General features: G+C 41.1%; 1 protein-coding gene across 1 annotated transcript; it reads right to left on the bottom strand.

Annotated features, from left to right (window-relative positions):
- Nucleotides 1-60,562: 60,562 nt before the first annotated feature.
- GPM6A (glycoprotein M6A) lies at nt 60,563-252,212 on the bottom strand. The gene is made up of 7 exons (XM_063458162.1): nt 251,555-252,212; nt 133,576-133,768; nt 119,613-119,769; nt 112,418-112,571; nt 81,341-81,417; nt 77,347-77,412; nt 60,563-61,509 (listed from the first exon to the last, which is right to left on the bottom strand). The coding sequence occupies exons 1-7, from the start codon at nt 251,589-251,591 to the stop codon at nt 61,357-61,359; spliced, it is 837 nt and encodes a 278-aa protein (XP_063314232.1). The 5' UTR covers nt 251,592-252,212; the 3' UTR covers nt 60,563-61,356.
- Nucleotides 252,213-288,358: the final 36,146 nt, after the last annotated feature.

Below are 288,358 nucleotides of genomic sequence, written 5' to 3'. Positions count from 1 at the left end.
TCACTGGTCCAGTTTCCTGGGTAATGATTTGGCAGCGAGGTGTACCCCATTTGTATGGTATGTTGCTTGCCGCCAGTGTCTGTGTTAGTGGACGCAGGGATCTCCGGCAGTCCATGGGGGCCTTAGATAGATCCGGGTAGAAGATGAGATTGTGCTCCTCGAATCGTAGTGGTGTCATGTGGCGGACTGCCGCCATGAAGGCTGTGCGATCTTGCCCCTGCTGGAACCGGAGGATTATATCTCTGTTTGGTCGTTGTGTTCCTGTAGCGGGTTCCGCTATACGGTGCCATCCGTCCAGTGTCATTGCCTTTGCTTGTTTAGCAGAGAAGAGCTTGGTGAGCAATCTGCGGAAGAGGTGTGGGAATTCAGCCACCTCCATGGTGTAAGGTAGGCCGCGGACCTTGATATTCTTCCATCTCCGCTTATCTTCAAGAGCTGCCATGAGTTCATCGGAGCTTGTGAGTGTTGGAGTTTGGCTAGGGACTGCTCCAGGGTGGCAATTCGGGTCTCGTGCACTGCTGAGGTGCGCTCTGCATTGTGGAGACAGGCTGAGAACCCGTTTACCTCCTCCCGGAACTGCCCGATGTCGGCTGCAATGTTGCGGCGGAGTTCAGCCAGCATGCCCTGCAGAGAGTCCTCTGTGACCGGAGGCTTAACCGGTTGTTTTTGCGGTGAGTGCTGTACTTTGGTAGGGAGCTGATCATCAAAGGGCACCTTGCCGTATAAAGATTCCTCACTGGTGGTGCGTGATGAGGCATCCGATAACGGCGCCATGACAGGCCTCTGTGTGGAGTGCGGCCTCCATAGTAAATCGCCGATATCGGCCGTGGATGGAAGTCGATCCGGCTTGCTTTTCTTATTCTTATGCCCCATGACAGGTGGGGAGTCTCTGGCTTTAGAGGTTTCTGTTTTTTATTGAGTATTTTTGCTTTTTTGGTGCCGTTTTGCTCGGAGCTGCAGTAGTGTGCGTCTTGCTAGTATGGCTGTTCGCTCCACTTTTCTTTATTTAAACATAAATGCATTTTCTTTTTAATATAGCAGCTGAAAATACAGCAGTGCTAGAGGTTTTTACCCCTACTATGATATTATGAAACCTTTAGTCATCAAACTAAAATGTTGACAATACTTTAAAATATCAGGCCAAATAAATCATTGCTTTTTATGTGGGATCTGAAAAATCAGTGTTAGCTAAGTACAAAGGGTACAAAGGGTTACATGGTTTAGAAATACATGTTTTTTTATTGTTAAAGTTGCCCTTAGTTCGAATTGATTTTTCAAACTATCAATTAATGTAGAACTTTTATAGAATCGGTTTCACAAGGTCACCTTTTATTGATTACATTTATTGATTACATTATTATTAACATTGATTGCATTTTCATTATAAGATTAATGATGCATTTGTTGTATTGTTGCAAAATTTGGTATGTGAACAATAAAATAACAAGCTATGAGAGTAAATTATTAAACCTTGTGTAAGAGATGAGTTGGACATAATCAGGCAGAATTGCAATAACGGAAAAATGTCAAACACAACTTGCCACAATGGTCCAAGTTCCTTTAGAAACTGAGATAGCAACTATTAAATAGCTGTACTGTTGGCATCTTCTGGAGGACTGGGATGACAAATTAACCATATCTGATACTAACAGAGTGAACATGGCTCAATAAACCAGCACAGCTGATTTGGTGGAATGCTGTGCATCTTTATTGCATCTTCTTAAATTTTTCCCTCTTTTATTGAAATTCTGGCCTGATTCTAGCTCTTTGGATGATTAATATACTGACAATTTACATATCTAGTGTATAATTAAGGTTGTAAGGAATCCTTCCAGCTGAAGTGGTAGAAGGTAACACAGTGAGGGAGTTTAAGCATGCGTGAGACAGGCATAAGGCTATCCTAGATATCACATAAGGCCAGGGACTAATGAAAGTATTTAGAAATTTGGGCAGGATGAGAATATAATTTTCCCTTTTTATAAATCACTGGTAAGACCACATAATGAACATGCTGTGCAATTTTGGGCACCTGTTCTAAAGAAGGATATTATGGCACTAGAAAAAGTGCAGCGGCGAGCTACAAAATTAATAAAAGGAATGGAACATATCATCTATGAAGAAAGGTTAACAAATGTAAACCCCTTTAGATTAGAAAAATGTTGCATGAGAGGGGATATGATAACATTATACAAATATATTTGGGGCCAATACAAACCATTGTGTGGAAATCTATTCAAAACTGGGATTTACATAGGACACGAGGCCATGGGTTTAGACTGGAAAAAATATTTTGTTTTTTTTTACTGTAAGAACAATAAGGATGTGGAATTATCTGCCTGAAGAAGTAGTTTTATCAGAGTCCATACAGATGTTCAAACAGCTACTAGATGCATACTTGCAAAAACAGATCTTTCAATGTAGGGTAATAACTGCTTGATCCCAGGATAAATCTGACTGCCATTCTGGGGTCAAGAAAGATTTTTTTCCTAGTTTGTTGCAAAATTGGAAGTGCTTCAAACTGTTTTTTTTTTTTTTTTGCCTTCTTTTGGATCAACTGCAAAAAACAAAGGTGAGGAAGGCTGAACTTGATAGACGCAAGTCTCTTTTCAGTTCTGTAACTATGTAACAATCAACTCACTCCATTCACACACAAGCCTAAAAGCAGCCTTCAAATACATGCACAATATGCTTTCCTGGCCGTCTTGTTCCCTGATATTCCATGTATGGAGACACCAGAGACAAGTCATAAGCAAACACAGAGCAAACATGTCATTAAATTTGCTTGTGTTGCGCAGAACAAATACAGGATTTTTTTTTAATGCAAGAGTCCTGCACATGGCCTCTAACTTTGAGAGGGGCGTTGTAACGGAGCTCCGTGTACTCCGACCGAGTACCCTCCGTTGATGGATGCTCCTAGCGCTCTCAGAGGACTCCAAGCACTGCAGACGACACCACAACCACCGCAGGCTCCACAACCGCCGTAGCTTAACTGGAGCTGCGCCGTCTTCCTTCCACCCTGGATCGGCTTCTGTCCTCCAGGACCGTGTGGGGAAGACCTCTCCTCCAGGAGAGCGTAACAGGAACAAGCTCTTAAAAGAGCTAAGTGATTGAAAGCTCAGGGGAATATGCAGAGCATAGCAATCCCCAGTGTGATATAGCAGTTCCCTCCAATAACGAGACAAGGCTACGTATTGAGGGTCAGAAGAGGTCTGAGGTGCTGGGGCACCCAGCCTGGTTTTTATTACATGAGTACACATACAGGCCACATCCAGGGGGAGGCATAAAATAACCAATAGTATCAGGGGTGCAACCCACACATCCCCTCCCCTTAGTGTGACACATAATCCCATTATACATACAGTAAAAATACAGTTTCCACACATACTCTGTAACTTTAAAACCATACATCACATTCACATAAAAATACATATCCTCAATTAATCCATTCAGGGGAACAACATATTAAAAAATGGCATGAATCAGACCAGGGGTTCAAAAGTTAGTAAAAGTATCTTTTGTTCCCCCTGGCTGGCAGAAAAAACATCCCCACAATGCATCCTGGTTTCCTCCCTTCTGCCCTGGAGATAATTGGAGAAGTAATCCAATTATCCAGGACTAGAGGCAGACTCCATTAACCACATGGTTGCAAAACGACATAAAACACTTTAAAATACATAAAGTCACATTTTACACATAACACACAGACATTTCACATATCCCCAGATAGCTCAGGTCTGAGTGCACATTATTAGGTGAATGGCACTCAGACCAACCGAATACAGTTTAATCGCCGTAGAGCCAAAGTCTTTAATCACACGAATAGGCTCCATGGCATAGCTATCTGGGTTACCACAGCTCACACAGGGCAAGTACCAAATGACCCCACTGTATTTAAAGGGCCAGGAGCAGTATACACAAATCCATTATGCCCAAATGTACGTTTTCCAGGGCAATACAGTCCAGGGCCATAGTCGCAGGGGAGGAGGCAGGCAAGCAGGCTTCTCCAGGACAAAGTGGCGAAGGGCACTTCGTCACACATCTCCCCTTTGGGGGAAAGACTAACCAGGCACCTGACCTTCTGTCGGTCAGTGCCTCCGTTAGTCGATCCACCAACCCACAATAAATAGGTGCCAGAGTAGCCCCCCCACAACAACAAAGTACAAGAGCAGCCCACCCACAACAAACAGTTACTGCACCTGGGTATTTTGCTGTGGTGATGAGGCAACACGCTGAGGGGACTTGAAGGGCAGAGGCCGGCGGCGCTCTGCCCTGATGCCAGCTCTTCTGCTGGGATAGCCTGCAGGACATCAGGCTCTGGACCAGGGACAAAGGTAGGGCAGAGGCTGACTGCACTCTGCCCAGCTGCCAGCTCTTCTGCTGGGGTAGCCTGCGGGACATCAGGCTCTGGACCAGGGACAAAGGTAGGGCAGAGGCCGACTGCACTCTGCCCAGCTGCCAGCTCTTCTGCTGGGGTGCTGTTAACGTAGTCTGGCTCAGTGGCCAGGGAAACATAGGAGTCAGTGAGGGTTAATGTCGCCTCTGTTAACCCTGGTGCCACTCTAGGAGTTAGCTGGGGAGGGGAATTTGTACTTACCCCCTACTCCTGTTGTCCCGGTGAGGGCAGTTGGGGATCTGGACAGGTTGTCCAGCATCCCTGTAGGTCAGGCACAGAGACCACGGTCCCATCTGCGCCGTCTGGGGGATTGGTGTCTCCCCTTGTTAGGGTAAGCTGCCGCTGGGGAGAGGGGGTGCTGTGCTCCTTTCCCAGAAACACAGGCTGCCGCTGGAGAGGGAGACCGCCTGTCTCCACTCCCGATACGTTGTCCTGCTGTTGTAGAGAGGGACCAACTGTCTCTGCTCTCTGTAGGACACACTGCTGCTGGGGGGAAGGATGACACCTTCGGCCCCCTGTAACTCACACTGCCACTGGGGGGGAAGGGCGACACCTTCGGCCCCCTGTAACTCACACTGCAGCTGGGGAGGAAGGACGACACCTTCAGCTCCCTGGGGTTCACACTGCCGCTGGGGGGAAAGGACGACACCTTCGGCCCCCTGGGACTCACACTGTCGCTGGAGATCTGGGTTGGTTGCCCAGCATCCCTGTAGGGCCGGTAGAGAGACCTCGGTCCCATCTCTACCTGCAATCTGGAGGTCATCGCCGGACCAGTCAGTGAGGTCTGGTTCTGCTTGTCGGGTAGGTTGGGGCTGCACGAAGCTGAGCAGGTGTTGGTAGTCCTGCTCCAGCTCCCACTCCCTTGTTACCAGGTGGGTCATGTCTTTTCTCACCTCGCGTTCGTCAGCCCAGACATACATGCCCATCCGGTAGTCGTAGATGTCCCAAAACCTAGACCCCTCTGTGCTGCCAAGATCAATGCTGTCCTCCAAGGCATCCCATAATACACCCGGGCCATCATAATCATCCCCCTCCGGTAAGTCGTGCTCGGCCGTCCAGGGGGTAAGTCGAATGGTATGCCACCAGAGGGCCTGGTATGCGTTGTCTATCCAAATCTCTCGCCGTACCAGGCTCTCTAGTCTGGTCACCCACTCATCCAGGGGCTGCTCTCCCAATAGATACATCCGCATCGCCACACGCTTCTGTAGCCGCTGCTCATCACTGGGGAGACTCTCACCTCGCCGCCACTGGGCGTCTCCCAGGGCATCATACCAGAGTTCCTTTCTGTCTGCATCCCTGTAATCTGCGGCCGCCTCCTCCTCCTCATCATGGAACGCTGTCCGAAAACTAGCTGATTCCATCCTACTGTAGCCAGGGGCGCTGTACGGATACTAGCGTTGCCCTCAATTTGTAATTCCAAATATTACCAGTGTCTCCGAGCTGCTTTTCCTCGCACTAGGACGCCATCCCACCGCTGCCACCAATGTAACGGAGCTCCGTGTACTCCGACCGAGTATCCTCCGTTGATGGATGCTCCTAGCGCTCTCAGAGGACTCCAAGCACTGCAGACGACACCACAACCACCGCAGGCTCCACAACCGCCGTAGCTTAACTGGAGCCGCGCCGTCTTCCTTCCACCCTGGATCGGCTTCTGTCCTCCAGGACCGTGTGGGGAAGACCTCTCTTCCAGGAGAGCGTAACAGGAACAAGCTCTTAAAAGAGCTCCCAGGGGGAGGCATAAAATAACCAATAGTATCACGGGTGCAACCCACACATCCCCTCCCCTTAGTGTGACACATAATCCCATTATACATACAGTAAAAATACAGTTTCCACACATACTCTGTAACTTTAAAACCATACATCACATTCACATAAAAATACATATCCTCAATCAATCCATTCAGGGGAACAACATATTAAAAAATGGCATGAATCAGACCAGGGGTTCAAAAGTTAGTAAAAGTATCTTTTGTTCCCCCTGGCTGGCAGAAAAAACATCCCCACAATGCATCCTGGTTTCCTCCCTTCTGCCCTGGAGATAATTGGAGAAGTAATCCAATTATCCAGGACTAGAGGCAGACTCCATTAACCACATGGTTGCAAAACGACATAAAACACTTTAAAATACATAAAGTCACATTTTACACATAATGTGATGTAATTCCAGTAAAATACAAGTTTAGCAGGCTAAGATTGCCACAAGGCATATGTATGTATATGTGTTTGTAGTATCAGTTAGTTAATTACACGTAGCTAAGATACTGTTATCACTGTACTGACCAGGTGCAGGAATGTAAGAACTGGAATTACGCGTCCCTCTCCTTTGTATCAGATGAGCCACGTGGTTAGACCGGATGGATGAGTTTAGACTCTATTTATTAAATAGGTTAAGGGTATGTGTGGGTGTAGTTAATTGTGGGAGGAGCTACAGTGCTATATAAGGAATGTACTCTATGTATTCAGTACTCAGACTTTGCTGTATTTTGGTGACGCTAGTCCCTCTGAGTCCCGATCGGTGATCCAATAAAGAATCTCTTCCTTCCTGAAGAAACCTGTGTCCATCTCTCTGTGCTTGGCTTCCGTCAGTTTCTCCGGTATCATTTGGTGCATTGGCCGGGAAGCTCATCGTTCAACGGTAGCTGAGAGGCAGAGGCGTGAGACGGTCTATCTTTGCCCACGTTCTCTACGGCTGCACCCCTGAACTTCTGCGTGGACCTCCCTTCGTCTCGGCGCCACTGGTCTGTTGTCCAGGAGATCATCGGCCTCTACGTGAGAAGTGCTGGGGTGTCCCCGTCGATGAGTGTGAACTCAGGTTCAGGAACGAGGAGGTAAGACAACTGCTGTTTTAGACGGCAGGACCCACTAGGGGTATACCGATTGTGCGGTAGGCCCAAAGGGGTTTTGAATCTGTGTATCTGCCCCCTCTGTCGGAGGGAAGGAGCGAAGGCGCACCGCTCGATCGAACGCTCTTTAGTCAGACCGTTTGATTTGGTTAGTCAGGCGGGGTCCTGGTGTAAATAGCCCTAGCCGGACACCGGTGTCTTGTCTAGACTAGCGTTCTAGGGTGTATATTACGTTCGCTAGGTCGGAGGGACCGGGAGACTAAGCGGCGCCTGTGTAAATTCGGTTCGCTAGTTCTCATCCTATCTGGGCTAAGTGGGAAGGCGTGTAAATTTGGAACCCACTAGACTTTTGATAGTGCGACTAAGAGGCGCCTGTGTAAATTCGGTTCTCTAGCTCGCTATATATGTGGTGATTGGGCAGTGTGGCTAACCAAAACGGGTGTATATAGTTTTAGGTAGTCCATTCAAGGTACTGGCCAATAGTTTAGTTGGGAATTGTAAATGTGTTAACGATTGTTTTAGTAAAGTGTATATCTTGTTAGATAGCGCGAGCTCAGCCGTCTAGCGAGAGTGTTAATAGTGTGTTGCTGTATTATAGTGCACGGTACCATAACCCTGTATATTTACTGACATTATATAATAAGTACTAATCATTGTCGTCCATTGCATGTTTAACACCATAACCACTAATAATTGTATTGTGACCTTAACTTGTGCTTTGACCTATGCTAACCGTACTGTAACCGCTATTTGTAAAAGACGATGTTACTGGGGTGTGTTATAGACGGGTAATTCGTATATAGAGAATTATAGCGTGGGTGACTGTATAGTTACGCCAAAGGGCATAATATTGATTATATAGTGACTGGTGTAACAGCTGTGTGTGTACGGGAATTCCCTGAGTGTTTATTGTTATTGTGTACGTTTCACTTGGTAACCGTACCACGTGGTGCTGTTGCCAGAGGAAACGGGTGTGACTGTTGAATAGTACGCGTGTATAGTATTCGTTGTCGACGACGTTCCATTGTTAAGTATGGGTGCGTCGCAGTCAACGATTCCGGATCCCTTAGGATGTATGGTTAAGAATTTTAAAAAGGGATTCAAAGTTTGTGATTTTGGGGTAAAGATGTCTCCTGTACGTTTGGTCACTTTGTGTACTAGGGAGTGGCCTACTTTGGTTGCGGCATGGCCGCCACGTGGCAGTTTGGATCCAACTCTGGTACAGCGCTTACACGTGGCTGTATCGGGTAGGCCTGAACTTTACGGCCAGTTTCCTTATATTGACTGTTGGAGACAGGCCGTAAATGACTCGCCAAAATGGCTCCAGACATGCCACGAGGAGCAGTGTCGCCTCATGGTAGCTAGGACTTGCTCGTCCACTAGGACTGGTGTTAGGCCCATTTTGGACACGCCCCCTGAGTCCGAGATCCCTTTGCCGCCCCCTTACTTTCCGTTAAGAAGAAGTGACGCAAACGCAGGAAGTCCTGCACCCCTCCCCTCATTACCCTCATCCACTTCCGCTTCCTCCTCCAGTACAGGATCCACCCCCCCTCGTACTAAATCTCCCCTTCCGGAACCAGAATCCACCCCCATTAGAAACGAATATCCTGATTTGGCGCCACTTCAGACTTCCGGTCAAGCTTCATCTAGCTCGGCTCGAAGTGTTTTATTTACGACCTTTTCCCAAAACCGACCTCCCACATCCCCATACCCTATCTCTCCCCGACCGGAACCCATGACTGACGCCTCTCTACGTAGCCCCATCCAAACCCGACAGTTGACTGGTGCCCAACAATTAAAGCACTATCAGATGCCTCTTCGTCTGAATCCCGGGTCAGCTTATATCGATGCCGCAGGTCAAATGGCACACGCTGACCCAGTCTTCGTATATGTCCCATTTACCACAACCGATCTTTTAAACTGGAAGACCCATAATTCCTCGTATACTGAGAAACCACAAGCTATGACTGATCTGTTCACCTCAATAGTACAGACGCATAATCCGACATGGGCTGATTGCCAGCAGTTACTAATGACTTTATTTAACAATGAGGAAAGGACAAGAATAAATCAAGCAGCCATTAAAGCATTAGAGGATAGAGCCCGTGCTTTGAACCAAGCCAATCCAGCAGCATGGGCCGCGACACACTATCCCAACACCGATCCCGATTGGAACGTAAATGGTGCTGATATGGTTCAACTCAGAGCCTATAGAGACGCTATAATTGCTGGCATGAAAGCCGGAGGAAAGAAAGCCATTAACATGTCGAAGACAGTTGAGGTGATCCAGAAAAGCGATGAAGCGCCCAGTGTCTTTTATGACCGATTATTGGAGGCATACCGCTTGTATACCCCCTTTAATCCGGAAGACGCAGACAATTCCCGAATGGTTAACTCCGCCTTTGTCAGCCAAGCATACGGAGATATTAAGCGCAAGCTACAAAAGTTAGAAGGGTTTGCAGGTATGTCCATCACCCAACTAATGGAGGTAGCAAATAAGGTCTATATGAACAGGGATACAGAAAGTAAGAAAGAGGAAGAGCGCAAGATGCGTAAAAAGGCTGATATGCTAGCGGTAGCGATCGCAGGCGTAGATAAACGGGGCCCAGATAGAGGCAATAATAGATGGAGTAGGGAGCCTTTGAGTAGGGATCAATGCGCGTATTGCAAGGAAGAAGGGCATTGGAGGAACGAATGTCCGCAAAGAGAGCAGTACGAGAGAGACCAACCCAGGGCAGGCTACGGAAACTTTAGAGGTAGAGCGAGAGGTAGAGGAGGCCCCGGAGGGAGTAATGGTTATAGAGGGAGTAATGGGAACAGAGGAAGTGTTAGGGAAGACAGGTATATTCCAGCAGCGCAAAGGTCCCGCGATAGAGAAGGTAGGGACTTTGTAGGATTGGCTGACACTGTCATGGAGGACTATTGATACCGACCGGGCTCCATCCCCCTTGGTCGAGCGGAGCCTATGGTCGATGTATCAATAGGGGGGAAAAGGGAAAAGTGCTGAACATTCAGTGGTGACTAATCTAGTTGCTCCTCCATCTGGAAGGACTATTACTGTGATAGGAGCAACTGGAAGAAGTGCTGAAAAACCGGTTCTTAAAAGTCGACTCTGTACATTGGGAGGCCACGTAGTAAAACACCAATTCCTTTATATGCCTGAATGTCCAGTCCAATTGCTGGGACGTGATATGCTATCAAAATTACAAGCGCAGATTACGTTCCTACCAAATGGAACAACATCCTTAAAGTTTAATGGACCTTCAGGTATTATGACTTTATCCGTACCAAAGGAAGAAGAGTGGCGACTTTATACAGTGTTGACTAGCCAAAACCCTAGGAGTGATGAGACATTGTTTAACATACCAGGAGTTTGGGCAGAGAACAACCCACCAGGACTGGCCCGCAATATTCCACCAATAAAAATTGAACTGAAACATGGGGTTTATCCAGTGAGCCTAAGACAATATCACATTCCGCAGAAGGCTAAGAAGAACATCCAATCCTATCTGGATAAGTTCATACGGTATGGTATCCTAAAATTCTGTACTTCCCCCTGGAACACCCCATTGCTGCCTGTTCAAAAGCCCGGTACAGATGAGTATCGACCTGTACAGGACTTAAGAGCAGTCAATGATGCGGTTGTTAGCATACATCCAGTTGTACCCAATCCATATAACCTGCTTGCTTTAATTCCGGGCGGGGCTACTTACTTCACAGTCTTAGATCTCAAAGATGCCTTCTTTTGCCTCCGAATTGCCGCAGAAAGCCAATGTATTTTCGCTTTCCAATGGGAGAACGCTGTAACGGGCTCAAAACGCCAAATGACTTGGACAAGACTGCCCCAAGGGTTTAAAAATTCACCTACCCTATTTGGTTCAGCTCTAAGTCAAGATCTACTGGATTTCGAGTCTATCCCAGGAGAATGTGTATTGTTACAATATGTAGATGACTTGTTGATAGCAGCAGTTACAAAAGAAAAATGTCAGCAAGCAACGCACGATCTACTACATATTCTCTGGAAGGCAGGATACAAGGTGTCCAGGAAGAAGGCTCAGTTGTGTTTGCCAACTGTCAAGTATCTGGGATTCCATATCTCTGAAGGCCAAAGGATTATGGGGCCAGAGAGAAAAGAAGCTGTCTGCCAAATACCAATACCCAAGAATAGAAGACAAGTGCGAGAATTCTTGGGGGCAGCAGGCTTCTGTAGGATATGGATTCCCAGCTATGCGATACTGGCAAAACCTCTGTACGCAGCCATCAAAGGTACAGAGCACGACCCCTTCTTATGGACCCAAGAACAGCAAACGGCATTTGAAGATGTGAAGAAGGCTTTGATGAGTGCCCCAGCATTAGGTCTACCTGATCACACACGACCATTCTACTTATATGTACACGAGCAAAGAAGAATGGCTGTGGGAGTATTGACACAGTACTTGGGATCATGGCAAAGACCTGTTGCCTACATGTCTAAGCAACTGGATGCAGTGGCCAGCGGACTTCCACCTTGTCTAAGAGCCGTAGCTGCAGCCGCCCTGCTAGTAGCTGAAGCCGATAAACTCACTCTGGGTCAAGAACTTTATGTACGAGTCCCACATGCAGTACAGACGTTGTTGGATTACAAAGGAAATCATTGGTTTAGTAACAGCCGTATGACCAAGTATCAAGCAATGTTGTGTGAAAACCCAAGAGTGCATTTAGAGACTGTAAACACCTTAAATCCAGCTACCCTTTTGCCGCAACCTACTGAAAGTCAACATGATTGTTTGGAAGTAATGGATGAAGTATTTTCAAGTAGACCAGATCTTCGTGATTTTCCCATCCAGAACCCCGATGTTCAATATTACACCGACGGCAGTAGTTATGTGAAAGAAGGGATCCGCTATGCAGGATATGCAGTGACAACAATAGACAAGGTGATAGAAGCTCGGCCACTGGCGAAAGGAACATCAGCACAAAAGGCAGAATTAATAGCACTAACACGAGCGTTACAATTGGCTGAAGGTTTAAGAGTAAATATCTATACGGACTCTAAGTATGCGTTTTTAACCACTCATGCCCACGGAGCTTTGTATAAAGAAAGAGGACTACTGAATTCAGAAGGCAAAGAAATCAAGTACGCAGCTGAAATCCTACAACTATTGGAAGCAGTGTGGGAGCCGAAAGAAGTCGGTATCATACATTGTCGAGCGCATCTGAGAGGAGATGGTGATGTAACCAAGGGAAATCGGATGGCAGATAGTGCAGCTAAGCGTGCTGCTGAATCAGGAAGACAGGAGTATGTGGGGCATATAGCTGCTCTTATACCAACTCCACTGTCCCAATGGACTCCAGTTTATACAGCTCAAGAAGAGGAGTGGTTAAAGACTGAACCGGGAAAGTATTTGGAGAACAAGTGGTATCAGCTAGAAGATGGAAGAATAGTCATACCAGCATCACTAGCGGTAGAAATTGTCCAAAATTATCACAACGGGACACATTCTGGGAGAGACAGTACTGAAGAATCTCTCAGGAAACATTTCTACATACCAAGATTGTCCAACTTGACTCAGGCCATTGTACGCAGATGTGTAACGTGTGCTAAGAATAATGCAAGACAAGGACCAGTAAAGCCACCAGGAGTCCAGTTTATGGGGGGACTCCCCATGTCCGATCTACAAATAGACTTTACAGTAATGCCTAAATCGGGTGGACATCGTTACCTGTTGGTAATTGTGTGCACCTATTCAGGCTGGGTAGAAGCATGTCCTACTCGTACAGAGAAAGCAGGAGAAGTTGTAAGATTCCTGCTACGAGAAATAATACCCCGATATGGACTACCCTGTTCTATAGGATCGGACAATGGTCCAGCTTTTGTTCATCAGTGCCTACAACAACTGACTCATATGCTTGGTATAAAGTGGAGGCTACATACTGCATATAGACCCCAGAGTTCTGGTAAGGTAGAGAGAATGAATAGAACTATAAAGAACCAGTTGGCTAAAATGTGTCAGGAAACCCAACTTAAGTGGAACGTTCTCTTACCCATAGCTTTATTGCGAATCCGCAGTACCCCTACCAGAAGGATGGGCCTCTCTCCTTTTGAAATCATGTATGGGCGACCACCTCCCGTACTTGGTAACTTAAGGGGGGACTTGAGTCAGTTGGGAGAAGGAATTACCCGGCAGCAGGTTGTAGAGTTGGGTAAGACTATGGAGGAGGTACAGAAATGGGTACAAGATAGATTACCTGTGAATATTTATCCCCCTGTTCATAGTTATCATCCAGGAGACCAAGTGTGGATTAAAGAGTGGAATAATGTACCGTTAGGGCCCAAGTGGAGAGGTCCTTATGTTGTTCTTTTGTCTACCCCTACAGCGATAAAAGTAGCCGAAGTAACTCCGTGGATACATCACTCCAGGGTTAAACCAGCAGCAGTCGATTCTTGGCAAATTACAGCAGATCCAGAGAATCCCTGCAAGATCCGGTTGAAACGCACTACTCAGTCGGAGTAACGAGGAATTATTGTGGATTACAAATTTTATTGTTACAGGTGTGAGTGAGAAGGCCATAATAAAGCCTGTCCGCTTACCAACACATAGTGTATAAGCCAGGAAAGTCTCGAAGGGACACCTGTGAAGACGAGCAGAACTCCATTCCCTGCAGCCCTCACATCCTGGAAGCTGAGGTTCCATCGCACGGACGAAGACTGAGGATGACGGCGAAAGATGTGCTTTTGATTGTGTTTATTTATATGTGTTTTTATATTCAGGAAGGTAGAGGTACCGACACTCCTAGCTGTGAGGTATGCATTAAGACTACGAGAACAGGTAACCATATTTCCCAAACCCTAATTTGGCATTCACAATACGAATGTAAAGGAGAGGTATCAAGATGTAGATACCTAAATATAGACTATAGTGTGTGCCATTTAGGAGTAGGAGAACCTAAGTGCTTCAGTCCAGAGTATCAACCTCGTACAATTTGGTTGACTCTCAGGAATGGAGATCCTCAGGGGACCCTAATTAATAAGACGGTGTTAGAATCCGTACATTCTTCGGGTGTTCTGCTATTTGATGCATGTAAGGCGATATCAAGTGGTAGAAAACCGTGGAATGTATGTGGGGATCTTAGATGGGAGAGGACGTATGGGTCTAATGATAAATATATTTGTCCCAGTAGTAAAAATAAATATGTGAGTCCTAGATGCCCAAATAAAGACTATAACTTTTGTCCATATTGGTCTTGTGTGGGGTGGGCGACTTGGGGACAGACAGTAGATAAAGACATGATAGTGACTAAGTTGCCGACTAGCCCTTATTGTAAGTCTATGGAATGCAACCCAGTCCATATACTTATTAATAACCCCGACAAGTTCCTAGATAAGTATGGAAATTTATTTGGGTTTCAGATATACGGGACGGGTTTAGATCCTGGGACATTATTGTTTATAGGAATAGAGACTGATACGGTATCCTCCCAGACTCATCAAGTATACCATTCCTTTTATGAAGAGATGAGTATAGATAATAAGATCCCCCATAACGCTAAAAACCTGTTCATTGACCTAGCTGAAAGTATTGCCGGTAGTCTTAATGTTACCAACTGCTATGTGTGTGGAGGTACTAACATGGGAGACCAATGGCCTTGGGAAGCAAAGGAGGTAATGTCCGGTTCTGAGGCAGTTGACCAACTAATATCTACACAAGCCGATTATCATTTGAGTGTTAGAGGTAAATCTGAGTGGAGATTAAAGACCTCCATCATAGGTTATGTTTGCATAGCAAGGAAAGGAATAATGTATAATACTTCTGTAGGAGAATTAACTTGTCTAGGGCAAAAAGCTTATGATGATGATACTAAAAATACAACTTGGTGGTCGGCTTCAAATGTCTCAGAACCATCTAACCCGTTTGCTAGATATGCCAGTTTAAAGGATGTGTGGTTTGATTTATCCATCACATCTACCTGGAGAGCCCCAGCAAATTTGTACTGGATCTGTGGTAAGAAAGCCTATTCGGAGTTGCCACAGGACTGGGAAGGGGCATGTGTGTTGGGTATGCTCAAACCATCCTTCTTCTTGTTACCGATTGAAACAGGTGAGACTTTAGGTGTTAAAGTGTATGATGTGAATCATAGGAAGAAAAGGGGACCCTTAGAGATAGGCACCTGGGAAGATAATGAATGGCCTCCCCAGCGTATCATAGATTATTATGGGCCAGCCACGTGGGCAGAAGATGGTACCTTTGGTTATAGAACCCCAATTTATATGCTCAACCGTATTATAAGATTACAGGCGGTGGTTGAGATTATTACTAATGAGACCTCACAAGCACTCAATCTTCTAGCGAAGCATAATACCAGGATGAGGACAGCAGTGTACCAAAATAGATTAGCCTTGGATTACCTTTTGGCAGTAGAGGGAGGTGTATGTGGGAAGTTTAACCTGAGCAATTGCTGTCTTCAAATAGATGACGAAGGGCAAGCAATAGCTGAGCTTACTAGCCATATGGTTAAACTAGTGCATGTGCCTACTCAGGTATGGAAAGGGTACAATCCAAGTAGTTGGTTTGGTAGCTGGTATGAGTGGTTTGGAGGGCTTAAGGCAGTGGTAGGTGGAGTCCTACTGATTTTACTGTTGTGTCTACTCCTACCGTGTCTTATACCCTTAGTAGTTAGGTCTGTGCAAAGCCTGATAGGAAGTATAGCAGAGAGGAAGGCTGCTGCACAGATAATGGCGATATATAAGTATAAGGCTCTAGATCAAGGAGAACCAATGCAGGAAGATGAGTGTTAAAAGATTCACATCATAAGATAAGTCTGGTCTGGTTCATGGTAACCTGAGGTATATGCAAACCAAGGTTAAGTGATGCCTCAAGTAATTGTGAAATATCAGAGGCATCAAAGGGGGGAATGTGATGTAATTCCAGTAAAATACAAGTTTAGCAGGCTAAGATTGCCACAAGGCATATGTATGTATATGTGTTTGTAGTATCAGTTAGTTAATTACACGTAGCTAAGATACTGTTATCACTGTACTGACCAGGTGCAGGAATGTAAGAACTGGAATTACGCGTCCCTCTCCTTTGTATCAGATGAGCCACGTGGTTAGACCGGATGGATGAGTTTAGACTCTATTTATTAAATAGGTTAAGGGTATGTGTGGGTGTAGTTAATTGTGGGAGGAGCTACAGTGCTATATAAGGAATGTACTCTATGTATTCAGTACTCAGACTTTGCTGTATTTTGGTGACGCTAGTCCCTCTGAGTCCCGATCGGTGATCCAATAAAGAATCTCTTCCTTCCTGAAGAAACCTGTGTCCATCTCTCTGTGCTTGGCTTCCGTCAGTTTCTCCGGTATCAATAACACACAGACATTTCACATATCCCCAGATAGCTCAGGTCTGAGTGCACATTATTAGGTGAATGGCACTCAGACCAACCGAATACAGTTTAATCGCCGTAGAGCCAAAGTCTTTAATCACACGAATAGGCTCCATGGCATAGCTATCTGGGTTACCACAGCTCACACAGGGCAAGTACCAAATGACCAAACTGTATTTAAAGGGCCAGGAGCAGTATACACAAATCCATTATGCCCAAATGTACGTTTTCCAGGGCAATACAGTCCAGGGCCATAGTCGCAGGGGAGGAGGCAGGCAAGCAGGCTTCTCCAGGACAAAGTGGCGAAGGGCACTTCATCACAGGCGTGCTTGTTGTTGGTGATGACAAAGCACCCCTTCTCTGACCTGCCCTTTTCTCACTGGGATGCCATGATTAAATGTTTTAAAGTTGTTTTTCCTAGTCCAGCCCTACAAGGGCCTACCAACAAGCAAGGGCCTGAAGCTAATGCCCTTTCCCAGCAGCAGCACACCACCAAACGTTATATATGGACAAAGAGGGACACTTTTATGTTTGTGAGTAAGGGTGTAGCCAGGGGTGAGATTGTTCTGAGTAATTTCAGGTGACTTACTAATAGCAATTTATGCTATTGAAATGTAATTTAAAAGAAGAGCAATGTACCTATTTACACAGTCTGGTTTGTAGGTGAAAGTTTAGGATCCAGTGATCATCATTCAGTGTGGTTTAATATAAGAACAGTGACTGAGTCACACCACACAAAAACAAAAGTTTTAGACTTTGAAAAAACAGACTTTTCTAAAATTAGAATATGTGTAAATGAGTCATTATCAGACTGGAGCAATTTAAATGGAGTCCAAGAGAAATGGGATTATTTAAAAGTTGTCCTGCTGAATGCAACAGAAAATTGCATTAGGCTTGTCAGTAAAAGCAAAAAATTCAAGAAACCACTGTGGTGCTCCGCAGATGTGGCCAAAATAGTAAAAAACAAAGTTAGCATTTAGTAAGACAGAATGGTCTATAAGATAAGGGAGAAAGAGGCTCAGCAAGTTATAAGAACTTCAAAATCACACACAGAAGAAAAAATAGCACAGTCAGTAAAAAAGGGACACATTTTTTTAGATACATAAATGAGAAAAGGAAAGTAAAACAAGGATTAGATTAAAACAAAAGAAGAAAGGTATGTAGAAGAGGATAAAGGTCAAGGTGACTGCCTCAATTAATATTTTTGTTCACTATTTACAGATTAAAATGAAGGAAATGGGCCTCAGTTAGGAAAAATGACAAATGAGTAATTTGTTACATGTGAGTTTATAGAGGAATAGGTTCTATTTCAACTGTCAAAAGTAAAGACAAATAAGTCAATGGCACCCAAAGTTATTAAAAGAGCTTAGTGGTGTACTAGCAAAATCATTAACAAAATCATTCACAAAAAAGGTAGTAGGAAGGAGTCGGGCAACTATAGGCCAGTAAGCCTTACTTCAGTAGTGGGGAAAGTAATGGAAACCATGTCAAAGGTTCGGATTGTTGAACATCTAAAATCACATGCATTTCAAGATCAGAGATAACATGGGTTTACTTCAGGGAGATCGTGCCAAACTAATCTTATTGATTTTTTTGATTGGGTAACTAAAATAATAGATCAGGGTGGTGCAGTAGACATTGCTTACCTAGATTTCAGTAAGGCTTTTGACACTGTTGCACATAGAAGGCTCATCAATAAACTGCAATATTTAGGTTTGGATTCCAATATTGTTGAATGGGTAAGGTAGTGGCTGAGTGACAGGCAACAGAGGGTTGTAGTCAATGGAGTATATTCAAAGCAAGGTCTTGTCACCAGTGGGGTACCTCAGGGACCTGTACTTGGACCCATTCTCTTTAATGTTTTTATTAGTGATATTGCAGAAGGTCTTGATGGTAAGGTATGTTTTTTTGCTGATGATACTAAGATATGTAACAGGGTTGATGTTCCAGGAGGGATAAGCCAAATGGCAAATGATTTAGGTAAACTAGAAAAATGGTCAGAGTTGTGGCAACTGACATTCAATGTGGATAAATGCAAGATAATGCATCTTGGACATAAAAACGCAAGGGCAGAGTACAGAATATTTGATAGAGTCCTAACCTCAACATCTGAGGAAAGGGATTTAGGGGGGATTATTTCTGATGACTTAAAGGTAGGAAGACAATGTAATAGAGCAGCAGGAAATGCTAGCAGAATGCTTGGTTGTATAGGGAGAGGAATTAGCAGTAGAAAGAGGGAAGTGCCCATGCCATTGTACAGAACATTGGTGAAACCTCACTTGGAGTATTGTACGCAGTACTGGAGACCGTATCTCCAGAAGGATATTGATACTTTAGAGAGAGTTCAGAGAAGGGTTACTAAACTGGTTCATGGATTGCAGGATAAAACTTACAAGGAAAGGTTAAAGGAACTTAACATGTATAACTTGGAGGAAAGACGAGACAGGGGGGACATGATAGAAACATTTAAATACATAAAGGGAATCAACACAGTAACGGAGGAGACTATATTTAAAAGAAGAAAAACTACCACAACAAGAGGACATAGTCTTAAATTAGAGAGGCAAAGGTTTAAAATAATATCCAGAAGTATTACTTTACTGAGAGGGTAGTGGATGCATGGAATAGGCTTCCAGCTGAAGTGGTAGAGGTTAACACAGTAAAGGAGTTTAAGCACACGTGGGATATGCATAAGGCTATTCTAACTATAAGATAAGGAAAGGGACTAATGAAAGTATTTAAAAAAAAAATGGACAGACTAGATGGGCCAAATGGTTCTTATCTGCCGTCACATTGTTTCTAAATATTGTAGTTCAAAGACACATTTCTGTGAGTTTCATTGTTGTGGAGCTCTGTTATACACTCAAACACACCAACAATACATTCAGATAGAAAAGAAGGACATATGGTTCCACAGGGGCATCCCCACCTAAATAGGGACAGTTGGAAGGTATGCAGTAGGTACCTGGATAGTCTTTCTGAACAGGCAAGGAACATTATTGAAGCTCCCACCATTTCTGGTGTATTCTGTTGTAGCCTCCAGTGCCAGGGTCCCAGAGACATCCACCCGTGCCCTTATTGTCACCCACCAGCATGTGGCATGTTTAGAGGTTTGAAGGATAGCCACTTGCCCCAAGACTATGGGCTCCTTTGGTATATCATTTGGCAGTCCATGCAAGACCAACAAAGTTATCCAGAGAACTATCATCTACTAGGTATCATAGCAGGTGCTGGATACAACCACCAAATAAACATAAAATTCAGACACTCCAAGATTAGAAAAAAATGAAACTATATAAAAATAAATAACTGTTCCATGCTCAAAAGTAAACCAACCACCATATGTTCTTCTGAACTTTGAAACGTGGGTTCTTAAAAAGTGAGGATCCTGCAGCCAAGCAGAGCAAATTAAGCCTTTAAAGGCATGAACAACCCTGCAGCTAGGCAGCACTCTTCAGGCAAAGCCACATATGCAAGTTAACCAAACTTATGTAAGTTATACCTTATTATTTAAACCAAATAAAATATGTATGCACGTATTTATACACATAATAAAAAAGTAAATTTTAATATGCAATACACAAACGTTCCACCAGATGTCAGTCAAAGGCTTGCAATTACATCTCATACAGAATTTATTTTCTGGAGATCTTTCAGCCATTTTGTCTTGGTATTTTCAAGACATTTCGTCATAAACACACACATATCTATTCACGTTTCCAAAAATAAATGCAGGCAAAAGATTTTTAAGTTACAGTTTTTGAGTCTCTTTGTGGAAAACCATGGTAACATATTAATAAAGATATGAAGAGAGCAAATAAATAAATAAATAAATATATATATATAAAATAATAACAAAGTATTTAACCAGGAAAGGTACATTCAGATTACTCTGGTTTCCAAGTACGTCCTGGGGATGTTACCTTAGCCCAACATCCAGGGGACGTACATATATATACAAAATACATTAGCAATCTATTCTAATTATATAGACATTATATGTTGCAGATCTTATTAAGTGTGATTTTATTTACAATAATGTATTTTGACATACATAACTAAAATTAGGTGCCTGTCTTCCAATAGTCTTGGTGAATTGTCTATATCACCTGTGTTAACTATGTATAGCTCATTGTTGTTACCTCCTAAATAAATAAATATAAAGCCAATACATGCAGTAAATAGATTAACAGATAGCCATACAACTGCTAAGATAGAGAGATAGAGAGAGAGAGTGATAGATAGATAGATAGAGAGAGAGAGAGATAGATCACATACAAAGTCCTATGAAAAAAAAATGTCTACTTCAAATAGAGATACTGTTTTGAAACTACACCTTGGCATCCTATGCAAGGCATCATGGGAGCAAGGAAGAGAGGGGGACCTATAAGCAGCTACGTAGTATGTAGGCATAGATAAGTCCTCTTACACAAAAATAAGTCATGTGATCAGACTCCCACTACTAATGGCTGGCAGCAATGACCATAGTACACATCAGCCTCAGTACAATCAATTGTTAGTGTTTGTTAAGAGGTTTGCATTGACGTGGCAGATGGGCTTACACCTATTGGCCATTGGAGTGTTACTAAAAACCTCCAGTCCAGTTATTTAAATATGCAAATGGCATCTGGGATAGTTCGCAAGTAACTCTGTTCTTTGGGGGGAGGGGGGGGGGGTTTATAAATAAGTCCTAGAGCTTTAAAATATTAGCGGCAGGGACCTTTTTATACTGAATGCTTGATTGTAAATGAAATTTGGAATGCTGTTGCCATGGCGAAGCTAACGTAACACAAGAGTGAAACATTACCTGCTAAAAAAATTTTTTTACATGATACTTATATGTAAATAAACTATATTAAATCTTAAACTAACTTTGGTTTCATGAGCAATCAAGATATACCTATGGAATTTGTATCCATTGTTCAATAGCACGGTTCAACAAATTACAGATATGGTTTAAAGTGTTTTTAGGCTTCATCATAAGCACTGCATCAGTAGTATTTTGCTCATAAGGGTATGCAAATAACCAGATAGGGTCTCCCCGCATGGACTCTGCCATCAGTGATCTACACTGGTCTATGCCTGATGCCCAACACCTATCAATATGTGATCAGTGAGACAGCATGCAGGAGCTACTGCATAAGGAGGAGATCTCCCTCTAATGCAGCAATAACACAGTGCAGAGTGCCCACAAAGTGCTCTGTACTGTATTAGCTAGAAAATGTCTATTCTCATGTTATTATTTATGTCAATAGAGGAATTAGGGTTAGTGTAGGGTAAGGATTAATGCTGGTTTAGGGTTCATGCTAGGCAGGGCCGGTGCAAGGATTTTTTGATACATAGGTGAAGATGTATTTTTACGCCCCCCCCCCCCCAAAAAAAAAAATCTTCACCTATGCGCCTCTTAACTGGCCATCGGGCAAATGCCCGGTGGGCCGCGGTGGCCATGGGCCGTGGCCGGCAGGGGAGATCGCAGGATCTCCCCTGCCGGTCTATGCAGGGCCGGCACTATCCGAGCGCCGGCCTCGCTGTTTTCAATGAAGGGCCGGTGGGGAGATCAAAGCTCTCCCTCACCGGCCCATTTAAATAGACATGCGGCTGGGGAGGGAGGGAGAGGACCCGGCGGAGCTCTATCTTGCAGCTCCGCCGGGTTCCTCTCGCGAGATCCGGTGCGTTGCCATGGCAATGACCGGATCTCGCGAGAGTGAACTCTAGCCCCCAGGCTAGAGTTCACTCACCACTGGACCACCAGGGATGGTGTCAGAGTGCCGGCCCCCTCCCACTCTCTCCAGAGATACAGCATTTCCTGGGGCAGTAGCGGCTTTTCTTGTAAGTACAATACTGTAGCTTTATTGTGATAATTTCAAAGCAGAGAATCACTTACTGAAAGAGAAAGTGGGCACATGTTCCCCGCATGCAAAGTCCCACAGTCTTGTTATATTTATCCAATCTGCGTTTCTATGCTAGTGAATGAGTAATGGGTGAGAGAAACAATAAATGTTCTCCTACTGTTAATTCTTCCCTTTAAACTTTCGCATCACTTGTGTTTTGCTTGACAGACTTTAAGGAGAGGACTACATATCACGACTATGATTTAATGATGGTATACTTATTTATAGGGTGTCCGCATTATATATATATATACATACACACAGCCCTCTCACACACACAGCCCTCTCACACAGCACTATCACATACAGCCCTCTCACACAGCACTATCACACACAGCACTCTCACACAGCACTATCACATACAGCCCTCTCACACACATCACATACAGCCCTCTCACACACATCACATAAAGCCCTCTCACACACATCACACACAGCACTATCACACACAGCACTCTCACACAGCACTATCACATACAGCACTCTCACACACACATCACACACAGCACTCACACACATCACACACAGCCCTCTCACACACAGCCCCCTCACACACAGCCCTCTCACAACCATCACACACAGCACTCGCACACACATCACCCTCACACCCATCACACACATCACCCTCACACCCATCACACACAGCACCCTTACACACAGCACAAACAGCACCATCACACACAGCACTCACACACAGCACCCTTACACAGCACAAACAGCACCATCACACACAGCACCCACACACACATCACACACAGCACCACTCAAACACAGCATCCATCACACCCACTGCACCCCTAACACATACACACTGCACCAAACACACACACAATACTTCCGAACATATTCATATTCTATTTATATATATATATATATATATATATATATATATATATATATATATATATATATACATATATATATATATATATATATATATAATATATATATATACACATATATATATACACACACTACAGCACCCCTCACACACATACTGCACTCCTAAACACATTACGTTCCAGACACACACTAGATCCCTTACCAAACTCTGGATCATATACACACACTAGATCCTTTTATACACTCTGATTCCTTATATACACACACTCACTAGATCTACACATTCTGGGTCCTTCAAACACACACTAGACTCCTGTATACACACACACTGCACCACCTACACACACACACTACATTTCTAAAATACACAAACACACTAGATTCATTGTAAACAAACACATACTACACCCCTAAACACACACTCTCTACAACCCCAACAAACACTACATCACCTATATACACACACACACACACACATACTGTACACACTATAGCCTGTATGCACACACTTAGAACATCCCCAATACACATATTCTCTACAGCCCCTAGCCACATACCGTGTTTCCCCGAAAATAAGACCTACCCCGAAAATAAGCCCTAGCCGAATTTTCGGGGTGGGCTGCAATATAAGCCCTACCCCGAAAATAAGACCTAGGCATTTTACCTTTGTGGCTCGGCGGGACTTCTTTCTTCTATGAGAAGGAGTGGGAGGAGCGTTGCGGGCCGCGGCATCGCGCAGCGTGATGACGACGTGCGCAGCGTGATGACGACGTGCGCAGCGCCGTCATTCTGCCTTCACAGTTCTTCAGTGTAAGGATCCATCGGAGGCACCCAGTGGTCGGACTCTTTGAACGGTGAGTGGTTACTGGCATTTTATGTCTGGGACTTAATTAATTAAAGGGGGGGTGAATTAATTAAAGGGGGGGTGAATTAATTAAAGGGAGGGTGAATTAATTAAAGGGGGGTGAATTAATTAAAGGGGGGTGAATTAATTAAAGGGGGGTGGATTAATTAAAGGGAGGGTGAATTAATTAAAGGGAGGGTGAATTAATTAAAGGGGGGAATTAATTAAAGGGGGGGTGAATTAATTAAAGGAGGGCTGAATTAATTAAGGGGGGTGAATTAATTAAAGGGGGGGTGGATTAATTAAAGGGGGGTGGATTAATTAAAGGGGTGGTGGATTAATTAAAGGGGTGGTGGATTAATTAGAGGGGTGGTGGATTAATTAAAGGGGGGTGGATTAATTAGAGGGGGTGTGGATTAATTAGAGGGGGTGGATTAATTAGAGGGGGTGTGGATTAATTAGAGGGGGTGGATTAATTAGAGGGGGGTGTGGATTAATTAGAGGGGGTGGATTAATTAGAGGGGGTGGATTTATTAAAGAGGGGGTGGATTAATTAAGGGGGGTGTATTAATTAAAGGGGTGGTGGATTAATTAAAGGGGTGGTGGATTAATTAGAGGGGTGGTGGATTAATTAAAGGGGGTGGATTAATTAGAGGGGGGTGTGGATTAATTAGAGGGGGTGGATTAATTAGAGGGGGTGTGGATTAATTAGAGGGGGTGGATTAATTAGAGGGGGTGGATTTATTAAAGAGGGGGGTGGATTAATTAAGGGGGTGGATTAATTAAAGGGGTGGTGGATTAATTAGAGGAGTGGTGGATTAATTAGAGGGGTGGTGGATTAATTAGAGGGGTGGTGGATTAATTAAAGGGGGGTGGATTAATTAGAGGGGGTGTGGATTAATTAGAGGGGGTGGGGATTAATTAGAGGGGGTGGATTAATTAGAGGGGGTGGATTTATTAAAGAGGGGGGGTGGATTAATTAAGGGGGGTGGATTAATTAAAGGGGTGGTGGATTAATTAGAGGGGTGGTGGATTAATTAAAGGGGGTGGATTAATTAGAGGGGGTGTGTATTAATTAGAGGGGGTGGATTAATTAGAGGGGGGTGTGGATTAATTAGAGGGGGTGGATTTATTAAAGAGGGGGTGGATTAATTAAGGGAGGGTGGATTAATTAAAGGGGTGGTGGATTAATTAAAGGGGTGGTGGATTAATTAGAGGGGTGGTGGATTAATTAAAGGGTATGGATTAATTAGAGGGGGTGTGGATTAATTAGAGGGGGTGGATTAATTAGAGGGGGTGTGGATTAATTAGAGGGGGTGGATTAATTAGAGGGGTGGATTTATTAAAGAGGTGGGGTGGATTAATTAAGGGGGGTAGATTAATTAAAGGGGTGGTGGATTAATTAGAGGGGTGGTGGATTAATTAGAGGGGTGGTGGATTAATTAGAGGGGTGGTGGATTAATTAGAGGGGTGGTGGATTAATTAAAGGGGGGTGGATTAATTAGAGGGTGTGTGGATTAATTAGAGGGGGTGGGGATTAATTAGAGGGGGTGGATTAATTAGAGGGGGTGGATTTATTAAAGAGGGGGGTGGATTAATTAGAGGGGGTGGATTAATTAGAGGGGGGTGGATTAATTAGAGGGGGTGGATTAATTAATGAGGGGGTGGATTAATTAGAGGGGGTGGATTAATTAGAGGGGGTGGATTAATTAGACAGTATGGTATTTTGATCCCCAGACAAGATGAGTGCAAAGAGAAAGAGCTATTCTGTCGAGTACAAGAAAGGAATCGTGGAGGACTCCCACGGCAAGAATCTGACCACTTTCTGCAAAGAGATGAAGTTAGATCTCCGAATGGTCCGAAAATGGCGAGCAGAGTATAGTAACCTCAGTCAAAAGGTGGACGAGGGAAATGCTAAGAAGCGCAAGTGTGGATCAGGTCGCCAGCCATTATATCTTGAGCTGGAAGATGTCATCTGTGAATGGATTGCTGACAAGAGAGCAAAGGCTTTGGTTGTGCGCAGGGCTGATATTCAAGCATTTGCCCTTGAAATGGCATCACAATTCGACATATCCACAGAAGATTTCAAAGCATCACACCACTGGCTGGATGGCTTCCTTAAGCGATATGAACTGTCTCTAAGAAGATCGACAACATTGTTCAAGCTGGAAGATAATGAAGTTGTTAAACGTGCATTTGCATTCAAGTTCTTCATTGATGGCATAGACTTTTCTAAATACCAACTCTCCAACATGATTGCGATGGATGAAACTGCAGTGTATATGGGCCAAGGATCTCAAACGACCATTGATCAGAGGGGAGCCTCCTCAATCTACGTTCCCTCCACTGGTTATGAAAGTGCACGTGTTACTTGTGTTTTGGCAATTCGTCTGGATGGAACAAAAGCCACACCTCTAATTATCGCAAAGGGCAAGAAAGATAAGATTGAACGCGTTTCAGGCATTTATGTTCTTGAAACAGAAAAAGCCTGGTGCACACAAGCAGTTATAAGAAAGTGGATCGATTTAATGCTGCCACTTGTTCTGAGAGGTGGCCAAAGAGGTCTGCTAGTCTGGGATTCAGCCAGCACTCACCGCGCAAAAGACATGAAGAACTTCCTTGCAGAGAGAAGAATAGATCAAGTAATGATTCCTGCAGGAATGACTGCTTATCTCCAAACTCTTGATATTGCAATAAACAAACCATTCAAGGACCATTTGCGCACGGAAATCAATGAATACACTGAAAATAGATTGGTCAGAAATCAGCGTGGAAACTTTGTGAAGCCTAAACTGCTAGAGGTCGTGACATGGGTGAAGAATTCCTGGGATAAAATCACTGACAGCTGTGTTGCCAAAGCACTACGAGCAGGCTACATGGACAAGAAGTACTCGTTTAAGGAGAGCTATATTGCTTTACATGAGAGATTAGGCCCAATGGTTCAAAAGGAAATGGAGATGCAAGAAATTCAGGCTGGCAATCAGGGTTTGGAGAGTTATGATGACATTCCAGAAGAGGATGACATGATTGTAATTGTTTATGGTAGGGAGAGCTACTGTACCATTTATTGCTGTAAAGGAGAGATTAGGACCAATGGTTCAAAGGAAAATGAAGATGACTGTACCGGTATTTGAAGAAAAGTTGTTTAAATGTTGTTTAAATGTTGTTCAATGTACATACCGGTACCGTAAATAAATAAGCCCTACCCTGAAAATTAGCCCTAGTGTGTTTTTTGTGACTAAAATTAATATAAGACCCGGTCTTATTTTCGGAGAAACACGGTATGCATTACATTACACCAAAAACACAACACGACTAAAACCGACCTTATTACACAATACCACACCACAATCAGCTCACTCTACACACACGCAATCCCACAAGCAGGCTCCAAACACATGCACAATACTCTTTCCTGGCCCTTTTGTCTCCTGATATCCATTTATAAAGACACCAGAGACAAGTTGCAAGGAACCACAGTGCAAGCATGTTATTAAATTTGCTTGCACTGTGCAGAACAGATACAGGGCTTTTTTTCTCTTGCTAGAGCTCTTTAGCAGAGCTCTGGGCATGGTCTGTCTTGGAAGAGCATTGAACCAACATGCTCACTTTGAGAGGGGGCGTGTTTGTTATTGGTGATGACGAAACACACCCTCTCTGCCCCGCCCCCTTCTTAGTGGGCCGCTGTGATAAAAAAATGCCCGGGCTGAATTTTTCTCCCAGTCCGGCCCTGCACCTAAGCATATTTGAAGTAATTGAAGCATACATTGTAGTGGAGTGGACTTAGGAGATTTAAGATTACTAGCACTTATGGTAAAAGTATTATTTAATAATATGAGAATCGTGGGGAATTTTTCCAATTCAGCTATTGTGAATTTAAATTCTAAATTCACTTTGATTTCTGACTATTGTCACTTTAGTGAATAAAACCAACGGTGTATAGTGGGATCAGTCATATACCAAATGCTTCCACACTGCTATGTTTTGGGACATATTGCCAATTTTGCTTCTTTATTATCTCATGCAGGTCTTTTTCATTATATAAATATGATTATTATCATTTCAGTGGCAAAATTGAAACTGAATGTGGCATATACTTCTGTGTTATAGAACTATATATTGAAACAGAAATAGAGCCATCTGCAGGACTCTATTTGGTAATACAGGAATTTATAAAAATCTATGTATATGAACTAATATTTACACTTAGCCACTCCTGCACTTCATATATATCCTAATCATACTGCTGTTACTACCCTACTAAAAATGACTCATGCATTATTTACTTTGTACTCCAATATTTCGGTAAGCAAGTAGAAAATATTGCTCAGTTGCCAAATTTGTACATTCTGGCTTCATTTTGGAAAACAGGTCAATTCACCACTCTCATAACATAGTCATAAATTATGTTAGTGTTTCTTACAAAGATTAAAGTCTCATTAATATGTATTTATAATTGTATTGAGTGTATTACATTCCAGCGTTAGCGTTCAGTTATATTTTATTTTATGTAAACAGGCATCTCTTTATGTCAAGCTTTTGACATCTTTCTTACTTCGCAGATGATCTTGATGACGATGATGATCAGGTCGTGATAGGCTGAAACTCTCTCTTCAGAGAGATACTCTTGTTACCTCCTTGATGATTTATAGGCTACTGCAGATCTATTGTCTAGTCTCAACTTAACCCATTTGTCGCAAAGCATAAACTGAAAGTGAATCAGGGTTAAGAAGGCTGCTCTTAATTATCGAATGTTCGAGGGTAACTAACAGACATGAAGAGGCCATAATGCCTGGACAAATATATTCCTGAAATGTGCTCTCGAGCCATCCTGGCTGGCATGTGAAGTGATGACCAGCCAGTCTATTTACTTTAGGGGAAAGCCCTTGGATAGGTGTTCCCATGAGAGGAGGCTCTATGAGGTCTTTCTTTTAGTGACTTGGAATGTGAAGAGGTTTCTGTCATTCATGTGAGCTTGAATTTTAGTTCTCTAGAAAGTAATTCTGAAGGGGCTGGAGATTCCATTAGGCAAATCTGACAAGGCCTATAGTAGATGATAGGGTCCCCAAAAGCATCATGAAGTCTCTCACTGAAGCAACGGATCTTAGGCAGAATGCAAGCCATGTATGCAAACCATCAGATTGAGCTTTCATTCATGTGCTGGAGTAACACTTGCTGACTGCTTGTTGAAGTTGGCTCACTGCTGATTGAGCACCCTGAATGGACATAACTGGCTTTTCTCATGGTTTATTATCCAGCTGAAATGAGAAAGAGTTTGAAGGACCCCCTAGGGATCAATGTTGGACTATCTCATTGTATTCCTATGCCACCACCAAGGTGTTTTCCAGATAATGGAAAATTGCAACTCCTGGCTTCCTCCACAAGGCTATCGCTGTGACCAGAACCTTTAAAAATCTTTTTAGAGCTGTGCTTATCCCAAAGATCAGAACACAGAATTGGAAGTTATGATTGACTACATAGAACAAGATGAACCTCTGGTGGATATTGACTACAGGGATATGACAATATGTATCCCTGAGGTCCACTGATATCATCCAATCATGAATCACTGGGATAATACATTTTAGAGACTGCATCCTGAGAAGGAGGTTGAGTTGATGTAAATCCGAAATGGGTCTCCATTTTCATCCTGATTTCCTGACTAGGGAATAAAAACCCTGACATCTCTCCTTTTTTGTCACATGAAGGATTACCTCTTGCTGCAGAAGGGTATAGATATTATGAATCAAAGTCCTTCTTTTTGGTCAAGACTCTTGTCCTTAAGAAACGCAGAAGAGGAATATTTTCAAATTTTAGGGTTCCGCCAAGGCTTTCTGGGCAAAAAAAGAAAGAAAATATTTTGCTCATGTATGGCCTATCGTAAAAGACTTGCAGACATCAGAAAGTGATCCATTATTAGCCAAGGGCTTAAAAAAATTAAAATTAAAATACCTGCCCTCAAAAAAAGAAAAACAAATAAATTAAATGTATTTGGCTCATACTCTTACCTGCATAGAGCTGAAAAGTAAGTCTGAGAGCAAAATAACAGAAAAAATGACTTTCCAATGCATCATCAGCATTTAAAAACTAAAAAACACTGAAGGTTTGGAGTTTGAATTCCTTGCCTCCACACCTTTCAATCTTCAATTGAACTGAACAGCATTCAACAGCCAACCACCATCTTAGCCATTGGCAAAGCTAGGGCTGTTATTCATGCATGCTGTTATTCTTGCATTCAAGGTTGTGTTATTCATGCATGCACAGGCTTCGTTCGCTCAGAATCGGCGCATGGAAGAACGGACTCCTGGTGATTTATCTCCCTCCAATTTGCCTTGCCTTCCTGGCATTTGGAGTGTAGATCTGAAAGGAAATCCCAGCACAGAGATACCTACAGGAATGTACTACAGGAGTACCTAGCCCTGCACACTCAAGAGCTTCCTATGTATAGACAGTTGTGCTGCATGTTACCTGGAGCTTCCTAGAGAGGGAGGAAGGTGCCATCTTGGAGCTATGTGTGTCCTGTGAGGTCCACGTCGCTGTTTGCACATAGTCGTTCATTGGATTGGTTTATGAGTTGGAGTGGTTGCCCCTGACAGGTTTGAGGGGGGACTGAGTGCTTATTGGGACCCATTAGGCCAGATATTGTTGCAGTAGATAACCTGGTAAGAGCGCAGAGCTCAGTAATCAAGCAAACATCTTGGTCGGGGCTCAAGCCACACCCCTCCACATATATAAATTTAACACAGAAGAGGTAAGAATTATAATCAACCATGATTACAGCTGCATTCTATATAAAAATAATTCTAAACAGATTTATCTACAATAAAACTTAATAGTGAACTAAAAATTACATGTGTGTTTGGTGTAAAGTTGAATTGTATTTGTTTTAATTGAGCAAAGAGGTGAATTTACTTGCAAGTGTCAACTTTTCTGGATAGTAAAGTAACATTTCAAGCCCTATAGCCACTGGTGCCAGTAGTGCTTTGGTGCCAATCTCCACTATAAGTTGTCAAACTGTTTTGGAACCATTATTTTTCCTGATGGCCACCTTCTTCCTCCAATACTTCTAACAGAGACCCCATAACTCTTAAAAATGAGTTTCTATTAACTCTCTTGTTGTTCAGGGCTGGCTCATTGGCTTAGAGCATCAACTGATCACTCTCAGCCAATGAACTAAGTCGTGGTCTCACTGGTGCAAGTAATAGATACAAGGAGCAGTGCCTAAAACAGCTACTGTGCATTATTTGCATTTGCAACATTTATAGTTCTTCGCAACAGTTTTGCATCCTAGAGGTATATATGTTACAGATGTCTTTTGAATATGTAGTTGAATTATAAGAGTGACTAATAATCTTTACATTATTGCATGCATAGTGGATTTCTTTTAATGTTTATTACCTTTTATTTTTTTTTCTTGACTTACCCCTACCAACACTTTCTCCAGCCCCACTCCATCCTTAATTATTTGTTCATTCACATTCACCACACAGAAGAGGATTCTGCTCTGCTTTGCTCCTCCTGTCCCACCAACTGTTCCCTCAATCCTATTACTTCACATCTAATTTGCACTCTGTTTCCTTCTCTTGATCTACCTCTCACTAAAATGTGTAATATCTCCTTCTCCTCTTGTGTATTTCCTGCACCCTTCAAGCGAGCAACCATAATCCTAATTCCAAAAAAGCCCAACTGTGACACTACCCTATCTCCCTATTACCATTTGCCACCAAGATTCCTGCTGCAAAATCCAGTGTGACTTTTCTAAGTCTCCCTGACCTTTCTGTTGCTTTGTTCACTGTTGTTCATCAACTTCTCCTTCTCATCCTCCACAAGCTCAGTCTATAAAACTCTACTTTTTCCTGGTTCTTCTCCAACCTCTCCCAGCACTCTTTCAATGTCTTCCTTTCTGACTCTTCCTCTCTTCCACAACCTTTGTTGGTGTTCCCTAAGGATCTGTCCTCAGTTCCCTAATGTTTTCAATCTCTACTGCCTCCGTTGGTAAACTAATCATTTCCTTTGGCTTCCAATATAATTTCTATGATGATGACACAAAAATCTATCTGTCTTCTCTTGACCTTTCTCTGTCCCCCTTGAATCATATCTTCAAGTGCCTCTCTGCTATTTATGACTTGATGCAGCTCACTTCCTTAAACTCAATCTCTTCAAATCAGAACTAATTTTTCCTCTCAAACACTTCTACTCTTGTATCTATCTCCCTGCAAACCAATAGCCCTACATTCAACTTTACCCTTCGGGCTTGCTGTCTTGTTGTTCTCTTCAATTGTTACCTCATCTTTCTGCCATCACATCCAGTCAATCACTAAACCCTGTTGCTTCCATCTCAAAAACATTCCATCTCTTTCTAACACTAGATGCAGGTGCTTGTCCATGCCACTATCCTGCTCCCCCCACCCACCTTGACTAATTCCATGCACTTCTCATTGGTCTTACGCACTTGTAGTTCACTGCGCTACAGTCTATTATGAACGTTGATGCAAGGCTCATCTTCCTGTACTTCCATGCCTTTCCCACCTTCACTCTCTCTCAGTCTTTACATTGGCTTCCTGTAAGTAATAGAGATGTGCATGGGCAAAAAATTTGGTTCGGTTCAGCACTTCCGAAATTCAGGACTTCAGCAGTTCAGCACTCAGGCAATTCGGCACTCCGGCAATTCGGCACTTCAGTTCGGCACTTCCGAAATTCGGGACTTTGGCAATTCAGGAATTTGGCAATTATGGACTTCTGCACTTTGGTACTTCGGGACTTTAGAACTTCCAAAATTCGGGACTTCGGCAATTCGGGAGTTTGGCAATTCTGGACTTCAGCACTTCGGTACTTCAGTACTTCGGCACTTCGGGAATTTGGGAATTCGGCAATTCCCTAACCCTACCCCTAACCCTAGCCCTACCCCTAACCCTACCCCTAATCCTACCCCTAACCCTACTCCTTACCCTAATTGTATCCCTACCCATAACTCTAACCCTACCCCCTAACCCTATCCTTCGGCACTTCGGAAATTCGGAAATTCAGCACTTCAGACATTCAGAAGCATCCAAATTTGTTGGCATTGAGGAATTTGTTGGCACTTTATAAATAATAATAATAATAATAATAATTTGATCCCTTTTGGTATATTTATTTGGTAAAGTACTGGCTGCATGATAGTATTAACACTTTTTGAAGAATAGGTGAATGCCTCACCTTTGATTTATTTATTTCCATGTTTATTGGATTTTCAGAGGAAACAATATAATCACTAAAGAAGAAACAAAAGATACAGAACCACACCTTTGATTTTTGAATTTTGTTGCTTCAATCTAGTAAACAGGTTATGTAGGAACAGTGAAACTCAATAAGTCAAGAACTTAGCTTGTGACAGGAAGCTAAAGGTGAAAATAATTCACCACTTACATTGCATTTCATGGGTCATGTATGGTTATTTTTTATATTACTGAGTGATTTCTCTTTTGTTCGAGTGTAACAGTAGGAACTTATTATCAAAACAGCATGAAATATTATTTGGCATGTGTGTTTTGCTCCCCGGGTAGCATTAAATAGAGGTCAAGGAGAGAAAGCTCACTGCATTTAGTGAGTTTTTCAAAATTCCAAAAGCAGTTTCTCACAACTGAGAAAAAGAATATGTGTTTTTATGTCCTCAAAATTCAGCTATGGATAGAAAATACACTCCATTAACCATAAAATTGATGATATATTTTAAGGTGTTTTATACAGTTACAAGCATGTAAAATCTTCTATTTTTTGTATTGTTTATTTTAGCAGTCATCGACTGTATTAACATTTTCTAAAGAGATGTAAAAAATTAAAGCAACAGAATTAACATAATTAAAGACAAATTAATTTGCAGGAATAATAAGAAAAAGATTGTTGTGGAAGTCGTAGAGAGGGTGTAGAGTGTGAGAGGAGCTATGCTGGTGTAAACCAATTATGGCTCACATTTTTCATTTGTCCTTTAACAAAGTGTGAGTGGAAATTGTGTAGGAGTGATAGAAATACCCATGAGGGATATAAAGGACTAATACACCCCATTACACATTAATATACAATAAACTCCTAGTTTTACATAATTTAACTCCATGCAAAATATAGGCTTAACTAGCAATATATGACTATAGCTTAAATATAGAGTTTTTATTTTTTTCCCCTCTTTTTACATTTTGACATTCTGATTTCAATCCACTACAAATCAGGGATTACTAAATAAATACCATATTGACATTCCATGCTACAGACACAATGTGGATCATGTAGCATAAACTTGTTGTTGTGAGTACCTTTTAAGCATAACTAGTAGGTTAAGATATGAACTTTTAAATTCTGAAGACTAATATGACTATACAGCACAGCTTCATTGGAATATTGTGTCATCTAAGCAGTATCCTACAACTGTAGTGTCACAGTGATAAAAGCTATAAAATCCATAACTAAAAGTCATCCTACTCAATGCCCTCAAGTATCTCTCTCCAATTATAATATTCAATATAACTGACATATTAAACACCTAAAGAGGTCTCCTTCAGCATACAGTCTTCCAAACCGAGTAAATTTAATTAAAGTTACCTTTTTTTACTTGGGGAAGCATGGCACTACTTCGTATCTGCAAGAAATGAAATAGCTGATTCTGATCAACACAGAAACTCTGAACATTACCTGGCCCAGAAGAGATCTTGGGTTAAACACACCATTATCTGGGGCTTCAGCCACAAACCCCCTCCCTCACCACAATACAGACAGCCGTGCCTGTAGTGAGTTAGTGAGTTGTCATGAGCACCATAATATAACTGGAGTGCTAGCTCTTACATGGCAACACAGTTCCTGCACAAGCTGAAAGGTAGATTAAAAGCTCTCCCTGACCAGTCCTCCACTCCCTCATTCATGTGATGAAACTTGTGGTCAGGGCAGGTGCAAAGATTTTTGGCTACACAGGCAAAGATGCATTTTGTTGCCTCTCATCCCCCCTGCCGACCCAGTCCGCCCAATAAATGCATCTTTACCTGTATGTCCCTTAACCACCCTCTCGAATTACTTACACTCGTATTTTCTATCCCCTATTTCTATCCATGCCACTATCCTGCTCCACCCACCCACTAGTTCTTCCCCACAGACCAAAAGGGATCTGCAGCATAGTAAAATTTGCCTTCTGTCCAAGGTAAGGCCATTTGGCATTTACTGTCAATTGTGAGGAGCCTGAAACAAACACAATTCTAAATTCTGACAAACAACTAAGTGTGAGTGCAGCGCTAACAAAATTGTATAAATGACTTACCCCTCAGGATTTCAAGATTGTTTTGTATACATAAAATAGAAACAAAATAATGCAAAATAGTATAATATTGTTACAATGTTCCTACATTTAAAAGTTCCAAATACAGTAGAAAGTAGATGCGCATCCAACTCAAATTTGTTAGAGCCTTTTGTTGGTATAGGCTCTAAACAAAGCAGCCTCTGTGCCTTTAAATAGGTGGCAACATCAACCTTCTTCTTAAGTAGTGATGTCGCGAACACAAAATTTTCGGTTCGCGAACGGCGAACAGGAACTTCCGCAAACGTTCACGAACCGGCGAACCGCCATTGACTTCAATGGGCAGGCGAATTTTAAAACCCACAGGGACTCTTTCTGGCCACAAAAGTGATGGAAAAGTTGTTTCAAGGGGACTAACACCTGGACTGTGGCATGCCGGAGGGGGATCCATGGCAAAACTCCCATGGAAAATTACATAGTTGATGCAGAGTCTGGTTTTAATCCATAAAGGGCACAAATCACGTAACTTTCCTAAATTGTTTGGAATAACGTGCTTTAAAACATCAGGTATGATGTTGTATCGATCAGGTAGTGTAAGGGTAATAATAGATTTGAATATGCTTTCATTACCAGGTTTAATTCCCAGGCCAAAAAAATTGAAAAAATTCTGAAAAGACATTGGCATATACTGAGGAAAGATGATATATTAGGAAAAGTGATCCCAGAAAAGCCAATGGTGATATATAAAAAATCAGTTAGCACCTAGTTTACTACGTACAAAAAAAAGTTGATACCCATTTGATTTAAAAGGCTTCTACAGTTGTGGGAAATGTTCCACCTGTAAATTTCAAAAAAGAACCACACATGATTTTACTGGCACCTACACCAATAAAAAATATGAGATAAAAAAGTTTATCCAATGTTCCACTACGTTTGCTATTTATCTTTTACAATGTGGTTGTGGTGCACAATACGTGGGACGAACAACACGTAAACTACATACTAGATTTGCGGAACATTTTTATAATATCCGCACCAACAAAACGGAACACAGTGTTCCTAAACACTGTAATACTTGTCCGTCTTTTTCATGGGAGAATTTTATGGCTATCGGGATAGACAGAGCCGACAAAAATTGGAGAGGAGGTAATAGATCTATACTATTGAACAAAAAAGAAGCACAATGGATTTATAACTTGGGCACCCTTAAACAGGGCCTAAATATGGATATAGATCTCACAGGAATAATTTGACTCTTCCTGATAGACAGATCTGTAGTCTTTTTTCCCTTTTTCCTTTTCCTCCTCTTTCTTGCCGTTTTTTTCTTATCTATAATATATTTTGTCTTATTATTTATGTGTTTTAATTTTTTTTAATTTTTTATTATATTATGTGCATTCTTGATTTTTAATTTCTGTTTTTTAAGTTTTCAGAAATATCTTTGGAGCAAGAATTTTATATTCATATTTATGTCCATTTTCACTAGAGTGTCAATATATATATTTTTATACATTGGTTTCATATCTATATCTGATTGTTTGTTTTCAAACAGCATTATGATATGTATTTACATATTATAGATGTAAAAAGGTGTCCCATGATTACTGGATATATACATATTTTTTCTGTTTTACAGTCATTTTTACGTTTTTATTTATCAGAAGTAGTCATATATCTTTTCACTATGGGACATCTTATTGTAACTATGTAGTGTTCTTTTCTATGTTCTGGGTTTTCGCTTGTGCGTTCCAGTATGGAACACATAGAAGGGTTTCATCGCTAAACCGGAACCGGAAGTGACGCCGGACGTATGTAGTGCGTTCCAAGCCGAAACGCAAACGACGGAGGAATTACACAGGTGAAGCACATTCCGGCTTTCTGGCGGTACATTTAAATGGCGACCCATGGAACAGAAAATCATAATCCCTGAGGAAGTCACTTAGACGAAACGCGTCGGATTACACCACTTGGGAGAATTACTTTGTATGCTGTCGATACCACCTTGGAGTGGATTACATGCTTTTTTATTTGGACCCTGTTGTAAGTGCATTGAAAAATAAATGTTGTCAAGTTTTATTTCCATCTGCACTATCATTTGGTCTCTTTTACTTTACAAGGACATATAGACAGCGCTACGGAATTTGTTGGCGCTATATAAATAATAAAATAATAATAATAATAATAATAATATAGAAGATTTTGTTTCATACATTCTGAAGATCGCTTCTGACTGAGGATGATGGGCTTGACATTCACTGTTATCTTGTGAGTTCCATATAGTCATCCTGCGTGTCTTTATATTTTTTGTTCTGTATTACACTATGTGCGATTTATTTATTTTTATATAGATATCGCCCACTTCGTTATTATAAGGTTGTATAAATTTTTATATCTGCACCTTAGAAGTGTTATCTCTTGTTCTGCATCCCTACTTATCTATTTTATTATAGTGTAAGGGTTACGCCCGCTTCACAGTGACAGACCAAACTCCCCGTTTAACGCACCGCAAACAACCGCAAAGAGTCCATTTGCACAACCGCAAACTCCCCATTTGCACATGTTTTAGTGCAAACTAGTCTAACTACTAATATAGTTGAAACATGCTACTTTTATTCATGCCAGACAACCATGCAGGCCAGACTAACAAACATGCCAGGGCCAATCATAGTTAACCACCTCAGATAGTAACATGGCTCCCTCTATATACAGAGTAAACATGGCTCCCTCTATATACAGAGTAACATGGCTCCCCTCTATATACAGTGTAAACATGGCTCCTCTCTATATACAGAGTAACATGGCTTCCCTCTATATACCGTGTAAACATGGCTCCCTTTATATACAGAATAACATGGCTCCCTCTATATACAGAGTAACATGGCTCCTTCTATATACAGAGTAACATGGCTTCCCTCTATATACCGTGTAAACATGGCTCCTTCTATATACAGAGTAACATGGCTCCCTCTATATACAGTGTAACATGGCTCCCCTCTATATACAGAGTAACATGGCTCCCATCTATATACAGTGTAAACATGGCTCCTCTCTATATACAGAGTAACATGGCTCCCTCTATATACAGTGTAAACATGACTCCTCTCTATATACAGAGTAACATGGCTTCCCTCTATATACCGTGTAAACATGGCTCCCTCTATATACAGAATAACATGGCTCCCTCTATATACAGAGTAACATGGCTCCTCTCTATATACAGAGTAACATGGCTTCCCTCTATATACCATGTAAACATGGCTCCCTCTATATACAGAATAACATGGCTCTCTCTATATACAGAGTAACATGGCTCCCCTCTGTATACAGTGTAAACATGGCTCCTCTCTATATACAGAGTAACATGGCTCCCTCTATATACAGTGTAAACATGGCTCCTCTCTATATACAGAGTAACATGGCTCCCCTGTATATACAGAGTAACATGGTTCCCTCTACATACAGTGTAAACATGGCTCCCTCTATATACAGAGTAACATGGCTCCTGAGCTGCGGGTGGGGGCCCTATAAAAGAATAATGGGGTGGGGACCTACTGTCCTCCCCCCGGCCCCCACCTCTGAGCTGTGGGTGGGGGCCCTAAACAACAATAAGGGGGGACCTACTGTCCCCCCCGGCCCCACCCCTGAGCGGCGGGTGGGGGCCCTAAATGAAAATCCCCGCTCCCCCATCAAAGGTGACTAGGGGTCCCCAAGCCCCTAGTCACACACGCAAATAAAAAAGCCCCTACCTAACCCCCTCACCCTAAAAAATAGTGAGGGGGGAATAAAATAACTACCCTGTAAAGTAAAATTCAACTTACTATTCAACGTCTTCTTTTTTCTAAAATCTTCATTTTTCAGCCCCCAAAAAGGCCAAATAAAAAGCCATCATACCCGTCGAACTTAAAAATAAAATAAAAAACCAGAGCGCAAAAAAAAAATTAATCCATCTTCACCCATGGAGGGCTCCGCGCAGACTAGGGTATTAACATATACCCTATTGTTACAATTGTTACTTGAAAAGCATGAGGAATGCCGTTGGGGTACCACATGCTCATTTGTTATACCTCCAAGCACTACAAAAATAAAGAATTTAAAAAAAAATAATAATAAATAAAAAATAAAAATGTATGCAGCTTCCAAATGAATCTAAAATGGATGCTGTCCAGGAGGTGGGAGGGTCTGCTAGGGAGGGTGTACTGCTGATTGGCTGGAATGTGTCTGCTGACTGTGAGGTACAGGGTCAAAGTTTACTCAATGATGACGAATAGGGGGCGGATCGAACCGCGCATGTGTTCGCCCGCCTTGGCGAACGCGAACACGCTATGTTCGCCAGGAACTATTCGCCAGCGAACCGTTCGGTACATCACTATTCTTAAGCCCACTGATTAGGAAATTTTCTTTATGTCAGATGTATTGAAATGTCAGACTAAATTCTACCATTATTCATCAATCTAATACATTGGAAACTCTATACCAAAAAAAGAAATCATTTGGATAGGGTTAGACAGAAACCTTTGGGATAATATAGACACGATATAGAAACAAATAGGAATGGACCAAAAGTGGTAAATATTCAAAATTCTCCTATAAGGAGAGGGAAACTATTTGCATATGGAGATCAAATAAGAAAGACCCCAGACAAAGGATATGGAGAACAAATAAAAAAGACCCCATATAGAGAAAACAAATGGAGAATTGATAGATCTTTGGTTCACCCTAATAGGTTTGAAAGCCTCCCAGTTTCCCCAAAGTACAAGTTTTTTCGAGAAAGCAAACAAAGAGAGAAACTAAAAATCAACCATTTTTCATCTCACAGGAATTCCCCTCACCAATATTGGACAAAAGGTGCTAAACAAAGGTCTCAAATTGGTACCCACTAAACCCATAGATAAATTTTATTTATTTGTGGATATAAAGGGACACTATAGTCACCTGAACAACTTTAGCTTAATGAAGCAGTTTTGGTGTATAGAACATGCCCCTGCAGCCTCACTGCTCAATCCTCTGCCATTTAGGAGTTAAATCCCTTTGTTTATGAACCCTAGTCACACCTCCCTGCATGTGACTTGCACAGCCTTCCATAAACACTTCTTGTAAAGAGAGCCCTATTTAGGCTAACTTTATTGCAAGTTCTGTTTAATTAAGATTTTCTTATCCCCTGTTATGTTAATAGCTTGCTAGACCCTGCAAGAGCCTCCTGTATGTGATTAAAGTTCAATTTAGAGATTGAGATACAATTATTTAAGGTAAATTACATCTGTTTGATTTTTTTTCATGCAGGCTCTGTCAATCATAGCCAGGGGAGGTGTGGCTAGGGCTGCATAAACAGAAACAACGTGATTTAACTCCTAAATGACAGTGAATTGAGCAGTGAAATTGCAGGGGAATGATCTATACACTAAAACTGCTTTATTTAGCTAAAGTAATTTAGGTGACTATAATGTTCCTTTAAATAGAATTAAATGTCAACTCTGTTTAAAAAAAAATAGTTTTTTGAAGAATGATAGGCATATTTTCAATGACCAATCCCCCCTGCCAGCTACATTTGAAAAATCTGTTATGCAGATTAAAAATCTGTTATGCAGATTAACGGATCGCCTGGCACCCCGACTGGGTACCTCCGTTGAAGGATGCTCCTAGCATTTCCTGAGGACTCCAAGCACTCTGGCAGACACCACAATCGCCGAACCGAAGAAGCATATAAATCCTCTCAAGCATATGAATGCTGTAGACAGTTGAATAGGAAATCATACGAATAGGTTTACACTCCTAGCATTCAAACTGGAACAGCATACAATAAATCCTCCCCCAAGAATGAGACGACACTTCACTTTGAGGGTTAAAACAGGAACTCCCTGTACTGGCACATACAGCCTCTTTTATTCACAATCCACAAAACATAGTACTGCCCACAGGGTTTTGCAGAACAACCAATAAACACATTACAACACATACAATGCAAGTACAGCAGCCAATCAGACACAATGGGACAATAGAAACACACCCAGCATATTCCTCCCCTCTGCTTAGGAGATCATTGAGTCAATTACTGTATCTACTCAATTATCTCCAAGCTGAAAGGTTACACTTTTTATACATTTTTATAACTTTGTGAGTTAACATCGTACATCGTACATAAAGCTTATATTATTTTAACCAGTATAACTTGGGGACAAACATATCCAAAATTCACTTGAATAGGTTCAGGGGTTTAATGGTTAGGTCGAAGTCCTTTGTTTTCCCTTGCAAGCATGACTTTTCCTGCCCAAACCAGTTCCCACTGGTTTGGCAGTGTCCCTGGGACAACACCCTGCTGGAGAACAATGGATCCGGGGGAGGGGAAGAGATAGTGTCCAAAAAGTTTCAGTATGTCCATACACTGTTTTTAAAAGGCCAGCACAGTACAATACAAGTCCATTCACTGTGCTTAAAGGGCCAGTAGCCGCACAATAAAATACAACATGCCGAAATATTGCATTCAAAAGTACAACTTTACCAGGGGCCATAGTCAGCAGGTAGGAGGCGGGCAGCCAGGCCTCTTCAATGCCCAGTGGCGAGGTGGGTTCCGCCACACAGGAGATTAACAAAGAAGGAAAGGAATCTCCGTAGAGAAGAGTGGATGGCTCTTAAAAAATTACAAAAAGATGAGGCGGAGCCTACTGCCAGCAGTGGACGGACGCACTTTCTCAGAGCTCTGGCATTGATAAAAATATCCATTGGATAAAAACATAAATTTTACGAAAAAAACAAACACCTTTCCAGTTAGCATGGGCAGGAAAACGAAGAAAAGGCCAGGCAAGACCCGGATGGGTATGAATATTGGCGATATGCTCCGGCAAGTGCACAAGGCAGCAAGGCCAAATATGGCCGACTACTTGGGTGAAGGTACAGAGTCCTCGGACGAGGACCTGCTATACGGGGAGCCTGATGACCTACCACTAAAGGCGCCCATACCACGTACCCCGCGGAGTCCAGACACCCAGCCAGTCATGATGGGGGCACTGAAGGACCTACTCACGGGCGTCCAGAGGACTATCCAGGCTGATGTCGCCTTCCTCTGCACGGACATTACAGGTCTAGTGGGACGTCTGAGCACTCTGGAGACCTCCTCGGATGGACAGTCACAGAGGATTGCGGCATTGGAGGACCTAGTTAAAGGCCTACAACAGCAACAGGCTACCACCAAGCAGAGGTTCGCCACCCTAGAGGATCAGAGACGGTGCAAGAACCTCAAGATAAGAGGCATTCACAAGGAAATCCCAGCGTCCGAACTCCCACACCTGGTAAGACGCCTGCTGGTGGAGCTGCTCACACCCAAACAAGCAAAGACCGTCAACCTGGACGGAGTATTTCACATCTCTAAGCTGAAGAAGGCCCCAGCGGCTGCCCCAAGAGACTTAGTAGTGCGCTTTCAAAACATGAAAGATAAATTGGCAGTGATGACAGCACTCCAGGGATCCCCCCTATACTCCTTTGAGAACATGGGGCTTTCATTCCGCCAGGAGTACCATATATTGCTCCGGCCACTTACCACCCTCCTCCGAGACCGCAATATATGGTACTCATGGCGGTCACCTCGGACTCTCTTGGTTGCCCACGGAGGTTCCACCTACCCGATACGCAAGATGCCCGAAGCGGATGCCCTACTAGGACACTCGGCCTCACGCGGGACTGTCTAGGCCCCCACGCACGGGGGAAGGCCCCAGTGGCAACCCACAGATGGGACCCCACCAAAGTCACCCCATTCGTACCCCAATGGGTGGAATCTAGTGCCTACGTGGCAATGACCTCCTGAGGCTAACCATAACCTGACTTACCCTGTGCGCATACCGAAACAGGACTATAGCTTGCCGGCCCTTACCAAAAGGTACAATGTTTATTTTACGTTAGTTTTGTTTTAAGTGACATCCGTCCTACGCTCACCACAGTCTACAAGCACTCCATTGGGTTGGCTTAGTAGCCAACAGCTACCGCCCCCGCCTCCAATCACAACATATAGCCACGCATTATGGCTCAATATGTCTCAGAAGTATGGAGGCGTAAAACCATTAGATTGCAGACCCACACAACTAAGGGCAGTCAGCGTCCACACTAGCCACATAAGGATCGTCATACCCCAAGCTTGCTCCCACTAGACTACACTTACCTCACTACTAATCGAAGTACACGTCACCAGCTAGCTAGCATGCCACAAATCAGTAAAGCCCGTGTCGGCTCTCCCGGTGACCATGGACACACATCTCACCACAAACCACAGGCTGGCTACTTTAGAAAGGCAGACATACCTTACCCCTTTACATTTATGGAACACTCAGCGCACAGATACCATCACTGCTGCGAACCGTGCTTTGCTTAAGTATGCCACTATGTTTAACACACAGTTAGCCCAGGTACATTATGACTCCCACTCTCCGATGAGCCTGAGAAGCCTAGACTTGCATATCCAAAAAGTTTAGCATGCCGGAGCTACAAGATCCACTGCCGTTTGCATAATCTTGCTACCTTTTTGCTTATATATAAAAACTGTGCTATCATGTCGACTGCCACATTGCTGTAACGTATGTTTTTTTATTGATCCTGCCTCTGCTGTTGTGGCAGTGCGGTAATGTCTGTTATACTGAGCACAACAAAAATAAAGATTTTTTTTATATTACAAAAAATAAAACATTTACAAAAAGATCAGCAGAGAACAATAAAACCAACAGACGAGAGAGGAGGTATAGTTGTAATGGATACGCAAAAATACATACAAGAAGGCATAAGACTAGTCAGTGATGTTTGTACATACAATACATTACCAGGGGACCCCACAAGAAACATAATGAAAACATTCACAGATTTTGTTCTATTTAGGGAAAGAAAAAGGAATCCTAAATGAAAAAAAGTACAACTACATAAATATTAAAATTCCAAAGATACCGGTTTTCTACCATCTAGTGAAGGTCCACAAAGGTCTGTCCAATCCACCAGGTAGACCGAAAATCTCTGGAATAGACTCCATATCCAGTAGACTATCAGAATGTATTGACAGGTGCCTGCAACCAGTAGTACAAACAACTCCGAGCTATCTAAAATACATCTTAAATATTCTACAAATTTTAGAAACAATTAGTTGGCCGTCAGATTACCTTCTAGTTACAGCGGACGTAAGCTCACTATACACTATAATCACACACAAAAGAGAATGTGAGGCAACAATTTTTTTTCTTCTGGAATCGAAAAAATATCCCAAACCACAAGAAGATTTTATTATGCAGGGAATCAATCTTATTTCAAACAACAATTATTTTTGGTTCCAAGATGACTATTACCTCCAGATATCTAGTACAGCAATGGCGACCAGATTTGCACCCAGTTACACCAACTTGTTTATGGCATATTCGGAACATTAGTTTATTCACCATAACAACAACTGGAGTGAAAACCTGGTCTCCTACCATTGATACATAGATGATATATTTTTCATCTGGAAGAGAGAAAAGGAAGAGTTGGTATCCTTTTTAGCTTTTATAAACTCCACCAATTGGGGAATTGTTTTTACCACTGATTCTTTCGTTAATTTTTTTGGATATCTGTATTTACATTGAAAAAGAAAAAAATCGAAGCAAAAACATATTTCAAGTCTGTCGACGTAAATAGCTACATATATCTGAATAGTTGCCACTTCTCCCCTGGCTGAGAAAGGTGCCGAAGTCCCAATTTCTCAGAATGAGAAGAAATTGCTCGGATATCGACACTTTTCACATCCAGGCCAATCAAATTAAATAACAATTTGTGGAAAAGGGCTACAACATTAACAAATTTGAAACGACTAAAGTGAGCAGTTTAGATCGTCAATATAAAGCAAAAGTAAAAAAATGACAATATAGATATCCCTTTTATTTGTCATGTTAATAGCAATAATAAACAATTTAAAAAAAATCCTAACAAAAATGTGGCCAATATTAAGAAATGACCCAGCACTTTATAAGATTCCTCCCCAGCAACCTAAAATTATCTATAGGGGAGCTCCCAACTTGAAAAACGGTTTTGTCAGGAATCATATTAGAATTAGAATATCCACCTAGTCCTTTTTTCCAACAAAAGGTTTTTTTCGGCTGTGGATTGTGTCTGGCGTGTCGTAATACAAATAGTGAAAAAAGACACATAAAGACGTTTGAAGGCCCACATGATAAAAAGAAAAATATAAAATAAAAGAGATGGTTACGTGCTTTTCAAAACATGTTGTATATCTTGTTACCTGTACGTGTCACCTGTGCTATGTTGGAAGGACAAAACGTTCTTTACACATCAGAATAAATGAACACACACGCAACAAAAAAAATGGCTATGACAAACACAGTGTCTCACATCACTTTAAATAGCGACCCACAATTTTTTAAATTTGTAGTCATACAAAAAGTTAAAGCAAATTGGAGAGGAGAGGACATAATAAAGAAATTAGGAATAAATTAAATGTGTTGGATTTTTACCTAAACACTTTAAGTTCTTTTGGTCTCAATGAAGACTTTGAGCTGTGTCATTTATATATATATATATATATATATATATATATATATTTTTTTTTTTTTATGGATGTATATATAAATATATATATATATTCACTCATTCTTCTTATGTACATTCGCCTTAAAGCGGCACTGTCATGCCGAATCCCGTTTTTTTTTTAACCCCCCTCCCGCCTCCACTACATCCAATCGACCCCCTAGTCACCCCCAAATGCCCCTAAGCCCCTGTCAGGGTACCTGAGGCCTCTACCTCTAAGGGAGGTAGAGACTTGGTGGTTTATCCATCCAGGCGAGCTGTTTCCTCCGTTCCTCGCGGTTCATCCACCCACTTAAACACCGGCCGCGAGGAATCCACATCCTTTTCTAGCAGGACGCTCAATACGTGACGTCATGACGCTATCACGAGCGACCTGTCACTCAAGTGTCCGATATCCAATCGGCACTTGTCAGAGGCGTGCTTACCATCCGGAGCCAGGGTATTTAAGCTTGCTTCTCTCTTCAGCTCATTGCCCTGTCGTGGTTCTAGCTTGTCTAGTCACTCAGTGCTCTGGTATTCTAGTTTGCTCTATTTGGTTTTGACTCGGCTTGTTGTACTACCCTGCTTCTCTGTTATCCCTTGACCCGGCTTGTCTCTCGCTTATCTGTCTTCTCGTTCCCTCGACCTCGGCTTGTCTCTGACTATTCTCTATTACTCTCGGTACGTTAGTCCGGCCATTCTAAGGCCCGGTATACGTACCTTTCCACTCTTTGTACCCTGCGTGTTGGATCCCTGTCCCGATCCTGACATTACGACAGGGCCAATGGATCCTGCAGGTACAAACAGTCAGCTTGGTTCTTCTGATCCCAGGTTTGACGCCATGGAGCATAGGATGGATCAGATGGCTCTAGCACTACAGGCACTTTTGTCTCGTGCTAGTAACCCACCTGAGGAGACACGTACTCCTTCTATTTCTCCTGCAGTCTCAGGTCTAGAGGTAGCCACTGTAGGTGCTTCTTCCCGTATTACCCCACCAGTACGTTATGGCGGGTCACCGGAGAAGTGCCGTGGTTTTCTGAACCAGATTAGCATCCATTTCGAATTACAACCCCGCTCTTATCCTACAGATAGAGCGAAGGTTGGATTTGTTATTACTTTACTCATTGAGAAAGCTCTGAGATGGGCCAATCCTTTATGGGAGAATGATAATCCACTAGTCTATAATTATAATGCCTTTGTAGCTGCGTTTAGAAGAACTTTTGACCCTCCTGGTAGAAAGGTCAATGCAGCTAGATTACTGTTACGCCTTAGACAGGACAATCGAACACTTGTGGACTATGCACTAGAGTTCAGGTCCTTGGCGGCAGAAGTTAAGTGGAACGAACAGGCTTATATAGATGTGTTTCTGAATGGGTTATCAGATGTAATTCTTGACGAAGTCGCTACTAGAGAACTCCCTGAGAATTTGGAGGATTTAATTTCTTTTATATCTCGTATTGATGAACGCATAAGAGAGAGGCAGAACACTCGAGATAGGACCCGTAGACCCTCCTTTAAACTAGCGCCTACCTTTCAAAATTCTGAGTTCGAGGACTTACGTATTTCTGAACCTATGCAGATAGGCAGTACTCATCTCACAGAGAGAGAGAGACAGTACAGAAGAAGGGAGGGTTTATGTATGTATTGTGGAGTCAGAGGACATTTACGCCTAAATTGTCCTAATCGTTCGGGAAACGCTCGCACCTAAGTTTCTCTAGAGGACAGGCCTTGGGTGTTTCTACTTTGTCCTCTATTCACAATTACAAAGAGTTCAGGCTTCTGTTACCCGTTTCTTTGAGGTGGGAGAAGGGAGTAGTAAAGACTATGGCACTAATCGATTCTGGAGCTGCTGAGAGCTTTATAGATCAGGGTTTTGTTGCCAAGCATGCTATCCCATCCCAGTTAAAAGAGACACCACTGGCTGTTGAGGCCATCGATGGTAGACCGTTACTTGAGCCTGTTATTTTCCATGAGACCATACCGATTAACTTAACTGTTGGCATCCTACATAAAGAGGATATATCCTTAATGCTCATTTCTTCTCCGTCTATTCCCATAGTCCTGGGGTACTCCTGGTTGAGGAGACACAACCCTATTATTAATTGGGAGTCAGGGGAGATAGTTTCGTGGGGAGAGAATTGTCAAGAAAAATGCTTGCGGAAGGTCTTACCTCTCGGATTAACTAATACATCGAATACCTCTGACAATCCTACAGAGACACAAATTCCGCCTCAGTATCTAGATTTAAAGGCAGTATTTGACAAAAAGAAAGCCGATACCTTACCCCCACACAGGTCCTTTGATTGCAAAATTAACCTACTCCCTGGTACCATGCCTCCCAGAGGTCATGTATACCCATTATCTACAAAAGAGAACTCAGTTCTAGAGGAGTATATTCACGAGAATTTAGACAAGGGATTCATCAGGAGGTCCTCCTCCCCTGCCGGGGCTGGATTTTTTTTTGTTAAAAAGAAAGATGGTTCTTTGAGACCTTGTATTGATTATCGAGGCTTGAATAAGATAACCATTAAAAATGCCTACCCGATTCCCTTGATCACCGAACTCTTCGATCGTTTGAAGGGCTCTACAATTTTCACCAAGTTAGACCTCAGAGGGGCATATAACTTGGTGAGAATCCAGCAGGGACATGAGTGGATGACGGCATTCAATACTCGATATGGTCACTATGAATATACTGTTATGCCTTTTGGGTTATGCAATGCGCCAGCTGTTTTCCAGGATCTGATAAATGAGGTTCTTAGGGAATTTCAGCAAGATTGCGTCATTGTATACCTAGATGATATACTCATTCATTCTAGTGAGATTGAGACTCATCACAAGCAAGTCAGGAGGGTTTTGCACAAGCTTCTCCAGCATGGCTTGTACTGCAAGTTGGAGAAATGTAGCTTTGATCAAACCCAGGTAACCTTTCTCGGCTATGTGATCTCTGGGGAGGGATTTAAGATGGATCCGGATAAGCTCCAATCCATTCTAGAGTGGCCTTTACCCAAAGGTCTTAAAGCCATACAGAGATTTATTGGTTTTTCTAATTATTACAGGCGCTTTATTAAGGGCTATTCTTCCATTATCGCACCTATCACTAATATGACCAAACAGGGGGCTGATACTAAGAATTGGACTACTGAAGCTCTCCTTGCGTTCAAAACTCTCAAGGAGCTTTTCGCTTCCGCTCCAATTTTAGTTCACCCCGACACTTCTCTGCCTTTTCTACTTGAGGTAGACGCATCAGAGACTGGTTTAGGTGCTGTCCTATCTCAAAGGTTGGGGGTTGATAAACCATTACATCCATGTGGATTTTTCTCTAAAAAATTGACCGGTACTGAAAGCAGATATGACATTGGTGACAGAGAATTACTAGCGGTTATCAAGGCTTTGAAAGAGTGGAGACATTTATTGGAAGGTACATTACATCCTGTTACCATTCTAACTGACCACAAAAATTTGTCTTATATCGGAGAGGCTAAGCGGTTGTCCTCCAGGCAGGCTCGTTGGTCGTTGTTTCTTACCCATTTCAATTACGTTCTGACTTACAGACCTGGGTCAAAGAATTCTAAAGCCGATGCGCTATCTCGCCAATATGAGCCCTCTGCTTCAGTTGAACCACTTATGTCCTCCATTGTACCCAAATGCAATATTATTGCTAATACCAGTCTCAAAATTCATTCTCCGCTACTTGACCAGATCTTGAAGTCACAACATCTAGCTCCCGGAAACACTCCTGAGGGAAGAAACTTTGTTCCTCCTGAACTTCAACTGGAGCTCTTACAGTGTTTTCACGAAAGTAAAATAGCTGGTCATCCTGGTATTCGCAAGACGTACTCTTTGATATCCAAGGATTTCTGGTGGCCTTCACTTCGAAAAGATATTGAGGAGTTCGTCGCAGCTTGTGAAACGTGTGCCAAGACTAAACTACCTCATACATCTCCATGTGGCCTGTTACACCCCTTGGACATTCCTGAGAAACCTTGGTCCTGTTTGTCCATAGACTTTATCGTTGATTTGCCTGCTTCCAAGAGACAGACTGTTATTCTCACGGTAGTGGATAGATTTACTAAGATGGCCCATTTCGTGCCATTACCTAAACTTCCGACTTCTCCTGAATTGGCGGAGATTTTTGCAAGAGAGGTTTTTCGCCTACATGGGATTCCTTCGGAGATTGTTTCTGATAGAGGCTCTCAATTTGTCTCACGTTTCTGGAGATCCTTTTGTTCTCAAATGGGCATCAAATTGAACTTCTCCTCGGCCTATCACCCTCAGTCTAACGGAGCTGCTGAACGTACCAATCAGAAGATCGAACAGTATCTGCGTTGCTTTGTTTCCGAACACCAGGACGATTGGGTCGGCCTGATTCCTTGGGCGGAGTTCGCACACAATAACCTTGTTTGCGATTCAACTCGCTCTAGCCCTTTCTTCATGAACTATGGCTTTCATCCTTCGATTTTTCCTTCGGTTTCCTCTTCTCAGGGGATACCGTCGGTTGATGATCATGTCGCCAACCTGAAGAAATTATGGGATCAGACTCGGCAAATTCTGTTACATAGTTCCTCGTTGTTCAAGAAACACGCTGACAAGCATAGAAGAGCGGCTCCTGTTTTTGTTCCTGGGGATAGGGTATGGTTAAGTACTAAGAATATTCGACTAAAAGTTCCATCTATGAAATTTGCTCCTCGCTACATAGGCCCTTACAGGGTTCTCACTCGTATCAATCCGGTTGCGTATCGCCTTGCTCTGCCACCTGCCTTACGCATTCCTAACTCTTTTCATGTCTCCTTGTTGAAACCCCTTATTTGCAACAAATTCTCCTCTAAGGTCTCCTCGCCTCGTCCTGTTCAGGTGGAGGGTCGGGAGGAGTACGAGGTAAGCTCCATCGTTGATTCCAGAATTTCAAGGGGAAAATTGCAATATCTGGTCAACTGGAGGGGATATGGTCCTGAGGAGAGGAGTTGGGTACCTCAGGAGGACGTTCATGCTTCTCGCCTTCGCAGAGCATTTCACCTCCGCTTCCCATCTCGCCCCGGTTCCTTCCGCCCGGTGGGCGTATCTGAGAGGGGGGGTACTGTCAGGGTACCTGAGGCCTCTACCTCTAAGGGAGGTAGAGACTTGGTGGTTTATCCATCCAGGCGAGCTGTTTCCTCCGTTCCTCGCGGTTCATCCACCCACTTAAACACCGGCCGCGAGGAATCCACATCCTTTTCTAGCAGGACGCTCAATACGTGACGTCATGACGCTATCACGAGCGACCTGTCACTCAAGTGTCCGATATCCAATCGGCACTTGTCAGAGGCGTGCTTACCATCCGGAGCCAGGGTATTTAAGCTTGCTTCTCTCTTCAGCTCATTGCCCTGTCGTGGTTCTAGCTTGTCTAGTCACTCAGTGCTCTGGTATTCTAGTTTGCTCTATTTGGTTTTGACTCGGCTTGTTGTACTACCCTGCTTCTCTGTTATCCCTTGACCCGGCTTGTCTCTCGCTTATCTGTCTTCTCGTTCCCTCGACCTCGGCTTGTCTCTGACTATTCTCTATTACTCTCGGTACGTTAGTCCGGCCATTCTAAGGCCCGGTATACGTACCTTTCCACTCTTTGTACCCTGCGTGTTGGATCCCTGTCCCGATCCTGACAGCCCCCCAGATTACCTATTTTTATTCTTTATCTTCTGCCCCGATCTTTATTCAGGGCGCCGCCATCTTTGTGTGGGTAGGTGAAGTCCCTGTGGGACACGTCATCTACCCACACTAGACAGACTGTGAGATTCCCGCACATGCCCAGTGAAACACCTGGACATGCGAACGGGAATTTCATCTATTCATTCATTCATCAGACAGACGAATGAATGAATAGAAAAAATCAGACGAACAAACTAACACTGAGTATCAGTGTTAGTTTGTTCGTTCAGTTTATTACAAGGAGGGAGCTACCGGCGTGCAGCTCCCTCCTTGTAATATGTAACTATAGAAGCGGCAGGGAGCAGTGCTCCCCACCACTTCATAAGCCCCCCAGGTGCCCCCCTCACTCTATGGGGGTCAATATGACCCCCATAATAGGACAAGGGAGATTAAAATCTCCCCAATACCCCTACTCGCTATACCGCGAGTAGGGGCATGTCCACTAAACAGTGAGCAGCCTGTGGCTGCTCACTGTAAAAAAAAAAAAAAATGGTAATAAGGGGGGGACCTACTATCCCCCCCCCCGGCCCCCACCCCTGCGCGGTGGGTGGGGGCCCTAATAAAACAATAAGGGGGGGGGGACCTTCTGTCCTCCCCCCCGGCCCCCACCCCTGAGCGGTGGGTGGGGGCCCTAATAAAAACAATAAGGGGGGGGACCTATTGTCCTCCCCCCCTGGCCCCCACCCCTGCGCGGTGGGTGGGGGCCCTAATAAAACAATAAGGGGGGGGACCTATTGTCCTCCCCCCCTGGCCCCCACCCCTGCGCGGTGGGTGGGGGCCCTAATAAAACAATAAGGGGGGGACCTATTGTCCTCCCCCCCTGGCCCCCACCCCTGCGCGGTGGGTGGGGGCCCTAATAAAACAATAAGGGGGGGGGGAACCTTCTGTCCTCCCCCCCTGGCCCCCACCCCTGCGCGGTGGGTGGGGGCCCTAATAAAACAATAAGGTGGGGGGGACCTATTGTCCTCCCCCCCCTGGCCCCCACCCCTGCGTGGTGGGTGGGGGCCCTATTAAAAACAATAAGGGGGGGGACCTACTGTCCTCCTCCCCTGGCCCCCACCCCTGCGCGGTGGGTGGGGGCCCTAATAAAACAATAAGGGGGGGGGGGCCTACTGTCCTCCCCCCCTGGCCCCCACCCTTGCGCGGTGGGTGGGGGCCCTAAATGACCCCCCCCATCAAGGTGACTAGGGGTCCCAAGCCCCTAGTCACCCCCCACCCAAAACATTCTATCCCCTACCTACCCCCCTCACCCTAAAAATAGTGAGGGGGGAATAAAATAACTAACCTGTAAAAAAAAAAAAATTAAACTTACCATTTGACGTCTTCTTTTTTCTAAATTCTTCTTACTTCAGCCCCCCAAAAGGCCAAATAAAAATCCATAAACCCGTCGCACTTTAAAAAAAAAAAAAAAAAAAAACCGAGCGCAAACAAAAATTAATCCATCTTCACCCATGGAGGGCTCCGCGCAGACTGAGCTCTGCAGGGCGGGGGAAGGCTTATAAAGCCTTGCCCCGCCCTGCAATTAGGCTTAGAACCCAATGATTGGTTGGTTTAAGCCAATCAGAGTGCTCTGTGTCATTTTACACAGCGTGGGAAAATTCAAAAGAACTTTCCCACGCTGTGTAAAATGACAGATCACTGTGATTGGATGGTTTTCAAGCCATCCAATCACAGTGCTCTGTGTCATTTTACAAGCGTGGGAAAATTCCAAAGAACTTTCCCACGCTTGTAAAATGACACAGAGCAGTGTGATTGGATGGATTTCAAGCCATCCAATCACAGTGCTCTGTGTCATTTTACACAGCGTGGGAAAATTGAACTTTCCCACGCTGTGTAAAATGACACAGAGCACTGTGATTGGATGGTTTGAAATCCATCCAATCACAGTGCTCTGTGTCATTTTACAAGCGTGGGAAAGTTCTTTGGAATTTTCCCACGCTTGTAAAATGACACAGAGCACTGTGATTGGATGGTTTGAAAACCATCCAATCACAGTGATCTGTCATTTTACACAGCGTGGGAAAGTTCTTTTGAATTTTCCGACGCTGTGTAAAATGACACAGAGCACTCTGATTGGCTTAAACCAACCAATCATTGTGTTCTAAGCCTAATTGCAGGGCGGGGCAAGGCTTTATAAGCCTTGACCCGCCCTGCGGAGCTCAGTACGCGGCGTGCCCTCCATGGGTGAAGATGGATTAATTTTTGTTTGCGCTCGTTTTTTTTTTTTTTTTTTTTTTAAAGTGCGACGGGTTTATGGATTTTTATTTGGCCTTTTGGGGGGCTGAAGTAAGAAGAATTTAGAAAAAAGAAGACGTCAAATGGTAAGTTTAATTTTTTTTTTTTTTTTACAGGTTAGTTATTTTATTCCCCCCTCACTATTTTTAGGGTGAGGGGGGTAGGTAGGGGATAGAATGTTTTGGGTGGGGGGTGACTAGGGGCTTGGGACCCCTAGTCACCTTGATGGGGGGGGGGGTTCATTTAGGGCCCCCACCCACCGCGCAGGGGTGGGGGCTAGGGGGGGAGGACAGTAGGTCCCCCCCCTTATTGTTTTATTAGGGCCCCCACCCACCGCTCAGGGGTGGGGGCCGGGGGGGAGGACAGTAGGCCCCCCCCCCCCTTATTGTTTTATTAGGGCCCCCACCCACCGCGCAGGGGTGGGGGCTAGGGGGGGAGGACAGTAGGTCCCCCCCTTATTGTTTTATTAGGGCCCCCACCCACCGCTCAGGGGTGGGGGCCGGGGGGGAGGACAGTAGGTCCCCCCCCCTTATTGTTTTTATTAGGGCCCCCACCCACCGCGCAGGGGTGGGGGCCAGGGGGGGGAGGACAATAGGCCCCCCCCCCTTATTGTTTTATTAGGGCCCCCACCCACCGCTCAGGGGTGGGGGCCGGGGGGGAGGACAGTAGGTCCCCCCCCTTATTGTTTTTATTAGGGCCCCCACCCACCGCGCAGGGGTGGGGGCCGGGGGGGAGGACAGTAGGTCCCCCCCCTTATTGTTTTATTAGGGCCCCCACCCACCGCGCAGGGGTGGGGGCTGGGGGGGAGGACAGTAGGTCCCCCCCCCCTTATTGTTTTATTAGGGCCCCCACCCACCGCGCAGGGGTGGGGGCGGGGGGGGGACAGTAGGTCCCCCCCCCCCAATCTTTAACCCCCGCGCAGGGGAGGGGGGGTGTTTATTGGTTTTTTTTTTTGTTTTTTGTTTTTTACAGTGAGCAGCCACAGGCTGCTCACTGCTTACTAGACATGCCCCTACTCGCGTTATAGCGAGTAGGGGCATATTATTTACTAATACTAAGTAATTTTTACTTAGTATTAGTAAAGTTGGCTGAAAGACCAATTCAGGTCTTTCAGCCTTTTAGTAGATAGCTCCCTGATACCGTGGGAATTAGGGAGTTATCTACTAAGCGGCTGCAAGATGCAGCCACAGCAATGAATAGGATCGGAGTTTCATTCATTAGAATGAAATTCCGATACAAACAAAGTACCGAATTGCATCCTAACACCAATGGAGAATTCTGTTAGGATGCAATTCGGCAGTTTTGCCGGCGTTCTGTCTAAGTGACAGGACGTTTGGCAATACTGACAGGAAGCATTGTGGGAACAGGGAGGAAAGCTAGGGATCATGGGAAAATTGCTCTGACCAGCGGAAATGAAGCACACTTTGCTCCTCCGCTGGTCAGAGCTGGTCAAGCGGAGGAATCCCATAAGACAAAGAGTCCCTACTTTGTCTTATGGTTTTAAAGAAAACTAAAGGAGACAGGAAGAAAAGAAGAACAGATCCTGAGAGAGGGGTAGAAGAGGAAGAGATTGAGGAAAGGTAAGTTCGGCATGACAGTGCCGCTTTAAGTATTTTTTACATTCGCCATAAGTAAGTCTTAAGGTGTAAAAACTTTGCTTTTATAATCGTTTCGTATAATAGTTTTTTGATCTCTTTTAACACTAAAACAAATTCATTGTGATTTTTCTTTTTTTTTTTTTAAAGATTCCATATAAGCATTTTTAAATATAATTATTACATGTTATGCATAAATTAAATGTCATCGGAAATGTATTTTTCAAGGCATAATTTATTTCAATTAAACTACTACATGAATGCACTATATTAATATATGCCTCTAACAAGATGTCTTACTAAAATTACGTTTTAAATTCCCATTTACCTATATATCATTACTGAGAATACGACTTTAACAAAAGTTGTAAAAATTGATCGAAACCGGAAGTGATGCACCGCAATGCATGAGGAGTGCATTGTGGGGTTTACAGTCACGATCGACAACACGGAAGTGCACTACAAGAACATTAAGTACACAGCACTTTCACCCTCTTTATTAAAGGAAGCAACAACATTCCCTAGACAGCCGTCTAGATTGGAGACACCGGAGAAGCCAGCAAACGATTATATATTGATTGCACCCAGATTGCTGTTTTCTGTTTCATAAATACATCTGACATGAAGAACATTTCCTAATCAGTGGGTTTAAGAAGAAGGTAGATGTTGCCACCTATTTAAAGGCACAGAGGCTGTTTTGTTTAGAGCCTACTGTGACAAACTGCCATTTGCCACTGGGCATTGGAGAGGACTTATTGCTAGCCTCCTGCCCTGCGACTTTGGCCCTGGAAAGTATTGCCCTTTGAGACTTATATTTGGGCACAATGGATGTTTGTATGCTGTTCCTGGCCCTTTAAACACTTGGGAGCAGTGTTCCAACTTTTAAACTGGCACTTCGAATGCAGTCGAAGTGCCGAAGCCGTCGAAGTGCCGAAGCCGTCGAAGTGGCCGCCATTACAGTCGAACACGCGGCGGTGGCCATATTAATCCAGTCGAACGCGGTGAGCTGTACCTTCCCCTACCCTTCGACACTGCGGCTGGAGGCTAAGTCCCGTTCGAAGATTCGAACACACGTTCAAACTGGACTTTGTCATTTCTGGGTGTAAAACAGACCTCTGGTAGACAATATAACACCACGGTAACCACCCCGGTTTCACTTCGACACTTCGGCAAAAGTCGAAGTGAGTTCGATGGATCGAACACCGCCTTCGGATGGGACTTTGTAACTATTCAGGGCAGAAATAGACCGACCGCACAGCCTGAATCTGTGGAACTGTTTTGGGCAGGGAAATGTGCTTGCGGTCGGTCATAAGGGACTTCCAGCTAACTCTTTAACCCCTGGATGGAATTAGCTGAATTTTGGATATGTTTGTAAGTAAAGTATGCTGATTATTAATATGTGTTTATGAAGATTGAATGCATAGTTTTGGAGTTATAGAAATGTCTAAAAATGTATGTTTAAATTGTATGTTATAATTGGGTTACCTCTCAGGCTAAGGGGAGGGAATCTGTGGGAGGTAACCATTGTATGATTGGGTAATGCTTAATTGGATGTGGGCGTCTCCCTTGCAAGAGAGCACTGCATAAAAGCAGAGTCCCTGTCATTAAACCAGAATTCTTCTTGACCCTCAATACGTAGCCTTGTCTCGTTATTGGAGGGAACTGCTATATCACACTGGGTATTGCTATGCTCTGCATACTCCCTTGAGCTTTAATCACTTAGTTCTTGTTCCTGACACCCTCTTTCCCACACGGTCCTGAATGCTGGAGGTTCATTCAGGGTGGAAGGAAGATGGCGCGGCTCCAGTTAAGCTACGGCGGTTGTGGAGTCTGCGGTGGTTGTGGTGTCGTCTGCAGTGCTGAGAGTCCTCAGGAAGCGCTAGGAGCATCCGTCAACGGAAGGCGTCCGTTACACCTACACCAACAAAAGGCTCTAACCAATGTGAGTTGGATGCACATTTACTTTCCACTGTATATGGAACTGTTAAATGTAGAACATTGTAACAATATTATACTATTTTGCTTCTACTTTATGTATACGAAACAAACCCTGAAATATTGAGGGGTAAGTCATATATACAATTTTGTTAGCGCTGCACTCACACTTAGTTGTTTGGTAGGTGGGATATATCACCTAGGCAAAAAGTTTTAGTTTTATTTTTGTTTCTCTGATTTTGTGGATTTTTGAGATATCCACGGAGTGTTATACAGCTGCTACAAACATATCTTATCTGTATTTTCTATCTATTAAGCGCCTTTTTTCACACACTAAGTTTATACCTGTTTGTGTTTACAATTCTAAATTCACACTCTCACTACTAGACACAACCACAAACATCATTCACAGCCACACACACATCAATCACAGCTACCCACACAGAGGGGCACAGTAATACACATCAGTCATAGCTACACGCTGTCACACACCAAAAAACACTGTACAACTAAATGACATAGACTATCACCTCACATACACATGCAGCCAGACATACACAGCAACAGCACACACATAGCTAGCCAAACACACATGAAGTCAGCCATAGAGACACAACATATACATAACACTCAGTTACAACACTTAGAGCCACTCTACATCTAAGCAATATACACAATTACCCCCCACACACAATATCACCCCACATATGCAGCTTTTTAAAGGAGCACTCTAAGAACACCAAACAGTACCACAACGGTAGCTATGGTGCCAGCATTACCCTGGTGCCCTCCTAGATTAAATATATAAATGTCCACTGACACCTTTAATGCTGTTAGAAGATCCTGCCATTGAGGTAGGCTTAACCTTGCTCAGCTGACAGTCATCCAATGAGCCGGACTTAGCTGAGCAGCGCTGACTAAAGCTTTTTGCAGGCACCCGGCAGAACCCAGGTAAATTGTGAGACAATTCTTAAATGATCTGGCTACTTACTCTGGAAGGAGCACTCCTGGCACCACAACCACTACATGGTGCTTGGATTGTTCCTTTAAAAATATTCAGCTTTTATAAATTTATGTAATAACAAAATGAAAGAATTCCCTGGTGCATACCCTAACAAAATTCCCTAACAAAATATGCAACACATGCCTATGGTCATAAATAATGGAATGATTATATATAATTTAAATGATTGGTCTAAGCTGCAGCAATTTTATCTGGAATACATCTGTACATAGTAGATAGTGGTTCTTTTTTGTTTTTGTTTTCTTGGTGTGTGTGTGTTAGTGTATCTCCTTTGCTGTCTGCTTTTACACTTTTTCTAAAATGTATAAATTAAAATGTGTAAATAAGCAATAAGTTTACAAATCACAACTCTTCAAATAACCACATTGTTAAATATTATTAGTATAGATTAAAAATATTTAAATTAAACTATGTGACCTAACAGCAAAATGTATGTTTATTTTTGTAAATTATATTTATGGAAAATGGTGACGCGTTTTGAGCTATATGAATTAAAGAATAAGTCAATGACCAGCAGTAGGTACACAAAGTACACCAGTGTGTTTATTACATTTTGCAAGCACTTTGTTCTACATTTCAAAAACGCCACCATGAAGCTGTTGGCACAATTATGTACAAAACAGATTAATTATAATGCCTGCTACAAAGCATTCTTTGTGAAAATACAAACTCTAATACCAGAGGAAAGCCAAAAAGCATTAACATTATTACACTGATCCATTGGACATTTGTTTAAAAATCACAAACTGAGACACAAAACTGAAACACTACAATATAGAATTTGAAAGAGCTTTAGAAGAATATTGTTTGAAAACATTTTTAATACTGCACATATCGGAGAACCGTTGATAGACTAAGAGGAAATAAAATGATATATCTAATGCTATCTAATGTTTAAGCATGCAACAGACAACTATAGTATTAGAATTGTTAAAGTAAAGAATCTGTTTACAAAAACACCTCATAATGAATGAGCAATATTACAAAAAATATGTTTTCTTGGGGAAAATTCATCTAAAATCATTGACTTCATTATAAAAGGAAGTTCATTGAACATGCTATATCTGTTAAAAATGGCAGCGATATGAACCTGGTTTACTGTATACTAAACTACCTCCACCAAACTCTCCAAAACGGATTACATTTTTATTCATCAAAAAAGTGTTCTCTAAACTCATCCAGCAGTGCACCCAACAAAGTGATCTTTACAGCAGGAAAAACACAGTCTTGGAAACGTAACCAATCTCTACATTGCAGATGTTGAACTCAGGTATACTATACTGCAACATTCTACAACACAGTATCTTTTACACTTTATTCTATATCATCATCAACGGCATCATCAACACATACAGAGAACCCTACCTCTTAACTTTAGCATTTACAAACTCAGATGCAAAAAGGTGCTGAAGAGACAGCTAAACCATTAGAAACTTGTTATGAAATGACGTTGCTTCAATGTACCTTTAAACTGGAGTAATAAGGATGCATATTAAAACCTTCCCCCGATTTCTATTTAATCATTTAATGAGGCCTAAGTCATTGGAACTAATGTAACTATGAACAGAACCACTACATTTGATAGAATATTGATGAATTAACCCCAAGAGCATTTTATACGAGCAATGCACTTACATGGAAAATGAATCACACTGATCATTAAAGTGTACAAAACAATCTAGGGTTCTTATCACTGACAAAAATGTCAGAAATTTGAAATTTAAAAGACACTTGATAGCATTCATATAAAGCATTCTGGAGGAGGTAAGACAGATGAAAACACCAAACATTTGGTCCAATTAACAAAGTTATGCTGAAACATTATAATATAGGTGATGAGTAGTGCTCTGTCTCAGGAGATTGACAGGTTATTCACATGTATGATGTAGAAAATAATGTATAATGCAATCTCTATATGTCAAAGGGCCGTTGTCTGGGGTGTGACTCGAATCTGATCAAACAAAAAATGTTCTAAATATTTTGAGTCAGATGTCCTTTCCTCTCTAGAAGAAACTTATAAATAAATGTTAAACAAACTGTGTTGTTTACTAGAATTACATTTACTCTACAATACTATATATATATATATATATATATATATATATATATATATTTATATATAAAGCTAACATCAAATCATAGTTGATCAACTACATACTAATTTTAACTATTTGTTGGGTGAACATCAATTACAGTTGATATAAGGGTAATAATAAACTCCATTTTAAATGGGGAGGATCCATGCGGTTGCATCACAGCATGCATGCTCACAACTTTATAAACAGTTGACTTGGTCACTGAAGTTGGCAGAATGTGAATATGGAAGTGTTAGTAGCATACAATGATACTAATACATTAACACCAATAAAAAAAAGCACCTTGTAACCTGCCAAACAAAAAGTGGACTTAGGATTACTCATAGGGACCCAAAAACAATACCGAGATACCCATGCATGAGCTTGCACTGTAATTAGTATATTGTACATGCTTATCTGTACAACTGTCCCTTTGAAGTTTACCTGTAGGTAAAAGTAGATTTTGAAACTCAAAACTAAAAAGTATAAAAAGCTTTCTCTTTCAAAAACATAGGAAACGATGAAAAATGTTTTATGCAAAACACATTTAAAGTGGTGTTAAAAAAAAAAAAAGGAAAAAAAATCTGTATTTAACAGTTATTTTTCTTCATCTAAGAAACCAGTCACGTTATGACAATTTAGGAAAGACTATAAGGGTGCTCCATGTTATGACATCATCACAAGGACCAATGTGAAGAAGCCAAGTGCTTGTCAACCAAGGTTATGTAGATAGGTGATATACATCGCACACTGTCTTGTAGGAAAAGCACTTAATTTTCATTTTACAATGGAAGGGAGGCTGTTATACAACAAAGAACTGAAATGTTACAATGATGTAGAAGGTTTGTTTTATGTGTAAGCATTGAGCCGCTCTTTTGAGCGGGTAGAATGGATGTCATGAAGCTCCTGTTCTTCCTTGGACTTTATGTCTTCATACTTCTGCATTCGGCATGCATCTTTCACATAGGCCCAGTTAGCTGACAAGACCATTAGATAGTGAACCTATGGACAAATAAAGAACATAAAACATGATATAATAAATAATATGTCATAAAAATAATAATAAAAACAAAGACAAAACATTAAGTTACTTATTATCCCAAATGAAGGAACTCTTTAGGTATTGTTTCTTGGGCTCAAATTCTCAAATAATAATGCCACTATATACCATTTGTGCCAGCAAGGGCAGTTTACCTGGCTAAACCATTTATCACACAAAACTGATGCCCTTCTCTGTCAGTTGAGGCCAAAACGAATGGCCCTGGCTCAGCAACCATTTTGTGTGCAGCACTCAAAATGCACACTGCACATAGCCCTTTAAATTACAGAAGATCAGGCAGAGACCTATGATGTCATCAGTTACACAATTTAATAGAGACCTGCAGTAAAAACTCTTAATGGTTCTCTCTGTAAGCCCCCAGGTTTATTCACACAAGTGAGAACTGTTGCAAAGTGCATTAAAAGTGAAATTCTAATTTAAAAGGTTACCTTTATAATTTGAAGTGGTCATGGTGGTCAATTATAGATTTATTTAATTTTTTTTTTTTTATCTTTGACTAGGGGGGACCATGATATGAAGGGTCACTGTAGCCAAAACCAATGTTTTCTTAATTGGTGTTTAGTTGGAGTATCACTTTATTGTTTAATCACTGTCAATTTTAGATGCATTTTGAATTCCTGACAGTTCTGTATTATACCTGGAAACCGGTCCCCCATAAATCATAAACTGACACATTTTTAAAAATTTCCATGGAGGAATGCCTAAGTATTGAAGAGGGGGAGATAATTTGTAAAAGTATCCTCATTTCTATTATTGTTTGTATTATAGTAAAATGTATAGATATGTTGTACCTAAATGATTGGGTACTCACAATGCAATTTCTATTTGGTTTTGTAAAGGGAAGCAGAAAGGGTGTCCCATTGAGACAAACCAGTGTGCTGTGTGAGCCATCACTTTAACGCTTTACATTTCTGCTTTTTATGCTTTTATTTAGTTACCTGGTTCTTTATTGCATGATGTTCTTACATTACATGTTCTGCTCAAGAATTGCTAAAACATTACACTAAAAGTAGGTGAGCACCTTGGTAGTGTGTTCTCCATTAGAGCAAAGTCGTAGTTTTTATAATCTAACACGGGTGAGTTTGATAATTTATAGAGATTTGTCACTGGTTATCAAGACATACTACATTATAGATCTCAAACTCCAGCCCTCAGATATTGGCTTACAACAACCACAATTCATGTAATGCCATAGATGGGGGGAAAAAACATGGGACTTGTAGATCTGCAAAATGATATCATATCAGTCTCTACATATACTGAAGTGATTCCATGTCCTGCAGTTAAGGTATGTTTTTTTCATTTGCACTTTTTTTGTAAATACGATTTTTATTCGTGGTAACAAGGTTGAGCTATGACTATGGGACTCACAGGTCCCCATCAGCGTAATACATATCATATAACATGCACAACCTGTGCGGAGACAAAGTTAAGCAACATTGAGTATTTGTCCGAGCTTGCATGACCTTTGCTTAGTCTGATTCCCGTTCCCAAGTTCTTGTAACATTTATAATTGCCACATGTGCATTTAGCGAGTGCGCCCTTTGTCAGGGACGAGCAGCTTCAAGGCTCTCATTGCTATCAAAGCTTAATTTCTCCCATACCTCCTGTTTCACCTGTGCAGGAGTAGTTTGTCCCCTTTCTCTCTTTTTTTTTTTTTTTCTTCTTTTTTTCCCTTTTGTTAATGCAAATGGTTATACGTTCTCACAGGCCCACAATGTTGACGGACACGCAGGTCCCGAGTATCGTAAGTTAAATTAACTTTTGTGAAGACATTTCTCCTGGGAGATGAGTTTAGCTATTTATTTATGTAACTGACTGTTCCCCGTTTTGCTAGAGTTGTGTGTTCTAGTGTTTTTGGAGCTTGTGAGCGTGGAACGCGTTAGTACTTTGCGTCGTGAGTGTATCTGCTTGAGGTTGGTCCCTCAGTGTTTGTACTCTGCCCTACAGTCTATCCTTTGTCCCCACCCATGGGAGTAACCTGGCAAATATCTATGGAGTCGTGCGTGGGTTTGTGTTATGAAGAGCCGGCTAGCTTCCTTGGTTGTTTGGGGTCTGTTGCTTTTGGGTCACTGGGATGTGTCTCGTGTAGAGCTTGTCTCCGTTCCCTTTCCCTATGTCTGGTGTGTTTCCAGTTACTGCGCCTAGGCGTACGTTTCGTCTCGGGTTTTTACTGTTTGCGGTTGGGTATATATCGCTGTCGGAAGCTTCCTTCTAGGGTTGAATCAGATCAGATTCACTCAGGCAATTTTGTTTTGGGTTTGCTTGTCTTTGTGAGAGTGCATTATTTTATTTCATAGCGTGTGTTACATAAGTCTATTTATTTATAGTTTGCCTGTGGTAGTCTGTCTGTGCCTCAGTCCTCTCTCTTTCTCCGAATGGATGGTGTCATGGTCTGTAGACCTCCATTGTGTAGTCCTCCCTTGTCTATTGTTGCTTCATCAGTGTGTATGTGGTTGCTCAATTTGATTTTGTGTGTAGGTGTTTTTTTACGTGTCCTGGTTATATGACATGTTTCACAGATCTCGGTACCTCCCGGCCGCGGCCGCCCCGGACACGTTATACTGACGTTGGCATTGGCCCGCGAGGTTATGAATGTATGAGATGAGGGGAAGAGAAGAGGAAAAAAAAAAAGAGGAGGGTGGGAGGGGGAGGGCAAGGTACATCACAGCACCCCTGGGTCCCCTCGGGTCTCGAGGGATCACGCTGCGTCTTCCTACGTTCTGTTTTGTGAAATATAAGTGTACCATGGTCTCCAAAGATCCGTGTGTTTCTCGCTTTTTCCTATCAGTTCTGCGTATCTTGCCTCCACTGAGTGGATCTCCCCGACTCTCTGTAGCCATTCTGCTTTGGTGGGTGGTTTTGTCTGCTTCCATCTGGCCGGTATTAGTGCCTTAGCCGCGTTGAGCAGGTGTCGTAATATCGATCTCTTATATTGCGATATTGTGCTTTCGGTGAAGTGTAGGAGCGCCGCTTCTATTGTGAGTTCGGGTATGTCCCCCAGGATTATCGCTAGTTCCTGTTTTACTTCTGCCCAGTATGCCTGGATTGGTGTGCAGTCCCACCTGTGCTTCGCATCTCCAGCAGGTATCCGGCGTCCCCCGGAATATTCGATGCAGCAAGGCAGGGGTCCTGTACCAATGAGATAGTAGCTTGAAATTGACTTCCTGATAGCTAGTGCTTATGGAACTTTTGTGTTGAAGGATAAGTAGTTGTTCCCATTGGTCCTCTGTGTATGCCTTTTGAATGCATCTTTCCTAGTGAGATTTCCAGTGATCAGTCTCTGGTAGATGTCTGATACTCTGCCTACTGCATTGGATTCCGTCTGGCAAAGTTGCGCGAACCATGTCGTCTCTGTCACGATTCGGGGAACCCAACACGCTAACATACACACAGACACACACACAGAAAGTGTGCAGTACCGGTCCTTAGAGTGGCCGGGCTAAGCACACACAGAATAGTCAGGAGACAAGCCGAGTAAGGGGAACCAGAAAACAGAATAACGAGAAACAAGCCGAGGTCAAAGGGTAGGAGAAAGTCACAAAGTCAGTATAACAAGCCAGAGAGTACGTAACCAGAAATCACACGTTCAGAATCAATACTATAAAGCAAAGACCACAACAGGGCAGGGAGGAACAGGAAAGGTAAGTATATAAACCAGAAGGTTAATTCTGATTGGCTAATTTCCAATCAGAATTAACAATCACACGTGGGAGATATCTAAACCTCCCACTGTGATTGAGGCACTGTGCCTTTAACGCCGGGTCAGGTGACTGACCCCGGCGTGTAACAAATTGGCCGGTCTCCCAGCGTGCAGCGTCATGCATGCTGCCACTGGGGGACCCGGAAGAAGACGCGGACGGCACCCGTGGCTGGGAGGATGCCGCCCGCCGAACACCTGGCAGGAAGGGGACCGTGGACGGCTGGAGGGTGAGTGCCGCGAGCGGACTGCAGCCTCCCCTTGCAGCCGCCCGCGGGGTCCTGACATTACCCCCCCCTCGAAGACCGCCCAGAGGGCGGGAAGCAGAAGGCTTCAAAGGAAACCGGGCATGAAAGGAGCGGATCAAAGAGGGAGCGTGCAGATCAGAGCACGAAACCCACGACCGGTCCTCAGGGCCGTACCCCTTCCAATCCACCAGATATTGCAGCCGACCCCTAGAAACGCGAGAGTCGAGAAGGGCAGCCACTTCGTACACATCACTGGGGACAGCGCGAGGGGAAACAGGCCGCCCGAGGGGACGAGAGAACCGGTTGCAAAGCAAGGGCTTCAAAAGCGAAACGTGAAACGTGTTCGGAATGCGCATGGAAGAGGGCAAGTCCAGGGAGTAGGAAACGGGGTTAACCCTACGTAACACCTTGTAGGGACCAAGGAACCTGGGAGCGAACTTCATCGAGGGAACCTTGAGGCGGAGGTTCCTAGAGGACAACCATACCCTATCACCCGGAACATAGGAAGGGGCCGCACCCCTATGGCGATCAGCAAACTTCTTCTGAGCAGCCGCTGAACGGGACAGCGCAACATGGACCTGATCCCACATCTTCCGCAAAGAGGCGAGGTGCTGGTCCAAAGCGGGCATGCCCTTGTCGGAGAACGCACCGGGAAGGACGGAAGGCCGAAACCCATAAGCAACCTCAAAAGGACTTAAGCCAGTAGACGAATGAGACACCGTATTCCTGGCAAATTCAGCCCACGGAAGGAGGCGAGACCAGTCATCCTGGTGCGCATTAGTGAAGCAGCGCAAATACAACTCCACAGACTGATTAGCACGTTCGGCTGCACCATTAGACTGCGGGTGATAGGAGGAAGTAAACGACAAGGAGACCCCCATCTCAGCACAAAAACCCCTCCAAAACCGAGAGACAAATTGAGGACCCCTGTCAGATACAATATCCTCAGGTACCCCATGCAAGCGGAACACTTCCTTGGCAAACACCTGAGCAAGCTGAATCGCAGAAGGCAGTTTCTTAAGCGGAATAAAGTGCGCCATTTTAGAGAACCTATCCGTCACAGTTAATATCACTGTCTGACCATCAGAAGGAGGAAGGTCTACAATAAAATCCATGGATAAGTGGGTCCATGGTTTCTTGGGTATCGATAGAGGCATCAGGAGACCCTGGGGTCTCACATTAGGGGACTTACACTGCGTACAGACCCGACAAGCCTGCACAAAATCCACCACGTCTCGTTTGAGTGAAGGCCACCAGAACTGTTGAAGGAGGCCCTTATAAGTCTTGGTAACCCCTGGATGACCAGCAGTTTTGGCGGTGTGAAATAAAGTTAATAACTTCTTTCTGTCATTCACTTTAACGTATAGTCTGCCAACAGGCGTCTCAGGGGGTGCTTGAGTTTGGTATGTTTTAATATTATCAAGAACAAGAGACGAAACAACCAAACGGGTAGCAGCTATTATCTGAGACGCAGGTACAATAGGTTCAGGGGTCGGGTTAACAGATTCTAGAGGTTCATACTGTCGAGAGATAGCGTCAGCTTTGGCATTACGGCAACCAGGTCTATAGGTAATCACGTATTGGAAGCGTGAAAGGAATAGAGACCATCTAGCCTGCCGGGCGGACAACCTTCTAGCATCAGCTATATAGGAGAGGTTCTTATGATCTGTTATAACCATAACTTTGTGTCTAGAACCCTCTAATAAGTACCTCCATTCCTTAAAAGCCAACACAATAGCTAATAGTTCCCTGTTCCCAACATCGTAATTCTTTTCTGGATCAGATAACCTTTTTGAAAAGTAGCAACAGGGATGGAGGGGTTCGTCATACGATGATCTCTGTGACAGTACTGCTCCCACGCCTGATTCAGAAGCGTCCACTTCCATAACAAAGGGAAGGGAAGGATCAGGGTGGCGTAGTACTGGAGCAGAGGCAAATGCCTTCTTGAGAGTTTCGAAGGCCTTAAGGGCTTCAGGAGTCCAAACCCTAGGGTGTAGACCTTTCTTAGTCAGCTTCGTTATAGGGGAGATAAGTGGTGAAAAGTTTCTTATAAATTTCCTGTAATAGTTGGCAAATCCTATAAAACGCTGGATAGCCTTAAGACCTTGGGGAAGCGGCCAGGATAGTATGGCTTCTAACTTAGCAGGATCCATACTGAAACCCTGTTCGGAAATTATATATCCTAGAAATTGCACCGAGGTCTGATCGAACAAACATTTTTCTAATTTACAATAAAGTCCGTTCTGTAATAACCTTTTCAGCACCATCCTAACATGATTATGATGTGTCTGCAAATCAGGGGAATATACAAGGATGTCGTCAAGGTACACCACGGCACAGACATGCAATAGATCCCTGAGGACATCGTTTATTAGGTCCTGAAACACAGCGGGAGCATTACACAGTCCAAAAGGCATGACTAGATACTCGTAATGTCCGCTACGTGTATTGAATGCTGTTTTCCACTCATCATTCTCCTTTATACGAACAAGGTTATAAGCCCCCCTGAGGTCTAATTTAGTGAAGTATTTAGAACCTTTGACCCGGTCAAATAACTCCGTGATGAGGGGAATAGGGTAGGCATTTTTAATCGTTATATTGTTCAGGCCCCTGTAGTCTATACAAGGCCGTAGGTCACCCTCCTTTTTGGCAACAAAAAAGAAACCAGCCCCAGCAGGAGAGGAAGACCTTCTGATAAAACCTTTACTTAAGGCTTCCTTTATGTACTCCTCCATTACCTGGTTCTCTTTTTCAGAAAGAGGGTATACCTTACCCCTAGGCGGCATAGTACCAGGTAAGAGGTTTATGGCACAATCATATTCACGGTGCGGTGGTAGTTTATCTGCCTCCCTTTTTTCAAACACCATAGCTAGGTCCGCATACTCAGGAGGAACATTAACAGAAAGTGGTTTGGCTGTGGGTACATTAAGCAAGCCAACAGGACAAACACGAGTCATACATTCCCTTTGACAAGATTTCCCCCAGGAGAGAATCTCCAAACAACCCCAATCAATCATCGGATTGTGTTTAACCAACCAGGGGAAGCCCAAAACGACAGAGGCTGTAGGGGAGTTGATTATTTGAAAGGACAATCTTTCCTTGTGCAAGGCACCCACAGACATAACCAGTTCTTTGGTCTCATGGGTCACCAGAGGTTTCTCCAGTGGTCTACCATCTATGGCCTCCACAGCCAAGGGAGTGACCTTTTGGATCAGAGTCAAAGATGCGGTTTTAGCAAAACTCTCATCCATAAGATTGTCAGCAGCCCCTGAATCTATCAAGGCTTTGGTAATCACGGTAGTATTACCAACAAAAAGGGTAACCGTAATAAACGGTCTAGTAATGGGGACGTGAGGGGTAAACGACATAACACCCGAGGCCGACCCCTCTATAGGCCTTGGGTGCTGCAGTTTTCCCCGCAATTCAGGGCAGGTTCTTAGAAGATGTCCCCTTTTCCCACAGTAAAGGCATAACCCTTCCCTTCTTCGGTATGATTTTTCTACCTCAGTTAACCCAGTAACACCCAATTGCAAGGTTTCAGGGGGAGGTTGGCTAGAAGGGGGTAATGCCAGTAACGCAGTACTGGGTAAAGCAGGTAACATCTGAGTATACATACGCCTCTGACTACGTCTCTCTCTAATACGATTATCAATACGGATGATATAATCTATAAGATCATCCAGAAGGACAGGCAATTCCCTGGAGGCTATTTCGTCCAGGATGTAAGCGGCCAAACCCTCCTGAAAGGCTGTAACGAGGGCATCATTATTCCAAACCACCTCAGCTGCTAGAGTGCGGAATTCGATAGTGTAATCCGCTACAGATCTGTTAACCTGTCGGACCCTAAGCAGAGCTTTGCCAGCAGAAGCAACCCTGCCGGGTTGATCAAATGTGCGTTTGAAAGCGGTCAAAAAGTCTGCAAAGGACATTGGGGAAGCATTCTCCCACATGGGATTAGCCCATGCTAAAGCTCTCCCTGACAAGTGGTTTATCAAAAAGGCTATTTTAGATCTGTCAGTGGGATAGGAACGTGGATTCATCACCAAATGGATGTCAATTTGGTTGAGGAAACCACGACACAATGCCGGGTCACCGCTGTAGCGCTGTGGCGGCGTCATATGCACTACATGGGCAGGAACGGGTGCCGGAGTGGGAATGGGCTCGGGCACAGCAGCAGCCACCTCCTGAACGGCAGGCTGCAAGTGTGCAGTGCGAGCCAGTATGGTTTGCAAAGCTGGAGCAAACTGATCCATGCGGTGGTCCAAGCCATCCATTCTAGCCTCCTGATTAACTAGGAGCTGTGGTATGTCAGCAGGTTCCATTATGGCCCTGTTGTAATGTCACGATTCGGGGAACCCAACACGCTAACATACACACAGACACACACACAGAAAGTGTGCAGTACCGGTCCTTAGAGTGGCCGGGCTAAGCACACACAGAATAGTCAGGAGACAAGCCGAGTAAGGGGAACCAGAAAACAGAATAACGAGAAACAAGCCGAGGTCAAAGGGTAGGAGAAAGTCACAAAGTCAGTATAACAAGCCAGAGAGTACGTAACCAGAAATCACACGTTCAGAATCAATACTATAAAGCAAAGACCACAACAGGGCAGGGAGGAACAGGAAAGGTAAGTATATAAACCAGAAGGTTAATTCTGATTGGCTAATTTCCAATCAGAATTAACAATCACACGTGGGAGATATCTAAACCTCCCACTGTGATTGAGGCACTGTGCCTTTAACGCCGGGTCAGGTGACTGACCCCGGCGTGTAACAAATTGGCCGGTCTCCCAGCGTGCAGCGTCATGCATGCTGCCACTGGGGGACCCGGAAGAAGACGCGGACGGCACCCGTGGCTGGGAGGATGCCGCCCGCCGAACACCTGGCAGGAAGGGGACCGTGGACGGCTGGAGGGTGAGTGCCGCGAGCGGACTGCAGCCTCCCCTTGCAGCCGCCCGCGGGGTCCTGACAGTCTCCCTGTGCACTCCTTCTCTGTTCGGCATATTGTGGTAGAAGTCCCTCAGTTGTGCATAGTGGAATCTGTGCATAAGTGTCTGCCTTTCTACGTTTGACCAGTCCTGTAGCCTCTGCAGCCCCGTGTTGTTCAGAACCGTACTCAGAGGGATGTAGTCTGCGTCCCCGTCTATCGGCCATGCGGATGGCGGTAATCCCCCTCCAATTGCTTTGTTGAACGTTAGTGGGATCAGGGGGCTAGGTGAAGGCGATATAAGTTGGTTCCTTCTCAAGCTTGTCCATGTTTTCAGAGTCTGTGTGATGGGTGAATTGCTGCCTAGAGTTTGCGTGGCGTCTTTTGCCTCTTGCCAGATATATGCGTGGAGGGCCTGGTTTGTGCACGATCTGTCTAGGTCTACCCATAGTTTGTTTGCCGGGGCCATCTGCCAGTCCCTAATCCGTTGGAGCACCGTCGCTTGGTAGTACTTGCATATGTCCGGCAGGGCCAGTCCTCCCCATGCTTTGGGGAGACATATCTTTTCGTAGCTGAGTTGTGCCCTCTCCCCTTTCCAGACATATTGGGTTATTGCTGATTTGAGCAATATAGTAGTCGCGGTAGGATGTTCATCTTGACCACTGCAATGCATCCTTGCCACAAGATGTGGTCGTAGTTCCATGTCTTCAGGTCCATCAGAATTGCTTGTAGGAGGGGGTTGTAGTTTCTGGTGTATAGCTCTGCCGGTTTAGATGGGATCCATATTCCCAAGTAATGCATTTGGTCCGTGCACCAGAGGAATGGAAAGTCGTTCTTGATGCGCTCTCTCACTGGTATAGGGGATGCCACGTTTAGAATTTCACATTTCGTGAGATTCAGCTTCAGTCCTAAGATTCGTCCTTATGTTGCAAATTCCTCTAGTAGTGCTGGTAGGGAGCGTAGAGGGTTGTCTACAAAGAAGAGCATGTCGTCCGCATATGCAGCCACATTGTATTCCTGGTCCCTGTGTATATACCCCCTTATTTCTGGTGTTCTTCGTATCTTGTCCAGGAACGGTTCTGGCGTCAGGGCAAATAGGAGTGGTGATAGCGGACAACCTTGCCTGGTGCCGTTGTGTATGGGGAAGCTGTCAGTTAGTGCACCGTTTACCCTCACTCTGGGACTTGGGTTAGTGTATAATGCCTCTCCCCAAGCCGACCCTTTTCGGCGTCCGTGGAGAGCATGAGTAGATCCATTTTCTCCTTGAGAACCAGTCCCTGAATGGTGAATGCTCTTAGGGTACTGTCTCTGGCCTCCCGGCCTGGGATGAAGCCTGTTTGGTCTGGGTGGACCAGCCATGGGATATATCATTGTATTCTCGTCGCTAGGATTTTAGAGAAGAGCTTCACATTGGTGTTAAGGAGGGATATGGGCCTATAGTTACCACAGCTTTCGGTGTTTTTCCCTGGTTTGGGTATCACCATGATAGTGGCCGCTAAAGTTTCCTGGTTAAATTTGTCCCCTTCCTGGAGTTGGTTTAAGGCCGTCATTAGATGTGGGGTTAGGATCTCTTTGAATTCTTTATAGTACCCTGTAGATAGACCATCTGGTCCTGGTGCTTTTTCCCTTTTTGCTGATTTAATCGCCGCTTGGATTTCGTCTACAGTTATTGGGGTCTCTAACATGTCTGCCTCCTCTGGCGATAGGGCGTCGGGACTGAAGCCTTGTAGATATTGTGTCGTGGCCTCTGCGAGTTCATCCCGATGTATGTTGGGGTTTGCTGGAGCGATGTTGTACAATTTGTGATAGTACGCGCGGAATTCGTCAGCTATTGCCTCTGGGTGTTGTGTGAGGGTGCCCTTGGTTGTTTTCAGTTCATGTACCTGAGCCCTAGCTTGTTGGTTTCTGATCATGCGTGCCAACAGTCTCCCTCCTTTGTTGGCGTGTATGTAGAAGAAGGCTTTGGATCTCTGGGTATCTCTGTGGTGTTTTCTGGCTACCAGTTCCATGAGTTGTCGTCTGGTGTCTAATAGAGTGCGGTATTGTGTCTCTAATTGTGTTCGCTTATGAAGTGTTTCCAGTGTTGCTATTTTGTCAGTGAGATCCTTTATGTTTCGTTGCGCTTCCTTTTTTTGCGTGATGCTATTCTTATGAAATGTCCCCGGAGTGCACTTTTATGGGCTTCCCAAAGTGTCATCTTTAATGTATCTTCTGTATTGTTTTCGGCGAAATAATTTTGCAGATGTTCTGTCAGTTGCATTCTCACGTCTGGGTCCGTTAGTAGCGATTTGTTCATCCTCCATGCCGTTCATGTGGGCATATAAAGGGGAGAGTCTAAAAGCATGTGTACTGCGCTGTGATCCAACCATGGTGTCGGGAGAATCTCCGCCTTCTGCAGCCATTGTAGGCCCTCTTATTGGAACAGGAGGTAGTCTGTGCGCGAGTATCTCCTGTGGATGACCGAATAGTGCGTGTAGTCTCTATCGGAGGGATGCAAGGTTGCCAGGTATCCACCAGTCTCAGGTCTCTCAGGGTCTTCCGTATCGCCTTATTGCAGAATGGGGGATACTGCTATGTCCGTTGAGGAGTCGGACAAAGGGTCCAGGGGGGCATTAAAGTCCCCACCCAGGTCCAGCGCTCCTTCTGTAAAGTTGGCAAGTTTCGAGATCGTCCTACGAAGGAACATCGCTTGTTTCGCGTTAGGGGCATATAATGTGGCTAATGTGTATGTCTTCTGCGATATCGTACCCTTGATGAAGAGATAGGGTGAATTGGGTGAATTGGACGCTGTTTGCTAGGAGTATCGCTATTCCTACTTTGCGTGCAGTGGGGTGCGTGCTGTGAAAGCTGGTCGGGTAGCTTCTGCTTTTCAGTCTACGTGTGTCTGACGTTCTGAGGTGTGTCTCTTGGAGCATGGCTACGGAGACCCGACTGTGTTTAAGGTCCCGTAGGAGGTGAGGCGCGTTCAGACCTCTGCAGTTCTGTGTAGTAATACGAAAGGGTGCTGTCGTGTATGCCATGTTGGGGATGTGGGTGTTCTGGTTGTGTCCAGGTGGTTTCCTGTTTTTAAGTGCTTTTCCCCTGGTACCCAGGTGTGCTCCGAGGTCGGGTGCGGAAGGGTGGGGGGGGGAGGAGGAAGAAGGGGATGGGGGGGTGGTGAAGGATGTAGTGCGTTTGTTGTAGTGTTAGGAGATGGGGCTCCTTATTACAAGGGATGTTGCGGCTGATGAGCTTGCGTTTTAAGCTGTGTCCGGTGTTAGCCCGGCCCGGGAGGTCTCCCGTTATCTGAGTTCCCAGGTGAACTCCCTGGGCGTTGCGTCCCTCCATTTCAGGGGGTCCTGTGTTAGTGAGTGGAGTTCAGGCCCGTAACCGCGTCCCAGTAGTAACTAGGGCAGCCACGGGAGTAAGACCCCCAGTGGTCTGGGTATACACAGGTCCTGTCTCGGGGGGTAGTACAATCGGTGTACCCTACTTTCGCCTGCTGGGTCGCAGGTGAATGGAGTCTAGTGTTTGTAATGTTGTGATTGGCAGTCCTAGTGGGATTCCCATACCCCACTTTTGTCTGAGCTATTCTCTGTTGTTAGTTGCTATTATGGTGCTATTGTAAGGTCACAGCGTGTTCTTGGTAGGTAGTGTTCTCAATGCTTCCGCTATCGGGGTGGGTTATCGTCAGACATTGAACCCAATGGTCAGAGGTCATTTCTGTGATAAGTTTGTCATCTATTGGGGCACGCCAGGGCGGCGCGGCGGACCGGGCGCCGCGAGTGGGGGGGGGGGCGTCTCCCAGCGGGGCCTAGTTGTCGTTTTATGGGTGTGGTCGATCAGGGTTTAATTGGCCCTTCTCCGTATCTTGGGTGCCTATCGCATGTCTAGCTGTCCTCGTTATTTCTCCGCTCCCTTTTCTCATCTAAAAGGTGCCCTTGCAGCCTCCTCTGCATCGCCCCCCTCAACAGGTCTGCATTCAGCCTTGTCCCACCGTTATACGCTCCCCTCCCCTCCTCGTCTCCCGACCCTCTCTCGCGGGCTTCCCACCCCCCTCGCTGGCCCCAGTGCCCCCTGTCTCGTATTTTTGGACCCATCTGTGTTGCTCCCTACGTCAATGTAATATTGCTTCGGTGTCCGGTTCCCTTCTTCCCCCTCCCCGTGGTGAATTATCCAACGCCCGAGCTCTATTGGCCCTGTGCGCTCTGTCAAATTCTATGGTCGTCGGTGCCTCAGCCCCCAAAATTTCCTGGAACAGTGCCAGCAGTGTGGCTTCCACATTCTCATCCCCATCTGGCTCTGGTAGGCCCCGCACCCTTATATTGGACCTTCGACCCCTATTGTCCAGGTCCTCAGTTTGGCGTCTCATAGCAAGTAGCATGTTACCTTGCCTGGCAATGGCGAGATTTGCAGCTTCCACTTGTGCTGTCAGGGTCTGGGAGGATGTTTCAACCGCCTGTAGCCTGCCAGAGTGTGCTGTGATATCTGCCTTGATCTCGGTGACTTCCGCGCGGATTGCTGAGTGTAGGTTCTTAGAGAGGGCCCTGAGATCTTCCTTGGTCACCATTGCTGCAGTCAGGGCTCGGATATCAGCGCTAATGTCGGCCAGCGAGGGCCCGCCGGCCTCCGAGGTGAGCGAGTGAGTCGGGGAGGCGGCCATGTTAGCCTCATGGTGCGGTCCCGTCGACGAGGTAAGGAAGCTGTCCATGGGTCCAGCTTGTGAGCTGCTGGGGTGGCCCCTGGGGGTCTGGAAGCCATCCGGGCGTTTAGTGCGCCCCATTATCGTGCCTTTCTGCGCTCTTTTAGTGCTGATAGTAGCTGAGTGGGACGGAGCTCCTCTTCTATGCTGCCATCTTCCACCGTGTCTAGGCCACGCCCCCCCGCACTTCACTTTTTACTTATCTGTCAAAACTAGATTGTCATGATGGAATCATGCTGTCATTAGTTATATATAGGGTGTTCAAAAGAGTATCATGTGCGATCCTTTCTGATATTAAGTTAAAATCTGATTCTCGTACTATGAAGTGATTAAAATATAGTGATTTGGAACGTATCAATACTTCCACAATTATTTGCTTCAATAGTCTTTTTGTGAATCACCTACTGGTGATAGATGTTAAGGATTATTGCTTAACAATAACTATCAGAGGGTTCTATAAATGGATACTGTATACTCTGTAATGTGTTTAGCCCTTCATCTGTAAAGCTGCTAAAATTTCGAAAAGACCCAAATAATTTTTCTCTGATGGATTGGACATTGATGTGCCGGAAGTCATTTTCTCAAGTTGCCAAGGAACAGTTCTCAGTATTTAAGGACATGTCAAATGGTATAATTCTAGTTCTGTACAATGCATTCAAAATTCTATTTTGCTTCTATAAGAATCAGATACATCCTGAAGCTACATTACCATGGCAACAACATGGGCAATGTTTGCAGCAAAACCTACTGCAAATAGCTGATTTTTCATACCTATCAAGGTAAAGGGATTATTAAAAGAAAACAGCACACCATAGAAACAATGTTATATTTTTATAAGCTACAATTAAGATGATGTGTTTGATTTTACATTTGAATGTGTTCTCCAAATCAATAAACATATGAAAACAGGTATTGTGTAGAGCAGAGGTTCCAAAGCTAGTATTCAAAGCACACCAATGGTACATGTTCTGTAAGTACCCCATTGGAGCAATAAAGTATCAAATAAATCTGCACTCTAATTCTTCACTGTAAATTTCCATGTATTAAATTTTAAATTAATAAATAAATGTGTGTAAGAGGGGTGCTGTGTGTGTGAGAGTGTTCTTATCTGCCATCACATTCTGTGTGTCTAATTCTCCTTGTCTGTTGACACACTGAGGGTTATTTTATAGTGTGTGTGTGTGTGTGTGTGTGTGTGTGTGTGTGTGTGTGTGTGTGTGTGTGTGTGTGTGTGTGCGCGCGCTGTGAGGGTTAACCATGTGTCAGCTTGTCAGTGCTTGTTACACAGCTGTCTCACTAAAGTAGAAAAAAAAATGTAAAAACACTATAGTGGTCCAAATATTACTATAAGGGAGGTTATACATGTATCTTATGTCCCCACGTGCAAAACCCCAAAAGAAAACAAACTTGTAATAGCAGAATATAAAAATGTAGTGACTGTATTTTGCCATAAAAAAAAATGCAGATTGAGAGCGTAAGATATCTTCTGTAAACAAAAAGGAGCAAATCCCACAAAAATATGTTTTCATTCCAGATTTCAGTTCTACAAAATTTGGAAATGTCCATAGGGGGAGAATGCTAATGCACAAAACTGTAGCTAAATCTCCAATGTCCTGTGCATGCTAGCCATAGTTTGTGAATTTAGTTAATTACAGAAGAGATTGATCGTATTCCTGACCATAATTTAAAAGTTTAAATTGTAAGAGACCTGGAGACAGATTTACAGTGTCATCACAGTTAGAAAAAGTACAGCAGTTGTAGTAGTAGTCTGTGTTTTCAATGGTAAACAGGTCAGAAAATGCTATTGCTTCATATTATTCGTATAATACATGACTGATATAAAAACCACTTCCTTAACCCCTTAATGCCGTTACGACGTACCATGCCGTCATGCATTAAATGAGCTTTAAAGCCGTTGCGACGGCATGGTACGCCGTAACGGCTTAAGCCCCCAAGAAGAGAGGTGTACTTACCTCCGCCGCGATCCTCTTCTGGGGGGCTGCCTGAGAGCCCAGGCAGCCCCCTTCCGGCAAATGAGGCCCCCAGGGGCCATGTGATCGCTCTCAAAGAGCGATCACGTGGCCCCCTATAGCTGGCTATGGATATGCCAGCAGGGGGGCTGTTTGAAATATCAGACAGTCCCGCTGCTGGTAGGAGGTGTAAAAAAAATAAAATAAACAATTAGCGTTTGATTACTTAATATTATTGGGTATTAATGTCTTACCATGGCAATGACTGCAGCTCCGGCTCCAGCAAGTGCAACAATAAACAGGTGGAAGGTCATGTTGAGCTGCAGAGGAACAAGAATAATCATAATATAATCATGTCAGTAAGTGAATAACACAACTAACCACTGAGAAGGCTTTTACCTTATCTGTACCTATTCAAATAATGTGGGCATCACAACTTAGCGTTTTTAGTTTGTATTATCTCTGTTTTAAGCTGCATTGAAAGCTACATTGTTGCTTTACTGTGTCTTAAAGCACAGGTTCCCAAGAGGTATGAGCACCACCTACGGTGATGCCACGAGGCAGGTTATGACACCACTGCGGGACCAGCATTAGTAAACAGCGCGTAAGGCAGCAGTGCTGGAAGAGCACGAAGATGACAGTAGCCACTCTAGAAACCAGGAAAAGGATTCTCACTGGACTCCAGTGAAATGATCCATTCCTGTTCTCCCAAATGTAGGGAGGCTTAGTGTACTTAAACATATTAATAAAAAAATTATTTAAAAAAAACATAATAATTTGCAATTGTATGTTAGAGAATGTGTGTGTGCCTGTCAGTGAGTGTGTGTCTGTCAGTAAACGTGTTTGTATCTGTCAGTGTGTATTAAAATACTAAGAGTGTGTGTCAGTGAGTATTAAATCAGTGAGTGTGTATGTCAGGGAATGTGTGTGTCTATCAGTGATGTGTGTGTTTCTGTCAGTGTATGTCAAATCAGTGAGCGTATGTCTGTCACTGAGTGTGTGTGTAAATGTGTGGGTCAGTGTCCTCTATGTGTGTCAGTATCTTATATGTGTGTGTCAGTGTCCTCTCTGTGTAACTGTGTATGTGTGAGTGTCAGTGTCCTCTTGGAGTAAATGTGTGTCAGTATCCTCTGTGTTTAACTGTGTGTATGTCAGTGCCCTCTGTGTGTAAATGTGTCCGCTGTGTGTAACTATTGTGTGTGTATTATATTTTCCTTTTGTGCCTTTTATACTTCAGATTAATAGTTCATACACACGTCCTTACATACACAATATTCACATTATGTCGTATTTTTTTGAAAAATATTCTTTACTAACTTTAATCAAGCTTGTTCTCCAATATGGTATTAACTTAAATATCATAGTCTATAAGTTTCATTTGGAATTTAAAGCAATAGAAAATTCTCGAGGCAGGGTTACTTATGATTTTTCTTTTAGTCCTGCAGGGGTACTTCTCTGTTAAAGGTGGAAAAACACTGTCTTAGGACCACAAATGTTATCTCAGCAAAGTGGACTGGGTGCAGTGGTCTTGTCATCTTAACCCTGCAATGTAAAACATTGCAGTTTTGCAGGTTTAAATACACCTCTGTCTTCCTGAAAACCACTAGAGGTGCTCTTCCTGCTTCAGAATTGAGTGAAATTTGGTCTTTGCCTCAAATGGTATTGAGAGCAACTTTTGATTAGAGAAGCATAGCATTATGAATAAAGATGAATAGGCTTTCCAAACAATTGTGGATCTATGTTTCTGATGGGGCAGTTTTGTAAACTGGTAATCAAACTATACCTGCAATTTTTCATGTATTTTATTTATATAAAAAAAAAAAAACATATCGCGTTGCAGGCAGGCGTCTGGTAAGAAACTGTACATCCATATACCCTGTACATCCAATATATGTGTATTATCCCCATTGTTGGAGCAGGTCAGATAGGTTTACTAACACTGACCATGCCACCTGGGTATTCCCAATGCAGGTAGATTCTTAGAGAGATATGTCTGATATATCACTCATTTCATATCACTCATTTTTGAGGATGTCATTACTAAAACTATATTTGATTTGTTTATTTTTTAGAAGACAATTGGATGTTTTGTCCTGCACACAAGAACAACTACAGCCAGTACTCACCGAGGTATGGAAGTATTTCTAGTAAGGGCATTGAGTAAGGGCATTGAGTAAGGCAAAAACTTGCATTCTGTTAATCCATCAGAGAGCACTGAAAGGCAATGTTATAGCCAAAAGAACAACATTGCCATTGTCTGTCCTTTTTATGCTCAGCGATGGAATGAATTATTATACTGTTCTTATATATCATATAAAATGATCAATATCTTAAGTTACATAGTGTGTACAAGCTCAGACCACATAAGCAATGAGATTATCCAAAAACAGCAGTTAGCAACATATATTCAATCACTCCAGTAATAGAGCAGGGTAGCCAAGTAATGTGCTCTTTCAGATCCCTTTCTTAAGAAAAACAAGTCAATATATAAATTCTAGTCCAAATTCAATCAGGAAATTCCTTGTTTAGATGGAGATGTGTTATCCAGAAAATAGATCAATTCTTTAAAACCTCACAGAATTTGAACTGGCAACAATGTGGGAGATTTATTAAAGTGTTGCAGATAGTTTTTCACCTTTTTTTGGCATTTTGCTTGGTGCAATTAATTGAACATATGCCGCAACCATCATTTCTTAATATAGAAAAATAATTCCTGCAACACAATATTTTATCACTTATCAACTAATCACTTGACTCACTTTTTCCACCAAAATATTTTTTTTATTTTACTTCTCTTTTTTCCATAACTTTAAATATGGTTTTATTTTCTGAAATGGATATTTCTGTGAAAACTGGTGGAAATTAGGCAGAAAAAAAGGCAACATCTTTTAAAATACGTTGATATATCTCTCCCAGGCTGTTTATATCCATTCCATGCTTTTCCCATCAGGAAGAAAAAAAAAAGCAAAATCAGAGGAATAATAAAAGGTTGCAATATGAGATATGATCAAGCATATAGTTTTATTGAATATAGTTATACAATAGCCACATTTCTTTTTTTTTTTTTTTTAGCTTTTCTCTTTATGACAGCCGATATGCATACAGATTACAAATTCATATGAGAAGTCCCCCCTCCCCTTATCTTAACCCTTTCAGGCCTAAACAATTCTATTATATGAATTAAAAAGAATTGGGGATGATTATATTTCCAATTCTCTAAACATCTATAATTTTTTTTTTTTTTAATTCTTTATTTTCTTGGTGCGAAATAGTCAATAAAACATTAATTGGCGTTTCACATAATAGCCACATTTCTAAAGCCTCCTATGAAATGATATAATTAATCGCGCCGCACATCACCTTCCCTTTATAACAATGTACTTTTGCTTTAATTTTATATAATGGAAAAATGTGAAAGGGATGTTGAATCTGAACTTTCTTAAGCTTAATAACAGTTAATTCAAACATTCCATGGATTTATATGTAACAAAGAAATATATTTTCTGTGAATGGATTAATAGAGTCAGTATATTATAAAGTTGATATTTATAAAAGAAGACTTTTTTTAGAGAGCCTGTGTTCAAATTATGTATGATTCTTGATTCGGAATTCAGCCTGTGGTTCCAAAAAAAAAAAAAAAGATGAAGGGACAGCCAATAAATGTTGATTTTACTCATTGATCACTTTAAAAGTGACAAAAAGAGGAAAAAAATCTAAATCTATATATTATATATTTAATAATATGTTTTTCCATTTTAGTTGTTTATTCTGCTCACTGTGAGCCAAATGGTGTGAAATGTGCCAAAATACATATTTCTATTCTGATTGCCCTATTTTTGTGTCCTCAGAACAGCATGGACAAAACTTGTCTAAACTGATAAGTCAAGTGGATGAATCATGAATCAACCCAAAATGTTTTTTTGGGCAAGTAGACTTGGACAAACCATTTTTATTTACTATGTGCAAATCTGTATACAAGTGGCTGTATTTATTCACATATAGAAAATGCAAATATGGTGTTTCCTTGAACTGATGTCCAAAATAGGCAATGAGTAATTTAAATTTTATAAATGAAAAGGCTTAAACATAGTAGGAGAATGAGAATCAGGTGAATACAAAAAGTCCTTCAGTAAAAATGGTAGTCATTAGAAAAGTAAGATAATGTAAACATGCATATTATAGAAAAAATGGTCAACAAATATAGTGAATTTTAGCACAGGAATTATGCATTTGTAGTTCACAGCTCACCTCTGTAGACTCACACATCCGAAGAAAGGTTTCAGACATTGTACACAATTTCTTTTCTTCGCCAATAGTAACGATACCTATATTAAAAATAAGTAACACAAAACAAAATATGTTTTAAAAGTTTTAAATACATTATGATTCAGGTGATTATTGCATGTATCATATAGGAGCAGGTTGCAATATATTTATCACTACATGTTTATCATTTAGAAATAGATTAATATTTATACATATATATATATAATGATTAATACTCTAAATGTGCCATTTTAAATAAATAAGGTTAAACATTTTGACAAACTATAATGAAATATAATGGTGTAACAAATAATGTATCATAATGAAATAATGAATTCATATGAATTACGCTCCACTCTGAAAATTGTATTCAAAGTTGTGTTAAATTGTTCATGGAAAAACTAATTAGAATATTCATGGTAACAAGAATAATACTCAAAATAAACACATTTTACAGAAAATATATAATTTTAGCAATCCAAAAGGTGTATGTTGCTGGAAAGCATCTACATAAATAATACTGTAAAAGTGATTTTTTTTTTTCATAGAATTTCATCAGAATTTGCTATTATGTTGGCATACTTATTCATAGGTTTTAAGATAATTTAAAACCCACTCTGTACTGATGGGCATATACATCAATTTAAATATAACATTGTAAATCAATGTATAAACAAAGTCAAAGTATATAATAACAGGAAATGCTACAAAATTATTTTCATTGCAAAATTATTTCTACCCAGTGGATATGAATTCTACATTTAATGTGAGTGTAGGGTGAAGTCTGCATGCCATATGGACATTGCATGTGATTAGAGCAACATGTGATTGCTGAATGTGATTTGGAAGCTGATTGAAGGTGTACAATGAGACATGCATGCAGTTGGGGTGTAGTACTAGCTATGGGTGCAGTGAATAGTAGTGATGGTTGTTAGATATGACATTTGTGCCACTGAATTTAGACAAGCGTATTCAGGGTATGTGAAGAATACATAGCAAGTGAATATTGAGTCAGGTAGAGTTTCTCTGTGATGGAGTCTTTCTCCTTAAATATATGTAGAGTTACTTCTATATTAAATATTATTTTGTGAAGTCCTTATCCTAGTGCAATATTTAGAAAGGCATTAGAAAATTAGTGATTAAATCCACCCTGGAGTACATTTATTTGTATACATTTTCTGCAGTTATAAGATTGCTCCCTCTTCTGATGTCTTAAAAAAAAAAAAAACTTCCTTTTTAATTAGACCACATTGTTATATAGATGATAAGCACATATGGGAAAAGGCACGTTCTTTGCAAGTCCCTACATCCTCACCCACCAAGTGCAGCTAAAAACACGCATGGTCAGTGGCCTTGAAGAACACTCTGCAAAACTGTAACCAGGACTATGAACAAACGTACAGCAACCACAGTAGGTGTTCTATCAGTTTAGCTGATGGTTCCACACATCAGATCTTCTGAGAAATGTGCTCTGTAGATTCCAGCTGGTAGATGTTTATAGTTTATGATAGCCCCCATACATTAGAATCAGAGGCTCTTTAGTGATGCCTCTTTCTGGTCTTGTAGGTGGCTTCTCAGCTGCTGTACTTGGCCAATACAGGTAAAATGTAGTCATTCTAGTCATTCTTTTTTGCAGATAAAATATAAAGACTATGTTCCCAACGGTATGTCCCCAGGTATATAAAAAAATGAGAAAAGGTGACTTCTATTTTAAAATCACTAAAACCAAATGTTTTAAGCTGAACACAAGAAATTAATTTAATAAAGTATATACAGGATTCATAAGTGGACTTCTATGGTGAAATCGGAATTTTATGCTATGTGTTTTAAGAATACATTCATCATATGTGCTTGTTTCACATTAGAAGGACATTCGTGTAGTGACTTTGTATCTCTGTCTTTTAATATGTTACTAAAATATACAAAGAGTCATGTTTTTGCTTTAAACATTTTGAAAAAAAATCCTTTGTTACGAAAATGAAAAAAAAAATATATATATATATATATATCCCTCTGGCGAGCACTGGGTGACAGTGTTCCAAAATGATACTAGTGGTCATACTCTATTTCCAGCACACCAAACCAAAAGTAATGCTTCTCTAATCCCTTATTTCCAAGAGCAACTTTTTTGAAACCTCTAGATTCCAAATTACCCAAATAAGGTTGTAATGCAAATGGGTGTTAATTTATCTTCAGCTACATTGCCTAACTTACATGGGCCTCGATTTAAATATTCCAACTGAGAACTGTTGGTAATGATTGACCGTTTTGGGACTTTTTTCTCAATAATTGGTCAGCTCATTGAAATAAACCCACTAATAAATGTGCTTCATAAGATTACATAAAAACCTATGAGAAGAAGGGAGATATCAAACCTTCCTCATACTCCCACCCTCCCACGCATACTGGTAAGTCTACTAAAGCTGAGCAACCAGTGGCTGCTTACAGGAATAATAACTTGACCCAGGTTCTCCTGCATTTTACTAACAATTGAGCAGCAATAGTTGCTCAGTCACAAGTTTATTAATACAGTTGTAGTAGACATGCCCCCATCTGTGACATGGTGCGTGGGGCATAGGGTAGGTTTAAGACCTCCCTTATACTAATATGTTGGTCATATTGACTTAAAATCTGATTAGGCCATTTACTGGGAATTAAATCCATTTGGCAATTTAAATGGAATTAAATCGACAAAACGAATATTTTGAAGTATCGATATTTAAAGCTATATTTATCAGCTTCTAATAAGCCTTTAACAACTGGAATTGAATCAACCATTAAATGGCTTATGATGAGCTGATTGTTAGGAATTAAAATGTTTAATGTCAGAAAAACAATGATTAACAAGGAGCAAAGATGGAGGCACTGACTTAATGGACAGATGTGTGATTTACTCCATTTACTCGCTTGTTCAAACCTCACAAAAATATTGCTGAATATAGGAGATAAATAAACAAAAAATGCAAAATCCTGGGAAGTGACAGTGCCCCTTTGATATTTCTCACTATTTGGCATTTTAAACACCAGGCACCACCTGATGCATATTTATTTATTTTAAATATTGTCATCGGTGTTCAAAACAAACCACTGCCCAGGGCAGTACCATTGTGTATGAAAAATGCAAAAAACGTCACTTTCACTGACAATATCATCGCTGTGATATGTTTTACTGTTTTGAAACAGTAATATTTGTGTTCAGCGAACTCTACCGAGTAAAACAGAACCCCCGATGTACAGGTTTTAGGGTGCTTTGGAAAGTTACAGGGTTAAATATAGTGCTAGCAAATTACATTCTCTGGACTTTCGGCCTGGGTTGTCAGGCAGGTCCCCCAAATTGCATTCAATAAAATTACTTAATTATGTAAAAATATTACCTAAATATGCACGTAGATTTAAATATATATAAATATTTATTCATTTGAAGTCTACGTGTACATTTATGAAATTATTTATGTAATTATGTATATTTTGTATTATTTTTATTTATTTATATATACATATCAAAATACAGTTAGAATAAAATTACATATATATATATATATATATATATATATATATATATATATATATATATATATATATAATTTTTTTAAACTATTTTTACATTTTTTATTTATTTTTTATTAATTATTATTTATTTGTATAATATATATATATATATATATATATACAATATACATATAGTTATTATATATATATATATATATATATGTAATTTTACTCTAAGTATATTTTTATATTAATATATGTATATATTAAGAAAAAATACACTTGGTATGACGTAATATATAAGATATATATATATATATATATATATATATATATATATAAATATACATTTTATATATAGATATAATATATGTATATATATATATATGTATCATATATACATATATATATATATATATATTTTTAAATGTATTGACTTGATTTTATTTTTTTAACTTTTTTTAAACTTAATTTCAACTTGTTTTTTTTTTACTTTTTTCACCAGCAGGGGGACTGCCTGTCAGTTCAGGCAGTCCCCCTGCTGGCAGCACTCTGGACACCTATTGCGGCCATGAGACTGCCCTTTTAGAGATCACCTGGCAGTAATGCACGATGCCTTGACATAGAGCCCAATAGGGCATAATAAAACTAAACAAACACGGTTGAGAAAGGGTTTAAAATGGATTAAGAGTTATTTACATTTAAAATTCACTTTGAATTTACCATGGATTTTTAGCACATAACCCTCTGAGAAAGATTGTTAACTAGTGAATTCTTAAGAAGAGAAGGAGGAGAAGAAAGAGTAAAGGACTGGGGGGAGCATTTCATAACATTTTAAATATCAAACACATTAAGGAGTTGATGCTTTCACAGCCATTTGCCAAAGAACAATTTTAAAGTTTACAACTGGTTAGACATTAGTTCAGGCATATACAATAGGTTTCTTCATGCTGAAACACCCTCACTAAATAATGTAACCATTAGGTCAGAAGGATTCAATACATTACACATACACCATACAAAGCATTTAATGCTGTGACATTCTGCAATGCAGTGTACTTCTTTAAATATTTCATATTTCATATTACATATTTCACACATGTGTATAATAATCTCTTGAAAGCAATAAGAATAAGCCTTTAAAAAAAATAATCTAAGTCACTTTAATTAGCAACACCTATCTGCTACCTAGCCTCTTCATTCTTATGGAAGCAGATAGTTTTTCATACTCTATTTTGGCTTCATTTTTGTTAAAGAAATCATGACACGGTATAATATGTCATTTGGTGTTATTCATTTGAGGTTGTATTTACCTACTTTTAATACATGTTAAGAAACAGATGATTGGTATTATGTCCTGGTATATAAAACCATAGAATTCATGGAGGGTGTGCTTTCTTTTTCCCATGATATATATATATATATATATATATATATATATATAGAAGGCGTATGCCTGAAGTTGTGGGAGGGATTTAAGGCCTATATAAACCCAGCAAACCCCTTGCTTACCTGTCTTCGTCGATTCCGGAAATTCCCGCCGTCTCTTCCGGTCCAAGGAGACCTCTGACGTCATTTTTCGCGACGCGCCAAAAATACTGTCAGGAAACTGTATCGCCGCCCGCCGGCAGTTCGTCTGCATCTCTCTCTGCTTGGTGTTCGTGAGTATAATGAGGGTAGCCAACACTCGAACGGCTAATCGTAAGTTATACAGCATCATTCCTGCACTCCTCATACTTGTCAGTTACTCACACGTTCAGCTACACGGTTTCGATCATCTATGTAGCTCATGTTAAATCCTTCAGGTCACTGAAAGCGGTTTGTGCCAAATAGTGTTTCGGCTAAATTTCCGTTCGCATACAACGGGGTCGTTCCTATTAGTACACACTTGGCAGCCGCTCATGTAAATCCTCTCTTTCGCATAGACTTTTTATTTATCTGTATTAGCATACCTAACAGGTCAAGATCATTTTGGTTAAATACAGCATGGGGAAAGTTTTTTTTTTTTCTCAATTTAAAAACGTCCTTTTGTGTTTCATTTCATTTTACTGAAACAATTCTTTCTGTACATCGTCTTTTACTTGTTATTTATGCCCAAGTTAAACGTACAGCAATACCCTTATCAGGTGGTCACATGGTTACATTCACTGGGTAGTTTAAACAATAAAGTGCTTATTGCTATATAAGTATGTCATATTAGGTTTATTTATGCTCTACTGCTGTCCAATTAGTCCAATTTACATCGGCTTTCGTATACTAGTCTATTTGTTTCACTAATATCGCTACCTTACGGTTTTCAATATTGATTGGTACATTTCAGTTAATGGATGGCAAATGTTCGTTTATTTTGCAAATTGTTTTTCGTTGTTCTGTTCGTTACTTGCATATGGGAGTTATAAACGATCTTTTATCTTAACTTGCTGGCTTTGCAATAGTAGTTAAAACTCTGGTTGTAACAGCGCTGGTAAAGCTTTCAATGTCAAAGCATTTATTGTGTTACTCTTTAAGAAACGTCCTTGTTTCTACTCTCTAAATACAATATCAGTATGTCCGGACGGCAGTAAGGTATAATTTTATTAAAGTATTTCTCCTCAAAGCATAGCTAATGTGTTTTATTAATATACAAGTATGCTAATCAGGGTAAGATTATGCTTAGATTCCGTCTTGTGCTTGCTAACTGGCGTTTCGGTTAAACTTTCGTATATATTATCCGTTCGCATAAAACGCTTATGTTTCCATTAGTATACACAGTCACACTTTCACACAAACTTTCTTTTATTTGTATAAACTGCCTCATGCCTAGCAGTTCAAGTTCATTCCGTTTATACAGCATCGTGAATATTGATATATGAGGGGGTTCATAAGTCTTAATTGCGCTCTACACCTGTCTCCGGGGCTGTATATAAATAAGGTGACAATTAGGTAAGTTTTCCCTCCTGTAAAGGTCGTACTATTACTGTTACTGATTGCTAATGGGCCTTATGGGTTAAATTCACCACATTACTTAAAGAGGTAGGCCTCGGAAACCTACCTACGTTTAAGGTATTCCCTTCTGGTAACCTCTACTATAAATAAATCTCTTTAGTTTCAAGTTATCACCCTACCAGGATAAGCCGAACTGGTTCCCTTAAGTGGCACAAAATTACGACGACGCCCACATATAAAACAAAATCAAAACCTCCAAAGACCATTCAATTATCAATGGAGCCAAGTTTAATTTCATTCAATTGTCTACACAATAACCATACGTTAACCAACCGATCGCATAACGTTTCAACAATTCGTCTCTACCATTAGTAATTGTGATATGGTTAATAATTGAACAGTTAATCATGGTGTTATAGTTGCAATATCAATTGGTAAGGGTTATAGTGTTACAATTATAATGTCGTACAGTAGTTTTGGTGTCGTCATGTAATGTCGTTACGCAGGGTTGTGCACAATTATACACTTTACACACTTTACAAGACTGCTAAACACCAAAGCTCAAACCTGTTAGCTGGATACGGATCGTTCTTTCCACTACAGTATACGTTATACAGGAAATACTGTCCATCTGGACCCGACACGCTCACAGAGCACTCCAGCTACGGTCAGCCTTACAATTCTACTTCGTTATCCCTCATGTTTCATCCCATGGTATGTCCTCTCTCTCACTAACTAACCGTCCCTCTTAAACAGCAATGGCTGGCTGTTAGGTTCCTAGGCGTCCACTAGTTATCATTTCCCCCTGGCTTCTTCGCCTTAGGTTAAGTGGTCCCGCGAGGCCAACACCCATCCTCATACTCGGAGGTACTACGCCCCTCGGGCCAAATCATAGTTAGTCGCCTCGCATTGTGGCATAGAGAGGGCCTCACCTGTCACTCCCAGTCTATCTTATGTTAACTGTCACCGAGAGGCCGACACCCCGCCACAACGTTCAGTGGCCACGCTATCCCCTCGCGCCAACGCATAGATAGAGCCTCTCAAGCCGCTTGGCAATTAGCAGGGCCTCACCTGTCACCAACCTAGACAAATTGTTTCGCCGCATTGCGGCACTAGCTAGTCAGCCAGCACACACACGCGCTCACACACTTTGCACTTTGGGGGCCGCACCGGCAGACCCCGTTATGCATACCCGCTATGTTCCAGAACCGATAATCTGATCTGGTATTTTAGCGGATTATTCCCCGCCTTGTTATAACTCTAGTTTCGAAGGTGAGTCTATATACCCTTACAGTAATACAAACAGTATGTCGGACCTACCGTACTAAGATAATCCATGCTTTCAATACGTTAATCACTTACGGGCTAAGGGTCTACTGCATAATCGATATAATATATATATATATATATAAAAATACATGTTCTCCTTGCATCGGACTGTCGTCAGGTCCTCTATACGCTCATGTACAGGTAGGGACTGCTTCCAGATTTATTCATTACAAATATACTGTTATTAACTGGCAGCCCATTAGAGGCATTTCAGTACATTAAATTCTAAATTACCATACGTTGGCTCATACTGTCGCTTAATTATCACGTCTACGTAAATTATGTAAGGCAATGCAGGTAATAGCATTAGCATTCGATAAAGACAAGGTGGACCAGAGTTCCCACTTGTTTCATGCCAGTCATCGAACATCATTTAGCCTCATTGCAACCAAACGTATACAATTCATATCCCTAACAGTTAGTAGAGACTTGTCTCGGCACGCCTAATGTTCTCGACGTTCTCCATGCGCATTCAATCATTGGTACGCTATTTTTTACGCTATGTTATCCTCATAGAATGGTAGGTCAATATTCATTCCCCCCATCTCCGGCGATCCCCCAGTTATCTGGACAGACGCTGCAACTTCAGTCGGGTACGCAGCAATATTTGAGGACGAATGGATATGACAGTTGGCCACCGGAAACAGATACACTAGAGAACTTCGACATTACCTCAGTGTTATTCGAAATCTTCCCCATAGTGGCAGCAGCACACGTTTGGGGAGCTATTGGAAGGGTACAGTAGTTAGGTTACTCTGATAACTTAGTGGCTTGGGATAGCTAACAGGGGCCGCTCTCAGTCCCTGTCCGTTATGAATCGTGGGGGGCTCACATGGTTGGCAGCAAAATTACTGTTTTACATTTGTTGTAAGCAGGTTCCGGGAATTTTCAATAACGCAGCTGACGCTTTGTCACGTTTTGTTTTGCAGGAATTTTCAGACTGCACCCTACAGCGAACAAGCATCCCAAAACTCGCAGTTCAATGAACTAATCATGCTTTAAACCAATTGTTAGCTCACAGTAGAATTCTTGATCGGACAGGGTTATCAAAAAAAAAAAAAAAAAAAAAAAAAAAAAAAAAACATATAGAAGGGCATTTGACATGTTCAATGATATTTGTTTGCGAACTTAGCATAATAAATCAATTTTCGGTAGAACCATGGTTGCGTTTACAATTTTTGCCACTTCTCATTAAAACTAGCATACAATACCATCAAACTATACTTGACAGGGATACAACACTTCATGCTTACTCTCGAACAAGACTCCCTTCTAATACACATACACCGTTAAAACATGCGAAGCACCGGCTACATAACCGTTCAGGCTATACATACGTTCATTATTACTTAGACTTGGCCTTAATCCAAATTCCTTCCCAGGTCATTCATTCCGGATCAGGGCCGCCACTGCGGCCTCAAGTAGTCAAGTGCCAACACATGTCATAGAGAGAGTGGGTCGCCGGGGTTCTTCAGTATACAACCGGTACATTCCAAACCCAGAGAAGAAATCAGACTCAATATGTCTAAATAATGTCATTTGTGGTAATGAATAAACGTTACTTACTTTTTGGCCCTCTTTTTTGCAGGCCTAACCTCTCGTCGGTTTCGGCACACCTCAACCGACTATTATTTATCAAAATTACACTCACTTTAAATGTGCGCCCCTTTCATAATCCCGTACACAAATAGAAGGCGTATGCCTGAAGTTGTGGGAGGGATTTAAGGCCTATATAAACCCAGCAAACCCCTTGCTTACCTGTCTTCGTCGATTCCGGAAATTCCCCTCCCACCACACCCTCTTTTCATATCATATATCCAGGTGGGCCCTCTTTTTTGCAGGCCTAACCTCTCGTCGGTTTCGGCACACCTCAACCGACTATTATTTATCAAAATTACACTCACTTTAAATGTGCGCCCCTTTCATAATCCCGTACACAAATATAATATATGCACATATATATATATCTTTTTACAAAGTCCTATATACAAAATCCTCCACCTTTAGAATTTCCTCATTTGGATAAAGAACAAAGTGTTTTATAAATATCCTTACCATTTATCCAAATTGGTTCTCATGAGTTTGCATCCAATTATACAAATCTTTTCATGTCCTTTTGAGAATACCTTTTGATCTTTAGTGGACATGACTGGTGGTTAAATTGATCACGTATAATTGATACATTGACTATATATTTTATGCAATTTTATATTTTTAATACATTTTTTACATATATATTTTTTATGGCCGAGTATCATGTAAGTCTCTTCCTTAGTTTTGAAACAGCATACCACCATTTTGTGTTTGAGGTGTTTTGCAATATTTTGCTGTGTGTAGTGTTTAGGGGACATACATGGGTGTTAAAGTTGCTGATATTATTTTTACACAGGTCACTTCACACTTTTCATTCCTTTCTAAATACCATGCAGAGTTTAATTTTTCCTAACAGGTGTGAAATATCTGAAAAATATCCCCTCTTGGAATTATTGGTGGTTAGACTCTTTCCTTTTTTTTTCATTTGGGGCACATCAAGACTAAATAACTCATTAAATTATTAACTCACATTCCCCAGGTGGTTTAAATAAGCTATAATATTGCAATAAAAACACACAGTTATTGACTGCGTTATTACAGCTTTGAATAGCATATTTCACCAGCCACATATTACAATGTTAGTCATTTAACCAGCCACATATGTCAGTGTTAGTAAGGTTGGGTAACATCACAGTCAACAGATTGTATGTGTAGTCATAATACTCCCAGTGTATAATAGCATCAACTTTCTAAGGTTTTTTTTTATTGTACACATTAGAATGGGGTAAGAATAAATCAATTTACTTTTGTACTGCAGGGCTGAATATATATATATATATATATATATATATATATATATGTATATATATATATATATATATATATATATATATATATGTATATATATATGTATATATATATATATGTATATATATATATATATATATATATATATATATATATATATATATATATATATATATATATGTATATATATATATATAGTATCCAGTTGTACCCAGCACACACACTCATAAGTTGTCAAAAAAAATGCCGGGTGCATCTTAGCCATAGCCAAAAACATATAAAATAATCTCAAAAATAAAGGCTTGCACTCACGGTCTGTTGTTAGGATTAAAACACTTCTTCTTTATTCCATATTATTAAAATATAGTTGCTGTCATCTTTGTCAACGTTTCAGCCACATCAGTGGCTTTCATCAGGACCAACTCAGCTCACAAAACTATTACATATACAAAAAACCACTTATATATAGCTAAACAGACTTATCAGACAAATTAAAAACACTTACCACCTGTGTATTCAGGCGCCCGGCGTCTCTCACTTCCGTGTGCGCATGTGCGAACATGCCGAAACCGGAAGTAGCGTGTCCGCGTCATTGTGCCGTTGCCAGGGTAACCCGAAATGTAAACAAGCCACCCGGCAACGAAACACTCCTACACACTGCCCGGGCGCCTGTTAGGTGAATTCAACAGATAAAAAATCATATGTACATATCTTATTAACCCCCCTGCAGCACAAACCTTATGTGGCTAACTGATACCATGTCATCTCGGACACCTTTTAATATGTCAGTCGCTCACTTTCACTTTCTAAATTCAGATGTTTTGAGTTTCACTCCATAATGTATAATGTATTATAATGGTATCTTACTAGGAGTAAGTATTAGTGAGATTCCAACATGTTTTTATATATCGGATAGGACCGCCTTCGAAGACATTTTTAAAGATATATCACCCCTCTTAACTATATTAGTAATCTCTCTCTAATTTATTAAAAGGGATAAAGCCTTTCCTATTGTATATTAAAGTATTTATTCACACTTTTACAACTATACCCTTTCAAAGTGCTAAACATTCTGTTTAAAGTTATACTCAGTGCCTACTTGTATAAATGTTTACTTTGGATAGTGTCGTTATGCTTGTCACTAATATATAAATTGTTAAAGTGATACTATGTTGCATTTATGTACAATAAAGTGCTGTCATTAAATGTTAAAGTGATACTCTGTGCTATTTATGTATATTTTAAAGTGATACTACTTGCGTTTATGTACATTAAAGTGCTCTCTGTTACTTATTACAATAATGCCTTGTGTTATTTATTTGTGATTCATTAAAGCGGCACTGTCATGCCGAACTTACCTTTCCTCAATCTCTTCCTCTTCTCCCCCTCTCTCAGGATCTGTTATTCTTTTCTTCCTGTCTTCTTTAGTTTTCTTTAAAATCATAAGACAAAGTAGGGACTCTGTCTTATGGAGGATTCCTCCGCTTGACCAGCTCTGACCAGCGGAGGAGCAAAGTGTGCTTCATTTCCGCTGGTCAGAGCAATTTTCCCATGATCCCTAGCTTTCCTCCCAGTTCCCACAATGCTTCCTGTCAGTATTGCCGAACGTCCTGTCACTTAGACAGAACGCCGGCAAAACTGCCGAATTGCATCCTAACAGAATGAGCACTGTTTCTCCATTGGTGTTAGGATGCAATTCGGTACTTTGTTCGGATCGGAATTTCATTCTGATGAATGAAACTCCGATCCTATTCATTGCCGCGGCTGCATCTTGCAGCTGCTTAGTAGATAACTCCCTAATTCCCACGTTATCAGGGAGCTATCTACTAAAAGGCTGAAAGACCTAAACTGGTCTTTCAGCCAACTTTACTAATACTAAGTAAAAATGAATAGTAAATAATATGCCCCTACTCGCTATACCGCGAGTAGGGGCATGTCTAATAAGCAGTGAGCAGCCTGTGGCTGCTCACTGTAAAAAAAAAAAAAAAAAAATATTGCCCCCCACCCCTAAACGACGGGTGGGGGCTGTAAAGTAAAATAAGGGAGACCTATTGTCCCCCCCCCCCCCCGGCCCCCACCCCTGAGCGGTGGGTGGGGGCCATAAAGATAATGAGGGGGGGGGGACCTACTGTCCTCCCCCCCCCGGCCCCCACCCCTGGGCGGCGGGTGGGGGCCATAATAGTAGTAGGGGGGGGGGACCTACTGTCCTCCCCCCCGGCCCCCACCCCTGGCCGGCGGGTGGGGGCCATAATGGTAATAAGAGGGGGGGACGACCTACTGTCCTCCCCCCCCGGCCCCCACCCCTGGGGGTCGGGTGGAGGCCATAACAGTAATAGGGGGGGGGGGACCTACTGTCCTACCCCCCCCGGCCCCCACCCCTGGGCGGCGGGTGGGGGCCATAATAGTAGTAGGGGGGGGACCTACTGTCCTACCCCCCCCGGCCCCCACCCCTGGGCGGCGGGTGGGGGCCATAATAGTAATAAGGGGGGGGGACCTACTGTCCTCCCCCCCCGGCCCCCACCCCTGGGCGGCGGGTGGGGGCCATAATAGTAGTAGGGGGGGGGGACCTACTGTCCTCCCCCCCAGCCCCCACCCCTGGGCGGTGGGTGGGGGCCATAATAGTAATAAGGGGGGGGGGACCTACTGTCCTCCAGCCCCCGGCCCCCACCCCTGGGCGGCGGGTGGGGGCCCTAATGGTAAAAGGGGGGGGGGACCTACTGTCCTCCCCCCCGGCCCCCACCCCTGGGCGGCGGGTGGGGGCCATAACGATAATGGGGGGGGACCTACTGTCCTCCCCCCGCCCCCACCCCTGGGCGGCGGGTGGGGGCACTAAGTAAATTCCCCCCCCCCCCCCATCAAGGTGACTAGGGGTGCCCAAGCCCCTAGTCACCCACCCCCCACCCAAATAAAAAATGCCCCTACCTACCCCCCTCACCCTAAAAAATAGTGAGGGGGGAATAAAATTGCTAACCTGTAAAGTAAAATTAAACTTACCATTCGACGTCTTCTTTTTTCTAAAATCTTCATTTTCAGCCCCAAAAAAGGCCAAATAAAAAACCATCATAGCCGTCGAACTAAAAATAAAATAAAAAAACCCGAGCGCAAAAAAAAAAACCCGACGAAAAAGAAAAAACCCGAGCGCACAAAAAAATAATCCATCTTCACCCATGGAGGGCTCCGCGCAGACTGAGCTCCGCAGGGCGGGGCAAGGCTTATAAAGCCTTGCCCCGCCCTGCAATTAGCCTAAGAACACTCTGATTGGTGGGTTTAAGCCAATCAGAGTGCTCTTTGTCATTTTACAAGCGTGGGAAAGTTCTTTGGAATTTTCCCACGCTTGTAAAATGACACAGAGCACTGTGATTGGATGGCTTGAAATCCATCCAATCACAGTGCTCTGTGTCATTTTACAAGCGTGGGAAAGTTCTTTGGAATTTTCCCACGCTTGTAAAATGACACAGAGCACTGTGATTGGATGGCTTGAAATCCATCCAATCACAGTGCTCTGTGTCATTTTACAAGCGTGGGAAAGTTCTTTGGAATTTTCCCACGCTTGTAAAATGACACAGAGCACTGTGATTGGATGGCTTGAAATCCATCCAATCACAGTGCTCTGTGTCATTTAACAAGCGTGGGAAAGTTCTTTGGAATTGTCCCACGCTTGTAAAATGACACAGAGCACTGTGATTGGATGGATTTCAAGCCATCCAATCACAGTGCTCTGTGTAATTTTACAAGCGTGGGAAAGTTCTTTGGAATTTTCCCACGCTTGTAAAATGACACAGAGCACTGTGATTGGATGGCTTGAAATCCATCCAATCACAGTGCTCTGTGTCATTTTACAAGCGTGGGAAAATTCCAAAGAACTTTCCCACGCTTGTAAAATGACAAAGAGCACTCTGATTGGCTTAAACCCACCAATCAGAGTGTTCTTAGGCTAATTGCAGGGCGGGGCAAGGCTTTATAAGCCTTGCCCCGCCCTGCGGAGCTCAGTCTGCGCGGAGCCCTCCATGGGTGAAGATGGATTATTTTTTTGTGCGCTCGGGTTTTTTCTTTTTCGTCGGGTTTTTTTTTTGCGCTCGGGTTTTTTTATTTTATTTTTAGTTCGACGGCTATGATGGTTTTTTATTTGGCCTTTTTTGGGGCTGAAAATGAAGATTTTAGAAAAAAGAAGACGTCGAATGGTAAGTTTAATTTTACTTTACAGGTTAGCAATTTTATTCCCCCCTCACTATTTTTTAGGGTGAGGGGGGTAGGTAGGGGCATTTTTTATTTGGGTGGGGGGTGGGTGACTAGGGGCTTGGGCACCCCTAGTCACCTTGATGGGGGGGGGGGGGAATTTACTTAGTGCCCCCACCCGCCGCCCAGGGGTGGGGGCGGGGGGAGGACAGTAGGTCCCCCCCCATTATCGTTATGGCCCCCACCCGCCGCCCAGGGGTGGGGGCCGGGGGGGAGGACAGTAGGTCCCCCCCCCTTTTACCATTAGGGCCCCCACCCGCCGCCCAGGGGTGGGGGCCGGGGGCTGGAGGACAGTAGGTCCCCCCCCCCCCTTATTACTATTATGGCCCCCACCCGCCGCCCAGGGGTGGGGGCCTGAGGGGAGGACAGTAGGTCCCCCCTCATTCCCATTATGGCCCCCACCCGCCGCCCAGGGGTGGGGGCCGGCGGGGGAGGACAGTAGGTCCCCCCTCATTCCCATTATGGCCCCCACCCGCCGTCCAGGGGTGGGGGCCGGCGGGGGAGGACAGTAGGTCCCCCGTCCCCCCCTTATTACCCTTTTTTTTTTTTTTTTTTTACAGTGAGCAGCCACAGGCTGCTCACTGTTTAGTGGACATGCCCCTACTCGCGGTATAGCGAGTAGGGGCATTGGGGAGATTTTAATCTCCCTTGTGCTATTATGGGGGTCATATTGACCCCCATAGAGTGAGGAGGGGACCTGGGGGGCTTATGAAGTGGTGGGGAGCACTGCTCCCTGCCGCTTCTGTCTTTACATATTGCAAGGAGGGAGCTGCACGCCGGTAGCTCCCTCCTTGTAATAAACCGAACAAACAAACGAACACTGATACACAGTGTTAGTTTGTTCGTCTGATTTTTTCTATTCATTCATTCGTCTGTCTGATGAATGAATGAATAGGTGAAATTCCCGTTCGCATGTCCAGATGTTTCACTGGGCATGTGCGGGAATCTCAGGGCTATCTAGTGTGGGCAGATGACGTGTCCCACAGGGACTTCACCTACCCACACAAAGATGGCGGCGCCCTGAATATAGATCGGGGCAGAAAATAAAGAATAAAAAATAGGTAATGTGGGGGGCATAGGGGCATTTGGGGGTGACTAGGGGGTCGATTGGATGTAGTTGAGGCGGGAGGGGGGTTAAAAAAAAAACGGAATTCGGCATGACAGTGCCGCTTTAAAGTGATACTGATTGCATTTTATATACAATAAAGTGCTCACCTAGTTTATTAAAGTGGAACTTTGTGCCGCTTACGTATGTTGTTAAAGTGATACTTCTTGCATTTATATACATTAAAGTGCTTATAGTTAAACATTAAAGTGATACAATGTGCTATCTATTTACAGATACTAAGATGATATGGCTTTCCCTACTCCTAAAGTATATAGAATTAAGTCGGATCTCCTTTTTCTCTCATTTAATACCTAGTAGGTCCTATATGTAAAGACCTATGTTGTGGGAATAGAGGCAACATATTACTACGCAGGGAGGCGTTCTGGATTTTTGAACTGGACACAGTTGCACCCAGGGGTTTAAATGAGCAGTTATCATATGCCCCTTTCATTTGATTTAGACTATATGTCAATCCTCTTGAGCAAAGTTTTGTTTTAAAAGTAGAATTACCCCCCATTGCAGCACAACATAGGTCTTTACATATAGGACCTACTAGGTATTAAATGAGAGAAAAAGGAGATCCGACTTAATTCTATATACTTTAGGAGTAGGGAAAGCCATATCATCTTAGTATCTGTAAATAGATAGCACATTGTATCACTTTAATGTTTAACTATAAGCACTTTAATGTATATAAATGCAAGAAGTATCACTTTAACAACATACGTAAGCGGCACAAAGTTCCACTTTAATAAACTAGGTGAGCACTTTATTGTATATAAAATGCAATCAGTATCACTTTAATGAATCACAAATAAATAACACAAGGCATTATTGTAATAAGTAACAGAGAGCACTTTAATGTACATAAACGCAAGTAGTATCACTTTAAAATATAGATAAATAGCACAGAGTATCACTTTAACATTTAATGACAGCACTTTATTGTACATAAATGCAACATAGTATCACTTTAACAATTTATATATTAGTGACAAGCATAACGACACTATCCAAAGTAAACATTTATACAAGTAGGCACTGAGTATCACTTTAAACATAATGTTTAGCACTTTGAAAGGGTATAGTTGTAAAAGTGTGAATAAATACTTTAATATACAATAGGAAAGGCTTTATCCCTTTTAATAAATTAGAGAGAGATTACTAATATAGTTAAGAGGGGTGATATATCTTTAAAAATGTCTTCGAAGGCGGTCCTATCCGATATATAAAAACATGTTGGAATCTCACTAATACTTACTCCTAGTAAGATACCATTATAATACATTATACATTATGGAGTGAAACTCAAAACATCTGAATTTAGAAAGTGAAAGTGAGCGACTGACATATTAAAAGGTGTCCGAGATGACATGGTATCAGTTAGCCACATAAGGTTTGTGCTGCAGGGGGGTTAATAAGATATGTACATATGATTTTTTATCTGTTGAATTCACCTAACAGGCGCCCGGGCAGTGTGTAGGAGTGTTTCGTTGCCGGGTGGCTTGTTTACATTTCGGGTTACCCTGGCAACGGCACAATGACGCGGACACGCTACTTCCGGTTTCGGCATGTTCGCACATGCGCACACGGAAGTGAGAGACGCCGGGCGCCTGAATACACAGGTGGTAAGTGTTTTTAATTTGTCTGATAAGTCTGTTTAGCTATATATAAGTGGTTTTTTGTATATGTAATAGTTTTGTGAGCTGAGTTGGTCCTGATGAAAGCCACTGATGTGGCTGAAACGTTGACAAAGATGACAGCAACTATATTTTAATAATATGGAATAAAGAAGAAGTGTTTTAATCCTAACAACAGACCGTGAGTGCAAGCCTTTATTTTTGAGATTATATATATATATATATATATATATATATATATATGTATATATATATATATATATATATATATATATATATATATATATATATATATATATATATATAAATCAGTGTGAGATTATATACCAGTGGGAACACACTCAAAAGTAAATAGCTTTGATTTTCAAACTTGTGTCATCGATGTTTCAGTCCTCGCTGGGACTTTCACTGGGATAAGTATACTTCAAACAAATAGAGGATTTGCCAATGTGAGAAGGACGCCACTCCAATGTGAAGCTAAGACTGAGAGATACCATAACAAAAGCCAAGAGCCATTAGTGAAAATTGGCGCACCTTACAAAAGGATATTAAACTCCCCAGCAGTTACAGTCAGCTCCGTTTTTTAGCTTTTAAGAGGAGGTCAAATTTGAGAGACTTTCTAGTTCATGCAGACCACATGGGCTTCTTTTCCATGTGCAGTGCCTCTTAGAACCCATGCTGTTTCCTTTGTTTGGGATGTACGGCATGTAATCACATGAAACATGGCAAAACATTTCCACCTACAATCAGGTAAAATTTACTGTATTAAGCATAGCATCACACATGCTACAGAATATGTATTGTGAGGATATTTATGGGGTGATAAATATTAAAAATAATATTTTCATAAAAATTATCAAAAATTAATTTAATAATTGTTATTATATCAAAATTGATATCTTGGCACTGTTCCCCAATTAATGATTTAAAGCTGAGAATTACCCACAATTTTAATTCTCTTAGATCCTAGAGGAAATTTCACTAGAAGATTTTTACTTCACACAGTAATCACAAATTAATTATAAAAAATATAATTTATTGTGACAATAATAATAAAAATAATAATAATATGTAACATGCGTGACAATCGGTGAATATTTAGGTATAATGTAAGTATACAATATGGCAGTGGTTTAACACAATATAGACAGCTAAAAGCAACCAGTTGTCAACAGATGTCAATAAGATTTATGATGGGACACTTCACTTAGAAACCAAATTCATAGAGAAGACAGAACTAACTTCACAGAACACAGCAGTGCAGCATAAAGCAATAAAACTTTAGCTGACAGTCAAATCACACTGAACTAACTCTTCCACTGCTGGCTACAATCCTCATAGGCAAGATCATTCACCATTCCTAGGACCATCCAATAAGAATAATTCTAACCAGATTTTACGTTTGCAGAATTTTAACTTTCCTAATTAAGATTCACTATCTTATATCAGAAAAAGTCAATACCTCTGGATAAAAATTTGGTATGCTAACATTTGACAAATTTACCGTTAATATATCGTTATCTTTATTCCACCAGCAGGAATAGAATTTTTCTAACCATATATTCCTTAGCTAATTATGATTTCTAATAATTGAAATCTGACCAATATTTATCCAGATATATATTCCTGCTATTAGCAAAACTTTATCTAATTTAATTAAATTAAATTAAATAAAACCAGCATAATTACCAGTGAGGTTGTAGATTTTCTATCAGATGTGTAGATGTGTCCCAGGAATTTCTAATGCAAGTATGATGAGAATTGTAGAAAATAGAAAAGTTTTCAGAGTTCTGAAGTTGTGTTAGTTGGAAAAGAAGATACTAAGAATTAGGTGTGTCCAAGAGAGTGTTTGAGAGTCTGGAAGTGGGAGCCTTAAGTCCAGTCCAAAAGTCAGAATATGTAAGTCCCCGAGAGTTTGAGAGTGTGTCAGTCCGAATGTCCTCTCTTCCCTTTGTCCTTATTTTTTTAAAGGGGAAAACTCTCTGCACATCACTAGTTGATAGGACCAATAGGGAACTGTGGGTGGGAACTGTGGGTGTGTCTTCCCTACAGACTATCATCTAGATTTTGGTCAGTACATGGCGCAATTACATCACTGAAAATTCTTCTCATGTGATGCTTTTTACGTAATTTTTGTTATCTTTATGTCTACTTTATATCACAGAACCTGCCATCTTCAAAGCAATTTGGTTCACGTCTACGAGACATAGCATCTGCAGTTTCGGTCGTAATTTTAGATTTGACAACTCCTAACCGTGATTTCACCCTTTCTCTTACAATGGAACTAGTAATGTTCCGTTAATTTTTTAGAAAGTAAAATTAATTACTTAGTGTTATCTGTTATTTGGTGTCTGTCTGGTTTTCTTGTCTTGTTTACATAAGTTGCATTCCTTAGCTCAGACCTGAATGAATAGAGTGATAGAAAGAGATATCTTGTGTCTGTCTTAGCCTTGTAATACAAAATGGAGTCACCTCTGTTCTGAGCGTGACTGGTAGTATACACTTTTAATTTCTATCTTATCACAAAATATCTACCCATATATATATACTGACAGTATTTACAAAATTTTGTGCCCATGTGCAATGACTTACATTAGAAAAAAACAATAATAATAATAATAATGTCTGGGAACATATACATGAACCCAGGTCCTCGATACAATATACTTACTTTAGTCTTGCCAGTGCCACTCCTGTGGTGAGACAATTTTTTGAGGCATGATATGTTCTGCTTTCACTAATATTCATATGGATTGATCATGTAGCGTGATGGGGAGATTGAGCCATTCTACCAGATGGGGAGATTGAGCCAAGGAATTGTTGAGAAGAGATCATATGGATTTAAACGCTTGAGTCCGAGGGGTCTGAATGGAAAGAATCCTCTCTGTTGTTTCTTTGAAGAGAGATGGACCATAGCCTTGGAAATCTACTGTATATATAAATGTCTTTGCCTTTTTTGTTGCCTTTTACAGTGTATTAATTATGTTTTGCTTTCATTATCTAGGTTTCTCATTTATTGATACCACATGTTTTGCAAATACTGCATCTTGTAAATACTCCTTTGTCTATGTATTGCTTTTAATATTTTTTTCAGATCACTGGTGTCCTCTGAAAATCTTCTATATAATGTGGTGCAGCATATAACATACTCAGTAATACTCTTAAGGCAATTCTTCTTCTTTCTTGCTTAAGATGCTGCTATGAGCTTGTTCATGCTCTAATCATTTCTTGTTTTGATTACTGTGATTCTCTCCTAATGGTCTTTCCAGAAGCCATACTACCTTGCTACAAATTTTAATGAATGCTGCCACCAGGCTGATTTTTCTCTCCTGTCGCTCCTCTCACACCCCACCTCACTGGCAATCCTTACATTGGCTTCCTGTATCCTATAGGAGGCAATTCAAAATAATAACCTTTACCTATAAAGCCTTAAACAAATCTAGCCCCTGTTATATTTCTTCACTAATTTGTAGGTATCTCCACTGCATGCACTCTCACACTTGCAGAATGTTTTCTGGGTGGCTCCTTTCCTTTGGAACAGCCTGCTACCCCTATCAGACTATCGCCTAGTCTTGAATCATGTAAGAAGACCCTTAAACACCTATCTTTAGAAATACTTATGGCCTCCAAGAGTAACCCCTCTTTCACAAACCTGTGTTTTATAGGACCACACTCCACTCTCACCTTCCAGTTCTGCTACATTCCCGCCTTATTGTTTAGTTGTTATCCCTCTCCTATTGTATTTTTATACTCCACCTCCTCTAGAATGTAAGCTTGTTTTTCTAAAGAGTAAAGAGTCCTTTATAATATTGTAAAGCGCTGCAGAATAAGTTACCAACCCATCTCAGTTTTAAACCAGTCCACTAATAATAGAAACAGGGTATCATCATGCAGCAGCAGTAGAGAGAAACCTGACACAGGAGTCTGCTCTGCATGATCATACTGATCAGACTCCCTTTCTTCTCCCCCTGTCAGAATTTTGCAAGGTGAATAATACCTTCTAACTGCACATGTATAAATCAGTCAGGCATGCCCAATGCACCTTTCTAGCATTCCTAGGGATAGGACACTGATTGGTTAGATACGTGTCTCCCCTGAAGTGGATGTGAAAAGCATGAGAGTGAAGAAGCATGTATAAAAAAAAATAAAAAAAATCACATTTACCATTTTTTCAGTCTGCAGAATGAAGTATAATTATTTTCTGTAAAATTTCATCAGAACTAGGAAAAATAATGCTGCTCAATGTCATCTATAATTAACAGTAAAATAGCCTACAGTATATCTGCCATTACGACTCTGCTAATCACATGTAAAAACTTTCCTTTAACAATCACAAGGCTATCTGGTGTTGACATAAATCTACGAATTTAATTCCTCCTAGATGTTGAACACAGATACAAATGCCATATTAAGTTCTCATATTATTTGAAATGTTTTATAGATTTTTATAGAGTGCCATTCTGTAGCAATAATGTACCTTTATATAGGTGGCAGAGGTAGGTAATTTAATTGGATTCTGTGTCAAAACTGCCACCACACGTGTGCATTTGCTACTTGTATATCACAACTTTTCAGTATAAATAAATAGTGTTGTGAAATTTTAAACAAAAATAACCTTTTTCCTCTGAATTTCTTCAGACTAGCTGCTCCTCAACTCCTATTATGTAATTTGCTCTTCAGATCTCACAACTTTGGAGTTTTGGAGTCAATAACAGTAATTCAGTGGTTCTCTTATGGGACTATTTTGCACTATTAGAGTCATTAAATTATAGATCAAGAGCAAAGAAATATTTATCCATGTAGTCGATGTACATTTTCTGTAAACTGAATCCCTGCCAAAGATCAATGGCCATGTTCTGTAATTTCATAACATCAATATACAACAAAATCGTACTAAAGGTTTTCTTTTCCTAACCTGCCTTTTCCTTTTATATGTGTGAGGGCTGTGGGCTTCTGAATCCTCCACATTTAGAATGTAACATCAAGCAAGAAACAATGAAGTCAATGTACCAGTGTTTTAGGTGTACTAAATGAGTACTGTGGCTTTGTGTACTTGCAGATTTGGTCAAGCATTGTCTGTATAAACCCCTAACATATCAATATGTTTCCAGAGCTCCAGTTGTGGAATCCCCCTCACTCCCCCTTTATTAAACAAACAAACACAAATACAATTATGTAAAATGAGCAATTGGTAGTCTCCAAGGCAACCATACGAAAAGGGGCTAGTAATTGTGCAGTCCTTAGACATCACCCATTAATGTACCCTCATGCAGGAATCAAAGTAGAAAAATACATTATAGACATATACAACTCAACCAAATGTGGAAAAGTCAAAGGGGTGCATACTTTTGCTTGTTACTTAATCTTGCTATCATGATCCTAACTCAGCTGTTGCAAATTACTTTCTGACATGGTAGACTATAAAATAATTTGTTTCAAAATAAACTTAAAAACATTAATTTATATTGATGGAAAATTTGGTATTGAAATCATCCCTGCTATTACTTCTACACAATAATTTTCTCCAACTTTTCCATTTGTAAGATAATGTATATTAGCATCCCATCTAGAGGCCTCACATACACTAAATCCACTCCAAGCAATATTAAATGGTAATGTTAACCTCATTCTATCCTATCTAGAGGCCTCAAATATGCTAAATTCTCAATTTTCACTAAGCACTTCACACCCCTGCAGATTTTACCTCCTCGAACACATTGCATCTGAGCAGTCTGTGCAAATATCGTAAGGCTACCTGTCCAATAATTTCAAATTTCCCCCTGCTCCCTTTTGTCTCAAGTCCCCATCATGACCAAGCCATTTAGCTTAGTACTTTGTATGAAAGGGCTGTAAATACTAGATCTCAGCTGACGGGCAGGGTCCTCAGCACTGCAGAATATGTTGGCACTTCATAAATGCCAATAATGATAATAATTAAATTAATTAGTAATGAAAAATACATTAGAACTTCATGAACCAAATACAAATGAGGATAGCATTTATTTGCCTTATTTGAAATATAATACACAGAATGCTCATGTATACTTCAGTGTGCAATATCTGGAAACTGTAGTAGTAAGATTTCAATACGAGGATATGGGTTCTCATAGTTGCCTTAATTCCAATTTCCTTTGATTGAAAATGTTGGTTTCTAAGTGCTTCTATTGATCCATGATCTGGGACACACTCATTTGTTTTTGATGCATTAACTTAAAATACCTTTGTACATGTGTTTTTTTTTAATAGAATTCATTTACAACGGTTTTCTAAAAGAATATCAAATGTTATCAGTATTCTTGAAATGTGATTTTATTGTATATCTTATACTGTAGTGAGACTGTTGCTAGTGTAACCCTTTTTTAATCGTATACTGATGAACTTGCTCTTTCATATAGATGAGAGTCTTCCCTATAGAGATGTGGATGTGGTAGTTGCCATATTTACTTTGGCATTGGAAGTTTCCTTTAGAAACTGGGATCAATAATTTGGAGCTCAACATTTTCAGTGTTGTGAAAAGAAAGTCTCCAACAAATGAATTTTTTAAGGTGGACTGTGAACGTTTTGTGAGACAAACTCAATACAGAGAATGGTTTATTATTATCTAATGTAACTAACGTTTTGTGCTTGTCTTGGTATTTTTTGTGTTTATTTATAACTGGGAAGGTTCTATGATTGAACACTCTCACCAGAATCTGCGTTTTAGGCCTCACGCTGATGGGGGCCACACGGCTGCCTAAATCGCCTCAGGGCAGACTACCATGTCAGGTCCTCGGTCAGAGACAGAGGACCCGATACAGGAGGGGGCCCAGTGGCTTGCCCATAATGGCGCCGGGTACGAGGCACCTCCAGTCAGTCTGCCAGGGAGAGAGCCAGCCGTCAGTCTGCAGCTCCGCTGGGAGTGAGCTGCAGAAAGAAGTGTCTCGCGATCTCCTGCCTGTCAGAGCATTGCCTCGGCTCTGACTGGAGATGGCGAGGTTTATCACGTGGCCTGCAGACTAGAGAGCAGTACCACTGAGTAGAGAGGGTGCCCACAGGACCACCACCTCCAGGGAAGGTATTTATGAACCCCCTCCCCCTGTCACAGCCCCTCCACCCCCTCTACCCCTTGTTACTGCTCCTCAATCCCCCTACTCCCTGTCACTGCCCCACCACACCACCTACCCCTGTTACTGCCCTTCCATCCTCCATTCCCTGTCACTACACCCCAACCCATGTCACTGCCCCTCCACCCCCTGTCACTGCCCCTCCACCCCCACCCCGTTACTGCCCCTCCATCCCCCACCCCATGTTACTGACCCTCCATCCCCCTATCCCCTGTTACTACCCCTCCATCCCTCCTACCCCCTGTAACTACCCCCCATACCCCTGTCAAAGGCCCTCCTTACAACTGTCACAGCCCCTCTACCCCTGTTACTGCCCCTCCATCCCCCTACCCCCTGTTACTGCTCCTCCATCCTCCCTAACCGTGTCACAGCCCCTTCACCCCCTACCATCTATCACTGCCCCTTCACCCCCTACACAGTAACAGCCACTCCACCTCCCACCCTGTCACAGTCTCTCAAGCCTCCACACCATGTCACAGCCCCTCCAGCCCCCTTACCCTTTCACAGCCCCCTACCATGTCACAGTCCCCACACCCACCCTGTCACAGCCCCTCAAGCCTCCACACCATGTCACAGCCCCTCCAGCTCCCTTTCCCTCTCACAGCCCCCAACCATGTCACAGCCCCCACACCCACCCTGTCACAGCCCCTCAAGCCTCCACACCATGTCACAGCCCCTCCAGCTCCCTTACCCTCTCACAGCCCCTACCATGTCACAACCCCCACACCCACCCTGTCAAAGCCACCCACACATATTGTCACAGGCCCCTACCCTGTCACAGCCCCCCCACCCTCTCACAGCCCCGCCAACCTGTCACAGTCCCCCCTACCCTGTCACCAGTGGTGTATCCTGGTTTTGTGCTGCCCTAGGCAGGACAAAACTCAGGCGCCCCCCTCCCGCCCGCCCGTGCCACCCCCACCCAACCCTTCCCCCGCCCCGCCTTCTAAATACACATACACACATTTACTGACATATACGCATACACTAGCTAACAGAAACACACACACACTAACAGACACTCACTAGCAGATACACACACACACTCACACTAACAGACACACACACAGTCAGACACACACACACACACTAAGACATACAGACAAACACACACACACACACACACACACACTAACAGACACACAGACACACACACACACTAACAGACACACACTAACAGACATACACAGACACACTAACAGACATACACACTAACAGACATACACACACACTAACAGACATACACAGACACAATAACAGACATACACAGGCACAATAACAGACATACACAGGCACAATAACAGACATACACACACACACAATAACAGACATACACACACACAATAACAGACATACACACTAACAGACATACACACACATACTAACAGACATACACACACACACTAACAGACACACACATACACAACAACACACACACACACACACACACACGCAATAACAGACATACACACACACACACACTAACAGACATACACACACACACTAACAGACATACACTAACAGACATACACACACACTAACATACATACACTAACAGATATACACACACTAACAGACATACACACACTAACAGACATACACACACACTAACAGACATACACACACACACACAATAACAGACACACACTAACAGACATACACACACATTAACAGACACACACTAACAGACATACACACACACACACTAACAGACATACAGACATACACACTAACAGACATACACACACACACACTCACTTTTTTTATTTTTTTTATTTAATCCCCCCCAGCCTCCTTACCTTTGGGAATGCTGGGGGGGGGGGTTCCCTCTCTCCCTGGTCCAGTGGCTGCTGGGCGGCGCTGGCGGGTGGCTGGCGAGGGAGCACTTCCTCTGAGCTGTCTGCTCAGCTCCCTCGCGCGCCGCAGAGTGAGGCTGGGAGCCGGAAGATGACGTCATATTCCGGCTCCCAGCCTCACTCTGCGGCGCGCGAGGGAGCTGAGCAGACAGATCAGAGGAAGTGCTCCTTCTCCAGCCGCCCGCCAGCGTCACCCAGCAGATCGCCCGCCCAGAGGGCTTGTCAGTTAGCCGCAAGGCTAACAAGGCATTTGCCCTGGGCATTTGGGGGCGGCGTTTTTTGCCGCCCCCTGGAAAATGCCGCCCAAGGCAAATGCCTTGTTTGCCTCGCAGCTAATACGCCCCTGCCTGTCACAAGCCACTTTACTGACTGTGGGATGACAGCCTCCCCCCACCCTGTCATCCCACAGCCACCCACACACCCTCTCCCTCCTCCACCCACACACTGTCACCCCTCCACACACACCCTGTCACAGCCCCCTCACAAACACACCCTGTCACATCCCCACGCACATACTGTCACCCCACGCACACACTGTCACTCCATACACATACACTATCACCATTCCCAAACACTTTCAGCCCCCACACACTGTCTCCCCCTTCACCCAGCCACACTCACATTAAACCCTCCTAATCCTGTCACTCTCACCCCCCTACCATACCAAACTCACCTGCCCTTGCTTTACCAGAATTACATTAACCCCCTCAATCCTGTCAGACTCACCTTCTCTTGCACTGTCGCACACAGTCCCCAACCCTGTCACACTCATCCTCTATCAGTCTGTTCCACTCACCCTACCACATAAGCCCCTCCAGTCCTGTCCTCCAACTGTGCTACATTCACCCCAAACTCTGTCACACTCCCCCCCAACCCTGCCACACTCACCCTTCCACATTAATCTAATCCTGCCACATTAACCCCCTTAATCTTGTCTCACTCACCTTCCCTCATTCTGTTACACTGCCTCCTCCAAACATGGCACATTCACCCCAACCCTGTGATACACCCCCCAACTATGCCACATGCAGCCTGTTACAGTAACTTCCTCCAATTCTGTCACACTTACTTCACCATGCCCTGTCACACTCCCTCCTCCAACCATGTCACAATCACCCCACTATTATTCTCACCCTCCCTTATTCTGTTACACTCACCCCCCCAACGGTGTCTCATTTACCCTCTCACCCTGTCACACTCACCCTGCCACAGTTACCCCTTTGCTCACCTTGTCACAGTCACAAACTGAAGACATTCATCATACACACATGCACAAAGGTCACAAGCAGCCCCCATAAACACCACACAAGCAGCCACCCCACACACATACCGTCCCAGACACATACTCATAAAGACATACATTCACACACAAGGATACTCTCGGTCAGAAACACACTTTCATGCACATACACAGGTAGACAATGCCAGACACACTCAGAAATACACACACACTGGCAGTAATATATACATGACTGCGAGGCTATGTAATCTTACCCCGCAGTCGTGTATAAATGATATAATAATTGCTCATTAAAATTGTTTATTGCAAATTAATTTAGTTTGCAAAGTATGCCATAACTACAGCTCACAACACAGCAGCACACTGCAAGCCTCTGAACAATAAATACAGAGACTAGCTCTGTGTATCCAGTGCTGCAAGCTTGTCCAATACAGCTACAGCACCTTATACACACAATGCAACCCCTATATTTTCTACTTTGGGTGTTAGTGGGGGCCTCATGTTTGAGATTCACCTATGGCCTCACAAAGTCTAGAGCCGCCACTGACTCTGACCGTATGTGGAGTATAGTCCCCATGTCACATCTCCAGCATTTGTACAATACCCAGGGAATAGTTTGTGAAGTAGGTGGAGCGTACGGTAGCACACTGACAGTATGTTGTAGTTGGTTTCTTTAATGAAGGAGCTGATGGATGAACAGTGCATAAACATTTTTGTCCACTGTTCTTCCGAAAATAATGTCTCATAAACCTCAGTGGCGAGGATTGTGTGAGAATGATCAGCCCTGTGAGCATATAGATTTGCATTTGGTAGGTTCTCTGTGGAGGTTTTGGTTGTGTGGTAGGGTATTATAGTAATGTTTCATTTGTAGTATTGTCAACCTCTCCAGTTATGTACATGCCTAATCCTGTAGGCATGTGTCTAGCAATGTGGCCTCTGTGGATCCACATACAGCCACTAATCCTATTATTGTACCCTTTTCCAGAAATTTCTGAGCAGCAGTTCCATTCCTTGAGATAAATCAGTGTTGTAAGTCTGTGGGAACTGTGGTCCGGGTGAGGAGTATAACTGGAAGTGTTCTCTATGTACATACCATTCGTTCGGGGTTGCCCTGATGTAGGGGTGATTGAGAAGAACTCATTGGGCATGTTTCCAACCCAGACACACTGTGGCAGACAGATTCACCCCCCAAATCCGTCTTCTCTAGAATAATTCAGTGCGATCCCCCTTCCTCTGCATGACAATCTGTGATGCGTAAAAGATGGGTGTCTAGGTTATAGCAGTGTAGCCCACACTACCCAGGTGTTATAACTTGCGCACAGGGTGGGGTCTTTTCCTTTCTTAAGTAGCATGTCTCGGGGCAGTCTGTCACCATCTAGATGAAAGTTAAGGCTTGCCAGCAGTTGTGGTAGCAGTACCACACTCTATGTCTTATAATACTTGAGAGTTAGGCCATCTGACCCAGTGCCTTCCACATTTGTGATCCTTTCAGTGCCCATTCCAATTCTTCAAGTGTTATGGAGTCTTTCAATGCTACTGATTGTTCGGTAGTGAGTTTTCAAGTGATGTACGTTCTCCAACGCACCCTATCCTTCCTCCCTGAGCTTCATGCCCCAACACGCTGAAATGTTATGCATTCATAAAGTATGCATTGAAGGCAACAACAATCTCCTTGGGCAACTGCATATTGGTGTGGGGGTATAATGGATTGAATGTATGTGGCATTAAGCTTGCTTTTTCCGTAACATGCGAGTCAATATCCTGCTACATTTATTAGAGTATTCATAAAAGAACCTCCTCGATTTCTTAAGGATTTAGGATATGTTTTTCGCTTAGGCTATCTTTAAGTTGGCTCCAATAGGTTCCAATATACCTCATCCATGAACTCCTCCTTATGTTTCGTTTCAAAATGTCCAATCTTTTGTAGAAGCTCCCAGACCACTGCTCCCATCCCTTCTTTACTGAAACGGCCTCATATAAAGCATTTGTGTGCTTCCCAGAATGTGCACATTTTCTCTGAAATAATGTTTTAAATCTGAAAGGTCTTGAGCTGAATGTTGTTCAGCTAGGTGGTGCAGTGGAGCATGCAATTCCATCTCCACTGGAGCATGAACAGTGAGAGTGGTACTCCAGTGCTACAAACACATAATGAATCCTGCTTCATTGAGATGAAGTGGTTTGGGTGCCTATAGCGTTCCTTTAAATCAAGGACTGTATGTATAGTTATATTGATATTAAAAAAAAAGAACATTTACAAAATGTTGTAATCAATGACAATGGCCATAACAACTTTGTAAAGGACAACATTTGAATGTGTGCAAATACACACCAACATGTATACTTTTATTGTAGTCTCTTTCAAAAAAATGTAAAAGCTTAAAGTGAAACTGCCACCACTTACCAGGCCCTATGCTTCCCTGCCTCATTCTACTCACAGAGCTTGGTGTTACACTTATGTAACAACTCTCCACAGGTCTCCCTCCCTTTCTTAGGTTCCTCGTATTTTGCCCTGCATAGGGACACTTCCCCAAGCAGGGCAAACCTCCTCCATGACGCCCACACACTGGCTTTGTTGCCAGCATACCTGTATCTGAACTGGTAGTGATGTTACATTACTCTGCTCATGTGTGTGATTGCTAACGGAGGAGAGCAGAGAAGGTCTCTTCTGCTCTCCCTATCTCTTGATTCCTAGGCATTGAGTATGTGTCGGGGGAAGAGGATGGACAAATGGTAGAAGAACCAATTCTTAAATAGGTTTTAAAACTACCAACACAATATGTAGTTGGAATTTGAAGTTATTTTAATAGCTATGGTAAAAATAGAATGACAGTTTCACATTAAATAAACAGTGCATCACATATAAATAGTGCATAAAATACTTATATAGACTCAGCCACTGAGTCCCTCAGTACTCCAAACCAGGCAAAAAAAGGCATTTTTTACAAAATAAATTAATACTGAAAAGAGGTAGATATCTGAGACTTATCAGGGTTAATCAGTGCTCCAGGAGGTGAAATACATCAGATGTTTTTCTGCTCATCGGGTATTAATTCATCACCTGCTTTTAAAATAATTAATAACTTTACTTGCTGTGCCGAAGAAACTGTTGCCTGCACGGTTTTTATAGCATGCTTTCAAATAAATTAGCCTTATTCAATTTTTTCTTTCTGCAAAACAATATAAAGCTGTATATTCACCTACCCACCCATTTTATTATCATCTCGTCTGGAGTCATTTGATTCTCTTTAAATTCTCTATACAAAAAAACATATATATATCAGTCCAGCTCACTTACCAAACTGTCGGAGATCCAAGCAAAAATTAGCTTCATCAACTAAAGTTGCATTTCGGCAAATGGTCCACAGGTTGAAGTACATATACACAGGCAGGGCGGTGAATGCTGTGACCCCAAGCCAGGCAAGCATGAAGAGGTATGTCAGCATAATAAACTGCAAAATAAAATAAAAATATTTATGTACATACAGTTAATGTACAGCATTCATTAATTTCTCCCACTGCCCAAAATATAAGCCTGAGTTTGGAAGGAAGTTAAAGGTAACAAACACTGCCTTTGTGGTCCTCTTCTTCGGTATTACAGTGGAGAGCAGAGACTGAAATCTGTGAAAAAAGTGATTAGCAGAAAGGCAAAAACATCCTTCCTTGGTGCTCTGGTCCCCTCTGGACTACACAAAAGGCCTATTATGGAGTAGATGGACATTGCAGAACTAGAAGCAGTACTACCATAGCAAGGAAACTGGGTTTGTTCATTAAACTCCAAAAAGTGAAATGGAAATGGTATTGCAAAATGTAATAAAAAATGCGCTGGTATGGAAAAATTCTCCAACTCAGCTACATATACATGTATGTATATGTATACATATAAAGCTTGGCTATTTTTTTATACTTTTTTTTTTACAGTCAGGTTTTCAATTCACTGCAATTTTTTGTTTTTAGTGCATAACCCACAAAGTGCAATTTCACTCAAACTTGTCATTGCTACTCAGAGCATCCTACACCTTTGTATTGATGCAGATTGTTATTGATCCCCGCTCTCTTATCTCCGTTCCCTCTTGCTATGACAACACAACCTACAAACCCAACATAAAGACCACTCATACCATCAGTGAAGATGAGGCATGAAATATTGGACCATGGTGAAAAACTGCAGAGTGTGGTCTGAAGAGAAACCAGACAAACTAATACTCTGAGGGAAGGTTGCATTGGATGACCCAATGGGTGGAGGGGGCAAACCATTTTTTTTTACAAGTAACCTCTTATCTTCTATGAGTTACAACTGGACTCGGCTAAGGATTATAGCAGATTCACAGTTTTAATGATTGTTATAATTGTGCTATTGTATTTTTACGTAGTGTAGAAAATGAATGTCAGAGAATGGAGTGCTTGAGAATTTGCCTAGTTACGTCTTCATTTTTAATTGCAACGTCCATGCTCTTCCTTTGTTTCTTTTATTCCATCTGTTTCCTATCTCACTAATTAGAGCCTGCTGCTTCACACACACACACATATGATTAGCAATGAATTAGAAAATAAGAAGAAAAAAAAATCACACCTCATTTATACAGAATGTCGGTCTCCTTTTACATTTCCATACAAGCTTGCAGTATGATATCAGTGAGATTTAATGAATTCTGCTTTGTTCACATAGAGATATACTGTACATCAACTGCATTACATGGAAAAAATGCATGTGAATTTAAATAATCTAATGCAAATTTATTTTGATATATTAGTACTTTTTCATTAATAGTGATCATATAGTTTTTCTCTAATGAGGATGCTAGGTCTTATGTACATCGGTCAGAATAAGACTTGCCTAATATGACTCCATTCCATTACACATTCCATTACAGTCAATCATCAGATCATCAGTGATCACACAATAAATCTATGACTTTGCTGATTACCTAAGAGTCTGCCAACGCTGTCTAGGTAAAGTAAAAGTATGCAATTTCTTCTTCAGGCTTTTTGCCAGGCTAGTTCTGAAATAAGCCACTGGCAAAACAAATAACTAAGCAAAATTTTACCAAACTAGCTCCTACAAAACATATGCTTTAAATTTTATACAAAAACCTGGAATTAGACAACTGACAAGAAACTTTCTCTGGGATGATATTATGTATTTTATATTGGTCAATAAACAAATGCATTATTCACCTGCATTAAAATTAAACGTCAACACTTTCACTATTACAGTCTTTAGAAAAAAAGCAAAATATTTATTTGAAATATAGGATGGAAGATTAGCACATAAACGTGCTTAGTTTGGTGTTTACCTCAAGCTGATAATGTAATAACCAACACATGTTTTACTTAAAGGGACACTATAGTTAACAGATCAAATACAGTTTATTGTATTTGTTCTGGTAGGCAGAACCATTGCTTTTAGGCTTTTGGCAGTAAACAATGTATTTTAAGAGAAAATGTAATGTTTACATTACAGCCTAGGGATACCTCCACTGGCAACTCCTCATATGGCTACTAGAGGTGTTTCCTAGGGCAGTGCTGCACAATGTGCATCGCTGACATCCAGTGTCTCCACCCTCTGCATAGAGACACTGAACTTCCCCTATAGAGATGCATTGATTCAATGCATTTCCATGAGGAGATGCTGATTGGCCAGGGCTGTGTTTGGCTTGTGCTGGCTATGCCCCTGATCTGCCTCCTTGACAGTATCAGCTAATCCTATGTGAAAGCATTGTGATTGGCTCAGAAACCACTTTTAATGATGTTAGCCAGGGACAGAGCCAGCAGCAGCAGACTTGAATAAATGTAAGATTTTACTATATTTAGAAGGGCAAGGGGGGAAATCCAGGTTGGGCTATAGGGTGTTTTTAACACTATATGGTCAGGAATACATGTTTGTGTTCCTGGCCTTATAGTGTTCCTTTCAAACAACTTTAGCTTAATGAAACAGATTTGGTGTATAGATCAGATCCCATGCAGTCTCACTGATGAATTCTCTGTAATTTAGGAGTTAAATCAATGTATTCATACAGTCCTAGGCACACCTCTCTGCATGTTACTTACACAGCCTTCCTAAACACTTCCTGTAAAGTTATCTTATCTTTACACTTACTTTTTGTAAATTCTGTTTTATTTAGAATGTCTTGGCTTTTGCTCTGTTAATAGCTTGCTAGCTCATGCAGGAGCCCCCTATGTATAATTATAGATCAAATTAAAGCAGAAGGTAAAAACGTTTAAAGTAAGTTACATCTAAATGAAAGATCTGGCTAGGTTTGCGTAAACAGAAAGAAAAATTATTTAACTCCTAAATGGCAGTGAATTGAGTAGTAAACTTCAGAGGAATGATTGTTTTGGTGACTATATTGTGCCTTTATTCATGTCATTTTGGTCTTAGATCATGCCACTGCAGTCTCACTATTAAATGTTCTGCTGTTTATGAGTTAAATCACATTCAAACATATCTTATAGAACAGTCTATTTACTATGGAAGTTATTAATTTTGCCTCTTTTAACTGTTATTTAATAACACATTGAAGGCTAATGCAGACTCATTCAGGCATTTAAAAGAGCAGGAGATTGCAGTTTGTAAATTAAACACAATAAGGAAGAGACACTATAGGCCCCCTCATGTTATATCCTACCCTTCTCATTGGGCTTCGCAATCTCATGAGTGGAGCCGCGCAGCAGTGCTGCAAGGCAAAGTTTACAAGCTGACAAACTGTTTTAGGACAGTATGGCACTGGTAAGCTGTTTTGAAAGATAAATTGGCTTAGGCACTGCTTAGCCATTTAGGCACAAAGGTGGCATTGATAAGCTGTTTTGGGACAAAGATGGCTCTGATTAGCTATTTTAAGACAAGGATTGCACTGATTAATGGTTTGGGGACAAAGATACCACTGGGATGCTGTGAGGGGACAGAGAATGGCCCCATGAAGCTGTGTGGGGACAGAGATGGCCTTGACCAGTATAGCATGTTACTGGAAATCTGGGCATGAAGATGGTGTTGACAAGCTTCTTGGGGACAAGGCTGGCACTGTGGGTGACATGTTACCTGGCGAAGTTAGGGGGGCCCAAAGGAGTGTAGTGGTTTCCACAGAAAATGGGTGTGGTTAAAAGTGTTATGTTGTTAAGGGGAGGAGTTAGCAATGTAATCACACCCACCTGGGGCACCAAATATTATCATGCACCCAGGCATCAGTGACCCTAGGATCGGCCCTAGCAGCACCCTAAAATCTTTAAACTTCATTAGCCACCACTGTTTTGACAAAACAGCTTAGAAACAGAAATATTATTTTGTCACATACAGGAGGTGTGGAAGATAGTATAAAAAAGGAGTGTAAAATACCCTGCTTCTGGGTATTTGTATAGAACCTGGTGGGATTTTGAGGGTTCATCAAAAATATGTCCTGACTGAAAAACAAAGTCCAGATGTGGTTGTAATGCCCACGTAATGTGTGTTTAGATACATCAAATATCTGCACTATGCATGGCACAGCAGGCTGCTATTGCAGCCTATAAAATATGTTGTTAGTGTGCAAAGCTGCCCAACATCCTTGGCCATTAGAATGCAGCTACTAATCCTGACATATAAAGATACTGTATTGTGGTATATGAAAGGAGGCACCCTCTACAGAGAGTCAAAGTGACACAATGGAGCTAAATATGGTAATATTAAAACCCTATTTAGTTCTCTTAAATGTATAAATCCCTGTATGGCAAGTTAATTGAACAAGGGAGCAGATGTAAAATAAATGTTGCCAACATAACAATTACATGATACTGTTCCTTTTAGATGGATTACAAGATACAATATTAATACAATTAATTCTATTCAATCTGTCTATCACAGGCATTAGTTTAAAATGGGTCAGTAGGCAGTAGCAAAAACATCATTGATCATTTCCGCAGTAGCCATGCGTTAACAAATATCCAGACTTCTGCTCAGGGTCTTAATTTGTCATGATCACACTGGATGCTGAACAATAGTATATATTGATTATTGGAGGAGGTTCACTGAATCATTTGGATTTTAACATAAATATGATGCTACATCGCTATCCATAATATGTTTCCTTTGTTGTCCCTCCCATGTTATCGATTGTCTCCTCAATCCACTCTTTGATGTGTTAGCACTAGAAAAGCTGTAAAGGAATTCTAGCCTTTCAGCTATATCATTTTAATTGTCTGCATTCATTTTCTATATAAAATATCACATTCAAATTTGCATTTGTAATATGCTCAATCTGTCACACAATGTGTACTCATAGGATTAAATAAATATGCCAACAAAATGACACTTTAAGATCCAATGAGATTTGAAATTGGCAGCTTAACATTATCTTCCAAAAAAAAAAAAAAAATAGTTTCTCTATGACTTTAAATCCATTTCTCTTGTTTGTTAATCATTACTTGAGAATTAGGACTAGCACAGTAAATCCCAAGAATTGTAGGCTAATATCCCTCCAGGTTGACCAACTTCCCCATAATGCTTTAATTATCTAGCACTACTTGACTGTTCTATATTGGGGAGTCATCTGGTTTTACGTAGTTGTGAAACTAGCATTACAATTGTCCCAATCAAATTTGTTTTGTAATTTTTATTACAATTTTATTTTTAATTTGCAGATGTCTCTTTGTGTGTTTGTGTGTGTGTTTTTGTTTTGTTGTTGTTGAGATTTTGGAAAACCTAACATGTCATATTATATGTATATAAGTGTAAGCTCATCCAGTGTGATATTTGTTCTTCTACCACACATCGTCTTACATAATTAGATAATCATTACTGCAAATCAGAAAAATAACAAGAATAACAGAGCATTATCGCAGATAATGAATTATTCGAATGTTGGGTATTTAGGTCACATTTTGCAAAATGGATATATATCAATATTAATATTTTTAGAGTTCTAGCCAGAATAAAAACGTAAGAACAAATTTAAAGTCAACTCATGATTCCTACATATTTTTTTTAGGTCAGATACATTTTACAAGTCAGTTATAATTGTTCTCACTTTACAGAGATGCCAAAAGACACTTCAAAGTAGCTCTGACACTTTGAAAATGTGGGTTTTGATTTTGGTATTTAATTCCTTTCATATGATTTTTGACGGAAAACAAAACATCCAGAAACCGTTTTTATAAGAAAAGGGTAGGCAGATAAATCATGTAATGAATTAGTAAAAGTACATTACATTACATTGAATGTTCCTCCAAGAGAATTGGCTTACTGAGCCAGCTTTTGAGTCAAAATCTCTTGATTTGCATCTCTATCAAGTATATAAATGTAAGGGATTGCTCTGATGGACAAGTGTTAGATATATTGTTTCAGAACTTGTATTTCACTTTTGCATTACAATACATTTGTCAAATTTGTCAAAATCAGTCTGGGCAGAGTTCCAAGTTGCATTGCTATTAGCAAGTCAATAAAAAGAGTGTGTTAAATGATGCACAAAAGAATATAATACCTATAAGTAAATATTTTAAGGTACAATATATTCCAAGTGTCCCTATTTAGGAAGAAAAGTCCCTATATTGGGCTCAAATCCATCTGTCCCTATTGTCTATCCTACTATACCTATTCATTGACAAATCTACATTGCTGGTGTGTCTGAGTGTATACCAGTAATAATACTCATAGCAATGTATTTTTAACCCCTTAAGGACACATGTGTGACATGTCACGATTCCCTTTTATTCCAGAAGTTTGGTCCTTAAGGGGTTAAACTACCATAAATATGTTTAGAAATAGGTCTGTGTGAATAGGATACATTGTTCATGTTCTAAATTACATTATAGTTTCATAAATCCTTATTAGTAAGTACCGAAAAATGCTCCGAGCAGCCCCTTCCCTGCCACACCCCCAATCACACCCCTAAAATTAAACTATCCCTTTTTCTCAGTTTGCAAAGTTGGGGATATGAGAAGTGTAGGGAGTAATAACTTGCAAGTTACTGGATGACACAAGCTAGCCTCTAAAAATACCTGCTAAATGCATTATACATTTAGACAAATAAATGATAACATCCGACATGCTTAATGCAGGTAGCGCACAGCACACCTAACCTCACAATGACTTCTCACTGAAACTGATAATAAAGTAATAGCTGGCATGAAACCATAACTGCCATCCTTTACAAGATTGCCTTTATTGGGTAAGAAAAGAGATTTCTTGCTGCATCAGCTCTATATGCCTTTGCAGCATCTTGCATCATACATTCTCAAGTGTATCAAACACAGCAGGAAACAGGAATAGGAGTTACTGTTTATTGTCAACATTGCCAGTCACATAGTGTTTATTGCAAAGCATTCCCCCCAGTCTCAAAATACTTATTTAGGTGTAATAACCTGCTATAATTGTTGGAAAATGTGTATTTATTTTTATTTTAGAGGCAATAATGTTTTTAAGATAACCCTTAAAATCATATAATGTGTATATATCATACCGAATGCATCACCGTGACAGCACAATGCTGCACAAGTTAAACAATGAATGAATATCAACATACCCATGCGCTCACACATCTGCCACAGTTGGTGATTTTGAAGTCTCCATAGAGATCCTTAATGGCTCCTGTTGTAAAGAATCCTTCCACCATAAGCAAAATACCATACACGAAGAAGGCAGCTGCTATCCCATATATTGCATATTTGAAGATATCGATCCTGAAAGAAAGACAGAGAGCAAATCATTCAGACTGTGTTTAAATGTACATTCGGAAAGATTGTCTTTATGATTTATGTATTATTATACAATTATCTTAAACATACAAAGTAAAGAATGAAGTAACTTAAAAAGTACTTGCAAACATTATTTTAAAATGCAGCTAAAAATGCACACAGATTTATAGATTTCAGAAATCCACTGGGACAATGTGGTTATATTTGGTATAGGCCAGGGATGGGAAGCCTTTGGAAATCCAGATTTAATGGACTACATCTCCCATAATGCTCTTACAATCATAGTGCTGGCAAAGCAGCAAGGGAGATGTAGTCCACAACATCTGGATTTCCAAAGGCTGCCCACCCCTGGTATAGGCTATTATTCATTAACCAGTTTTATTAACAGATCTGCTCTCTTACTGAAATACCACACTGCCCTTTGTTGTAAATACAATGTTAGTGGAGTGTCCTGATGAATTAAATAACTATTTCAAAAAAACTGAATTTATAGGGTATATCTTGAAAATCTCTTAAGGACAACCCCTGCGTCCTTATAGTTTGTTCAGGCTATGAAGAAATAGACCTAGTAAAAGATTATTTGAGGTACTAGTGCAGGATGCTGAAGGAATGTATTTGTTATGCGGAACGATGGCATCTATCAATCCATTCATATAATTCTGCGGGAGTTGCAATGTGCAGTCGGTTGGGTCTTCATTTAGACACTAAAGGACAAATCCACTAATATCAAGTAGTTATAAATGTGACCACATAGAGATAGAGGAGCAGTTACTGCAGTATCCAGAAATCAAAATTAAATAACAAGTGAATTCTGTGCTGCTGTCCTTGCACCCAATTGCTCAAGGCAGGGTCAAATATAAGTACAAACAATGTAAAAATTAAGGTCGCACAACTAGATGCCAAGTGTGCACAATAGTGCTTCATACAAATAGAAGGGGTGCCTTTGAAGGCACAGATCAGGGCTATCCCTACTTATTATATATGTATTATATTGTTCCTATATTGTCTTATCTTTAGGACCCTTAGAGTTCACTGCTTAGAAGATATGCCTTTATGTTTAAACGTGTTTATTACATTGTTGCCTACTTATTTAGTTACACTGAGAGCATATAGATACATTTAGCTTTCTTTGTATCCAGACATCTTGGGTACATGTTCAGAATTGTCTGATAGCTTGACAGTTATTTCTGTTATAAACCTATTTATCTCTATCTAGGCAGTGTGTATCTCCTCCTCTAATTCATTAAGATTTTCATCTTGACCAGATATTTTGCTTTTGACAATCTGTCATCCGAGCTGTTTCCTGCATTCAAACACAATATTATGCTTTCATAAGGTGTTCTGTATTTCACATTACACTTTCAGATTTCAAATTAAAAGTTATGTTTTTTTTATGTTTGGGCTGGATTCATTTCCACTTCTCTGTCTTTACTTGATGCTACATAAAATTTACTTGAATTACCCTTTATAAAATACCAATATTGGCCTTACACAAATAAAGCACACTCACTTGTATATATAGAGAAATAGAAGTGAAAAAAGATCCAAACCCACCCCCATTAAAGAGGAGTAGCCAGTCAGACACACAGAAATTGGCTATTTGAATTTAATCTGATTGGTAGGATGGATTCTGTGAGCATTAAGCAAGCTATTTGAGTCAGTTGATTTAGAGTATAAGTTGAATTTATTATGGTTACATTTTTACCTCTGATTTAATTTGTATATGTTTTATTTATTCATTACAGCACACTTTTGGTCACAGGACTAGCTATTTAGTAATCCTCAACCATTTTTGTCTCTGTGTTTTTTTTTTATTCCGTGTTTATTTATTGTTAATTTACCCCCTCTTTTGCATAGATTTCTATCCCCAGCAGGGTTCAAACCAAAGATAGTACTTAGTAGTATCTGTGGGTGTATAATTTAGTGAATTATTTGTGTATCTATATTGTGTGTTTATGTTTAGAAGCAGTATCCTAGGCTAGGGTAGACTATGCTATTACAGGATTGTTCTATTTATATTGCTGTTGCTACTGTACAGGTTGTTTCTTCGGCCAATTCAACAACGATTCTCCAGGGTTTGACACTGCGTATTGATGTATTATTTACCTCTTAGTAACCGATGACATCAGACATAGCGTGCGTCACATCTGACGTCATGATGCACCATGCGACTGCACCGGACACGGGGAGCACCTGAAATATGGCAGTGGAGGACTCCGATGGAGTCTGACTTCTCCTCTTCAATGGCGTTGGGTCTGGGTCATTTTGTTTTGGTTCTGTTTATATATATATATATATATATATATATATATATATATATATATATATATATATATATATATATATATATATACAAGTGATGGTACTTTCTTTATTAAGGACAATATTGGGGACAATATTGGCATTGATAAAGGGAACATCTGAAATATTTGTTTCTTTCTGATCTTTCTGGTCCTTCATATAAATTGTATGTACTACTACTTGTGCCAAGTCAAGTTGCACTGTCTTCATTTTTTCATTGTTTGTCAAGTAGATATATGTTGGCATTTGGATAAGATTATACTGATCTGGCTAGTACTCAAAGATATTGCGAACATTTTGGATGAGAGTTGTCTAAATGATCTTTTATTGCTGGAAAATCATAGATAGTAGGTTGGAGGGACCGTAGCAGTAGCCCTTCAGATAAAAAAAGCCTATAGGCTCCTTAAAGTGTTTAAGAAGAGTGCAGTCAACAATATATATAATACAGTAAGGAGTTACCATTATGAAATATAGCATTTAGCTGAGAATGTAGATGTAGTCTGTGTGTTAGAAAATCCATATTTCCAGAATTTGAGGTATCTCTCACAAACTACTTCACCAAACAGGTTCACTGTTTCATCAGGAAGGACCGATAGGTAATTTAAAACACTTCTTATAGTAACTAAACCTAGAACCTGAAAATGTGCTTCCATCATTTCTTGAATATACAAGTAGAGCATAGTGCTCTTTATAATAGAGTAACTATGTGTATCTTCTATTGATTAATGCATAGCAGTTTCTACATAATGTGCACTTTAGGCAGTTTCCTTGAGTAACTTAGTTGTAACAGCTCTGGGTTTGTCCTGTGCATTAGAGGAACTAAATATGACAGGCTACATCAGTAATATAGTGGTAAGTTTAAATAAATAACTACATGGCTTAGTGAAATAGACAATCAAAATCTATTATTTAATTGTTAATATCTCACAGCACGGCAGTTATTATCACTTGTGATTATGGTTTGGAGGCTGATGGAGATGACCATGTGAGTCAGGAGCTACCCTGAGTTGTGGTGTTTTCAGCGTGTTCCGCAGCAGTGGCTAGTTGCTACCTGTTTTTGTGAGGTGGGCAGCTCTCACACACTTACCTGCCTAGTGACCAACTTGATGACTTAGAAGTCAATAATCAAACTGCTTGATCTACAAGGTGCCACACTCCATCTTCAAGTTTCTTCTTCATAAAAGTAGGCTCAAAATGGCACTGATCGGCCCTGACCGGCCAAAACTTTATATCAATTTTAGTGATTTCCTCAGCTCCAGCAACTGACTCCACTATACAGAGAATGTTAAATGAGCTAAAGTCCTCTGTTAAGGCCAACTTTTCCAGGTTGGCTCAGGATATCAAGGCTAACATCCAAGTGATCAGAGACTGCATGAATCACCTGGAGGAGAAGGCCGGAGAAGTAATTGATTCACACAATTATTTGATATGCTTTATATGTTGGGATTCCCAAATGGCAAACCCGCAATCCTTACTCCCGGGACTGCCCATGACCAGGGTCACAAAAGGCCAATCCCAGATTGGAGATCCTGCCACTACAATACCATTTATCCCTCGAACCTTGAGCACGGACTCTGATTCTTGACTGAAACCGCACACAGGATCATCCACGCCGGTCAGGCAGGATACAACCTCATTAGTATACTGTTTTGTTATGATTTTTTTTCTCAGTTTTGTTTCTCATTATGTCCGTATGCCTGCAGCCCTACTTCACCCGGTCTTTTCAAGTGCCATGACCGGACCTGGTGATGGTTACGCAGAGCCACGTTAGTATGGAGGAGCCCCCAAATCCTCTCCCCCCCCCCCCCGCTGCCCCCTTGGTTAGGGGTACCTACAATCCTAGAAGCAGCCGAGACCCGTTTTGAGCACTCTGCTTACTCTTTAAGTCGGCTGACTAGTACAAAGCGGGATATGATATGCCTAGTACAAACGTACCTGTGCTTTTAATCCCAGTTAATTATGATAAGTTTTGCCTAGTGCAACAGCCCATGGCGGCTTAAAGATTCAAAGGCGCACGAGGCAGCCCATAAGGCTCTGATTGCCCATGCTGAACAACCAAATGCATCCTTTACACACCCCATGCTCCCTAGGGTGGTGCGTGTCCACTGAGGCGGCTAACTGATGCAACAGTAAAGCTTCAACTTGTTTATCTCCTGTTATTACCTTCTATTTTATTTTACTTTACTTTATTATGCTACAACTGTTTAAACATTGAGTCTCAACCTCATTGGGTGCAATACTGTGTTGTCTATACTCCAAATGGGGTCATGAGCCTAGGAGTAAGCTTTTGCACTACTACCAGTTCTTGTAACGTGACATGGTTAAGAAAGTAAAAATGAGTGCAATTCAACTTGACGAGTTATGTGACTCAACTACCCTTGTACTCTGACATGTGTCAATGTAACTCGTGATATTTCTTCATGCACCTTCAAAATAAATAAAACATTTTAAAAAGAAAGAAAATGAGACACTGAATGAGTGTTGGGAGAGATAGGAGGAAAACCAAGAGAGGTCAGTGTCACAGAGACCGAGTGATTGAAGATTTTGGAGAAGGAACATGGTCAACAGTGTCAAAGGCAGCAGAGAGGTCAAGAGGATTAGTATAGAGTAGTGTCCTTTGGATTTAGCTGCAATTATGTTGTTGGTGACTTTAATAAGAGCAGTCTCAGTAGAGTGGAGGGGGCAGAAGCCAGAGTGAAGAGAGTCAAGGAGAGAGTTGGAATTGAGGAAGCAAGTCAGATGGGTAAAGACAAATCTTACCAGAAGCTTTGAGGAAAAAGGGAGCAGGGACGATAGTTAGAAGGGGAGGACGGGACAACACCAGAAGAGAGAGAGAGCAGTTAAAGATGTGTGTTAAGGAAGGCACAAGAGAAGAGGAGAGAGATCTGATAAGGTAAGACGGGACAGGATAAAGCGGGCAAGTGGTGGGTCGAGAGGAAAGGAGAAGCGCAGCCACCTGTTGTTCATTAGCCTGGGAGAAAGTCTGAAGGGTAGGAAAGGCATGACCTAGGTGTGGTTGAGAAAGAGAGGGGCAAGGTGGTGAGAATTCTTTCTTTAGCTGTTTAATCTTGTCGGTAAAGTAGCATGCAAAGCTATCGACTGTAAGGCTAGTTTGGGGGGTGGCCACAGCAGAGTGAAGAAGAGAGTTAAAGGTATTAAAAAGATGGCTGGGATTGTGGAAGCATGAGCTAATGAGGGAGGAAAAGTATGACTGTTTGGCAAAGACAAGGGTTGTACTGTATGAACGCAACATGAATTTGTAGTAGAGGAAGTCAGACTGGGTGCATGACTTCCTCCAGCAGCGTTCAGCAGAACGGGAGCATGTCTGCTGGTAGCGTGTTGATCTAGTGTGCCACGGTTGGGGGGGGGGGGGGTGTTCTCCTCGAGGTGCATGTTTGGAGTGGGGCTGCAGCATCCAGGGCAGAGGTAAAGGTAGTGTTATATGAGGAGGTAGCCAGTGAGGGACAGGAGAAAGTAGGGATGGATAGAAGTTGGGAATAAATATTAGCTGATAGCTGCCGGAGGTCAATATAATTCAAATTATATACTAGATTTGTCTTCTTCTTTAACTATTGCAGCTAACACTGCTTGTCACAGAAGCTCTGTTGTGCCTACGTTAAATTATTTACTGTTAGTGCATTTTTTTAAAATATTTTTTTATTGAGAAATAGTAGTGGGCATATGCAATTCCAACATAAAGAAATTGATGTATATCAACATATAATAAAAATGCAATAAAAACATAATCCAACAATAAAGAAATCATGTAGAGCAAAACGTATGTCTTTTTTTCCCATTTCAGTTTAATAATTAATAAGACCGCATGCACCCTCTTTCTGTTTTATAATATGTTAGGAAAATAACTGTGTATCAAATGGCAATGGTGTATTTCCAAAAAACTACTTTTGTAAGTTTAATACCAAAAAACAAGCACAAATACCCATACAGACAAACATACTGACCCATGCTGAGACACATTTACCCATGCAGACACACAGCCACTGATCCATGCAGATACCCTGACCCATGCAGAGACACACCCAATGACCTATATAGATATACACTGACCCATGCAGATACCCTGACCCATGCAGAGATACACTGACCCATGCAGATACCCTGACCCATGCAGAGATACACTGACCCATGCAGATACACCCACTGGCCCATGCTGAGACACACTGTCCCATGCTGACACACACTCACTGACCCATGCAGACACACACCCACTGACCCACGCAGAGATACCCTGACCCATGCAAAGACACACCCACTGACCCATGCAGAGACACACCTACTAACCCATGCAGAGATACAGTGACCCATGCAGACACACACACACTGACCCATGCAGAGACAAGCTGACCCATTCAGACACACACTGACCCATACAGACACAGACTGACTCATGCAGACACACACACAGATCCATGCAGACATGGCAGGCTGTTGCTGACCTGGCATGTCCCTTACGAGGCAGGCTGGTGGCTGTCATTGGCCCCTACCTAGCAGGAATGAAGTATTAGAAAGACAGGGTAGAGTGGAGCTTGCTTCTTAGCAGGCTGCTAAAGTAAGTCTCTGATATCAGAGTTTGCTGGCACGATATAAATAATAAAATAATAATCATTTTATCATTTAAGGCAATTTGTGCTGACTACTTGGAGTTCTTGAATACAATGCTCTCCATTAGGGGTTTTTGTATTAGGTAAAATAAACACATTTTAAGTGAAATTGTTAAATTCTGCCTAGAGCTTCGAATCTGTGTGGCTTAGACAGTTTGACAGTTAACAGATGGTTGGCAATTTTGTTTTTAATTCACCATAATTAAATGTTTAGTGCACCCTTCTGATTTTAGATAACTAGTTTAGATAAGTTTTCATACAATACAAAAATGTCAGAATTCATGTAATGTAATCAGCTTAGTACATAAAGGTAAATGGATTAGTACTTAAGGCATAAATGACTCACAAATGGGTTTTGGTTTATGTAAGTTAAGACTTTGTTTCTATGTTGCTCCTTGGGGGACAAGTAAATGTTTTTTTATTGATTGTATTCTTCATGTAGCATTTCTCAAAGACATTGTAAGTGGACGATCTATAACAAGTAAACGGTTAAACATATTTGCAAATTAAATTGCATTGTTAAGAAAAAAAAGCTGCATTGCTAATTTAACCTATTCGTGTTTGTATTATGGGCATTCCTGGAATAAAAAGGGGCTAACTGCAAAAAAAGAAAGGGAGCTGTGCATGTTAATTAATGTGTCCCATATATCAGTACATTTGATGCTGTAGTAATATGAACATAGATTATATCCTATGTTTCATAGAGTGAGAGTGAAACAGAGGATACATAACAGGGAATTAAGCATTACTGGAAAATAATGCCATCTCTCTTAGATTTTGGTTTAGTGTAGTACAATGTGTAGAGGGTAAAGTTTAGTGACACTGTAGGGTACTGAAGGGGTTCATTTTTAGTTTGACGTGTTGGGAAAAGTGTAAGAGCATCAATGGGTATCTGAGATTAGTGGGAGTGCTATCTATCTGTCTATCTTTTTAAACACATACATATGATCTCCTGGTATTTTGTGTGTTAATGGGAAGTCTTTATTGTAAGACCTGCCTGAGATTAGTGGGAGTTTGGGTGTTCAGGCAGTTAATTTAGAATGGCATGGATAGCAACACCTGGAAACACTTCACAATGCACCCAGGACAGTTGACTTATGAGTCGACCGTCCTGGGTAAAACTTAAAGCATCTAGAATTACATCCCAAAAAGAGCACCCAAAGATGACATGCTAAGGAGAAGTCTCAGACAACACAGCCAGCCACAGAACGAGGAAGCAGATAAGGCAGGACAAACCTCTGCACTGGAAGTGCCACATGCAGACAGTGGATGTCGTACTAAAGGTTGGGAAAGGCAGGGTTAAAAGACACTACCCCATAACAGCACAGCACCAGCCCACTTAGCACCAGAGCAATTAAGCAGGGGTCTATCAAACTAGACAAGACCCAATGTGCAAACAATGTAGGGAAGCCTCAGAAACAACTGACACACAAAGAGAGGCACAACCGAGTTAGAGAAACATTTGTTCTCAACTAACATAAAGTTTAGTTGAGAATAAGAGCTAAGATCATGTAGGTTGTCCAGATCCAGATAGACAAACATGCACTGGGATGCAGTGTGTGTTTATGTATATCAGTGTGTGAATTTGTGCGGGTGGAATAGGGCTGTGCTCTGTGGGGGGGGGGGGGGAGGGCATTTTTCCATGTTATTATTTTTTGTTTATTCAAACATACAGAGATGGTGAATGGCACCTAATTTATAAAGTATCAGATTAAAATGTCATATTTATCTGCTCAAAAAGCAGGACCTGTGCCACATGTGTCACTATCAGTCTACAAGTCTACATTAGTCTGCCAGTCTATAGTGGTAATAAGTCCCCAGGGGGCTTGAATCATGTTTAACAGAGAGTTCCATTGTTGAATGGGCTGTTCTTCATGTCCATCTACCATAGATTTTTAAGCAAGGATGCTGGCTTTTGTCAGATACCCGCTCAATATTTCCTGGTTGTCCTGGGCTACTCGGTGCAGACTTGTAGCTCCCAGCATATCGGACCATTGCTCTGGTAACCCGCGGCAACACTCAGACAGTCAAATTCAACTCCAGCAAGCTGAACTCCAGGTAACACCACAGCTGGGTATGGGGGCTGCAAGAGAACTACTAACATCTCCTCTTTCTTCTTTTCCTCCCTCCCTTGTTGACTATATGCAGCGCAGCAGAGCTCACACCTCTGTCTCTGTGCTCTCTCCCTGATCTTTTCCTGATCTGCAAGCATGCAATGGCCTGGTGAGGGTCTTCCCTCACTCGCTATATATATATATACACATATACAGAATTAAAGATGCATTCGGAATATAAGATTTGGGGTAAAGAGCTGCATCCTATATTTCGGAAAATCTGGTACATTTCAGACCTTATCTTGCATTTCTGCAGGCATCCTTAGCAATAGAGCACTGTTTTAAAAACAGCCTCTAAACCAAAACATAGGTTATGATAAAAATAACAAATAACCTGAAACCAACCATGATTTGAACAGTCAATTGTTCGGATGTTTTTTTTTTTAATTGTGTTTTACTATCACCACAACTTACTTTGTTGTTAGCTCTATGCTGACAAAAAATACTTAAATTTCTAGATCTGTACAAGCACTATATATACATACATATGAGCTTCTTTCTCCATTCATCTTTAATCTTTACAATAGGCACGTAATGGATATGTATAACAATTTGCTGATTGGTATAATATAATGTATGCACTGTAATGGTCTTATTTCTCAATTAAGTTTGTAAATGTGAAGAATAAGAAACACTGGTCAGTGCTTGTCAACATTTTAATTTCCTTCTTGGAAAAAACAGGGATCAGCAACTGATCCACACCTCTACCTCTCTTGGATCCTTTGATTGCAATTTCCCCCAAATAAGTACAGTAATGCCAATATCAACATAATACCAAATGAGAAGCACAGTATTCACCCATTTCTCTCCAACAAAGTGTCACAGGGCCACCTTTAACCCCTTAAGGACCAAACTTCTATAATAAAAGGGAATCATGACATGTCATACATGTCATGTGTCCTTAAGGGGTTAAAATTGATTGGACCCTGGGCAAACATTTGCTTGATCCCCCTGGACCCTGTCACCTCCCTCTCCCCCCTCCCCCTTGGCATGCAATCAAGCCCCCAACCCCAATGCAGAGGCAGACACAAAGTAGAGAGGGCTCTGGTGCATGAATTATTTTGGGCAAAGGGGGCAAAAGGTAGATCCCCATTTGTCTTGCAACTCCAACAATGCCTTGATAGCTGGGGCTCTACCATTTTCCCATGCATGCAGGGTTGTATTTAGCACTGAGCAGTGTTTATGTGTTTGAATGTAAGCATGTTTTTGTATGGAGTATGTTTGTGTGAATGTAGGGGTGTGTTTGTATGTGGAGATTGCATTTGAATGCAAGCATGCATTTATGTGTAGTGTTGGTTTTGGTGTTTATAAAGAGGTGTGTTTGTATGTAGTGTTCAAGTTCGAATGCAGGTGTGTAGTTGTGTGTAGTGTTGGCGTCTGAATTCTGATATGTATACACCTGCACTGCCACACACACACACACACACCATCCAGCTATACAGATATATATATATATATATATATATACACACACTGACACACACACATACAGAAATACAATCTGACACACATGTAGACACATAGATGCACATACTGACAACACAAATAGACACACTGACACACATGCAGATGCACTGACAACACAGATATCCACACTGACAACATATAGATACACAGATACACACAATGACAACATACAGACACACACACTAACACATACGGACACACAGATACATATCCTGACACATGCAGATACAAACATTGACACACATGCAGATACACAGACACACACTAGCACACATGCAGATACACACATTGACTACATACAGATACACATATATACACACTGACACACAGATACACAGATATACACAGTTGCATACACAAGTATACACACTGACACACACACACACACACACACAGATACACACATACTGACAACATGCAGATACACACACTGACACACACATACTGACACACATACACACACACGCAGATATACTGACACAAACATAGACATACTGACACATACAAACACACTGTGACAGACATACTGACACTGTGAAAGACATACTGACACACACACAGACATACATACAGATAGACATACTGGCACACAGATACACAGGTATATACATGCAGATACATACTCAGGTTTAGACACTGACACACACACAGATACACACATACTGGCAACATACAGATACACACACTGACATACTGACACACTGTGACAGGCATACTGACACACTGTGACAGGCATACTGACACACACACACAGACATACTGCCACACAGAAACAGACACACACAGACATACTGACACACACACACACAGACATACTGATACACACAGACATACTGACACACACACACACACACATAATGACACACATACACACAGACTGACACACACATGCAAACTTTACACTTTTAAAGACACTCTTCAGTTTCCTACCTTTGCAAGAGGCTACCTTTCCTGGGGTCCAGTGTGCTGGCTGTGGTGGTTAAGAATTGGGGTCTGGCTCTCGTTGCTCAGTCCCCCTCCTCACTGCATCCTGGCTCACCTCCCTCCCACGTGGCTCATTGTTTCTGTGGTGGGAGGAAGTGACTCGCGGTCATCATTTCCTCCATTAGGGAAATACATTTTTTTTATGCAGGATGCGGTCAGTGGGGCCACGAGGCAGCTGCTTTGGGCCCCCCTAGGAGTGACTGGGCCCGGGGCAGCTGCCCCTGTTTGCTCCGCGTTAAAGACGGCCCTGCTTGCACCCCCAGCACACATAACTTTGTTCTAGGCTATCTGTTACTATGGGTGCTCCCTTCTGCATTCCTCGAATAATTGAGTAAATAAAAAAAAAAAAAATGAAAATAACATTTGCACCCCTCTCTCTTCTTCCTGGCTCAGATTGCGCGCATTTGCTCTGAGCTGGAAAAACAGTGCAATCCAGGGCTGCGTGAATCACGGGGTGTAGCACGAGACATACAAGATCAGTACTGGGAGCTTTACGGAGCTGGATGTCGGGTTAGTAAAAATCTTTTGGCAGGTTTTATGGGGAAGACGTATAAAATTGTAAATGAAAGCAAACATTTTTGTATAAGAGTTGGAGTAGCTCTTTAAATATCCCGCATTACAGCAGTTTATAAAGAATATTGCGCCTTTATTAGGTGAACACTTATATATAGAATATAGAAGCGCAATTTTAAGGTTGTGCTATATTATTCACTTTACTTTATTGCTGATCTATTTGTGAAACTGGGGCCTGTGCATCCTTTAGACAGTAGCTGCCAATTTACGGTGATTATTCATTTTTAATTGATGTGGGGACATTGGTACCCAGGCATTAAAAATCTTGTCGACCTCTGTTTTTATGTTTCCCATCTAACAGCCCACTGACAGTTTTAGAAATGCTCTTGCCACTTATGAATTAAATAGGAGAGACTGTATCAATAGGTCTGTTATGGTTAATATGGGGAGTAGGGGACCCTAATTTATTTTAATTGTTTTAACCAAATCATCATTCCCTACACTGATCCCAGGTCAGGAAATAAACAAATAAATTACTTCTGAATGACAAGGCAGATACAGCACATTTAGTCCTTACGTAAGAGGATTGTATAGTTATAGACATCCCATAATAAGCTAAACAGCCTATATGTCCTTGGTTTATTTCTTGAAGCTGCTACAATAAGAACATATGACTGTTTATAAACTGCTGTAATGCAGTAACTACATGCATTAGAAAAAAACTAACATTCACAGCTTTTAATATTTATTTTTTGTTTGTTTTTCTTATTCTTTCTTTAAATCTTTTCATTATGCACAAACAGAAATACATCTGTTGTACACAGCTCAAAATGAGTTCACGGCCTTCTTTCGCACAGAGCCTTATTAAGCAAATTACCCTTTCTGTACTTTCTTCATGATAGACCCAAGATTAAGGGCATGTATCAGAAAATGACAACCACTCCAAAAGACCAAAATAATCAAATGTGACAGTAGGGTGAAAAAAAAAAAAAAACAGATAACAAAGTAAAAAGAAATAAATAGAAAATTAAAAAGAAAATGAAGAAAAGAAATATAATGGAATGTAAGACACAAGACAAGTGCGACATTCTATATTGAGTCAAGATTTCCATATGTATATTCAAATTCATAAACAAAATGTTAGAAAATCCCATCCACTTATATTGCATCATTTAGGACGCAATTGCTTTCAGAAACAAAATATTTCACTCATCTAAAATAGTAAACATGCTTAATAGTAGCCAAAGGAAAAATGCTCAGATTTTCCAAGGACAAGTAGAGGATGGCACTTTCTGAGATTTTTGGTTTATTTATTTATTTATTTTCTATATTTTTTTCTATCACTGCGATATATAGTGTTGATGGTACGTAGTGTTACTTTAATGTATTTTTCCTGTTAGCACACTTTAATTAATGTATTGCCTTGTAAATTTGAATATCTTCCAATCAAAATCCTTTTGAGGGACCTTCAGTATCTCTCATTCCATTTGATGCAAATCAGTGTTTTTACTGTTTTGGGTTTTATATTAATACTAGAAATCTAAGAACAAAGTAAATTACGTCTTCTGTACTATTGGGGCCATATTTACTTTTGGGGTAATATTGGATTAATATATCATTAATGAAAGAAGTTAAGGATTCTTTCATAGTAAGATACATGAAAAATCAATGTATGTTCTTCCGTTTTGTTTTTAATCAGAACACTCAAACCAAATGGTCGTTTTAATTGTAAAAATGCATAATCTTTGCCTATAATTAATTTAGAGAGATATTTTCAGATGATGACTCACATGGTAAAGACGTCAAGTGTGTCTCCAGCAGTTCTTGCCATCTCGAAATAGGTTTGCAAAATGTTGACAGTGCCTGAGAGAGCTTCATGACCACATCCACAGAACAGGGCAACCCCAGCATACAGCAGGATCGTGGCAATCAGTGAGGCATATGGAATACCCCCGAGGCATTTTATGCAGCATTCAAAGCAACCTTCAAAAGACAAATAGAGAGATACAAGGTGAAACTGACAGCAAAATAAAAATAAATACAATTCAATAAAAAGAAAACAATTGAAGCCTTTGACTGACCATGAAGTAATATTTCTATTATATCTTTAAAATTCCTCAAAACCATTTCCATTTATTTGCAGGTCAATAGAGTGACAATGTTTTTTTTTTGTTTTTGTTTTTCAAATGATGAGTGAATTTGCTCATGCATGCATTATCTTCTGATATATCTAGACAGAAGGTAAGACTCAGGGAGGGGGGAAATACACTTTTTTTCTTTCAATTAAACATGTTTTAGTGTCCCCTACTACTACCCCTTCACATCTCATATTTCTTCAACCCCCTTAACAACCAAAGCCCCTATTCCCCATATACCCCATCCCTTAATATTACTCTTATTACCTCCAGGTACCCTCTAAAGTCCCTGTACCCACTAAAGCCCATACTCCCCTGCACCCACTACAGCCCCTACTCCCCTGCACCCACTAAAGCCACTACAGCCCCTACCCCCTGCAGCCACTACAGCTCCTACCCCCCTGCATCTACTACAGCCTCTAACTCTCTGCAGCCACTACAGCCCCTAACCCCCTGCATCCACTACAACCCCTACCCCTTGCACCCACTACAGCCCCTTCCCCTCTGCAGCCACTAAAGCCCCAGCCCTTTTGCACTCACTAAAGCCCCAGCACTAACTACAGCCCCTACTCCCTGCACCTAGTACAGTCCTTACTCCTATGCACCAACTAAAGACCCTACCCCTCTGCACCCACTAAATCCCCAACCCCTCTGCACCCACTAAATCCCCTACCCCCCTGCACCCACTTAAGCCCCAACTTCCTGCACCCACTACAGCCCCTACATCTGCACTCACTAAAGCCCCTGCACCCACTACAGCCCCTACTCCTTGCACCTAGTACAGTCCTTACTCCTATGCACCCACTAAAGACCCTACCATTCTGCACCAACTAAAACCCCTACCCCCTGCCCCCTGCTACAGCCCCCACCCCTTGCAACCAGTACAGCCCCTTCCCCCTGGACCCACTACATCCCCAGGCACCCTGTATAGTGCTCTACCCCCTGAACCAACTACAGTCACTACCCACAGGAACCCTTTAAGCCCCTATAACCCCTGCACCAACTACACCCCTTAACCCCCGCACCCATTACATCCCTAACCCCGCCTCCCCCCACCCACAGACCCATTACAGCCCTTACCCCCTGCAACCACTACAGAGGTTAGCGTGGGTGATCAGCCAGGGAAGGGTCTATATGTAGAGGTGAAATAGACTGCAGAAAAGAGAATCTCCGGGGCCCGCTCCCCTTTTGGAGGGGTGTTAGGGCTGGGTTGGGTTTGGCAAGAGGACCCCCCTGCCACCACTTAAGCCTCTTTCCCATTTCCTCCACAACAGCCCCTATCCCTATTCTATCCACTACAGTCCCTATCACCACTCCATCCACTATGGCCCCTAATCCTCCCTTACACCAACTATTTAGATTTAGTGGTGATAATTAATAGAGCATTCATTCACACCTACATTCAAGCACTTTCACTCTCCGTACATGTACACCCCTGTATTTACAGACTATGCACACACATGATCCTGTGTTCACGCACTCTACTCTTGACACATGCAAACCTGTTTTCACACTCACAAGCTACATGCAAACATAGCCTTGCCTTTACAAACACATACAGACCCTCTATACAAATATGAGAAACCAGAGCACTCCCTTATCTACTAAACAGCTACTTTGGTGCTGATGGATTTTGTAAGTTTTATTAAAAACACATAATCTAGGCAAAAAACAATGGGGATTTAGTTACATTATATGATCATACATTGCATAAGCCTGCCACAACGTCAATGTACCCCATATTCGGTAGGTCCTACTCTAACTGCCTAATGTATGCTAAATGAGCTACTCACTTTGGGAAATCCTCTTGAGTTCTCTGCAGTACAAGGCCAAATAGGATCCTGGGATGAGGCACCTGTGACAGGGAGGGATGCAGAACCAAGGAGTTGGCTAGACTCCCAAATATATATATTTGTGGTCGGTTAATATCGTATAGTGAAATACCTTGTGATTGGAATTAAGTCGGTGTGGTGTGCCGGAACCGACGTAGAGGGTAGGCCTGAAAAAGAGGGCCCCCCTGAATGAATTGTATGAGAGGGAGAGGTGGGTGGGGTGAACAGCGTGCGTACGGCAGGTAGGAAGGGGGGGGAGTAGCGTTTATATGGAACGCTTAACTCCTCCCACAAATACAGGCCTTACGGCCTTAAAACTTGTGGTCGATTAATATCGTATAGTGAAATACCTTGTGATTGGAATTAAGTCGGTGTGGTGTGCCGGAACCGACGTAGAGGGTAGGCCTGAAAAAGAGGGCAAAAGGAAATGCCAGAAAAACACACTTATAGCACTATATTAAACCGTTGTCTTACTACTCATGCGTTGGGAATGTTCCTGTATAATATAGCTGATTCCTAGTGCCTCTAATTGTTTGTTCCGGCTTACAGCTACTGGATGTCGTGCTTATAGAATGGATGTGAAAAATAGGAGCCGGTGGTCCTACTTACTCTAATGACAGGAGTGTGAATGTAGAATCGTATTTAGAAGTAGTTAGGGAATGATTAGTAGGTCAAGTGTCTTGATTGTCTGGTTCGAATGTTGACGTGACGCGGTGTAGTGTTTGTACCTTCTTAAATTTTCCTTGGGGAGACTTGACTTACCAGTCTGATTCGTTGTGATCGTGGAGTTGTAGGGTTCCCGAACCCTTGTATGGTTGCAGGCACATAGATTTAAGTCCTGGTTGTGTGGCGCGAATGCTGTTTAGGGAGTCTGATACTGCCCGGTATTCCCATCTGTGTACGTACGTACTGTAGAGCGATAAACTAATTATCTTTTGATATCTTGTGTAAAACGGGGTATGGTTCGAAAGGCTTGTCAGAAACGTGTATGTCAGTTCGGAATAGTGCGACCGTGTGCGTATGAAGGTTTGAATAAAAGGTGGCAAAAATGTAGAAAAGACTACAGGGTGGTCAGTATGCCTGTGGAAGTCATGCTCCACTGATTCTAGGAAGAATGTCACGATTCTGTTATATGTATCGTAGAGCAAACAAATAATGTTTTAGATGATAGCTTGTAGCGAGCCCCAACAGCCGAGTGACCGGAAGGGGATGCTAAAAATGCGGATTATGCTTGAGAGAAGTGAGTTGGGTTAGGTACAAGACCGAGCGACTCTTGGTTAGTCGGCCCTAATAGATCCGAAAATGCTACAATCCCTCGTCCGACGTTGCCTTTGTAGGACATCCTGAAAAAGAACATAACAACAATGAACTCAAATAACAACAACACGGTTAAGTACAATAGAACTGGCTGGCTAACTAGTGCCGAAGCGAAAAACTCACTACCCCGTGACAGGTGAGGCCCTGCTAGTAGCCAAGCGGCTGGCGAGAGGCTCTACCTATGATTTGGGCGTGGGGCTCGAGCCACTAGCGTGGTGGCGGGGAGGTGGCCTCTCGGTGACAGTAAAGATCCAAAAACGTGTGGCCGTGTCAGGTGAGGCCCTAACTATAAACCCGATAGGTGGGTGAATGCGAGGCACTAACTATGATTTGGGCCGAGGGGCGAAATCTCCGTGTTGAGATTGGGGAGTTGGCCTCGCGGGACCAGCTACGTTGTACAGCTGAGGCCAGCTCCTAACCCTAGATAGCCAGTTCTCTGACCCTAGACGGGGGCTTGATAAGGGGGTAACGGAACGTGTTTGGTAACCCAAGTTGTGGTTAATGATAGGTACCCAGAGATTCCCAGACAGACAGAGGAAACGAAGGGAGAGGAAGGAGGAAAAAAAAAAAGGAAGAGGAAAGGAACTGAAGTCGAGGGAAGGAAAATAATGTGCCGTACAGTGAAGTACTATGGAGATATAGCTGATAGAACAGTATTGATAGACCCTGAGGGTGCAGAAGATTCTCGTGATGGTTACTAAATAAACCTGACAGGAGATGAAAGAAGGCGTTGTGCCAAGAAAACGTGGCAGCTGACGGAGAGAGGAGGGTGAAATTAGCAAGGTAGTGAGTAACAAAACGTTTGTTACGGGTAGCGAGTGTGACAGAAGAGTTGTCGAGTGGAGCCGTGGCCTGATGAGGCAAGGCAGGAAACAAGCCCCCGTACCCCAAAACCCAATCGTGTAACAACGTGGCCTAGTGGAGGCAGTTGTCTGGAAACAAAACGAAATTAAACCTGACAAACAGGTGACAATCGTTTGACTAAAGGCCAATTGCGTAACAATTGTAGGAAATGTAAACGAAAACACATTCATACCTGTTAGAAACAGGCGACAATAGCGAACCAGTAATTGTCTACTGATAGCAGACGACAACAACAGTAATTGTGAAACTAACATAACATTTGAATGTTTCCAATTACACATATAAAAACATTTACCTTAAAGTCTTGCCTGCACAGTATAACTTACAGAGTAGTCCTCCCAACGAGGGTATTACATAAATTACTACCCTAGCCAAAGCTGGGAGTGATAGGACAGGCAGTCCAATAACAGTGAAAGAATGGTTATCCACGTGGTGAAGCGGCTGAATAATAGATAACCTTAGTTATAACATTAATATTTGCGAACTTACGTAATCGTAATTGAGACAGGCAATTGTATTGTCAGCTGATCAGTCTGAGTCAACCGTGATTTAAACACTAACGGAATTACCTACAACGTAAGACCACAATAAATAAAAGAAACATTTGAAGACCTGTTTAAACCATGTTATTAATGTATCACACCGGTGTTTGGTTGCAGCCAAAACAGTGAAACTGACAGTTACAGAAAATTGCAAAATCGCTAAGGAAAATGCTGAAATCCCAATTATACCGACTGAATAAAGGACGCAATGAAATATTTGCAAATGTGAGAAAAAAAAAACTATGGAAGTGGTACCTGCAACAAACATAGTTTCGCATAAATATACAGACATAATTGATAATAATTACCAAAAACAAATAGTCTGCTGAAATGTAACCTGATTGCCGGTCTCATACGAATCGTGTTGTCTCTGAGTGACAAGCGTTCATGAGTCAGACCGTTTGTGAGCTTGAGCGTATAAAACATAGGTCGTGACTTGCACAGACGTTGTATGGCGGGAATAGCCCGAACGAGGCTATTCCCACTGATTACCTGAACGCTCGTTTGAATGTCGGTACGATACCCCATCACGTAACAACGTGGCCTTGTCGAGGCAGTTGCTTGAAATGTGGACGAAACTTAATTGTACCTGATAGAAATAGGCGACAATAGCGAACTAGTGATTGTCTAATGAAGACAAATGACAGCATGCGACATTAATAGTAATTAGCGGGGAATGTCAAATGGCGGTAACGCCTGAACCCGAGGTAATTTGACGCATGTATAACAAGAGTGGCACAAGCGTCAGTGTAATCTGGGAGATAAAATAATCCAACCAATATAGCGTGTAACTGTAGATAAACTTGACCCCATAAAACAGTACATGCATAGTGTCAGGCATTGAGTAGTATTACATGGGATGCACCAATTGTAGATACCCATAATAAACCTGAAAACAGGACGGCAGGGGAGCTACATATTATACAGAATAAAACAGTAAATACCATAAAACCACTAGACAGCAAATACCATAAACCACTAGACAGCAAATATCATAAAACCATCGGGTGGAGATACCAGCCGAATAAACCAGGTTTTGCACATGAAAAACATGATGGAAAGTAGGAGTGGAAATTTTAGTAATCAATATGTCGTGCATTCTCAACTGAATGCTGCAATTGGTTAACAGCTTGCTCACTATAAACCGTCTTCAATGGTTGATAGCTAAGACAATTTAAATTCAGCAGTGAACTTAATATTTAAGTTAAATACATAGCATAGAAAGTGCATGAATTTACTAGATTGACACGTATGTAATATAACCAGATAGTGAAATTGTTAAAGCTGGAAGGTGACGGAATAATAATTAAACTTACAGTACTTTTGAGGGGTACAGGATATTATAAATAACAATGCATACTCTTAGCCCCGGTGATTCAACTTGCAATATACACCCCTGCACACAATGATTGAAGTTTAGCATCCCTCTGGAGCTGTGGAGGGATAAGTACCACCTACCAGTGAACTAGCGTATGAGCGGGTAGGTGGAAGGGAGGAACTGTGTAGTTGCATTTTTTTTTTTGCTAAATATTTACACTAACAAAAGAACCCCTGGCAATGCATTGCTGGAGAAATGCTCATCTATTACGTCGATATACTGCCACTGTGTGTGCACAACGTTACTACAGCCATTAAATGGCATCATTAGAAAAGGAATCTCTGGAGTGTATTGTGCTGACAGGCAGGGGGGTTAATAGTATTTGCCTCCCGTACTGGAGTTGCATATGAAGCCGTTTCAGTCCACAAATCTGTTAGTGATAAACGTATCAATAAATCCACACTCACTAACAATGTGAGAAGGGTCTGTGCAGTAATACCTAGCACACAGGCTAGGCATTTTAGCAGTTCAAATAAACACCTGGAATTGTGGGTGAAGATATCGTAGTTTGTACCCATTACACAGTTATACCTGCAGCATATCTCTCTATGCCAGCTACAGTAGATGACTGTATAAAATTAGAGGAAATAGGCAGCAGTAAAACATGAGACCTCGTTTGGTCAAAGTTTAATGAATCTACCAGTATAAATGAATAAAACAGAAAGCGTGAGAATTAAGCGACCTGTACGTATGTGCGGGAAAAAATGCGAAAATGAAATGTGTTGAACGGCGGGAAATAGCCCGAACGCGGCTATTCCCACCGATTACCTGGTGTTCGCTAGATTGCATCCTGTGCGTACGAAAGGAGCCGACTGGCGGGAAATCTGCGAGGATGACATGAGCGGACCGGAAGAGCAGCAGGGAAGAGACCCGGAAGTTCGGCTGTCATGAGGCGAGGACCGCAAGTGCTGTTGAGGACCCGGAAGTCGTGCTGACGAAAGGGAGGCGAGCAGGTCAGGTGAACAGCGTGCGTACGGCAGGTAGGAAGGGGGGGGAGTAGCGTTTATATGGAACGCTTAACTCCTCCCACAAATACAGGCCTTACGGCCTTAAAACATATATGAAAAAACAAGGGGTTCATTGCACACGTACTATTAGTATTTATATAGTACCAACGTTTTCTGCAGCATTTTAAAATACGTATGAGAATATTTGACAAGTAACAGACAAAGAAATATTAACAGACAAGAGATGAAGAAGGTCCTGCTAGAATGATAATACAATGTATTAAATATATTTATTATATTTCTTCTCAATTAGTTTTCTCTCCAATAGGACCGTACTGTGTAGCTAAATTTTAAAATATGTTTTGGCAAAAAAGGAACAATACCCTTAGTAATAGCCCATTGAATGCAACCTTTTATTGCCAATGGGCAAGACTTCTATAGTAATAACCATGATGAGAGATACAACTGACACAAAAATGAGAACATCTGCTGAAATCTTACTAAATAAGACCATGCAGCTGGCAAACTTGAATACAAATAGTATAATTTAGTCTTTACAGAAACTCCATTTATTGTGAATTGCAATAAGCTCTACTGTAAGTCTGAGTACATTAAGCTAAGTGGAAAAAATTATAGGTCTGGTTACTCCAGTGTATCTACACACCCTGTAATCTACAGCAATCATGGATGGTGTTCTAAAGATATGCAATCAATACGTGGCTCCTAAAGGATCTTTTATGGCCTGTCTTTGTGTTTGTGCTTGTAGCAGGGGATTCTAGGAAAAGTTAAAGGGGAATAAGTGGATCCCTTCTCTTCAGTCATTGTTTTGGAGAATGGATTAAGGGACCCATTACTTTTGGGACAATGTTAGTTTTGAAAACTGTATTTATGTTTCAAAATGTATGATGTTTCAGTGTGTATGACTTGTGTAATGCCAGTTTGTGTGTATGTGCCTTTCGTTGTGTCAGGTGCCTGTGTGATTTGTAATTGTCGTGCCGATCTCAGTTCTAAAAGAAGTGCTAACTACAGGAACACCAACCTGTGTGTGAAAGATCAATACTCTGAGATAAGGAGTGATTCTTTTCTCATCAACAACTGATATTGCACAAGCTGTTCTGGGAGTAAAATCAGCATAGAGCTGCAGATAGACAGGAGAGTGAAATAGGGATCTATACTGCTTGTCACACAAAAAGCACAGGAAGTCCCTATAATTCACAAAATTACATAATCTCTGTGAATTACAATATGTAATCCACGTGGATTATGAGATAGCAGGCAGATCATGAAATATTTACAATCTCTGTTCCTTTTTTATCATAGCCCATGCCTTGGTTTAAAAAAAAGCTGTGTTTAAAACAGTGTCCATTGTAAGGGTATCTGCAGAAATGCAATATGAAATGTTACCGATGAAGCCTTTCTCTACTCATTTGCATGCCAATCTGAGAACTCTGGGAAAGTTGTAGAAACATGATTTCTCAATTTTCCAGCCCAAGAGGGACTTCTAGGGAAGTCCAACTTAAAATATTCAGGTTATGCATAAGATTTTTTTTTTTATTATTTGCACTGTGGTGAGTTTTATTGTGTTTGGCATCACCACAATCTTTTTGATACCTAGCTATATGCTCTCAGAGAGACTTCAACTTCTAGACCATAACTGGCCCCATGCTGTTGAGACTCACAGATCAAAACTGTAGGTCATGACTGGTTTATAGTCACTACTCCTTTTGAATCATAGCCCATGGTTTGCTTTTTTAATTTTTATTGTTTAAAACATTGTCCATTTATAAGGTACCTGCAGAAAATCTGTATGAAACCTGAAACACGATACCTGCCTGTGCTCATTTTTTTTTTTTTTTTTTTTCAAAACATAGACTATTCAAGGATATAATTAACATGTTTATGAACAGGTTGTTGATCCAAGGAAAATCTAGCTGCCATTATGATGAAATTGTTTATCTGTATGTGGCATAATTGGCAATGGATACAATTGTTTTTTTTGCCTTCTTTTGGATCAACAGCAAAGTAATGAGTTTTAAAGGTTGAACTTGATAGACTTCAGTCTTTGTAGCCTACATTATTAAGTAACTATGTATGTACTATATTTATATATTATAAATTATTTTCTTAGATACACTGAAAAACATATCTCCTGCATAGAATACAAATTGAAATCCATTATATCTTAGAAATGTAATCACTATGGCAATAATGTACACAGAAACCCAAGTTTTTTTCAATTTAGTGTTTGAGAATACATTCCATTACCATGTTGTGTATTCAAGGATATCTGAAACATAAGCGATTATCATCGAGCAGAGCATCTGTTTTCTTTTTCTCATGTGGCATCTCTCAGAAAAGAACAAAAGGTGAATAATCTACAAATGGACACAGTTTTGCTGCAAAGGTGTCAAAGTAATATAATCAGAATGATAAACACATTTTTGGTGGTAGTTTTTTTCTGAGCAGATCTTGCAAGAAGTATTTGGAAATGAAATTCAGCACTGAACCTATGACGTTGAAAATCAGGAGAAAACGCATGGATATGGCAGGCTTTGATTAAATATAGAGGGCATTTTTGACTCTCAGGCAACAATATAAAGTCCAATACCTAGCAGCTCTGTCCGGATATGAAAAATCATTAAAGGTAGGAACCTCGACATTGCTCATCTTGGTGTGAACATGCATACCCATAGACTCTCTCCTCTCTATGAAGTGAGTACTAATGTGTTGTTAGTGACCACTTTTTGTGCAATGTTAGAATTATCTCACCTCAGCAAGTAGACTTAAAGATTTGTTTTGTTATGAACTGCAAGTTATCCAAATCGGCCAATCGGGTGATTGTTCAGATTCCCAGACTTTAGCCGAAATGTAGCTGAATTCCGAACAAAATGGAATGCGCAATGGCCAAGCATGTTTGTTTTGACTTGTGATTTGGAATAATGCCCCAGGCACCAGAAATAGAGATGATTGCTGTGAATAAAAGAGGATTGATGGCTTGGGGACAAGGGGCAAGTGACCAATAAAGGGTTCATTGTGCCATTTTGATTTGATTTCCTGAATCTTTTTCTTATAACTAAATAAGGGCAAGACAAACCACTATATGGTTGAAGTATCACTGTCTCAAATTTTATTTTCTGCAGAATTCCGTTGGCCGAAACAATTTTTCCTCAGTCCACAAGTCCAACAATAGAGCCAGGCAAACTAGCTCTTAGTTTGTATGCTAGAAGAACAGGAGGGTAAGGCATTGCATCCATATTCTAAAAAGTGCAGACCCTATAGAGAATATAAATTTCCTGAACATAGCTGTCATATTTCCAGAAACCTTACATCTGCATCCAAAGAAGAAAGCCTATATACAGTATATTTATGTGCTTTACAGACTACTATGTGTTAACCTGTTCAATAGCAGGAATATACAGCAGACAAGAGGTCAACCATTGAGACGTGAAAAAAGGCACTTTTCTCTAGCATTAGAAGAAAATGCAATATTGTTCAGTAGAAAGAAAAAAAAGACGTGGAATTCTCATCTTATCACAAAAGGGGAAAAAATTATTATACTGGCAGTTTCTCCTTGGATCAATAACCTGTTCATACACATATTAATTATATTCTTGAATATTCTGTTTTTGCAAAAAAAAATAAAAAAATACCCATGTCTCTTTAAAATATATAGAGAGAGACCTCGATGTTTGTTTGCAAAAACAGAATTTTCAAGGATATAATTAAGGTGTGTGTGAACAGGTTATTGATCCAAGGACAAATCTAACCACCATTATAATTAATTGTTTCCATTTCTGAGGTGTCATTGGAATGACTACAATTGTTTTTTCCTTTTGCCTACTTTTAGATCATCATGCATTTTGAATCTTTAATTCAAATTTTCACATTGTGATTATTACATTCGTGACCAACGTTTCATCCCCTCCTCGGACTTGAGATCTTGAGGAAGGCCCACAGAGGGGACCTGTATTTAACTATCAAGAGGGGAACAGGTTATTATTCCTAACAAAATAGACTTTATACTGCACCTCCTGTTTTTCCATTTCAGCTTTTCCCTAACCATCAATTTGTTTTTTGATTAGTTTTTTTGGTGCCACGGATGGAACTCCTAATCATGAAATGAAACGGCTCGTCCATTGTCCATTGCATTTGTTTTGTATAATTCAGACAAAATTCTGATTGCCCAAAAAATTTGATGAATTGCTATTAGTTTGGAACAAAATGCACCAATCTAGCACCTACACTACACTATCACTTAACATTACCCAATAAAGTACCCTAACTCTATTAACCCACTATACTACCTTAACACTAATACAAACAGTAACTTAAAATGTCATGTAATATAAATAATACACAATGGAGAAGTATATTTTAGCGGAAAATAATGTAATTTCAGGGTGCTGGTGACATTTCTAAACCACTCACCTTTCATCTCATGATGTCTCCAGATCCCGTCAATCGCATTATTTTCCCATCATACAAGGTTCACAATTATATATCCTGCATATATACACATATATACTGTATGTACATAATACATGAACTACCTGCTTTTTCGAAGGATAGATCATGTTTTAGAAAGCCAGATGGCATTGCAATCCATGGAATTATTCTCTATAGTTTACATAGAATAATGCATAGTTCTCCTCTGTTCAGTTTGGGGCCTTCACGACACAGGTGCAGCTGCCACAATTTTAATTTAGTTGCCCTGACTGTCCTAGTGTTATCTAACAGTAAACACATGGGACATGGCTGACCCAGTCATAACTACATAGGACATGGCTTACCCAGTCCTGCCCTAATAGTAAACATCTCCCCTTAACCCCTTAAGGACCAAACTTCTGGAATAAAAGGGAATCATGACATGTCACACATGTCATGTGTCCTTAAGGCGTTAAAGGGACACTATAGCCACCAAAATAACTTTAGCTTAATGAAGACATTTTGATGTATAGACCATGCCCCTGCAGTCTCACTGCTTAATTCTCTGCCATTTAGGAGTTAAATCACTTTGTTCAGGCTGCCCGTGGCACACCTTCCTACATATGACTTGCATGTCCTTCCTAAACATTTCCTGTAAAGTGAGATCTAATGCTTACACTTCCTTTATTGCAAATCCTGTTTAATTTAAAATGTCTTATCTCCTGCACCGTTAATAGCCTGCTAGACCCTTCAGGAGTCTCCTGGGTGTGATTACATTTCAATTTACAGAGCAGAGGAGATAGAATTAAGAACAAGTAAGCTGACATTTGATTGAACATGAAACCATATAAACTGAAACAAAAGTGGTTTAACTCCTAAATGACAGAGAATTTAACAGTGACACTGCAGGGGCATGGTCTATACATAACAACTGCATAATGAAGCTAATGTTGTTTTGGTGACTATAGTGTCCCTTTAACTCTTTTTTCTCTACTCTAAAACTTAAATTAGTACTAACTACCCTTAACACTAACCTTACCAAACTTCATCCCCATCACTAAATCTAAACCTGACTCTGACCCAAAGCAAAACCCTAGACTAAACAAATAATGCACTATAAAAGATGTATAATGGCAAAGGGTGCATTAAAAAAACCATAATACTATCTCTGGTTTATGGAGACATTGATAAACCACTCAACCATCTTATTTCTATAACCTTTGTGACATATTTTTTTTAGAATAGGAAGTATACCATTACTTATTCTATATACATATAGGTATCACTACACTATGAATTTGTGAGTTTGACCTTAAAGCTGAAGTCAGTACCGTTCTACTAAACTCTGTAGATGCTGTTGAAGTGTGTGGTAGGTAAGGCTGAGTAAAAAAAAAAAAAAAGCAATGTCGAGTAAATCTACATACTTGGCTAATTAATATTCTATTTTTTCTGGTGTGCACCTACCACTGTTTGCTACAAGTAAAAAAATATTACATCACTGGGATGCCCCATTTCATAACTTCTGAATAACATTAGGAGGAATATCACTAAAAGTAGCTGGGAAATCACAGAGAGTGTGCTTATACTGTGCGTTTAGACACTAGCATGCAAGCATTGTACACATTTAAGTCTAGTAATAAATCACTACATTTACCTATCTAATGTGAAATGGGATTGTTATATGGCTATGCCAAAATGCTAACTCAGCTGATTGGCTGTATTTTCTAACATATGATGTGTTCGGTAATGTGAACTGTTAGTACAGGTCAATCACTTTACTATAAATAAATGATAGGCTTTAAAAGTAGCAGAAGCTAAGCTCTGTAAAGAAAAAAAACATATTAGAAGCTGATATTCTAGATCAGCAGAGCTTTAAGAACACAATACCCATACTGTTAATTATTATAAGCTGCCTAGTCCCACTTACTATGTGATGTTTATCGATGTTCGATATACAGTTTGTAGGTTAGATTAATCGCATTGTCTGCAGATTTTGGTGAATCAGCAGGTATTTCTCCAGCTACTAGGGATCTACAAATCTCATGACTTGTCCATGCTATCTTTGATCTATAGCATATTTCATTTATTTAAACTTGTGGCCCTTCTCGTTCATATTATATATTTGGGTTTTATTCATTTAAGTGGAAACTGTGAAGAATTGATATGGGCTATGAAAAAAATAAATGCAGGATCTCTTCAGTTTGACTGTTGTAGCCTAAAATGTGCAATTCTCTAGCTAATTTGCCCCAATTTCTAGTTAGTAAATGAACCTCCTCAGCACAACAACACCTATATACAGTTTATATTAACTAGACTTTAAAACATTTGTTTTTTAATTCCAAACAGGTTTTCTTCTACTTTTCTAGATAATACATTTTTAATCCATGTTATGACCATTGATTTAGCAAATTCCTTTATACCATGACAGGCCTGACAAGTAATTTGTTATAAAGAGGGTAAATGTATTGCAAGCATTTTTTTTTTTTAAATACCAGCAATTTGTACACATATTTTGTTTTGATGCAAGACAGCCTATAATACTGCAGTATGCCTTGCCAGTACCTGTCGTTCTGCACTAGTTTATATATGTACTTACATATCTTCACGTTATTATTAGAATACTTGGCTTGACACATACTACCAGGGGTCCATGATGCAATACTTAATTAAATGATGGGTTAAATAGTAAATGCATGACATACCATATATCACATAAAAGAAAAAAAAAAAAAACATAAAAAATCCAGTTTAACATTTTTGTAGTAAATATAACCAGTAAAGAGCTAACGGCACTATTTAAAATGCAAGGCAGCAGAACTTTCACAGCTGAAATTAATAATGAATAAAAAGAAGGAATATGTTGCACAAAGGACAAATGAATCAGTATTAAGTAAAAAGTATATAAGGCTGTGCCAAAAAGAATGCAATGTTTTCCTTGTTTTCATTTACCCAAATTGTTGTAATTTAATGCAATGCACACAACTAAAAAAAACTAAAATGGGCGGTACTGCGGCAGTCTAAAAGTAGTCAGTGTAAAAGATTTGATAAGATTAAAGATGTGCCAACACTCATCCAATACATAGGCTTGGAAAGACTACTTCTATTTATAGACCCTAATACTCTCAGTAGATTTTTTTTTCCTTGTAAATCCTTTTAGTTGCTTATTTGAAGGTTGCTAGGACATCTGTTAAATGTCATGCTACCATCACTGCTCTTAATAAAACATAGACCAAGATAAATGTTCAGGGGAAAATGGTTTATATCTATGGAATACAGATATTGTTAGAGGTGATGACAAAGGAAAAATATATCTTTTTTGCTTAGTTGTTTCTCCTGCTATCCTTACTTTTGTTTAGTGGAATTGCAATTTAATGACATATTAGGAAAGTGTAATGGATGTATATTGCAGATAAATGTATATTTTCCTCATCACACAAATAACAAGTAATAGGTACACATAAGGTCGATCTACGCATAGATGGGAGAGCTAATTGCTTTTTGTCCTGCCATTTGTGATTAAAGCAGCATTGTCACCATCTGGGGACTTTGCAGAATTCCGATGGGGACATCACTGCTGTGGCTCCAGAGACCATCTTTCTCCACCGGGCGTCTTCAACTCCTGGAGCTTCAGTCCCAGGAGCCGACATCACTGTTGTACTCTCGCGCATGTGTGAGGGTACAACATTGTGATCTATGGAGGATCCTGCAAGACCACGGTATCCTCCATAGACAGAGCCAATTCCCTGCAGCGGCCACTGATGACAGCTGGGGGATTAACACTTCTGGACAGCGGTAGCTCCGCCCATTGTCTAGAAGAGTCAGGCATAGGAAATATACAGAGACAAAGTAGTGCCTACTTTGTCTCAGTATATCTTTTGACTGGGTTGGAAATTGAACACAGTCAAAATTAGTATTTCATAAAGATTCAGTCTTCGTGAAATAGTCATTTTTCGTGGGTGGGGGTAGTGACTGTGCCCCTTTAATATTATGGTTAGGATAAGGAATATGGGTCTGGAGAGGGAGACACAAAGACATGACCTACCTGTTATTAACCAATCATCAGTCTGGTACTTGCCTATTAGACTTGTGCAGTAACAGTGGTGTCTCTAGGATTCATTTTTAGGGGGGCACATGGTGGGCCAGGGACAAAAGTAGGGGGGCAGTTATAAAACATGTATGTATGTGTGTGTGTGTATATACACATGCTCCCTTAATCCCTCTGCAAACTGCAGTCTCAGAATGGTAGGTAATGTGTCACACCTTAGATGTAGCCACACTGTCCGTTCAGCTCGTATCTACCTCATGGATTGGAGAATCCATGTATTTTTTGCCCCCCCAACCATCCATGTCTCTGTTCCCCTCCCTTTCATGTCTATTCTCCCCCCACACCCCACCCCCACACACACACAGTTTTAGTCACAGATAGGCACACAGCCACACACACACACACAGAGGCAGACAGTCTCTCTCACACAAACACATTTACAGTCACAGATAGGCACACAGCCACACACACAAACACACACACAGAGTCAGACAGTCTCACGCACACACACACAGTTACAGTCACACACAGGCACACAGCCACACACAAAGAGGCAGACGTGCAAACACACACACACACACACACACAGGCAGACAGTCAAACACAGATGTCAGACAGTCACACACACAGAGGCAGACACAGTCTCACACACACACACACACTTGCCTCTGTCCATTATGGGCTGGAGTGGAGGCAGTGCAGCTCCTGGAGTCTGGATGTTGGGGGAGCAGGGACTCCTTCCTGCTCCCCCCTTCCTGTGCCGCAGTTTACCCAACCGATGTCTTCTAGGAACCTTTAGCCCCGCCCAGCCATCAATTGGCCCCTGCCACCGCCGCATGGTAAGCCCCGCCACAATGTGTTTGTTTTTTTAATAATCCCAGGTGTAGGATTCATTATTCTCCAGCAGGGATTATTAAAAAAACAAACACATTGCCCTTGATACCGTGCCTACATTTGGGGGGGGGGGGGGGCACAAGGAGGGGCACGGGATAATATAGGGGGGACCATGACCCTCTCTGGCCCCCGCCTAGCAACGCTACTGTGCCCTAATGCTTTTCAGCTAGTATGAACAAATCAAATTCCTTTTAATTAACACCCAAACAAATTGATCTGTCTGGGATTCACCTGTAGAGTATAAATCCCAGAATAAAACTGTACAGGTAAATCCAAGACGATTGATTCGTTCAGGCGGCAAAGTCAAGTAATTTAATTTATTTGTACCAGCTGAAAAGCATTAGTGCACAACTCTGTTGCCTAAGATGCTTATTAAACTATGTGCATGTGCTTCACATACAGCATATAAGTCTTGATTTATTATGTTTTCCAATAATTCAATACTGTTGGAAAAACTTCCCAAATGACCTATCTACAAAAGTCACTTTAAAGTCTATGGACATTTTAGAGATAAATCATTTGGAAAGTTTGTCTAACTGCATTTATACACTATGATATGTCTTTTTTCTTTATTTTCTTTTTTTTTCTTAATGTCGCAAGCCTATATCGAAATCACCACAATATACTGATTAGTAAATTAACACAATTGTGTTAAGAATAAAAGCTAAAGTAAAAGATACCATACAAGAAAAACAAATAGAATTCCTAGTCACAATCTTCAACAATAAAACTAAATAAATGCTAATATATTAGAAAATATGAATTGAAATCTGTGTCTTGGTCCAAAAGCAGTATTTAAAGCAGTAGGCCTTGCTGTGTGATTGTTAATGTGCCATTTTGTTCATTTTCTAACACAGCACTGGACATGTTGCCTAGGGGGTTGAATGAGCAGCAGTAAAGTGTCTCTTACATTATAAAGAAAGGAAATTGTACAACAACATATCACAGTTAATATTTCAAAGACACTATTTCGATGGTCAACATTTTTCAATGTCCAGTGCAATATGATAGCTGTACAGTTTTGCTTTTCTGTAAGATGTAATCTAAAAATGAGACTTGCTGGGTATTCTCACATATCATGTGCTGGGGAAATTATTTTATTTTATTTTTTTATATATGTTTTAAAGATGGGTGAGGCAAGCTATAACATTTAGAGTTAATTATAGTGTTAAAATAGTTCTCTTTTTAATAATAATTTATTATATGGCCAGTTATGACTTAACTAGTTGACATAAATTATATATGAATTTAGACCAAACACATTCTAACAACTAATTGATTTTTTTTAAGTGGTCAGGTTTTCAGTATATTTATTCCTTAATATTGGTACAATTTTTTTTCACCGAGCACCGTTAAAAATGTTAACATATTGATTAAAGAAACACATTCTAACAACTTATTGGATTTTTTTGTAAGTGGTCAGGTTTTCAGTATACTTATGCCATACTATTAGTACCATTTCAGGCTAGATTTGAGTGGCTTGGTGAGTGGTGTTAACTGTCCTTTATGACTAAAGAAGAGAAACACAGTGATTAAGTTCTTACCTCAATTTTTTCATATTTGGTTTAATTCCCTGAGCATCGTTAAAAAAGGTTTTTTTTGTCTAAACCAGGGGTGTCCAATAGCTAGACCCCCAGATGTTTACAATTACAGCATCCATGATGCTAAGTCATTCTAAGGGCACTCTGAAAGATTTAAAGCATCGTGGGAGTTGTTTTTCTACAACATCTGTGGGCCTAGCTTTTGGGTACCCCTGCTCTAAACTATCAGGAATTAGGGACAGACTTTATGGCTTATTTTTAAACCTTTTTATATTAGCGTTTTGTTGTGTTAAGTTCTAACTATAGCAAGCATATTAAATGCATTGAAGCACGAAATGTTAACATATTGATTAAACAACTTAGTAAAAAATATCAATCTATAAAACCCTGTCATCCATTAGCATAGACTTGAGTATAATGACCCTTTAAAGCAAACAGGATATGGGTATCCTAACACAACACCACAGTGAAAAACACAACAGGAGTACTCCTGCAATAACATGAATTAGTGGACCCTTATTATTGCATAAGAAATATGCTTTATTATACACCGGATTTCACCCAGTTAAAATCTTGTGTTTTGGCAATAAAAATATGACAGACATATAATATTACATTGTAAAATACCTAGGTTTAAGTAGAAAATGCAGTAACATATCACAGTTTAAAAATGTAACCTTCTACACGTATCACCTTTTTATTACATATACAGTTAATGTTTTTATATTTTATATTCTGTCATCCATCACTTACTGTAGAGCATGTGAGTCCCTCAATCAGCCTGAATTATTGTAATAACTGATATTTCATTGTTTTAATGGACTACTACAGATGTGAGTAAGGATGATGCTATTAAAGTCTTTACAGACATAAATAACCTAGTGAATTTTGTATACTATGGCTGACACCAGATTAACCTCCACACGCAGAGATTAAATTACTTTTTGGATAATGCAAGACAGGCATTGTAAATTTCAGCCTATTTGATTAGTGATAAATTGAGGACAAAGTAATGATCTATTAGTTATCTAATCTACTATTAGTTTATATTATGAGATTATATTTATTTCTGTTTCTATGTGACCAGCATGGTGAGAGCATTTCAGTGATGGTATTGTTAATTCTTTGTAGCAGGGGGATTTTACCCAACACTAATAAGTAAGCGTTTAAACAAAGGTGAAAATAAAGTCTATAAAACACATTTGGGGTTATATCCTAATCTATAATTTACAATAATGAGTCAATAACAATGTTGAAGGAATCACAGTCTAAGTTTTCTGATACTTTTTAGGAACACTTTTACCATTGTTGGTTCAATGAAAGATGACAGTTTGCTAAAAATAAAAAATGAACACAGTTCCTGAAAAAATGAGTAGTTCATAAATAGTGATGTCCCGAACAGTTCTCCGGGAACTGTTCGCCAGTGAACATAGCTTGTTCATGGCAAACATAGCTTGTTCGTGGCAAACATAGCTTGTTCATGGCGAACGCGGCGGGCGAACATATGCGATGTTTGGTCCGCTCCCTATTCGTCATGGAGATGGGAGGGTCTGGGAGGGAGGGTCTGCTGCTGATTGGCTGGAATGTGTCTGCTGACTGTGAGGTACAGGGTCAAAGTTTACTCAATGATGACGAATAGGGGGCGGACCGACCATCGCATATGTTCGCCCGCCGCGTTTGCCACGAACAAGCTATGTTCGCTGACGAACAGTTCCCCGCGAACTGTTGGGGACATCACTATTCATAAATACAGACATGAGATATTCAGAAACAAAAGAGGGACTTTTTTAGACTCAGGGCTGAGTCTAAGTGTCATTCCTGACAGCCGTGACCAGTGACGGCTACAGGGAATTGGCTGTATCTATGGAGGATCCTGTGGTCTCACAGGATCCAACCATAGACCTCAATGCTGTATTCTTGCGCATGCCTGCAGTGTACAGCAGTGACATTGGCTCCGAAGAGGACCCGCCAGATCAAGATAAGTAAGTAAATCTCACCTATACCTACACCCACCACCTCAATCCTGTCCTAATTGTGTTTTACACCTCCTATAGAATGTAAGCGCGATTGAGCAGGGTCCTCTTCAACCTATTGTTCCCGTAGGTTTTTTGTAATTGTCCTATTTATAGTTAAATCCCCCCTCTCATAATATTGTAAAGCGCTACGTAATCTGATGGCGCTATATAAATGGCAATAATAATAGTAATAATAAATCCAAATTTTTGTTTATGGGTGTATTATTTTATATATATAGTGGCCAAATGTGGAACTCTGATTATGATAATTAACTTAGCAGCAAATAGGAAGCATAGTAAGTCCAGACGTGTACAGATAGCAGGTGGAATAGTGACCAATATTACTGTAGAGCAGCGGTTCCCAAAGTGTGGGTCGCGACCCACTGGTGGGTCGCAGGGCGATTCCCAGTGGGTCGCGCTGACCCACACATCCAGGGCCGCTCCAGTCAGTCTGCCCAGCAGCTCCGGTCTGCAGCTCCGCCGGGTGCAGAGCTGCAGACAGTGTGATAGAAATCTCGCGAGCTCCCAGAGCGTTACCATGGCAACACTCAGGGAGCTCGTGAGATTTTAATTACACTGTCTGCAGCTCAGCACCCGGCGGAGCTGCAGGCCGGAGAGGTAACCCACCGGACCACCAGGGAATTTATTACAGGTAGGACACAGCCCCAGACCATGTCCTCCCTCCCCCATGTAACCCCTTCACCCCCTGCCCTCCCCATGTAACCCCTTCACCCCCTGCCCTCCCCATGTAACCCCTTCACCCCCTGCCCTCCCCATGTAACCCCTTCACCCCCTGCCCTCCCCATGTAACCCCTTCACCCCCTGCCCTCCCCATGTAACCCCTTCACTCCCTGCCCCCCCATGTAACCACTTCACCCCCTGCCCTCCCTATGTAACCCCTTCACTCCCTGCCCTCCCCATGTAACCCCTTCACCCCCTGCCCCCCCATGTAACCACTTCACCCCCTGCCCCCCCATGTAACCACTTCACTCCCTGCCCTCCCCATGTAACCCCTTCACCCCCTGCCCCCCCATGTAACCATTTCACCCCCTGCCCTCCCCATGTAACCTCTTCACCCCCTGCCCTCCCCATGTAACCTCTTCACCCCCTGCCCCCCCATGTAACCATTTCACCCCCTGCCCTCCCCATGTAACCCCTTCACTCCCTGCCCTCCCCATGTAACCCCTTCACCCCCTGCCCTCCCCATGTAACCCCTTCACCCCCTGCCCTCCCCATGTAACCCCTTCACCCCCTGCCCTCCCCATGTAACCCCTTCACCCCCTGCCCTCCCCATGTAACCCCTTCACCCCCTGCCCTCCCCATGTAACCCCTTCACCCCATGTCCTCCCCATGTAACCCCTTCACCCCCTGCCCTCCCCATGTAACCCCTTCACCCCCTGCCCCCCTATGTAACCCCTTCACCCCCTGCCCCCCCCATGTAACCACTTCACCCCCTGCCCTCCCCATGTAACCCCTTCACTCCCTGCCCTCCCCATGTAACCCCTTCACCCCCTGCCCTCCCCATGTAACCCCTTCACTCCCTGCCCCCCATGTAACCACTTCACCCCCTGCCCTCCCTATGTAACCCCTTCACCCCCTGCCCCCCATGTAACCACTTCACCCCCTGCCCTCCCCATGTAACCCATTCACTCCCTGCCCTCCCCATGTAACCCCTTCACCCCCTGCCCCCCCATGTAACCACTTCACCCCTGCCCCCATGTAACCACTTCACTCCCTGCCCTCCCCATGTAACCCCTTCACCCCCTGCCCCCCCATGTAACCACTTCACCCCCTGCCCTCCCCATGTAACCCCTTCACCCCCTGCCCTCCCCATGTAACCCCTTCACCCCATGCCCTCCCCATGTAACCCCTTCACCCCATGCCCTCCCCATGTAACCCCTTCACCCCATGCCCTCCCCATGTAACCCCTTCACCCCCTGCCCTCCCCATGTAACCCCTTCACCCCCTGCCCTCCCCATGTAACCCTTTAACTCCCTGCCCTCCCCATGTAACCCTTTAACTCCCTGTCCTCCCCATGTAACCCCTACACTCCCTGCCCTCCCCATGTAACCCCTTCACTCCCTGCCCTCCCCATGTAACCCCTTCACCCCCTGCCCTCCCCATGTAACCCCTTCACCCCCTGTCCTCCCCATGTAACCCCTACACTCCCTGCCCTCCCCATGTAACCCCTTCACTCCCTGCCCTCCCCATGTAACCCCTTCACCCCCTGCCCTCACCATGTAACCCCTTCACCCCCTGCCCTCCCCCTGTAACCCTTTCACTCCCTGCCCTCCCCATGTAACCCCTTCACTCCCTGCCCTCCCCATGTAACCCCGTCACTCCCTGCCTTCCCCAATTTGTGGCCCCTTCACTCCCTGCCATCCCCTATGTGTCACCCCTTCACTCCCTGCCCTCCCCCATGTCACCCCCTTCACCCCCACCCCCGTAACCTTTTCTCCCCCTGCCCCCGCCACTGTAGCCTTTTCTCCCCCTGCCCCCACACTGTAACCCTTTCCCCCAGCCTGTGCCATCCCTTCTCCCCCTGCCTGCCCACGCCTTCTCCCCCTGCCCGCCCACTGTAATCCTTTCTCACTTTGCCCTCACACTGCCCCCCACACTGTTACCAGCACACTCCCTCCCACACTGTCACCCTCACCTCTCCCACACACGGTCACACTCACCTCCTGTCTCTGCGTGTATATGTATCTGGGTGTCCTTTTGTGTCATTGTGTGTGTATTGTGTGTCAGTGTGTATCTGTGTACATGAGTGTCTGTTTATCTATGTGTGGGAAACTAGGTGTCATTGTGTGTATTGCTGTCAGGGTGTGTATTTGTGTGTCTGTGTGTGTCTCTGTATGTGTGTGTATATGTGTATACACTTCACACATACTCCATACAAAAAACATGCTTACATTCAAACACACATTGTGTATATGTATATTTTATAAACACAATACACACTGCATCCACTACACACACACACACACACACACACATACACACTGCATCTACTACACACGTACCGCAAACATTACATACAAACACACCCCGGCAAATTATCTACAAACACCCCTTCATTCAAACACCAACACTCAAAAAGCACACCTGCATTTCAAGTCCGACACTACATACAAACACCCTTGCATTCAGACGCAAATATTACAAACAAGTACACCACTACATTCCAATGGCAACAGTACTGTCAGGGTACCTGTGGTCTCTACCTCCGAAAGAGGTAGAGACTTAGCTGTTCCTCCATCCAGACGGTCTGATGGCTCCCTTCCCCGCGGTCTATCCGGTCATGCTAGGCCGGCCGCGAAGGAGTGACTGCCTTTTACAGCATCTAGGCAGGAAGTAGTCATCAGGACACTCCCCCGGAACAACCTGTCAGTCAATGGCTGCAGGACCAATCAGGACGCCTTGGAGGCGTGGTTACTGCTCTGAACAGGGTATTTAACAGAGCTTCTTTCATTAGCTCATTGCCCTGTCGTGGTTCTAGCTTGTTCTAGTCACTCAGTGCTTGTGTATTCTATTATCCCTTTTGGTTTTGACCTGGCTTGTTTACCTTACTCTGCTTATCTCTGTTACCCTTGATTTGGCTTGTCTCTCGCTTACCTGTCTTCTGTTACCCTCGACCTCGGCTTGTCTTTGACCATTCTATACTGTACTACTTACGTTAGTCCGGCCATTCTAAGGTCCGGTATACGTATCTGGCTACTGTTTGTACTCTGCGTGTTGGATCCCTGTCCCGATCCTGACATTACGACAGGGCCAATGGATCCTGCAAGTACAAACAGTCAGCTGGCTGCTCCTGATCCTAGGTTTGAAGCCATGGATCACAGAATGGATCAGATGGCGCTTGCGCTACAGGCTCTATTAGCTTGTGCCAATAACCCACCAGAGGAGATACGGAATACCCCTGTTTCTCCTGTCGGTTCAGGTCTAGAGGTAGCCACAGTGGGTGCTTCTTCTCACATTACCCCCCCAGTACGCTATGGTGGGGCTCCTGAGAAGTGTCGTGGTTTTTTAAACCAAATTAGTATCCACTTTGAATTGCAACCTCGCTCTTATCCTACAGATAGGGCAAAAGTAGGATTTATTATCACCCTACTCATTGAGAAAGCACTGAGATGGGCCAACCCACTATGGGAGAACGATAATCCATTAGTTTATAACTATAACGCATTTGTAGCTGCTTTTAGAAGAACATTTGACCCTCCAGGTAGAAAGGTTAATGCAGCCAGATTACTGTTGCGCCTGAGACAGGAGAACCAAACACTGGTGGATTATGCACTAGAGTTCAGGTCTCTGGCGGCAGAAATCAAGTGGAATGAGCAGGCGTATATGGATGTATTTTTGAATGGCCTATCTGATGTAATCCTTGATGAGGTTGCTACCAGAGAACTCCCTGAGAATTTAGAGGATTTAATTTCGTTCATCTCTCGTATAGATGAACGTCTAAGAGAGAGACAGAACACTCGAGAGAGGAACCAGAGACCTTCTTTTAGGTTTGCTCCCGCTGTTCCAAGTCCTGACTCCACGATATCTTTGCTTACTGAACCTATGCAGATAGGGTATACCCGCCTCTCTGAGGAGGAAAGACAGCACAGGAGAAGAGAGGGTTTGTGTATGTATTGTGGAGCCAAGGGTCATTTACTCTCGAACTGTTCTAACCGCCCGGGAAACGCTCGCACCTAAGTCTCTCTAGAGGACAGGCCTTGGGTGTTTCTATTTTGTCCTCTACTCCTGATTATAAAGATCACAGGCTTCTGCTACCAGTTTCCTTAACTTGGGGGAAGGAAGTAGTAAGGGCTATGGCATTGATAGATTCCGGTGCTGCTGAGAATTTTATCGACCAAGCCTTTGCTAGTAAGAACAATTTCCCATCCCAGCTAAGGGAGACACCTTTGGCCGTTGAGGCCATAGATGGTAGACCACTACTAGACCCTGTTATCTTTCGTGAGACCATACCCATTAATCTAAATGTGGGTATCCTACACGTGGAGAATTTATCTCTTCTGCTCATTTCGTCTCCTTCCGTTCCCATAGTTCTGGGGTACCCATGGTTGAAAAAACATAACCCTATTATCGATTGGGAGTTAGGAGAGATACTCTCGTGGGGCCAGGGCTGCCAGGATCGGTGTTTGTGCAAGGTTTCTCCATTAGCTAATATTAACATACCGGAGAATCCTACTCAGTCCACAGAAAGACAAATACCAGACCTTTACCTAGACTTAAGGGCAGTGTTTGACAAGAAGAATGCCGATTCTTTGCCTCCACACAGGTCATTTGACTGTAAGATTAAGCTTCTACCCGGCACTATGCCTCCGAGGGGCCATGTATATCCTTTGTCTGTTCAGGAAAACTCGGTTCTAGAGGAGTATATTCGGGAGAATTTAGAAAAGGGATTCATCAGGAGGTCTTCTTCTCCGGCCGGGGCTGGGTTCTTTTTCATTAAGAAGAAGGATGGCACGCTGAGACCTTGTATCGATTACCGAGGCTTGAATAAAATAACTGTCAGAAATGCCTATCCTATCCCACTGATTACCGAGTTATTTGATCGTCTTAAGGGCTCCAAAATCTTCACCAAGTTAGATCTCAGAGGGGCTTACAATTTGGTGAGAATCCAGCAAGGTCACGAGTGGATGACGGCATTCAATACCCGGTATGGCCATTACGAATACACTGTTATGCCATTTGGACTATGCAATGCTCCTGCAGTATTTCAAGATTTGATTAATGAGGTACTTAGGGAGTTTCAGCATGATTGTGTTATTGTTTACCTGGACGACATACTAATACACTCTAAGGAGATTGAGACTCACCATAGACAGGTCAGAAAGGTATTACACAAGCTGCTGCAACATGGTCTATATTGCAAATTGGAGAAGTGCAGTTTTGATCAGTCTCAGGTAGACTTTCTTGGATACGTGATTTCTGGGGAGGGTTTTAAAATGGATCCTGTAAAACTTCAATCTATTTTAGACTGGCCCTTGCCCAAAGGACTCAAGGCTATCCAAAGGTTTATTGGTTTTTCCAACTACTATAGGCGCTTCATTAAAGGATACTCCTCTATCATTGCGCCTATTACCAATATGACCAAACAAGGGGCTGATACTAAGTTCTGGTCTAAGGAAGCTCTGGGTGCTTTCAAGACTCTCAAGGAACTTTTTGCCTCGGCTCCCATTCTAGTTCATCCTGATACGACTCTGCCTTTCTTGCTCGAGGTCGATGCCTCTGAGACAGCAGTTGGGGCTGTTCTGTCTCAAAGGTTAGGGGTGGATAAACCGTTACACCCTTGTGGTTTCTTCTCTAAGAAATTTTCTGGGCCTGAGAGCAGATATGACATCGGGGAAAGGGAACTGTTAGCAGTCATTAAAGCCTTAAAGGAGTGGAGACATTTGTTGGAGGGGACCCTACACCCTATTACGATTTTGACGGACCACAAAAACTTGTCCTATATTGGGGAGGCTAAGCGCTTATCCTCTAGACAAGCTCGTTGGTCCTTATTCCTGACTCACTTCAATTATGTACTGACTTACAGACCTGGTTCTAAAAACTCTAAAGCCGATGCATTATCTCGCCAATATGAACCTTCTACTGTACCTGAACCAGTTCTTTCTTCTATAGTTCCGAAATGCAATATCATTGCTAATACGAATCTCAGGATTCATTCTCCATTACTGGCCGAGATCATTAAGTTGCAACATCTAGCACCTAAACGGACTCCTGCGGGCCGTCATTTCGTTCCTCCTGCTCTTCAACTGGAACTTTTACAGTGTTTACATAATAGCAAGATGGCGGGACATCCTGGTATTCGCAAAACTTACGCGTTGATCTCTAAGGACTTCTGGTGGCCTGCTTTACGGAGGGATACTGAGGAGTTCATCGCTGCATGTGAAGTTTGTACTAAAACCAAACAACCCCATACGCTTCCATGTGGATTCCTGCAACCCTTGGAGGTTCCAGAAAAACCATGGTCCTGTTTGGCCATGGACTTTATTGTCGATCTACCCATCTCTAAAAGACAGACTGTTATCCTCACCGTGGTTGACAGGTTTACTAAGATGGCACACTTCATTCCCCTGCCTAAACTCCCGTCTTCTCCCGAATTGGCAGAGATATTCGCTAAGGAGATTTTTCGCCTACATGGGATACCCTCTCAAATTGTATCGGACAGAGGCTCCCAATTTGTTTCCCGCTTTTGGAGGTCCTTCTGCTCTCAACTTGGTATTAAATTAAACTTTTCTTCTGCCTATCATCCTCAGTCTAACGGAGCTGCTGAACGTACCAACCAGAAAATTGAACAATATTTACGATGCTTTGTTTCTGAACACCAGGATGATTGGGTCGGTTTGATTCCTTGGGCGGAGTTTGCACACAACAATCTCGTTTGCGATTCTACTCATTCAAGCCCCTTCTTCATGAATTATGGTTTTCATCCATCTATTCTTCCTTCGGATTCCCCTTCCCAGGGGGTGCCGTCGGTTGATGTTCATGTTGCCAATTTGAGGAAGTTGTGGGATCAAACTCGACAAATCCTTGTGCACAACTCTATGTTGGTCAAGAAACACGCTGATAAACGTAGAAGGGCGGCTCCGGTCTTTGTTCCAGGTGATAGGGTATGGCTGAGCACGAGGAACATCCGTTTAAAAGTGCCCTCCATGAAGTTCGCTCCTCGTTATATTGGACCCTACAGGGTGCTGACCCGTATCAATCCAGTTGCGTATCGTTTAGCTCTTCCTAATACCTTACGCATCCCGAACTCGTTTCACGTTTCATTGCTGAAACCACTCATATGTAACAGATTTTCCTCCACAATAGCCCCTCCTCGCCCCGTTCAGGTGGAGGGTCAGGAGGAGTATGAGGTTAACTCTATTATTGATTCTCGAATCTCCCGGGGGAGAGTACAATATCTGGTTGATTGGAAGGGATATGGTCCTGAGGAGAGGAGTTGGGTACCTCAGGAGGATGTTCATGCTCCCCGTCTCCGCAGGGCGTATCACTCTCGCTTCCCATCTCGTCCCGGTTCATTCCGCCCGGTGGGCGTATCTGAGAGGGGGGGTACTGTCAGGGTACCTGTGGTCTCTACCTCCGAAAGAGGTAGAGACTTAGCTGTTCCTCCATCCAGACGGTCTGATGGCTCCCTTCCCCGCGGTCTATCCGGTCATGCTAGGCCGGCCGCGAAGGAGTGACTGCCTTTTACAGCATCTAGGCAGGAAGTAGTCATCAGGACACTCCCCCGGAACAACCTGTCAGTCAATGGCTGCAGGACCAATCAGGACGCCTTGGAGGCGTGGTTACTGCTCTGAACAGGGTATTTAACAGAGCTTCTTTCATTAGCTCATTGCCCTGTCGTGGTTCTAGCTTGTTCTAGTCACTCAGTGCTTGTGTATTCTATTATCCCTTTTGGTTTTGACCTGGCTTGTTTACCTTACTCTGCTTATCTCTGTTACCCTTGATTTGGCTTGTCTCTCGCTTACCTGTCTTCTGTTACCCTCGACCTCGGCTTGTCTTTGACCATTCTATACTGTACTACTTACGTTAGTCCGGCCATTCTAAGGTCCGGTATACGTATCTGGCTACTGTTTGTACTCTGCGTGTTGGATCCCTGTCCCGATCCTGACAAGTACATACAAATACACCCATACATGCACACAAAGTTTCTGCCTCTAAAACTGCCATAATATCCCAGAAATATGCCTCTAAAACTGCCATGGTGTGCCAATTTTATGCATCTAAAACTGATTGCCATGGTGTGCCAATTTTATGCTTTTAAAACTTATTGCCATGTTGTGCCAATTTTATGCATCTGACTGTTTGCCATGGTATGCCAATCATATGCCTCTGAAGCTGATTGCCATGATATGCCAAGTTTTGTATTTAACGCTTATTGCCATGCTGTGCCAAGTTTATGTATTTAAAGCTGCCATGATGTTCCAATTTTATGCATCTAAAACTGATTGCCACGATGTTCTGAATTTATGCCTCTAAAGCTGGTTGCCAAGGTGTGCCAATTGTAAGCCTCTAAAACTGATTGGCATGGTGCGCCAATTGTCTGCACTTAAAGTTGCAATAATGTGATAAGTTTATACATCTACAACTGATGTACCAATTTTATGCATCTAAAGCTGATTGCCATGGTATGTCAGTTGTATGCATCTAAAGCTGATTGCCATGGTATGCCAGTTGTATGCATCTAAAGCTGATTGCCATGGTATGCCAGTTGTATGCATCTAAAGCGGATTGCTATAGTGTGCCAATTTTATGCATCTAAAGCTGACATAATGTTCCAATTGTATGCCTGTAAAGCTGATTGCCACGATGTGCCAATTGTATGCATCTAAAGCGGATAGTGTGCCAATTGTATGCATCTAAAGCGGATAGTGTGCCAATTGTATGCATCTAAAGCGGATAGTGTGCCAATTGTATGCATCTAAAGCGGATAGTGTGCCAATTGTATGCATCTAAAGCAGATTGCAATGGTATGCCAATTGTACGCCTCTAAAGCGGATTGCTATGGTGTGCCAATTGTATGCCTCTAAAGTGGATTGCTATGGTGTGGCAATTGTATGCCTCTAAAGCGGATTGCTATGGTGTGCCAATTGTATGCCTCTAAAGCGGATTGCTATGGTGTGCCAATTGTATGCCTCTAAAGCGGATTGCTATGGTGTGCCAATTGTATGCCTCTAAAGCGGATTGCTATGGTATGCCTATTGTATGCCTCTGAAGCGGATTGCTATGGTGTGCCAATTGTATGCCTCTAAAGCTGATTGCTATGGTGTGCCAATTGTATGCCTCTAAAGCGGATTGCTATGGTGTGCCAATTGTATGCCTCTAAAGCTGATTGCTATGGTGTGCCAATTGTATGCCTCTAAAGCGGATTGCTATGGTGTGCCAATTGTATGCCTCTAAAGCGGATTGCTATGGTGTGCCAATTGTATGCCTCTAAAGCGGATTACTATGGTGTGCCAATTGTATGCCTCTAAAGCGGATTGCTATGGTGTGCCAATTGTATCCCTCTAAAGCGGATTACTATGGTGTGCCAATTGTATGCCTCTAAAGCGGATTGCTATGGTGTGCCAATTGTATGCCTCTAAAGCGGATTGCTATGGTGTGCCAATTGTATGCCTCTAAAGCGGATTGCTATGGTGTGCCAATTGTATGCCTCTAAAGCGGATTACTATGGTGTGCCAATTGTATGCCTCTAAAGCGGATTGCTATGGTGTGCCAATTGTATGCCTCTAAAGCGGATTGCTATGGTGTGCCAATTGTATGCCTCTAAAGCGGATTACTATGGTGTGCCAATTGTATGCCTCTAAAGCGGATTGCTATGGTGTGCCAATTGTATGCCTCTAAAGCGGATTGCTATGGTGTGCCAATTGTATGCCTCTAAAGCTGATTGCTATGGTGTGCCAATTGTATGCCTCTAAAGCGGATTGCTATGGTGTGCCAATTGTATGCCTCTAAAGCTGATTGCTATGGTGTGCCAATTGTATGCCTCTAAAGCTGATTGCTATGGTGTGCCAATTGTATGCCTCTAAAGCGGATTGCTATGGTGTGCCAATTGTATGCCTCTAAAGCTGATTGCTATGGTGTGCCAATTGTATGCCTCTAAAGCGGATTGCTATGGTGTGCCAATTGTATGCCTCTAAAGCGGATTGCTATGGTGTGCCAATTGTATGCCTCTAAAGCGGATTACTATGGTGTGCCAATTGTATGCCTCTAAAGCGGATTGCTATGGTGTGCCAATTGTATGCCTCTAAAGCGGATTGCTATGGTGTGCCAATTGTATGCCTCTAAAGCGGATTACTATGGTGTGCCAATTGTATGCCTCTAAAGCGGATTGCTATGGTGTGCCAATTGTATGCCTCTAAAGCGGATTGCTATGGTGTGCCAATTGTATGCCTCTAAAGCTGATTGCTATGGTGTGCCAATTGTATGCCTCTAAAGCGGATTGCTATGGTGTGCCAATTGTATGCCTCTAAAGCTGATTGCTATGGTGTGCCAATTGTATGCCTCTAAAGCGGATTACTATGGTGTGCCAATTGTATGCCTCTAAAGCGGATTGCTATGGTGTGCCAATTGTATGCCTCTAAAGCGGATTGCTATGGTGTGCCAATTGTATGCCTCTAAAGCGGATTGCTATGGTGTGCCAATTGTATGCCTCTAAAGCGGATTGCTATGGTGTGCCAATTGTATGCCTCTAAAGCGGATTGCTATGGTGTGCCAATTGTATGCCTCTAAAGCGGATTACTATGGTGTGCCAATTGTATGCCTCTAAAGCGGATTGCTATGGTGTGCCAATTGTATGCCTCTAAAGCGGATTACTATGGTGTGCCAATTGTATGCCTCTAAAGCGGATTGCTATGGTGTGCCAATTGTATGCCTCTAAAGCGGATTGCTATGGTGTGCCAATTGTATGCCTCTAAAGCGGATTGCTATGGTGTGCCAATTGTATGCCTCTAAAGCGGATTGCTATGGTGTGCCAATTGTATGCCTCTAAAGCTGATTGCTATGGTGTGCCAATTGTATGCCTCTAAAGCTGATTGCTATGGTGTGCCAATTGTATGCCTCTAAAGTGGATTGCTATGGTGTGCCAATTGTATGCCTCTAAAGCGGATTGCTATGGTGTGCCAATTGTATGCCTCTAAAGCGGATTGCTATGGTGTGCCAATTGTATGCCTCTGAAGCTGATTGCTATGGTGTGCCAATTGTATGCCTCTAAAGCGGATTGCTATGGTGTGCCAATTGTATGCCTCTAAAGCGGATTGCTATGGTGTGCCAATTGTATGCCTCTGAAGCTGATTGCTATGGTGTGCCAATTGTATGCCTCTAAAGCGGATTGCTATGGTGTGCCAATTGTATGCCTCTAAAGCGGATTGCAATGGTGTGCCAATTGTATGCCTCTAAAGCTGATTGCTATGGTGTTCACTTTTTAAAATATGCATTAAAAGCAAGTGGGTCTCGAAAAATTACCATTTTGAAAAGTGGGTCTCGGCCCATAAAAGTTTGGGAAGCCCTGCTGTAGAGAATACCAAATGTCAATTAACAGTATTTGCAAAAATTATGGTGTTGGTCACATATTCCCATACTGTAGAGTCACTGCGATATTTAAAGGTTCCTCTGCACCAGATCTTGAAGGTACATGTCATGAAGGGTTTTAAGTTATGCCGTCGTGATCAATATTAAAATATATTAAAAGTGTAACAATTGTACTCTAAGTTCCAAAACTTATTTTGTTTCTCAGGACAGTCATTTTTCTCTCAGTATTACAGTTCGTAATAGTAAGGAAAAGATTTTCCAGTAATCCGTTTTGCTGATTCTCACAGATATATAGTTACAAATGATATAATTATGTAATGATGCAACATAAAAGAGGCAGAGTTTTGAATAGCAAACATGTGTTGGGTGGAAAGGGCCATAAAATGTACCCATGGGTTGTATTTCCTGGTCTTTTTGTTGTGCAGCAACATTGCTAGCATAGGGTTTTTTCTGCCGATGAAAGAGCTAACATTATAGAATAAGACTTACAGTAGCTAGTGCTGACTATAAAGAAAAAGAACAAAGCCTTTCATTTCCAGCCCTATGACAGGTAACAGCAGGAGTAAAGGAGACACTAGGCTCGCTCTGTGACTAACAACTTTTTTTCCTCAAAGGAACAAAAAATAAGTAAATCAGTATTTATAAATGATTTATAAATACAATACCTACCTCAGCATCCACAGAGTAAAAGAGGAGACTGCTTCTTCTCTACTGCTTCTGTGGTGGAATCTCGGTAAAAATAAATTTAGTAGGCCGAGATTACCACGTGGCATGTGTACGTGCATATGCTGACGTATCGATCAGTTGGTTGCACGAGGCAAGATACGATCAGTAGTGTACGGAGCATGTGCAAGAATACAGGATGTAGTATTCCCCTCCTCCATTGTGCTGGACAGGCCATGCGGTCAAGCAGGAAGTTAATTCTTATATTGTATTGATTGGTCAAGAGAATGTGCGGGTGGAGCTTAATATGGGAGGAGTTATGTGCCTATATAAGGAGCCTGCACTATTGTCCGGGGCTCAGAACTTGCTGTATTTTGGTGACGCTAGTCCCTCTGAGTCCCGATCGGTGATCCAATAAAGAATCTCTTCCTTCCTGAAGAAACCTGTGTCCATCTCTCTGTGCTTGGCTTCCGTCAGTTTCTCCGGTATCATTTGGTGCATTGGCCGGGAAGCTCATCGTTCAACGGTAGCTGAGAGGCAGAGGCGTGAGACGGTCTATCTTTGCCCACGTTCTCTACGGCTGCACCCCTGAACTTCTGCGTGGACCTCCCTTCGTCTCGGCGCCACTGGGCCGTTGTCCAGGAGATCATCGGCCTCTACGTGAGAAGTGCTGGGGTGTCCCCGTCGATGAGTGTGAACTCAGGTTCAGGAACGAGGAGGTAAGACAACTGCTGTTTTAGACGGCAGGACCCACTAGGGGTATACCGATTGTGCGGTAGGCCCAAAGGGGTTTTGAATCTGTGTATCTGCCCCCTCTGTCGGAGGGAAGGAGCGAAGGCGCACCGCTCGATCGAACGCTCTTTAGTCAGACCGTTTGATTCTGTTAGTCAGGCGGGGCTCTGGTGTAAATAGCCCTAGCCGGACACCGGTGTCTTGTCTAGACTAGCGTTCTAGGGTGTACATTTTGTTCGCTAGGTCGGAGGGACCGGGAGACTAAGCGGCGTCTGTGTAAATTCGGTTCGCTAGTTCTCATCCTATCTGGGCTAAGTGGGAAGGCGTGTAAATTTGGAACCCACTAGACTTTTGATAGTGCGACTAAGAGGCGTCTGTGTAAATTCGGTCCTCTAGCTCGCTATATATGTGGTGATTGGGCAGTGTGGCTAACCAAAACGTATGTAGATTGTTTTTAGGTAGTCCATTCAAGGTACTGGCCAAATAGTTTAGTTGGGAATTGTAAATGTGTTAAAGATTGTTAGTAAAGTGTATATCTTGTTAGATAGCGCGAGCTCAGCCGTCTAGCGAGAGTGTTAATAGTGTGTTGCTGTATTATAGTGCACGGTACCATAACCCTGTATATTTACTGACACTGTATATAAGTACTAATCATTGTCGTCCATTGCATGTTTTAACACCATAACCACTAATAATTGTATTGTGACCTTAACTTGTGCTTTGACCTATGCTAACCGTACTGTAACCGCTATTTGTAAAAGACGATGTTACTGGGGTGTGTTATAGACGGGTAATTCGTATATAGAGAATTATAGCGTGGGTGACTGTATAGTTACGCCAAAGGGCATAATATTGATTATATAGTGACTGGTGTAACAGCTGTGTGTGTACGGGAATTCCCTGAGTGTTTATTGTTATTGTATACGTTTCACTTGGTAACTGTACCACGTGGTGCTGTTGCCAGAGGAAACGGGTGTGACTGTTGAATAGTACGCGTGTATAGTATTCGTTGTCGACGACGTTCCATTGTTAAGTATGGGTGCGTCGCAGTCAACGATTCCGGATCCCTTAGGTTGTATGGTGAAGAATTTTAAAAAGGGATTCAAAACTTGTGATTTTGGGGTTAAGATGTCTCCTGTACGTTTGGTCACTTTGTGCACTAGGGAGTGGCCTACTTTGGTTGCGGCATGGCCGCCACGTGGCAGTTTGGATCCAACTCTGGTACGGCGCTTACACGTGGCTGTATCAGGTAGGCCTGAACTTTACGGCCAGTTTCCTTATATTGACTGTTGGAGACAGGCCGTAAATGACTCGCCAAAATGGCTCCAGACATGCCACGAGGAGCAGTGTCGCCTCATGGTAGCTAGGACTTGTTCGTCCACTAGGACTGGTGTTAGGCCCATTTTGGACACGCCCCCTGAGTCCGAGATCCCTTTGCCGCCCCCTTACTTTCCGTTAAGAGGAAGTGACGCAAACGCAGGAAGTCCTGCACCCCTCCCCTCATTACCCTCATCCACTTCCGCTTCCTCTTCCAGTACAGGATCCACCCCCCCTCGTACTAAATCTCCCCTTCCGGAACCAGAACCCACCCCCATTAGAAACGAATATCCTGATTTGGCGCCACTTCAGACTTCCGGTCAAGCTTCATCTAGCTCGACTCGAAGTGTTTTATTTACAACCTTTTCCCAAAACCAACCTCCCACATCCCCATACCCTATCTCTCCCCGACCGGAACCCATGACTGACGCCCCTCTACGTAGCCCCATCCAAACCCGACAGTTGACTGGTGCCCAACAATTAAAGCACTATCAGATGCCTCTTCGTCTGAATCCCGGGTCAGCTTATATCGATGCCGCAGGTCAAATGGCACACGCTGACCCAGTCTTCGTATATGTCCCATTTACCACAACCGATCTTTTAAACTGGAAGACCCATAATTCCTCGTATACTGAGAAACCACAAGCCATGACTGATCTGTTCACCTCAATAGTACAGACGCATAATCCGACATGGGCTGATTGCCAGCAGTTATTAATGACTTTATTTAACAATGAGGAAAGGACAAGAATAAATCAAGCAGCCATAAAAGCACTAGAGGATAGAGCCCGTGCTTTGAACCAAGCTAATCCAGCAGCATGGGCCGCAACACATTATCCCAACACTGATCCCGATTGGAACGTAAATGGTGCTGATATGGTTCAACTCAGAGCCTATAGAGACGCTATAATTGCTGGCATGAAAGCAGGAGGAAAGAAAGCCATTAACATGTCGAAGACAGTTGAGGCGATCCAGAAAAGCGATGAAGCGCCCAGTGTCTTTTATGACCGATTATTGGAGGCATACCGCTTGTATACCCCCTTTAATCCGGAAGACGCAGACAATTCCCGAATGGTGAACTCCGCCTTTGTCAGCCAAGCTTATGGAGATATTAAGCGCAAGCTACAAAAGTTAGAAGGGTTTGCAGGTATGTCCATCACCCAACTAATGGAGGTAGCAAATAAGGTTTATATGAACAGGGATACAGAAAGTAAGAAAGAGGAAGAGCGCAAGATGCGTAAAAAGGCTGATATGCTAGCGGTAGCGATCGCAGGCGTAGATAGACGGGGCCCGGATAGAGGCGATAGTAGATGGAATGAGGAACCTCTAAGTAGAAATCAGTGCGCTTACTGTAGGGAAGAAGGGCATTGGAGAAATGAGTGTCCGCGAAGAGAACAGTCTGAGAGAGACAGACCTAGGTCAGGTTACGGAAACTTTAGAGGCAGAGCGAGAGGTAGAGGAGGCCCCGGAGGGAGTAATGGGTATAGAGGGAGTAATGGGAACAGAGGAAGTGTTAGGGAAGATAGGTATATTCCAGCAGCGCAAAGGTCCCGCGATAGAGAAGGTAGGGACTTTGTAGGATTGGCTGACACGGTCATGGAGGACTATTGATACCGACCGGGCTCCATCCCCCTTGGTCGAGCGGAGCCTATGGTCGATGTATCAATAGGGGGAAAAAGGAGTGCGTTCATGATCGACACTGGTGCTGAACATTCAGTGGTGACTAATCTAGTTGCTCCTCCATCTGGAAGGACTATTACTGTGATAGGAGCAACTGGAAGAAGTGCTGCAAAACCGGTTCTTAAAAGTCGACTCTGTACATTGGGAGGCCACATAGTAAAACACCAATTCCTTTATATGCCTGAATGTCCAGTCCAATTGCTGGGACGTGATATGCTATCAAAATTACAAGCGCAGATTACGTTCCTACCAAATGGAACAACATCTCTAAAGTTTAATGGACCTTCAGGTATTATGACTTTATCCGTACCAAAGGAAGAAGAGTGGCGACTTTATACAGTGTTGACTAGCCAAAACCCTAGGAGTGATGAGACATTATTCAACATACCAGGAGTTTGGGCAGAGAACAACCCACCAGGACTGGCCCGCAATATTCCACCTATAAAAATTGAACTAAAACTTGGGGTTTATCCAGTAAGCCTACGACAATACCACATCCCGCAGAAGGCTAAGAAGAACATTCAATCTTATCTGGATAAGTTCATACGGTATGGTATCCTAAAATTCTGTACTTCCCCCTGGAACACCCCATTGCTGCCTGTTCAAAAGCCCGATACAGATGAGTATCGACCTGTGCAGGACTTAAGAGCAGTCAATGATGCGGTTGTTAGTATACATCCAGTCGTACCCAATCCATATAACCTGCTTGCTTTAATTCCGGGCGGGGCTACTTACTTCACAGTCTTAGATCTCAAAGATGCCTTCTTTTGCCTCCGAATTGCCGCAGAAAGTCAATGTATTTTCGCTTTCCAATGGGAGAACGCTGTAACGGGCTCAAAACGCCAGATGACTTGGACAAGACTGCCCCAAGGGTTTAAAAATTCACCTACCCTATTTGGTTCAGCTCTAAGTCAAGATCTACTGGATTTCGAGTCTATCCCAGGAGAGTGTGTATTGTTACAGTATGTAGATGACTTGTTGATAGCAGCAGTTACAAAAGAAAAATGTCAGCAAGCAACGCACGATCTACTACACATTCTCTGGAAGGCAGGATACAAGGTGTCTAGAAAGAAGGCTCAGTTGTGTTTGCCAACTGTCAAGTATCTGGGATTCCATATCTCTGAAGGTCAAAGAATTATGGGGCCAGAGAGAAAAGAAGCTGTCTGCCAAATACCAATACCCAAGAATAGAAGACAAGTGCGAGAATTCTTGGGGGCAGCAGGCTTCTGTAGGATATGGATTCCCAGCTATGCGATACTGGCAAAACCTCTGTACGCAGCTATCAAAGGTACAGAGCACGACCCCTTCTTATGGACTCAAGAACAGCAAATGGCATTTGAAGATGTGAAGAAGGCTTTGATGAGTGCCCCAGCATTAGGTCTACCTGATCACACACGACCATTCTACCTGTACGTACATGAGCAAAGAAGAATGGCTGTGGGAGTATTGACACAGTACTTGGGATCATGGCAAAGACCTGTTGCCTACATGTCTAAGCAACTGGATGCAGTGGCCAGCGGACTTCCACCTTGTCTAAGAGCCGTAGCTGCAGCCGCCCTGCTAGTAGCTGAAGCCGATAAACTCACTCTGGGTCAAGAACTTTATGTACGAGTCCCACATGCAGTACAGACGTTGTTGGATTACAACGGAAATCATTGGTTTAGTAATAGCCGTATGACCAAGTATCAAGCAATGTTGTGTGAAAACCCAAGAGTGCATTTAGAGACTGTAAACACCTTAAATCCAGCTACCCTTTTGCCGCAACCTACTGAAAGTCAACATGATTGTTTGGAAGTAATGGATGAAGTATTCTCAAGTAGACCAGATCTTCGTGATTTTCCCATCCAGAACCCCGATGTTCAATATTACACCGACGGCAGTAGTTATGTGAAAGAAGGGATCCGCTATGCAGGATATGCAGTAACAACAATAGACAAGGTGATAGAAGCTCGGCCACTGGCGAAAGGAACATCAGCACAAAAGGCAGAATTGATAGCACTGACACGAGCGTTACAATTGGCTGAAGGTTTAAGAGTAAATATCTATACGGACTCTAAGTATGCGTTTTTAACCACTCATGCCCACGGAGCTTTGTATAAAGAAAGAGGACTACTGAATTCAGAAGGCAAAGAAATCAAGTACGCAGCTGAAATCCTACAACTATTGGAAGCAGTGTGGGAGCCGAAAGAAGTCGGTATTATACATTGTCGAGCGCATCTGAGAGGAGATGGTGATGTAACCAAAGGAAATCGGATGGCAGATAGTGCAGCTAAGCGTGCTGCTGAATCAGGAAGACAGGAGTATGTGGGGCATATAGCTGCTCTAATACCAACCCCACTGTCTCAATGGACTCCAGTTTATACAACTCAAGAAGAGGAGTGGTTAAAGACTGAACCGGGAAAGTATTTGGAGAACAAGTGGTATCAGCTAGGAGATGGAAGAATAGTTATACCAGCATCACTAGCAGTAGAAATTGTCCAGAACTATCATAACGGGACACATTCTGGGAGAGACAGTACAGAAGAATCTCTCAGGAAACATTTCTACATACCAAGATTGTCCAACTTGACTCAGGCCATTGTACGTAGATGTGTAACGTGTGCTAAAAATAATGCAAGACAAGGACCAGTAAAGCCACCAGGAGTCCAGTTTATGGGGGGACTCCCCATGTCCGATCTACAAATAGACTTTACAGTGATGCCTAAATCGGGTGGACATCGTTACCTGCTGGTAATTGTGTGCACCTATTCAGGCTGGGTAGAAGCATGTCCTACTCGTACAGAGAAAGCAGGAGAAGTTGTGAGATTCCTGCTACGAGAAATAATACCCCGATATGGACTACCCTGTTCTATAGGATCGGACAATGGTCCAGCTTTTGTTCATCAGTGCCTACAACAACTGACTCATATGCTTGGTATAAAGTGGAGGCTTCATACCGCATATAGACCCCAGAGTTCTGGTAAGGTAGAGAGAATGAATAGAACTATTAAGAACCAGTTGGCTAAAATGTGTCAGGAAACCCAACTTAAGTGGAACGTTCTCTTACCCATAGCTCTATTGCGAATCCGCAGTACTCCTACCAGAAGGATGGGCCTCTCTCCTTTTGAAATTATGTATGGGCGACCACCTCCCGTACTTGGTAACTTAAGGGGGGATTTGAGTCAGTTGGGAGAAGGAATTACCCGGCAGCAGGTTGTAGAGTTGGGTAAGACTATGGAGGAGGTACAGAAATGGGTACAAGATAGATTACCTGTGAATATTTATCCCCCTGTTCATAGTTATCATCCAGGAGATCAAGTGTGGATTAAAGAGTGGAATAATGTACCGTTAGGGCCCAAGTGGAGAGGTCCTTATGTTGTTCTTTTGTCTACCCCTACAGCGATTAAAGTGGCCGAAGTGACTCCGTGGATACATCACTCCAGGGTTAAACCAGCAGCAGTTGATTCTTGGCAAGTTACAGCAGACCCAGAGAATCCCTGCAAGATCCGGTTGAAACGCACTACTCAGTCGGAGTAACGAGGAATTATTGTGGATTATAAATTTTATTGTTACAGGTGTGAGTGAGAAGGCCATAATAAAGCCTGTCCGCTTACCAACACATAGTGTATAAGCCAGGAAAGTCCCGAAGGGACACCTGTGAAGACGAGCAGAACTCCATTCCCTGCAGCCCTCACATCCTGGAAGCTGAGGCGCCTTCGCACGGACGAAGACTGAGGATGACGGCGAAAGATGTGCTTTTGATTGTGTATATTTATGTGTGTTTTTATATTCAGGAAGGTAGAGGTACCGACACTCCTAGCTGTGAGGTATGCATTAAGACTACGAGAACAGGTAATCATATTTCCCAAACCCTAATTTGGCATTCACAATACGAATGTAAAGGAGAGGTATCAAGATGTAGATACCTAAATATAGACTATAGTGTGTGCCATTTAGGAGTAGGAGAACCTAAGTGCTTCAGTCCAGAGTATCAACCTCGTACAATTTGGTTGACTCTCAGGAATGGAGATCCTCAGGGGACCCTAATTAATAAGACGGTGTTAGAATCCGTATATTCTTCGGGTGTTCTGCTATTTGATGCATGTAAGGCGATATCAAGTGGTAGAAAGCCGTGGAATGTATGTGGGGATCTTAGATGGGAGAGGACGTATGGATCTAACGATAAATATATTTGTCCCAGTAGTAAAAATAAATATGTGAGTCCTAGATGCCCAAATAAAGACTATAACTTTTGCCCATATTGGTCTTGTGTGGGGTGGGCGACTTGGGGACAGACAGTAGATAAAGACATGATAGTGACTAAGTTGCCGACTAGCCCTTATTGTAAGTCTATGGAATGCAACCCAGTCCATATACTTATAAATAACCCCGACAAGTTCTTAGACAAATATGGAAATTTATTTGGGTTTCAGATATACGGGACGGGTTTAGATCCTGGGACATTATTGTTTATAGGGATAGAGACTGATACGGTATCCTCCCAGACTCATCAAGTATACCATTCCTTTTATGAAGAGATGAGTATAGATAATAAGATCCCCCATAATGCTAAAAACCTGTTCATTGACCTAGCTGAAAGTATTGCCGGTAGTCTTAATGTTACCAACTGCTATGTGTGTGGAGGTACTAACATGGGAGACCAATGGCCTTGGGAAGCAAAGGAGGTAATGTCCGGTTCTGAGGCAGTTGACCAACTAATATCTACACAAGCCGATTATCATTTGAGTGTTAGAGGTAAATCTGAGTGGAGATTAAAGACCTCCATCATAGGTTATGTTTGCATAGCAAGGAAAGGAATAATGTATAATACTTCTGTAGGAGAATTAACTTGTCTAGGGCAAAAAGCTTATGATGATGATACTAAAAATACAACTTGGTGGTCGGCTTCAAATGTCTCAGAACCATCTAACCCGTTTGCTAGATACGCCAATTTAAAGGATGTGTGGTTTGATCTATCTATCACATCTACCTGGAGAGCCCCAGCAAATTTGTACTGGATCTGTGGTAAGAAAGCCTATTCGGAGCTGCCACAGGACTGGGAAGGGGCATGTGTGTTGGGTATGCTCAAACCATCCTTCTTCTTGTTACCTATTGAAACAGGTGAGACTTTAGGTGTTAAAGTGTATGATGTGAATCATAGGAAGAAAAGGGGACCCCTAGAGATAGGCACCTGGGAAGATAATGAATGGCCTCCCCAGCGTATTATAGATTATTATGGGCCAGCCACGTGGGCAGAAGATGGTACCTTTGGTTATAGAACCCCTATTTATATGCTCAACCGCATTATAAGATTACAGGCGGTGGTTGAGATTATCACTAATGAAACATCACAAGCGCTCAATCTCCTAGTGAAACATAATACCAGGATGAGGACAGCAGTATACCAGAATAGATTAGCCTTGGATTACCTTTTGGCAGTAGAGGGAGGTGTATGTGGGAAGTTTAACCTAAGCAATTGCTGTCTTCAAATAGATGACGAAGGGCAAGCAATAGCTGAGCTTACTAGCCATATGGTTAAACTAGCGCATGTGCCTACTCAGGTATGGAAAGGGTATAATCCAAGTAGTTGGTTTGGTAGCTGGTATGAGTGGTTTGGAGGGCTTAAGGCAGTGGTAGGTGGAGTCCTACTGATTTTCCTGTTGTGTCTACTCCTACCGTGTCTTATACCCTTAGTAGTTAGGTCTGTGCAAAGCCTGATAGCAAATATAGCAGAGAGGAAGGCTGCTGCACAGATAATGGTGATATATAAGTATAGGGCTCTAGATCAGGGAGAACCAATGCAGGAAGATGAATGTTGAAGATTCACATCATAAGATAAGTCTGGTCTGGTTCAAGGTAACTTGCGGTGTAAGCAAAACTAAGGTTATGTGATGCCTCAAGTAATTGTAAAATATCAAGAGGCATCAAAGGGGGGAATGTGGTGGAATCTCGGTAAAAATAAATTTAGTAGGCCGAGATTACCACGTGGCATGTGTACGTGCATATGCTGACGTATCGATCAGTTGGTTGCACGAGGCAAGATACGATCAGTAGTGTACGGAGCATGTGCAAGAATACAGGATGTAGTATTCCCCTCCTCCATTGTGCTGGACAGGCCATGCGGTCAAGCAGGAAGTTAATTCTTATATTGTATTGATTGGTCAAGAGAATGTGCGGGTGGAGCTTAATATGGGAGGAGTTATGTGCCTATATAAGGAGCCTGCACTATTGTCCGGGGCTCAGAACTTGCTGTATTTTGGTGACGCTAGTCCCTCTGAGTCCCGATCGGTGATCCAATAAAGAATCTCTTCCTTCCTGAAGAAACCTGTGTCCATCTCTCTGTGCTTGGCTTCCGTCAGTTTCTCCGGTATCACTTCTATACAAATAGAAAACCCGTTGGTATATCACCCAAGAGTAACAGAGGGTGGAAATAAAAAGAAATACATCATAGAACATGGTACAATCTGCAGATAGTAGAAAAGATAGTAGAAAACACAATGCAAATGCATGGCACACAAAAATAGTAGAGTATAAACTCAAATGCACAAAAACGGGAGAGCCACCTAAAGTATTGCATGCCTAGTCTGGCACTTACCCAAAGACCTGGAGTTCTACTGTGTGTTTTTTTCCTTTTACCCTTCTTATTTTTGTTGGATGATACACTGATTGGATTCCTAAAAGGATCATTCTAATGGTAGGAATACAAACACATATTCCCAATGTTAGTGTGATCAAGGAACAATTTAGTTAAAGGCTTCAACCCCGCCCCCTCCCCCGAGAAATATGAAAAAAGTAAAACAAAGCATCCAATTTACTGCATTTTTCACCACAGCCAACACTCCTAATTTGGCTGAGGTCATCAATACTGCGAACATAAATTTTTCCGTTTGCGAACATAAAATTTTCCGTTTGTGAATAGCGAACGCGAACTTCCGCAAATGTTCGCGAACAGGCAAACCGGGGCGAACCGCCATAGACTTTAATAGGCAGACGAATTTTAAAACCCACAGGGACTCTTTCTGGCCACAATAGTGATGGAAAAGTTGTTTCAAGGGGACTAACACCTGTACTGTAGCATGCCGGAGGGGGATCCATGGCAAAACTCCCATGGAAAATTACATAGTTGATGCAGAGTTTGGTTTTAATCCATAAAGGGCATAAATCACCTAACATTCCTAAATTGTTTGGAATAACGTGTATATGGCATCAAGCAATGGACCCTTGCCCCAACACTGTGTGCCAGACATGCCATTACTTCCTTTTGCACAATCGAGTACAGTTTGGGGATTGCCTTTTGTGCAAAGAAATTTCGGCTGGGTACCTTCCACTGCGGTGTCCCAATAGCTACAAATTTTTGGAACGCCTCAGACTCCACCAGCTTGTATGGTAAAAGCTGGCGGGCTAAGAGTTCAGACAAGCCAGCTGTCAGACGCTGGGCAAGGGGGTGACTTTGTGACATTGGCTTCTTACGCTCAAACATGTCCTTGACAGACACCTGACTGTGGGCAGATGAGCAGGAACTGCTCAAGGCGAGAGACAGAGTGGTGGATGGTTGAGAGGGGGCAGGGAGGACAGCAGTGGTTAACGTGGCTGAAGATGCTGGACCAGGAGGAGGATGGCGGCTTTGAGTTTGTGTGCTGCTTGTACTCATGTGTTGATCCCATAGGCAGTTGTACCTAGGTAGGTGTTGGACTTCCCACGACTCAGTTTCTTTTGGCACAGGTTGCAAATGGCATCGCTGTTGTCAGAGGCAGACACACAAAAAAAAATGCCACACTGCTGAGCTCTGCAATGACGGCATTCTGGTGGTGGCAACAGCATGCATTGATTGGCGTGCTGTCTGGCTGACCCCAGGTGCCGATGCATGCTGTCTGACTGTGCCATTAGCTCCTTGCGACGACCTCCCCCTGCTTCCAACTCATCTCCTCCTCCTCTCTGTCTCCCCATCTGAACTTTCCCCCTGTTCTTCTTCTCTTCTAGCGGGCACCCATGTGACATCCACGGACGCATCGTCATCATCAACCGCTTCACTTGTATCTGACAACTCAGCAAAGGAAGCAGCAGCGGGTACAACATCATCATCATCACACCGTACGTCCCTTGTGTGTAATGCTGCCTGACTGAGACATATCCCTGTTATCTACATCCTCTGGCAATAATGCTTGCGCATCACTCATTTCTACCAACTGATGTGTAAATAACTCCTCTGACATATCAAGTGAAGCGGCTGTGGTGTTAGTGTTGGTGGTGGCGGCAGGCGGGCGAGTGGTAACTTGAGAGGTGCCCGAAGCTAAGCTGGAGGAGGATGGTGCGTCAAGGTTCCGAGCGGAAGCTGTAGAAGATTGGGTGTCCTGTGTTAGCCAGTCAACGATGTCCTCAGAACTTTTCGAGTTCAGGGTACGTGGCCTCTGAACACTGGGCATTATTCTAGGGCCAAAGGGAATCACAGCACCACGACCACGACGGCCCCTGAGGGGTGGCCTGCCTCTGCCTGTCATTTTTTTTTTGATTAGTGGTACTATGCGTGCAAGCTACTGTGACAACAGATATGAGTGGCACTGTGCACTGGCAGAGGTTGGCAGAGTAGACGCTGTAGGCCTGACACACACGCTTGCAGACAACTAACTGCTATTCAATCTATTACAGTCAAAATTGGATTATATTTTTAAATGTACACTACTGTTACACCAGATATGAGTTGCACTGGTGTGACACTGTGCCCTGGCAGGCCCTGAAACGCACACGCATGAAGGAAACTGACTGCTATTATTTCACAGTCAAAAAAGTGTTTTGTTCTTTTAAATGTACACTACTGTTACACCAGATATGAGTTGCACTGGTGTGACACTGTGCCCTGGCAGGCCCTGAAACGCACACGTGTGAAGGAAACTGACTGCTATTATTTCACAGTCAAAAAAGTGTTGTGTTTTTTAAATGTACACTACTGTTACACCAGATATGAGTTGCACTGGTGTGACACCGTGCCCTGGCAGGCCCTGAAACGCACACGCGTGAAGGAAACGGACTATTATTTCACAGTGAAATTTCTCGTTTTTTTTTTTTAAATGTACACTACTGTTACACCAAATATGAGTTGCACTGGTGTGACACTGTGCCCTGGCAGACCCTGAAATGCTCACGTTTGAAGGAAACTGACTGCTATTATATTACAGTCAAAAACCTTTTTTTTTTTTTTAAATGCAAGCTATTGTGACACCAGATATGAGTGGTGGCACTGGGCAAGTGGAGCACAGTATACGCTGTGAGCCTGACACACACGCTGGCAGGCAGGCAACTGCAATTAGATTACACAGGAAAAAAAAAGCAGACTGATGGTCTAGCCCTAAAAAGGGCTTTTTGGGGTGCTGTCCTTACAGCAGAGATCAGATGAGTCATTCAGGACTGTAGTGGACACTGAATACACTAGCCTAGCTATCACTTTCTATTTTAAATCAACAGCAGCACACTGTCCCTCCTCTCACTAAGAATGCAGCTTCAGAATGAATCTAAAATGGATGCTGTCCAGGAGGTGGGAGGGTCTGGGAGGGAGGACCTGCTGCTGATTGGCTGGAATGTGTCTGCTGACTGTGAGGTACAGGTTCAAAGTTTCCTCAATGATGACAAATAGGGGGCGGACCGTACATCGCATATGTTCGCCGTCCGTGGCGAACGCGAACAAGCTATGTTCACCAGGAACTATTCGCCAGCGAACCGTTCGGGACATCACTATTAGGGGCACATCTTTGAGAGATATCAACCATAGCTTTTTGTCTGAATTCCTGGATATTCTTTAGTAATTGTGTCATTTACCATTCTAAAATGTGTCAACTTGTTCTGAAGCATCATATATGATGTGATTCACGAGCACATAAGGTAATAGCGTTCTTGATGATATATTGACAATGGTGATGGTCAAAATTGATGTATGTGTACATAGGACTACAACAGTATTGCTGAAAAATTGACCTTGTTCTTCTTACAAAGGATTATCATCTTGACAGTCAATCAGTCAGACTTTCTTTAAGGTAAAATTGCAAGCTCTCTGGATATGGTCAAGAAATTGCGTTTCTTGAACACTCAAGAAGGACCAACAGTATATCTTTTCTCATTCAACAGTCTCTCTTATCAGTTGCAATTCTGTATATGCCAACCTGCAAACTGTCTAATATGTGTGTAAGTGACCAGACGGGGGTCACTAGAGTGTGTTCTGTTATAAACTGATAATAATTTTAATTAATTACTAAACTGGAAATTGAGGACAAAAAGAAAGTCCAAATTTTAGGTCAACATATCTAAATTATTTTTTTTTCTCCAACACAGCTATTTTTACAGCTTTGTAATTCTGCTCTAAACTATACAAATTTCTTGTAAGTTGTGTGCAGTTCATTACTTAGTGAATAAACCCTTTATTATCAATTAATAGTAGAGAGTATATTTTAGAAAATTATTTCTGAGCAGAAATACATTTAAGCACTTTGGATGAAGAGGTTTCAGGATAGTGGCTTGCAAAACAGACAGCTCAAAGAAAACATCAGGGTAAATTACCAAATTGAGGACTGTTGGAATTTTAAAGTGTATTACAAGTTTAAGGTCAAAGTAGCCAAAATGGAAGCATAGCTCAGCACAGCTTTTCAATTTGGATACTTTGGCTTTAAATTTGAAATAAATAGGAAGTTAGTTATTTCAAGAATGTGGAGAAGAAAACAAGAAATTCCTCTAACAATGGTACTGAACCGAATACATTTCCAATGTAAGATGGAAACGGGCTATTTTTTGGGCTTTTCAAAGATTCGGTTCATATAATAAAATATGGGAACCTTGGCTGAGTTCTTATCCTGATAGGATCAAAGTTAATTCTCTACTTCTCAAGGTTCCTAACATAATGGAAGGAAGGGGATGCAATATATCTATATGTGTTGTTGGCTGAATATATATCGATAATATGATTTTATCAATTTTTTGATATCCAATTTTGTATGTGATTAAATAATAAAGAATCATTTAAAAAAAAAAAACTTGAATTCCCAACAATTCTAACTTTCGTAAATAACTCTGCAAGTTGACACTCCCTACTACCATAGCAAATTGCAAATAAGATTTTGATGACCTATCGTTAGATAACATTGTACCAGAACTCTTGTCTTTAGATGTGTAAAAAATTATCTTATTTTTCCTCTAAAATACAAAATGTGTGCTTCAATGTGTGACTCATATGAGTGGTTTCTTCTCAGACAGAGAAACTGTCTTCTGGGTATGTTGTTAATCAAACTGCGTGGGAGATAAGCATCATCTGTGAGCAAAGTATTTGCAGCTTGTAGTTCTAAAAAAAAGCCACATACCTTAATAATGCAATTGAGAGCAATCTAAAATGTTTATGCTGAGTTTTTTTAATGCTGAATACAATAATGTGTCCACGTAAAAAACTTATATATAGGTCAATCAACCAGAGACCTACATACAATGTAGAAGTGAATTTAAAAAGGAGGAATGAGCTTGCACATCACCTAATTACATTTTGTTTATAAAAAGCATGAATTCCTGAGTGGAATACAATGTGGTTTGTGTTTAATGGTCCATGTATGGCTAAATGTTAGAGCAGTGCAGAGCTTATTATCAAAAACATGCCTGGGTCATTCTATAATTTCACGTCACAGAGTAGAATTTTGAAAATGTTGGGCCATTTAATACTCTGTAATCTGTGTATACTAAATTTGAAACTGGTTACCAGATGATCATTGTTTACAGAAACAGTCCTGTGGGAGGGGCAGGGTTAAAGTATTGTGGGTGGGGTGCTATCTTTAGATAGGTGTTTTCTTAACCAAGACTGTCTTAACCCATGGGCACGCTGGGCGGTTACCCAGGAAGACCCCATGAGCATAGCGGCCTCTTAGGGTTGCCAGCGTTTCAGTATATAATTTCGGGGGATAAATCTTCAGAACCTTCAAACCTTCCTCATAAAAACGTTTAGCTATCATCTGTTATCTATACGTGCAATTTTGCTGTTGCAAATACATATCTTGATAATGACGAAAACAATGTACACATACTAATTGTACAAAAGCAAGACAAAATCTATACACAAAATTTGCTGAAGCGTAAAGCTATAACTTACTTACTAAACGCTGTGCAGCATGTTTTTTTAATGTGTAAACACTGACTTTGTTGGAGGTACCAATAAATATTTATGTGTATTTATTGTATTTGTATTCAGAAGTCTGCAGGCTGTGTGTGTGTATGTATTGTATGTATTGCATTTGTTGGAGTTACCAATAAATATAAGCTTCATTTTATAGATAATTTACATTTTCATGTGGGTGGTTGTGTAGGCATGGCCCCAGTGCACTGCTTTGTCCGGGGGCCAGGGCCGTCTTTAATGCGGGGCAAACGAGGCAGCTGCCCTGGGCCCAGTTACTCCTGGGGGGCCCAAAGCAGCTGCCCTGTGGCCCTGCCTCCCATTGCCTGCATAAGAAAAATTCCCTCCCCAGTAGATCTGTGTGTGTGTCTGTCAGTAGGTCTGTCTGTGTGTGTGCCAGTATGTATTCCTGGGTATCAGTATGTCTGTGTGTGTGTGCCACTATGTCTGTCTGTGTGTGTCAGTATGTGTCTGTGTGTGCCAGTATGTCTGTGTGTCTGTCAGTAGGTCTTTGTGTGTCTGTGAATGTATGTCAGTATGTCTCGGTATGTGTCTTTGTGTGTGTCAGCATGTCTGTCAGTGTATGTGTCGGTGTCCATATGTCAGTATGTATGTGTCAGTTTGTCTGTCTATATGTGTCTGTATATCTGTGTGTCTGTATGTGTATCAGTGCGTATCTGTATGCTGTCTTTGTGTGTTTCGGTGTATCTGTGTGTGTCTGTGTATCTGCATGTGTGTATTTGTCTGTATATCTACATGTGTGCCAGTGTGTATATCTCTGTGTCTGCATGTGTTTCAGTGTGTGTGTGTGTGTGTATATATTTATATATCTATGTGTGTGTGTATATTTGCATACATCTTAGCATTCACACACTAAAACTACATATAAATACACCCCTGCATTCAAACTCCAACACTACGTACAAACACACGTCTGTGTTACACACCAAAATTATATGTAAACACACCCCTGCATTCAAAAACCAACACTACACATAAATACATGCATGCAAGTACGCCAACACCACATACAAACATATTCCATACAAAAACCTGTTTACATTCAAACACATAAAAACAGCTTAGTGCTAAATACAAACCTTCAAACACGGGTAAATGGTAGAGTCCCAGCTGTCAATGCATTGCTGGAGTTGCATGACAGATAAGGAACTACCTATCAATCACCCATGCAATAGGGAGGCTCAAAAAAATTCTTGCACCTCTCTGCTTTAGGTCTGCCACTGCGTTGGGGTGGAGGACGTGATTGCACACCTGGGGAGAGGGTACCAGGGGGCCCAAGCAAATGCTTTGCCCAGGGTCCAATCAATAATAAAGACGGCCCTGCCGGGGGCCTATAATGCTGTTAAGAAGACCCTGCTCGTAACCGCTTTTTTTGAACTACAGAACTAGGAGGAGGGCACTTACAGCAATCCCATATAAAATGGGTGTCAAAAATAAGTTATGCACAGAAATATTGCAGGATGTCCAGAAAAGAACCTGGGCTACATATTGAAACACAGATGTAACAAATGCAGTGATTACAAGTAATAAACAAAAATATCCCTGATAAGGAAACTTTGTAATACACCAAATACATAGACAAGAAACTAAAGGTTAAAGCATGGTGTGAAAGCAGAAAGAACAAAACAGAACCCTTGAACTGGAACTAGTCAGTAAGAATTAATAAACACGAAGCACAATTAAATCTGAGCAATTGGAAACTGAGGGCAGACAAAAGACATAGCACGTGATTACATTATACACGTAGAAACCAAATACGATTAAACGTATCCCTGTACATTCTTTACACTTTAAACTTATGAATGAATTATGTTGATACATTATTCATTAAAGTGAGAAACTGAAATTTGCCGGGAATTTCAAATTGAAGGCAAAACAAAAAATTTGAGGAATCCTACAAATCAGCAATGCTTTGATTTCACTTTGAATTCTCGACATTTGTTAAGTCAATGAATAAGTCTGCCATGATTGATTAACTCACATCTTACCTAAATGAATGATCTTCTTCCTGTCTACACATTGTTACAGCTAGTTAACCCTTTGCTCCCTTTGCCAAAATATCTGAATTAGAAAAATCTCCAAATTAATTCAGTTCGGCTATTATGGCCATACATTTGAAATTCATTCGGAATTCCTTCCAATTCTTTCTTTAGTAATTAACCCTCAGAGTTAGCATACATGACAGGTAGCCGATGAACTACAGTAGTAATTTTGCTTATTAAGATTCTTCCTAAAGTCTTTTACATGCTAGGACAAACTCTTAATTTGATCTGACAAAGGTATAAAAAAAAAGTATTCAGTATTTTAGGCTAATGAATTGTCAAGGTTAATCTATTTATAGTACCTCAGCCACAATTCCATTCTAAGTAAGTGTTCTGTCACAACATCCATTTCTGTGCACTCATTGAGTCTATAAACTAGACCCCTGCAGCGTTGGAAAGTGCAGTCATAACAGCTTAAATTGATTTCACTCCAAAGCTAAATGTCCAACGTGATTTGCAGTCATGTCTGATAAAATCTCTTACAAATGGAATTTAAAAACAAAAAGAAGAATATAATAAATTAAATCCAGCATTTTTTTTAAAAAAATGTGGCTAATATTTTTTTTGTTTGCTTTTAGTAAATCTGGGAAATAATAACAGGAGAGTTAATATATTGGTAAAGACAGAATTAGAAGTGCCAGGTTGCCAAATGAATGCTTCTTGCTGTGGACCTATGCATTATGACCACTCATGTTACAGTCATCAGATGCATCAATGAAAATAGATTTTCGGGGTTTATTCTGAAGAATCCTTGTTATATTTTATTTTATTTTACCAATATCGAATATTAATGCTACATACTGCCAAGATTGATTTATTTTGCAGCCCAGTATTGTGAAGTATTCATTCATGTACTGAAAAACACAGCAATCTGAATTAAACTTAAATAGTTTAAGATTGCACACACGCAGGACATCTTGGTTATATTATAATACTATAATATGTTATAATGTATGTGTATATATATATATATATATATATATATATATATATATATATATATATATATATTTAATTTGTACTTACAAATATTCTAATGTAATGTTTGTTACAGAGTCACATTTATTACAGCAAAAAGTATAATCCAACTCATGACAGTCATCACTACCAGAATGTCCTGTCATTGAATTGGTTATAGTGCCTGGAGTCTCCTGTCCCTGTTCCTATTCAGTATTAAAGCAATTAACACTAAAAAAGGCTCCATGGTCAACAGCCCGGACCCTACTGGAGGTGTTGCTAAGGCAGAGATCACATACTACCTTGTAGTCATACCAATTCATACTGGCAGTGGGAGTTACGATAGGTTAAAAGCAGTCACTTGACACTCTCAGCCAATCAAAACTGCCCATGATTGCTCGAGCTAATATTTCCTCATTAGAGATGGCTGCTGGGGACTAACATTTACCATTAAAATATAAAAACACGGAAAACTGTTAAATGCTGAATGAAAGGATGGCACCAGGGGACTCCAGATATTATAGCATTTTCAATGAGATGCAGCAAATAAGGTGCCTACAGTGCCCCTTAACTGTGGCTATGTGTCTTATTGTTGCATGAAAGCTTGAAGAGCATTGCAGCAGTTGAAACATTGCTGTTGTACACTTTGGGGCACTATTTTTAAAAGTAAGTGTTGGAATTTATGTTTATACTTTCCTGAATATACACTAGTTTCAGCGGAACTGGATTTCTTGTACCCTTATGTGGTCAATAGGTGTTGTTCTTATTTTATTATAGCCTGGGGCAGCCCCATAAAGTAGGTAGTCTGCTTGAAAAAAGATCATGTCTGACTGTCGTGAGGCCTCCCTGACCAGCCTCACACTAGATAATAAAATAGCAGATTTTGTTTCTAAAACCCATACATTCCATTCTGCTATATTTTATTTACTCCTCATCAGGCACTGCTAAGTATATAAACAGTCATTGCATAGTTTAGAATTATTGATGCTATTAAAGACACACATGTCATAAGCAGGGCAGCTAAATAACATGAGAGCAGGCACAGCATTTTAAAATTATTTGTTAATTGTAATCAAACATATTTCTATCTACACAAATGTTGTGTTTCCAGCTCTTTTATCTGCAAACATGATGTGTGCTTTTAAGAGACAAAAACACAGCAACCCCTAGTATAATTTCATAACAGCATTCATTTTTGTTTAATTATGTCATTATTTTGTAGTTATAACAATACTGAAAAAAAAAAAAAGATGAATGTTGTTTAATGAAGTACGTAATGAAAATAGTCTATGAGATGTGCACATTGGCTTTCTTTACCTTTTAAAACCCCTTTTCCTTGCATGTTAAACTGGGAATTGTCTTGGGAAGTAAGTAACCATTTGTGGTCCAAAATAGCAATGCACTCATCCAAAAGTGTGCATACATGGCACTGGGACTGTTATGAAAAGCTGTTCCCCAACCAATGTTCTTTGATCCCTACACCAAAGCATACTCTACGAAGTTACCAGAACCTAAAATTTTGTAGATGGGATTGAGCATGATATGCACAGTATATATGTTTTAGGTACATTTCTTTCAATAGTGCATTCTTTTCATGTATTGATTACTCTTATTTACGATAGTGAAAGTACCCTGTAGTGAATACACATGCAAACTTACTATACTTTCTTAAAATTTAAAAAGGAAGCCATAGAAATTGTGGCAATCAACAATCACAAAAGAGAATGAATGAAGCAAGCAGGAGTAATTGACACTAACATCAGGACCTCAAGTATAGTCACACCATTTGACTTGTCAGCAATCTATCTGACATCTTTGAAACATAATAACTTGAATGAATATTATTCTTAAATTAATTTAAAAAAAAGTAATTTCAGGTTTTACATCAGACTATAACCATTATCATCAGACTGGTGAGAGGTGACAGACTTAATATTGCTCTATTACATGAGAGTGCATTTAATGAATACAGGGGATTACAAAATTAAGAGATTATTGCTGTTCTTGCTGGACAATTCTCAGCATGGGTACTCAACAGCAGTTTGCATCTGCTACCTGCCTATAACATATTACAGATTTTAATGAATCTTTGCTACCCTGAATAACTAGCCCGCGACTTTGCTAACCTAGCAACTAGCCCGCAGCACACAATTACAAATCTCTCTTGATGTACAGTGTTTCAAGCTGAAACACTACAGACTCCCACCACTATGACCACTTCAAAACACGGAAGTGGTCATGGTGGTTGCAGTAACTCTCTAAATGTCTCATGAAAAATAAAATATATAAAATAAAGAATCCTCAGCACTCTTTTTCTTATTTCAATGAGGTTTAATCATGCCTCAAAACTATGTTGCAACGTTTCAACATCAACAGAGTTTTCCTCAAGCTATGAATGAACGGTGTACAAATCAAAATATATATTGGTAAATTAAAAAATGTAGTCAAGAATTGTGATCAATCATAATCCAAAGTACATATCATGTAAAAAGTGCAAGCATCAACATACAGAGTGTACATACAATTAGATTCTGAAATATTTGGACACTGGCACAATTTTCATTCTTTTGGCTCTGTATGCCACCACAAGGGTTTTGAAATGAAACAACCAAGATGAAATTGTATTGCAGACTTTCAGCTTTAAGTCAAGGGTTGAACAAAAATATTGTATTAAACGTTTAGGAATTGCAACCATTTTCATATACAGTCTGCTTATTTAAGTGGCTCGAATGTAATTGGACAAATTAACACAATCATAAATGAAATGTTAACTTTTAAATATTTGTTGAGAATCTTTTGCAGGCAATGACTAATTGAAATCTGGACATCACCAAACGCTGGGTTACATCCTTTGTGCTGCTTTGCCTGGCCTTTACTGCAGCTGTCTTCAATTGTTTGTTTATGTGTCTTTCTGCCTTACTTTTTGTCTTCAGCAAGCGAAATGCATGCTCGATTGGGTTGAGATCAGATGAGTAACTCGGCCACTGCAGAATATTCCACTTCTTTGCATTAAAAAAACTCCTGGGTTGCTTTCGCGGTATATTTTGAGTCATTGTCTATCTGTAAAGTGAAGCACAGTCCAATCTACTTCGCTGAATTTGTCTGAATCTGAGCAGACCATATATCCCTATACACTTCAGAATTCAACCAGCTGCTCCTGTCTTCTGTCACATCATCAATAAACATTAGTGACCCAGTGCCATTTCCACACTGCCTTCACCATGTTTTACAGATAATGTGGTATGGTTTGGATCATGAGCCGTTCCAAGCCTTTTCCATACTTTTTTTTTTACTATCATTTTGGTACAGATTGATTTTAGTTTCATCTGTTCAATGAATGCTGTTCCAGAACTGGGCTGGCTTTAGATGCTGTTTGGCAAAGTCTAATCTAGCATTTCTATTCTTGAGGCTTATGAATTGCTTGCACCTTGTGGTGAACCCTATGTATTTGCTCTCGTGAAGTCTTCTCTTGGATAATAATATGTCTACCTCCTGGAGAGTGTTCTTCACTTGAGTGGATGCTGTGAAGGGGATCTAATATCATCCACCACTGTTGTTTTCTGTAGACGTCCAGGCGTTTTTCTGTTGCAGAGCTCACTAGCTCGATTTGGCCACTCATAATGTTCCTGCTATCTCTCTGATTAATTTTTGTTTTCAACATAAAAATGGCCTTTGACCGTATGTCGTGGGTTCACAGCAATAGCTTCCAAATGCGAATGCCACACCTGGAATCAACTCCAGACATTTTTCCTGCTTAATTGAGGATGAAATAACAAAAGAATAGCCCACGAAACATCTTTTGAGTTATTTGTCTAATTACTTTTGGTCCCTTGAAAAAGAGGAGGCTCCATAGAAAAGGGCTGTAATTCCTAAACCCTTCTTCCAATACCATCAAATTAAAGCTGAGAGAGTGCACTTTAAGCCTATATTCATTATTTAACTATAACGTGAATTAATTTTGGTAAACGGCCATGGTAAACTTGTGACAGCATCCAAATATTTCAGGACCTAACTGTATATTTACCAAGGCATATAAACTACAGCAATATTTAAGAGAAATGTACTGATTATTATCATATACCAAACTATTAAAAGCCAAAGGAATCCTCTAAGAAGCTAAAGACATAAGTAGGCAGGTTATTGAAAATTCGTCCCCTTTCCCATATAATTTTAACTTTGTGCCATCTACAAAGAAAAGTTTTTAGATCTATTATATATATATATTATGTGTAATAAATTATTGCAAATGGTTGGCATTAAGGTTGTGAATTCTTACAGGTATACAGTGTTATGTGGTATTATTTTTTATTTATTACAATGAAATAGTCCATATCTATTTACCGAGGAGCTCTGGTTTAAAAGCCATATCCATGAATATTTCACATATTGTACAGTTTCACCGAGATCTGTGAAAATAAACTTTCAATCTTGTCTGTCTTCAAAGCTCTAAATATAGAGGCAATTCAACATTTCCATGGTAACTGAATCACATAGCTCTAAAATCCCAGACTTGAAATTTGACAAAGGAATGGCACAATAAAGAGCTATCATTTGCATTGGGAACAGAAAAAATGAAGACACCTGGTACATTTCCAAATGTCCTTCATACGCTTTGTAATAAAAAACGACAACATTGTGGTTGAACTCTCATCTTATGCCCAGCTTATGAAATCTGAAATAACATGCACCATCCAGTCAAATATGATATGGTGTAATAACAAGATACCTGGTCTCCTATTTTAGATATATCGACGATTTGTTTTTCATATGGAGGGGTTCTGAGGATTCCCTCAACTCTTTTATTACACATTCAAACACCAATAACAGAGGTATTATTTTATCTTGTGAGCATAGCAAGGAGTCTATTCATTTTTTGGATCTACATATTTTTATAAAGAATGGGACTATCCAAACTAAAACATTTTTTTGTAAAGTATGCACAAATACAGCCATTGAGCAAACAAGCTGTCACTATAAACCGTGGCTTGAAAGTGCCCCCATAAGTCAGTTGTTCGCACATAGAAGATTTTAATGACCATGCTCTTTAAAAAAAGAAATAAATAATTTATTGAAAAAAATTACTCTCCTACTAAATTAAACAATACCATAGAGAGTATTGGAAAAAAAATCTGCAGATTCCCCTTCTCTCCCCATTATTTTTAACTACAAGAACAAAAATGGTTTTATAAAAAAGATAGTAAAAAAAAACATTGGCACTTTTTAAAGGACCACTCTAGGCACCCAGACCACTTCAGCTTAATGAAGTGGTCTGGGTGCCAGGTCCAGCTAGGGTTAACTAATTGTTTTATAAACATAGCAGTTTCAGAGAAACTGCTATGTTTATCAATTAGTTAAGCCTTCCCCTATTTCCTCTAGTGGCTGTCTCACTGACAGCCGCTAGAGGCGCTTGCGTGATTCTCACTGTGAAAATCACAGTGAGAGCACGCAAGCGTCCATAGGAAAGCATTATGAATGCTTTCCTATGTGACCGGCTGAAGCTCTTGCCGCGCGTGCGCATTCAGCCGACGGGGAGGAACGGAGGCGGAGAGGAGGAGGAGAGCTCCCTGCCCAGCGCTGGAAAAAGGTAAGTTTTTACCCCTTTTCCAGAGCCGGGCGGGAGGGGGTCCCTGAGGGTGGGGGCACCCTCAGGGCACTCTAGTGCCAGGAAAACGAGTATGCTTTCCTGACACTAGAGTGGTCCTTTAATGCAAGATGATCTCTTAAAAGAAATATTACCTCAAAAACTGAATATCGTTTTTAGAGGCACACCGAATTTTAGAACTATCTTAACTAAAAATTACACTAAAGAAAATAAACCAATTACTAACTGCACATTTTTTTGGTTACCATTTTGTGCCAATCATCTTTTTAATACACTTTTTATGTGGAATATTTTTACCTGGCTTCCTTTTACCTTCGTGTGACTCCAAGTATATCCGAGGTGGGGATCATACAACCAATGCTGACATCACAGTGCAGTTTGCCTGCACTTCATTTGTGAGTACATTTTTTATGTTTACTGCATATTTTATTCTACTGATAGCACTATTGGCTGTCTTTTATATATCCCTCTCCTGAATGTTGGATACCATCCCTCTGGAGGACTCCCATCACATATCCTTTAAAGCTGGGATTATACCGCTGTATGCTCTTCACACCAGAGCAGGCTATAGCTCTTTTAAATTTGAGTTTATTGCACATATTTATTTATTTTACCCATACTGGCTTTTATATACTGCACCATTGGGTCTCCTCGTTTTTGTCTTGCATATAAGCGGGACGGTTGGACCACTAGGGACATTGAGGACTCTACACCCAAAAACAGGCACCTTTAAAGATACTTCTGAGTGAGACCTCAATATTATTGGACTTTACCTTCAGTTACTCCATCAGAATTTTAGTCCCACCATATCAGTGAGACCAACTATATTATATTGCCCTACCTATTCAGAAAAACTATTGTACCTTTTAACTATTGGCGCAGCCCTTTTCCTGTATATCTTTGTGTTACATAATAACAAGATTGAAGCTATACCTATGTCATCATCACAGAGGTGTAAACTACAAACATTTTGGATGCAGTGGTATATATGTGTATATATATATATATATATATATATATATATATATATATATATATATATATATATATAGTTACAGGTAAAATATAAAACAAATGTTGTGGAACTCATTTAGATAGCCACAATCAAGGGGTATAATACATCCTCCGTTGTGAATAACATCAAATCCCAGTGCTAAGCAGAATCCAGCAGCATTGTCAATCAATGCTCAACTGGAGTAATATCGGTACAAGTAAACAATCCCACCTCATTCCAGTCCAAAGCAGATGGGAAAAAAATGTTTGAAAAACAATAAGCCACTGCCTTAATATAATTGCTTACATGAATGTTATTTTTAACATGTACACAATATTTCAAAATAAAATCCCCATCCTTAATTTTCGTTAATCTTGCATGTGCACTAGTTAGAATGCAGTGCATCTTACTGATTAGTGCTAAACTCTCCTATCAGTTTAGCTATCATCTATTTGCCTCCTTAGCATCGCTGGGCACCATCTTCTTCTGGAATGTGGTGCTGTAGAACATCCATGACTGGTAGTAGAATTGGAAATATTTTTCTCAGAGTAGATCAAAGAGCATGGATTGCTTCCTAAAATACACATCTTTAGCGGTTATGGACTGCGTCCCAGATTGAGATTTTACATTTTCCTAAAATCACTGTGTGCCAATGAAACTCTTCAAAATGTTTGGCATATAATGACTCATTACGTAGATTCTATACAATGACTCACCAGTTATGCTACCAAAACATTCTCATGGAAACCCACGTTTATCTGTATTCAAACTGTGCTAGAAAAAAAAACGTTTGTAGTAATGAAAGCACAAATTGGGAGCCTCGGATTACATACCATATGAAAGAACGAAAATGCAAAAGCCTGAGAACCTCAGACCTGTGGTCCTGAGTCTGGAGTAAATGTTCTGTTAAACATATAGTACTACAAACTAGCTTGTTTTAGCAGCATATGTATATTGTAATATAATTATGTAAAAAAACAAACTATCAATATACGTGGGAATAGTATGACTGTTGCACTAATAGCTCAGTATGTTTAAAAATCTCATCACCCAAGAGCATAGGACATGAGTAATAGGCACCAGGCAGACTCACTTAATATTTTTATTTTTCAAATAGTTTGAGTCTGTTGGCTGTAGCACAGAGCTAATTTAGTTAAAGAAACACTATAGCGTTAGGAATAGTGTTCTCCTCACCATTTGTGTTCTCCTCGCTATCAGCTCACTGCTCCCCCATGGGGGTCTAACAAGTTTTAGAAAGTAAGATTTACTTACCTAATATCCTGTGGCATGCTAATTTCACAGTGACTGCTCCTCATTGGCTGAGATTATCAATCTTGTTAATTTCAGCAATCTAGTGCTTCCCCATTGACGTGGCAAATAATGGCATTTCTACAAAACGGTACTGACATGAAGTGGTCTCGTGCCTTTAGTGTCCCTTTAATTCAAGTAGTTAATTTCTAATGACTTATTAAAGGGTTACTCTAAGCACCATGACCTGTTCTGTTTTTTGAAGTATTCATGATGGTTGGAGTCTGGATGTGCAGTGTTTCAGCTTGAAGCACTGCACATCCAGAGTAATTTGCAATTGAGTGAATTGCAAAAGTTTCACCCCAGCACATATGACATTGGCAGCTCAGAACACTGTCAATTCTGTGCATAAAATATCTGTTTCAGTGGGAACTTCATGGTGCCGTCAGACATAACAGCTGCATCCTTGCAAACACAGCCTTGTCTTTGCCCTACTCCTAATCCTATAGACATTTTTTTATTCCCCTCCTTCCTCATCAATACTTCTCTCCCCTTCCCTTGCTGGCTCAGAGTGCACGCATGTGCCATGAGCCAGTAAAATGGCCCAATCAAATGAGTGGACATAAGCGCAGCTCCTGTGGCGTCAGACTGCGGTGCGTTAAGCAGTGGCAGGGAGATTTGCCTGGAGCTGCATTTTTTCATTTAGGTCATATGTAAAATCATCATGCAAAAGCTGCAGATCTGTTGTCTGCAATCCTTGCAAGCCCTCCCCTTCTACCTCAGCCCAGACATTCTGTGTCTGTTTAATCACAGAGACTTTACAATGCAGTTCAATAAAAAGTCTTTGCAAAGCAGGTGCTCTGAGCTCAGAGTACTTTAGGGTAAAAGAGAGATTCACTAGAAATAAAAAAGTTCACTTAGGTTTTAGGTGAATTTTAACATTTTAGTCAATAGTGTTTATTTCAAAGACAGCTACCCTTTAGCAGATAGTTGCTGTAGCCAAGTAGACAGTTTCTTTTATTTGTTTCATTATTAATAATATTATTATTATTGCCAATTATATAGCACCAACAGATTCTGTAGCAGCTTGCAATATTATAAGAGGGGGGACGTAACTATGAATAGGACAATTACAAAAACTTAAAGGAACGATAGGTTGAAGAGGACCCTGCTCAAACGAGCTTACAGTCTATAGGAGGTGGGGTATAAAACACAATATTGTGTTCATAAATTTAATGGTTTGCATGAGAAAACACTCCATGATTAAGTATCCAACATCTGCAATACATTTCAAAATAATAAAATTAGAAATAAATAATAAAAATAATATTACTTATCTGTTAGTTGGATCAGAATACAAATCCATACACAGGGACCTGACTTGTGTAGATGAGATGAAAGCAAGCAGGTAAGTCCCAAAAACATCTTTCATTCTCCAGATCTTATTTGAGCATGTTTTAACAGAGTAACATAAAGTCCATGTATATGGTGTATTAATGTTTTTATAAGTGTGTGGATGGGTGACAGGTGTATTTCAATTAGCCAAACAGAGATAGATAGATAGATAGATAGATAGATAGATGATAGATAGATAGATAGATAGATAGATAGACAGACAAACGGAAATTTACACTGATCAGTCACAACAATAATGTCGCAGAATGACCTCCCACAAGCTCTAGGGGCCCATTAGGTGGCCCATGCACTTAAGGTCAACCAATGGCCATCTTTGATCAGAGGCCAAGTCAGGCTCTGTCGTCCTTTAACAGCCAACTAGGCCCCCTGGTCTGTGTGAAGCTGCAGTGCTGGGAGGAAGTGAGTGCAAGTAATTTCCTCACAGCATACCAATGAGTCACATGGGAGAGGGGAGGACCAGAGAGGAGGGAAACAGACAGCCAGGACCAGAGAGGAGGGAGAGCCTGGACCCGACTCTCATCATATCTAGACAGATGCCACTGGATCCCAGGGAAGCCAACCCACTGCACCAAAATGGTAGGGTAATAGTGGGCAACTAGAAATATGTAAATTGTGATATTTCCATGTAAAAGTCTGTGTGTGTGATATATATATATGTGTGTAGACATGATATTTGTGTTTACATGTGTTATCTGTGTGTTTTATATATGATATTTGTGTATATTATTATTATTATTATTATTATTACCATTTATATAGCGCCAACAGATTACATAGCGATTTGCTATCTGTGTATGTATATATGATATTTGTGTTTATATGTATAATCTGTGTGTTTTAGATATGATATTTGTATTTATATGTGTTATCTGTGTGTGTATGTGTTATCTGTGTGTGTATATATTTGTGGGTTTATGTTATCTGTGTATGTATATATGTGTGTGTATGTGTAAAATGTGTGTATGTGTTATCTGTGTGTGTCTATGTGTGTATGTGTCATTCATGTACATGTGTAATATGTCTGTGTAGGTTCCCCTCCCTCTCCAAATTTCTCTTCCTGACAGACACACGCCCTCACTGATACATGCACTGACATACACTTACTTACAGATACACTGTCATTGTCACACATACTGTTTAACCAACACACACTTTCACTGAAACATACAAATTCACAGACATAAACACTCACTCATTAACAGTTACACACACACACTCACATTCGCCGACAGACACACATATACACTAACTGACAGACAGGCATTAACTGGCATACACGCATTCACCGACAGACACATACACACTCACTGACAGAAATGCATACACACTCACTCAGTGTTAGACACACACACACACTGACAAACACATATACAACACTCAATGACAAACAAATATGCACTTAGTGTCAGACACACACATTAACTGACAAACACACATACACTAGGTGACAGACAAACACTGACAGACATACACATTCACTGACAGACACACACTCTCAGTGACAGACACGCATACACACACTGACACACGCGGAATCACGCATACACACACTGACATGCACACTCACTGACAAACACGTATACACTTTCACTGACAAACACACACACACTTTGACAAACATATATACACTCACAAACACACTCTCACTAACAGACACACAAACACTCACTAACAGACACACACTCTCACTAACAAAGACACACTAACACTCACAAACAGATACACACTAAAACACTAACATATACTCACACTAACACACACACACACTAACAGACTCTCCAACACACACACTAACAGACACACACACTCACTAACATACACACACACACTCACAATAAAAAAAAAAAAAATCAAGTTTAAACCACCCAGCCTCCCTACCTTTGGGAGTGCTGGAGTGGATTTTTCCCTGTGGTCCAGTGGGGCTGGCTGCAACTCGGCAGGCAGTCAGGATGGCAGACGCAGAGTGGAGGCGGGTGGCGAGGGAGCTCTGATCCTCCTGCTCAGCTCCCTCACGTGCCTCTTAGTGATGCTGGGGCCGGAGTGATGTCATATTCCGGCTCTGGCATCACTGCGGTCCACGCGAGGGAGCTGAGCAGAGAAGAACTCAGGGGAGAGTGCTCCCTCGCCACCCGCCTCCCACATAAGAAAGATGCCAACCTCGGGGGGCCCTAAGGTGGCCAGCCGGCCAGCTCCAGGACCCCCCAGGACAAGAGGCTTGCAAGGCATTTGCCAGGGTGTTTGGGGGGCGGCTTTTTTTGCCTGTCCCCCTGAAAGTGCCGCCTAAGGCAAATGCCTTGCCAGCCTCGCGGTAGATACAACACTGTCTGTATGTGTCAATTTGTATATGTGAGGCTAGTGTGTGTGTGTGTGTGTGTGTGTATGTCTGTATGAGTCAGTGGTTATCTGTGTGTGTCAGTGTGTGTGTGTATGTATCTGTGTGTATGTGTCAGTGTGTACCTGTGTGTACTAGCGTGTGTATGTGTGTGTGTCAGTGTGTGTATCTGTGTGTGTTTCAGTATGTATGTGAAGAGGCAGTGTCTGTGCATACATCTCGGCAATCAAATGCAAAATCTGCATAAAAACAAGTTCAAACACAAACACTAAATACAAGTACACCACTGCTTTTCAAATAGAAATAGCACATACACTCATACAACTGCATTCAAATGCCAACTACACACAAATACATACATACCTTCAAACACACAAAACATGCTTACATTTTTCACCAAATTTTTTTTCTATTGCATTAAGAAGTGTTTATATTACAAAAATGTAATACACTTTATTGACAAATACTATAGTCTTTACATATATTGAATTAGCCTTACAACCAAAGGGAAATGGTGAATAGGGGCTGGAGAGGTGGCACATGGGCAAAACTTGTTCTGCTTTGATGAACCATAACACTGGTTACTCCACTGGTCTCGCCTACTTAAAGACCATGTACACTCCTTCGTGGCAATGGTGTTCTCTGATGGCTGTGACCTCTATCAGCAGCATAATGCAGCCTGCCACAATTGCAAATATTGTTCAGGAATGGATTTAGGAACATGACAAAGAGTTACCTTGGCCTCCAAATTCCCTAGATCTCAATCCATTGGAGCATCTATGGGATGTGAAGGAACAACAAATTTGACCCATGCGGGCCCTTAATACAGGACTTAAAGGATCTGCTACTAATGTCTTGGTGCTATGTACCACAGGACACATTTAGAGGTCTTAGGGGGACGTACGCAATATTAGATAAGTGGTTTTAATGTTTATAATGATCAGTGTATATACTTGCATAATTGTGGTTCCAATACATAAGACTAATTTCACAGTTGTACAGTTCGTTAATTAAAACGCATACTCAATATTTTTCCAGTTACCTTATTAGTCTATATGATAGTGACATAATTAACTCCTCTTTATAATAGACCCTATTAGGCTAAATTTGTATCATCAGTAATGATGTGTTAGTGAGCTATTTTACTGCAGTAACATAATTAACAGTTTCAGCCAGAGACTTTGAAAAAGTTCAAGACATCACTAAACAATAGGTAATTACTTTCAAACACAACTGAATTATATGTGTTTGTTCGGATAACAGGAAACAGTGGAAACTATATTCTTTTATGATTTAAACAGCTCTGTACCTCACACATTTGCACTTGGCCTGCCTTTTGGTTGACACCTTTTCTAAATACTGTCACTAGCAATGTTTTTTGTTCAATATGAATATAAATTGTTGTTATCCACATTATTTGTTCAGTTGCCCAATGGTGAAATGCCATTCCGACCTACAGGAGAAATTCACAAACATAATAGAACAAAAATATCAGGGCTGCTAAGTAGATCCAAACATATCAATATATACACTGCCTGGCCAAAAAACAAAATTCGCCACCTGGATTTAACTAGGCAAATAGGTAAGAGCCTCCTATTGGATAGTTATTGCATGGGCGATTATCTTTCAGTTGGCAACAAGTTATTTAACCTCAACTGATGCAATGAGTAGCTTCTCATTTCTTAAACAACCATGTCGAAAAGACCCATCCCGTGGTAGTGGAAAAGATGTTAGTCTGTTTAAGAAGAGTCAAATCATTGCCATGCATCAAGCAGAGAAAACACCTTAGGAGATTGCAGAAACGACTAAAATTGGGTTAAGAACTGTCCAACGCAAAACTGGAAGGATAATGAGGATCCACCAGGGATGGGCGCATCAGGGTAAGAAGAGAGGCAGATGAAGTGATGCACCCATCATGCCTAGTGCCTACTGTACAAGCCTGTGGGAGAAGTGCTATGATCTTGGGTTGCTGCAGTTGGTCAGATCTAGATTCAGCAACATTATGTGCCCAAAGAATTAGGTCAGCTGACTACCTGAATATACTGAATGACCAGGTTATTCCATCAATGGATTTTTCTTCCCTGGTGGCCCGGCATATTCCAAAATGACAATACCAGGATTCATGGGGCTCAAATTGTGAAAGAGTGGTTCGGGGAGAAGGCTTTGCGCAATGAGGTGACAAGAAAAGATTGGCAAAGTCTAGATATAATTATGGAACCTGTAAAAATGCGAACTTAAGAGGATCAGGCTCTGGTTTGCAACATGGATCGGAAATCCCTCCCATGATGGTTTCTGGATCATCGTTAGCAAAGCAACCTGTGTTTTGTAGTGTCAGAGCTAGTCTATGTTGTCTTATACAAATATAAGTGCTCTCTTATGATAGTCTGAGCACAGAAAGCAGAGAGGCTGTCAAAGTTCCATCTCTCATGCTGAGGAATTATTATTATTAGCATTTATATGGCACCAACATATTCCGAAGCGATTTCCACTTAGAGAATTGTAGCTTACAATATTTGATGATTTTTACGGTAAGTGTGTATACATTGGTAGGAACCCTTACAGAGGAAGTGATATGATTTGAAACATGGAAACATGGAATGTAATGGCAGATAAGAACCATTCGGCCCATCTAGTCTGCCCAATTTTCTAAATACTTTATCTTAAGTCTAGGACAGCCTTATGCCTATCCCACGCATGCTTAAACTCTCTCACCGTGTTAACCTCTACCATTTCAGCTGGAAGGCTATTCCATGCATCCACTACCCTCTAAGTAAAGTAATACTTCCTGATATTATTTTTAAACCTTTGCCCCTCTAATTTAAGACTATGTCCCCTTGTTGTGGTATTTTTTTTTCTTTTTAAATATAGTCTCCTTCTTTACTGTGTTGATTCCCTTTATGTATTTACATTTTTCTATCATATCCCCCCTGTCTCGTCTTTCCTCCAAGCTATACATGTTAAGTTCCTTTCCTGGTAAGTTTTATCCTGCAATCCATGAACCAGCTTAGTAGCCCTTTTCTGAACTCTCTCTAAGGTATCAATATCCTTCTGAAGATACGGTCTCCAGTACTGCGTACAATACTCCAAGTGAGATCTCACCAGTGTTCTGTACAATGGCATGAGCACTTCCCTCTTTCTACTGCTAATATCTCTCCCTGTACAACTAAGCATTCTGCTAGCATTTCCTGCTGCTCTATTACATTGTCTGCCTACCTTTAAGTCATCTGAAATATTTACTCGTAAATCTCTTTCCTCAGATGTTGAGGGTATGTTAGTAGGGTATCAAATACCCTATACTCTGCCCTTGGGTTTTTACATCCCAGGTTTCCTCGGGTCTAAGGCAGCTGTGCTCTATGGCTCTAGCCAAAGTGAGATTTTGCTTTGTAGAATCATTTATAATAATCACTATTTAGTAGATAGTCCCTCAATGAAAACATACATGCCCAATGCAGAATGTAAAGTTTGGATTTTTCTTTAGTATATATAATTTAATATATTTGTTATTGAATATATGAAGCTTTAAAATGAATGCTTCAACATGTGTAGGTCTTAACTCATGATATCTACATATCAAAAGAAGGCTACAACTCAAAGTTTCATTTTAATAGTCTCCATATTATATTCAGAGATTGAGTATTAAACTAATGAAACATATACAGCGGTTTACACAAACTACACTTCACTTACTTACTTTACTTAAAGGGACAGTCTATGGCAACACTATAGTATGCGTTATTGGTTAAAGGACCAGGAGTCCCATGGCCCCATCACGTAAATAGTCAAACCATTTTCAGTTTGACACTTACTTGAGTTCCAGCATCACCTTTAGACTGGCCTTCACTACTGATATATCTAAGGTAGATGTTCCCTTTCCACATCAGAGATATCAATATCATCCCTAATAGTCTCCGCCCAGTAAATCCACCCAATCAGAAGCAGGAATCCACATAACTAATGCAGACGTAAGACATATAAGTAATATTAGAGGAGGAGGATTGATTGGAGGAGCTTGAGGTAACTATGTAAGCGTAGAACTTAGAACAGTAAAAAAACTGTTTGACTACTTACTATAGGATGGCACCAGGGGACTCCTGGCACTATAAACACTGCAGAGCACTGTAGCTATCATGGTGCCTTGTAGAAATTAGATAGCATTTCATAATGAAGAATAATTACTTAAATATGCATGTCAGACAGCTAAGATATAAGAATGCATCTTATACTGCAACATACATAAAACAAATCCTTATCTTTATTTAACGTATAAATGATTTGTTGCAGCAAAGCATGTAAATGATTTGCAAAAAAAATGTGCGCTATTATTGCTTTATTCCTCTACTTTCAAGAGAAAGTGGTAAAACAGCTAACACGAAAAATACAAATATACATTTCTTATAACTCCTTTTGTGCTGGTAATGAAGCAACACAATAATATATTATTATATATAATTTTATAGCTAATTTCTTTTTGAAGCTGATTTAGGTTTTTTTTTGTGGTTTTTGTTTGTTTGTAACAGCAAATTGTTACTCAAGTGGAATGTTTGTGGTATGCAGTTTCATGAACTGGTAACAAGATGTGGTTAGGTCTCTGTAGTTAGTAAGATATCTTGTAGTTTCAAATTAACAAAAAAAAACTATTTATTTATTTGTATGTTGTAAAATAGTATGGCTGCCTGTCTCAGTTTGTCTGCCCTGAAGGCTGACATGTATTGATGAGGACAAAATCTGCTAAACTGTACAAATATTATTACTTTGGATGGAAAGGAAAAGGTCTGAGGGTGTCAGATAAACTTCTAGTTTTTGTCAAACCATGTGAAAATAAAAGAAATTTATCCTAGCCAATTAGTTGTGGTGTTTATTATGCCTTGTTTTTTAGCGAAACCAGAAAACATGCCTCTGCTGTGAAACACTTCCTACCTACTTGTCTTCCATCTTCTTGGCCTTAAAATTGTCTTATTCCATATTTTGCTATTCTCAACTGTCCAGACCTCTCAAAAATAAAAAGTAAACACTCCAAGACAGAATATAATGAAATAGCCAATTATAGATAAGCAAGTGATGAATAAAGAGGAATTTCTCATCCCAATTTTGTATTACCATTATGTTTGCTTGCATAGGCTAACGTACTCCTTTCTCTAAAAAAAAACAACCTGGGTATAAATATATGGTATATTTAACCCTATTTAACAAAGTAGTGCTATGTGTCCGTTAAAGTGCTTGTGAGATTGTTTGGTAGGTTTAAATCTTCACCTTCACCACTAGATCTTATTGTGAACAGTGGAGGTGTTCCATATATGTCACATTCTATTTATAAAATTTTTTCAAACAGCCACCAAACAATAAACTATTGAACAATAGACAATTAACCATGCCAGCTGCTAAAAGCAGATGCCACTTTAACACCAACAGCTCTGGATTTTTGATGGGCCATTAGCAAAACACAACTCACTGACAAGATCTCTGACAAATTGTCCATGGACTGTTCACAAGCATTTCTACAAACTGAGAGATCTGAAAAACAGCCAAAATTAAAGCAAAGGCAGGAAAGCTAAGAATTCTTCCTGCACCCAGCTACAAGTGTTAAGCTCATCGCCTACTTATTACATAGATCCTTTTGTAAAAGCCTATACATACCTCCCAAGTGTCCCTTTTTTGGAAACACAGCCCCTATTTTGAGCCAAAATCAATCTGTCCCTCTTTTCTATCTTAATATTGCTCTTTTCTAGGAGCTCCTTACTGTTGGTGTTTCTGAGTGTATAACAAAGCTCCACAACAAATTTTTTCCGCAGTCATTTGTCTTTAAATTACAATAAATGTATTTAGAAATCAGTATGTGTGAATGAGATACATTGTTCTTGCTCTAAACTACATTTTAATTGCATAAATTATTGTTAAGTCACTTTCTTGGAAAAGTTCTGCACCTGGCCACAATATATTTAATATGCTGGGTGGCTATCTTGTATATTATTCAATGCGATCTCTTCAATTTCCACATATTAACTAATAAACTTTTTGACCTACCACATGTCCCTTTTTTCACGATTAGTTGGATTATTATTTTTTTAATTAAATATATTTACTGATGTTATTTTTGCACATGTTTGTGGATGTTCCACTTACATTACTCACAAACAAAGTCTTTCTTGCACATTATGATACCCAAATATTTTTAAAGGTAGAACAAGACCAAGTGACCTACCTAGTCCTCCCACTTCCTACATAAATACTCAAGGTAGATAATTCAGCTCAGTTTCTAGAAGGATCACTTTGATACCAATGACTCACATTTGCTATTGTCACTCTCACTTCATGTTAATTTCTGAATCACATCTTGATCATTGGATTGTTTCACAGTATCTCTGAATCCATGCTGTCTGCCTTGACGTTGTGGCTTATATGACTATTACTGCTGGCTTTCCTCCTGCAATTCTTTTGCAGATCTATTTATTCAAAGTGTGAACTGACGGAAATTCAAAGTGAAATTCAAATCTAAGACCAAAATGACCAAAGTGAACACAGAATTGATTTGGAGATTTTTTTTTTTTTTTTATATTCCAATTTTGTAAATGTTTAACCCAACTTTTGAAATCTAAGCTGAATTCCCTGAAATTCTCACTTTAGTGAATAATCCTGCAAGTGGAAAAATCTTTTGACCGCTCGAGAGCAGTTAATAGAGATCCACCTGTAATGCTATATTCCCGTTTCTGGGTTGTGGATCGACATCTTGAACTAGTAAGAATTCTTAATGTTTTCTTATTGTAAGAAGCATCTACTCCAACCTTTTGTGGCATTTATTAAAGTACTGAGCCTAAAATATTGTTATTTTATCAGAAATTTAGAAGTGAAGGAACAACACAAAAAATGCAACCTGCTATTACTTTTCAGAATTGTTTTCCTGGTAATTTATCTATGTATTCTTTACAATGTACCAGCAGTAAACTATTGGAATAAAACACTTATACATATATTACCTCTAAGATCTACTGAACCTTTTCATGCAAAAGCTAACACCCAAGTGTTCATATTGTTACACCAGCTCTGCTGTCATTAATTTTTGATTTTACATTCTGCTACATGTTCTAGGGATTCAGGAAGGCTTCAAGAGTGCAGGGGAAAATACGTAGAATGCACCCAGAACTGCTGGAAATATATATAGATTATTATACATCATGAAATATCTTATTGTTAAAGAACAACAGTATTTACTGTACAGCCACAACAATAAAACCACCTGCCTAACATCCCCCTCGTGCTGCAAAAACAGATCTGATGCATCGAGGCATGGACTGCACAAGACCTCTGAACGTGTCCTGTAGTATCTGGCAATAAGACATTAGCAACAGATCTTTTAAGTTCTCATGTTGTGAGATCAGGCCTCCATGGATTGGATTTGTTGTTCCAGCACATCCCACAGATGCTAATTTTGATTACGATCTGGGCAATTTGGAGGCCAAAGCAGCTCTTGTCATGGTCCTCAAACCATTCCTAAACAATCAGTGCAGTGTTGCAGGGTGCATTATCCTGTTGAAAGAGGCCACTGCCATCAGATTACACCACTGCAATAAAGGGATTTACGTGGTCTGCAACAATCTCTTGTATGTGTCAAAACACCACATAAATGCCAGGACCCAAGGTTTCCCAGCAGAACATTGCCCAGAGCATAACACTGCCTCCGCCAACCTGACATTTTCCTATCGTGCTACAATCTCATCCCCAGGTAAACAATGTTATTCTGCACCCGGCCATCCACCTGATCTAAAATAAAACATGATTCATCAGACCACGTAACCTTCTTCCATTGCTCCATGGTCCAGTTCTAATAGTCAATGAAGGTTAAAGGGGTCATTATGGGCACTCGGACTAGTCTGCGGCTATGTAGTCCCATATGCAGCAAACTACAATGCATTGTGTGATCTAACACTTTTTCAACTGCAAGTGTTTTGGAGTTCATGGATAGATAGGTAGATAGATAGAGAGATAGAGAGAGAGAGAGATGGATAGATAGACAGATAGATAGATAGATAGATCTCATCTGATGGCAAATAAGGTCTTTACCTTTTGTAATTGTTTGTGTATATTATAGTGACTTTTTTCCCTGATTGTACAGCGCTGAGAAGTGTGCTGGACCTTTATGAATGCCTGTAATAATAATAATATTAAGAACAAGAATGCCCCTTGATACATACAGTGAGGGGAAAAAAAGTATTTGATCCCCTGCTGATTTTGAACGTTTGCCCACTGACAAAGAAATGATCAGTCTATAATTTTAATGTTAGGTGTATTTTAACAGTGATAGACAGAATAACAAAATCCAGAAAATGCAAGTCAAAAAAGTTATAAATTGATTTGCATGCCAGTGAGTGAAATAAGTATTTGATCCCTTCGACTTAGTACTTGGTGGCAAAACCTTTGTTGGCAATCACAGATGTAAGACGTTTCTTGTAGTTGACCACCAGGTCTGCAAACATCTCAGGAGGGATTTTGTCCCACTCCTCTTTGCAGATCCTCTCCAAGTCATTAAGGTTTTGAGGCTGACATTTGGCAGCCTGAACCTTCAACTCCCTCCACATATTTTCTATGGGATTAGGACTGGAGACTGTCTAGGCCACTCTAGGACCTTAATGTGCTTCTTCTTGAGCCACTCCTTTGTTGCCTTGACAGTGTGTTTTGGGTCATTGTAATGCTTGAATACCCATCCACGACCCATTTTTAATGCCCTGGCTGAGGGGAGGAGGTTCTCACCCAAGGCTCCGTCCATTGTCCCTTTGATGCGATGCAGTTGTCCTGTACCCTTAGCAGAAAAACACTCCCAAAGCATAATGCTTCCACCTCCATGTTTGACGGTGGGGATGGTGTTCTTGGGGTCTCCTCCTCCAAACACGGCGAGTTGAGTTGATGAGTAAGAGCTCGATTTTGGTCTCATCTAACCACAACACTTTCATCCAGTTCTCCTCTGAATCATTCAGATGTTTATTGTCAAACTTCAGAAGGGCCTGTACATGATCTTTTCTGAGCAGGGAGACTTTGCAGGTCCAGCAGGATTTCAGTCCTTCACGGCACAGTGTGTTACCAATTGTTCTCTTGGTGACTATGGTCCCAGCTGCCTTGAGATCATTAACAAGATCCTCCTGTGTAGTTCTATGCTGATTTCTCACTGTTCTCATGATCATTGAAACTCCATGAGGTGAGATCTTGCATGGAGCACCAGACCAAGGGAGACTGACAGTTATTTTCTGTTTCTTCCATTTGCGAATAATCACACCAACTGTTGTCACCTTCTCATCAAGCTGTTTGGTGATGGTTTTGTAGCCCATTCCAGCCTTCTGTAGGTCTACAATCTTGTCCCTGACATCCTTGGACAGCTCTTTGGTCTTGGCCATGGTGGAGAGTTTGGAATCTGATTGATTGATTGATTGCTTCTGTGGACAGGTGTCTTTTACACAGGTAACAAGCTGAGATTTGGAGCATTCCCTTTAACCCCATTAACCCCTTAAGGACACATGACATGTGTGACATGTCATGATTCCCTTTTATTCCAGATGTTTGGTCCTTAAGGGGTTAAGGACCAAACTTCTGGAATAAAAGGGAATCATGACATGTCACACATGTCATGTGTCCTTAAGGGGTTAAGAGAGTGCTCCTAATCTCAGCTCGTTACCTGTATAAAAGACACCTGAGAGCCAGAAATCTTGCTGATTGATAGGGGATCAAATACTTATTTCACTCATTGACATGCAAATCAATTTATAACTTTTTTGACATGCGTTTTTCTTGATTTTTTTTTTTTTTTGGTGGGGGGGGGGGGGGGTTATTCTGTCTCTCACTGTTAAAATACACCTACCATTAAAATTATAAACTGATCATTTATTTGTCAGTGGACAAATGTTCAAAATCAGCACGGGATTAATACTTTTTTTCCCTCACTGTACTTATTCTTAAGTAAAACTGAGTTTCCTTACTACCATATTTAGATTTGAATTTATGTGTGTGTATGTGTGTGTGTGTATATATATATATATATATATATATATATATATATATATATTCAAATCTAAATATGGTATTTTATAACTGTAGGAAACCCAGATTGCTGGTACTAATATGTTGCTGTGCACCGGCATAATATAGTTTACAGTAAGGTTGGAGTGCAGGACAGATATATATATAAAATTATATATAAATTGTGATGGCTTGGCACTCTCCTTTAAGTAATTTATACAGAAAACTTGCCTTAGTGCAGCTCCCAATGCGTCAAAAATATACATGAAGTGATCCAGGAGGCACTCTTAGGTCTTAAATTAGCACAATGTGATTTATTATATTCAGGTTACATACAGTTGATAGATCGACGTTTCGACCCTGCCGGGTCTTTCTCAAGATCAAAAATATATATATATATACAGTATCTCACAAAAGTGAGTACACCTTCACATTTTTGTAAATATTTTATTATATCTTTTCGTATGACAACACTGAAGAAATGACACTTTGCTACAATGTAAAATAGTAAGTGTACAGCCTGTATAACAGGGTAAATTTGCTGTCTCCTCAAAATAACTCAAGACTCAGCCATTAATGTAAAAACCATTAGCAACAAAAGTGAGCACACCCCTAAGTGGAAATGTCCAAATTGGGCCTAATTAGCCATTTTCCCTTCCCGGTGTCATGTGACTCGTTAATGTTACAAATTTGGTGTTATCGCTCTCTCATACTGGTGACTGGAAGTTCAATATGGCACCTCATGACAAAGAACTCTTTGAGAATCTGAAAAAAAGATTGCCAAGACCCTGACCCTGAAACTGAGCTGCAGCACAGTGGGCAAGACCATACAGAGGTTTCACAGGACAGGTTCTATTTAGAACAGGCCTCGCCATGGTCGACCAAAGAAGTTGAGTGCACGTGCTCAGCGTCATATCCAGAGGTTGTCTTTGGGAAATAGATGTATGAGTGCTGGCAGCATTGCTGCAGAGGTTGAAGGGGTGGTGGGTCAGCCTGTCAGTGCTCCAACCATACGCCGCACACTGCATCAAATTGGTCTGCATGGCTGTCATCCCAGAAGGAAGTCTCTTCTAAAGATAATGCACAAGAAAGCCCGCAAACAGTTTGCTGAAGACAAGCAGACTAAGGACATGGATTACTGGAACCATGTCCTGTGGTCCGATGAGACTAAGATAAACGTATTTGTTTCAGATGGTGTCAAGCGTGTGTGGCGGAAACCAGGTGAGGAGTAGAAAGACAAGTGTGTCTTGCCTACAGTCAAGCATGGTGGTGGGAGTGTCATGGTCTGGGCCTGCATGAGTGCTGCCAGCACTGGGGAGCTACAGTTCATTAAGGGAACCATGAATGCTAACATGTACTGTGACATACTGAAGCAGAGCATGACACACTCCCTTCAGAGACTGGGCAGCAAGGCAGTATTCCAACATGATAACAACCCCCAACTCACCTCCAAGACAACCACTGCCTTGCTAAAGAAGCTGAAGGTAAAGGCAGGGCCGCCATCAGGGGGTGACAACCGTGACGGTTGTCATGGGCCCGGCGGTCCTGGGGGGCCCGGACTGCTTTGGCAGTCCAGGGCCCCACAATTACACTCTGCACATATATATAGCGATCATCGCTATATATATGTGCAGCCGCGGGCCCCCCCCGGCTCCCTGTATTTGCAGAGGGGGCCCAGCGGACTGCAGGAGCACTTTCCAGCATTTCCCTGCGTCTAACTCCCGCGAGATGTGCTGTCGGTAGAGCGTTGCCATGGGTTACCATGGCAACGCTCCGCGCGGCGTGCACACCACATCTCGCGGGAGTTAGACGCAGGGAAATCCTGGAAAGTGCTCCTGCAGTCCGCTGGGCCCCCTCTGCAAATACAGGGAGCCGGGGGGCCCAGAATGCCACCGGACCGGACCACCAGGGATCAAAGGATCTTCCCCCCTCCCTGAACAAGGTAAGAAACAGGGAGGGGGGAATACCTTTCATTACATTACATACATACACTAATAAACACACTAACACACACACACACTGCATTAATTACACTAACACACACACTGTATTCATTACACTAACACACACACTGTATTCATTACACTAACACACACACTGCATTAATTACACTAACACACACACTGCATTAATTACACTAACACACACACTGCATTTATTACACAAACACACACACTGCATTCATTACACTAACACACACACGCTGCATTAATTACACTAACACACACTGCATTCATTACACTAACACACACACACTGCATTCATTACACTAACACACACACTGCATTCATTACACTAACACACACACTGCATTAATTACACTAACACACACACACTGCATTAATTACACTAACACACACACTACATTAATTACACTAACACACACACTGCATTAATTACACTAACACACACACTGCATTCATTACACTAACACACACACTGCATTTATTACACTAACACACACACACTGCATTTATTACACTAACACACACACACTGCATTTATTACACTAACACACACACTGCATTCATTACACTAACACACACTGTATTCACAACACTAACACACACTCTGCATTCATTGCACTGACACACACACACACTGCATTCACTACACTAACACACACTGCATTCACTACACTAACACACACACTGCATTCACTACACTAACACACACACTGCATTCATTACACTAACACACACTCTGCATCCACTACACTGACACACACTCTGCATCCACTACACTGACACACACTATGCATCCACTACACTAACACACACACTGTATTCACTACACTCACACACACTGCATCCACTACACTAACACACACACACTGCATTCACTTCACTAACACACACTCTGCATCCACTACACTAACACACACATACTGTATTCACTACACTGACACACTCTGCATTCACTACACCGACACACACTCTGCATTCACTACACCGACACACACTCTGCATTCACTACACCGACACACCCACTGCATTAATTACACTAACACACACACTGCATCCACTACACTAACACACACACACTGCATCCACTACACTTACACACACACTCTGCATCCACTACACTAACACACACACTCTGCATCCACTACACTAACACACACACTCTGCATTCACTACACTAACACACACACTCTGCATTCACTACACTGACACACACACTCTGCATTTATTACACTAACACACACTCTGCATTCACTACACTGAAACACACTCTGCATTCACTACACTGACACACACTCTGCATTAACTATACACACAGCATCCACTACACAAACATCCTGTATTCACAGTACACACACTACATCCACCACACATTTAAACATTCTGCATTCACTATTCAGAGACACTGCGTCTAAAACACACACTACATCCACTAAACACATTGCATCTAGTACACACAAAAACTACATCCACTAGACAAACACACTACATCCACTACACACACTGCATCCGCTACACAAACACACACTCTGCATTCACTGCACAAACAGTATCTAATACACACAAACACTACATCCATTACACACATTCTAATTCCACTATACACACCACATTCAGTCCTGCATCATTGTCTGCGGACTAGTTAAGAGTCCTGTGGGCGGACTCGTGGGTGGGCCGGGGGGGTGGGGCGGGCCGGGGGGATGGGGCGGGGGGCCCAGACCTTGTGCTTTGTCAGGGGCCCCAAAATTTCTGGTGGCGGCCCTGGGTAAAGGTGATGGACTAGCCAAGCATGTCTCCAGACCTAAACCCTATTGAGCATCTGTGAGGCATCCTCAAATGGAAGGTGGGGGAGCGCAAGGTCTCTAACATCCACCAGCTCCATGATGTCGTTATGGAGGAGTGGAAGAGGACTCCAGTGACAACCTGTGAAGCTCTGGTGAACTCCATGCCCATGAGGGTCAAGGCAGTGCTGGAAAATAATGGTGGCCACACAAAATATTGACACTTTGGGCCCAATTTGGACTTCTACACTTTTGTTGCCAACAGTTTACTCACTTTTGTTGTCAATGGTTTCGACATTAATGGCTGTGTGTTGAGTTATTTTGAGGGGACAGCAAATTTACACTGTAATACAGGCTGTACACTTGTACAGGTTGTACATTACATTAAAGCAGAGTGTCATTTCTTCAGTGTTGTCACATGAAAATATATAAAAAAATATTTTTAAAAATGTGAGGGGTGTACTCACTTTTGTAGGATACTGTATATTATTTTTTATATATGTATATACAGTATATATTTATATGTATATATATATATATATATATATATATATATATAATTGAAATGTTTTCTTTTGTAAATATTATATATTACACAATACATGTTAAATGTATATCTAATTAAAATATTAATACACAGTTGTCAAATGAAGACTATTAAAAATATGTTCCTTCTTATTCCTACAGCTGTCGCCTACAGTACTGCACCTGTTGGCACAATGTTGCTAGTGAGATAATATGTTTCTGAACATATTTGATCTAACGTTTAAGCAATCTGCTTCATCTGGTTCACTGACCATTCCAGGGCAGTTAAAATGCCAAGCCCTCTAAGAAAAATGTTCATGAAAATGAACGGGATTGAAGTTACAGATTAATATTTTATTCACTGCGGTCAAGAAGTGAACCTTTTGTTAACTCCGAGGACTGAATCAGAACACCTCTCGTCTGACCATCTGTCAGACTTCAGGCACAACGTACACTAATCCTCATGAGACAATTGTTCCTAATTATCTAAAGATTACAATGTCTGGTGGGAGAAAGGCCATTATTTAGTGTAAGTGCTTGCAACAAAGAAATGCTGCCAGGAAGACGGTGCTGTCCATGCTGTGATTGTTACAGACGAAAGTGAGAAGATACAGGAGAAATTTCTAACAGACTGCCATCAGAGCAAGGCAAATCTGACACCCATTACAGTGTGGATTAAATGTATGTAGTCAATTCAAGGTTGTTCCTATTATTTTTTTGAGGAACCCCAGATAGCATTTTATGGTCAGAACACATTATTAAACACAACTGCTTACATCTGAGGACTGAAACTCTAAAAGCCAGAAAGCAAGATGTTCTACATAAATCTGCCATTGATGGCACATAGTTCTGTCTGCTTCTGTTAGAAGCGTTTGGTAACCAAAGGCTTCCCATCCCAATGTGCGCATGTTTAATCGACCACCGTGGTTGCCATGCCAACTGGGAATGAGAACTCTGGGCTTATAGTAGGCATTTCAATACAGTGACCCAATTACTGCCCGTCAACAAATTCACAGGGACAATAGCGAGTAACACATTACTGAGATTAAATCCAACTGAAAGAAATATATAGATAATTCAAAACCAAAAATCTTAGTATTAGAAGAGTCGTGCTATTGAATACTGTGATGCTTCAAAATTGTTCAGATGTGATTTTAAAAAATGTATACTTGCTTTCCTTTCCTGCGTTGATTTGCAGTTTAACCTTTTAAGTGCTGGATGGATGCTGCCCACCCTTCTAGTGCAAAACTGGCTAAATAATAAGTCATTTATCTTTGTCTAACACAGTGATACCATTTCCAGCCGATGAAAAAACAATTCAATAATAGAAATTAAAAAAAAAACACACGAGCGTTAATGGGAAACACACTGTGATAAAAAAAAAAAAAAGTTTTTAAAAAAATACAACATATAAAATATTTAACAGCTAACAAGATCTTAAATGAGACTTCATCTTTGCACGGATTCCAATCAATAGAAATCTAGTTATTTGTTTTCTAGAAAGCATTACACCACATAATTTTAAATGAGTTCATAGTTTCCTTTCTGTGGATCAGCATAGCTGTCCTTTCAAATACACTACATCAGCATTACTAGCAGACAAACACTTATTCTTGCCGCTCACATAATTAATCATTGAAACAATCATTAGAATGCTTATTTATGTATTTTATCAGATGCATAATAGAAGTGCTGATGCTGTTTAAACTCTCAGCTTAATGGCCTGGTAAATAACACTGAAGTTTTCCCAAGATCCAAATAAAATGTATTAAAGTTTATGCTACCACCAGGAAGTAATGCTGTGTTTAGCCAAATAAGGAAATGTACGTTGGGATGTAAACATTTTTTCCTGCTGAACCAAAAAATGATAATTAATTGACGATCCTGACATTGACAATAAAGTGTGTTCTAACACCAATCCACTTAAAACAAATATATATTCTATTACTACCTATTATACTATAAGGCGGTATCATAATAAATACTGTGAATACTACCTATCTATTTTATTAGATTGCATCTAAGGTTAGAAATATAAGAACAGCTCTGTGCAATATAGTTTGTATAAGGGTATCACAACTGCTTTAAATGTATGAATGGCTGGGAAAGATTTCATGACAAAATACCTTCCTTATTGGTTTACAAAAATAACGTAGTAAGCCTAAATGGGCACAGCAAGCACTAAATATAGGATTACTCGTTGTCATGCCTAGTGCCCACGATTATGACATCATCATACAAGAACCATAGAACTCCTAAGAAAATAGTAGTGTCTCTCTAATAGCTTTCTATGTAACAGCCTGTAAAGCAGTCACATTTATTAGCAGTCACAAGCAGAGAAGAAATGAGAGCCGATAGGGTTCCAGGCATGTTACCACTTTCCCCCCTTTTCCCCCAGTTACACTCTTCACATAAAGATAGTGAATAGGGCCAAGCAAATAAATGGTCCTGTGATCCCAGACTAACCCCTGGGCCCTAAGCTGCTGCCTATGGTCACCTTGTTGTCAGCTTTGCCCTCGTCACAAATAGTTTTAAAAAAAAAAGTAATTTTAAGTTACTAGGCAAGCAAATGAAAGTCATGTTTAGGAACTTTACTCATGTTTTATGAAATGAAGGTCCTTCAGAAATTTACTACTAGGAATTTACTTTATACATTGTCTTCATATTCCATATTATAATTTAAAAATATTCTACATTCAGACTTGGGTTGACCTATTTTTGTAAATGATATGAGTCAGATCAAAATATTTATCAGCCAATTATATATATTGTATAGAATCTGTCAACAGACAAGATTCTGATGGCCTTGCATAGGGGCAAAGCTGCCGTGTTCAGGAATAAAATTCAACACCATGAGTTACATTCCTTTAAGTGACTGAGTACTATAGAGAAAGACTTACAATGACATATGGCAGACCTCTGAATCTTGTATCAAATAAATGCTTTTATTTTAGAAGTTCTTTTTCTGTTAAAATGCACAGGACTTTCTTTAATATAATGTGCCAGCCCCTACGAGCTAACCAGTAATACATAGGTGCACTGTTTAGAACCTCTCTAGTTACTATAAAATGCTGGGTTGGGTTCCCTACTTGTTTTCTTAGGGTGCTCTACTACCTGCGTATTTACTGGGATAAAACACGTTGCTCATTTGGTCTTCTCTGGTTTTATTGGGAGTTCTGGAAAACACTAAAATAATTAACTATTTACAAAACCTTTTGCCCAGGGTTGAGAAAGGATTACTGTTCTAATAATCCTTAGACAATGGCCTTTATTGTACCAGCAGTGGCTTCCTACTAATGTAAGACAGTTCACTGCGTTTGGTGCAGACAGTAGGCTTTTAATAAAGACCATTATCCCCTTTTCTCACTAGTGGATTATTTTCACATGGCAAGCCATCTGATGGCAGTTGAGTAATTGTAATGACTGAGAAACTAGGACATTCAAGAGGCCCAGTACAAGCCCATAACATATGCTTTACTAGCCCCAATAGCATGAAGCCCTAGCTGACACGAAAAATTATGCTCTCAGGTCAACGATGAATCTAGATTTATAAACATTAAAAAAAAACTAAACAATGGAGCAGTATCACATCAGCTTTTTTGTGGGTCATGCAACAGACACTTCTCTATCATAATATTGAGCTGACAATGGCTCACATTGATTGTCGGCCTGGTGGCAGCATGTATTTAAAAATATAAGCAGAGGTCCTGATCTTCAGGTCATCCTGGACTATGTCATTTTTGTTAGATGCCGCATTGCACATTAGTTAATTACTAAAAATTGTGTGTATGAGGTTTTATTCATACAAAACATGGAATATTTTGCTTTTCTGTCTATAAAACACATACATTTGTTCATTGTTATAACCCTCTGTTCATTAAATGTTCTTGCATAGCAAGACCACTTACTGTTATCTCACATATATATTATTCTTATTATTATAGCCAAATTTACCACCCTAACTCCTCCCACAGTTTTTACACTACATAGACAGTAATATACCGAAACGTGTGGATTGTTCCCGATTGGATTGCTATTACTTTGTGAAACGTTTCGCCGAATGGTTCACGGAATATCGTCGTTCTTGTGGCGAAATTGGTCCCATAGGAATGAATGGCAAAATGTTCAAAACTAGAGTGAGAGCTGGCAAAAGCTGAAAAACAGGACATGATTTTTAAACTGCCACCACTCCCTAGTTTTCAAGCCCACCTACACAAATCTTATATCAAAATGTTCAGCTATCCCTGCTGCCACTAAAAATGTCCACGGCTAAGCCATAGTCCTGATAGTTTTCACAATATGACCATTTGTTTGCAACTCACACCGTCCATTGACATTCATTGAAACTCCACTCTAGCCAGCTCAAATTTGAAGGGCAATTTCTAAACTGCAACTGTGCCTTCATTTTTAATATATTTTAGAGACATACTATGCATCAGAATGTAGGTCTGGGTCTTGTGATTCTCACAATATAAAGCTATTCACTGTATGATTTATAGTTTTTAGAATATGACCGTTTGAAGATGGCAACCGCCAAAATACTCTGACCTGTGCCAGGCTGGAGCAGCAAGTGATGTCATAGACAGGGCCTTTTGTACACATGCTAATGTTTTTATAAATGTATGTTTTAATGTAACTGTGAAGCACTTTGGGCAACAACGTTGCACATAGAAGGCTTATCAATAAACTGCAATATTTAAGTTTGGATTCCAATATTGTTGAATGGGTAAGGCAGTGGTTAAGTGACAGGCAACAGAGGGTTGTAGTCAATGGAGTATATTCAAAGCTTGGGCTTCTCACCAGTGGGGTACCTCAGGGATCTGTACTTGGACCCATTCTCTTTAATATTTTTATTAGTGATATTGCAGAAGGTCTTGATGGTAAGGTATGTCTTTTTGCTGATGATACTAAGATATGTAACAGGGCTGATGTTCCAGGAGGGATAAGCCAAATGGCTAATGATTTAGGTAAACTAGATAAAGAGTTGTGGCAACTGACATTTAATGTGGATAAGTGCAAGATAATGCATCTTGGACGTAAAAACCCAAGGGCAGAGTAAAAATTTGATAGAGTCCTAACCTCAACATCTGAGGAAAGGGATTTAGGGGTGATTATTTCTGATGACTTAAAGGTAGACAGACAATGTAATAGAGCAGCAGGAAATGCTAGGAGAATGCTTGGTTGTATAGGGAGAGGTATTAGTAGTAGAAAGAGGGAAGTGCTCATGCCATTGTACAGAACACTGGTGAGACCTCACTTGGAGTATTGTATCTTCAGAAGGATATTGATACCTTAGAGAGAGTTCGGAGAAGGGCTACTAAACTGGTTCATGGATTACAGGATAAAACTTACCAGGAAAGGTTAAAGGATCTTAACATGTATAGCTTGGAGGAAAGACGAGACAGGGGGGATATGATAGAAACATTTAAATACATAAAAGGAATCAACACAGTAAAGGAGGAGACCATATTTAAAAGAAGAAAAACTACCACAACAAGAGGACATAGTCTTAAATTAGAGGGGCAAAGGTTTAAAAATAATATCAGGAAGTATTACTTTACTGAGAGGGTAGTGGATGCATAGAATAGCCTTCCAGCTGAAGTGGTAGAGGTTAACACAGTAAAGGAGTTTAAGCATGCGTGGGATAGGCATAAGGCTATCCTAACTATAAGATAAGGCCAGGGACTAATGAAAGTATTTAGAAAATTGGGCAGACTAGATGGGCCGAATGGTTCTTATCTGCCGTCACATTCTATGTTTCGAAATGTGCTATATAAAAAAATAAAAGTTGAAATGCATTTCTCACTCTATCAAGCTTGCCATGTGCACTTTTTAAATTTGATCAATCAATTGGGTAGTGTAATGTTTACTATCTTTACTCACTCCAAACACTCCACACAGTTACTCTGCCCTCTCCATAAAGTTACTCTGCCCAGTCCAACCTTTCCACAGTTACTCCAGCCACTCCAACCACACAACAGTTGCTCAAGCCACTCCACCCAGTTACTCCGCCCACTCCAGTTGTAGACTACTGGTGGAGGCAAGAACACTTCACACAATTTCCCCAGATATTGTAGCTTTTCTAGTTTATTTTGGTTTTCCATACATGAGCTGTACAAATCCCAAAAATCCCAATGAGAACTAAACATATGGTTAGTACACAACTATTCTACAACATTGTATAGAATTACTACTATTCTGGGTAAAATGTTTTAATATACACATTATTTTCTGTTTCATTTCCCTAAATTTTACTAAATAAAACACTTACAAATAAACATATCCATCTTAAACTGTTATGTCTCATGTGTGACCCTTCAAGAAGACATTTAAGGATGTTCTGAATTTGTTTACTCTGATCTACTCCATGTACTCTTCATAACCCAATAGATAGCTCAGTTGGCTGATAACCCTGTCCTAATACCTGTTATAAAATAATTTGTCACCACTTATTCCATCATACAAACTAGCCTCTTTTACACACATTTGACTTACGACCACTTAAATCTCAAAGGTTAGTTCCACAAGTCCATAAAGCGATATGACTCTTGTTTCCCTAATGAGAGCTTTTAGACACTGAAATGATTATCTAGGATAGTTAGACAGTGATTGAGTACCTGCCACTTCATCATTCCTGCTAAAGAAGTCAATGATGATGCACTTCTAGTCTTGGGTGACTACTTAATCAAATAAATACTTTAGGCATTAAGCACCCTCAGTTGAGATCCATCTCTCATCCTTAATATTTCTAAAACATGAGTAAATTTGTTTCCAATGTCTGAAAATTGTAGAGGCATATAATGTAAAAATAAACCAAGTCTGTATGTCAAGCAAATGTTGACAAACATACTGTATGTAGAATCATTGGAAGCACTTTCCAGAATAATTTACTAGCTCAGTTTGCCATCATTACTTTACTTACTTACAATTCACATTTGCTACTATATAGTTGAATATTTATTATGCAAATAACTTGTTATACAGTGTTAGTCCATATGTGATGTATATAAAACATGTGAATTTTGTAAAACAGAAATTAAAAACAGCTATTTTTCTCAAATCCCTCTATTGTGGAGAATAAAAGAAAAAGAAAAAAAAAATCACAGATGTTGCTGATTTTGGTAAGCAAGATCATTGACTGAACAGATTGTTCTTAGAGAAAAAATAATGTAACACAACACAACTGCCTTCGAGCAATCATATTGTTTACAGTGCGTAAAATGTACCTTATTTGCTTAATTTATTATTTTTTAATATAAAAATGTAGTCACTTATAAACATAAGTAAGAAAATCACGTCTGAATTAACAATGATCATGCTGTAAGCAACTATATCATGCATACAATGGCCTGATGTGACATTCCATAAGAACAATTAGTCTATGAACTATGATCAAGGTGCAATAGGAGTGCATTTTTGCCTATACCTTGTAATTGCATTTAACTCTTTATGAACATGAATACAAATAAAGTACTCGAAAGGATACATTAGGTATTTCTTGTTTTCAACTATGCCCTAATGTAGGAGTAAGCAACCTTTGGCACTACAGATGTTGTGGACTACATCTCCCATAATACTCTTGCAGTCATAACGATGGCAAAGCATAAGGGCAGATGTAATCCACAACATCTAAAGCTATACCCATTATTTTATCGACTATGACAAAACTAAAGACTGCTAATAATGAAATCTGTAGCCGGAAGGTTCTGTACTAACCAATTGAGTTCAACTGCTATAATATAACATTGTAGAATGGGGTAATATTTTGCCCTGTATGTGGACATTTTCTCATTTTATCGACCTTGAAAAAGTGAAACAACTAAGTCCATCTGCTATGTTATAACATTGTGGAATAGTATAACATTGTGGAATAGTATAACATTGTGGAATTCAAGGTCCAGTCTTTTCCATTTGCAGACACTTTTATTTTTATTCTTTTTATTACTAAGGTAAGACATTTATAGCTTCTTTCGTCTTAATGTATTCTTATTTTGATCAACAAAATCTGAGGATTCTTTTGTATTTTAAGTATTAAAGTATGTATTTTTTCAGTTGTTAGTCTTGGCATGAGTGTTGTTGAGCATGTTTGCTGTTATTCAATGGAAGAAATTTAAATTAAGTGATTGTAAGTAGACTAAAAGACAAATCAGTGTATTATAATGACAAGCACAGAGATACCTAAACAATGAACTCTTTTCCAGCATCAAAGGTTTCAATTTGGTCTAATATACAAAGCTTAATTAAAATAATTTAGCACTAGCTTGGTGTTAAAGCTGAAGAATGAGAAATGCCAAATATGAATACAAAAGCATGAACTGCAATTAAGAAGAGAAGAAAAGGGTTGGCAAGGAAAATGGTGTGAAAAATAGAATAGAATACATATGACGATATGTTTAATTTGAGCTGGAGTTAAGTTTCTCAGATAATACTGCTGTGTATTCAGAATGCTCGACCTCAGCTGTCATCCAAACTGCTTTGTTAAAGAAATGCTCTTCATATATCTGTTTGTAGACCAAAAAGTGAAATACAATTCAATGGAATTTTATTTCTTTTTCACATTTTTCAAAACAATAATGAGCCTGCAGTAAAGAAATATGTATTTGGAAAAATAATAAATCATGTTACCTGCTAGCTAAACCTCCTGTGTATACACTGCGTGCAGAATTATTAGGCAAATGAGTATTTTGACCACATCATCCTCTTTATGCATGTTGTCTTACTCCAAGCTGTATAGGCTCGGAAGCCTACTACCAATTAAGCATATTAGGTGATGTGCATCTCTGTAATGAGAAGGGGTGTGGTCTAATGACATCAACACCCTATATCAGGTGTGCATAATTATTAGGCAACCTCCTTTCCTTTGGCAAAATGGGTTAAAAGAAGGACTTGACAGGCTCAGAAAAGTTAAAAATAGTGAGATATCTTGCAGAGGGATGCAGCACTCTTAAAATGGCAAAGCTTCTGAAGCGTGATCATCGAACAATCAAGCGTTTCATTCAAAATAGTCAACAGGGTCGCAAGAAGCGTGTGGAGAAACCAAGGCGCAAAATAACTGCCCATGAACTGAGAAAAGTCAAGCGTGCAGCTGCCAAGATGCCACTTGCCACCAGTTTGGCCATATTTCAGAGCTGCAACATCACTGGAGTGCCCGAAAGCACAAGGTGTGCAATACTCAGAGACATGGCCAAGGTAAGAAAGGCTGAAAGACGACCACCACTGAACAAGATACACAAGCTGAAACGTCAAGACTGGGCCAAGAAATATCTCAAGACTGATTTTTCTAAGGTTTTATGGACTGATGAAATGAGAGTGAGTCTTGATGGGCCAGATGGATGGATTGGTAAAGGGCAGAGAGCTCCAGTCCGACTCAGACGCCAGCAAGGTGGAGGTGGAGTACTGGTTTGGGCTGGTATCATCAAAGATGAGCTTGTGGGGCCTTTTCGGGTTGAGAATGGAGTCAAGCTCAACTCCCAGTTTCTGGAAGACACCTTCTTCAAGCAGTGGTACAGGAAGAAGTCTGCATCCTTCAAGAAAAACATGATTTTCATGCAGGACAATGCTCCATCACACGCGTCCAAGTACTCCACAGCGTGGCTGGCAAGAAAGGGTATAAAAGAAGAAAATCTAATGACATGGCCTCCTTGTTCACCTGATCTGAACCCCATTGAGAACCTGTGGTCCATCATCAAATGTGAGATTTACAAGGAGGGAAAACAGTACACCTCTCTGAACAGTGTCTGGGAGGCTGTGGTTGCTGCTGCACGCAATGTTGATGGTGAACAGATCAAAACACTGACAGAATCCATGGATGGTAGGCTTTTGAGTGTCCTTGCAAAGAAAGGTGGCTATATTGGTCACTGATTTGTTTTTGTTATGTTTTTGAATGTCAGAAATGTATATTTGTGAATGTTGAGATGTTATATTGGTTTCACTGGTAAAAATAAATAATTGAAATGGGTATATATTTGTTTTTTGTTAAGTTGCCTAATAATTATGCACAGTAATAGTCACCTGCACACACAGATATCCCCCTAAAATAGCTATAACTAAAAACAAACTAAAAACTACTTCCAAAAATATTCAGCTTTGATATTAATGAGTTTTTTGGGTTCATTGAGAACATGGTTGTTGTTCAATAATAAAATTAATCCTCAAAAATACAACTTGCCTAATAATTCTGCACTCCCTGTAGAAAGACATTGAGCATTTATGGAATTGCACAGCTATACATGTTGGCCTGACTAACATGACCACAGAAAGAGTCAAACCCCATTCCTTCTGCCCTGGTCATCTAGGCACATTTAGCTACACATGAATCATTATAGTGCAATTCCACATGAAAGTCAAATTTTTTTAGTATTTTTAATTTTTTACTAAAAAGTTATTCAGTCATTCTGTGAAGTTCAAGAGACACAAGGAAGACAGGGAAAGACCAGTTCCACAAATACCAATAAATAGAGGCTTTTGTAAAGCCTTCATTTGCATCCACAACAGTAATGGTGTAACAGCTTAATAGTAAAACTGATTCATTTCTTGAAGACAGGACAACAGAAGTGCTTTGTACCACCACTAAGACTCAGATGGACATGATCACTCTTCACTAAAGGCATTTTAAACTGCTATTTACTGATCTTGAGTATCCACTTGGAAGAAGTTGTGGATGACTTCTACTTCCGCAGTTTCCTGACTTACTGCCCAGAATCATCAGTATACAAAAAGATCTCAAAATACAATATATCTGAGATAAGATTGAAGCACAAAGTTCACATGTTGTTTGGATTGAGATTATTAAACTCTGCCTTGATACACTGATAGAGAATTGTCTGATTGAATTATATACTTATGTCAGCCTATTGTTACAGATCACCCTATTTCGTCTTGTCCATAATTCTGAAAAATATGTTTTTCACTAAAATTTCTTGCTTTACACATGTAGAACACATTTCGAGATTGCCACACAAAAGAATGATCAATGTGGGTGCCTTTTCAGATTACATCATTATTGAATTGCCTATGTCTTTCTTCTAATACACTGGTTTCTCCTTATCTTCCCATGGCTATTTTACTTATTTTACTTGTGCTTCATTTTAATGTTAGTGTTTTAATGTTTCTTATAATTTAGTTCTCTGTTATACTATTTATTGTGATCTTTTTTCCAAGGTTTATTATTTCTGTGATTCCATTATCCTTTGATGTCATTATCTGGGCAACTGTATTGCGACTTTCCATTAATCCTGAATTGTTTATGTTGTACAAGCAGTTTCCTGCTCCGTGGCAATCTATTTGTATGATATGTCTCACTTTTCTACCTTTTCTCTTATCTTGCCGCCTTATATATTCTTCCCTTCTTGCTTCTTCATCTTGCTTCCCTGCATCATACTCCATTATTTTTACAGGGTAAGAATGGCAAATACTTATTTTGATTTAATAATGTTTTTTTTTATTATTATTATTTGTTGAAAACAATTTTCAAAATGAAACACAAGAAATTATAGAGAGTGCAACTTACTTTTCACGTGACTAGCTATATACTTGAAGAAAAATATAAAGAGCAATTTATTTTCAAATATGTAGCCAATTTACATCATAATACTAAGCTAGCAACAGTTGGACCATGTTGTTGACCATGCTCTCTAGAAAAATCAACGACACGGTAGACACATTCCTTACCTGCTAAAATTTTAATATATAAGGTAATTAAAGTTTGTTAAACTGAGAAGAAGATAAATATCTACTAGCTGCCTATCTGTTATTTAAACACATAAAGCCCATGAATACTACCTGGAATTTGAAGACGTAAAGGCTGGCTACTAGATTTTTTTACCATAATAACACAATGCTGTTTTGTATAGTATATGGTTGTATATAAAATTAGTCAAACCACGGCATTCCAGTGACTGTGATCTACTTGGCTTTTGCGAAGGCATTCAATAGAGTTCCAAACACAAGATTACTATTAAAACTGAATTCAGTTGGTGTAAACTAGGCTTCCCCAAACTCCGGCCCTCCAGATGTTGCTGAACTACAACTCCCATGATTCTATGAATGAAATAGATAGGCTGAGAATCATGGGAGTTGTAGTTCCGCAACATCTGGAGAGCCAGAGTTTGGGGAAGCCTAGTGTAAACCAAAAATCTTGTTCTTGGATAGAACACTGACTTCCAGAAAGTGTGCAGAGACTGGTAAGTGGAGTACCTTAGAGTTTTGTCCTGGGCCTACTTCTCTTTATTTATAAACAATCTTGAAGTAGGCATTAACCCCTTAAGGACGCAAGACGGTTCAGGACCGTCATCGGCATTTTTGCGTTGCCGACCGACGACGGTCCTGAACTGTCCTAAATTTAAAATGTACTTACCCGATCGCCGTCGTTCCCCCGGTGGCGATCGGCGTTGCTCCCGTTGTGAGGAGACTGCCTGCAGCCCAGACAGTCTCCCCATGGCGGATTAGGACCCCTGGGGCCATGTGATCGCCCAACAGGGCGACCACATGGTCACAATAGGTGTCCTAGTCTCTGCCTGCAGGGGGACTGTCTGTGCTGACAGGCAGTCTCCCTGCCAGTGTAAAATCATAAAAAAATTTAAAGTGAAAGGTAATAAAAAAAAAATATTATTATATATGTGTATATATATATGATATATAGACATATATTATACCTATATAATATATGTCTATATATCATATATATAATGTCATGCTAAGTGTATTTTTATATTAATATGTACATATATTAATATAAAAATACACTTATAATTAATTTACACACGTATATATATAATATATATAATAACTATATATATATTGTATATATATATATTATTATAAAATACGAATAATAAATAATTTAAATTAAATTAAAAAAATTAAAAATAATAATAAAAATTTAAAAAAAATTATATATCTATACGAAATGTTATTCTAACTGTATTTTGATATTAATATATATATATTTATATCAAAATACACTTAGAATGAAATTGTATATATATCTATGTATATATAAATAAATAAAAAGAATACGAACTATTCATATGTCCATATACAAAATGACATAAATAATTATATAAATATACACGTAGACTTCAAATATATAAATATGCATATATATTTAAATTCTACGTGCGTATTTATGTAATATTTTTACATAATTAAGTTATTTTATTGATTGCAATTTAAGGGACCTGCCTGCCAACCCAGGCCAAAAGTCTAGAGAATTTAATTTGCTAGCACTGTATTTTACCCTGTAACGTTCTACGACACCCTAAAACCTGTACATGGGGGGGTACTGTTTTACTCGGGAGACTTTGCTGAACACAAATATTAGTGATTCAAAACAGTAAAACATATCACAGCGATGATATTGTCAGTGAAAGTGACTTTTTTTGCATTTTTCACACATAAACAGCACGTTTACTGATGATATAATTGTTGTGATACATTTTCCAGTTTTGAAACACTAATATTTGTGTTCAGCAAAGTCTCCTGAGTATAACAGTACCCCCCATGTACAGGTTTTATAGCGTTTTTGAAAGTTACAGGGTCAAATATATGGGTCAAATATTTTTACATTGAAAATGACCAGGTTGGTTACGTTGCCTTTGAGAGCGTATGGTAGCCCAGGAATGAGAATTACCCCCATGATGGCATACCATTTGCGAAAGAAGACAACCCAAGGTATTGCAAATGGGGTATGACCAGTCTTTTTTAGTAACCACTTGGTCACAAACACTGGCCAAAATTAGCGTTCAATTTAGTTTTTTACTTTTTTCACACACAAACAAATATGAACGCTAACTTTGGCCAGTGTTTGCGACTAAGTGGCTACTAAAAAAGTCTGGACATACCCCATATTGAATACCCTGGGTTGTCTACTTTAAAAAAAATATGTACATGTGGGGTGTTATTCAGCGATTTATGACAGATAATAGTGTTACAATGTCACTATTGATACATTTTAAAAATATATGTTTTGAAACCGCAATATCCTACTTGTACTTATAGCCCTATAACATGCAAAAAAATAGCAAAAAGCATGTAAACACTGGGTATTTTTAAACTCAGGATAAAATTTTGAATCTATTTAGCAGTTTTTTTCATTCGCTTTTGTAGATGAATAAAAGATTTTTCACATAAAAGTCAAAAAACATGTATTTTTTTCAATTTTTCATCATATTTTTTCATTTTTTAAAAATTAAATTACATGAGATTATATAAATAATGGTATGTAAAGAAAGCCCCTTTTGTCCTGAAAAAAACAATATATAATTTGTATATGAACAGTAAATGAGAGAGAGGAAAATTACAGCTAAACACAAACACCACAAAAGTGTAAAAAGATGCCTGGTCGCAAATGTACAACATCGCAAAAAAAGTCCAGTCCTTAAGGGGTTAAAAGCCATGGGTCTGTGTTGCAGATTTCACAAAAACAGGTTAGATAATACAGTCTGAGCATGGTCTAACTTCTCTACAGAAGGATTGAAACAAATTGGGGAACTGGGCAAGCAAGTGGCAGATGGAATTCAGTACAGATAAATAAAAGCTGTGCATTTTGGAATAAGGAAAACAAGTCACTTATAGAATTAATGAGGTTTAATTAGGGATAACACTAATTGAAAAGGCTAGGCAGTAACGTGCAATACCAGTCTGCCATAGCAAAGACTAATAAGGTGATGCTATATATAAAAAAGGGTATTGATTCAGATGATCAAAGTATAGTTTTGCCTCTTTATAAATCAATTGTCAAGATCCCTCCATGAATATACAGTGCAATTTTGGGTATATAGAGAAAGCACAGAGGCGGGTTATGAAACTAATATGGGGGATGGAAAACATCAGTTATAAGGAAAGGCTAGAAAAACAGTATTTGTTTTCTTTTTTTAAAAAAAAGGTATTTCAGAAGGGATATGATAGCACATATACAAATTATATACAGGATCAGTACAAACCGCTGTGTGTCAACCTGTTCTTTAGCAGAAATATACAACAGACAAGAGGTTAACCATTAAGACTGTAATGAAGGCATTTTTGATTACAGCAGCAGAAAGGTTCTTTACAGTAAAAACAATAATGGTGTGAAATTCTTTACCCAAATAGGTTGTCTTATCAGATTATATAGATCTTATTTAACATGGCCTGGATGTTTTTCTTTATTTTTCAAAAACAGAATATTTAAGGATATGATTAATATGTGTGTGAATAGGTTGCTGATCCAATGAGAAGTCATTATTTAGTCATGAAGGGCTCCGAGCACTTGTGAATGGGAATCCACACTGTAGTAGAGTAGTCCGCAGCTGCTGTTACAGCTCCTATCCTTGACCTATACCTGGCCAGCTTGGCCCCACTAGAACCCAGGGAAGCCACCGACACTGCTAGATATACACAGAAATGCAGAATAACCCTCCCCTCATACAAATAATAGCAGCCCACACACAAGCACAATACACAATCCGCACAAACTCAACACCACTGACAATCCATATACATGCTCACAACCCCACATGCACTCTCACATGCAATACCCCAAACAGCCCCACACATACACACACTACCAAACACACAATGTGACATATCCATCCACACACAGTTCCACAAGCAGCGCCCATACACAGCCCACATTCATAGGTATCATACACAATACCACAAACTACTCACGAACACATACAATATAATAGCTCATATACGCACAAATACAACAATACAAAGCAACTGCAGTATAAATAACACAAGCAGAATACAGCAACATGCACGCCTTAATTTTAAAAAAATAGGACCGGCACGCTATGGGACATCACAATCTTATTTCGGCACAGTGCTGCTAAAAGGTTGCCTACCCCTGGACTAGATTGCTATGCAACTATGTAACCAGGTGCACAAGCTGAGCTTGTGGTGGTATAACATCATCCAAACTATCTCTTTGACACACACACAGACACACATGTTCTATCACTCAAGAATGACATTTCTGTGCTTTGTTCTATGAAAGTCTTTTTAATTGAATTTTATCAAGCATTTTGGAGGTTTGGTCCATGTACCATATGCTAATTTTCCATTGGTGAAGATTTTCTGTCCTGACCAGCTTTTTCATCAGCTTTGGAAAATATTCTAATCAGCCCATTTATTTCTTGCTCATCCAGCTGGTATTCTGATATTCAAGAAGTATGCATGAATGCAGTTATGTTTTCTTCAAATTGTATCAGAGATTAGTACAACCATTTTACAAAAAGAAAACACTAATGCCTATGACAAAAATATATCTGGAAAAAAAAAAAACTTTAATATTGACAATAGATTTTTTTCAGCCAGACTATTTTTTTCATTTATTTTTAGTAGATCTGTATAGAATAAAAAAAACAACCTATATTTTAGTTAACTATTGAAAAAATTAATATACAAATACTACATTTTAATATTTTATTTATTTGATAAACATTAAAAGAAATAATACAGTGCAAATTGTGACATACATGTCTATAATTATGTGCTAGGTATCTAGATAGGTAGATAGATAGATAGATAGATAGATAGATCTTTGAAACGTTCACAAAAGGACAAAGCTTGCTTACTCTGCATTTATTTTCATGTGTGTTTTTTTTTTTTACAGATCTATTTGCTAGACAGACAGACAGACAGACAGACAGACAGATAGATAGATAGATAGATACAGACAGACATTCCATTGAAATCCAGAAGTGATCTCTGCAAGTTCTTTCGTAATTACCTAAGAGAGAATTGTCCCATGTACATGAAAAAAATCAAACTATTTGGTAAACTGAAAGAAAATATGCTGTTTATTGAGTAGTTTAATCCATGTGTTTTCATAAACAAAACTATTTGGGGCCCATAACAACTACATATCTCTAAAGAAGAAACAAATGGAGCATCAGCTTTCTGGAGTTAAATTGTTACATTGAGTTAGTATTTTAACAATATGCAATATGCTTGTGTTTTATAAATATTTGGCACATATTTTTATTTTTTTCATTTTTATTTTAGTTTTGAGTTTCCTTTGCTTGTACATATAGTGTGACATTGCGGAAATTGAGCAATACTTTGCAATATACATTTGGTAGTGTAGTTAAACACATATGCGAACAGTTACATATGCCTTGCATTATAAGATAACAGTTATAAAATAATAACATATAACAGAATTAGAAACATTTTAGAGATTTCTGACAATGCATTCCTTGTATGTTCTATAGTAAAAACATTGTAGAGTTTGGCATATTATTCACAAATTTTGATAGAAAAATGTATTTATCTAATAAATAAATATATATACATAAATAATATAATAAATAATATAAATGCATATATCATATATATATATGAAACAAAAAACAAAAAGGTTCCTTGCACTCACGCTTTTCTTTATTATTGCCAGGTGCCAAAGTCAGCTGGCTGAATCACATAACTTGTTCAATAGTGATGACTGCACTCCTCGGCCTTGATGTAAAATCAATTCTGCCTTATAGTATATAAGTCAGCACAGTATGTATTTGTCTAATATGTGTAACTTTTGATCCTGAGCCCCCAGAGTGGGGCTGAAACGTTGATTTTTTTTTATGTATATTTAATAAAGCAGAATTGATTTTACATCAAGACCGAGGAGTGCAGTCATCACTTTTGAACAAGTTATATATATATATATATATATATATATATATATATATATATATATATATATATATATATATATATATATATATATATTATATATATATATATATATATATATTATATATATATATATATATACATATAAATATACATATATATATATATATATATACATACATATATATATATACATATATATAAAAACAAAAAAGATCTTGCACTCCACCTCTCCCAGTGTTAAATGCCCGGTGCTTGTCAGCCAAAATACAAAAAAAAAAAAAAATTGCCAAAGATAGCACTCCAGGGACTAGTAAAAAATAACTTTTATTACCTTCACTAAAACATCAAAAAATTCAACGTTTCAGTTTGATCCCCTCAAGCTTTCTTCAGGACATGTTTTCCTGAAGAACTCTGCAAGCTCCTCCCTACTCTGCAAGCTCAGCATCTCACTGCACAAGCTGTTTTCTGTGAATTCCAATGCAGGAACAATACACAGGTGCATCTGTGTAACATTTGTTTTTCTTTTAAATAATATATATAGGTTCACTAACTAATCTGGGAATTATTGGGAATTGATTGGGGAGTTTCAATTTTGTATCAAAACAGCCATATTGAGAAAATTCTCAAACTCCACTTTGCCTCCAGAATGACTGTTTACACCTTTAATTTATGATTCTGTGGGCAATGCTTAACAGTTCCCATTAAAATGAAAAATTCTGATTTATTTTTTTTAACCAGAAAAATTACATTTTCAGATGTGTGCTGTACCACATCTCTCTATTTTAATAAAATTATACATATCGACACACATCTTAACTATTTCTTTGATGGAAAATGAGGGTTTGCTGCAGGAAAGGCACATTCAGAGGTACAGTGTTTGCCCTATGTTTCATTCTCTGTTGGTGATGTTATAAAGTATTCAAAGTTTAAATAACAGTGTAAATAATACATATGACTGCCAAAGCTTAGATTAAGTATCACGCAAGCCAATGTAATTTCAACTACATACAGGGATAAAGTAGTAGGTTTAGCAAGATATTAATATTATTTAAAGGGGGACTAGTGGGTTGATTTTGCCACCCATTTCATTAAAGGAATCCATTAAAAAGCACTTACAGTGCCCTCCACTAATATTGCCATCCCTGGTAAAGATGTGCAAAGAAGGCTTTGAAAAAATGTGTCCTTGTGAAACAGGAAGTCACGGTTAACCAATTTCCTGTACCTGATCACCCAGGTGTACTACAAAATGTGAAATATCAGTGGGAATATACTTCTTATATATTTATCTCATATGAATCTATAGAGATGCCAATAATTCTTCAATATATATATTTAACAGAGGTTTTTTTTTTTGTTTTTTTTTTTTATATAAACCTGTGTTGTGTTTGCAATTGTTTGATATCCACGAGAACACAGTATTTTTGTGTATTTTGGAAGATCAAAAGGCTAAACAATAAAGGCAATTGTTTTAACCTTCTTTGCTCATATTTTAGTATAATTACTGTATATACACAGTTTTAGATTATATATATAAAAAAATACATTTAGAATGTGAATGCTGAATAGCAAATGCCCATGTTAAGTATATCCCTACATTTTTGCTAAACATCTGTAGCCAAGAATAGCCATCACTGCTGTAAGGGCTAGAAAACATAAAACACATTGTTATTTACCTCTTGTATTTTAAACCTGTCTCCCTCTAAATTAGACATTTCTTTGAGCCCCAGTCGCCTTATAATTGTTTATCTTAATGTGCTAATAATAGCTTTTTTTTCATTATTTTTTAAACTCCAATTGCAAATATTAGAGTTAAGAATATGATATAAAATAATAATAATAATACATAAACATGTTGCCTTTCAGAGCAAAGCAATGGAGAAGAAATCTAAAAATGTGAATAAATATGTAAAATATCAATTAACGCTTACAAAATATATGCATGAAGCCAATTTCATACAGAACTTCATGAAGACAGCTTTTACATTGTAATTAATAAATAAAAAATATATACAGCCACCCTGTAATTTATTCTGTACTTGTCTCTTGAAGACAGATGGCGATAATCTCATTATCATATGTCTTCTCTAAAATTGCTCTCGCTTGACTGTGTCCCAATTGGGAAGCCCTTATTATAAAGGGGAAAGGGGCTCTATAACAAGTGCACTGCATGTAGGTGTCTGTACCTGTTCCTACACACTTTCATTGAGAGCCCATGTCAATTCCATGATGCATAAAGGGTTAATGTGATTTGATGCATCTTACTCCTGATTACACATCTAAACATGTTTGTTAGATAATAAGGAACAGTGAAATTCCAGGTTTTCCAAACTTGAAATGATTTGATACAAAATCCCACCCAATGAGCCCTTGCTGTAGAACTACTATAATAAGCCATAGTAATTATTGTTCAGTGTAAGTCCTTTTAAGACCTATACCTAAAGAAATACATAATTTGAGCTGTATTATTAAATGGCAAATCTGTGGTTTCTAGGAAGAAAATGTCACGCTTAGTTTTTTATCTAGAGGAATAAAATTACTTGGCAGTAAATTAGATTGTGCTGATGTAACTGCCAAAGAGACAAGGAATTTGCATCTATGGAAGAGGTAACCATAATTACTATACAACACCACAGCTTTTTCACAGGTAATTGCTGTAATAGCTCTAAAACCTAAACTGCTTTGCCTAATCCATCAGTGAACAGGGGATGATGTAAGTATTTACTACCTAGAGAGACAGCTGTAAACGAGACAAAGGTTTGCACATATGCTGCGTTAATTATCATTTATCATAAAGATTGCGTGACTTGATTATTTTCAAATTTTATTTGGGCAAATAAACACCCATGAATTTCTTACAAGATCCTTCAAAACAAATATGGCAAAGGTGGTGTATCGTTTCCGGATATTGCAAAGTTACATCAAACATGTTTAGTTGCGAAGGTAATGGTATGGACTAAACATCTAAATATGCTAAATAACGCTTGGTTTCAGATTGAACAAGAGAATTGCTCACATGGTAACTTAAATACTGTATTTTGGACAGATGAGATAAATGTAATCAATCAAAGGAATGCTCCAAATCAATTGATAGCTGATATGTTTGATGCTTCTAGAGCTCGTAATTAGAAATCCAGCCAAACTCCATTATGGCAAGAAATAATAAACCAAATAAATTATCAATATACAATGGAAAGTAATGTTGTAGTTGTTATCTCTGGAAAATGTATTTTCTATCATGACTCATGGCACCCTTGGCTAGTGTATAGAACTAAAGCTAATGTAGCTTAGGATAAGGAAGGGATAAAAGTGAATAAATGGGGAGGGAGAGGATAACAAACCATTGAATGGGGGGGGGGGGGATGAAAAAATAAATAAATAAGGGGGTAAGGATTGACAGGATTGATAAAAATGAAGTCCCAGGAGAAAAGGGGAACCTTTGGATACATAAGCCCCCTCATTTAATATCGGGCCCTAATTGCTGCAGTCCCTAATTGTGTATGTTTTTTTCTATTTTTCTTTATTTTATGGTATCTGTATATTGCCTGAAAACTATGTTATCAGAATACAAATACAAAAAGATAAGTCCTGCGCTCACTCCCATCATTCCTGGGCGGCAGCAACCCCTATTAAGGGTTAATAAGTATATAGGGGTGTATATAAAAAATACCCCTTACTGTCTCATTAGAGATCTTTGCCAGAAGCTCAAGGAAACTAGGTGAAGGGTCAGTGTAGGACCCGTCTAGGGGCATCTGCCTTGACGTTGGCAGACGGGCATTCCCTTCAGTGGTCATTGGAGTAACTAAATTACCTCCATTTGTTTAAATATACATAGGGATTTAGGAGAGAGCGCAGGTAATTTTTTTCCTTTGGTTTTTACTATAGTTACATAGTTACATAGTTAGATAGCTGAAAAGAGACTTGCGTCCATCAAGTTCAGCCTTCCTCACACCTGTTTTTTGCTGTTGATCCAAAAGAAAAAAAAAAAAAAAAAACCCAGTTTGAAGCACAATTTTGCAACAAGCTAGGACAAAAAATTCCTTCTTGACCCCAGAATGGCAGTCAGATTTATCCTTGAATCAAGCAGTTATTACCCTACATTGAAAGATTATATCCTTGAATATTCTGTCTTTGCAAGTATGCATCTAGTAGCTGTTTGAACATCTGTATGGACTCTGATAAAACCACTTCTTCAGGCAGAGAATTCCACATCCTGATTGTTCTTACAGTAAAAAACCCTTTCCTTTGCCTTAGACGAAATCTTCTTTCTTCCAGTCTAAACGCATGGCCTCGTGTCCTATGTAAAGTCCGGTTTGTGAATAGATTTCCACACAATGGTTTGTATTGGCCCCGAATATATTTGTATAATGTTATCATATCCCCTCTCAGGCGACGTTTTTCTAAACTAAATAGGTTTAAATTTGTTAACCTTTCTTCATAGCTGATATGTTCCATTCCTTTTATTAATTTTGTAGCCCGCCTCTGCACTTTTTCTAGTGCCATGATATCCTTCTTTAGAACAGGTGCCCAAAATTGCACAGCATATTCAATATGTGGTCTTACCAGTGATTTATAGAGAGGCAAAATGATATTCTCGTCCCGAGAATGAATGCCCTTTTTCATGCATGACAATACCTTACTGGCCTTGGCCACTGCTGATTGACATTGCACATTGTTGCATAGTTTGTTGTCTATAACAATTCCCAAGTCCTTTTCGTGTGTTGTTATCCCTAATTCGCTTCCATTAAGGGTATACGTTGCTTGTGTATTCTTTACGCCGAAGTGCATAACTTTGCATTTTTCAACATTAAATTTCATCTGCCATTTGAGTGCCCAGTCCTCCAGTCTATCTAAATCCTTCTGCAGCAAAGTAATATCTTGCTCACATTGTATTATTTTACAAAGTTTTGTGTCATCTGCAAACACTGAAACATGACTTTCAATGCTGTCTTCAAGATCATTTATAAAAATGTTAAATAGAAGGGGTCCCAGAACAGACCCCTGAGGGACACCACTTGCCACCTCTGTCCAGCTTGAAAATTTACCATTAACGACAACTCTTTGTATTCTGTTTTTAAGCCAATGTTCTACCCAAGAACAAGCATTTTCATCGAGACCGATTTCCTTGAGTTTGAACACTAATCTTTTGTGTGGAACTGTATCAAATGCCTTGGCAAAATCCAAATAGATCACATCCACTGCAACACCCTGATCTATACTTCTACTTACTTCTTCGTAGAACGCAATCAAGTTAGTTTGACATGACCTGTGCTTCATAAAACCGTGCTGATTTTTGCTGATAACCATATTCTTCTCAAGGAATTCTTGACATTCCTATATGTTATCAGAATGTTGATATCTCTGTATATGGCTTATTTGAATTTATTCCTACATTTCAATACATTCATGGATATAATTGTAACTTATTTTTATTTATGGCAATGTTGTAATAATTGAAATAAAATAAAATAAAAATAATAAATAGATTAAAAAAAAAAAAAAGATTATGTGACTGACAGATTCTCTTTTAAGAGGCACTCCATACTGAGAATGACATCCATGTTTCAGTGCACTATATAAGTTAATGGATATAAACATATGCTCCCATTAAATAAATAAATACATAAACAAAAGCTAATCACATCAGCAGCCCCAGGATTAAACAATCAGAGAGCAGAAATAAACCCCCCATTCAGAAATCTCTTACTCTGGTTTACTGGGTTTGTTTGGCGTTTACATGATATATAGTTCAATCATAATTAATTAATAGAACTGCTTTAAGAGCTGCAGCAGCCATTTGCAAATCCAGTTTTGAGTGGGCTGTGTGCAGTGTCTGGTCTAGCCGGCAACTGTATGAGCATTGTACACCACAGAAGTAATGATTCCCCCATTTTATGTCAGTGGGGAAACTAGCAGGCTTGTAGCCGCAGCTTTCTTTGCAAATCAATGCATGGAACAAATGTGTACTGTAAAGTGTTCTAGAATTCACTGACTGAGGTTTCTAGAGGCTTTGCAAGTGTATTCCTGCTCTCTCTTCTTGAGAAGGAGAGGTAACAGATCTAGAATGCGAGGCTTAAGACCTTTTACATAAAAGCATGAATCTGAGAAGTGTTTTAAATTATGCTCTTTCTAAGTTCGTGTGGTTAAGGGTTTTTAAATAAAACATACTGAATATGAAAAAATATTTCCCTTAAAAATAGAAAGAATCCTTACTGCAGACATTAAATTGTTTTGGGTTTCTTTCTTGCATTTAATTCATACAAGGCCACACTTAATCAGAAGGTAACAGAATTATGATATATTTTACACAGCCTTATCAAATATTATATATTTCACACAGCCTTATCAAATATTATATATTTCACACAGTTTGATGAGTAATCAATTAAATAAGATCCCCTGATTACTCATAAAGAGCCACTTGACCTCGTCTTCCTCTACTTGGTGTCTGGTGGGGTGGAGAGCAAGGAAAAATATCCCTCACTTCTGGCATCACACCTGACATGTTCACACCTGCATCATAAAGACCAGGGCCTTATTTCCATCCCATTTGCCTACTGGAAAGAAAACTGATTATGGCTGCCAACCTTCCAAGTACTGGTGTCTTTATCCCATGCACCCCCATAACATGGCATAGAGGACCAGAATTGATGACGTCTGGTACGCGACACCAACTCCATTTGCCCCAGCGACGCACATAAGGAAAATTAGGTCAGACTGCATCTTCGCTTCATTTGTCCATTAATCCCTCCTCCCAGGGCTTACTGCCACGTCCAATGACTGCACCAGTGCTCAAATGAAAAAAAAAGTTGTTGGATAATGGTCATTTACAGTTGAAGGTTAGCCCATGAGCTATGTTAGAAAATGTCATGTCATTTATTTTTCTTGACTTATGAGATATGACTGATTTTCCAGCAACAAGTAAATCAACCTTTATGTTGTCAATCATTTTTAAGCCTTAGAAACCATAATTGATCAGTGTAAAAGCAGCATCTTTGCACTAACATTGCACTTCCCATTGACAGCTGTATGACAGTTAATCAGGCAGACATGCAGTGCCTAATGAGTGGCAACTAATTAGCTGCCAGAGAAGGTTCTGGGAGCAGTTTTGCTATTTGCATGAAACTGGAGATGGGGAAAGCCTACAAGTTACAGTGTTACATATGGAATCTCACAAACACGACAAACAACAGCACATATATGCAATACTACACGCCATGTTAAGCACATTATGTATGTTTTAAGGGTTTTGTTTTTTTTACTAGTCAAAGTAAAAATAAAATAGCATTTTAAAACGTTAAATTAAGGAATGACAAACTGGTTAATGTATTAAATGAAAATAAACCCAAAAATCTAGATCTCCTAATTTGCTGGGGTATTAGATCAACAGAAGAAACAATAGAACACAAAAGTCATTGATTTGGGTTACTAGGCCCTCTATCAAGCATATCATTCAGACAGTGCATCCTACGGTTTGTGAACTCTATGAAGAGGTGTGATGAATGCTCAGTTGTCAAGGTTCTTTAAACCTCACTATGCAGGCCATTCCAGCTGATTTCAACTCAGTGGAGCAGAGGAAAAATAACACGAGTCAAGGAAAGGGTAACTAGCGAAATCTAAATGCATACGGAGTCCGGAGAGAATTATTCATTCATAATTAGCTCTACAAATAGACCGAATGAAGACTTTAACTGTACTCCAGTGCAATTAAATATATGTATTTTTATGCTAAGTAGAATGGAGTACTACAAATAATAGGGATGGGGGATTTTATAGATTGGCAAAAGTCAGTTACATAATATATTCACATTTAGATAATATTTTATATTAACTGTTCTTTTAAACTGTTAACTATTTTTCAAAACGTATTATTGCCTGGTAATTAAATTAGTAGATGTCAGGAAAAATACTAGAATCACAGCTTTTTAAAAAAAATATATATATATATATAATTATCATTGCTTATTCTCTGGGTATGCATAGAACTGCAGCTTTTAAAAAAAAATTTAATTATCATTGCTTATTCTCTGGGTATAGACACAATTCCGCTATACTTGTGTTTGTTTTTTGAATATTTATGGTTTTAATATTGTTCAGCTGTACATAACGTAGAACATTTTACCCTTAAAAAGGCATGTGGCTTGTTAAAGAAAACAGTACAAGCCGATCTCCGCCCCCCCCCCCCCCCCCCCTCCCCGGTGGCATCTGGCTTCTGAAATTTCAGTTTCAGTAAGCATGGAGTGCTGTTGGACAGGGGCCCTGCTGATTAGCTGAGAGCTGTCAGCTTACACTCTGAGCCAATCAGTGACTCCCCATTCACAAAACTGGCTTGGAAAAGGAACGCTTCTTACCAAGACAGTTTTGTAAATGGAAATCACTGATTGGCTGAGAGCCGCAGCTGACGACTCTAAGCCATTTAGCAACGCCCCTTCCTGGCGGCACTCCACATGGTCATTAAAACTTTTTATGCCTGGAAGAGTCCATTCCTTTCTCTGAAGTAAGAATCTGAATATTAATATTTTAATATTTTTTTTATAATTAAGGTATGATAATTAATATATTAACTAGTACTAAAAAAATTTCATATTGACATTCATAAATAAAGCACGCTTTATTTGATTTCTACAATCAACAAATAGTTGGGCTACTAGAAATATTAATATTGCACAAAGTAACCATATCGCCATTAGTCTCAGCATTAATTGTATACCAAGATTGTCGATTTATGTTTAATGTCAGAGCTCCCAGCTGCGACCCAAAATCTGAACACATGCTAAAGGAACATATCAGAATAAGTCAATTGATTTTCAATCATTTAGAAGATAAAATGTTGTTAACAATGCAGCATTAAGATAATGAAAACAGATTATACTTTGATTTATGACTGTAGCTGTCAATACTTAAAGGTACTTATATCCATCAATAGCAAATTCAACAAACAAAAATACCAAGGTTATCTAACAACAAAAGGAACGTATCCAAAATAGACAGAAATATTTACAATGTTGGGGGACTCTGGTCATTTTTCTGTGAAAGAATCCCAGCCTTCGACAGCGCAAAGTGGTCATACATTACTGCAATCAGTAGTATGCACCCAATCCTTTGAGAGGCTATACACGTGCATGCATAGCAGTGATCAGACAGTTCCCCATGGGCAGGCATTCCTTTTGATAAGTGCATGTAGGTAATCATCATCATGGGACATTGTAAGTTTGCATCAGATGCCAAAACAGTCTTGCATTTGATGCAAATTAAAAAAAAGTGAAGCAGGAGTACTTTAACAAAATAAAGAGCAGCAAATGTTTGTGATTGCAATTTGTTTTTATGCTGGTTTTAAACGCTTATCTCAAAAATGCTTTGTGTATGCCTTCCAGATACAGAAAGCAACATATAAAGTGGTTGTTTTCATTGAAATGCTGCTCAACCATTGGAAGTGTGTTTGGCTAGCATAGTGGCAGGATTTCCCAGAGCTTAGCAGATGACAGAAGCAGGGAATGGCTGACCCAATTTAACCTTTGTTCAGCAATAAAAACACCAATGTGGGCTTGAATGCTTGTCAGTCTTGTAAATTGACAATTTCACATTTATTTTTTTGTATTTATTTTATAATAGAGACACTGATGTAAATTAATTGGTTTTATACATTTTAGAAACTTTGCTTACAAAGTTCTTCTTTAGTTGTTAATAAATGTACCATCACACATAACACATCACTTGTGTTAACATGTTTTTTTCATGTAATACTCACTGTACCTTTACAATTATTTTACAAGATTAAGTAAATGTCATCACATTCCGTCCTGGCACAGACAGGGCACATTTCCAGACAAACCTATCTCTCGGCTTGGCGGATTTGGGTCAGCTGGTGTTTGGAAAGGGACCTCAATTTCGTTTCAACACCTCTTTCATCCATTTAAATTTTTTTATCCTCTCTCTTCGATCAGGGTAAATCATACCGATCGATTAATATTTTTCGCTCTGCCATTTCAGCGGCCCATGACACTATTGATAATTCATTGGTTGGGAAACACCCTTCCGTGTGCAGACTTCTACGGGGCATACGCTTGACGAGACCGCCTACTGCCAAGTACTCTAATATCTGGGATATTTTTAAGGTTTTTACACTGTTGGATTCCTGGCCTTCTAACGAGGCCTTATCCCTACACCAACTTTCTGCTAAATTGGCCCTGCTCCTGTGTCTGGTGTCCTTCCGCAGAGTTTCAGGCTTTTGACTTTCATGCTGACTTGACTAATTCCATGCTGACTAATTCCTCCTCAGTCTTTTACCCATACTTTCCCGACAGACCGTCTCTCTGTGTTGCCCTGTGTACCCATTGTTACATTGAGAATACTACCTCTCTACGTTCCCATACTGGACCTCTCTTTGTCTCTTACATCAGACCTCACAAACCGGTCTCTTCCCCCACGATCGCACGCTGGATAAGATGGTTGCTGACCCAAGCAGGTATCGAGCAATCATTCGGTGCTCACTCCGTTAGAGGTGCGGCCGCATCCTCTACCTTTCGTGCAGGCAGCTCGCTGGCAGATATTCGATCTTCCGCAGACTGGTCAAGGGAAACTACCTTTCGAACTTTTTATTTTAAACCTACATCACATGTGGCTTGTTCCTTTATTCAAGAGCGTTAAAACAGCAAATATGAAGCCTCCTGTCTTGCCATAAAATTAGGGATTATTCTATTTTACAGTGAACGAATAATCTCAATTTTATTAAAGACAGGAGGCGAATATTTTCCCTCCCTTTGTTCACTCTGGAACCCACCCTTAGGGTAAGTCTCCTTTCTACTGTTATTGCATTGTACACTCTCTTGCAATTTGCTTATTGTAAGTATATGGTTTTTGCTAGCCTGGTGACCTAATCCTACATCACACTTTATATCATTATGATCTTTAAATCCTACCAGATAATCTGAGCTATCACTTAAAGTGCGTACTTGTAATTTTCTCTTCTTCTCTCCTAGTGTGAAAATCTTACGTTGATCTACTCGACATTGACTTCATTACGTTACACCAGAATTACGGTTCCAGAATGTTTCCAGTTTACATGGTTGATCCTACTGCTGATCGGCACTATATTGTTCTATGATGTGTTATGATTGGTTGAATTTTTTACAACCTTGTTAACTACTTCTTTGCTGCTGGGAGTTACAGTAAAGAAAGATATGCAAATATTCGCCTCCTGTCTTTAATAAAATTTAGATTATTCATTCACTGTAAACTAGAATAATCCCTAATTTTCACTTTAGTAATCAACCCTGTTGGTTTTTTGTTTGTAGTCCTGTAGAGGGCGCTACTTATGACACAAATAATGGGAACCAACTTCAGACATGAATTCTTAAACTCCTTTATAAAACTCTCTGATGATTAACAGCTATTCTATCCACATCCTGACAATACTTCTGTTTCCAATCATGCATTTTTTTGCAATACGTTTAGATGAAATATTCTTTTTGTTTCTCACAAAATTATTGCATTTGTAGAATCTCTTCAATGATAATTAAAACAAGTTGATACTTCATGACCTAATGTGTATGCATTATTTCCATTTGATATATATGTGTTCATGTTTATATCTATTCTAGATACATGTACTGTACACAGGAAATTAAAACTGTACATGGCTAAATAAGAGATGAAGGCCTCTGTTAAGAGGACAAGAGTTGCTTAAAACAGATTTTTTGAGTATGTGTGCAATATGAGTGTGCATCTATCTGTCTGACAGTGTGTGTCAGGTCTGGTAGTGTGTGCATGTGCCTGGTAGTGTACGTAAATGTCTGTCAGTGTGCGTATGTGTCTTGTAGTTAGTGTATGTAACTGCAGTTTGTGTGAATGTATCTGGCAGTGTGTATGTATGTAGCTGTCAATATGTGTGCCTGGAAGTATGTGACTCTCTTTGCCTGCCAGTGTGTATTTATGTGTCTGTCACCCCTTCACACTGCCCCCTGTCACCCACCCTCTCTGCCCCCTGTGATTCCCTTCCCTTCCTGACACTGCCACCTGTCACCCCTCGCTCTGGCCCTTGTCACCCCCTCACTCTGCCACCTGTCACCCCCCCTCCCTAATTCTGCCACCTGTCACCCCCTCCTTCCCTCACTGTGTCCTCTGTCACCCCTCACTAAGCCCCTGTCACCCCATCCTTCCCTCACTCTGTCTCCTGTCACCCCCTCACTAAGCCCCCTGTCACCCCCTCCTTCCCTCACTCTGCCATCCCCTCACTAAGCCCTCACTAAGCCCCAGGTCACCCCCTCCTTCCCTCACTCTGTCCTCTGTAACCCCCTCACTGAGCCCCCTGTCACCCCCTCACTCAGCACCCTGTCACCCCCTACTTCCCTCACTCTGTCCCCTGTCACCCTCTAACTGAGCCCCCTGTCATCCCCTCCTTCCCTCACTCTGTCCCCTGTATCCCCCTCACTCAGCCCCCTGTCATCCCCTCCTTCGCTCACTCTGTCCCCTGTAACCCCCTCACTGAGCCCCCTGTCACAAAGTTACCCCCTCCACACACTGTCACCCCCCTCCACACACCTTGTCACTATTTCCCACACACACACTGTCACCACAATCCCATCACTCACTCTGCCCCCTGTCACCCCCCTCCCTCCCTGACACTGCCCCCTGTCAACCTCTCACTGAGACCCCTGTCACCACTCCCACCCTGACACTGCCCCCTGTTACCCCCTCACTAAGCCCCGTCACCTCTACCTTCCTGACACTGCCCCCTGTCACCCCATCCCTCAGCCCCCTGTCACCACTTCACACTGCCCCCTGTCACCTCCTCCCTCAGCCCGCTGTCACCCGCTCACTCTGCCCCGTGACCCCCTTCCCTTCCTGACACTGCCACCTGTCACCCCTCGCTCTGGCCCTTGTCACCCCCTCACTAAGCCCCCTGTCACCCCATCCTTCCCTCACTCTGTCCCCTGTCACCCCCTCACTAAGCTCCCTGTCACCCCCTCCTCCCCTTACTCTGTCGTCCCCTCACTAATGTCCCTGTCACTCAGCACTCAGCCCCCTGTCACCCCCTCCTTCCCTCACTCTGTCATCCCCTCACTAAGCCCTCACTTAGCCCCAGGTCACCCCCTATCACCCCTTTAACATTGCCACACTCACTCTAACCCCAACTGATCCTGTTACACTCACCCCCTCCACTCAAACCGCACTCACCTCCCCTCACTCTGCCACACTCCCCCCCAATCCTGCTACACACACCTTTTCTCTCACTGTCACGCTCCCCACTCCTCTTCTGCCACACTCCCTCCTCCAATCCTGCAACACTCATTAACACCTCTTATCCTGTCACATACCCCCATTACTCTGCCACACTCAACCTATCAATTAACCTCCTTAATCCTGTCACATTCACCTCCCCTTGCCCTGTTACACTCACTCCAATAATGCCACATACACCCCAACCCTGTGATACTCAGCTCCCCAATCAAGCCACATTCACCCGGTCACAATTTAATCATGTCACGCTTACCTCCCCTCACACTGTAACACTCCATCCTCCAACCATATCACAGTTGCCCTCCCTCATTCTCACACTCACCCCACAACTCTATCTCATTCCTGTACAGCTCAAACTGCCACAGTTTCCCTTTTTCACCCTGTCACAGTCACCCTTGAAGACAATCATCATACACATAAAGTTATAAAACATAGCTTCACCATAGACAAATTGCACAAAGGCCACAGGCAGCCCCCCATATACACAAAACACCGCAAGCAGCTACCACACACACATAAAGTCCCAGACACAAACATATACATGCTCACAGAAACATACATTGTGTATGTGCCTGACAAACTCTCAGGCACATACATAGGCAAGCAATGCCAGACACACTCAGAAATACACACAATCAGATAAACACATTGTGACTGTATATCAATATTTGTGTCTCTGTGCATCAGTGTGTTTGTGTGTGTGTATGCATGTGCATGTATCAGTGTGTATATGTATTTGTGTATTAAATGATTTTAAATATGCTTTAATAAAATTTGGTAGGTGGTGCTACCTCTTTGGATTTCTTGGATATTTAAAGCCTTGGCTTAGCACCCGGCACACAAGGGACATTTAAAGCGTGAGTGCAAGAGCATTTTTTCTTTTTTTCTATATTGTGGGGGATATCTAGGCTTTTGTGCCCCTCTCTATGCACCAGCACTTTTTGTAAGAAATATATGTGCAACCCTGGCACGTTTAAGGTAACATTTTACTAAATTGATTTTTTTACTGGTTTATCTACTAAACAACGAGAAATGGATGAATTTTTGCTACAAGCTGGAGCCTTCTCAGAACAGGCTGAAACTATACAATTTTCCCAGGAGGAAGCTAGCAACATACTATGGGAACAAACTGGTTTAGAATTAACTTGTAACATCACAGCCAAAGATGTATATTTTAAATTGTCCAGGCTGCATAGAAAAAGTATAGATCTAGACCTCCACGGCCTCTTCCTCTCTGATTACTACAAAGCCAAGAGAATACCCAGGGGATTTCGGATATTAAACATCCCCACTATAGGCAGGGGTAAAGCGAGAGTTTGCAAAGAGTGGACTGTGGTTCTCAATAGGGCATCCCTAGACATGCTGTTGATTATAATTAAAGATGTGAGAGAGGATTTACTTGAAGTTAAACTGAACATTGCAGAGGTTGAAACTGAACATGCGCTTTTTTTGGTATCCGCTGAAGGTTTAAAGCTACAGCAGAAATTGAAAGAAGATCCTCTTAGATATAAGAATGAGCTGGTAAAATTTAAAAAACAAAAATTTGAGATGGTCCAACAAGATTATTTGGACCATAGAGTCTACAGGTGGTTGTCAGGCGGTAATCCCAATAGACCAAGGAGACAGCGCAAAAGAATAATTAAACCCAGAATAGTCACTATTGACAACACCTCTGGAGAGTCAGCCTCTGATAATGATTGTATTGAATCAGCAAGTACGCCCTCCTCATCACCTTTTTTAAGGGTCCCCGAAATGGGCGCCTCCACCAGGAGCCGAAAAAAAGAAAACGCAGAACCAGAAGAGGCGGTTGGAATAAGGAACATGCCGAAAGGCAAGCCACCCCACAGGAAGTAATACCAATATTTAACCTATCACAGAGACCATTAACACAAGAGGAAAGTGAATTGCTAAGTAGAGGATTATCTTTTGTACCCACAGCTAAATCCAATAAATTCCAGTGGGACATTGAGTGGTACAAATTTGGTAGGAATATACGCCTAAAATAATTTTTTTGTCAAAAAGAAAATGCATTGACAAGTAATGATGGCGATACAATAAAGAAATTCCGACCTAGGTCCACCTTTGATCCAGTAACTAATAAATCCTCTATTAAAACCTTTCTTGCAATGACAAACAAAGAAGCATACGAGATTATGTCCAAACGAGGTAGCACACGACAGAATGTAATCAAGACTCAACGGCAACTGCTTAAGAACTTAGGAGAAGATCCCTCGATAGTAATAAGAGCTGCGGAAAAAGGCGGGGGGATTGTACTGATGGACTATAAATACTATGCTGATGAATTAAAAGAACAACTGAACGATACCAACACCTATCGAAAATTGGATGGAGATCCTACTAAAAAGATACAAAGTATTATACCAGATACTCTATCCATGGGCTTGAGATCGGGCTTCATTAATATGGAATTATACCAATTTCTGAATCAGCAACACCCACGCAGCCCTATAATCTACAGTATACCAAAGATCCATAAAGACCCACATAGACCACCAGGACGCCCCATAGTGTACGCCATTAATGGGGTAATTGAACCATTAGCAAAATGGCTTGATGCACTTTTTAAGGCATCAGTTGAAGCCTTGGAAACATGCATAAAGGACACACCAACGCTACTGCATGAATTAGCCAAAATAACATTCCAGGAGAACAAGCCTATTTTGATTACTATGGACGCAAAGAGCCTTTACACTGTTATCCCCCATACACAAGGGGTGGAAGCGATGAGAAGGGTGTTAACCCAATCAACAGTGTACGAGGGTCCCCCTGTTGAATTTGTGTTGGAAGTTTTAACACTAGCTCTAGAACACAACTATTTTCGTTTCGAGAGAGAGTGGTTTCTACAATAAGCAGGCACGTCCATGGGGGTGGCTATGGCCCCCATGTATGCAAACGCATATATGTATACTTATGAAAAAACATAATGTCCACATATGCCCACCTCATACAAGGTTATTATCGTTTCATCGACGATCTGCTTTTTGTTTGGATAGGAACATTGGATGAAGCACACAACATGGTTGAACAACTGAACCAACTGCCATCTCCAATCAGACTGACGGCTAACATCAGTACTCACACAGTCCAATACTTAGATGTTAGATCCATAGGAGAAATCAACATAGAATAGAGCCTCTATTCCAAAGACACGGATCGTAATACCTTGCTTCATGCGCAGAGTGCACAACCGGAAGCCCTGATAAAATCTTTACCTAAAGCACAATATCTTAGAGTGATGAGGAACAATTCCAATGGTATAAAGAAGGAAATACAGTTAAGGGAAATGACGAAAAAATTCTTGAATCGAGGATATTGTAACTAAACCCTCTGTAAGGCACTGGAAGAAGCTAAAGCACCAGTTGCAGAGAAGAACAGTGCTCCCCTTCAAAGATTGGTTCTTCCAATGATATACCACAGCTCTTCCACTCAGATATCATCTGCTATTCTCAAAAACTGGAGGATATTGTCAACAGATGGCACGCTTCCCAAAGTGTTTCACAAAAAGCCACTAATCTGTCATAAGAGAATTATTAGAAGTATTAAGAGAAGTATTAGTACTAGTACTAGAAGTATTAGTACACACAGATCCTCTGAGAAGCTATGCCAAAGAAAATAAGACACAGAACCGTGGATCAGTACGGTGCTTGGGATGTGTGACATGCGGGCATTTGACTCCATCTAAGAGCTTTTCCCACCCTCATACAACCAAGAAATATCTTATTCATCATACCATCACGTGCAGAACCACACATGTAATTTATAAACTTACATGTCCATGTGGATTGGTTTATGTTGGGAAAACTGAGACGGCCCTATGCGAAAGGATCAGAGGACACCGTTCAAGCATCAGGCTAGCCTACAGGGACGGGGTGTCTGATTAACCGGTGGCGAAACATTTTTTACAGTATAAGCACCCGCTTTCCTCTTTGAAGTTTTTGGGAATAGATCATGTGCCAGTTTCCAGAAGAGCCGGTGACAGAGGCAAAGCTTTACTTAACCGTGAAACCTACTGGATCTCCGAATTAAATACAGTGTCTCCAAAGGGACTTAATGAGACCATCTCGTTCCACTCTTTCCTATGATTTTAGGTTCCAGCTTGATTTTGGTTTAAACATGTATATATGTACATATGTATATTATAGTGTAGTATAGTTAGTTCGTATTTTGTAACTATAGCATTAAATTTGCACAGTCACTGTCACTTTATGTTAATATTAGAGTAATTCACATTGAGTCCATATTGAGCTAAATATGAAAGTATGCTTATTCCCCAAAGCCGCATTAGTATATTCATAAGCCAAAGAAGGTTAGCAGTAATTAAGTGATTTGGGGGTCTTAAACTGGCACATAAGGCTAGCTGTCCACTTTTTTGGACCCTAGGAGGTTAATGTTAGCATAGCTTATGCAAAGTAGGCATTACCCATAATAGTAAGCCTTTATGAAGTGAATATTTTTTGTTGTCAAACACCAGGCTATAGATGTTATCACAAGCTCCTATATGTATATTCATAATCTGTTTTGATTGTTTAGGTAATCAGCAGAATACTCTATATAATGCTATAATTAGTAGAATACCCTTTTATACACAAAGGCACTTTATTTCTAAACTTGCACATTATGAGCACGGTTTCACTTTAAATTAGTGAAAGCACCTCATTTAGACCTATGTTAAATGGCTGTTATTGGGTCTATTTATATTTAAAATATGCACTTTATATATAATGCATGTATCTTTAGATCTCTAGTACTCTATTTTTTTGTTTATTTTCATAGACCGGGTTTTTAACTTAGTGTAATCCTCCATATTATCCCCATGGCGACAAGTGTTTATACTACGTCGCCATGGAAACACACATAATGATGTCACTACTTGCACAGGTGCACGGAGGAGCACAGGACGCCGGTCAGTAACACAAAACACCTGTGGGTAAGCCAATTTACTTAATTCACTCCATGTATAATGCTATATATGTCTGTTTTTTAATTCACATTGTTAGAACTGTTGATCTTGAGGAAAGTCCCGTGTAGTGGACTGAAACGTCGATCATTTTAAATATGCTTTAATAAAATTTTGATTTTTTATCTGGATCGTGAGTGCTGCTACCTCTTTGGATTTCTTGGATATTTAAAGCCTTGGCTTAGCACCCCGGCACACAAGGGACATTTAAAGCGTGAGTGCAAGAGCATTTTTTCTTATATATATATATATATAATTATAAGCATACATACATATACAATACATGGGGAAACACATATATGATAATATACATGTAAAGGAATTTAGAATATGTGGGGAAATGTATATGGCATTCTTTTCTTATCTGTAACTATATTATTTGAAAAAATGTTTTTATTTTTTATTTTTTTTAAACCCCAACCAAAACGTTATTTTTTTTAAAGTAACCCCTTCACACTTTCACTTATGTATACACAACTGCCAGGCTATCCAACCATAACCAGCAATCATGTATAAATAATTAGAAAATTATGCCATATCTACAAAGTGCTCACAACACAGCGCTATAGGGAGCTGTGACAATACCGCTGTGTTGTGAGCACTTTGTAGATATGGCATAATTTTCTAATTATTTATACATGATTGCTGGTTATGGTTGGATAGCCTGGCAGTTGTGATTACGTCTCTGTATCCAAAGCTGCAAGCTCGCCCTTAAATATAGGTACAGCTCTTTATGCACACACAAGGCAACCTCTATTTTCTTTTTACTAATGGTGTTAGTGGGGGGGCCTCATGTTTGAGTTTCGCCTAAGGCTTTGAAAAGTCTAGAGCCGCTCCTGCCTACACAGCCTTCCAAAATACTTCCTGTAAAGAGACATCTAATGTTTAAACTTCCTGTTTATTAAGGTATATTTAATTTAGAATTTCTTACATCCTGCACTTTTAATAGCTTGCTAGACCTTAAATTTAAATAGCAGAATATATAACCTTATAAAGCAAGTTAACATCTGGTTGAAAATGAGACAATTTTTTTTCATGAAGGCTGTGTCATGCCTAGTGTAGGTGTGGCTAGGGCTGCATACACAGAAACCAAAGTGTTTTAAATGGCACAGAACTGAACAGAGTGACTGCAGGGGCATGATCTATACACCAAAACTGCTTCATTAAGCTAAAGTTGTTTTGGTGACTACAGGGTAAAGTTGACTGTGCACAAAATCCCACAGACACAATCTAAAGTCTTTTAAAAAACTTTCCAAGAAGAATGGTAGTTGTTAAAGCCGAAAGGGTGGCCACCATCATATTAATGCCCACAGTTTGATGGTCAAGTTCCATATGGTGTATGATGTCAAAATTTCCCTAGCCCCACCTGTCAAGCCTATGTATTTAGTGCAATGTGAATGTAGGCCCATTCTTATAAACATACTGGTTAGTTGTGTGCTAATGAATAGCCCTTAGTTTATCCTTGCCCCCCAGAAATGGGGTTGCCAGTCCTCCAGTGTGTGCAATATTGATCAGATGAAGAAGAATGATGTATTATCTTTTAGAAGATTGAATTTGTATAATATTTTCTTTAGCAAACAATCAGACTACATTTTTAGGAATACTGGATGCATAGTTTCAGGTTCAAAAAGCTCTCTGAAAATAGATAGAAGACCTATCTGAAAAAAAAACACTTTAAATTAAGTGAACTATAAATGATCTCAAACTAGCTTTTGTATTAAATACTGTGAAATAACACAAAAACAAAGAATACTTCTCAAGAAAACAAGGTGCTTAATTTTGAAAGCTAAATAACGTGAATCAACATTGTACAAAAATACTAAACAGTAATAAAAAGACAATTCACAACTGTTCAGGATCTAAGTATTATCCAGTTCTGCTTATATTGCTTATATGGAGATACTGACAAAACCTAAATAGTTGATGGACCTTCATGCATATCGGCTGTTTAGAGCAGTGGTAATTTCACTTCCCTTAGAACTCGGAGACCATCCCCGGTCCAAATCCTCCAGATCATCTTACCAGTAAGCATCCTTGAGTAAGACATGCTTACCTCAAATCCTTACAGATTGTAAACTTGTTTGAATGGGCCTTTCTTCACCTTCAAATATCCCCGTGTTATAATTGTAAAGTGGCACAGAATATGTTGGCGCTATATAAAATTCTAATAATATCTTGTGTTGAGGACTGGGCTGGGACCCAAATAGTTGTATGGTCATCAGATGCTCACACATAGTTTGTGCCCATAATTAATACCTTCTGAAAGTGGATTTAAAATATACAAATTATTTCCCTAGTTGTAACAATATGTATACAGAAATTGGCATGATTGTTTTCTACAAAAACAATAAAATCTAACTAGAGCAAACACAAAAGTACCAAAGATGGGTACAGTGTGGACTAACTGGTACTCATTAAAGTATGCCTGGGCACAAACCCCATACGCACCCCAATATATTCACACTTACTGTACTACAACATTTCTTTATAAAATGTCTTCCACATAAAAAAAAAAGGTTTAATCAAGACCGTTAAGTCATACATTAAACAAGCCTGGGCTTTCAATTGACAAACATATTTACAGATAGCATGGTTTCCAGAACCATGGACTCCATCTTCTACTAGCTAACATGTTAAATAGATTCCCAACAAAGACATTTTTTACTTTTTCATTATGAAATACGGTTCTGAGTGAAGGCAAAATATATGGATATAGTTGTCAAATAACCTGTTAGTCCTAATTAAAGCAATTAATAACCTTGGTACCACAGAAGTTCATGAACTACATTTCCCAAGATGCTCAGCAACAAGCATTTGGGATGTCAATGTTGCTATCACTGAGCTAGTTAATTGTGAACATGAATTCCCCCATATATTTGAGAGTGCTGCCACCACAGGATGTCAGTGTTGTCGATATCATTGGATCAGTAAATCTGTATTCTTGGCATGGTGTGAAAAAGGAAGGGGAGAAAAATACAGAAAGTACCATAAATGGAACACAGTCTGACAGCCATACAGATTTTCTACACAAAGCACAAGCACGCACAGTTGTGTAAATTGGAGTAAATGTATAATTATCCTCCTAGCAGCAGGAAAATCAATGGAATAAAAACAGATTGTGCATAACTGTGTGCAAGGTAACTACAAAACATAAGTGACAAAAACACCTCTGTATGTCATGCCTGTGCTCATTTGCATGTTAGGAATTCTGGGAGAATTGTGGAAACATGATTTCTCAGAATTAATATGCCCAAATGCAGATTTTTCCCAAGGTCCTGCTTTAGATATGTAGATGATGCACAACAAAAAATATATAATCTGCAAAAATCAGTGGAGAGTTGAATTGTGTTTGGTCTCACAACAACTTGTTTAGTAAACATACACAACCATACATGCATACATAAAACCATAGACTGCATATATAGCTGTGTGTGTGTGTTTATGAACTACATATAGACAAACACAAAAAACATTTTTTGTATGCACACATAAAACATTGTTGCCAATGTTGCTTTGTGTCTTTTGAATCATAATATTCACTGTGATTAGTCCTAGCTAGTTGCCGGATCGCTAAAGATTTATAAAAACACACCAATCTACTTGTACAAAAAAATAGTAATTAGATGTAATAAATATTGTTTCTTTCTGAATAAGTAGCTATTAAACGCAGTTAGAATGAACGCATAAATATTTCATTGCACCTGCTTAAAGCAGTTTACACATTTGCAAGCTCCTCCATAACAAAGACACAGGCAAACAAGTCAGCACAAAAAAAAAAGGGGGAATTCATTTAGTGAAAGTAGGTCAGGTCTAATGAGAGCGCAACAGCAAAGATGAAAGATGTAGCAAATAAAAATTGACTGATAGCTTTGCATAATTCACAAACATGCTGTATCATCAAATGGACGAAAAAGGTTTTAGGACAAATAGTCTACATATGGGATTATCTAGTAATGCAGGGTTCTGCAGTGTTCAATCCCCTTTACCAGCCGTGGATGTGCAACTCAGACCAGGTAAACAAACCAACACAATAACAGGCAATGCAAGGGTTAAAATATTCTCTGCCTGATTCCACAGTATCAGCCCCTGCTTTATATATATAGTATTCATAGTCACAATGCGGCTCGGCAGAGCTGTGCAATACAAGCGCAAGAAATATGGACACCTTTTGCACTTATGCAAATGCTGTCTGAATTTTACGAGTATCCTGTGCTCCAATGAATCGTGGAATTAATGACTCCATTGATTCTCTAGTAAAAAAAAAAAAAAAAAAATCTAAAAAAAATAATCAGCTATCTACACATGCAGTCAGTGTCTCACATAGTTCGCAGACACATCCTAATTCTCCCCAACCAGACAAGCGTGAAAACCTAAAATAAACGAAGATTAGGTGTAGTGCAGAGAGAGGAGGGGGGTCAAAGTGTGTCAGATTTGTTATAATTCACATTCCTGGCTCTTATTCTACACCAAACCCCAGTATTGGTTATGCATGGAGGTGAAAATGGGAATTCAGCTTGACGATCACAGAGTAAAATAAAGATGCACATTTTTAGTATTGGTTTTAGACATGTTACCTTTCTGTGTCTGTCCTTCTTCCATGTTTTCTTCCATATCAGCACCTCTTTCTGCAGGAGCCTCTAGTGATAGTGGACTAATAAAAAGTAGCAGGCGGCCAGATGAGAGATCTGATACACTGTAACTAAGCAAGTCCTGTGTGCAAAGCTAGGACGCTCTCTGCCTCTGTGCTTGGAGACAGCCTGTCAAGTGGAATTTCATTCAAATGACTCTGCTGAGAAGATGATCAATTCCTTTCCTCAAAGCTTCCCATTGTACAGCAGTCTGAGCAGGTACTGGGAAGTGCCTGTGGTTTTCTTACGAAGGGAACAGGTATGGGGTGTTGCTTGCATGTGAAGCTTTCTCAAGCCAGCCTTGCATGCAAAGCAGAGGGGGCCAGGGATCTGAATTGCTGTCTGGGATTCAAAAATTGGGAACAGGCTGCAGTGACAACAGATGAATGGGCGTCTCTCCACCAAAAGCAGACCACCAACTGCAAATACCCCCTACTTGCTGGCAAAGTGGAAAAGCCCAAATGTCTATGATGTGTTCTTTCTGTTACTGCAGTAGATGTTCTTCTCCCAATTAGAATTAATACAAGAAATCACATGCTTTCCTAATTCTAGGGTATCTGTGTGGAGTGAATGTTATTGATTTATTTCTTTTGTGTTTAGATTCCTGTGTAGAAATAGCTAGGGCAAACACAGTATCTCCACTGGAAAATGTACTGTGCCTTCATGGTATGATGTCATCTAGACTTGTATTTATAGGGTAGAATACATGTTCATCATATGAAGAGAACTGGGGCTTATACCACAGCTCAAAGCACAGACTGGGCTTCTTTGTCCTTTGAAAACCATAGGGGATTTTATTCCTTAGGTGTAGTGCCATTGTGAGGCAAGCTAACATTATTGAGCTTGGCTGTCTGATTTAAAATGCAAATTGCAATCTGCAGTCTGATATAAACTACAGGCTATGACAGTGTGTTAAATCAAGAATTTTCATTTTCACATTCCCAACAAAATCCACCAAAGCATTTTATCAGCTTCATCCAAGCTTTATCCAATTTCGGAGCTTCAGTGTCTTCAGTAGTGGAAATTGCTAAATGGTTAATTTTCTCAGGCACTTTCATACATCTGCCAATAAAAAAATAAATAGGTTTTTAATTCAGTTGCAAGAAAAAAAAATAAAAAATCATTTTATGTGGCTGGGCTCAAAGAAAATTCCTTGATGACAAATGAAATGGCAGGGTTTTAAAGAGCATTTATTTTGTAAAAAAAAACCCATTTAGATTTTACCAGATTAAGACATGGACTACAAAGAAGTCATTAAAACTGTGGCCAGCCTTTCAAACAGCTGTTCTTTCCACCAATAATAAAAATTGGTTTTATTTATACCAGCTCCTCAAAATCCATAAAAAGAAATGTCACACACATGTATATGGCTTTTAGGTTTAGTAGTATTTCATATTTAAAATGGTATAAATATCACCAGTGTTGTTCTCTATATGTTTTGCTGTTTATTGTTAGCATATGAAATGTGTGCATTTTATACACTTATAAAAACCTCAGGACCTGAGGGCATTTCAAGTGATCACGTCACTCTCTCAAATCAGCACCTGTTTAGTAGCCTCTATCCTTACAGGATTTTCATCCAGTCCTTACCTTTGGAAGATGAAGAATTCTGGGAGAAAGACAAGAGTACTGAGGATAGTGATTAAAGGGACACTATAGGCACCAAGATTACTACATTGAAGTGGTTTGGGTGCAATGTCCCGGTCCCTTAACCCTGCAGCTGGAAACAATGCAGTATTAGAGAAACCGCAATGTTTTCATGGCAGTGTTAAAGCTGTCTCTCGGCTGTCTACTAGACACCAACTGAAGGCACTTCCTGCTGCTTCACAGCTTTACTTCGTGAAAAAACATTGGACGTCCTTACAATTTGCATTATGACATCAATGCTTTCCTATGGGGAAGGTGTAATATGCATGCAGCTTGCTGTGCATGTGCATTAGGTTCCCCCTGGTAATGAGATCAGAGGAGGAAGACATAGCACTGAAGGACCTCGGCAATGGAATTAGGTGAGTGTTTAAAAGGTTTTTTAATCCTTTCAATGATGCACGCAGGGAGTGGGGGCAGGTGCAGGATCCGAGGGCAATATAGAGTTAGGAATACAGCTTGGTATTCCTAACACTATAGTGTTCCTTTAAGTAATGATTAAGTAATTATGCAGCAATTGCAACAAAACAAACACAGCATGTGTCTCTTGTAGTCAAATAGACCTTGCAAAACAAAAAATAGCTAAAAGTATAGTTTAGCTTTCTAGATTATTTCCTCTCCATACTATATTTTTTTACCATGAACAAAAAAGCAAATACAGTGGGACCTCGGTTTACAAACGCCTCGGTTAACATAATTTTCGGTTTACAAATGAAAATCCATTGAAAATAATGCCTCGGTTTACAATTTTTTTCCGCAATACAAATCAAGTTCCCCAGGATGCATTGCACCTGGAAGCTTTATAGCACCGCCCCCTGCCTGCTGGAGCCTGTGGGTAGTACGTGGCGTAGAGTGTGGAGGTGTTAGAGCGGCTTTTGCATCGAGTTTGGAGCCATTGTGGAAATTGTTTGCAGTTTTTTGGGGACTTTTTTTGGTGCATTTCTCAAGCTGTGGAAAGGTAGGGAGCATTCCTATGGGAAACCGCGTTTCGGTTTACAAATTTTTCGCAATAAGAAACGTCCCGGAGAACGCATTAAATTCATAAACCGAGGTCCCACTGTACTAACAATATTTACAAGAAGCTATAGTTAGCACCATTTTGATAGCTACCTACAGAGTGAAAGAGGTAAACCTATAGTCCCAAAAATATCAATCATTTTGGGGGGACTTCAGGTTCCCTTCTGTCTACTTCCTTTTGTCTGCCCCCCTTTGGCCTTAAATATAAAAAAGGTAAATAATGATTACCTAACTAGTTTCCAGCACCTGCCTTTGAAGACGTCAGCATGCCTGCTGGCGTCTTCCACAATCTGCTCCAATCCAATGTTTCTCCTACAGAGACACTGGATTAGAAATAGGCATTCGTGGCCAAACGCCGCGATCTTCCCATTACCGAGTTTCACTTGGTTCTGGAGGAGTAAATGCCTCTAGTAGCTGTCAGGAAGACAGCCACTAAGAGTGTATGTAACTCTACACTGTCTACGAAACTGTAATGTTTAAGATTGCAGGGTTAAAATGACAGAATACCACACGTACCACTTTAGTGGTCCTTTAACCCCTTAAGGACCAAACTTCTGGAATAAAAGGGAATCATGACATGTCACACATGTCATGTGTCCTTAAGGGGTTAAAGGAGCACTCCAAACACCATAACCATTATAGGTCTCTATTTGGATTATGGTGCCAGGAGTGCCATTGACGCAGTCTCAGTGTAATATTTCAAACCATTTTAGAGTGGTTTGACATGTTAACTGGATCCTTTAGGCACTATCTCTGCATCCAGTCTGTCCTGCAGGAAAAGTCTCTGCAGACTAAGCACAGCTAATAAAGGATTCCATGCAATTAGAGCATTGGCCCCATGTGTTCAGGGAGCTAAGTGAGTTATCCCAAAAGAGAATCTGGAGGTAACGGATGTGGCTGCTGGTTTGACATTTTACATTTTAATGACACCAGGGAACCCCTAGCTCCATAACCACTGCAGAATGCTGTAGTGTTTATAATATGAACAAGTAAAATCTGGGTGCTAAATTTACCAAAATTGCTTCACACTCTGGTGTAATCCCAAACTCCACCAAAAAGAGAAAATGATATGTGATAGTGAGTGGAGCAATTTTACCATATATGAGACAAAAACGAGTATATATATATATATATATATATATATATATATATATATATATATATATATATATATATATATATATATATATATATATATATATATACAAACTGTTATCGATGTCTGTGTAGCTTCCAGCAATAATGATGTATATAAAAGGAAAACGAGAGAAAACAGCTGTAGTGCAGATTGTCTACATGAAAAGCATAAGCATATGTATTAATAATAATTCACAGGTTGAAAAGTATCGCTTTAAGAAGTGCTATGATAGAATTCCCATAGGAAAAAATGACATAAATTTATTATCTGCCACATGCAGAAAAAATGGTACATAAGTACATAAAATAGAATAAAAGAAAAAAGTAGGGTGACAAGCCCCTTACTAGATTCGTTGGTGAGTGTGACACATATATGTCAACTCACTATAAGAGCCTTATGTGTTGGGGTGGCAGGCTGATAGCTAGTGTTGGGGTGGCTGCAGCCGAACAGTGAGAACGCCGGACAAAGCAGCCTGCCACCCCAACACATAAGGCTCTTATAGTGAGTTGACATATATGTGTCACACTCACCAACGAATCTAGTAAGGGGCTCAACTCACTATAAGAGCCTTATGTGTTGGGGTGGCAGGCTGATAGCTAGTGTTGGGGTGGCTGCAGCCGAACAGTGAGAACGCCGGACAAAGCAGCCTGCCACCCCAACACATAAGGCTCTTATAGTGAGTTGACATATATGTGCCACACTCACCAACGAATCTAGTAAGGGGCTCAACTCACTATAAGAGCCTTATGTGTTGGGGTGGCAGGCTGATAGCTAGTGTTGGGGTGGCTGCAGCCGAACAGTGAGAACGCCGGACAAAGCAGCCTGCCACCCCAATACATAAGGCTCTTATAGTGAGTTGACATTTATGTGTCACACTCACCAACGAATCTAGTAAGGGGCTCAACTCACTATAAGAGCCTTATGTGTTGGGGTGGAAGGCTGATAGCTAGTGTTGGGGTGGCTGCAGCCGAACAGTGAGAACGCCGGACAAAGCAGCCTGCCACCCCAATACATAAGGCTCTTATAGTGAGTTGACATATATGTGTCACACTCACCAACGAATCTAGTAAGGGGCTCAACTCACTATAAGAGCCTTATGTGTTGGGGTGGCAGGCTGATAGCTAGTGTTGGGGTGGCTGCAGCCGAACAGTGAGAACGCCGGACAAAGCAGCCTGCCACCCCAACACATAAGGCTCTTATAGTGAGTTGACATATATGTGTCACACTCACCAACAAATCTAGTAAGGGGCTCAACTCACTATAAGAGCCTTATGTGTTGGGGTGGCAGGCTGATAGCTAGTGTTGGGGTGGCTGCAGCCGAACAGTGAGAACGCCGGACAAAGCAGCCTGCCACCCCAACACATAAGGCTCTTATAGTGAGTTGACATATATGTGTCACACTCACCAACGAATCAAGTAAGGGGCTCAACTCACTATAAGAGCCTTATGTGTTGGGGTGGCAGGCTGATAGCTAGTGTTGGGGTGGCTGCAGCCGAACAGTGAGAACGCCGGACAAAGCAGCCTGCCACCCCAACACATAAGGCTCTTATAGTGAGTTGACATATATGTGCCACACTCACCAACGAATCTAGTAAGGGGCTCAACTCACTATAAGAGCCTTATGTGTTGGGGTGGCAGGCTGATAGCTAGTGTTGGGGTGGCTGCAGCCGAACAGTGAGAACGCCGGACAAAGCAGCCTGCCACCCCAATACATAAGGCTCTTATAGTGAGTTGACATATATGTGTCACACTCACCAACGAATCTAGTAAGGGGCTCAACTCACTATAAGAGCCTTATGTGTTGGGGTGGCAGGCTGATAGCTAGTGTTGGGGTGGCTGCAGCCGAACAGTGAGAACGCCGGACAAAGCAGCCTGCCACCCCAATACATAAGGCTCTTATAGTGAGTTGACATATATGTGTCACACTCACCAACTCACTATAAGAGCCTTATGTGTTGGGGTGGCAGGCTGATAGCTAATGTTGGGGTGGCTGCAGCCGAACAGTGAGAACGCCGGACAAAGCAGCCTGCCACCCCAACACATAAGGCTCTTATAGTGAGTTGACATATATGTGTCACACTCACCAACAAATCTAGTAAGGGGCTCAACTCACTATAAGAGCCTTATGTGTTGGGGTGGCAGGCTGATAGCTAGTGTTGGGGTGGCTGCAGCCGAACAGTGAGAACGCCGGACAAAGCAGCCTGCCACCCCAACACATAAGGCTCTTATAGTGAGTTGACATATATGTGTCACACTCACCAACGAATCTAGTAAGGGGCTGTAGTGTTTATGGTGCTTGGCTTGTTTCTTTAAATCCATGGATAGTCCCGTAAACTCTGATAATAAACTATGCACATTCAGTTCATTCATTTTATTTTGTTAACTTCTTTCATTGCATCAATATTATTTTTGAATTATTATTTTAACCTTTGCTCACTGGCTCCATGCATTGCCTGCGTACAGATCTGTCGATTTCTGTAGGTTTGCCTGCAAAAGGGAGCAGACTTTACTAAATAAGCTTGTAAGTGCTGTAAATGTAGCAATGTTTATAAATAATCATGTAATATTTATAAGTAGCGAGACTAAAGTATAAAATCCTTGGACAGCCTATTGTTAAATACATTATATAGATAACGCATTTAAAAGGGTAGAAAAAGTTAAACTATGAAGTCATAAAATAAATAAAGATATACTAACATTTAAAGTTCCCGAATTTGCTGCAAATCACCAGAATTTGCAGCTTCTGTACTGTATTCTTACCAAAACAGAGAGCCAACAGAAAACTTATATACAATCCTGCCCCTACAATTGTTTTCAAATTGAGTTTTAAGCTTATCTAACTATCATATCCCGTACGAACGAAAAATAGGAAAAAAAATAAAACTATTAAAACATCACATGCTACATTTACTCTAAAATAAATAGCAATGTTTTATTTTTTTAAAGTTTTAATCTATACAAATGCACGTGTTTCTACCAGATCACAATGCATAGGTCTAAATAAGCGTTTGAATGATGTACAGGTGATACTCGAAAAATTAGAATATTGTGCAAAAGTTAATTTACTTCAGTAATGCAACGTAAAAGGGGAAACTAATATATGAGATAGATGCATTACATGCAAAACAAGATAGTTCAAGCTATGATTTGTCATAAGTGCGATGATTATGGCTTACAGCTCATGAAAACCCCAAATTTAAAATCACATTAAATTAGAATATTGTGAAAAGGTGCAATATTCTAGGCTCACAGTGTCCCACACTAATCAGCTAAGTAAGCCATAACACCTGCATAAGGGTCTCTGAGCCTTTAAATGGTCTCTCAGTCTGGTTCAGTAGGAATCACAATCATGGGGAAGACTGCTGACCTGACAGTTGTGCAGAAAACCATCATTGACCATAAGGAGGGAAAGCGAAGGAAGTTGGATGTTCCCAAAGTGCTGTATCAAAGCACATTAATAGAAAGTTATGTGGAAGGGAAAAGTGTGGAAGAAAAAGGTGCACAAGCAGCAGGGATGACCACAACAGCCTGGAGAGGATTGTCAGGAAAAGGCCATTCAAAAGTGTTGGGGACTTTAACAAGTAGTTGACTGAGGCTGGAGTCAGTGCATCAAGTGCCACCACACATAGACGGATCCTGGACATGGGCTTCAGATGTCGTATTCCTCTTGTCAAGCCACTCCTGAACAACAAACGTCAGAAGTGTCTTACCTGGGCTAAAGAAAAACAGACCTGGTCTGTTGCTTAGTGGTCCAAAGTCCTCTTTTTCTGATGAGAGCAACTTTCGCATCTCATTTGGAAACCAAGGAGCCAGAATCTGGAGGAAGAATGGAGAGGCACACACTACAAGATGCTTGAAGTCCAGTGTGAAGTTTCCACAGTCTGTGTTGATTTAGGGAGCCATGTCATCTGCTGGTGTTGGTCCACTGTGCTTCATTAAGTCCAGGGTCAACGCAGCTGTCTACCTGGAGATTTTGGAGCACTTCATGCTTCCTTCCGCAGAAGAGCTTTATGGAGATGCTGACTTAATTTCCCTGCCCACACTGCCAAAAGCACCAAAGCCTGGTTCAATGACCGTGGGATTACCGTGCTTGATTGACCAGCAAACTCGCCTGACCTGAACCCCATAGAGAATCTATGGGGTATTGCCAAGAGAAAGATGAGAGACATGAGACCGAACAATGCAGAAGAGCTGAAGGCCACTATGGAAGCATCCTGGTCTTCCATAACACCTCAGCAGTGCCATAGGCTGATAGCTTTCATGCCACGCAGCATTGAGGCAGTAATTGCTGCAAAAGGGGCCCAAACCAAGTACTGAGTCCACATGCTTATAATTTCAGAGGTCCGATATTGTTCTATGTACACTCCTTGTTTTATTGATTGCATTTAATATTCTAATTTACTGAGATTGTGGATTTGGGGTTTTCATGAGCTGTAAACCATAATCATCGCACTAATGACAAATCACGGCTTGAACTATCTTGCTTTGCATGTAATGCATCTATCTCATATATAAGTTTCCCCTTTTACGTTGCATTACTTAAATAAATGCACTTTTCCACGATATTCTAATTTTTCGAGTATCACCTGTTCATCATTCAAACGCTTATTTAGACCTATGCATTGTGATCTGGTAGAAACATGTGCATTTGTATAGATTAAAACTTAAAAAAATAAAACATTGCTTTTTTTGAGTATCAACGGTATGTGCCTAAAAGCAAAAACAGTAGAGAAAATACAAATAGATATGTGGAAACAAAACTGTATACATTTTTATATTGCAATCATTGTACTCAAACTGAAACTTAAATTCCAGTGCCAGGAAAACAATCGGTTTTCCTGGCACTGCAGGTCTCCTCTCCCTCCCACCCCCTAATCCGCAGTTGCTGAAGGGGTGAAAACCCCTTCAGTTACTTACCTGAGGCAGCGACGATGTCCCTCGTCGCTGCTTCCTCGTCCGCACCGCTCCTCCTTCTGACTGCGTTGGCCGGTGGGTGAGACTGATCCCGCCCACCGGCCGAGGAGACCTAATGCGCATGCGCGGCAATGCCATGCATGCGCATTAGCGCTCCCCATAGGAAAGCATTGAAAAAGATTTTCAATGCTTTCCTATTGGGAATTGAGCAACGCTGGAGGTCCTCACACAGCGTGAGGACGTCCAGCTACGCTCTAGCAAAGAAAATCTTTGCTATGAGTCAGGAAGTGCCCTCTATTGGCTGTCTAGTAGAGGTGGAGTTAACCCTGCAAGTTAATTATTGCAGTTTATAAAAAACTGCAATAATTAAACTTGCAGGGTTAAGAGTAGTGGGAGCTGGCACCCAGACCACTCCAATGGGCAGAAGTGGTCTGGGTGCCTGGAGTGTCCCTTTAACTTCATAGAGCTCCAGACCATATAGCAAAAATACTCTTAACCCTATAAGAATTAAGCAGCAAACTTGGAACAAATGAACTTTTCCTTGAATTTATACCTGTTATTATCCTTTTATGGTAATATGGTCTTTAGAATGGTGACACTACATATCTATTTACAATGTGGGTTCTTATGCCAAAAATACCCAATTCTCACCATGACTTTTTTTGCATATTTAGGGTTATATTTACTTTTTCCAGCTATTACCCACATTTCAAAATCATTATAACTACAATACATTTCTAATGTAACAAGCAGTCTCACACAAAATGCAATGAAATTAAACACTTTGCAGGAGAGGAGTCATGGGTGGGGGGGGGGGGGGAGGGGGCAGGGAGAGGGTGAATGAAAACCCACTAACAGTTTAAATGATATGCTTTCCTGAAGAAGTCTGTTTTCAAAGATTATTTGAAGGAGTGGAGACTGGGTGAAAGTCTAACACAGAAAGGAAGGGAGTTCCACAGAAAAGGTGCAGCCCTGGAGAAGTCTTGGAGGCGAGCATCAGATGTGGGAGTACGGACAGAGGATAGACGGAGGTCTTCAGCAGAGCACAGGGGCCTCAACGTCTACATGTGTATTAGGGAGGATAGGTAGGTTGGAGAAACATTAGGTAGGGTCTTGTGAGCAAGCACCACAATCTTAAATTGAGCCCCATATCTAACTGGGACCAATGTAGGGACTGACAGAGGGGGAGGCATGGGAGGTGCGAGCGAACAGGAAAATGAGCCTCGCGCCGCATTCATTATAGCATTATTGTTGCTTCTGGTGTTAAATAGGGGTGGATGCGAGCAATGTTTTTGAGATGGAAGCGGCAGGATTTGGCAATCGACTGGACATGAGGGGTGAAGGAGAGGTCAGAGTTAAAGAGAACACCTAGGCAGCGAGCCTGTGAGGTAGAGGTGATGGTGGCACTGTTGACTTGGAGGGAGACAGACATGGGAGTAGCAACACTTAAGGGAGGGAAGACCAGAATTTCTGTTTTGGACAGGTTGGGTTTAAGGAAGTAAGCTGCCATCCAGTTTAAATTGCAGAGAGGCAGTCAGAGACAGCTCATTACCTGTATAAAAGACACCAGTCCACAGAAGCAATCAATCAATCAGATTCCAAACTCTCCACCATGGCCAAGACCAAAGAGCTTTTCAAGGATGTCAGGGACAAGGTTGTAGACCTACACAAGGCTGGAATGGGCTACAAGACCATCACCAAGCAGCTTGGTGATAAGGTGACAACAGTTGGTGTGATTATTCACAAATGGAAGAAACACAAAATAATTGTCAGTCTCGGTCTGGTGGTCCTTGCAAGATCTCATTGAAGTGTCAATGATCATGAAAACGGTAAAGAATCAGCCCAGAACTACATGGGAGGATCTTGTTAATGATCTCAAGGCAGCTGGGGCCATAGTCACCAAGAAAACAATTGGTAACACACTACGCAATGAAAGACTGAAGCAAGGTCCCTCTGCTCAAGAAAGCACATATACAAGCCCGTCTGAAGTTTGCCAATGAACATCTGAATGATTCAGAGGAAAACTGGGTAAAAGTGTTGTGGTCAGATGAGACCAAAATCAAGCTCTTTGGCATGAACTCAACTCGCAGTGTTTGGAGGAGGAGGAATGCTGCCCATGACCCCAAGAACACCATCCCCACGTCAAACATGGAGGTGGAAACATAATGCTTTGGGGGTGCTTTTCTGCTAAGGGGACAGGACAACTGGATTGCATCAAAGGGACGATGGGTGAGAACCTCCTTCCCTCAGCCAGGGCATTGAAAATGGGTCGTGGATGGGTATTCCTGCATGACAATAACCCAAAAAACACAGCCTAGGCAACAAAGAAGTGACTCAAGAAGAATCCCATTAAGGTCCTGGAGTGGCCTAGCCAGTCTTCAGACCTTAATCCCATAGAAAATCTGTGAAGGGAGCTGAAGGTTCGAGTTCCTAAACGTCTAAAATTCGAAACCTATACGACTTGGAGAGGATCTGCAAAGAGGACTGGGACAAAATCCCTCTTGACATGTGTGCAAACCTGGTGGACAAATACAAGAAATGTCTGACCTGTGATTGCCAACAAGGGTTTTGCCACTAAGTACTAAGTTGAAGGGGCCAAATACTTATTTCACTCATTGACATGCAAATCAATTTATAACTTTTTTGACATTTGTTTTTCTGTTTTTCTTTTTTTTTTGTTATTCTGTTAAATACACCTACCATTAAAATTATAGACTGATCATTTCTTTGTCAGTGGGCAAATGTTCAAAATCAGCAGGGGATCAAATACTTTTTCCCCTCATTGTATATGCAAACAGCATATAAGAAATACCTGGTGTGAGGAAACGTGTCCCAAAAATTGTGGTAGTAAGGATATTATTATCTGATTGTGAGTGTCTAAACAATTTTCTTTCTATTATAAGGAATCCTTTTGCCAAGACTGACATATATCTTCCATAATATTCTGAATGTAAAGGTGGTGGTGTAGGGTTTCTCCTCTCACCTCACTGCTCCTTCAATCCTCTACCCATCCCCCCTTCCCTCTCTTTTCCATCATTTGAAATTAATTTGATTCGCCTTTTCAAACCCTTCTCTGCTAACATTGACATTTCTTTAGCGCCCCCCACTCCCCCTTATTCCCCTCTCCTCTTCCTTGACCACTTTGCTGACTGGCTACCCTACTTCCTCTCTTCTAATAGTCGATTCCTAATTCCCAGGGACCTCAAAATTCCCACCTTTGACCTCAGCAGCCACTAAATTACTTTCAATTACTTCCTCCATCGGGCTACCACAGTGGGCTAATTCTCCCACCCATGTAGCTGGCAATACCCTCAACCTTATTTTCTCTTATGCATGTACAGTATCTAATATCTGCAACACTCCATTTACTCTCTTTGATCACCTACTCTTATCATTTGCTTTCAAGTACCCCCTCACCCAACAACCTTAGCCTAACCCCCCACAACTCAGGAGGAACCTTAATTCTATTGACCTACAGCAGCTGCAAGCTGATATTGATTCACAACTGCTATCCATCCCTTCCCTCTCCTGTCCCTCATTGGCCATCTCCACATATAACACTACCCTCAACTCTGCCGTGAATGCTGCAGCCCCGCTCCAAACCTGCACCTCAAGGAGGACACGCCCCCAACCGTGGCATACTAAATCAACACACTACCTGCAAAGATGCTCATGTTGTGCTTAACACTCCTGGTGGAAGTCTCATACCCAGGCAGACTATCTCCATTATAGATTCATATTGTGTTCATACAGCACAGCCCTTGCCCTCGCCAAACAGTCATACTTTTCTTCTCTAATTAGTTCATGCTCCTGAAATCCTAGGTGTCTCTTTGACATCTATAACTCTCTTCTTCGCACTGCTGTGGCCACCCCCCAAACTATCCTTACAGCCGATAGCTTTGCATGCTACTTTACCTACAAGATTGAACAGCTAAGGAAAGAATTCTCCCCACCTTGCCGTTCTCTTTCTTAACCACACGTAGATCATGCCTTTACTACCCTTCAGACTTTCTCCCAGGTTACTGAACAAGAAGTGGCTGCGCTTCTCCTTTCCTTTCGCCCCACCACTTACCCGCTCGATCCTGTCCCATCTCACCTTATCAGATCTCTCTCCCCCTGTCTTGTTTTCTTAACACACATCTTCAACTGCTGTCTCTCTTCTGGCGTTGTTTCTGCTGACCTTAAAACCTGAAAAAAACATCTCTTGACCCGTCCTCCCTCTCTAACTATCGTCCCACTATCGTCCCATATCCCTGCTCCCTTTTTCCTCAAAGCTTCTGGAAAGACTTGTCTTTACTCGTATGTCCCACTTCCTCAATTCCAACTCTCTCCTTGACCCTGTTCAATCTGGAGACTGCTCTTATCAAACTTACTAACGACCTAATCGCAGCTAAGGCCACTACTCCACACTAATTCTTCTTAACCTCTCTGCTGCCTTTGACACTGTTGATCATGCTCTCCTTCTTCAAACTCTTCAATCACTCGGTCTCTGTGACTCTGTCCTCTTGTGGTTTTCCTCTTATCTCTCCTAGTGCTCATTCAGTGTCTCCTTTTCTAATGATACCTCCTCCCCTGGTCCTGTCTCAGTTGGAGTCCCCCAAGGCTTTTCCCTTGGTGCTCTTCTTTTTTCTCTTTATACTTCCTCTCTTGGCAAACTTGTTACCTCATTTGGATTTCACTACCACCTGTATGCTGAAGACACCCAGATATATCTCTCCTCCCCGGACCTCTCTCCTGCCGTCCTGTAACGTGTCACTGCTTGTCTTTCTTCAATCTCAGACTGAATGTCCTCCCGCTTTCTGAAACTCAATCTCTTTAAAACTGAGCTCCTTGTCTTTCCTCCTCCTAATACTGATCCCCCTCTTTTGCTCTCCCTTCAAGTTAGTGGTATCCACATAAGTCCATCCTTGCAAGCGTGCTGTCTTAGCATCATACTTGATTCTGGCCACACTTTTGAGCCTCACATCAGTATGTTGCCAAATCCTGTAGTTTCCATCTTAAAAACATAGGCCGCATCCGCCCCTTTCTGATGCAAAATGCTACCAAGGAGCTTGTCCATGCTCTAGTAATTTACCGCATGGATTATTGTAACCCTCTCCTAATTGGTCTTCCCAAAAGCCGTATTGCCGCCAAACTGATGTTCCTCTCTAGTCGGTCCCCTCACACCTCACCCCTCTGTCAGTCCTTACATTGGCTTCCTGTATCCTATAGGAGTCAAAATGCTAACCTATACCTATAAAGCACTGAACAATTCTAGCCCCTCTTATATCTCTTCACAGATCCATAGGTATGCCTCTTCTCAGTCTCTCCGCTCTGCCCGTGACCTTCTCCTATCTGCTGCTTTGCACCTGTATGGCCAACTCATGCCTGCAGGACTTCTTGCGGGTGGCTCCCTTCCTATGGAATAGCCTGCCTAACACCATCAGACTCTCCCCTAGTCTTTTAAGTGCCTTAAAACCCATCTCTTTAGGAAAGCTTATGGCCTTTCCAGAGTAACTCTACTCTTTCCTCCAACTCTTCTTTACTCCCACCTTATTTGATTGATATTTCCTGTCCTAATGTCTCGTTTGAGCAGGGTCCTCTTCAACCTATCGTTCCTGTAAGTTTTCTTTTAATTGTCCGATTTATAGTTAAATCCCCCCCTCTCATAATATTGTAAAGCGCTACGGAATCTGCTGGCACAATATAAATGGTGACGATAATAATAATAATAATAATACAAGCCTGTGCCAATCTTGACTATGCCTCAAATACAGTGACTCAGTGTTTTATCTGTGGTTGTGTCCTAAAATACAGACATGTATGCGTCCACTGCATGTATATGCCCAATTACTGTACTACAAACCATGTATCCATACATGTTGCTTAATCCCCAGAGTTAGCAATGTTTACCATTCTTCTTCTTGGATTCATGGCTACACAAACTCATGGCTCACATTAAAACCCAAAGAATGGCATTATGCTAAGGAAACTGAAGGTTTTCTGAATGGATAGTATGCACTTCCTTATGCTAGTATAGAAGAGTAGTGATGGCCCGAACTGTTCGCCAGGAACATATCTTGTTCGTGGCGAACGCGGCGGGCGAACATATGCGATGGTCGTTCTGCCCCCTATTCATCATGGAGGTGGGAGGGTCTGAGAGGGAGGGTCTGCTGCTGATTGGCTTGAATGTGTCTGCTGACTGTGAGGTACAGGGTCAAAGTTTACTCAATGATGACGAATAGGGGGCGGACCGACCATCGCATATGTTCGCGAACAGTACGGGACATCACTATAGAGGACTCATAGTCTTCGTATTTATTGTCCTAAAGTCCTTCTTCTGTACTTCACTTAAGACCTCCCATCGTTCCTTCATTGAGATCCATGGAGCTATACAGTTATTCACCATCTTAATAGATGTACAGATTTTGGTAAATTTTAGCAACCTTCCTATGTTTGGACAGGTCACAATTTCATTTTATTATTATTTTACAATATCCCCCTATCACAGCATATTTTTTGACTATTTCTTTTGTTTTTACTTCTCCTACTTATCTTATTTCATATAAAACTTAAGCCATTGGTTCTTATATACATTTGGGTGCATGGCTGTATTCAGCTCATAATTGAACATTATGCGGCACTCCTCCTACATGCCTAATCATTGATTTGAGTTGCATACTGCACTATTTGTAATGTCTTTTATTTTTATATTCCCTAAAAATAAAGATTTTTTTTTAAAAAAAATGGTTACATCTTTGTATATTTCTGTTTGTGCCCCATTTTTTAATTTTGCATATATTAGCTAAAACATAACTATTTAATTAATGGTTTAGTTTCCTTTATGAATGAAATTAAAGGATCTTTATTATAATGTAAAGCTTACTGAAGTGCTTTAGAGATTATTAATTTGTGAAATTCAGATTTCAAGTGAAATCAACACTTGAAAAATGCACTCTCCCATTTGTTAATCAGTCAGCTAGAAAGGTGCTTTTATGAGACTTCTCATTTGATTTAATGCTTCTCTATGAGAAGAATTCTCAGAACAGCATGGCTAATACTGTGCATGTGCCTTGCCAACCAGTGCTTCTCTATAGGAATCAATAGATCGTCCAAGATCGGTAGTGGTCACTATAGAGCTATCCAACATCACAAATACATTTATTTATTTATAATGCTTGAGTGTACCTTTAATTTGTAAATAAACATGAACAAATGAATATTTATAGAGAGAATTAATGTAAGTGCAGGAAAAGTGAAGGTGGACTGTAACACACACAGCCTAATACAATGTTGGACACATTAACTCAAGAATCCTCTAGTAGCTGGGGTCAAATTGGAAGCAAGAGAAAGTTTTCAGTTATTACCATTTTGAAGCCTTCAGGTATTTAAGTTAAATGCACCAAAAGGCAAGAAACATTAACAAACATTTGGTAGGAGAAAATAGACCTGAACTGCTCCTTGTTCTAATAGCAGGTATTTGTATGATTACTACTGAAAATCTGGCTTTAAGGTTATTTTCCAGTAAACCATGCTACTTGTGTATTTAAATGAGAATAAGGAAACAAAAACTGCTCCCATTAACAGAGAAATGTTCTGACACTTGTTTCAGTCCATTTACTAAAACAATTGAGTGTGCATTAATCATTTGTAAATGTCTAATGCATTTCTAGTGAATCTGCAAATGCATTATTATTGCGTGCACCTTATGTGCTAAGTGATTCAGAAATCCATCAGATAATATTTTAGTATGACCATAAAGTATATGCATGAAGAATTACCCTATTTCTAGAGAGAACGAGTGCTATTCTCAAGTGATTTCTTTTTTAAAAGGTCTGGATGCTTAAAAAATCAAAAGTAGTATTACAGGAAATATTAGTTAGTAGGAGTGGTAACAGTGGGATTAACCAAGGAAAAATCTGATTTCCAATTAAGAAGAACATTTTCCCTGTGTGTGTTCACAATCGGAAATCAGTTCAAATTGTGTTTTTCATATTCTTTTTGAATCAACCAGAAAACGATGTGTGGAAGCCTGAACTTGATAGATTTTAGTATTTTTTTCCACCTAGAGTACAATGTTACTATGTTACTGAGTGAGCATAGCAAAGCCAGTATTATATGATTCTGTTTTTGCCATGCCTGTCCTTATCCCAGCTTGTTCTGCGATACAGATATAACGTGTGATGAAGATTTGTTACATACATTCTGAACACTCAGGAAAAACACTCAATAAAAAATGATTTGGAAGAAACTAACAGTGGCCAGTCAGGAAAACACATTCAACACATTCAAAGCAGGATTTGAAAGCTAAGAAGAAGAATATGCCAGCAGACAAACAAGCCTTGAACTGCAAGTTATATAACTGTTCTAATTAGGAATCATTGCCAACGAGCCAATGATGAAACAAGTCCACAGCCTGTGATAATCTAAATTAAATAGGAGAATGATACTACACCTCCTGATTTTGATTCAGATATCAAAGTCAATGGTTCACGCTTATCCAAGACACATACGCAATTAAAGAAAAATATGAAAGGTATAGTTACTGTGCATTCAAACCCATAAACACAATATTAATGGATGGACAAAATCTATACAGTTTGAAAATGTGTCGATTTTTGCTATATAGTGTATTGTGCTAACAATATATACGAGCATAAACATTGGCAATGAGACTCAGAACTTAGTCACTTTGTTTGATTATGTCATTCTTACTCGCTGTGTCTTTTATTTCCTGTTGTGCCTTTCTGCTCCTTATTTTTACCTGCAAGCCAAATCTTAAGGGGTTGGTAGGCCTGTGGTAGAATGATGCGTTCTCTGGTCACACCACTATTGCTGACAAAGGACACCCACCAACTTATGACATCGTAAACCTCTACTTGCTATATATAGAGGTCGCGGAAAGAGAACTGGCAACGCTTAGACATACCCTAAGAAATGTAGGATGCTTGAGCAGGGGCATGAGATAAGTGGATGGCAGAGTCACTTCAAAAATCAAGGCTGTCTCCCAGAGATTTAAATAATTTGCCATTGTACTACACTGTAGGATATGGTTGCATTATGCTGCACAGATAAATGAGACAATAAATGCATATTGATTAGTAAACGGCATTAGCATTATTTTTACAGAGAGCTTTATTGACAGGCAATTAAAGAACAGATCAGATAAATTATAATTCTTCCAATGTATGTCAAAGTACTTAATTGTAGAAGTGAAAGAAAGAGGCAGCATGTGAATACAAATAATGAATATGGTACTTGGAATTAAACTATACACTTAATAACCTGATACACTTGTGTTACTTGTTGCTTTGTATTGCATTCATGTTTTGTCTTATTAATTGATTGTGTTCTATATTCTGACATGCTGTTTTATTATGTATATGCTATTTCTATAAGCAAACAAACACAAATTGTCCAAATAATGGCAAATAATGTACTCATACTTTGTGAGTAACCTATTATCTTAAAGAAAGTCTCACATGTCATCAAAGTACCATCCATGTATAACACAACCTAACACAAAGTTTGACACATTTACTCAAGAATCCTCTAGGAGCTGGGGCCAACTTGTAACATCAAAATATCTACTCCATGAAGATAATGTGATGTCCCTTGTAGCTTCCTTAGTGTTTTTATTTCCAAGCTGTCCCTTGCCACTTTTGCATGGCTATCGATATGGATTTGTTATTTTTCTTAAGTCTGGATTTTCTGAAGTGAAAACACACCTCGTATCTCTTCAACATGTATATTTTCCCTTCATATTTTATATTCATATCCAAGCCATACATATTCAAGTGTAGACCTCAACACTTTTTCTAGAGCTTTTATGAGGGCACAGCATGATTGTCCTTCACTTCTTCCCCAAATGCTCCTTTTCCACGATTTCCAACAATGCATTCACATGTACAAGCATTTCCTGGATTTAACTTGGATATAATTGTTACAGAGCACGTCATCTAACTACTATGCCAGTCCATTTGTTTTTACCATATCAGTCCCAAAGTTCTTTAAATGTAGTTCAGTAACAGTACAAGTCGAACATCCTTTTTGTAGAATATAATCAGTGTTTAGCACAGTGAGTGTCTGTCTAGCACCAAATAAAATAGTAAAGAACCTGAGACAGTCCATGATATGGATCTCTTTACTAACTCAACAACTTGTTTTTTTTAAGGGTGCTTAACTTACAGTTCAGTAAGGTACCCAAGTGTATATTGTCACACGTTCTGAATAGTTTCTCTTTCTTTTTAAATTTATTCTTTCTGCATAATTCCAGGTCTGTTTGTCACTTCTGTTTGCCTGTGACTAGGGTACCTAAAAATAACTTACGTGCGTGCTACATAATTACATTCATCATTTATATTCAGAGCAGCACATATAAATCCATTCCCTTCTAATGTCTGATGTATGCTTACTACTGAGGATTTTTCACTACGATATATGATTAAATTTAATATTTAACACTGCAAACTAAAAACGATATGATAAATCTAAAACATTTCAGTTTTTTAGTGTAGTCCTCATTACTTTGATTTTCCAATGCCTCAGGCTAAGACTGAATACAAAGAAAACCACTCTTGCCCATATAAAAACTACCTATGCATTCTCTCATCGACTTAATAAGAAATCCTTTTGGGTATCGTCTCAGTTTTCCTTAGCCTTCAGCAAAAGTCTGACATTACACACACAAACAAAACCCTGCCCGGATAAAACACCTTTGCACTCTCTCCTTTCATGTTATTAGGCAAATCCTTCTGGGTATAGCAATAGAACAAACGGCTCTGGAATAAAGGATTGAAGGATTCTTGGTATTAAAAGACGCGAATAAATGCTCAGTTCTCTGTTACCCTATGTGTGCCAAAGGTCAATGAAAACATTGAACATATTGTTCGCGCTACGAAGGGTTAAAAGATGGAGCAGCTACAAAAAGCGATGAACAGCAGCAGAGACAGACTTGCAAATGCAGATTTCCATGACAACGAATGCAAGGGGGTGGCTGTAGTTTTTGCTCACTAGTGTTTGCTCACAATATGGCTATAAACACTATCAGATTAATATCGCATTGGACCCTAAGAGAGGTGCCTAATTAATGCGCCCTGCTAGAGCCTTAAAAGGGGAATTGAGAGTACAAGGGACAGTAAATATATATAATCCCATGGTGCTGTAAATAGTCCAGTGTTTGGTTTCTCTTGTTTCCAGGGACCTTAAGCAGTAGCTTATTTTACTTCATGGTTAATCTCCCTGTGTCTATTATAGAATGAAGATTCATAAGGTCAATACCAAGCCTTTCACTTTGCATTACATGAAAATTCTACCATAGTAAAGACTGGGATGCCTTTTAGTCCTAATTTTAAGAAAAGCCATGATCCAATTTAAGGGGAACCTGAAACCATACAACAAGTACACTGCATTTTCTTTCTTATGTTTCTAATACATTTTCACACATACATACTCGAAAAATGATCTCATAACGGTAGGACAAAATGCAGATTAAAAATCGGAATCTGAATGCATACCTTTCACATTTTATAAACTTTTACATCGCTGTAAAACAATATTTGCTATGTTATCATTATGTAAAGGAACACTCGATAGGAGTAAAATTAAGCAATTAGTAGATTTACCCACCAAAAAAACTGTAATTAATATATCTTGTATTTCTCTGGGAGTGTGCGAAAAAGCCAGCTTCCACTAGCTGCAAAGCAGGCTTTCGGAGTTACTGTAAACTCGCTCTTCTTTCTTCAGTACAGATCTTCCCATTTTTTTTATCAGATGCTTCTCACTGAGAAGTCTTGAGGACGAATGCATCCAGCTGACCAATCGTAACACTTCTCAGTGAAATGTATAACAGCTTTTTGAGAAGTGTTGGACAGGCACAAACCAGTGTGAGAGTGATAACTCACCATTCCAATTTTCCCTCACTTTCTCTTTATACAATAGTTAGTTCAAAGCAAGCGAGACATACCCTTTAGAATACTTCCAAATGTAGAGAGAGTCCAAATTCCATCACACTTTTTTATTGGAAGAAGCACAATTGACAATGTTTTGTCTGGTATTCATGGCCTTTCTCAAGCCATGACGTGATGTAACTGATGGTACAAGCAAGATGAATCCTCAAGTGCATAGATGATGTAAATTAGTGAAATCTAACCTCAAACCAACGCTGTATTTAACGCAAGACTGACTAGGCATTTGCATTGGGTGGCAAAAAAAGCCACTCCCCAAACGCCCCAGCAGATACCTTGTCAGCCTCCTGTCCTGGGTGCCCCTGAGCTGCCGGGTTGGCCACCTTAGGGCTCCCCGGAGACTGGCATCTGCACATGTAGGAGGTGGGCGACGAGGGTGCGCTTTCCCCTGAGCTCTGCAGTGATGCCGGAGCCAGAATATGATGCATCTTTAGGAGGCATGCGATGGAGCTAAAGGAACCCCACTGGACCCCAGGAAAATAGAGAATCCACTCCAGCACTTCCAAAGGTAGGGAGACTGGATGAATTTAAATAAAAATTGTTTTAAAAAATTGTGATTGTGTTAGTGTCTGTTAGTGAGTGTGTTAGTGTGTGTGTATGTTAGTGAGAGTGTGTGTGTGTGTCTGTTAGTTAGTGTGCATGTGTGCCTGTTAGTGAGAGTGTGTGTGTCTGACAGTGAGAGTGTGTGTGTTTTTCAGTGAGAGTGTGTATGTGTGATTGTGCGTGTGTGTCTGTCACTGGGAGTGTGCCTGTCAATGTGTGTACGTATGTCTGTCAGTGTGTATGCGGGTCTGTCAGTATGTATGCGTGTCTGTGTGTGTATGCACCTGTCAATGAATGTGTATGTGTGTCTGTCAGTGAATATGTATGTCCGTTAGCTTGTGTATGCATTTCTGTCAGTGAATGTGTATGTGTGTCTGTCAGTGTGCGTGTCTGTCAGTGAGTGTATGTGTGTCTGTCGGTAAATGTGTGTGTGTGTCTGTCAGTGAGTGTATGTAACTGTGAGTGAGTGAGTGAGTGCATATGTCTGTGAATGTGTATGGTTCAGTGAAAGTGTGTGTTGGTTAAACAGTGTGTGTGATAATGACTGTGTATCTGTCAGTGAGTGTACGTCAGTACATGCATCAGTGAGATTGTGTGTCTGTCAGGTAAAGAGCGTGTTGGTTTTAAACAGAGAAACTTAGAAGGGAGGTAGGTGTCTGGTTTTGTCATGCCTAGGGCAGCACAAAACCAAAATACACCACTGCCTCAAACCTCATTGCATGTCATTTTATCTTTGTGGTTGTTTTGAGGCCCACAAAAAGAAACAATATGTTGTGATCTAGCAATCAATCATGTCACCTGTATACAATTTAATTGATCTTGAAAAAGGCCCTAAAAGTGGAAAATCCCCTGAAAAAAGGCGAACCAAAGATAAATGGTATATATGTGTTGTATTCAAAAGGAAGATACAGAGTGTGTGGACATGTTCAACTGCAAAGTAAAGTACTAAACAAATATAATTGCCATGTTGCATAGTATAGAGAAGAAAATATAATCCATAACTTGAGCTAACCAAATTACTAGCAAATACATTCTCTCAATTCTGAAGCCATTCACTACATATTGCAAAGTGTTGACTATTTAATTTAGGGTAAGTGTCACTATAACTAAATACAACCTGTCCATTTGCAGGCACTATCTTCGAGGAGGAGAATAAAGCAATTTTCGATTCAGTATATTTATTTATTTATAAAATATTTTACAAGGAATGACACATTGAGAGTTCTGTGGTTTTCAGGTATGTCCTGGGTCCACAAACACGGCATTGTTACAATAGGGAACAATGTAATATTACAAAAAATATACAATATACAATGTATATATTTACATACATACACAAATATATACATTTAACACATAACAGGGAATAAATATAGTCAACCATGACAGGTGCATTCTGTATTGAGGTATATTGCCATAGATCTCTTAAAATATTTTAGATTGAATGCAGATTTGACTGTGTTCGTGAGGTTATTCCATAATTGGGTGCTCTGTAGGAAAATGTGGATCGAGCCACTGCTAAATATCGTGCTAGTACTGGATTGGAGGTTATAGGAGGTGGGAATAGCTGGGGAGAGCATTTTACTCAGATAGGGTGGAAGCTTCCCAGAAAAGCTCTAATGCACAAGGCTGGAAAGATGAAGAGTGCGTTGGGATTCCAGCGATAGCCAGTTTAGCTCTTTTAACATGTCACAATGGTGGTTCAAATAATTACATTCTAGTACAAAGCGACAGAATGAATTATGCAATGTATTAAGTTTATGAAGGTGGGTTTGCGGCGCAGGTGCATACAATACATCCCCATATTCAATAATTTGGTATATTTTTTAAGCTGTATGTTTGTAGATGAATCCATGTGTCCATTAAGTTACTGTGCCCTAAAATGGAGTAACTGTATATATTTATATAATGTGCTTATTTGTCCAATAAGTTACTCTACCATAAAATGGAGTAACTGCATATATTTATATAATGGGCTTTCGAAGGTGCATTTCCGTCCCGAGCGTGCAGCCCAGTCAAACACAAGACAAGTGAGATGAGAGATCGTAATTGCAGACCGGATCAGATGAGGATTGTTTACAATTACTGCTTCACTTGATAAAGGGATATTCTTTTGAACACCTCTCTCTTTCAACAGTGGGCAACTGACTGCAAGTGAAAAGATCTAATTCTACGGTCCACATGTACAGTATGCATAATCTGTGGTGAGATCCAATCATTTTTTCATCATAAAACCAGTGCTCTTTTTGCAGTCTTTTGAACTTTTTAGTTTTTTTCATTTTTTTTTAGTTTTTTTCTCCTTTTTTCAATTTTTTCATAATTTTTAGTTTTTTCTTGTTTTTTCTTGCTTTTTTTCAACTGAATAGCAATTTAGTGGTGGATCCACCTGAATACTTATGAACTTTCAGCTTCATGCATATGGTGTTCATGGACTGTATATACTTGTAAATAGTCTGTGATGTATATATTATGACATTTTGTTACATGTATCATAGATGAATTCATAGAGAGATCATACATTCAGTGGAGTATTTTGGATTTGTGCTGCCCTAGGCATGACTAAATTCGGGCACCCCCAAAATCTAAATTTGCCCCCCCCAATTCGTGCCAAGCCCATTTTTTTTGACTGACAGACACATGCCCTCATTAATACATGCACTGATATATACTCACTGACAGATGCACAGTCATTGGCACACACTGTTTAACCAACACACACTTTCACTGACAGACACACACTCTCAAATAAACATAAAATGACATACACACACTCACAGGCACACCCATTCTCACTCACAGACACAAACTGACAGCTACACTCACTCACAGTAAGGTGGACAGCCCCAGAACACGAGGCAAACAAGGCATTTGTCTGGGAGCTTGGGGTGGCATTTTTTGGCGCCCCCCCCTGAAAGTGCCGCCCTAGGCAAATGCCTTATTTGCCTTGTGGTAAGTACATCCCTGCATATATTTGTATATTTGGCAATAGTGGTCTTTTTTCTATTTTTCCATTTTGATGAATTTGATGTATCTAGTGTACAATAAATTAATTTTTGCATATTTACACAGTGATTCTTTTTCTGCTGCATATTTTTATGTTTTATGTGAGTGCGGTATTAACTGATATATTTTTGTAATGGGCTTATTTGTCCAATAATTTACTGTACCATAAAATAGACATGTGCAATTCGTTTCATTCCGAATGTGAATTCGGATGAATTTCGGGCAATTTGGAAATTCGGAGACTTCCGAATGTCCGAATAGATGAATTGACGAATTTCCAAAGTGCCGAAGTTGCGTAGTTCCGAAGTGCCGACATGCCGAAATTCCGAAGTTTCCGAAGTGCCGAAGTTCCGAAGTGGAAGAATGAAGAATGTTACACTGTATACCAGTTTAAATAAAAAGTATACATAGCCAGGATTCAGCTGTACGCATTTGCAACACTTACAACAATCAAGTAACACACATTCATATAAAATGTAAGTTACTTCTAGTGATGTACTGAACTGTTCGCTGGCGAATAGTTCCCGGCGAACATAGCGTGTTCGCGCTCGCCACGGCGGGCAAACACAGGCGTGTTTCGATCCGCCCCCTATTCATCATCATTGAGTAAATTTTGACCCTGTGCCTCACGGTCAGCAGACACATTCCAGCAAATTAGCAGCAGACCCTCCTTTCCAGACCCTCCCACCTCCTGTACAGCATCCATTTTAGATTAATTCTGAAGCTGCATTCTTAGATAGAGGAGGGAAAGTGTAGCTGCTGCTCATTTGATAGGGAAATTGATAGCTAGGCAAGGGTATTCAGTGTCCACTACAGTCCTGAAGGACTCATCTGATCTCTGCTGTAAGGACAGCACCCCAAAAAGCCCTTTTTAGGGCTAGAACATCAGTCTGCTTTTTTTTTCTGTGTAATGTAATTGCAGTTGCCTGCCTGCCAGCTTCTGTGTCAGGCTCACAGTGGATACTGTGCCCACTTGCCCAGTGTCACCACTCATATCTGGTGTTACAATAGCTTAAGCTTGCATTTAAAAACAAAAACATTTTTTTCACTGTAATAGATTGAATAGCAGTTAGTTGTCTGCAAGCGTCTGGGTGTCAGGCCTTCAGCGTGTACTCTGCCAACCTCTGCCAGTGTACGTTGCCACTCATATCTGGTGTCACAATAGCGTGCCTTTAAAAAGAAAAACGTTTTTCACTGTAAGCTAATAGCAGTTAGTTGTCTGCAAGCGTCTAGGTGTCAGGCCTTTAGCGTGTACTCTGCCAACCTCTGCCAGTGTACTTTGCCACTCATATCTGGTGTCACAATAGCGTGCCTTTAAAAAGAAAAAAATATTTTTAATGTAAGCTAATGGCAGTCAGTGTCCTTAAAGCGGGTGTCAGGCCTTCAGCGTGTACTCTGCCAACCTCTGCAAGTGCACTTTGCCACTCATATCTGGTGTCACTATAGCATGCCTCTAAAAAGAAAAAAAGTTTTTCACTGTAAGCTAATAGCAGTCAATGTCCTTAAAGCGGGTGTCAGGCCTTCAGCGTGTACTCTGCCAACCTCTGCAAGTGCACTTTGCCACTCATATCTGGTGTCACTATAGCATGCCTTTAAAAAGAAAAAAAAGTTTTTCACTGTAAGCTAATAGCAGTCAGTGTCCTTAAAGCGGGTGTCAGGCCTTCAGCATGTACTCTGCCAACCTCTGCAAGTACACTTTGCCACTCATATCTGTTGTCTCTATAGCGTGCCTTTAAAAAGAAAAAGTTTTTCACTGTAAGCTAATAGCAGTCAGTGTCCTTAAAGCGGGTGTCAGGCCTTCAGCGTGTACTCTGCCAACCTCTGCAAGTGCACTTTGCCACTCATATCTGGTGTCACTATAGCGTGCCTTTAAAAAGAAAAACGTTTTCACTGTAAGCTAATAGCAGTCAGTGTCCTTAAAGCGGATGTCAGGCCTTCAGCGTGTACTCTGCCAACCTCTGCAAGTGCACTTTGCCACTCATATCTGGTGTCTCTATAGCGTGCCTTTAAAAAGAAAAAAAGTTTTTCACTGTAAGCTAATAGCAGTCAGTGTCCTTAAAGCGGGTGTCAGGCCTTCAGCGTGTACTCTGCCAACCTCTGCAAGTGCACTTTGCCACTCATATCTGGTGTCACTATAGCGTGCCTTTAAAAAGAAAAAAGTTTTTCACTGTAAGCTAATAGCAGTCAGTGTCCTTAAAGGGGGTGTCAGGCCTTCAGCGTGTACTCTGCCAACCTCTGCAAGTGCACTTTGCCACTCATATCTGGTGTCACTATAGGGTGCCTTTAAAAAGCAAAAAAGTTTTTCACTGTAAGCTAATAGCAGTCAGTGTCCTTGAAGCGGGTGTCAGGCCTTCAGCGTGCACTTTGCCACTCATATCTGGTGTCACAATAGCGTGCCTTTAAAAAGCAAAAAAGTTTTTCACTGTAAGCTAATAGCAGTCAGTGTACTTCAAGTGGGTGTCAGGCCTTCAGCGTGTACTCTGCCAACCTCTGCAAGTGCACTTTGCCACTCATATCTGGTGTCACAATAGCGTGCCTTTAAAAAGCAAAAAAGTTTTTCACTGTAAGCTAATAGCAGTCAGTGTACTTCAAGCGGGTGTCAGGCCTTCAGCGTGTACTCTGCCAACCTCTGCAAGTGCACTTTGCCACTCATATCTGGTGTCACAATAGCGTGCCTTTAAAAAGCAAAAAAGTTTTTCACTGTAAGCTAATAGCAGTCAGTGTACTTCAAGTGGGTGTCAGGCCTTCAGCGTGTACTCTGCCAACCTCTGCAAGTGCACTTTGCCACTCATATCTGGTGTCACAATAGCGTGCCTTTAAAAAGCAAAAAAGTTTTTCACTGTAAGCTAATAGCAGTCAGTGTACTTCAAGCGGGTGTCAGGCCTTCAGCGTGTACTCTGCCAACCTCTGCAAGTGCACTTTGCCACTCATATCTGGTGTCACAATAGCGTGCCTTTAAAAAGCAAAAAAGTTTTTCACTGTAAGCTAATAGCAGTCAGTGTACTTCAAGCGGGTGTCAGGCCTTCAGCGTGTACTCTGCCAACCTCTGCAAGTGCACTTTGCCACTCATATCTGGTGTCACTATAGCGTGCATTTAAAAAGAAAATAAGTTTTTCACTGTTATAGATTGAATAGCAGTTAGTTGTCTTCAAGCGGGTGTCAGGCCTACAGCATGTACTCTGCCAACCTCTGCCAGTGCACATTGTCACTCATATCTGGTCTCACAGTAGCTTGCACGCATAGTACCACTAATCCAAAAAAAAATGACAGGCAGAGGCAGGCCACCCCGCAGGGGCCATCGTGGCCGTGGTGCTGTGATTCCCTTTTGCCCTAGAATAATGCCCAGTTTTCAGAGGCCACGTACCCTGAGCTTGAAAAGTTCTGAGGACATAGTTGACTGGCTAACACAGGACACCCAATCTTCTACAGCTTCCGCTCGGAACCTTGACGCACCATCCTCCTCCAGCTTAGCTTCGGGCACCTCTCAAGATACCACTCACCTGCCTGCTGCCACCACCAACACTAGCACCACAGCCGCTTCACTTGGTATGTCAGAGGAGTTATTTACACATCCGTTTGATGAAATGAGTGATGCACAACCATTATTGCCAGAGGATGTAGGTAACAGGGATATGTCTCAGGCAGGCAGCATTACACACATGGACGTACGGTGTGATGATGCTGCTTCTTTTGCTGAGTTGTCAGATACAAGTGAAGCGGTTGATGATGACGATGCGTCCCTGGATGTCACGTGGGTGCCCGCTCGGCAAGAAGAAGAACAGGGCTGCTGCTTCCTTTGCTGAGTTGTCAGATACAAGTGAAGCGGTTGATGATGACGATGCGTCCCTGCATGACACGTGGGTGCCCGCTCGGCAAGAAGAAGAACAGGGCGAAAGTTCAGATAGGGAGACAGAGAGGAGGAGACGAGTTGGAAGCAAGGGGAAGTCGTCGCAAGGAGCTAGTGGCTGTCAGGATCGGGACAGGGATCCAAAACGCAGAGTACAAACAGTAGCCAGATACGTATACCGGACCTTAGAATGGCCGGACTAACGTAAGTAGTACAGTAGAGAATGGTCAAAGACAAGCCGAGGTCGAGGGTAACAGAAGACAGGTAAGCGAGAGACAAGCCGAATCAAGGATAACAGAGATAAGCAGAGAAGAGCAAACAAGCCGGGTCAAAACCAAAAGGGATAATAGAAAACACGAGCACTGAGTGACTAGAACAAGCTAGAACCACGACAGGGCAATGATCTAATGAAAGAAGCACTGTTAAATGCCCTGTTCAGATAAGTAGACACACCTCCGTTGAGTCCTGATTGGTCCTGAACCAATTGAGTGACAGGTCGTTCCGGGTTGACGTCCTGACCTCGACCTCCGGGCGTCATGCTATAAAAGGGAGTCACTCCCTCGCGGCCGGCTTTGCATGACCGGGTGGACCGCGAGGAAGAGGAAAATCAGGCCGTCCGGATGGATGAACGACTAAGTCTCTACCTCTCTCGGAGGTAGAGACCTCAGGTACCCTGACAGTACCCCCCCTCTCAGATACGCCCACCGGGCGGAAGTAACCAGGACGAGAAGGGAAGCGAGAGTGAAATGTCCTGCGGAGACGGGGAGCATGAACATCCTCCTGAGGTACCCAACTTCTCTCCTCAGGACCATATCCTCTCCAATCGACCAGATATTGTACTTTCCCCCGGGAGATTCGAGAATCGACGATGGAATTGACCTCATACTCCTCCTGACCCTCCACCTGAACAGAGCGAGGAGGGGCGATCGTGGAGGAGAATCTGTTACAAACTAGTGGTTTCAGCAACGAAACATGGAACGAGTTAGGAATGCGTAAGGTAGTAGGCAAAGCTAGACGATACGCAACTGGGTTAATTTGAGCCAGCACCCTGTAAGGTCCAATATACCGGGGAGCAAACTTCATGGAAGGCACTTTTAACCGAATGTTTCTAGTACTCAGCCATACTCTATCGCCTGGGACAAACACCGGTGCTGCCCTTCTACGTTTGTCAGCGTGTTTTTTCACCAGCATAGAATTGTGCAGAAGAATTTGTCGAGTCTGGTCCCACAACTTCTTCAAATTGGCGACATGGACATCAACCGACGGTACCCCTTGGGAAGAAGAGTCCGAAGGAAGAATGGAAGGATGAAAGCCATAATTCATGAAGAAGGGGCTAGAATGCGTAGAATCACAAACGAGATTGTTGTGTGCAAACTCCGCCCAAGGAATCAAACCGACCCAATCGTCCTGGTGTTCAGAAACGAAACAACGTAGATATTGTTCAACTTTTTGGTTGGTGCGTTCAGCAGCTCCATTGGACTGAGGATGGTAGGCAGAAGACAAATTCAATTTGATGCCCAGTTGAGAGCAGAAGGATTTCCAAAAACGGGAAACAAATTGGGAACCTCTGTCCGATACAATTTGGGAAGGTATCCCATGTAAACGGAAGACCTCCTTAGCGAATATCTCTGCTAATTCGGGCGAAGATGGAAGTTTAGGTAAGGGAACGAAGTGAGCCATCTTAGTAAATCTGTCCACCACAGTGAGGATAACCGTCTGCTTTTTAGAGATAGGCAAATCAACAATGAAGTCCATAGCCAAACAGGACCATGGCTTTTCAGGAACCTCTAGAGGGTGCAGAAATCCGCATGGGAGCGAATGAGGTAGCTTAGTCTTGGTACAAACTTCACACGCCCCGATGAATTCTTTAATATCTTTACGTAAATCAGGCCACCAGAAATCTTTAGAGATCAAAGCATACGTCTTGCGATTGCCAGGATGCCCAGCCACCTTGCTGTTATGGAAACAGCGTAACACTTCTAGTTGGAGAGTGGCGGGAACGAAGTGTCGATCCCCAGGAGTCTGTTTGGGCGCAAGATGCTGTAATTTCATGATCTCAGTAAGCAACGGAGAGTGAATCCTGAGATTCGTGTTAGCGATGATGTTACCCTTAGGAACTATCGAGGAAAGGACTGGCTCAGTTATAGTGAACGGTTCATACTGACGAGACAAAGCATCGGCTTTAGAGTTCTTAGAACCAGGTCTGTAAGTAAGTACATAATTAAAGTGAGTAAAGAACAAGGACCAACAAGCTTGTCTGGCGGACAGGCGCTTAGCCTCCCCAATATAAGACAAGTTCTTATGATCCGTTAAAATAGTAACAGGGTGTAATGTCCCTTCTAGTAAATGTCTCCACTCCTTTAAAGCCTTAATGACCGCTAACAGTTCCCTATCACCGATGTCATATCTGCTTTCAGGCCCAGATAATTTCTTAGAGAAGAACCCACAAGGGTGTAACGGTTTGTCCACCCCTAACCTTTGAGACAGAACAGCACCAACTCCCGTCTCAGAGGCATCGACCTCGAGTAAGAACGGCAGAGTCGTATCAGGGTGGACTAGAATGGGAGCAGAGGCAAAAAGTTCTTTGAGAGTCTTGAACGCAACAAGAGCCTCCGTAGACCAAGTCTTAGTATCAGCCCCTTGTTTGGTCATATTGGTAATAGGCGAGATGATAGAAGAGTATCCTTTAATGAAGCGCCTATAATAGTTGGAAAAACCAATAAACCTCTGAATAGCCTTGAGTCCTTTAGGCAACGGCCAATCTAAAATAGACTGGAGTTTGTCAGGGTCCATTTTAAAGCCTTCCCCAGAAATCACGTAACCAAGAAAGTCTATCTGCGATTGGTCAAAGCTGCATTTCTCCAATTTACAGTATAGACCATGTTGCAGAAGTTTGTGTAGTACCTTTCTGACTTGTCTATGGTGAGTCTCAATCTCCCTAGAGTGTATCAGTATGTCGTCCAGGTAGACAATAACACAATCATGTTGAAACTCCCTAAGTACCTCATTAATCAAATCCTGAAATACTGCAGGAGCATTGCAAAGTCCAAATGGCATAACTGTGTATTCATAATGGCCATACCGAGTATTGAACGCCGTCATCCACTCGTGTCCATGCTGGATTCTCACCAAATTATATGCCCCTCTGAGATCTAATTTGGTGAAGATTTTGGAGCCCTTAAGACGATCAAACAACTCGGTAATCAATGGGATAGGATAGGCATTTCTGATAGTTATTTTATTCAAACCTCGGTAATCAATACAAGGCCTCAGCGTGCCATCCTTCTTTTTAACGAAAAAAAACCCAGCCCCGGCAGGAGAAGAAGACCTCCTAATGAATCCCTTCTCTAAATTCTCACGAATATATTCCTCTAGAACAGAGTTCTCCTGAACAGATAAAGGGTATACATTACCCCTCGGGGGCATAGTACCTGGTAGAAGCTTAATTTTACAATCAAATGACCTGTGTGGAGGTAATGAATCGGCATTCTTCTTGTCGAATACTGCCTTTAAGTCTTGGTACAGGGGCGGTATCTGTTTCTCTGTGGACTGAGTAGAACTACCTGGTGTATTAATATTAGCCAATGGAGAAACCTTGCGTAAACACCTCTCCTGGCAGCTCTGACCCCATGAGAGTATCTCCCCTAATTCCCAATCGATAATAGGGTTATGTCTCTTCAACCATGGATACCCCAGAACTATGGGAACAGAAGGGGACGAAATGAGCATAAGAGATAAATTCTCCACGTGTAGGATACCAACATTTAAGTTAATGGGTATGGTCTCACGAAAGATAACGGGGTCCAGTAATGGTCTACCATCTATGGCCTCAACGGCCAAGGGTGTCTCCCTTAACTGGGATGGGATATTGTGTCTAGTGGAAAAGGCTTGGTCGATAAAATTCTCAGCAGCTCCGGAATCTATCAAGGCCATAGCCTTTACTACTTCCTTCTCCCAGGTTAAGGAAACTGGTAGCAGAAGCCTGTGATCTTTATAATTAGGAGTAGAGGACAAAATAGAAACACCCAAGGCCTGTCCTCTAGAGAAACTTAGGTGCGAGCGTTTCCCGGGCGGTTAGGACAGTTCGAGAGTAAATGACCTCTGGCTCCACAGTACATACATAACCCCTCCCTTCTCCTGTACTGTCTCTCCTCCTCAGAGAGGCGAGTATAGCCTATCTGCATAGGTTCAGGGAGAAATGAGGACTTAGAAATGCGGGAGCTAACCTAAAGGAAGGTCTCCGGTTCCTCTCTCGAGTGTTCTGTCTCTCTCTTAAACGTTCATCTATACGAGAAATGAACGAAATTAAATCTTCTAAATTCTCAGGAAGTTCTCTAGTAGCAACCTCGTCAAGGATTACATCTGATAGCCCATTCAAAAATACGTCCATATACGCCTGCTCATTCCACTTGACCTCTGACGTCAGAGACCTGAACTCTAGTGCATAATCCACAAGTGTTCGGTTCTCCTGTCTCAGGCGTAACAGTTATCTGGCTGCATTGACCTTTCTACCTGGAGGGTCAAAAGTTCTTCTAAAAGCAGCTACAAATGCGTTATAGTTATATACTAACGGGTTATCGTTCTCCCATAGTGGATTAGCCCATCTCAGAGCCTTCTCAATGAGTAAGGTGATAATAAATCCCACCTTTGCCCTATCAGTAGGATAGGAGCGAGGTTGCAATTCAAAGTGGATACTAATTTGGTTTAAGAACCCACGACATTTCTCAGGAGCACAACCATAACGTACTGGTGGGGTAATGCGAGAAGAAGCACCTACAGTGGCTACCTCTAGGCGTGAACCAACAGGAGAGATAGGAGTAGTACGTAACTCCTGTGGTGGATTATTGGCACGAGATAATAACGCCTGTAGCGCTAGCGCCATCTGATCCATTCTGTGATCCATGGCTTCAAACCTAGGATCAGGAGAACCAAGCTGACTGTTTGTACTTGCAGGATCCATTGGCCCTGTCGTAATGTCAGGATCGGGACAGGGATCCAACACGCAGAGTACAAACAGTAGCCAGATACGTATACCGGACCTTAGAATGGCCGGACTAACGTAAGTAGTACAGTAGAGAATGGTCAAAGACAAGCCGAGGTCGAGGGTAACAGAAGACAGGTAAGCGAGAGACAAGCCGAATCAAGGATAACAGAGATAAGCAGAGAAGAGCAAACAAGCCGGGTCAAAACCAAAAGGGATAATAGAAAACACGAGCACTGAGTGACTAGAACAAGCTAGAACCACGACAGGGCAATGAGCTAATGAAAGAAGCACTGTTAAATGCCCTGTTCAGATAAGTAGACACACCTCCGTTGAGTCCTGATTGGTCCTGAACCAATTGAGTGACAGGTCGTTCCGGGTTGACGTCCTGACGTCGACCTCCGGGCGTCATGCTATAAAAGGGAGTCACTCCCTCGCGGCCGGCTTTGCATGACCGGGTGGACCGCGAGGAAGAGGAAAATCAGGCCGTCCGGATGGATGAACGACTAAGTCTCTACCTCTCTCGGACGTAAAGACCTCAGGTACCCTGGCAGTGGCACAGTCAGACAGCATGCATCGGCACCCGGGGTCAGCCGACAGCACGCCAATCAATGCATGCTGTGTCCACCACCAGAATGCCTTCGTTGCAGAGCTCAGCAGTGTGGTATATTTTTTTGTTTGTCTGCCTCTGACAACAGCGATGCCATTTACAACCTGTACCAAAAGACACTGAGTCATGGGAAGTCCAACACCCACCTAGGTACAACTGCTTTGCGTAGGCACAAGATCGCACATCACAAACGCCTATGGGATCAACACATGAGTACAAGCAGCACACAGACTCAAAGCCGCCATCCTCCTCCTGGTCCAGCATCTTCAGCCACGTCAACCACTGCTGTCCTCCTTGCCCCCTCTCAACCATCCACCACTCCGTCTCTCGCCTTGAGCAGTTCCCGCTCATCTGCCCACAGTCAGGTGTCAAGGACATGTTTGAGCGTAAGAAGCCAATGTCAGAAAGTCACCCCCTTGCCCAGCATCTGACAGCTGGCTTGTCTGAACTATTAGCCCACCAGCTTTTACCATACAAGCTGGTGGAGTCTGAGGCGTTCAAGAAATTTGTGGCTATTGGGATACCGCAGTGGAAGGTACCCGGACGAAATTTCTTTGCACAAAAGGCAATCCCCAACCTGTACTCGATTGTGCAAAAGGAAGTAATGGCATGTCTGGCACACAGTGTTAGGGCAAGGGTCCATCTGACCACTGATACCTGGTCTGCAAAGCATGGTCAGGGCAGGTATATCACCTACACTGCGCATTGGATAAACCTGCTGACGACTGCCAAGCATGGAATGCGTGGCTCTGCAGAGGAGTTGGTGACACCGCCACAACTTGAGGCCTGCTGCCACCTCCTCTACTCCTCCTACTCCATCCTCTTCCATAACCTCCTCGGCTGAGTCCTCTTCTGCTGCTGCGTCTTGCTCCACATCAACGGCACCCCCCCCCCCCAGCTCCCCAGGTACTATTCCACATCCCGGATACGGCAGTGTCACGCCGTCTTGGGTTTGACTTGCTTGAAAGCAGAGAGTCACACCGGACAAGCACTTCTGTCCGCCCTGAACGCACAGGTGTAAAAGTGGCTGACTCCGCAGCAACTGGATATCGGCAAAGTGGTTTGTGACAAAGGAACAAATTTGTTGGCGGCATTGAAGTTGGGCAAGTTGACACATGTGCCGTGCATGGCACATGTGTGTAATCTGATCGTACAACGCTTTGTGCATAAGTACACAGGCTTACAGGATGTCCTGAAGCAGGCCAGGAAGGTGTGTGGCCATTTCAGGCGTTCCTACACGGCCATGGCGCACTTTGCAGATATCCAGCGGCGAAACAACATGCCAGTGAGGCGCTTGATTTGCGACAGCCCGACACATTGGAATTCAACACTCCTAATGTTCGACCGCCTGCTCCAACAAGAAAAAGCCGTTAATGAATATTTGTATGACCGGGGTGCTAGGACAGCCTCTGGGGAGCTCGGAATTTTTTTCCCACGTTACTGGATGCTCATGTACAATGCCTGTAGGCTCATGCGTCCTTTTGAGGAGGTGACAAACCTAGTCAGTCGCATCGAAGGCACCATCAGCGAAATCATACCATTTGTTTTCTTGGAGCGTGCCTTGCAAAGAGTGCTGGATCAGGCCGTAGATGAGCTTGAAGAGGAAGAGGAAGAGTTGGGGTCACCATCACCACCAGAAACAGCCTTATCAGCATCGCTTGCTGGACCTGCAGCAACGCTGGAGGAGGATTGTGAGGAAGAGGAGTCAGAGGAGGAATGTGGCTTTGAGGAGGAGGAAAAAGACCAACCACAACAGGCATCCCAGGGTGCTCATTGTCACCTATCTGGTACCCGTGGTGTTGTACGTGGCTGGGGGGAAGAACATACCTTCATTGAGATCACTGAGGAGGAGGAACGGGAAATGAGTAGCTCGGCATCCAACCTTGTGCAAATGGGGTCTTTCATGCTGTCGTGCCTGTTGAGGGACCCTCGTATAAAAAGGCTGAAGGAGAACGACCTGTACTGGGTGTCCACGATTCTAGACCCCCGGTATAAGCAGAAAGTGGCGGAAATGTTACCAAATTACAACAAGTCGGAAAGGATGCAGCATTTGCAAAATAAATTAAAAAGTATGCTTTACACAGCGTATAAGGGTGATGTCACAGCACAACGGGAATATAACAGGGGAAGAGGTGAAAGTCATCCACCTCCTCACACGACCACGCCGGCAAGTCCTACGCATCGCCACAGCCTTTCGGGATCCACCCTCAGAGTACGACTCGACCGACAGGTAGCAGACTACCTCGCCTTAACTGCAGATATCGACACTCTGAGGAGCGATGAACCCCTTCACTGCTGGGTGTGCAGGCTTGACCTGTGGCCTGAGCTATCCCAATTTGCGATAGAACTTCTGGCCTGCCCCGCTTCAAGTGTCCTGTCAGAAAGGACCATCAGTGCAGCAGGAGGTATTGTCACTGAGAAGAGAAGTCGCCTAGGTCAAAAAAGTCTAGATTACCTCACCTTTATTAAGATGAATGAGGGATGGATCCCGAAGGGACTGACACTGGGCGATACATTTGACTAAAAAAGGCCTGATGAGATTAGCTGCCTTGGACTAAAAATGGTCCACACGCTGCTGTATTTTAGCTCTGGATGCCGGTTGACTTGCGTGACTTATCCGCCACCAACTAGGGTTCAAGCCGCAATGTTTTAGGGCACTTTCTGCCTGGGAAACAAACATCAATTTTTCTGGCCGCTGCTATAGCAGCGGCTGCAACAATACCTAATTTTTCAGGCATGTGTACATGCCTAATTTTTCGGCCCTCTGGTGCTGCACTGTGGCTTCAAAAACCAAACCAAAAAAAAGGCACATAACAGGGATTAAACTGATAGGAATAGTACTACTTAACACACCACTCCTATCTGGTGGCACATTAGAGTGCACGCGCAGTGCCCCAAATTTGAAGTAGGAGGACCGACCAAGCATCTTTTTCCATCACCCGCTTCCTAAAATCGATGCCATGTACATGTCCGCTGATAGGGCGCCAGCTCGTTATTCTCTTGGGCGCCAGCTCATTATTCTCTTTTTCACTTCACTAGGGACACTTTACTGCACTATGGGCACTTAGACCCACTCTTTGTCTTGCACACTGTTATTCCTAGCCAGCA

This window comes from Pelobates fuscus, chromosome 6, assembly GCF_036172605.1.
Source record: "Pelobates fuscus isolate aPelFus1 chromosome 6, aPelFus1.pri, whole genome shotgun sequence".
Taxonomy (NCBI): Eukaryota; Metazoa; Chordata; class Amphibia; order Anura; family Pelobatidae; genus Pelobates; species Pelobates fuscus.
This window is presented reverse-complemented; position numbering and strand designations above follow the sequence as displayed.

Coding starts and splice junctions, on each gene's coding strand:
- GPM6A (XM_063458162.1), bottom strand. CDS start 251,591: ATGGAAGAAAACATGGAAGAAGGACAGACACAGAAAG. Junction 119,770..133,575: donor ACACTTGACGTCTTTACCAT/GTGAGTCATCAT, acceptor TCTTTCTTTCAG/GATCGATATCTTCAAATATG. Junction 112,572..119,612: donor GCAGATGTGTGAGCGCATGG/GTATGTTGATAT, acceptor TTTATTTTGCAG/TTTATTATGCTGACATACCT.